The sequence below is a fragment of the Oculina patagonica genome, chromosome 4, assembly GCF_052425735.1.
Source record: "Oculina patagonica isolate OP01 chromosome 4, crgOcupat, whole genome shotgun sequence".
In the NCBI taxonomy this organism is placed as follows: domain Eukaryota; kingdom Metazoa; phylum Cnidaria; class Anthozoa; order Scleractinia; family Oculinidae; genus Oculina; species Oculina patagonica.
In genome coordinates, this window is record NC_135761.1 from 9,183,159 (window position 1) to 9,385,200 (window position 202,042).

General features: G+C 39.4%; 18 protein-coding genes, 1 long non-coding RNA gene and 2 pseudogenes across 20 annotated transcripts in view; 12 read left to right on the forward strand and 9 right to left on the reverse strand.

The window, feature by feature from the left end:
- The window catches only part of LOC144649393 (sodium-dependent neutral amino acid transporter B(0)AT3-like), an 18,106-nt gene extending 12,972 nt beyond the window's left edge, over positions 1–5,134 (forward strand). The window contains exons 7-10 of the mRNA XM_078508880.1: positions 1,681–1,882; positions 2,411–2,570; positions 3,303–3,465; positions 3,996–5,134. Of these exons, the coding sequence (XP_078365006.1) occupies positions 1,681–1,882; positions 2,411–2,570; positions 3,303–3,465; positions 3,996–4,196 (726 nt within the window). The 3' untranslated portion in view covers positions 4,197–5,134. The remainder of the gene's footprint in view (positions 1–1,680; positions 1,883–2,410; positions 2,571–3,302; positions 3,466–3,995) is intronic.
- Positions 5,135–7,732: 2,598 nt separating this feature from the next.
- Positions 7,733–13,697, reverse strand: LOC144649434 (uncharacterized). The gene is made up of 4 exons (XM_078508924.1): positions 12,676–13,697; positions 11,205–11,426; positions 9,755–9,872; positions 7,733–8,919 (listed from the first exon to the last, which is right to left on the reverse strand). Exons 1-4 carry the CDS (start codon positions 13,290–13,292, stop codon positions 8,671–8,673), a joined length of 1,206 nt encoding a protein of 401 aa, XP_078365050.1. The 5' UTR covers positions 13,293–13,697; the 3' UTR covers positions 7,733–8,670.
- A 5-nt stretch (positions 13,698–13,702) lies between these two features.
- On the forward strand, positions 13,703–26,177 carry LOC144649419 (coiled-coil domain-containing protein 102A-like). Its single transcript, XM_078508908.1, has 9 exons — positions 13,703–15,038; positions 16,585–16,693; positions 18,394–18,516; positions 19,235–19,345; positions 20,069–20,161; positions 22,405–22,461; positions 22,762–22,875; positions 23,531–23,634; positions 24,433–26,177. Exons 1-9 carry the CDS (start codon positions 14,275–14,277, stop codon positions 24,545–24,547), a joined length of 1,590 nt encoding a protein of 529 aa, XP_078365034.1. The 5' UTR covers positions 13,703–14,274; the 3' UTR covers positions 24,548–26,177.
- A 3,950-nt stretch (positions 26,178–30,127) lies between these two features.
- On the forward strand, positions 30,128–55,209 carry LOC144649463 (uncharacterized). Its single transcript, XM_078508953.1, is given in 7 exon segments — positions 30,128–30,497; positions 35,341–36,239; positions 36,242–36,697; positions 49,305–49,356; positions 50,424–50,576; positions 53,032–54,330; positions 54,421–55,209. Coding segments are annotated over 6 exon segments (2,079 nt in total). The 5' UTR covers positions 30,128–30,226; the 3' UTR covers positions 53,280–54,330; positions 54,421–55,209.
- A 3,177-nt stretch (positions 55,210–58,386) lies between these two features.
- Positions 58,387–63,415, forward strand: LOC144652203 (uncharacterized). Its single transcript, XM_078512217.1, has 4 exons — positions 58,387–58,962; positions 61,084–61,264; positions 61,927–61,975; positions 62,732–63,415. The coding sequence occupies exons 1-4, from the start codon at positions 58,404–58,406 to the stop codon at positions 63,218–63,220; spliced, it is 1,278 nt and encodes a 425-aa protein (XP_078368343.1). The 5' UTR covers positions 58,387–58,403; the 3' UTR covers positions 63,221–63,415.
- A 1,406-nt stretch (positions 63,416–64,821) lies between these two features.
- On the reverse strand, positions 64,822–70,737 carry LOC144649395 (NADH dehydrogenase (ubiquinone) complex I, assembly factor 6-like). The gene is made up of 10 exons (XM_078508881.1): positions 70,550–70,737; positions 70,338–70,437; positions 68,642–68,722; positions 68,467–68,508; positions 68,254–68,310; positions 68,018–68,120; positions 67,111–67,244; positions 66,128–66,229; positions 65,577–65,633; positions 64,822–65,256 (listed from the first exon to the last, which is right to left on the reverse strand). The coding sequence occupies exons 1-10, from the start codon at positions 70,675–70,677 to the stop codon at positions 65,131–65,133; spliced, it is 930 nt and encodes a 309-aa protein (XP_078365007.1). The 5' UTR covers positions 70,678–70,737; the 3' UTR covers positions 64,822–65,130.
- Positions 70,738–71,999: 1,262 nt separating this feature from the next.
- Positions 72,000–77,901, reverse strand: LOC144652204 (dihydroorotate dehydrogenase (quinone), mitochondrial-like). The gene is made up of 8 exons (XM_078512218.1): positions 77,763–77,901; positions 76,725–76,964; positions 76,240–76,439; positions 75,142–75,400; positions 74,290–74,409; positions 73,573–73,726; positions 72,999–73,158; positions 72,000–72,424 (listed from the first exon to the last, which is right to left on the reverse strand). The coding sequence occupies exons 1-8, from the start codon at positions 77,763–77,765 to the stop codon at positions 72,364–72,366; spliced, it is 1,197 nt and encodes a 398-aa protein (XP_078368344.1). The 5' UTR covers positions 77,766–77,901; the 3' UTR covers positions 72,000–72,363.
- Positions 77,902–79,000: 1,099 nt separating this feature from the next.
- LOC144649412 (ATPase WRNIP1-like) lies at positions 79,001–86,502 on the reverse strand. Its single transcript, XM_078508902.1, has 6 exons — positions 85,709–86,502; positions 84,628–84,822; positions 82,837–83,075; positions 81,804–82,270; positions 81,074–81,153; positions 79,001–80,452 (listed from the first exon to the last, which is right to left on the reverse strand). Exons 1-6 carry the CDS (start codon positions 86,384–86,386, stop codon positions 80,168–80,170), a joined length of 1,944 nt encoding a protein of 647 aa, XP_078365028.1. The 5' UTR covers positions 86,387–86,502; the 3' UTR covers positions 79,001–80,167.
- An 860-nt stretch (positions 86,503–87,362) lies between these two features.
- On the forward strand, positions 87,363–88,467 carry LOC144649397 (uncharacterized). The gene is made up of 3 exons (XR_013569892.1): positions 87,363–87,390; positions 87,682–87,930; positions 88,339–88,467. It is a non-coding gene; the product is annotated as an uncharacterized LOC144649397 (long non-coding RNA).
- On the reverse strand, positions 88,258–93,861 carry LOC144649396 (uncharacterized). The gene is made up of 3 exons (XM_078508882.1): positions 93,600–93,861; positions 89,340–89,440; positions 88,258–88,920 (listed from the first exon to the last, which is right to left on the reverse strand). Exons 1-3 carry the CDS (start codon positions 93,751–93,753, stop codon positions 88,639–88,641), a joined length of 537 nt encoding a protein of 178 aa, XP_078365008.1. The 5' UTR covers positions 93,754–93,861; the 3' UTR covers positions 88,258–88,638.
- Positions 93,862–97,376: 3,515 nt separating this feature from the next.
- LOC144649459 (protein SYS1 homolog) lies at positions 97,377–104,350 on the forward strand. The gene is made up of 4 exons (XM_078508948.1): positions 97,377–97,571; positions 97,650–97,717; positions 100,344–100,383; positions 102,842–104,350. Exons 1-4 carry the CDS (start codon positions 97,410–97,412, stop codon positions 103,040–103,042), a joined length of 471 nt encoding a protein of 156 aa, XP_078365074.1. The 5' UTR covers positions 97,377–97,409; the 3' UTR covers positions 103,043–104,350.
- A 6,896-nt stretch (positions 104,351–111,246) lies between these two features.
- LOC144649408 (5'-nucleotidase-like) lies at positions 111,247–162,666 on the reverse strand. 2 transcript variants are annotated; one of them, XM_078508897.1, is made up of 24 exons: positions 162,105–162,666; positions 152,308–152,394; positions 151,975–152,114; positions 151,437–151,562; positions 150,905–151,027; positions 150,588–150,756; positions 150,267–150,362; positions 147,242–147,354; positions 146,906–146,960; positions 132,197–132,267; positions 131,173–131,274; positions 125,343–125,420; positions 124,800–124,915; positions 122,763–122,837; positions 122,078–122,177; positions 121,725–121,856; positions 117,382–117,762; positions 116,451–116,522; positions 116,202–116,297; positions 115,533–115,595; positions 113,923–113,997; positions 113,475–113,534; positions 112,982–113,039; positions 111,247–112,718 (listed from the first exon to the last, which is right to left on the reverse strand). In XM_078508897.1, the coding sequence occupies exons 1-24, from the start codon at positions 162,502–162,504 to the stop codon at positions 112,696–112,698; spliced, it is 2,811 nt and encodes a 936-aa protein (XP_078365023.1). In that variant the 5' UTR covers positions 162,505–162,666; the 3' UTR covers positions 111,247–112,695. The 2 variants fall into 2 exon arrangements, with proteins under 2 accessions (XP_078365023.1, XP_078365024.1); XM_078508898.1 differs by lacking the exon at positions 122,763–122,837.
- Positions 142,372–144,453, forward strand: LOC144651382 (uncharacterized; annotated as a pseudogene).
- Positions 158,099–159,315, reverse strand: LOC144651384 (uncharacterized). Its single transcript, XM_078511315.1, has 2 exons — positions 159,027–159,315; positions 158,099–158,901 (listed from the first exon to the last, which is right to left on the reverse strand). The coding sequence occupies exons 1-2, from the start codon at positions 159,313–159,315 to the stop codon at positions 158,099–158,101; spliced, it is 1,092 nt and encodes a 363-aa protein (XP_078367441.1).
- Positions 160,593–161,280, forward strand: LOC144651385 (uncharacterized). Its single transcript, XM_078511316.1, has one exon. The coding sequence runs from the start codon at positions 160,633–160,635 to the stop codon at positions 161,278–161,280; it is 648 nt and encodes a 215-aa protein (XP_078367442.1). The 5' UTR covers positions 160,593–160,632.
- Positions 162,667–163,704: 1,038 nt separating the features above from the next.
- Positions 163,705–164,971, forward strand: LOC144652205 (protein C19orf12 pseudogene; annotated as a pseudogene).
- Positions 164,972–166,382: 1,411 nt separating this feature from the next.
- On the forward strand, positions 166,383–168,097 carry LOC144649399 (protein C19orf12 homolog). Its single transcript, XM_078508884.1, has 2 exons — positions 166,383–167,207; positions 167,462–168,097. The coding sequence occupies exon 1, from the start codon at positions 166,483–166,485 to the stop codon at positions 166,903–166,905; it is 423 nt and encodes a 140-aa protein (XP_078365010.1). The 5' UTR covers positions 166,383–166,482; the 3' UTR covers positions 166,906–167,207; positions 167,462–168,097.
- A 2,226-nt stretch (positions 168,098–170,323) lies between these two features.
- Positions 170,324–178,269, reverse strand: LOC144649417 (N-acetylglucosamine-1-phosphodiester alpha-N-acetylglucosaminidase-like). The gene is made up of 8 exons (XM_078508906.1): positions 177,429–178,269; positions 175,992–176,120; positions 173,838–174,037; positions 173,132–173,179; positions 172,674–172,802; positions 172,134–172,265; positions 171,634–171,742; positions 170,324–171,322 (listed from the first exon to the last, which is right to left on the reverse strand). The coding sequence occupies exons 1-8, from the start codon at positions 178,241–178,243 to the stop codon at positions 171,148–171,150; spliced, it is 1,737 nt and encodes a 578-aa protein (XP_078365032.1). The 5' UTR covers positions 178,244–178,269; the 3' UTR covers positions 170,324–171,147.
- A 121-nt stretch (positions 178,270–178,390) lies between these two features.
- On the forward strand, positions 178,391–190,357 carry LOC144649415 (E3 ubiquitin-protein ligase TRAF7-like). Its single transcript, XM_078508904.1, has 12 exons — positions 178,391–178,902; positions 180,803–180,906; positions 181,416–181,519; positions 183,431–183,703; positions 185,614–185,758; positions 186,358–186,462; positions 186,546–186,623; positions 187,183–187,269; positions 188,039–188,174; positions 188,915–189,063; positions 189,383–189,502; positions 189,949–190,357. The coding sequence occupies exons 1-12, from the start codon at positions 178,425–178,427 to the stop codon at positions 189,973–189,975; spliced, it is 1,806 nt and encodes a 601-aa protein (XP_078365030.1). The 5' UTR covers positions 178,391–178,424; the 3' UTR covers positions 189,976–190,357.
- Positions 190,358–192,259: 1,902 nt separating this feature from the next.
- Positions 192,260–195,263, forward strand: LOC144649400 (tubulin beta-4B chain-like). Its single transcript, XM_078508885.1, has 6 exons — positions 192,260–192,393; positions 192,478–192,586; positions 192,717–192,827; positions 193,062–193,519; positions 194,148–194,642; positions 194,765–195,263. The coding sequence occupies exons 1-6, from the start codon at positions 192,337–192,339 to the stop codon at positions 194,873–194,875; spliced, it is 1,341 nt and encodes a 446-aa protein (XP_078365011.1). The 5' UTR covers positions 192,260–192,336; the 3' UTR covers positions 194,876–195,263.
- A 3,103-nt stretch (positions 195,264–198,366) lies between these two features.
- Positions 198,367–199,334, reverse strand: LOC144652719 (histamine H2 receptor-like). The gene has a single exon (XM_078512767.1). It carries the CDS (start codon positions 199,303–199,305, stop codon positions 198,370–198,372), a length of 936 nt encoding a protein of 311 aa, XP_078368893.1. The 5' UTR covers positions 199,306–199,334; the 3' UTR covers positions 198,367–198,369.
- Between the last annotated feature and the right edge of the window lie 2,708 nt (positions 199,335–202,042).

Here is a 202,042-nt window from a genome sequence, read left to right on the forward strand (position 1 = left end):
TGTTTTAAATTAAGGATAATATGGTGGATAGCTATAAAGCAGTTAAAATAGGGAAGAACAGCATCACAGGAGCTTTGGATATACATGTAAAATTATTATAATTTCAAAGGTGCTGTCAAATTAAATTCTTTTTTTAAGTGCAGAAATGTTAACATGAATTTAAAATTCAGTCAGTTACCCTCATCTAAACAAGTCATCCATAAGCAATAAAGTAAAATTTACTACAAAAATCTTGAAATAAAATCAAAGTTTATATGATGTCAAATAAGTCAATGAGCCATGATTCAAATAATAATAGAAGATAAAGCCTGTTGTTGAGCCTAGTGGCTCATCAAGGCCAGAGCTTATCCTGATTTTATTTTCTGTAGCATTAAGTGGCTAGGCATATTTCTACAACCCCTGGATAGGATGCTAGCCCACCACAGGGCTACCCCTGACTGTAAATTCACTAGTGCCCATTTATACATGTGCCCATTTATTCACTAGTGCCCATGTACTCTCCTTGCCCAAGAACACAACGCAGTGCCCTGGCCGGGTTGGCGGACCACTCAATCACTGCCCTCCCACAATTAATCAGAGATGTTAACTCAAAAACGGTGTCTGACATTGCAGAATGCAGAAAGCAGACGAGAGAGAAGATAAGAGAATATTGTTTACCTTACCATATTGGAAGCTACGGTGCCCTAAACAGGACGGAGAAAGGTAACAGAGTTTAGCTACGGAGGAGCTGTTCACTCAGGTTGCCTACTACACACTCGGAGCCTAAATAGCACTCGAGCTTTGGCTCAAAAAGAATAAAGTCTGCACTGCATGCAACAGACGGAATAAAGAGAAATAAACAAGTTACCTATGAACCACAATGTGCGCATATCATACCTTGTAAAAACACTTATTTCCAGACTCATGACTCATAAAACATGGAACCACAGTTAATGCTCAGCCTGACCAGAATGACCAGACCCATGACAAAAAGACAAAATTGCAAACTGGATGCACAAAAAAACACCAGCTATAACTGAAGTTTCTTAATTTGTATCAGAGTGTTTTATTTGTGGCTGTGCTTTTATCAAGATGAATAAATTATTTGTATTGTTTTTAGCCAAGTATACTGATGGGGAATAAGAATAAATACAGCTTCAAATCGGGTCAACAGCATGCCATGTGTGATCGGTCAACGAGAAACACATCTGGCGAACTACATAATTGCATCTTCGAAAGCCGTGGAACAAGCGATGCAGTCATGGAACAACACGAAAATAACACCATGTAAAAGCAAATTTCATACACATTCACGACATATTTTTTTCAAAGAGGACAAAAAATGCTACATACCTGATTTTTCCATTTATGTGTCGTCCTGTCGCGCGAAAACTGAGCAAAAATAGCACAAAATGGTACGGTTTCGGCCTCGCAACTCGTGAAAGCTTCGCAAAACGCCATTTTCTTCTCCACGCGACAAATCTCTATTGTTCTATTGTATTGTGTGAGAGCCTGTGGGAAAAGGCCGCTTTTTGGCCACAAAAAGAGCTCAGAAAAGAGAATGTATAGTGTGCCTTGCTTCGGCGGCCATATTGCCATTTCTGGTGACGTCACCAGATATCCAGTTCTGGTTATCCGCCGAGCTGATTACCAAAGGATTAAATGTTTTTTTTTTATGCATTCCTACATCTTATACAATAGACTGCCAGTGGTCCAGGATTGGTGTTCATTGCATTCACTGATGCCATTAATCAAATGCCTGGTGCAACCTTTTGGTCCATCATGTTCTTCCTTATGCTTCTGACCCTTGGGCTTGACAGCTTGTTTGGAGCTCTGGAGAGTGTAACAACAGCCTTGAAAGATGTCAGAGGCTTCGGAAAGCTAAGAAGAGAAGTTTTATCTGGTGAGCAACGTATAGGACCAGAACCCTCTTTTCACAGAAGCCAGGTCGAGAAGTAAAATGTCCCATATGCTATCTCAACCAAAATTAGAACAAAGGGCGCTACCCCTTCATCCCGCGAACTGGCCAGCCCGAGATAACTATTTTTCGTCAATTTTGATTAGAAGGCAAAAAATCAGCTACCAGCTAGAAAACGGCAACTTTTTAGAAGTTGTTGCACCAGCAGATTTAATGAACTGATGCATACAATTTATTGACAAATTGGTACAGCCAGCTTGAGATAATAAACTGGTTTGCACTCTTTGAAAGCGAACGTCGGTCATTGTAAACAATAACACAATTGAGGCTAATGGGAATTAACATTCATGTTAGACATTGGGCGGAATTTTCACTTCCATTTTGTGCTTTTAACTAGCAAGCAACCTGCGTGTGTTGTCAGTGAATTGATCAGCAGTATTATCAACGTTTTACACGCAATTTGTGGTAGATAATCTTAACATTTTATGGCAATTTAAAACCTTACTTTTTTAGGGCTTTTGTGCATCACCGGGCTCTGCATTGGCCTTCCCATGGTTACATATTCTGGTGAATATGTCCTTCAGATGTTCGACAGCTTTGCAGGCAATCTTCCTCTTCTGCTCATTGCAATTTGCGAGTGTGTTGGTGTTTGTTATTCCTATGGCATCTCAAGGTAGGGTTCAGAAACGTAACAGTAAAACATACAAGTCATGCTTTAAATGGCTTACACAACGAAAATATTGAAATTTTACAGGCAAAAATGCCGCTCTGGTTATGTAACAGACATTGACTGGTAGCTACCTTGAGCGGTTTATGCGGATTGAAGAGGATTTATCACACGCCACTTATTTCAGCATCTACGCAATGTTATTACACTTTAAAGACAGTGTTCTGTAAAAGCGGCTGATCATTGGCGATTGTCCACGAATTCCACTTGAGAAACAAATTTGATTTTTTTTTTTTAAGTAGAATTTTACAGTGCCATCAGCTTAAATTCAAAGCAACTTCCTCGAAATGAAGATTTCCGGTCCAACACGCATACGATATGGACAATAATAATAATAATAATAACTTTATTTAACGAGGGTAAAAACACTTTCATCCATCCAAGTACAATTAATATGGAGATTTAAAAAGAATTTCTGCAAAACCAAAACGCTTCTGCACGTGTATTTCGGGACAACAGCAGGAAAATAAATTGCCCATCAGTTAATGTACAACCGTATAGCCAAAGCTTTCTTTAGAAACATTTTCGTAATACGGACACCTCTATTTAACGAACAGTAAGAGTTCGCTTACTCCCAGTTCATCTATATAATTAATACTAATGCAGACATCTCTAGTAATGCAGATACCTGTATCAGAATAAGGACACTCATCTATGCCATATGTCTTATGTTCACAGGTTTTCTGATGATATAGAGTACATGACTGGCAGCCGACCAAACCTTTTTTGGAAAATCTGCTGGATGTTCGTCACACCAGCTGCCATGTTGGCAATCCTGATTGCCAGTATCATCCTTATGTCACAGGGAAAAGCCTCTTACTATGCTTGGAATATGGACAAGGTATAAAAACGAACGAGTCTGATTACTTTTATCGTTAAAGGCGCTGTTACACCGCTGTCCCACAAGGCAAATTGTCGAGCAACTTGTCTTACAGTTTCTTGCCACTCAAGCTGCAAGAAAAATTGCTTAGAGTAACACACAATGAAAATGTCTCGCAGCGCACTCGTTGCAGCAAGAGTTGCACGAAGTAGAATCAACTTCTATTTTTGGAGTCCTGAAGGGGCCCAAATTTTGCCCAAATCCATTTACCAGCCTTTATGTCCTAAATGCCAGTCCCAGTGTTCTCAATTCCATTTCCCAGCGAAACAATAGGCAAATCCCAGTTCACATTTTACTCATTAAGGCCCATCAAATTTAGCAATGACTGGGGCAACCCTGTAGATACCTCTTTATGCGTCGCCTAGGTGACGCATAAATAACGTTTCGTGCACCTTGTATAGCAACAGCGCATCCAAACTGGACATTACCTAGGATAACAGCAGATTCAACAGTCGTTTGATTATTGTATTACTTATGTATTCCTTTCCCAGGCCACTTATGAGAAAGTCCCCTACCCCGACTGGGCAGTGTTTGTTGTCGTCGTACTTGTTCTGATGTCAGTTGTCTTTATCCCTGGCGTCGCCATTGCTCGGTACTTTGGTCTCGTCAAGTACACGCGGTTGGAACCTGTACCACTAAAAGAAGCTGAAGTAAACGCTCACAGGAATGGAATAGAAGACACAAAAGTCTAACTTCGTTAAAGACTAACCTAGCCATGAGTGACATTTCATTAGATTTAAGTGTATGTTGGCATTTAGCATAATGCTCTCAAAGAAGAAATTAGAAAATTAGTTTAAACTCAAGTTAATCATCTAAGATGTAGATATTTTAAAACATTGAAAGCAAAAAAGGGCTAAAAAAACATGGCTATTTTGCAGAGCTTTTAAAAAGCCTTTTGAGATAAAAAAGGCTTTTTTATTTTCTTATCGTTTGTTCATTTGATATGTCAAACTATTAACTTTATTTATAATAGAAAAAAAGCCTTATTATTTTTGTATGATTATAATAATGACATTAATTACGATTAATAAATTTAGTTAGCATTCATTTATTCGACATTAAGTAAGTTAGTTATGTACATAAAACTGAAACTTAACATAGTTTGAGTCATTTAATTAGCGTTTAGTAAATTGTTCCTAATAAAATGATTTTTTTAGCCATATATCTTGCACTCTTTAGTAGCCAATATACATGTATTGCCTAAATGTATACCCTAAGAATAAATGGTATAACCATAAGTAAATAAATGTATAACCATAAGTAATGGTACTGTATGACCTAAGCTCTTGACGTTTCTAAGAGTCGGATTAATTCATGCACTAGATAGATATTCGTCACTGCTTTGAAATCGTAGTCAAATGTAAGTAGTATAGGGAGATGACTTAGACCTCAATTCTTTTATGCCTTTCGGGAGTGTTTACGTTATCTGCACGCTGACTAATTGCTACTGTTTTTAGCGCCTTTCGTCACAGGTAGACGTTTTCAGTTACAAAACTAGAATCTAATAACCCAAGTATTGCATAATGCAACTTTCAAGATTGACTATTTACTTCAAACCCCGCAGGAGGGGACTACCGTATGCAAGTGATAGGTGCTATTGTGGTGTCATTCGTGGCTTGGTAACGCTTAGGGTTTTAAAACCTAACACGACCACATTTGGAAAAGAAACGACGAAAACTCCTTGTCGTTTTAGAATTGGAAACTCCTAGAGATGAACGTATATGAATGGAAATGTCCCCACGCACTGCCCATGGACTTAAAACTGGTGTAAAATAATATACCGGCATGTTATCTTGCCTTTGTCAAAATGAATAAAACTAATATTCATTGATTAAAGCCGATTGAATCACATTTCCTTGGTTAGAGTACATTGCCCAAAGCAAACGCACATTCCGAAAAAGAAGCTTACCAATGTCTTTCAGGCGCGTAGCTGGGGTTTTTGGAAGGGTGTTCGTATTGACAGGAATATTTATAAGGGGGTTATTAAATACGAGCGCCGAAGGCGCGAGCCTCCAGGGGGGTCTGGTAGCATGTCCCCCCCAGAATATTTTGAAATCTAGAGGCCCGGAAATGCTATTTTCAGCATTGTGCACGTCAATATTTCAAACTCGATGGAGTGTAAAATAACAGGTCGTCTATTGATATTCCATTTATCAAATCCCGAACGCTTGTTAAGGAAATATTTTTCAACGACGGGATTATTTTGACTACATATAATCCTAGGTCACTGGGATATATTGAGGCCACTTACTTACCGTCATTCACTACAGGACTATTCGTAAAGCAAACTTGACAATTGCATCATCCTCGGGTGGAGGCCTTGAAATAGATTGACAATTTCGTCCAGATCGACAGGTGTATCATACTTAATATGCTTGAGAAAGATGGGAGAGCCCATTCTCTTAACAATGTAATACTTTCCCGATACTTTTACCGGTTTCGTGCAGGTTAATTTAAAAGCTGCAACATTCAAAGTTTGTTTTTCATTCCCCCACTATTTGCCAAAAGCTGAAAATCAACAATTGTGTTTTCATTCCTCCATTATTGACCTCCAAAGGGGGTTCGTTCGAACCCCTCGAACCCCCCCCTCCTACGCGCCTGTCTTTATCCTCTGTCCTTTGCACGTACTGTTTGAAGCGCTTTTATTCTTCTCTTCCTGTTAGTCCATTTATAGTACGTTTGGTATCTTTACTCCCTTATTATTTTCCTTAACTCGCCATGTTTGTGCAAGCCGTGTTCGCTGAGTGACGGCACAGCCTCAGCATATGGGCCGATCAGAGGCATTTAAACAATTTTCTTATAATGGAGGCAAATGTTTTCAATAGCTCTATCAGGCATATAAAAGCAGGAGTAAGAGCGCAAGTGGACTTGATCCTAGTTAATCGAGAAGCCGACATTGAACTCCAGTTTCCATTGCATGAAGTGAGTAAAAGTATGGCGTCTTCCCCTGGATGGGATGATAGTCCATGGCAGTTTAATCCTCCACATTTTGTGATGATTCCGTTACAATTCGCCGGTAACCATTTCTACTCAAGGGTTGGGAGAGGCCGCACTACGACAAAGAAGTGCTTAGCCCAACATTTGGACGTAGGCCAACGCACTAACCATTGCTACTGGGGCCACAGTCCCTCCCTTTCAAATAATGGAGGAAGCGTTTTATTGAACTATTAGAGAAAGTATTGTTTGAACGACTTAAACAATTCAAAATAGAATGTAAATACAGTAGAACCCCTATTAAGCGGCCACCCTCGGGGAAATGGCAACTGGCCGCTTAATAGAGGTTGGCCGCTTAATAGGGGTTTGTCAGAAATTAGCATAAGGTCTTTTAAGAAGGTTACATTATTACAATACAAAATAAGGTGAAAAGGAATAACGAAATCACATGAAGACGACAATAAACCTGTGTTTGAATGATTTTATCGGCCGTCACGATCTGAGCTTGTTGGAAATTTATTTAAATATCGTATATTACATTCTTATTGGCCGCTAAATAGAGGTAAAAACAATAGAAGTACGCTCATCGGGACGGAGGAAAGGTGGCCGCGGCCGCTTAATAGGGGTGGCCGCTTAAAAGGGGTTTTATTTACAGTATTATACTGACAATATTTTCGGGACTTTAGTAACTGGCCGCTTAATAGGGGGTGGCCGCTTAATGGGTGGCCGCTTAATAGGGGTTCGACTGTAATTACGTTACTGTTAGGTAGAGTGACGTTTTGCGCAGGTCAATGTTTCTTATTCTTTTCTTACGGATCATTTTAAAATATGTGTATAAGGTCTATATACTACTTTATATATAGCTCATTTCTTGCTAGCGCCTGCAGCAAAAATGCAAACGTTTACCAGTATTGAGAACAAAATGGAAGAAAACAGTTTGTGTTTTTCCATTGATCGAAATGTACTCAACTTAAAAAGCTCCCCCAAAAGGTCCATATCGAAGATGGATCTCTATAATTAGTTGGCGCCGTCTAACCGAAATTGCCCATTTCTTTTCAGCCACACTGCACCTTTTTCCATATCTTTTCTTCCATTGATTTGTACGCAGTTGGGTCTAGAAAATATATCTATGTCTGGCCCCGTTCAGGTAAGCACCAAAAATTAGTTTCTACACAATGTGGGTAAGGGTCCGTAAGGGGCATATGATTAGGAGAAATATTTCATTTGTGGAGGTAACAAGGGAAAGATTATCAAAACCGGAGAAAAAACAACTTAGATCAATTACACAAGTGAATTGTCTTGTTAATGTTGATTCTTTTATTGTGTCTTACAATACCTTCTCGTCAGTACCATTATATCTTTTGAACAACTCTGCATGCGATTTCTGGAAACCTAAGAATTAAATACGTATCACAATACCCTATAGCTATCGTGTCTATTTCATTTGTACGGTAGCGTTCAAAAGAGGATTAACCTAAGAGTCCTTTTATGATGATTGTTTTTGCCTCAACTGTAACAATAAATCATACTAAAATTTGTAAAAAAGTTTATATACTGTCTTTTTACCAAAAATCTGATTTCCATACTGTCAATCTTTAGAGGGCGTTTGTAATCATACAGCATGAGTCCCTTGTTAGTCGAATTCATAATAACTTGTAGATCCTGATTGAACTGCCCATTTAGCAGGCGCCAGAGTTTAGACAAAAAACACTAACAGTCCATACATTTTCCGTATATTGTGACTACAATTTGACAGAAGGGCACAGGTATGAGTTCAGATACATGTCACACCTCTTGCAGGGCCGTAACCAGACCTTTGGCATAGACGAAGCAAGATCTTGCTAGGAGGTTCTAGGGGCACGCCCTCCAGAAAATGCGGAAATCTAGAAGCTCTGAAACACCTTTCTATTTCTTGAAAAAAAAAACAGTCTTGTTTAACTTGGGATTATGTTCTTAACTAAACATATCGTTTATTGAATTAAAATCTAGACAAAGCATCAAGTCAAGTGCCTCGTCTTGCCTCTTGCTAGTTACGGCCCTGTCCCGTGGAGAATGTGATACCTCTTTACAACGTATTAAAGTGGATGAGAAAGTAAAGAAGCGATCCCTTTTGAAACGGAGAGGGACATAGGCTTGGAGTAAAGCCGGTGGAAAGCACTTTAGGTGACTACCAGTTGTCAAAGATGGAAAGGGTTAGCTGATCTCCTTGATGCCACAGACCCAAACATGGTGTCATGGCAAACTGGCACGTACAATGTAAATATTCTCCCTATGTTCTTCCAAGTGTGATGTACAGGCTACTAAAGATCCTTGCCAAGGCCACGGACCTGACATGAGTCTGTTCATGGGCCAGTAGCCAATCAGAGCACAGTTGTCATGTCCGTTTGTGTTTTGTGTTACCATGTCTATTCTTTGTACATGCATGTTCTGACGCACTGTAGATTCTGACAAAAGACACGACCAGATACGGACTTCTCGAACCTTGGTGGAAAAACAAATGTTGTGTATTAGAGCAGTTTTCAATCGAGTGTCGTAAAAGGAAAACCAAGGTAATCACTCTGGCCAATCACAAAGGACTCGGACAATCCAATGAACCAATGAAAACTCGAAGCAAATACACGTAGCCGGCACGAAGCGCGGGAAAATGTGCGCCACCACAATTGGTTTTGGTTTTATTTCTGATTGGTTGAGAAAGTGGTGCAAGTTTTTTGAGCCAATCACTAAGCGTAGTAGTGCAAAACCAAAACAAATGCGAAAAACGCCGCCTGGTTAGCTCAGTTGGTAGAGCGCCGGACTGCTGTGCGGGAGGTCGTAGGTTCGAACCCCAGACCGGACCAACACTCAGGGTCTTAAAATAACTGAGGAGAATGTGCTGCCTTTGTAATTACATCTGCAAATGGTTAGACATTCTAGTCTTCTCGGAAAAGGACGATAAACCGTAGGTCCCGTCTCCTGTATCTTCAGTCTTATTACAGGGGACGTTAAAGAACCCACACACTATTCGCAAAGAGTAGGGCACGAAGCTCCCGGTGTTGTGGTCTGGCCTTGTGTAGTAAATTACAGTATGTGTAAAGCGCATTTGAACAAATATGTATGAAAAATGCGCTATATAAATTCATTATCATTATCATTATCATTACTTTCGACACTCAAGTGAAAACCGCTCTACAATAGCATGTAACCCTTTCCCTAACTGGTGATAAACCTTCATGGATTTTTAAGGACTCTTAAGGATCTTTTAAGGAGATCTTAAAGGATAAAGATTTTGCAAACATTTGGGAAAGATTTAAACCAAAATTCAAAATGTAAACCTTACCAAGCCATGAAAAGGATACCATCCACAGTGACCATGAGGCATGGCATCATCTCCCCAAGGTGTACACGCCCCATAACTTATAACACCATTGCCAATTTGACTATGCTTCATGTAATATCTGAAAGATGTGCACACAATGAGTGCAAAGCATTATTGACTGGATAGTGGTTTATCCATTTTCCCGTACCCCTTTTTCACATACGTCGTGTAATAGTCACGATTTACTGGTGCGGTTACTAAGCTAAACATGACAAACAATCCGCCACCTTATTGTCATTTTTAACAACAGCCTGAAGCAGATCAGTGAAACTGATCGAAAAGTCGATTTTTAAATATTCTTAACCTCGGAAAAGATCCCGGAAAACAGTAAACATTTTTAATTTGGTACTGTTATTCACTCTTCGAACAGCTAGGCTCTGAGTGTTAAGTACACTATTTGTAACAGATCCAGTTTGTGCCTTGTTATATGCAGAGTACATATAGATGTGATTATGGACCATTCAATTCCCATGAATGATAACCTGCGATCAGGCGTTTTTTCTCAGGTTACATGAATGATGGATAGAATGCTAGTCCATCAACAGTTTCCCTCTGCATTTTGTCAGGTAACCCGGCTTACAGTTCACTGGTACCCAATTAAACTCCTGGAGTGGGGATGAGCACTGTGGTGGCAAACTGCCCAAGAACACATGACTCCAGTCAAAATTTGAACCTGGAATACTCGACCTGAAGTCCAATGCGATAGCTATCCTGGGGTGGGTTAAGGTTAAGTCTGTGTCCGAGCCTAAGTGGCCCATACAGCCGGAGCTTATCCCAGTTTCTGTAGCATTAAGCGACTAGGAGTATTGCTACTCCCCCCTGGATGGGATGCTAGTCCATTGCAGGGTTACCCCCCAGCAGTAAGTTCACTGGTACCCATTTATACACCTGGGTGGAGAGAGGCACTGTGAGAGTAAAGTGTCTTGCCCAAGAACACAACGCAGCGCCCCGGCCAGGTCTCGAACCTGGGCCATTCGACTCGGAGCCAAGCGCGCTAACCATTAGGCATTAGGCCACTGCGCCTCCCACATCCTGGGAGTAGCTGGGGTGGGGGGTGAGTAATATTGTCATTCTGTACTGAACACCCTAAGGGAGACCCAAATCTGTAATTTACACCCCTAAGTGACATGACAAGCTTCCTTGTCTCCTTTTTATGGGAGGCCAGGTATGTCTCCTTTTTTCAGCTTGTTAGAAAAAAACAAACACCCTACTTCTGTCCTACTTTGTACAAAAGTAAAAAAAAGACCACTTGTAAAATTGCTTCATGCATCTCATTTGTCCTAAGATATTCATAATGAACCAACAAAAATTGTCTTAATATTAAACAAACTCTCCTAACTTAAGAAGTAGGTGGAGGTCACCAGTAGGAATTTCTTTATATTCATTGATATAACAGGATTAAACATCATACCTGTGAACTTCATGTCCAATTCCAAAATTTATTGAGCAAACAACCCGCCCATCTACAAACATGCACTGCCAATCTGAAGACGCTGTTAATGCAATGTGGTGCCATTTTCCGTCATTGATACAAGGCCCCTTCATGAACTTATAAGGTTCCAGGGAGCCCCTAATGCAGCCATCAGGACCAACATGAAGAATCTGCCAGTGAAACTGAGGCCACCTGCTAGAACTGACCAAGAAAACAATAAATGTATTGAAGGCCAAGTTAAAGTCAGGCCAAACTGGCCCATACTGATGAAGATAAGATAAGATAAGATAACTTCATTTATATACGGTTTTTCCATCAGTCGATTAAGTTACTGGACTATCTACCTATCTAACTTAACTACAAAAAGGCACCCCTTTAATAACAACAAATTCAAAATACCAAAAAAGAAAAGTCTGCATTTTCATGGAGGCCGTGTCTAAAATATACTTAAAATTTAGATATTACTTTAAACTGTGCCGACTTAATTTAGATTTGAAATAGGCCAGTGAAGATGCTTGTCTTAGGTCTACAGGTAAGTTGCTCCACAACTGAGCTCCACTCCACTGCTGAAGCTTATGCTGGTCTCTTTTACATGAAGCAACAAGGAATACCCCTTTCGGGCAGAGCCTCCCCTTAGCATTTTTAGGGGACCCCCCCCCCCCGTTACTACCCCCAGGTGTAACGCCAGGTTAGCCCCAGCAATTTCAGTCAGACTGCCCTAACAGTTTCCCGCTACGGATTTATACTCACGAGGGAGTTAAATTTCTCACCCAAGAAAACAAGACTCCAGCCATTACTTGAACTGTGAGAGGGGGGGAGGGGGAGGCCGAAAATCTCTTTTTCTTGTATTTCTTTCCATCATTCCCTGTGCCCTCCTTCTTCATTTTCCTGATCTGCATGTCCCCTTGCGGCCAACATGTCCCATCCCATTAGAGCTTATCCTGGTTGGTAGCAGAAAGCAAGAAAGGGGGGGGTAGGAGCATTTCTCTTCTTCAAACCCCCCTCCCCCTCAGCATTAAATTTGCCAGTACCCATTGACTCCCCTGGGTGGAGAGAGGCATTGTGACATTAAAGTGTCTTGACCAAGAGCACAATCCGGGGGGGGGGGGGGGGTTCAATGCAATGACCTCTGCCAGGACTTTTCCAAAGTCCAGTGTGCTAGCTATTAGGAAACTGTGCCTCGTATGTAAAAGCCAGTGAAAAGTATAACTTCTGTTGAGATGTAATGGGCATTGCATCTAAAGCTTTTCAAATAAGTATTCCATTTTGGCCTTACCACAAAAAATAAAATCTTCTGTCAAGATTCCAAGCGCTAGGCTTCTAGAAGCTTTATTATAAAACGTTCACTGACGTCAGACATTTATTTATAACTCTGTCAAGAGTAAAATACCGGTGTAATGTAAATAATAAAATTTAACCCTTCCCAACACAATGAAACACTAACAGATACCTAACTGATTCGCTCTGGCATCCAATAATCACTCCATCAGGTTTCTTCTTGGTTAGTTTAACCCACATTTCCACACTCTGTTTAGCTGGAGCACGATCATCAAATCGAACCCCTTTCAAGCTTGCATTTCTAGCAGCACTTGGATTGGCCACAAACTCTGCACATAACCTTTCTCCCGCAACGCTAGAAAAACCATTGTAATGTCTGTTTTGAAATGAGAGAGCATGGCTTGCTTTAAGATACAACTTCTTCCAGAATCCTGGTTCCACATCAAAGTTTTCACTTTCATCGTCCGAGACCATAACTTGACGAAAATTCGAAGGGAGTCGCAGAAGGTGACTGTTGTCGCCCTTAAAACGTCTTCTCCAAATAACGTTTTGGTTTGTTAGTTCGTAGAATCTTCTACAGGTACTTCCTAAATTCAGAATATCTTGAACAGCAGTGAGGTATGCAATCGCGTGAAACCAAATTTCCTCGGGAAGGCAGACTTCCTTTTCCTCGCTTTCCGCCATCTTTTGTTTATGTTGCCTCGATTTGAGGAAGATGTCACACACTCGTGGACACCGGAAATGAAATGGAACATGTTCTTCGAAGCAGCAGCCAAAGAGGGAAATCATCTAGCTACTAATGGAATAACATTTTGGAAATATTAATGTAACAGTATAGGTGGGAACAGTAGCTAGAGTAAGAAAGTAATTAAAAACATTTTTAAGATGACTTCTATTCCGCTAATAACATCAGACCGGCTTGACAGTTCTCGACACAGGATCGAAATAACATTATTAAAGATTTGATTAAGCGAATACCTAAACAAAGTGAATGTTGAACCAGTTTGAAAAGTGTCTGAGAATGAAATAACAGTGGCGAGGTTAATTACTATAATCATTAAAATCTAATCAAGTTGACATGTTTCGCGCCCAAAAGGCCGTCAAAACAGGCACTTCACTTCCGGTATGCATTGCAGTTGATTGACATATCTCACAGAAGCCGCTTACAAATTTTACAAATGGCGGCTTTCATGAAACATTTCGATAAACCGTCTGTGACCTTGTAGGTCAATTTCTGTTTAGTGAAACCCTTAATTACTTTGATACTTGCTGCCTTCAAACACACTGTCATTACGCGTGTTCTGAAAGTGAGAACGTTCAAGAAATTTCAAATTTATGCGGCAAAATTGCGACGGATATCGCCGCCTGTTGTCTCCGACTTGAGTGAATTTTTGAGATGATAATCTGTGAAGATTTCATTTGCAGATTCTAATGTGACAGGACAACAACAGCGGTAACATTGAATGAGATTTAATGCACAGGGATGGATGTGATATGAAGTTAATGATCTGCACTTTGGCTTTTATTATTGGCTCGTAATTCTGACTTGAATCCTATTTTGCCGACTGTCAGTTTGGTCGTCGATCGAACGATTCAAGCTTGGGATAAAGTTGAGTTTGCAGAATTGGAGTTATGTGCTAACGGTACAGCGATCTGCAAAAGTTATTATACGATTATCAAAGGAGAATAAAAGAGCAGTAATTTCTCCTCGACTGGAAGGATTTTAGCGTTGGAATTCGTGCAGAGTTATTGAGGCTAATTTAATCTCAACATGAATGTCAACTCGGGCGTCCAGGTCCAAGCTGTAAATCCAACGAGACATGAGAAGTCTACGAGCGATCTGCCTTTAGCGTTCACAGAATCAGACGATCTTGATGCTAGGGATGAGCTAAGAGAACGAGAGCTAGAAGAAGCTCGAGCAAGAGCTGGTCAAATGGAGAAGACTATGCGATGGTGGTCGGATTGCACCGCAAACTGGCGCGAGAAATGGGGTAAAGTTCGTGCGGAGCGCAACAAAGCAAGAGAAGAAAACAGGCAGCTAAAACTGAAGCTGGAAGCTGCCGTAAAGGAGATTTCAAACTTAAAACGTGAGAGGTTAGCAGCTCAAGAAATTCAAGCGAAACTCGAGAAAGAAAACGAAAAGTTGGATAGGGAATTGAAGAAAGACAAGCGTACGATTCCGTCCGCTCGCGTCGAACCTTCGCTCAAAGGCGACTCGCCCGATAATATTGACGGTGGGCATAAAAATTCGAGCGTTTATGAAGCGACAGTGCCCAAATTAGGGGCTGAAAAACAGTTTATTGAACAAATACTGCAGAAAAACGAGTTTTATGAGGGTCAAGGTGAAGATGCAAATGCATTTGAAAGGAGTCACTCTGTTCCTGCTGATGAACGGAAAAGAAGCCGGCCGAATTCTAGAAAGCAGAAATCCCAAGATCATGGCGAAAAGCATCTTGATGTTGAGAGCTCGCAGCAATTTGCCCTTATGCGAATGAAACTAGAACAAACAGAGAAACTACTTTCGGAGGAAAGAAGGTGAGTCACAGATATTCTTAAGTATTTTGTTTAAAAATTGAATTATTGCAACAGGAAATTAAAAATTCAAGCATTCTTCTGCAACAATCTGCATAAAACTCAGCTTGTACTCAGTCTTGAATTATTTACAAAATCAACATATTATATTTAGCGTGCAACAGTTCTTGGCTATAAGCCCAAGAATATTCTTTAGTATAAACAAAATGAAATTTAATTGTTGATTTAATAAAAAAAGATTATTTGCACGACTCATTGTACACACTGGGTTAAAGAATGATCATTATTTTGAGAATTTATTGTTGAAGATTTTAAGGATTTCAGCCTTTTGTGACTTGGTCTAAATGTAACAAAAGACTGGAGGTTTTGCTAAGTGGTAATTAGATCTAATTAACTTTGTCAGCCACAGCAAACATTTCACTTTCACATAGCCACTTAGCAAAGTTTTAGACTCACTCTGGAAAATTTTATATTTTTTAAATCAAATATTGCAAAGAATACTCTTTCTGGGCCAGGATGCATTTGGTGTTTACCTCCGTACATGTATACCAAGATTCCTAAAATTCTACACTATTCCTATACAAAATAAGTCGTCTTGGTACTGGCTTTGATATGTGAGTATATTTCAAGGACTTTGATTTGTATGCCAGTATGCTTCACAAATTTTTAGATCCACACCAAAGATGTATTGGCATAATCTACATAAAATGCAGCCTGGTTTCTGGCAATTGCTTTGCCCGGGGGGGGGGGGGGGGGTACTCCATATAGCGGCCAATAGGGGGAGGCTCCGCCCGAAAGGGGTACCTTTTTCAGGGTAGCGATTTCACAAGTTTAGGTATATGAAAGGGTATGAAAATCCATCATTTAGGTTTTTTAAAAGGCCTTTAATTAAAATATTTCGAACAGACCCACTTTATGGCTGTATTATTTTAATTTTTTAAGCGCTTCATAAAAATGACAAGAAAACGTCCTGTTCTAAGTCTATGCCATATCTTTGGGGTATATGAAAGGGGTAACTTTTTTCAGTAAAAGGTATACAAAAGGGGTACAATTTCTGTCAAAATGGTATATAAAAGGGTAAGGGGTAAGAGCTTGGGGCGGAGCCTCCCCGTATAAAACTTTTTTTAGTGCCCCCCCCCCCCCCGCTGCTTTGTGTATGTATATGGTGGTGGTGGTGGTGGTGTGTGTGTGTGTGTGTGTGTGTGTGTGGGGGGGGGGTGGAGAGGGGATGGGAGGCAGGAACTCTATGGAAGAAGAGAGGGGAGAGTGGGAAGCAGGATTCCTTAGGTGGTGGGAACAGGAATATATTAGGGGAATTTTTTTGCAACAGTAAAAACGCAAAAAGTCAGGAACCACTATGGGAAGCAGGAAGTTTTTGTTCAGGGGTATGAGGTAATGGTGATTATTGATATTTTTGCTGTCATGTTTAACCTTTATTCCAGTAACTACGATAGTACATTCATATCACATGTTGAATAGTCCTGCTTGCAGGGACATCTGTTATTAAAGTGTCATGTATTTATTTATTATTTCTATTGTCTTCTAATAGCACCAAACAGAATCTTCTGGAGGAATTAGATGGCCTTCAGTCAGATCTCACTGCTATGAAGCTGAAAAATGAAGAACTGAAAGTTACTCAACAAGATTATTCACAGGAGGTTTGTTCATATGTTTATTTCTTATTCCTATATTCATTTTCTGTCTGTATAGGAATAAACTGTGCCCGAGGTCTTGAGTACAGCCCAAACCTATACAGACTAACCTAGGCTGGTGAATGACATCTTAATATTTTGGGGCGTTTCTTGTTGTTGTGGGTGGTGCAATAACCAAGTGACTTAATGCAGTAGACAAGAAACACTCCTTCACCACAGAACAATCACTAACCAGCAATAGTCTCTACAATACCAAGATATACCAACATTTTTTATTTTTGTGGGAAGATTAGGTAGTGCAAGTGGAGGGGGACAGGGGGCGGGAGCTCAGGAAAAAAGGGGTCAGGAAGGGTGTGGGAGGCAAGAGAAGAGCCGGGGGGGGGGGGTACTTGGGTAAATTTTTGTTGGGTATGTGCTGCTGGCCTCTCAGAACCCCTACCCCATTATAGTCTTATTCTATGGCCAATTATAGACCCCATCTTAATCACTTTTGGGTAAATTTAATTTTTACGACCCCAACTTAGTCACTTTCTGGGAGCTGTTTGTCAAATATTGAACAACAGCAATAAATATGGTACCATTTTTTTCGGCGAATATTTCCGTTCATAAATCACTTGCCAGATTTTCGTACTCTCAAAATCCCGGAAAAGTGTGGCCCCATTCTAGTCACCCTATAAAAGATGCTTGAAATGGCGACCCCATTATAGTCAGTCCAGTCGTGAAAATGTGACCCCATCCAGCGGCACATCCCCATTAGCCCATTTATAGGAAGTGCCCCCCCCCCCCCGGGGAGAAGAGAGGGTGGGAAGTGGGATTCCCAAGGTGGTGGGAACCGGTAGAAATTGAGAAAAACTTTTGCAACATTATGTAATATTTGCAATGGAAATAGCACAAAAAGGTGGGTACCACTAAAGAAAGGTGTGGGAACTGGGAGTAAAAGGTATGGGAAGTGGGAGATTAAGACCCCCCTGTCCTCCCAGGAGCAAGGGGGGGGGCTATCTGGTCTCCAGTCTTTCTCTTTTGCTTACTTTGCAGGTCTTCCCTGGTTCAAGCTGTTGCTTCACTCTTACAGTGTCTCTCTCTACCCTGGACTATAAATGGGTACTGGCAAACTGTTAAGCGGCCTTCACACGACAAACTAAAGTTGGCAAACTCAAGTTGGCGTGTGTGAATGACACAAAAACAGTTGGCAAACAAGTTGGCAAACTGTTGGTGAGAATAGAGACAAGTTCTATTTTGTCGCCAACAGTTGGCCAACTTGTTTGCCGTTGCTGCGTTGTTCACACACACCAACTCGAGTTTGCCAGCACGAGTTGACCAATAGTTTGTCGTGTGAAGGCCGCTTTAGAGAGACCTGGCAAAATGCTGGCGGGGAGGGGGGGGGAGGGCAATCTGCTATGGAGTAGCATCCTATCCAGGGAAATGATACTTCTTGTTGCTTCATGCTAGAGAAATCCAGATAATAAAGCATAGTGGTGGCCTGGGAGGATGGTGGGGAGGGGGGGGGGGTGTACTAGGGTATTTTTAGGGTAGGTGTGTACCACCCAGGTCTCATTTTGGAAAGGATTTGCATTCAAAATGATACCCAGTTCAAGAAATAGGCTGATAATTTATCCCTTATACCCTGTTATCAGAATTGTTTCTAAAATAAATACCCCATTCTAGAACATGTCACATACAGTTTACCTTACTTACCTATTTCACAGCTTGCAAGACTCAGAAGCAAATATGAAAAAGAAGTTGATGAACTTAATGCAGACTTGGAAGATGCTTATAGTTCAACAAACAATTCCGGAAGTGCTCGCAAAATTAATGAGCTGAGAGGGGAGGTAAGTGGCAAGAATTGGTATAAAGTTTAATTTTTTTAAACTAAAAAAAATAAAAAAATTGGTTTTCAGGGCTGTCATTAAGGGCTGTAACCCATAACACCTGTTACAGCTAAGTTCACTGATTGGTGTTATGCATACAGAGCAAAATGCTACAGGTGATAACTTTAATGTAACGGCTGCTTAAAAACTTAATGACAGCCCTGGTTCTTTCCTAAAGTGAAATAGTTTTGAGTGTGTAGCAAAAGGGATGATGATATAAACTTTGTACCACATAGTGGATACATTTGCAGTGATAGAAACGGTTTCTTAATGTCATCAGAAAAACATATAATTTTTCCTGGAAATTTTCCTAGAATTTTGAGGTGTATTTTATCTATAGAACCCGCACATTTTCTGAAATAACTACCGGTACAAGTGAAACGTTATACCCCTCTTTCCCTCAAATAAAAAAAAATTGTCAGTTTTATACCCAAAAAGATTATTTGTACCTCCCCATCAATTTTATTCTTGTGTGTACCTCCTGGGGAATGCGACCGTTCAAATTAAAGGCTAACAGCCAGATATTTTTTGGTAGTTTATATAACTAGCAAGCCTTTTTCTTGCAATGAATGTTGATGATCTTTAGTGCCTGAATTTAAAATTCACCAAAATATGAATACAATTTAGACTCAACAATAGTAAAATAATGACCATTTCTCTACATACTTTGAATTTCAAGATTGAAAGACTGCAATCTGAGAACACACAGGAATGGAGTAAACGTGAGAAGCTAGAAAGTGACAAGTTGGCCTTAGAAAGAGAAAACAAGAAGTTGAGATTGCAAATTGAGGTACTGTCATTTTGCAGCCTGAGTATCTCTTCACATGCTCTGCTCTCCCATTTAAGATATGTCTGTCATCACAAAATTTAACACTGATGATGAAGTTTTACTGAGATCTGTGTGTAAAAATGTCAATGTTATGGTAATTCTTTTTACCAATGTAACACAGAAGCACTCTCAGGAACTCTTAGAAAGTGTATGTGCATCAAAGATTGAATGGGAATTTGGGGTGTTGGTTTTTGTGGAGGGAGGAAAACCATAGCACCCGGAGAAAAACTCTCAGATCATGGACTAAAACCACATATGACGCTGGGTCCAGGATTCAAATTGGGCCACATTGGTGGGAGATGAGCACTCTCTCCACTGCACCATCCCTGCTTGAACTTCTTTACAGTGACTTTGATTGGTGGGTGCTCAGTTTTGAATTTTTGCATGCAAGTAACAACTTATCAGGTACTAATATGGGTCTCAGTTATTGCAGTTTTCAGTCATATGCAATCTCAATCCTTAAAATCCCCCTGAAATTCAATCCTCAACCAATGGTTTATGCCATAATTATGATTGATGGCAGAAAAAAATGCAATCGCTAGTTGGAGTTTTAATCTCAGAGTTCACATTTTATTGAAAACTGCAATAAGCAACATCATCATCATGGATGTGAACCTCATGATAAGGATGCCATTACTCCTCCACAAAACCATATTCTAATTGAGATACTTTTTTGTCTGACAGGACCTGACAACACAGTTGAGTGACTCCAGCAAATCATCTAAGGGTTTATTAGATGCCAAACAATTACAGACACAACTTGACGAGAAGAACAAGGTAAGTCATGAACTGAGTAAACCGGTAGGCGAAAAGCAAGGCTTTTGTAAAAAAAAAAAACAAGTTTTAATTGACATGATCCCTGACAGAAACAGTACGGTTTAAGCAACAATTTGGTACAGACCGCTACAGTAAGGTTACAAGCCTAAGGTGAACTTCAAATGACAGACCTTGTTCTTGTACTTCATGGCGCAATTCTGTTGGCTTTGATAGCTCTTGATGATGGTCTGAAGGATGAGGATCAGTTCTTTATATCTAATTGAACGAAGGAGGTAATGGAAAAAGCCCTTGTCCTTCTGACAAATGGAGCATTTGGCTTAATATCTGGAGACAAAGACGTTTTTCAGTAGGAAATTGATCACTGTGTGCAAATTTAACTCAGCAAATGAGTACCTTATCCCAAATAAGTTACTGATTGAAATGGGTTGAAATCAAACATGATCATAGCCAAAGTGACTGTAAAGCTTAAGCAATTCCCTTCTCTTCAAGTGTACCACAATAGATGAATGTCCCTTGCCAGGCAGCTGGCACCAGAACTAGATTTTAGCTGACATTTCAGTTCCTAGAATATGTACCTCATAACTGCTTCCAGGAGGTTGGCCACCTGTAGAAGTGTTAAAACCTTTTCGTCTGGACATTGACACAACAATCAACTCAGGGGAATAGAATTCCTCATTACAGAGACCATAAAGAGGGACACATTTGACTTGTCAAATAAATTGTAAAAGCTGATGGTCATTTGATGGAGAAGTTGCCAGCAGGGATCTCCCAGAGACAGGAGTAGGCAAGGCCACCCAAACAAAATAGGGTGATCTCCCTTGAACCGTGTTTCTGGTGCAAAAGAAATGGTGATTTCTACAACATGTAAGAACTTTCAGTAGAAATGCTTTTGATACACACTGTGGTTACTTCCTAATAGAGTTGAACGAGAAGAAGTTATTCCAGGTTATCACACACTGGAAGTATCTCTTTTATGAATGTCTGGGAGTTACATTCATAAAAGATGAAAATGGTGAAATGCTTGTGTGTAGCCTAGGCTTTGTTCTTTAATGGTAACCTTTCCTCCCCAGTCAAAATCAACTGCTACTGAAAAGAACTGTTAACAGCTCCAGAAGTATGTTAAAATGCAGTTCTACACCAATCACACGTGCCAACCAAAATTATGACTCTTTCAGCTCAAACAGCAATCTTTTATGAGTACCATCAAGGCCTCCAGTAATTGGCATTTTTTCACAGTGATACAACAGGTGTGATAACTATGTTGAGTCATAAGGGCCTGAGAGACCTGGAGTTGCATATTCATGTGGGAAAGCAGTCCTTTCAATAGCTTTCCCATTTGGCATTTCAGTTTAATGCCACCATTTGAACATATGTTTTGGCACTGGACTTGGTGGCAAGCAACATTTCTTGCTCTCAGGGCACTGTTACTGGTAAAGGGACAACATGTTTCTTTGCCCCTGCATGTTCACAAGGAGGGGACCCTGCTCTGCAGACTGTTCCAGTTATGATTGAATTGAACTGAATGTGATGGTCGTGAACTCATTGACATGCCAGGGAATCAGCCATTGTCTCTTTCACGAACACAGATATCTCCTGACCCTTCAATTCCAACTATCAGCATATCACCTTCTGCTGGGGTCCCTACGTCTGCCAGACTGGTATTTATCAGGGAATGTTACAACACTACTGGCTTTCTATATGATGTTATCAGCACTTTGTTGGCAATGCAGTGCTTGGCTATACAGAAATGGGACCTGGGTATTCTAGTACCCTCAAATGGCTAGCTGTTCCACTGAAGCTCCTGCAATAGTTGTTGTTCTGGCAACATGGGCAAGTTTGACCCAAGTGAAAGCTTGTTCTCTTCTTCTCTAGGAGTTAATGGGCTGGGACATTTTGGTCTGGCTTTCCAGGGGGAAGGGGGAAGGCACTTGTGAATGCCATTTGTTCTGGTACATGCTTTCCAATTCAAATATGCTCTGGTTTGTACCTAACAGTAGCATTTAAACAGGTATGTTGTAATGATCTCTTAAGAGATAACTCAAAAACATTGGAGAGCTTCCCTTAACAGTAAATTGTTAAATTTTCCCTTGGCAAATTATGTTTCAACTTCAACCACTTCATTCCACTGGGCAACTGGGAAATACACCAGGTACTTATTAGGTAGTCACAGGTCAGTAGAAGTTACTATGTACTTGTATCATAAATTTACCTGCTTTATAGCACATGGGGTTTATCTTTCACAGGAGCAGCAAGAGTTGAAGTTTGCCTATAACAAAGTGAGAAAGCAGCTTCAGGAAAAGGTATTTTAGTTTAGTACCCTTGTCTTTAAATCGTTAAAAGACATTTGAGATCTATTTCAGTCATTAAATCTGATAATTTGTTTTCTTTATATTCCACACAATACTATTGCCTCACACAAAAGTTGTCACACCTACAGTGTGGTGAAATCTTGTGAGTAACTGGTCTGCTTGCAAACATTTTCTGATCCAAGGTTTGGTACTTCCTAAGTTTGACTCCTTTTACTTCTTAGGATTCAGCTCACTGTAAGTAAGTGATGATGTACTTGTGTTTTAATCAAAATTGACATTAATTTTTTCAAGGCTGAGGAACTAAGTCACTCAAAAAAGCGGGTGGAGCAACATGAGAATGAAGTCAGAAAACTAAGAGCAAGAGTGGAGGAGTTGAAAGTTGATTTATCAAAAGCTGAAGATGAGGTATGTCTAACAAGAACAAGAAGCAAGGTTTAATATTTATTAAAAGAAAGTAATAACTGCATTCATGACCAACAGATTGCACAGTACAGTATGAAAAACAGTATGCAGTATGCAAGTAAGCGGGTTTTGATCAGGCGAGTGCCATATTTTATTCAAACTTGGAAGAAACTTGGAAGAGAGGAAAGAAGTGTCCATGAGAGTCGGAGTGAGGCACATGATTTGTCCCATTGGCTTGCAGTGCAGGCATTTGCCATGGTTGCCCGAGTTATTGGTTTTTATTCTTTTAGCTCATGATCAAGTAAATTTGCCACCATGTTGGATTAGAAAAAGTAGGCGAGAAGAGGGTTGGAAGCATGAGAAAATACCACTCTCTCACTCTCTAGGATGCTTTTCTCCTCTCCCCCAAGCCTCTCCTAAGTTTGAATCCAGGATGGCGCTCCTGATCAAAATGCGCTCGCTCGCTCATGTGAACTGAGGTTCATAAAAAGAGTAAACAAAACTGGTCTGGCCTGTTCTTGAGCCAGAAAGCCATTTGGCAATGGTCCAGTGTAAAGAAAGTCTTACTATTTAGTCAAGAAAGCATGGTTATGTGAACCGCACAAAAAATGATTGTGATTAACCAGATTAACTGAGCAGTTTATTTTTTGCCATGTAGCTGGACTCACAAACAAGCAACTTGCGGAAACTGCAGCGCAATCTGGACGAGCAAACAGAACGTGCTGATAGCTACAAAGTTCAAATAGAGCACTTAAATTCAAGGTAAGAGTGAGCGACATGTATAAGACAGTTAAATCATACCACCAACCAACCCCACTCATTCAATGCTATAGCCAACAACACTCTGGGCTGATTTTTGTATGGTTGGATGTGTTGACCTGTGGGTCAGTCCAGGAAATGCAGTCCCTCCTTTACACATGTCAGCAGCAGGGTTTTCATTAAGAATTGTAATAGCAGGGGAATAGTGTAAAGTAACCGGAGAATGATTTCTAAAGTTTCAGCATCTTAATAAAACAAATAGGTACAGGCCTTTGAAATTTAGCCAGAGAATTCTACGTAGTAGCAGGAGAATTCTCCGATCTCCGATGCCTAATGAACACCCTGCAGCAGTTCGGAACATTCTCCAAAAAGGTTTCACAAGTGTAGTTAATAAGTGAGATGGTAAACTTTGAGCTCGGTGATAAATAATAAAGATGTATTTTCAACAATGACACGAGCATGGGACAAAGAAAAAGTCTGAGTCCCCAATGTGAATCGAACCTATGGCCTCCCAGGAACTGGTTGGACGCTCTAACCAACTGAGCTAAGAGAGGTTGTGGTGAGCTGGGCTATTAACTAGTTGATATGTCACATGCGTCCGTCATACTGCTAGGATCAGCAATGTCCAAATCATCGATTAAGTAGTTAATAATAAAGATGGTAAATTTGAGTAAAATTTGGGTTTGATTCCTGTTGGGGATTCAAAAATTTCTTTGTCCCATGCTCGTGTCATTGTTGAAAATACATTGTACAAGTTTACAACAAAATCAAATTGTATTGAATCTTTCTATTACTTACCAGATTAAGAGCTGGAGGAAGTACTGTGCCTGCTCTGAATCAAAGATATAAACCAGGACGGAAATCTTCCCTTCAGCTGTCATCAGATGAAAGTGAGGAGGACCCATCATTTCATTAAACACTGAAACAGCAAGCAAGGAAGTAATGGATCCTGTTTCTCATACAGCTACCTTCTGGCATGTGGACAGAAAAAATCATGATAGTCATCCTAATACTGGAATTTAAAGGGGTTGTTTACAACTGTTCAGTGGTGAATCCAGTAGGAACACCTTTTCTGTTAAAAAGCGAGGCCTAATGAGTGGATTTTTGTTTTTATTTGGATGCTTTTTCAATCTGCGCCCCCTGCTTTTACAATGGGTCTGGTTTTTCCACAACAGTGTTACAATACAGGTGAACAAATCACCAACACCAACATTATTTGAAGAGGTTGACTGCAGTGTATGCAGTTGTAGCCTGGGAAAATGTTTATGCATTATAAACTGCATAAAGTATTATATTTTCAGGGGATTCATTAAATGAGGTGCTACTGCACATTAACTTGCCTGAATTTCAAAGGTGACAGAGCTGTAAAACTATAGGGGGGGGGGTATAGCTCTCTTGGCATATCATTTTAGTGGAATCTTTTTGTTCAACTCTAAAATTATAAAGTCTAGTAAGCAATAGAGCTTGAGATTGCAGTCTAATCATTAAACTGTAGGCTCAGGCGCGAAGCTTGTCATGTTGAAAGCAGTCGGTTACCTAGTTATATAGCAGGCAAACAAGTGCATCTGCAAGAATTACCAAAAATGGCATGACCTACAGTTGCTCCAATAACATAAAACCTAATTCTTCCAAGTGATGGTCCTTTTAGCAATATTCGAAGACCTCGTCGATGTAAAAAGTTAATTTAAACAATACTTTTCAAATATTACTATTTTTGTCAGTATCAGGGAGGCACAGCAGCCAAATGTTTAGCTTACTGGCCTCTGGATTGAGCGGTCCAGGCTTTGAGCCCTGATCTGGGTCATTGTGTTGTGTTCTTGGGCAAGACACAAGTTTTTCTCTAATGGTGCCTCTCTCCACCCAGGGCCGGGTTGTTCGAAAGACGATTAACGCTAACCCAGGATTAAAAGATGATCAAGATTTTAACTTCTCTTGTTTTAAAGGGTTTCCCAAAGCTAATGTTTTGTTGAGTTTAAGATTGGTCCAGGTCAAAACTGTGGGACAGAAAATATTAACAGAAAACCTCAACGAAATGTTATAAAATTGAAATCAAATTTCACGCTAATCCTGGATTAGCTTAATCATGCTTTGAACAACCGGGCCCAGGTGTATAAATGGGTACCAGCAAACTAATGCTCGGGGTAGCCCTGCATTGGACTAGCATCCTATCCAGGGGGAGTAGAAATACTCCTAGTCACATAATGCTTCTGAAACTGGGATAAGCACTGGCCTGATGGGCCACTAGGCTTGATGCAGACTTTACCTGATCTGTCAGTATTTTGCACATTTAATGAGGTAAATTGTATCTGGATAAAGAGGTAGTCATTGTTTCCTCTTGATGTTTATATTTTATACTCTAACTTTAAGTGGCTCAGAACAAGCAACATTATAATTTGTCTGCAATATAGGAAAGACATGATTTTCATTTCCTTTGAGAAAAGTTGGACAGAAATCAACAAACGGCAACAACTGAAATAACATTCAGCATCTCAATCAACAACAGTTGTCAAATAGAAAGCAAATAAAAAATTATTTTTGATTTTTCATCTCTTGACCAGTGGAATGAGCATGGTTATCAAAGATGGCCATGGAGAATGGAGATGGAGGAACAACTAAGATACAGATTTTTCTTTATTTAGTATTAATAATTATGCTAAAAAAGATAAATTTATGGGTCTAGATCTCCCTCCATAGTGTAATATTCATCGCATAACTGTGCTTGGGGGAAACCGGGGGGGGGGGGGGGGGGGGGGGGCCCAAAAGAAAGAGACAGAGATGCACGTCGTCTCACTTTGGGATGTAAATTATGGATTTTAGTTTGACTAAGGGTCTTCAGGACAGAAAATATAAAAAGTGAAAAATAAAAAGTAAAATAAAAAGTGCCATCATACTCTGTAAACCCATCAGGCATGAAAAAGTATCTTTTAGTGGTCAAAGAAAGCTTGAGCGACACCCAGATTTGTTTCCTTTAGGGGTTTGATTTAGTTTTCAGACAAGCAACCCCATCCCAGGCTTACTAGAGAAATGGGAATCTTTGAAATTCTAATGCACACGTTTGCCATAAATTTTCTCACTGGAAATGAAGTTTTTTTCTTGTTTTTGTTCCTTTATTCCATACAGTATGCTTGTTCATATTTATACATTGGAATTCTACTGAACTAATCTGTTCAAGGTATCTTAATGAATATATTTTTGCTAAGTTTTGAAATAAAATTTATGACAAGGTCGTTAAACATTGTCTTGTTTTGTATATTGGGGATAAAACCTGGGTGCATGTGCAGACCCGAAGTTTTTCTTGAAGTGTTCAACTCAATATTTTGTGGCTGTTGTCTATTCCGCATGTGTTGTTTGGGTCATTATGCAACACTTATTTCAGAGAGGCACAGTGAAGTCAGCAAAGTGATATTAATACTGGCTTAAACACCAGAAGAAAAATATCCAAGCAACCAGTTTCATTTTGTTTAGTATATAAAATAATGAGTTGAAGAGTGAAAAAAGTCAAGCATTTCTACTCTTTCTTTGTTCTTCAAATGAATTCCCATTTGTTTATATTTTATTTTAATATTTCAATAACCAAAGTGACGAAACGAAACTCAAAACTTGATTGGCTTAATGTCTAGGCTTGATTCCAGCCCCTATTAGCCTGTGCTCTTCCTCCTTTCTTAACTTGGGCGGAGTGAAGACTGAACTTGAGAGAGTGGCTATGGCAGGGGGGGGGAAGCAACTTCCCATACATTCTCTTATATGAAATTTGAGCGATGCTCTCACAACTTGCAAAGCAATCATCGGGGCGGTAGTCAGCGGATGTCTATAAGGTGCATGAGCAGCTCCTTTCTTTGTGAACTTGCCAAAACAATAACAACATGGGACCAGTGAGAGAGTTCGATTTTTTTTATATGTAGTAATAAAAAAGACTTTCTAAGTTTTGTCTTTAAAGCAGCGAAAATTTCTCCGGAAAGGTTCTTGGTGTCAATATGTGGTGTTTGTTATAAAATAAAACCATCACGGGAATGGTAATGAAAACGTGGCGATCGAATATTCCCGCGCTGGTCGGAGCTATTGTTCTTGCTCTATTGTTTCGAGGTTGTTTGTTGACTTGGTCTTTCTTTGTTTTACTTCATTTACAATCCCCATGTGGGCCAGTTGAAAATCGTGGTACAAACATTTGCATTTCGGCATCACGAAATTCTGCGTTCTTAAAACTACACAACGATGACGAAATTTTCGGATAAACACGCTGCTTTTAGATTTTTAGTTAAGAGAATTGAACCCCTTTATAATAAGTGATTCCACGGCATAGCAGCTTCCATTTCCCGGGAAAAGATTGCCTGTTGCATCATTGTCCAAAAACCGCTGACTACATCGTGAATTGATCGCTTTGCAAGTTGTGAGAGCATCGCTACTCGGTCCCAGACCTCGTTTCTTTCCCCCCCCTGTTCTGTGATCTTCCCATAATTCTGATTTCTGGTTGGTTTGGCGTGTGCATATTTGTCACGTACACAAGATTCTCATCTCTCAAGACAAGACACTCATCTCGCGAGAAATGAGACAAGATGTGGTACCTTACTTTTGAGCGGCACTGTAATAGGCATGTGATCACATGGGTGTCCCAACATAGCCTTTTAGTATTGGATGCCTATAACTAAACTGGACACCATTTGCCAGTCAACCACATATTATATGTAATATGTCGTTCTGTTGTTTCCCTACTCTTGTAAAGTGGATTTAGATTTTACTCAAGAGACCTATCCTCAAAGACTTTCTAAACCTGGCATTTCCTCTTAATAAAATTAATTTTATAATTAGATCTCATTTAACAAATAGTAATTTCATAATCACGCTTGTAACTTCAAATCTGCCACGCACTGCATGCTCAGCTGATTTTGAAATTACTTGCCCAGTTACTGTAATTACTAACTGATTACTTGTAGAAACATGTTTCTGTGACAATAAACATTCAGATCACACAAGGAATGGCAAGTGTAAATAGACCTGAGCTCTGCTGCCCTTAGCGCCAACGGCGTATAGGGCAGTAAGTAAGTAGGTAAGTAAGTCATCAAGTTTGGTCTTAGACCAGATCCAGGTATTGTAGGGAAGGAAAAACTAAGCAGGCATATGAGAGGGGGTGAATGGGTTTGCCGTTCGACAGATTTAGCTTTTAAAAGGCCAAGGACTGGATTGTGGATTTTATGCGATACATTGAGCAGATTTGTGGATTTCAAAAATACCGTCGGATCGAGGGGTAGCTGAGAATTTTGGCCCAGATTCCAGACTCTTCATACCAGGAATTTATTTATTTATTTATATATACACGGAAAAAACGGAAGCTACGAACATGGATACTAAACGAAGTTTGGATTGGATTGGTTGGTCTTCATTGCAAAAACAAGCAATGAAACAAAACTGCCTGAAAAATTGGCAAATAAAACAACATCCACTGCCCGTTGCAGTGAAACTGTACCACACAAAATTTTCAAATAAATATGCGGATTCAGATCTGAATGAAAATAGTGCCGGATTTGACCAAAAAATAGCATGGATCGGTGGATTTGGGTACCCCTATTCACCCCCTCTCTCATTAGGAAGCTCAGCCAACTTAATTTTACTGGCCTGTGTACCTTCAAAAATACTCCAAGTCTTTGTTTTTTAGTGACATTTCAGCTAGTGATAAGCTCTTGTTCAGAGGGTGAAATTAGCCTGTAGCCAGCTGTTAGGTAGATCCCTGAGATCCATTTGGGCCGGTTCTGTGCGAACATAGCTGACCCCAATACCAAGTCCAAAATACAGTTCAGTGGTGGTCAGTACCAGATCCAGACCTCCAGGGGGCCCGATTGTCCAGACCCTGAAATTAAGGGAAAAGGGAGGGCGCTCTCGAAAATAATATTTCTTGGCCCCTTGGCCTAAAAATAAGGAGCCCCACTCCTCCGAGTCCATGCCCTAGAAGACAAAAGCAGCTAACAGCTTGAGCAATAGGAAGATTACACTAATATCCACAGCAACCTCTCTATATCTCAGATATCTACCTCCTCTCCTCCTCCTCCTTCACCTCTGAACAGCAACATCACAAAACTGAATAGCCCTGTAAAAGGCACAAACAACGGCGCCTGTAGGGTCATTTCTAGTGACATAACTTTAATACAACCTACCTTTTTCAATACTCGGTATGATCAGTATGACCCTTCACACGCCTTGTGCGTCACAGATGTGATGTTTATTTCAGTCACGGCACATGATTTTGGCGCGAAATACTATGTGTTCAGGGGATTTGCAGTTTGCTTTGCGATGAGTACAAATAAACAGGCGTCAAAAGAAAAATAATTGCTTCAGACAGGTCAGTGACTGCACGGTTAAATGTTTTCTCGTTGAACAAGCCCCACGAAGTCTTTAAAACGCATTGTAGTGCCCGTTCGTCCGTTGAAAGAAAGATGATCTTCTCGACTCCTTGAAAATCCTTCAAGCGTTCGGCGTCCAGGCGTGGTTACAAAGCACGAAAAAGCAACGGCCTTTGTTCGATAGAAGCTAATGGTGGACATCTTTGATAGCAGTCGAAACAGCTAGATCAGCCGGTGTCCAAAACTCAAATTTATTGTGCAAGATGGCCCGGAAAATGTGCACACCCTTCTGCGACAGGAAAAAGGACTGTCCGAAGCACCACGATCTTCTGCTAGCCGTGATAGCGTGCACGGACATGAGAGATAAACGCGGGAATATGCAAGAGTTTGAAGATACAGTGCAAAGTTTTCTAAAGAAAGGCTGGAAGCGTGACGAAGAAATCCCTGATCCTGTCAAGAACTACCGCTTTCCTCTTCTGCACTGGGCAGGAGTGCTGGGAAAGTGCAGAGCCATGGAATGGATGATTAAGAACGGTAGGTGCCGAGCTTACCGTAATTGGTGTTATTTTATTTTCATTTTATTAACAAGCCATAGTTGCAGCTAAGCTTAACTATGGTGTGGCTGTGATGTTCTTTTGGTGAACATAACAGTTTTCCTGTGCCCCTTTATACATCATTCTATCTTTGATCCTTTTGTTAAGGTTGAAATGTATTTTCTGTGTATATTAAAATGAGATTAATCTCTCATCTATTCATCCATGGGAAAGATAGAACTCATAGAAATGTCCTGGCTACCAATGTGTGGCTTCATTTAGTAGGGAATAACTGTGGCAGGGGCGTAGCCAACTTTCTGAAGAGTTGTAGGCCTGGCCGCTTTAGGGGGAGGAGGGGGGGGGGGGGGGGGGGGGGGGGGGGATTTTAAATTTTTAATGTGGCTTGGCGGCTATGTGGTTACATTCCCATGGGGCTACGCGGCTGTGGGCTATGTGGCTACGCAGCTGTACCGCTATGTGGCTATTAAAGTGGCTACGCTGCTATTGAAGAACAAGGTATATTCACGTGAAGCCTGCTTGTTTCAGCTCATGGATTAAAGAACAAGGTATATTTATTCCCCCGTAGTCGCATAACAGCGTAGCCATATAGCCATGCATGCAGTCAGGGTCCTCTCTTCCCATACAGAGGACCATGGAAACAAGGTTAGTAGCCAGGTTGCCGCATAGCCACTGTTTTAGAGGTAAAGCTTCGGAGTAGCAAGGTATTCTGTAGTCAAGTCCTCAGCTGGTAGAGCATCACACTGGCATTGCAGAGGTCACAGGTTTATGAGGTCACATCATTTGAGCCCAGTAACTAGCTGGCTCAGTAATCGGACAAATTTTGTCGTCTGTTCATTTGAGAAATTTCAGTCCATTCAACCGGATAAAGTTTAAGAAACAAAACCAATTTTGCGGCCCAAAAAGTTGTATCGTTTGCCACAGAGCTTTGTCAACTGAACTTTTCTAAAAAAGATCATTCCGATAACTGGAAATACATTATTACAAGGCAAAATTATGCCATATTGACTGTCCTTTTGCAAAAGCTTCCTGTTGCCAGGGCTGGAGTGTTCAAATGGGAACATTTTCATTTAGAGATCTTTGTTGTAGAAGCCAAGATCTCAGTCAACCTTATTCCCAGGGTCTCTCTCCCCCCACCCCCCAGAGCGAGAGAAGGGAGACCTTGGTTGGGTCTGGTCACATACCTCCTCGACAATTGAGAACATTAGGGAGGGGTCCTCTAATGTCAAGTAATTTGTCGAGTTGTCCTTTGTCGAATTCAAAGCAAGGCTATCGCATGCAATGGGACCACCATAACATAAACACACTTTAAAGAGCAGCCTTCGGGCTGCCAGTACTAGTGTTTATTCCAATGTCAATCTAAACATTAAACCAGTGATTTGTCTTGAGGCAAATTACCATCGCCAAGACATTGTTGCCGTGTACTGGTGAGATACGGAAAGTTAACTGTATTCCAACTTCTTCCTTTGCTTTTCCTCAACAAAATCAACTGTGAAAGTTGATCAGTGCCATCTCATCCCATCTATAATTATTGTTGTTTCTCCTCTGAATGCGCTAATCAACCAGACATGTCTGTTCCGCCTCAAGGGTACATACCACACATGTGAGATACATTTGGATAGTTTGAAATAATTGAACAGTACTATTAAACATCCAGACCCAGCATCAAAGCAAATATTAAATGCAAGTAATCAACATTTCATGGGGTATTTCAGACCTTGTCGTTTCAGAGTGAATATTTTGGAGAGTATAAATATCTCCAAAATAAATTAAGCCAAATCAAACCACACTAGCGAACCATGTGGCAGATTACAGAGCCAAGGTGTTAAACCAAGTCTTACAGCTCTATATAAGTTTTACTGCGTATAGTGCCAATGAGAAACAAGTAAGAAGCAAAAACATTTAAAGAACAAATTTAATACAAGTAGAATACAAAATAAACAAAATGTCACGATCGTAGGAGTTGTGTCAGCCTGTCACCCCCATGTTACAATGAAAATATTTGAGGTGTCACTGTTTTGTCAACAGCATAAAACAGTGTAATAATGAGCGGAGTACTGTTGTGTGCATAGAAGATTAATTACTGGGACGTTTGATATATAATTTCTGTTGCTAGCTACAGTAACTTTTCATTCGGGGATTGAATGGTCTTGTAACTGTTGTTCATCAGCAGCGGCCACGAAACTCAGAGCCCGACAACACACTCTATCATCCTTCATGCTATTTAGAGTTTAGAATGCAGACAGTGAGACATCAATACTCCTTTTCAGGTGGGGGGCAGGGGGCGAATCCCCGCCCCCGACCCCCCGCCCCGCCCCTTTCCGAGCGCCCCGAGGCCACCAGCAAAAAAGAAATGTTACGAAATTTCACTCGCCCCCGGTTCCCGCCACCAGGAATCCCGCCCCGCCCCCCCCCCGCCCCGCCCCTTCTCCCGGGCCCCGCCCCTGTCCCCCTCCACCTTTTCACCCTTTTGCCCCTTTCAAAGTAGCTTTGCCTTTAAGCGATCATGGTCCTGAATGCCTTCAAATTATTTAACGGTTTTGTGAGGAAAATACCCTTTATACACAACTTCCGCTGTGATGAGCAATTCCTAATTTGCCTTCCTGAAGACAAAGAAGTTTTAGCTGAACCACACAACCTACAGCAACTTGGATGTCAGCTATCAGACAATGTATAGATTTTTTTGGCGTTTGGAATAGCTTACCACTGGGCATTATTGTACTGCAACATATTGGAAGCTCCTGAAGCATGCAATATTTTGGTGGCAACACTTTCCGCTCTCCTGTAGGCTCAGTATAGACAAAATTCCTACTTGGCTTCCCCTTGTTCCAACGATTTTATTGTCATTTGCCAGATTCTGGATGACATGTGGCCAGACTCAACCAGGGTCTCTCGCTCTGGGGGTGGGGAGAGAGAGACCCTGAGAACGAAGTTCGATCTCGGTAAATGGGCTGACCAACCTTCTCATATGAAGACATAGAAATTTTTACAAATGAAATAGGATTAAGGTGGGATCTCAGTATCCCGGCTCAGCCCAGTCAACTGGGCTCAAATGAAGAGGCCCTAAGTTGTCTTGGCCATATAACTGCACTATACTATATTTACAAGGGACCAATCATTTTATAGAAGGGGAAGGGCTGGTGCAAATAAGGGGATCAATGATTTTTATGCAGAGAAAAGAGGGGGGGGGGACATAAATTTATGCTTTATATTAGGGAGCTTAACAGAGTGGGCAAAGGGGAGGGGGAGGATAGGAAAATTTTAATATGGCCTCCCTCATTTGAACCAGCACTCCCACTCTAAATAAAGTCCTGACCCTTAGTTTAAGGTCATTCTCCTGAATTACATTGGGCATCGTCACACATGATCTCATGTGTGATTAGTCTGCACCGATTAAAAATGGTGGCTCTCTTTTTTTTATGCACCAGAGAGGTAAATCGTCATTTTCTTGTAAATATAAGGGTGCGTTTCTTTGGGAAAATCTAAATTTGGATTTTTGGGTTTTTTCAAAGAAAGAAAATTTTTAATGAAAAAAATATAAAAAAATTTTTTTTTTTTAAATTTTTTTTTGGAGAGAGAGTTAATGAGTATGATAATCTATCATTTTTTCCCTTGTTCCAAACTGAGCAATAAAGTCTGTCTGCGCAACGGCTCCCAAAAGCTTGTTCCGATATCCTGCAGGTTTGCAAGGATCTGTATATTCATTTTTGATTGGCTAGTTTCATATTGCTATCATTACTCTCTAACATGCTTTTGTTTTGCGGTCATGCCACATGCAGACAGTCTTTCTTTGTTTTCCCATGCAAACATAATGTCGGAATTTTCTGAAGATAGTTTGCAAAGAGTGTTTCAAGTACCCTGCGCAACAGTCAATTCCTCTGCAAGCACACAAGGCAAGAGAAGGAAACTACTTTTGAACGAGTGCACCTTGACTGCTACACAGACTTTGTTCAAAGCTGTAAAAAGAGCAGTTTGAAATTGATCATCTCCAAAATAAACAGGAAACGAGCTGCAGGAATTTCTTGGAGGTCACATTCGTGAATCTTTGATTTTCCAGTACCTCCGATTGATAATAACAATAATGTCTTTTAATACTTATCCTGGAAAATAAAATCTGTCTGCATTATAAAAAAGCTGTCAAATTAGAAATAAAATTCTTAGATTAAACTCTATTACAGCAGATGTGATTGTCATTTTTTCTTCGCAACACAGTATCCGGCTGCAGTTATGCTAGCTTTTGATCGATTGCAGTTTAGATTTCTGACTCTCGATTTAGGCGAGTACATCAAACTGTTTTCATCCCGTCTTTTGAAATAAATTAATTTTTAGCTTAGCATGTTTTGCATGACCAGTTTTGAGTTTGATTTTGTCCAATGGCAAAGCGCGTTTGAAAGTAATATGAAACAAGCCAGTCAGAAGTGAATACACAGATCCTTGCAAACCTGTGGGATATCGGAACAAGCTTTTGGGCGCCTTTGCGCAGACAGACTGTACCAGGGTTTAGTTTCTCTGCAACGCAGGCCACTGCTGATATGCCAGCCTAAAAAGAAAAATTGAAATCTGGGGGAAACCCAATTTTGTGTTAAGGTTCATTGTCTCCACCTCACATTCATAGTAAAAAAATAGAGCACTGCTGATTCAGCCAAAAAAACAAAACATCAAATAGCTAACACATTTGTCCTGGAATTCATCCAAACTGGCCAAAATAAGTATGAGTTGGTGACCCGTATGAGAGAGCAGGAGATTCAGGGAGATGTATCCAGGAGACTCCAGCTAAGCTGTGGACTGAAAGGCTTAATAATAATGTGTATTTTATAACTTTTCAGGTTTTAGCACCACTGTTCGCTCCTCTGACACTCAAGAAACTGCTCTGCATAGATGTATTCTCTGTTTACACTATGCTAATATACGACGTCTCTATGAGAAGATTAGGCAGATGATAAACATGCTGAAAGATTGTCTTTCACTACAAGACAAGGCCTTGCAAACCCCAATTCATTCAGCAGCCACCAAGCTTATAACGGGCATCAAGTCTGAATACTATGAGTATTGCTTAGAGCAGATGGTGGCGAAGGCATTGGAAATACCTGGAAAGACCACAGAAATATTGAATGCTCAAGATCAACATGGCAACACAGCACTACATTATCTTGCACAAAATGAACTTGGGTTTGTTGCCCTCCGTGCCATTGTTGATGCTGGCGGAGATGTGTCAATAAGAAATAAAAAGAAATTGTCTCCCCTGGATGTTGCGATGAATAATGGCTCCAGGCGCATTATTAAAATCCTGTCAACTGCTGAGAAAAACTCTCGCCATTCTTCGCGTTATGACAGCAGTGTTTACACCACTGATAGTCCTCCTGAGTCGCCAGTGACCGAAGAGGTTGTTGAGTCTTCCAAGGATGAGCCATCCCTTATTGACCACCCTTACAGTCTTCCAAAGGACAGTTCTTCAAACAACGCAGACACCCCAGCCCTAGACTGCACAGAGGAATGTTCCTTTGATACCAATTCTAGTGAAGAATTAGAAGCTTCTGGTGTCACAGAAGATGAGTCGCCCCCTGACACTTCTGCCGAGGTTCATTCAGATATACCAAATGATGCCCCTTCTAATGACCTGGACAAAGGCCATTCTAGTGCTGTGGATGATTCCTCCTCTGGTGCTCCAAATTATCCTCCTACTGATGTCATAGATGATACCCTCTGGTGTCGCAGATAATGCCCCTCTGGGTTGGTTCCCCATCTGGTGTTGCAGATAATGCCCCATCTGGTGTCACAGATAATGCCCCTTCTGGTGTCACAGATAATGCCCCTTCTAGTGCTACAGATGATGCTCCTTGTGACACAGAAAATGCCTCTTGTGATGTCAGAGATGATTCCTCTTCTGACGCCACAGATAATACCCCTTCTGGTGTCACAGATAATACCCATTCTGCTACCACAAATGATGCCCCTTCTGGTAGTTCTAATTCTGACACCACCGAGGTCGAGAACACCGCACCAGCACCAGCTGCTTGTGATGAACTGGTGTGTGAGGAAACGGATAGCGGAGACGAAATGCCTTCTGACAATGAAGATGAAGTTGTTCCTGCAGCATGTGGTTGTAACGCAAAAGGAGTTCAGACACCGATGATCGACCCTTATTCCTGCATTGTCAACATAAAACAAGAGATAATATCTTCAGTAAGTGTATTTTATTTCTTTGTTTTCTACAAATGCCCATACAATAAAGAAAATTGGAAGGTGATTATGGCTTAATAGCAAATGAAACATTAAATTGGATCCTGGAGGTGGTAGATTTAAGCCTATCTGTCCTGGACAACTGGAGGGCAGTTTTTTTGAGCCCTACTGGTATACATATGAATATTATTCCAGTCTATGGCATATACAGGTTTGTTGTACTGCTTGTGAAGACCAGTCAAGTTCCTGGATTTGACCAGCTCTTCAATTTATGGCATTTTCATGGTAAATTAGCACAATTGAGTTAACCCATATTGTGTTTTAATCCAGTTTTAAGTAGCATATCGAACGCAAGAGACAGTGTTTCATCAGGATATCCAAACACTGAGAAGGGAGTTTAAAATACGACATGCAGCGGAGTATTTTTGATAAAATTCGAGGTGTTTGATAGCCAATGAAACACTGTCTCGATAGTTTGATATATTTTCTCAATCGAAACAAAGACTACTGAGTAAATGGAGAAAAAAATTGTGAAAATCGATGCTTATTAAGACCGGGTATCCAAACCTCCTCACGGTTATGATTTTCTTTGTGTTAACTTGATGAATTATTAATAAGTTAGAGAAGTGCACCTCCATCATCAGAGGTGCCCTGGTTTGTATTAATAAGTCTCCTCCAGAATTCCAGTTCAAACAGTTTGCCAGCTCTGCATGTGATCAGGGCAGCACAAGTGATTGGAATATGGTACTTGTTTTGTAAAACACATTTGAAGGAAGGCATTTTCTGGGTTTGGGGTGGGAGCTGATAATATAAATGTATTGGTAAAATTGTTTCAGTATTGGTAACTACAGTCGAACCTTGATTAAGCAGCTACCTTCAAGGAAAATGTTAGCTGGCCGCCTAATAGGAGTTTACCAGAAATTAGCATAAGGGGTGTTAGGAACATCACTTTGTTGCCAGGAAATCAAAAGATCATCACTTAGCTTAGTGACAATGGAATCATGCCAAGAGGATAATAAGCATGTGTTTGAATGTTTTTATCAGTCGTCTCTTCTTATTATGGACTCCAATCTGTCATCGGCTTGTTTGAAACAAGGCCAAACTAAATTTTTTAAATTTTTGGTGGTGGCTTATACAGGTAAAATCAACAGACAAATCCTCACTGGGAGGGCCGAAAGATGGCCACAGCCACTTAACAGAGGTGGCCACTGTACTGACAATTTTTTGGGGACTTTGACAACTGGCTGCTTAATAGGGGGTGGCCGCTTCATGTGTGGCAGCTTAATAAGGGATATTGACTCTATCTATTGACTTGTTTGACCATCTAAAAGAAAAGGATTATACTTACAGTATCATCATAAATGGATTACTGATAAATTCACCTGCCTCATTTTTTTATGGGATTTGAATGCCAACCACTTTCATCACTTTTGTTAGTGCAACTAAATTAGCCAATGAAAGACAAAGCTGGTTTTTGAAACTTTAGAATTATTTGCACATACCGTGAAAGATCTAATAAATGCCTGGGGCGTCTATTAAGTTAAAGATATGAGGCGTTTATTTCACTTTAACTGTAACCATGCAACAAAACAAAAAAGACGTGTTATTTGCTCGTGGAGAAAGATAGAAAACAGAGTTTGAGAGGCGAAGACTAATCTATTCTGTGCTAATGCAAAGCCTGGATGTCGTTCATAGTTCTATATTGATGACTTTATGTCCAAGTCAAGCAAGAAACTATTTAAATCACACGATTTTACTCTATGGAGCGTTTCCTTGGTTTTTGAGGCAATTCTTGGAGGGGGCGTCTATTAGACACAGGGCGTTTATTAGAAGGGGCGTCTAATACAAACTAAACACCTCAGAGGGGGCGTTTATAAGATAGGAGTTGTTTATTTGAGAGTGGGCATTTATTAGATCATTTACCGTACTCATGGTATTCAAAACAGTTAAAGAAAAGTAAAGAATGACCCTAAGGTTCTGCATTCAGTGCATTGGACACAACCTGGCAGAAGGAAACCTAGTCAGCCAAAAACCACCTGGCACCAAACTGTCATGGTCAAGCTTAGTGAGGTAAAGCTCACATGGGGCAAAGCACAACGAGCAGCACAAAATAGGGCTAGATGGAGAGATATTGTTGTTGCCAAATGCCTTAAAGGAGAAGAAGAGGAGAAAGCAAGTAAGAAGAATGGACAAACATTCTGGATGTGTGCAACAGCCGACTTGGTGGCAAAGACCCTGACATGCACACTGGCGGTGCAAACATAGACCCCATTGAGACTCATTACCACTCTTTCAACCTCACCTGGTAGTCATAACTGGCACACACTGTTTCATCTCCATGTTGCCCTATTCAACAGAACTGCTACACAATTCCTGCACAAGTTGCTCATGCTCCTTTGCATAAACCTTTTTTCAGCTCAGCTAATGTCACATTATCACAGATAATGCTCTGAGGCATGACCTCGAAAGCACTGGCCATACTACACTGTGGATTGTTGAGCTGTACCTCAGGTACTCTCCCAGGTTGTGGACTCTCTCAGTCTTTGTTTTTTGTACTTCTCAGCTCAGTTCCTGTAATTATCACTTTATCTTTTGGCACTGATATTAATGGATCTCTTCAGTTTCTTCATGATTTGGCCTTATGTACATGAAAGTGATGGTTGTACATGACATTGCAATGTTGTTCTCTTGGAGGGTAATCTTTGGTACAGTATCTCCTCAAGAGAGGCTTATTATTAGTGAATTACATTCAATTTCTTGATTTTCTGATTTCCCTAAAACGGTGGAAACCGGTCTGGATCCGCGCCTGCTTCTGATCCCCCAGGTGGGGCGGCGATTACTTCTTATAGTGGACTGTATGGCCCAAGGCTCTGCCCAGAAGGGGTACCTTTTTCAGGCTCTAAATATATAAAAGGGAAGGAATTTCAGGATTTGGAGTGTTCAAAAGGGTATGGGAAACTGTCATTTAGGTATTTAAAAGGGACTAGTTTCAAGATATTTCAAATGGATCCAACAAATGGTAGTTTCATTTACGTATTTCAAGGGGTTATGCTAGTGAAAAAATGAAAAAGAGATGTACCTCGGTAGTAACCTTTCTGAAGGTATGTGAAAGGGGTACCATCATCTATTAATGGTAATTTAAGGTTTACCTATTCTGTCAAAAACGGTACATGAAAGGGTAAGGGTTTGGACCTCGGAGTGGTGCCTCCCCATATAAATTTTTTTGAGTACCCCCCCAGGTAACCTCCCCCCAGGTGATCACAGATTCGCATTTATCTCATTCTTACTTTGGTAAGTCATCATCAGTTCCTCCCAGGACAGCTTTAGACAATTTTATGTCTTATGTATCCACTTTTTGTGAACTTTGCCATTCCATGTTCACCCATCTCCTCTTTCTATTTCTCCTCTGGCTGTTCTGCATTTGTTATCCTAGGCTGCCTTTTTTTCTTTTTTACCAACTGGACACCAAGCAGTTGTGAGTGAAATGGGTGTGTGACAAATTCTCTTTCAGCATGGTACAAGATGTCCTTGTTTGCTTCTTCATGTCTTCATGCCAGTGGTAGATAGAATATTTCATGATGCAGGCACATTTTTGTTGGCTGGGACACCTTAAATTCATGCAGGGTTGTGGAGAGCCACTCAATATCAAAAGTGGTCATCTTGCAAGACAATCAAAGCTAAATACACAATGGTGAAGTGGTAATAGGAAATGATATAAAAAAAATTTAAGGTGGCTCGATCGGATTTTTGAGTGACGATACCTTTCAACTTTGAGCAACTTGTATGTCACCGTGAACAATCTGACTGAAAATCAATCAATATAGCTGTACTAAAGAAAGATGAAAGTTTCGAATGAGATAAGTTTCGTCGAAATCGGAGTAACCATAGCAACATAATGACGTCACCACCCATTTTACATGAGACCGATTTTCTTGTAATAGAGGGATAATTTTGAAAAAAGGCCTCTAGATCTTGGACTTGACATAGTTTCCTCAAGGTCTGCGAAATTTGAAGAATTTCTATGAGAGCGTTTTCGAGAAAATTTTGGATGAAGTTTTCAGGTGCTAAAATACAGCAAAAACAAAGCAGTCTTAATACATTATTGAGAAAACGTTCACAAGGCCCGATCAAGTAACATTTTGGCCTTAAGTGAATCTTGTACTATCCAATTACCTTGGGAGAAAATCTCAGAGAAATCGTTTCATTTGATTTCTTGAAACATCGGCTTGAATATGAACTGGTATGAAGTGTTATTTCGCTCTTTTATCGAAAAAGGGCCTTCGCTTACTAAAATGATCGCAAAATAAAAAGCGCTCGATAGAATTTTTTTAAACTTGGCAGTCAAAAAGAAGAATAAGTTTGTAATGAAATGTCTGATTTTCAAAATAATTGAAACATTTTAAGGCAGTTAATTCAAAGCCTTAATTCAGGTAAACATTGCGCTGTTTTTCACCCTACATCGGATCGTTGCCTCATTATCTGTCTCCATTGTCTCAAGCCGCGTGCATTTGTAAATTCCAGTAGATCATGAATCACTAATTATTTATTACTGGAGATTTTTATGACAATTCTGCCTTGGCTTTGAAACTATTAAGAGACTGAAGATAATACAAGTGCTTTACTAGCCTATTTCTCGTTGTTATTGTATTTTGGCTTGTTAAATTAGCTTGTTTCTGTGCAGTTTTCGGACAACAAGCAGCTGTTATACATATTCAAGATGTGCTGAAATTTACAATTGCACGGGGCACGACACAATAGAGACTTATAATGAGGCAGCGATCCGATGTAGGGTGAAAAACAGCGCAATGTTTACTTGAATTAAGGCTTTAAATTAACTGCCTAAGAATGTTTCAATTATTTTGAAAATCGGACATTTCATTACAAACTTATTCTTCTTTTTGACAACCAAGTTTAAAAAAATTCTATGGAGCGCTTTTTATTTTGCGATCATTTTAGTAAGCGAAGGCCCTTTTTCGATAAAAGAGCGAAATAACACTTCATACCAGTTCATATTCAAGCCGATGTTTCAAGAAATCAAATGAAACGATTTCTCTGAGATTTTCTCCCAAGGTAATTGGATAGTACAAGATTCACTTAAGGCCAAAATGTTACTTGATCGGGCCTTGTGAACGTTTTCTCAATAACGTATTAAGACTGCTTTGTTTTTGTTGTATTTTAGCACCTGAAAACTTCATCCAAAATTTTCTCGAAAACGCTCTCATAGAAATTCTTCAAATTTCGCAGACCTTGAGAAAACTATGTCAAGTCCAAGATCTAGAGGCCTTTTTTCAAAATTATCCCTCTATTACAAGAAAATCGGTCTCATGTAAAATGGGTGGTGACGTCATTTTGTTGCTATGGTTACTCCGATTTTGATAAAACTCATCTCATTCGAAACTTTCATCTTTCTTTAGTACAGCTGTACTGATCGATTTTCAGTCGTATTGTTTACGGTGGCGTACAAGTTGCTAAAAGATGAAAGGTATCGTCACTCAAAAATCCGATCGAGCCACCTTAAGTCCACACTTGAAGTTTGTGGAATCCTCCCATAACTCCAGGGACGGCGGAGCCGGGGGGCTTTAGCCCCCCACTTTTTCTGAAAAAAATAAAGACTTACTCAGAGAAGAGTCTTTTGAGCCCCCCCACTTCAAGTCACTAGTCAGCCCCTCCACCTGGAAAAATGCTCAGCCGTCCCTGAACTCGAAGGGAACAGACTACAGGTTGCCTTGGGTGTCAAAACACCTGGAAAAAGAGGCCTGATATCCTGATACACTTTAGGTTTGAGAGAGATTCACACTTAATTTCAACAACAACAAAAAACAAATGAAAACCAAGCTGCCTCATGGTAAACAATGTACATCCGGCATTGTCTGCTGTGGAAGGAGCTTTATCACTCTCATTCTAAGAGCCTGCTTATCTTTTGGTCAGAACCAAAATGTCTAAGAACATGGATTCTGGCTAAGCATGATTTTTTAAGCATGTGCTAGGTGCTCATTATCCATTGCTAGATAATCAGCTTTGCGTTTAAAATTAATGTTCTTGGGGGCTATGGGGATGTGACACCGGAGTGCCATTTATTCTGTGGGTTAGACTGTCATCACTTTTTAGACAATCATCATGAAGATTGCATACTGCCCATAAATGTTACCTAGTAATTAATTTTTGGTTATTTGAAACAACTCTGTTTTGTCTTGTTCCTCATGACTTAGATTTTACTTATTGGTAATTTTTAATTGTGTAAAAATGTAAGCTTGGATCCTACTTCTGGTCCAATCTCAAAAGCGTGCAAACTTGCTCAATACCTAGTCTCCTTCCATGACCCCTCACAAGACAACTCTTCAGTCTATCAAGGCCTGCACTTTCTAACCTGACGTTACCCCTAGTATTAATTGTGTAATTTTTCGTAAGGGAAAATGTACAAAATGGCGGGGCAACTTGTGGAGGAAGTGGCCACCTCAGGACAGACTATTCTGCACTCGGCTCGAATGTAGTGAGACACCTGATGACATGTCATACCATGTAATACACTCAGTTTACTTTAGCCTATATAACATTCTGGTTAGCCTAAGCTTTCTCAGTCAGCTTTCAAAATAATGATGATGATGATGATGATGATGATGACATTGATACATGAAAAAGTGATTTGTGTTTGGGCATCACCCAGTTCAATCCCAGATCCGCAAACGAAGGCCTGGCACTTGTGCTACAGCAAACAGCCTATGGGACATCCGAAAGGTGGCTGTGGCCACTTAAAAGAGGTGGCTGCTAAATACTGGTTTTATTTGCAGAATTACCCTGCAATATTTTTGAGACTTTGAAAACTAGCTGCGTAATAGGAGGTGGGCACTTAATAATGGGTGGAGGCTTAATAGGAGTTCGACTGTATATAACCGACTGTATATAACATAAGCTAACGTGTATAGGAGCATAAAAAAATAAACAGCACGTGATACATGCACAAGCAATGACGTTTCACAAGGGAGTCTTCAAAAGTAGCTGATAATTTGTGTGTTACATGACTGTTATGTATCCAAATGCGGGGTGAGGAGAATTGGTACAAATACGAATGTTTGGAACAGAAGGGAGTTTGCTAAAAGAATGGGAGTCAGTGTGGAAACAAGGGACTAATGGGGGTACACGAAACACTAACAACTTAGATTTTTTGACATAAGAAGAAATGTCAGTGATACCGTAAACAAGCATAATTTGAGAGGATCTTTTGAAATCCAAATTAATGCAATACGGTAGTTATGAACCCTTTATGGAGTCACAAAGCTGCAAATAATACATTTTCTTCATAGATTTGCTGCAATGGAACAACTAATTTTTTATTTTATTTTACTTTATTTTGTTGCATAATTAAAGTTTTTTTGGACTGCGTTATATAATTTGTGCGTGACATCCGGTTAAGAACTTAATAGCAAGCAAGGTCCATTGTGTCAAGACACCGGCCCATTGTATTAGAATTTAGTGATTTTGTTCAGTAAATGTAACAGAACTCATCAAATAAAATTTGTCTTTCGTTTATACTTTGTACTGTCCCTTTCTAACTGCCCAAGAGCATTTTGCTTTTGTGTGATTGAGTTAAACCTGACTTCTGTTCACGTTATTGATTTGTTGGATGGCGCCACAAAAAACAGAACCCACCGCCTCATGACTCATGACATGAAGCGATGCCATCATGACGTCATTGCTTTAAAAAACCATCCCATTCTTTGTAAGAAAACGCGCGAAACTTGTCGTTTCCAGTCCTCGCCCGTGAACTTCAAGATCAAGATGGCGGACTCACATGCACAGCTTGGACAGCTGGAGTAAGTGATGAATATTCATCAGTTTTAATATTTTGTGCAACGCATTTGATAGGACCGCATTTCTTTACGTTGTACGTTTTTATTCTTGATAGCCATGGTGTTTTTCCTACTAGGCAGATTGCAAGCGTTGTGAAGACTGACCATTGCTACTTGCGACACGGCGAGGCAGTCGTTATAAAAGTAAGCTTCTAATTCCAAAGGTGCCCTTCAAACGTCCGTTGAGATAGCTGTCAGTGTACTTATACGTTTGCACATCCTTCGTTTCGTTTTGCGCACTGAAGATCGAACCCCTTGCTTTACGTGCAACTGCGTTTGATATTCTCTGGAATTCTCCACGTGCGCGACCGTTCGATTGTAAATAGAACTAAAAAGAGCTTATGTCAGCAAAAATGATTCGTTTGCATCTGCTGGTCCACAGATAATTAAACTTACCGTAACATGCTGGTAAATAAGTTTATACTTCTATTGTTCTATTTAGCATAAATATATTATTATCCAAGAGCACTTATTTTTTTCTGGTTATGTTTTTCATAATTACATCTGTCATATTTAATAAGTGAGACCCAAAACTCAACCAGTCATGCACCATGATTGTAAGGAACCATTGATGGTCAGACGGTGACACTGTAAGGGTCTGTTAAACTGTTGTCAATACTGCAAAATACAGGATCTGTGTTAATTTCGATAAAAATAAATATTCATGATTAGGTATAAACACAAGTTGACTAGACAATTCATACAATCAGACTGGTAACAGAGTCTGACATTTGCAGACTGCAGACTGTAGACCTAGAGTTGTGTTAATACCATTAACGTAAACATGCTAATTAGTGCAAGTCCGGCTAACCAGAGTGTTGTTCAGGCTAACTAGAGTGCTATCTAGGCTAACTAAAGTGAAAGTCGGCAAGTTTGCTGTCTACAAATGTCAGACAGCCCGATCAGACTGCTTTTTAGGAGCAGACAGAGGTTGGCATTTTAAACCCGGCGTATCACACCGAAAGAAATCGAACAAATTTTTCATCGAACTCAATCGAACGATTAAATTCGATTTTGTTCGGTCATCGAACGAAATCGGACAACAATTTTTTGTGAGTTCGATTTCCGAACCAAATCGAACGAAATCGAATTAAGCGTTTGATTAAGTTTGCACGGTGCACACCGTATGTGACATGTTTTAACCGTAATTTTATTGTTGTTAGTGACAGAATTATTTCTCCATTTTGACATTAAAAGTATGGAAATAAAGGAAACATAACTTTAGATGGCTGGATCGATTGATGCATTTACCCAGGCATTTATCCCTGTGATCATCAAATGAAGGAAAACTGAACATTTCGCTCGATTCAGATCATATCGTCATACGACGTAAGCCGCTCGCTTTGGTGTCGTTCGACGACCGAACTAAATCGAATGTCATCGGACTTTATCGATCGTTCGATTTGGTTCGATTTGCATTTATTTTTTGTGAGTTCAATTTTGTTCGATGACCCAACAAAATCGAATTTAATCGTTCGATTAAGTTCAATTGAGTTCGAAAACCGAACATTCGATGTGATACGCCTTGTTTAAATGATTAAGGCATAGCTGTCAATCTGTACTGATAAACCTGGAAACCTGGAGACTTTTGTTTAAACCTGGAGGTGCACTAAAACAAGTTTATTATATTGTAAAGTTGTATAAATTTGCCATAAGAATGCCATGATCTACTAGGAAATGCTGGTCAAGAGTGGGAACTGGGAGACTTGGCAGGTCTGTATAGGTGACAAGAAAAGATATATACGCTGTATATACGCTCTGTTAGGAATTGTTCAATTTCAGAAATTATAATTGAAGGGCTCGCTGCAAAAAGGGCTGTAGTGATTTTCCCTTGAAATGAACATTATCGAAACAGCTCCAAATTTTGCATGCAGATTTGTTTATAACACTGTCCTGTGTTTCATTTCGTTGTTCTTTCCTTCGTTTTCGAAAAATAACATATGCAAAAAAAAAAAAAAAGATTTTGTAACTTACATTGTCCACAGTAATCCAGCACTAGACATTTTTCCACGCATCGCGTGTGCAAATCTTGCCTCGAGGCACTTTATTACAGTCGTCCAGGATGTAAAAACAGCTTTTCAGAAAACAAATTTCCTGACTGCCATGTTGTCATATTTAATTTGCTCCCAGGCGGTGGCAGCGAGGGACTGGGACTCGCTATTCTATTGTGACATCTTAAGTCACATGTTAGTAGTTCGAGTACAGAGAACAGAAATGGCGCTTTTTCTTGGGAAAATAAACTACTGGTTTGTTTGAGCGCTAGTGCGTCCGCTTGGCAGTTGAAGGACATCTTTAAGTCTGAAAACCCGTAAGTCCCACAGCATTTCTCGAAGAAATGTGAGATGTTCGGCCTTTGTTTTGTACAATAGTGCTTTTTAGCGCTCAAGAAGTGAACGTTGTCTGACAAAGGCCGGTGGAGCCAAGTGGTAAATAAAGTCTAAAAAAACAGATCTCTTGTCGGGAACTATGTCAGCGTGAGTTTCGCAGTGTCCACTTGAGGGCTGCAGCGACAAAGTTGCCGAGAAGTGAACTGGTTTTAGACTTAAACTTGACGTAGGTCATTTTTAATTATTGCCTGCCAGCCATTTATTGCTTTTATTATTAATTATGTTGTTTTTAAACTAAAATTCTTTAGATGTTTCGCAGGGCACCCTCCCTTGCAAAATTTTTTTCTGTGCCTCATTAAATATTCATCAATCAATCGATTTGTGCGAACGAAAACCTTAGAAGTTTATCTTGTTTTCGCGGGATTTTGTAGATGTGTGATGATGTAAGGAGTGGAGATAGAAGTGAGAGCAAGCCAGCGGCACTTAACTGAAAGCAAAACTAGTATAAAGTGAAAACACCAGCTCGTTAAAATGGGATCCACGGCGAACTTGCCACAGAAGTAAGGTGCTGTAATGGCTGCCAAATAAAGCAAACGTATTCAATCAATCAGTCTATCACAACAATCAATCTTTATTTCACTTTCACCTCAAATTACAGCTAACGCTAACAGATTAAAATAGTCTTGCCTGAAACAAAAAGCAGCTAACCGCAAGCAGACTGCAGTGAAAGCTAGCCGCAAGCAAACTGGCGTGAAAGCTTACTGCACGAAAAGCGCGATCCTTGGGGTTTAGCTTTTTCGTTAGGGTTAAGGGCGCTTAAGGTCGCGGGGGATACCAACAGCATGAATAAATTCGTGAAGGGAAATTTTGCTTGACCTGCACCTTTTAAAACGCTTATTTCTCAGCTGTTATGGGTGCGATTAAGCTCAAATTTTACAGAGACATAAAGAAATGATGAAAGATTGTGAATGTTATCTTTCATTTGGTAGATTGCATTATCGGCGATGTTATAGCCTCGTAAGTGCCAAATTGGGAAAAATATGATTTTGTGGCAGAGTTTGCGGAACGAGTAGGAGACAGCACACTGTGATCTTGTCAAAAACTAATCAGTCAATACCTTTAGAGTGTCATAACAGAAGCGGATTTTTTAATTTAAAGTTTGCCAGCAAGTTATGGCGGTTTGAGTGCGCAAATTTGAATTTAATGTCTTCTACCTCTTTCTAAAAGCGCTCTTTTAAAATTCCGCTTCTGTTATGACACACTACAGTATTCATAGTTTACCTATCTGCAGTGGCAAGTCATGAAGTTCTGTATCCGTGCTGTATTCTCTGCCACGAAATTGTTGGAAAAGTCCAAACTGTGAGATTTCCGAAGGTGTCCTGACCTAAATACGATCATTTTGCCAAGGAGGGATGTAATTATGGTAATTATATCCCACGCTTTTATGGTGAGAACAATACGTTTTTAAAAAGGACACGATTGTTTATGCCGAATATTTTTGTGATTACTCTGAGTTGCAGAAATATTCAAATTTAAATGAAAATAAGCTCAAAGACCTCCTACAATCTATATGAACGTATATCGCTAAGTGTTGTTTTAAATTGGTTAAAATATCAAAGAAACAGGGACTTTTTACAAATCACGCGCACACGCCCATATTTTTGTCCAGTCATAAATATCTCGTAAAGTTGTTGATGTCAGTCGTTGTACTTCGTGCATACGCTTCGAATAAATGCATAATGATGAGCCTAAGATGTCCCCCGTGACCTTAACCCTAAATTTGAAATGAAACCCTAGCGTCAAACCTTAACCCTAACCCTTGGGGTTAGGTTTAAGCTTTTTCGCTAGGCCTGTAATCCCAAAACTTAAGCTGGTTTCATTTTTTCGAGGAACAAAAGGTTTTCTTTGTTTATCGTTTGTGGAAGAAAAGTCCTAAAGAGGCCACCAGCAAAAACCTTGTCTTTTGCATGTTTAATTTTTCGAAAACGAAGGAATGACCAGCGAAATGGAACGTAGGACAATATTTAGCACACGTAAACAAACTCACATGTGAAATTTGGAGTCGTTTTGTCCATGTTCATTTTCGGCCAAAATCACTACCGCCCTTTTTGCGCTGAGCCCTTCAATTATTTTTTTATAAAAATGTGGGATCATGTTTACTATGGGTGGTCGCATCCAACAGTTGATTAATACATTGGTTGATTTTTGGCTGAGTGTTGAATGAAAAATTGGCTGACTTTTGACTGATGTGGGTTGGCTATCGGCGGGTATATCAATCAACATGTTGAACAGGACTACTTATACCGGTAGTAAATATGATCCAAAATGTGTAATATTTTCTTGAGGTTCATGGAGTGGATTTGTTATATTTAAGTTAAAAACTGGTTTGAGTGGTTGTTGACAGTGTTAACAGTAGAAATTGGTTTCTTTGAACAGTGCGAGAAGTGCCGACAAGAATCGATGGGCAGCGAGATCACATCTTCCTCAGGTATAGATCAAAATGGCATTGCACTGTTTTAACAGACTATGCATATTGCTTAATTACTGGGGAACCATTGTTTGTCATATACTTTTAATGTTGTTTTCCTTCTGCTACTGAAACAAACACAGTACCTGCAAGTTGTACAGTCAAATATGGCATAGATTCTTAGTTGTGGGAGACCAGTAGGCTTAAAGGGACTGCGTCACTGATTTGAGCTAAATTTAGGCATGGGAAATGAACTTTAAATTCATTGAAATATAAAAATAACCTCTTTAAACAGTGAAGGACATTTCAATAACACCAAATACAAAAGGATGGTAAAAAGTGACGAAGATTGAAATGGATTGCGATATGGGTTTTTGAAATATTGTTGGGCTGAACAGTTTTAAGAGTTAATCTTGTTAGTATGTAACTTTAAATAATAGTGCCAGGGAGACACATGATTGCAATGAAGCTATGGTTTTGTCATTTAGATCCATAGAAGTTATTTCTTTGCAAACATTAAGTTTCATAGTGGTATTTGCCAAAACTTAATAACATAAACTTAACTCAGCCGTGACACAGTCCCTTTAAGGTTGGCGCATTGTAACCTTGATTGAGTAACCAGGGTTTGAGCTCTGGTTGTATTTCTTGATTGTGTTGTGTCCCTAGGTTGGACACTTAGGCCTGGCTCACACTTACTCTATACATGCAAACAAAATTAAACTGTGTGTGAACCGGCTGAGACAAGCACAAGCACAAGAAAAAGATTTGTTTCCTTTCTTTTGCTTTTGCTTGTGCTTATTTCATGAGTGTGAACCAATGTGAGATAAGCACAAGCACAAGATTTTGCTGTTGACATCACCCTAATCATGCAGTGTTCAACCCTAAATTTCTGAAGCACTGTGTTTGTGTATGACATCTTTTGCTTGTGCTTATCTGAAGTGTGAGTGTCCATGTGGTATTTTTTGTGCTTATCTCACAAGTGCAACCCAGGCCTTAACTTTCACAGTGCCTCTCAGTACCCAGGGAGTAGTAAGGCGTGAGTTGTGACCTAGTCCCTTTTACTCTGCTTTGTGCTCTTATCATTTTAGAGCTGTTTCAAAACGTACCAAACAATGATCTGGCAAGCTCAGTCATTAATCTGTTAAAGGGAGCAGGGCTACTGGGCAACATAACAGAGATTGCAGAGAAAAAAAGATGTGAGGATGAACATCTGCTGACAGACAAGCTGGAAATGGTGAAAGGTAATTATAGTCATTCATAGACCATGGGAAGTTTTGCTTTATTCAGACCTCACAATCTATGTATGAGCAAAACAGGGTTGTCAAAATAAGCTGGCAACTGGCACATTTCACTGGCTATTCCGAATACTGCGCTGGCTACTCCGAATGCTAGTACTGAGCATGATATTGGTGAAAGTGGGACTTATAATAATTATAAGTCCCACTTTCTCCAATATCATTACTGATAGAATTGCTTTGAGGAGAGGCAATTTCAGCTAACTAAGGGCTTCGCATCCTGGACTCCCAACAGGGGTGCTGCCCCTGTACCTCACTTGGGCTCTCTAGGGGTCCCCAGTCCCCCCGCATGATGGGGGCCTCCGGTCCCCAGTGCTGACTACTATCACAATATCTCCTGCTACTTCAAATCATTTCAACAACCCTGGCAAAAGAAAAGTGTTTTTTTATGCAAATCTGTTACTGCTTTCTTATCATACCATTGTAAACTTAGTAAGAGACTACTTACAGTAGCTTATCAGGTCTCTGACTATTATTTCAACTTTGCTTATATGCACTAGCAGGGCTCAAAATAATTTTTGGTTACTGACCGGTCATGTTGAGCGGCCAAATCAATTTTTGCTCGGTCATGTCTCGTTTTTGACCAGTCAAAATATTGAGTATTTACTTTGAAGCAATAGTCTATTTTGCCAAAAATTTCGCCTCATAAGCTAAAACACTCGTTGTAAAAGAGTATAAGGCTTAAGCTTAAATATTTTGATCTCTAAAAGTGTCATTTTATTACCGGTATGTTCGCTTTTTGAATTTCCATTTCTTCTGCATTCTACTCTACATAAAACAAAATGCTCAGTAGCCGTAATTTTATGTTACTCTGCATAGTTTTACATTAGTTAACGACTTACGGGTGGAGGCGATCAGTGTTGTAAGCACTTTACTGGTCTTTACTACCGAACACTAAATAGTAATAGGACATACTGTATGCCCATGCTACAAGTGAGATAACTTTGCCTTTTCTTGGCATGTAGGAAGAAAGGAAACGCCAACGTCTTCATGTCAACTGTGTCCAGTAAAAGGATTCACTTCCTCGACTTTTAGATATCTTTCCTGTATCATGCGATACCAATATCCCATTTCAAGCTAGGGGATAAACAAAATAACCGCCGAGAAAAGTCCACATTCGTCCACAACGCTTAGCAACCAGGCCGTTCAGTAAGGGTGTGCCAGAAGTTTAACATGTCTTTTGTTGCTTTTTCAGGTCTGCTGGAAATCTACTAACAAACCATCTTTTACTTAACTAATTAGCTATAAACATGGTCAGGAAGTTGTGTCAAAACGATGATTGATGCCACGTTCATTGTTGTCTGTTTAGCGTATTTACAGACGTGGATGTTTCCTGTTTTATTTAAGCAAACCGCTAACAAATCCGCAGAGCGTGACCGTCTCATCTGTATTCTACAAATTTGTGACTACAAGCTGCTATGATATTTTAGGATTTTACTATAAAATTTCAAGAAATACTGCGAATAAATTTTTTTGTATCTGTTATTCATTTGACCGGTCAAAATGACCGCCGAACCAAAATCTTGTCCGGACAAATCATCATTTTGGCCGGACATTGTCCGTGGACCGGCCGTTATTTTGAGCCCTGACTAGTGAATACTTTTTTCAATTACAGTTGATTTCAGCTTACTTTGGCCGCCCGCTTTGCGAAATTCGTTGGGAAATTGGAAACTTTGTCGAGAAGTTGCCAATTACGTTGTGAGAAAGTGAATCAAATTGCGAACTTTGATACAAAATTCCCAACTTCAGCCTGAATGAACTTTGCAAGTTTGCTAGTTGGGGAGAAACAAGACATGTTGCTTGAAAGTCGTGGCGATATCTGAACTTGACGATTTTAAAGGAAACAAGGTTGCAGCGGGAATATTTCAGGGATTCTTGCAAAATACTTGTTTGAACAAATATACCAACCTCAATAAAAACCTTACATTGTTTAAACTGGTGCAGATTAAACCATTCTGTAGTAAGGTTATCAAAAAGGGCTTTGCTACGCTAAAACGTTGGAAACAAATGCCATGAAAAAAAAATATAAAAGGTAGAAAATTATGTTAAGTGAGCCGTAAACATGTTGGCGTGACAAAGTTGTCTTCCCTGTTGCGTCACGCCAGCTTCAATTTTCAGTAAAGATGAGTAAACCATCCAGTTTCACTAGCAACGTAATTGGCAGCTTCGGAACAAAGTTTCCAATTTCCCAAGGAACTTCGCAAAGCGGGTGGCCAAAGTAAACTGAAATCAACTGTAAGATAATGTATGGATTTTCTGTTGTCATGGTCTTTCTCATAACTCAGGGCTTAAAAAAATCTCATATATTTGTTCAGAACAAGTAGATTTTTCAGCTTGGCAAGTCATCTGCCAACTAGATCATAAAAACAAATAAACTTAGACCAACATTGTTTCCTCGTAGAAACAAACAATGAACTGGAAAGCAGCGAGAAAGACATTGAAGAGAAAAAGAACAAAATAGAGAAGATGCTGACTGAAGTTGAGGAGTTAAGGAAGCAAGTCAAGAGGAAAACTGAGGAAAGAGAGCAGCTGTTTTGCAAAAGAAAACGTCTAAATGAAGAATGCAACACACTGCAAAAGAAGCTCCACTGTTGCGACAGCTTGTTAAAGGTTGTACCTAAAGTGGATGGAGACCCCTCAAATAGCTAATGAGGTTAAAAGAACAGGAGAAATGTTGTGTCCTACATGTGACTACAAGCAGGTAGATCACTGTATATAGGCCTGTATAATTTTAAGCCCTCTGTTTTGTTTTGGTTTTGCTTTTTGCTGTAACATACCATTCCCATTCATTCATTTTTGTATGTTCTATGATTACATTGAGCAAAAATGCAGGCTAGATTTTAAGGTAACGCCAGTCAACAAAAGCAGCAACCTGTTATCTCTCAAAGGTTCAATTACAGAATATGATGTTCTTGTAGGAATGATTGCAAGCTTTTATAAATATTAAGTGAATTTAATAGCAGGTTTTTAGACTTTTTAATATTCCAATCAGTACTTACGGTAACCATTTTTTTTTTCACAAGAGTGATCAAAATACACTGACAATAAATTGGACAAGTATAGGAAATCTTTATTACAAATGCTTGGACTGATCACACTTAAAGAAGTAATTTATAAATAGGTCTGATCTGTTTACAAGTATATTTATCCCTTGTTTATTCGGGATGTGACTTTGTTTAATACTGCTATCAACAACTGAATTCCATGATTGTAAATGTACTTGACCACATGAGATTTTTACGACAACTAAATCATACCTGCTAACCCCCAGAGTACAAAAATCTGGAGACGTCTAGAAATCTTTGCATTGTAAGGATATCGTTTAAGACAATGTTTGAATACTCTCCGAAAATCAGACTGGGAGATTTGATGAAAAACTTGGAGACTCCCAGGAAAATCTGGAGAGTTGGCAGGTATGATAAATAATGGGGATTATAAAACTATCAACTTTTATCAGTTCAAAATTTCAAAGCCACAAGTAAAGGCACAGTCTATAAAGCTAAGAAGTTTGTGTTGCTGCTCTCCCTTGGCACAGATTTTGAAATGATACGATTAAAATTTAAGTGTATGGTTATCGATACAATGTGTTCTGCATTCAGCCAATCAAATGCGAGTGTTGTGGTAGCAGTATTATTTACATTTTATAATGTAATAGTCATGCAAGCAGATAAGTAGTGAGAAGAAGAAAAGTCATGGCCTTGTCTTAGACAAACATTGTTTCCTTATAGAAACAAACAATGAACTGGAAAGTAGTGAGAAAGAAATTGAAGAGAAAAAGAACAAAATAGAGAAAATGCTTAACCACCAGTTATGGAATTTGTTATTGAAAGAAAAGTATCACAATGACATACACTGTAAGACTGGGAATATAATTATCTTGTTACTGAAAACATTAAAAAAGAGTCTTGAAAAACATAATTTGTTAATCTATTTGCATTTATGCAGGATATGTTTATTCCTCAAGAGGAGATCAGAAATTGTGTATTTATTGAGGTTGTCAATAATTTCAAGCGGCCTTCACGCAACAAACTAAAGTTGGCAAACTCAAGTTGTCAAACAAGTTGGCAAACTGTTGGCGAGAATAGAGACAAGTTCTATTTGTGGCCAAGAGTTGGCCAACTTGTTTGCTGTTGTTACTTCATTCACACACACCAACTTGAGTTTGCCAAGATGAGTTGGCCATTAGTTTGTTGTGTGAAGGGTTTCTGTTATTTTTAGCATAGGCTGTTTTATTTTTACTTCAAGATGTAATGTTTTTCGTATGTGGTAGTTTCACACAGTAACTAGTAAAATGTAAGATATCGTAATGATGTTTATACCTATATATATCATTAATCAAAAAGTATGGCCTGTACAGGTTTTATTCCTTCTGTTACATCAATCTGTACAATAACGGCTATTGCAAGAAATAGAAAACAAGTGTGACATAGCCTCTAGAAAGAAGCTTAAAAATGAAATTCAGGACTGTTGCGTGGTATGACAGGTGGGGACCATGTAGAAGATCCCCTTAGGTAACCTGTGTTGCTCCATAAATGTACAACATGAGTTAAATCGGTTAAAGAAATGCCTTCAATGGTATTTTTTGCTAAAAAAAACCGATGTTAGATTTTTGTAAATGAATAAAATAGTTGGTTTCTGGAGAAACTGTTACACTGCATTGGCAGGCAAGGGAAAAACAAAGTTGTTGATGTTCTTAGCATTACTTCTTCATAACATACCCTAATGTTTGTAAGTTCTACTTAAGACATCTAAATGCAGGCTAGTTCTCACTGATTCCTTTGGTTCATTTCACTACATTTCTCAGTTAGCTGGTGATGTTAACTGGACTTACAATGTGTCTCGTAGTGTTTATCCAAATGTCCCAAAATTAAAAGTTAAGTATTTTTCCTTGATGGAAAATTGATTTTTTTTTATCAAAAGTTCTGTATGTATAGTACATGTATATGTTGTACTAATAATATCCTTTTATACTTACAAGTACAATAACTTGCTTTAGTTTTATAAGTTTTGGTATATAATATTTTATTATTACTGCATATATAGGATGTTGTTTGTGTGCAGGGATGTAGCTAAGAGCCGACTGCCGGCTAATTTCTATTTTCACTTCCTGAAAGAGAGCTTATGACAGGCTGAAATTTCACTAGAAAACAAGACTTTGAGATAATTTTGAGGATATAAAGACCAGAAAAGCAGGCTGGGCTTTTTAACGACCAACTTAGTTTTTTCTTAGCTGCATCCCTGTGTGTGGTAACAATTTCCATTTAATTGTAAAAGTTAACTATGTACATAGCTGCGTTAAGTTGAGTTTTTTAAGTACCTATAATTTAAAGGGGGTGTTATAGGTGAATTTTTTTTAAGACCTTAGTTTCATGCTTTAAAGTGTTTGCAGATCCCACAAACCTTTCAAAATGTGTTAGCAATTGAATTAAAATTATAGAGAAGAAGACATCATAGTGGATTTAAAATAAAAAGGAAAAAATGAAGATTTAAAATAACTATTAGAATACCAAATTACAATGCTATCAGCCCATTGTATTCTAATTTAGTGTGTATACTTACCTCTTTTTCACACTAGAGTCCTTCCTGAAATTTTATCTCCTGGTATAGATTCACCTCCCGATTTGATTTCTATAGAATTTTTTTTTTTACAAATATTTTTTGTTTCTGCAATAACATAACAGCCATTTTGGACACTGGATTTTCTTTATCCCCACTAAACAATACCTCAAATTGTTTATGAAGCCTTACATTTGAGCAATATGCTTTTGGTTGTAAGCGTTTTCTATCACAGGTAGATAACTTTTTACATACCACCACTGCCTGCAAACACTTGTTAGTGGTGTGAAAAGTATTTGAAAGTAAAGAAAAGCATATTAAGCAAACAACTTTGGTGGTTTTTTTGTTTTGCTACTGATATTGTGTGACTTGATTTTATTGATTTTTAAAGTTCACGAGGAATAAACCTTCCATGGAAAATGGTACCCCCTCCTCATACCTACAGTAGAAATACTGCATCCTTTTACTAAAAATTTACTAGTCAGAGTAACCCCATCAAACATTCAGATGAATCATAAAAAATAAATAAAATAAAAAACTCTATTTATCCTGAAGGGCCAATCGGTGATCATTAGATCACTGGTATAAACTGGCGATCAGCATTTAGTTGTAAAATACATCTATTCTAAAAATTGTTAGATGCATCTCTTCAAAATTTTTGATCGGCCCTTCCTTAATGATATTACTCTCCACCCTTTTCTATACTTCAACTCATGAAATCCCCACCCTCAGTTGCATGCCGGTAACTTCAGCCTGAAAAAGGTACCCCTTTGGGCTGAGCCTAGCCTGCGAACAGACTCCCAAGTTGGGGCAGGACGGAAGAAGAAATTGGCTCAGCTCGCCCTTCTTGCCTCGTTTTGCTTGCCAATTTCTTTTCTTCCTGCCCCACTTGGGACTTGGGAGCCTGTTTGCAGGGCAAGCAGAGCCTCCCCATATGTTCACGATAGGGAGCACCCCCTGGGGGTAGTGCTCAAACCTAGACCAATTGATTCTGAACCTAACTATAAGGTCACCAGCTCAGCCATCTTGGGTTTAGAGATGAAATTTAAGGTAGAAAGATCCCATGCAGCTTCATTGGAAATAAACACAGTATCCTCAAACGGGTTAGTGCATTTAACTCTTTTCTAACATTGCTGTTCTCCACTCAAAGAGTATAAGACTATTAATGGTACCAGGGCTTTAAACTCAGTGGTCGACTCGGATTCCAACCAGGAGAAGTTAGAAATTCTCCTAGTTGTTTTGTGCTACTAAAACCAAAATAATGTGCCTGCTTGATCAGTCACTAGGTTCTATTTTTGTTTGTTTGTGGTTCTCAGTCCCAGTAAACGAAATCCCATTTTCCCAGTGAAAATTTGCCCAAATACCCCAGTTCCCATTTTGCCCCTCGGGCCCCTCTTAGAGAAAAGAGTCCAACTCTGTATGCGAATGGAATTCAGTAAACGTGTCTGGGGTATTTAGCGTTGCTGCGGACACTCACACAAAAAAAGAAATTATAAATGTGAAAATAAATAAGAGTGAAATCTGATTGGGACCATTTTCTGTTTGCATTTTGTTGTACTCAGCCGTCTCCCGCCCTAAGCCTGGCTCCTGCGCGTAGTGAGCGAGATTCGCCCAGTGGCTGGGGGGCGGGGACGTTAGGGGGTAGCGAATAAAGAAAAAATTGCAAGGCCGATTTGAACGGTTTGGGACTGTATTGAAATTTCAATATTTCGGAAGGCACGGCCTTCGTTCTTCAGGGTCTTTTTTACCAAGACCCTGAAGAAGGAAGGCCGTGCCTTCCGAAATATTGGAATTTCAATACAGTCCCAAACCGTTCAATCGGCCTTGCAATTTTTTCTTTATTCGTTATTTAGTTATAGCTGATTAGATCCTCTACAGTGAGAGGATCCGGTACTTCTATTTTGTCACGGTAGTCCTTGCAAATTCACGTCAGTTAGGGGGTAGGTAGGTAGGCTGAGTGGGGGAGATGGCTAACATTTCAGGTTGCGTTGTACTGACCAAGTCTATTTTATACCCTCCTCAAAAATGTTTCTTTATTTTGGCAATTTTTCTCAAAATGAAAAAATAGGGGGAAAACTTGAAAACTTGGGGTTTAGTTCGTCTGCAAGGCAGGCCATCCTCGTACCCAGAATATATAGCATGCGTAAATTAAATTTTAATCTGTAGTTCCCATTTCTCCTCCACTTTTTCCTCCACTTCCGTTTCAATCAAAACAATATGGCGGACGAAGAAAGTGAAAGTGGCCTGCGTGAGCTGTTTGAGCAAGCTTCGTCTGCGTCTGCAGAACAGCATGAATCTTCTGACACGAGTGAAGGAGCTTGTAAAAAGGTTTTTAACTTCGAACTCTTGCTTGAGGGGTGTTTAATGTGTGGACTTGAGCATGATAGTCCAGAATTTGGGCCATACTGTGCGATATGCCACGACTTTTTATACCCGAACGCTTTGCTTGTTTGCGAAAGAGAAACGGAAAATATGCATTTTGCAACGACTGGGGAAACCACATCGTCTGAATCTGCAGCGTCCGAAAGCAAAGAAAGCTCTGTTTGCAGTGGAGTTGTCCGAGAATCGGAAGACAGCGGCTGCGAAAGTGAGAGCGAAACTGCAGCTTCGGAAAACAACGAGCTTGATACGTTTGACCCTACGTCGACGTCAAGATACAAACTTCCATATTTATCTCTTTATGAACGGGTCCGAGCACCGAACAGCATAGCTAAACGGCTTGCAAATGAGCTGAGTTTCGTTGAAGAAGATTTGTTTGAGACATTACCACCAGAAAGTGAGTTTCTATTTACAAGAAGCTTATGTGTCAAAATATCAATAATGCCGACTGACTATTGTTGGTCTGCATTATTGTATGTTGTTCTCATAGTTATGCATATACCGGTAATGAGTGCGGTAATTTATTGTCTGCTGTAGCATATATTGGTCAGGCATCTGTTGTACAGTACGAGGCTGTTGACCAATTAAGGGCCTGTTTACATGGAGGTGGGGAACCCCAGATAGGGAAGGTAACCCACCTAGGTTGGGTAACCTACCTGTCCACACAATCTCTCATTTTATCTTGATCACATTTACGTGATGAGAGGGGTAACCCCCCAAATACAGGTTGCCCGGTCTGCTGGATAACTTTTTCCCCATAGAGCCTTTTGTTTTTTCATATCAGGGTTGTAACCAGGTATATGGGATCAGGGATCACAGCCTTGGGATCGGGATCACAGCCTCGGGATCGGGATCATGGACCCGGGATCCCGGGTTACAAGTCATGGGATCCGGATCGGCCAATCAGATGGGATCAGAATGGAATCAGGGATCAAATGTTGCCACATTTTGGGGATCAGGAATCAAAATTTAGAGCTAAAATTTGGGATCAGCAATGAAAAAATATACCTGGTTACGACCCTGTCATATGGGAGAGATGAAAACAGGGTAACCCCAATATGTTTGGGTCCAAAGCCATGGACCCCTTAATGCCTTTGGGGCCTTGACAGGTATGAAGTCAAAAAGGGGTACAATGATTTGGGGTTGGGGTTGAGTGGATCAGTGCACATTTGGAATCTGCAGAGATGTCAACCTAAAAAATACAAATTCAGGAAGATTGTCAATTTTGTGCTATGGTGTGTAGATTCTGCAAAGTGGCAAACCAATAAAGCTCCATCAACTCAACCACAAAATCACTTCAAATATCCAAAAAAATTTCCCAAAATCAGCCATAATAGGTGTGAAAATACACATATGTGGAAGGCAGATGTGTGTCTTGCAGCTAGAGGTCTTGTGTTTAGCCTATTCTAGTATTTGCATCCCTTCACAAGCAATTGTTTTAACTAAAAACTGTTTGCCTCGCAAAAGTAAAACATCCCAGTCAGTGCTTGTCATTTGGCTCCTAAAACATGCAAGATTACTGGTAAATAACTCAACAGAGGGTTATCTAAGGGTGCGTTTCTTTGGGAAAATTCAAATCCGGATTCTTGATCCAAAAACGGATTTTGCGTTTCTTTACCTCTATCCGAAAATGGATTAATCTTGGATCAATGATCTGAAGAATCCACACTCGGAGTGGATACATCATCATATCTGAATCCGGATTTTTAGGATTCATGATCCGTGCGTTTCTTTGGGAAAGGATTCGAAAAAAGTACCTTGGCCCAGCGGTCTTTGCTGTGAAAATACAGGTTCGCTCTTTGTAAACATTGTCATATGGTAAGTTTTCAGGCGGTTATTTCGATCAAATACAAAAATATTTCACGATAAAAGGAAACGGTTGCTTGATAGGTATGAAGTGTCATTTTAAACTGGATACAGGTTTTCTAGAACAGACGGCGTGTGCCTACGGAAGTTGTATCCTTTTGAAATTGTCACGAGTGAAGTTTGCATTGATATTTTCGCAAACATTCTTCGCTCTCTGATGCTTTCTCGCCACACTGTGCTTGAGGCTAAAGAAGAACTATTTCGATGTGTGATTTTTGTAAAAGATTTTGTATGCTGAAATTATTTTATCTAGGATACATTCGACGAAAAATAAATTTGTGCTGATATTTTATGTTCTGTGCGAAATGTGTTTACCGGGTTGTCATGGAAAAAAATCCATTTTCGGATTCTTCGTTTCTTTGGGAGCAAAGTATCCGTGTGATCTGAGATCAATGATCCAATTTTGGATTTTCCCAAAGAAACTCACCCTAAGTGTAAAACTGTTGCCATGTTAAAGTGAAAGGTCAAACGCCAGACCTTTTAGGGATTGTGTTGTGGGCCATTGGACTTTTTTGATATTGTTTTAGCCTAATAGGACTTTTTGGGGTCTAGCAGTTTGGCTTTATTAACACCTTTTTGTCACTAATATACCTGAGTCCTTCCCATCCCCTGGGATGTACAGTCTCGTAAATTGAGTTATTTTTTTTTCCAGTACTCCTGATGATATTTTCCTTCTTGGATGATATTTCACTGTGTATGGTTGGGCAAGTGTGTCAGTGGTGGCATGAACTAGCAGGCGAAACTGATGAGTGGAAGAAGCATGTTCTTACCAGATGGCCTTTGTTTATACCTGACAATTCAATCAAATCCTGGCAGAAACTCTACATAAAGATGTAAGTGAGCTGGGTTGCTTCTAAACAATATTGTTTCAGCACCTTGCAATAAAGGGTGCACTCTGGGGAGCAGGGATGGGGCAGCAGTGAGAGTGCTCCCCTCCCACCAATGTGGCCTGGCTTCGATTCCCCGACCTGGCATGATATGTTGGTTGACGTTGTTGGTTCTCATTCTTGCTCTGAGGCTTTTTCTCTGGGTTCTCCGGTTTTAGTCTCTCCACAAAAACGAACACTTCTAAATTCCAATTCGATCTGGAAACAGTGGTTGAAGAACCACACTGTGGAAGTGCCGCTGTAAATCCCTATTTATTTAATATTTTAATATTTATTTTTTAAGTTCAAAACCCAACTAACAAATGCGTTTTTGCTGCTATCAATCATAATTATGGTGACAGCCAATGAACTTTTAAAAAGCAGAAACAAACAAAAGGAATTGAACTCTACCAATCAAAACAGACAGACATGACCTTTTGAGCCAGTTGAAGCAAACTTCTGTTTCCTGAAAGTTCCGCTAATAGATGATTGATGGCAGCGAAAACATAAATGTTGACTTGAGCAGAGTTTGTGTGTTAATGAAAGGCATAGTAGGTACAATCAACTTGCAGACAACAAACTTAGTATCACTTTGTTGACATGTTCATTCTGCTTTAACAATATGCCAGGTTAGAAGGTGTCGCTTGCAGAAGATGTTTTGAACAAGGATGTGTTCAAGTAAGTGCACTTGTAAACTTTGGCAGTACGTGTAATAAAAATTATTATATGTTAACAAACAGAGAGCACACATGTTTACTCATCCTGACACAGTACAGTGATCCTGTGAAAACACACTCAACTGCTTTTTGGGGGGGGGGGGGGGGGGGCTTGTTAACACTCCACATTAATATTAATAAAAGGAAATCATTTGGAAATGCTTGCTCTCTTTATTATTCAATTGATACAACTGTTTGTCACAGATCTTGGATCTGAAAAGCTTGAATGTATCTGACATAAGAACCCTCCCTCCCCTCCCCCCTTGTTTGCCCCATTTGCAAGATGGCAGAAAGACATGTGTGACGTTTTAAAAAGAAATAGTGGTGGTGAACTAACCAGTTCACAGGAATCTTTTTTTATTGACCTCCCTTATTACTGGGGAGCAGTGATGGCGCAGTGGTGAGAGCGCTTCGGGTTTGCCTCCCACCAGTGTGGCCCTGGTTCAATTCCTGCACCCGGCGTCATATGTGGGTTGAGTTTTGTTGTTGGTTCTTGTTCTTGCTCCGACGGTTTTTCTCCTGGTTCTCGGGTTTTCCTCCCTCCAAAAAACCCAAAAACCAACACTTCTCAATTCCAATTCGATTGGGAATCCGAGGGCCACAGGTTTGTTAGTTGCAAGACTATTAAGTGCAACCCTTTTTAAAGTAATGGCAATTTAATACCAATTTACTGATTATCAGGGTGATAAGCCTCTGTTAATATTAACTTTCTTTGCAGCATGCTCCTGAAGACAACCTTGTTAACTCATGGAGGAACAAAAGATTAAAAAGTGAACTGAAAGGACTGCTCATGGACCCCCCTGAGGGCATTCGTGCATGTCCATTAGACAATAGCTTATCCTACTGGCAAGCGTCAATAAAGGGTCCCCCTGAATGCCCTTACGAAGGAGGCCTGTTTTTTCTTCACTTGGAAATCCCCAAAAGTTATCCCATGAGGCCGCCCATCCCGAAATTCATCACAAGAATATTCCATCCCAATGTCAGTTACCATGGTGATATCGGTATGGACATGCTGGCGCACAACTGGAGTCTGGCGCTAACAATTCCAAAGGTGTTGGTCAGTATCCAGTCACTGTTGACTGATCCTTATTGTCACATATCTATGGAGCCTGAAATTGCTCGGTTATGTGAGAACGACAGAGAAGAATTTGACAGAATTGCTAGAGAATGGACTGTGAAATATGCACAACTACACATGACTTGTTGATGCTGACAACCTTTAAAGGCAATTAGGAACCAGGCTTGTCATTAAGAGCGGTAACCGTAACACCTGTTACGGCTAAGTTCACTTGATCTTATGGGTGATGTTGATCAGTGTCACGTTACACTTGCATACAGAGTAAAATGATCAGGTGATAACTTAAATGTAACAGCTGCTTAAAAATTTAATGGTAGCCCTAGGAACAGTCGGTCAATCTTTTTCTCTGGGGGGGGGGGGGGGATGTTTTTTGGCCCCCCCCCCCCCCAAAAAAAAAAAATTCGTTTTATAAAGGCCATTTTGGATACTCCCATTTAAAGGTGCACTAATTTATTTTAACATTTGATAATAATACTTGTCAAAGAAGAGCTTATTTACTGATCAGCAGGGTAATACTGTACTGCACTTACTGCCACTGAGGTGAAGAATTTTTTTAAATTTTTACATTGTCAGGTACCAAAAAGAAAAAAAAACAACTTAAAAAGGCAGGGAAATTGCATATTCCTGTTGCTGTGTCTAAAATTGTGATTTTACAAGTCAGTGTGTGTGAAAAATGTGTTGCTCCTGAAAATATCCATACATAGCCATACCCATTGGTTTGAACCTTCCCACCCGTCTGAAATTCCAGTTTAGCTTCATACTTAACTCTAAAAATTTTGGCATTTGAGACCCCCACCCCCTTGGAATTTCCAATGACCTTCTGGGGTCAGTATGGATATTTTCTGGAACTACACAATATACTATTGTGTTGGCTACATTGAACAATGTTAAATTTGCTCTATCAGGCTTTCTTTGGCACATTTTAATAGGACAATCTTACAGCAAAAGAGAAAATTAATGTATCAGATTCAAGGGAGCTATTTGTTGATAATTTTGAAAGCAACAAAGAGCTTTTTTACCTTTAGAATGATAGATTGAAGTAAATATATAAAATGCAGTTTTAAAATTTTATTCAGAGTGCTGGATCAGTTGTAGATGGAGTTACATGTAACTCAATGGAAAAATAGACTCACAGAAATTATTTTCTTAACAAAAATAGTAAATGTTTATAAATTGCAAATGCCTGACTAGCTAACTTCATATAGTACTAGACATGCTTTGTATAGTTTTGTGAACAATACTGTGTAAAATTGCACAGTTAATGACTTGAAACTAATCAGAGATTGGAAAAATATCATTAATACAAATTTTAGTGACATTAGAAGAATTTTTCTAGGATGCCATATTGCTACAAATAATTGCTGGTCAATAGTCCATATCTCCTCATGGAGAATAAGGCAATAATTTTATTTTGGTAGATAAAAAAAATATCCGTTGAAAGTAGAGGTGAAGAGAACTGATAATAAAAATTGAATGTTTACACTTGATGATGTTTGTTGAATATTATTTCATAGTAATTTCTTTATATAGTGATTATCATGATTCCTGTAGTTGATGTCTTGCGGTAGTATATCTGTTGTGGTTCAAATTTATCTTTGGTTTAAAATTTTTCAAACCAGTTTGATTTTTATTTCCCATTGTTTCAGATAATGTTAATGAATATGAGACAATAAAATATGAAAATCAAACTGGTTTAAAAAATTCAACCAAAGATAAATTTGAACCACAACATATCCCTCCATTTATATCCAGTTACCAGTACTTCTCCTTTCCATAAAACCCACAATAGTTTCAGCAGTACAGCAGTGATAATATTTTTTCGTGTTCCAAGGGGTTGCTTGAAAACCTTCTAGTCTCAATTTTTGATCCCCTGTGAATAATTTCTTTCTTCTACATACTGAGTCTGAGTAGTATGTAGTGAACAGTGATTCGACCTTCTACAGCCATCATCCTCCAATCTTCTGCAGCTTTCCCTGCATCTGATGTGTCTTTGTTAACATTTCAATATTATCATTTACTGTTTTTTATTTCTTGTTGTGTTACAACCCTGTCCATGCATGTTTTAACAAAAGAAATGGTAACACGTGATTCCTTTCTCTCAGAGTGGGGTCAAAGATATTGAAGTCTGCTCTCTGGATCTTTGTCAGATATGCCTCGCATGAAACCTACAAATTAATAAAGAAGTTATTGGATTAGTTCAAGAGTATGATAACATGATTTATTGGGAAAAGGATTTTTTACTGTGGCATAATTTTGACATTAATGAACATAATTCTTTTTTTTTTCTATTACTAGACACTCCATCAATTCAATTTCATTGGCCCCTGAAGTTGTAGTTAAAAAAATAACAAATTGCTTGTTCATCAAAATGGACCCTCGGGTAGTCGCCATATGTATGTGGAGCATTACTAGTTATAAGTTTCCATAGCCTAAAGTGACCACCCTAATATTATTAATATTTTTAAACTAGTCTAGATTATCTTACCATTGGCAAAAATGCTCTAGATGCGGCTTTTGGGGCTTTTGACATCAATGACTGTGCCTGTTACCAACATAAATTCAAATTACAGTGTGTCCCACTAAATAATAATAATAATAATAATAATAATAATAATAATAATAATAATAATAATAAAAAAAAAAAAGGAAAAAAAAAAAAAAAAAAAAAAAAAAAAAAAAAAAAAAAAAAAAAAAAAAAAAAAAAAAAAAAAACAAAAAAAATACGGCCTGACATGTAAAGTTCCCCATAAACAAATTTACAGACAAATACACTGAAAACGTTTTTTAAGTGCAACTCCATGCATTCAAGAACATCTGACCTTAAAATTTGATTAGTCATCTTTAGTCGGGTAACTTTGAATCTGACTATTTTTGAAACAAATTTCAGGGATATTATTTGACTTCCGTTATCACACATTTACTATCTACATGATGAATCCATATAACAAGGAGACCCCAAGAAACAAGCTGTTCTTTACACCTGCAATTATATTTTCATTCTACTGTATGTATCATTAGTGAACCTGAAATACATACCATTGAGAGATGAGAGTGGGCTAAGCTGGCCAGATCATAAGTGACATCCTTCACTGGCTGTGTTGTTCTTCCTCGGATAATATCCTCGTGAGATACACCATGCTAAGCAAAAGGATAAAAATTATATTTCAGATCCTAAAAGGCTATGAACAAGAATAACACGAGTTTACTGTGTACCTAAATTAAATGATCTGTAAACTAGGGGTCACAGCACTGGCTGCCGTTAAATAGGAGTGCCACAGGTTTGTTAGATCTGTAGATCTATTAACTGCTACCCTTGGTAAATAGAGATTTTACTTACGTATTATTAATTAGGGTTAGATAAATATACCCCACACCCACCCACCCATTAAAGTCCAGACCATTCTCACAATGTGTAAGATAAGATAAGATAACTTTATTTATACCAATTTTTTCCATCAGTCAATTAAGTTACTGGACTATCTACCTATCTAACTAACTACAAAAATTTAATAACAACAAATTCAAATAACAAAAAAAAAAAAAAAAAAAGTCTGCTTTTCATGGAGGCCGTGTCTAAAATTTACTTAAAAAATTTAGATATTACTTTAAACTGTGCCGACTTAATTTAGATTTGAAATCGGCCAGTGAAGATGCTTGTCTTAGGTCTATAGGTAAGTTGTTCCACAACTGAGCTCCGCTGTACGAAAAACTTTTCTTGAGTTCGAGGTTACGTTGTGGAAGAACTAATTTGTTTTCGGTATTCCTTAAACGATAAGCACTAACATCGTCACGATATACGAATCTTGATCTTCAGATAATCAGGAGTCATACCATGTACAATGTTTTATGAACCATGTAATGTTTAATGAGCAAATTGTGTGTGTGTGATGTAGTGGCCTTATGGTTAGCACTCTGGACTCTGGATCAACCAGTCTGGATTCAAGCTCATTGACAGCACTTGGTAATTGGTGGACAACTTAAAAAAAGTGTTTAGCATTGTTTTAAAAGTAATTATTTACCTTGATCATGACATTATTGGGTATGTAGACCTTTCCTTTACTGCCGTGGAAGGGTGTGGACCTCAGTAATGTTACAACACCTATAGCTTTCCCGAGATGACTTGCGGCATGGTCTGCTTGTACGTCTTTCACACCTTGAGGGACAAAATGGCAATATGTGACCACTGGGTTACCAAACTACTGTTTACATTGCTGGTACAACTGTGGTTCATTTATTGGGAAAGGTTTTTGGTAAACTTATTTTTCTTTTCAAAGTAACTGAACCTGGATGCAAAAAATTGATTGCAAGCAGTCGACTTAAATATGAAATAACATACAGTCAACTCTCTCTAAGACGGACACCTCGGGACCGGCCGTAGCTGTCCGTCTTAGAGAGGTGTCCGCTCTGTAGAGAGTCGAGGTAACATGACACCAGTAATTCTGAGATAATAAAGTTAAATTTTGCACAATGCAACAAACCTTTGCTAACTGCAAAAGACTAAAATAATAAATTGACCGTTTTGCTTTTTAAAGCAAAAATTGAAAGCTTCTACAAACTGTAATACTGCAAGTAGAGAAGACCTCTTTAGTGTCCATATACGTATAAGCAAAGAAGTAATCCGTTAAAGCGTCATTGTTTGTGGTTAGTAAGCTTGGTATACACGTATCCTTAGGGCACTGACTAACTGCGAGTTGGGATATTTTCATGATAAAACATGATAAATAAACATCTCTAAAGTGTCCGTTAATGATTTCAAAGTGTCCGTTGTCCGTCTTAGAGAGGTGTCGATAGGGAGTTTAGTTAAGTAAAATGACTGAAAACGGGGGACCATCACCAGGTGTCCTTATGGAGGTGTCCGTTTAAAGAGGTGTCCGTTAAGAGAGAGTTGACTGTATACATGTAAAAATAACTAACATAAAGATTTACCAAGACATTCTAGGATTAGATAAAACACTGACGACACTGTGTTTTCACCATGTTCCTCCAAAGCGTTTGTTGTTTCATGTGGTCTGTTGTCAAGGCTTCTCTCCTGTTCAAAAGACATGAAACTCTTCAACACTTAATAATTGGAACAAACACGACAAATTTACAGTACATTGTCCTGGAATGCAGACACGCCCTAAGAAAAGTGCCACTGGTCTTTTGATGGAACAGAAACTTACTCTTGCATCTATAAGTCTCGTAAACCAGCCCTTGTTCAGCTTATGCTTTGTGATAGCCTGGATGAAATAAACAACAGCAAAATTAATTAATTATAAGCAGCTCAAAACTACAAACAGTTGGTGTGTATTTAAAAGAAGATTTAGAATAAGACTGCAGAAACAAAACAACAACAAAAACAAACAAACAATAACAAATACATAAAAAAAGCTGACCTCAGCTAATTCCAGTGCCACAGGTTGTTGAGGAGGATTCCCCTAAAATGTGATATAAGAAATAAACATTCAAATAAATGCTATACTCAAATATTATACTACTCCTTGAGAAGCCTTGTTCTATTGATTAATTATCGAAACTGTTAAACTGTTAGTTTCAAAACTGTAATTTCACCTGAAAAGTATTTTCCAGTGAGTCCCTCCAGAATTGTAGTCTCATTCTTCCTATGGTCTGTTCACTTACAACATCTTGAATCTTGATTTTAGAAAAGAAACAGTCAGAATTCCCCAGCAGGAAATCAGTCTTAGAACGAGGAGTGCTTATATGGTGGGACCCAAAAGATTTTTCACCTTTCAGGCCATTAATTTTGGCGGGAAAGAAGGGGATCCAAAAACATTTTGACCCTCCGGCTTCTAGTCTTAAGAAATTTTGTCCACAATGATGGGGTCTCTACCTAAGATTCACCACTGGGAGATATACCTGTTTTTACGCCAAGTAGTGTTTCTTATATAGTTACCAGTAACTGAATGGTGTTTCAGCGCAATGAAAGGAGAAATTATGAATATTCATCAGGATCTTTGTTTTTCCTTTCATCGCACAGGAACACCGAAAACCTTGATACCGGTAAGCCATGGTGTATATAGCTGTACTGCAGCTACCCATAATACCTTTGGGCATTGTTGCATATGCTTTTGTCAGTTCTGTTGAACTTTAGCCAGTCATGATCACCATTTAGGCCAAAAAACAGAATATTCCCTCACAGGGGCCCAGCATAGCACTCCCCTCATGAACATGATGGAGAACTTGCCTGGTAGATGAGAGGTTGTTAGTGGTGGTGGTGGGGTTTGTATGTTTGGGGGTTGGGGGGTGTATATATAAATTTTTTTTTTTTTTTGGGGAACACCCGGGGGGCTACTCAAAAAAGTTTTATACGGTGAGGCTCTGCCCCAAGTTGCTAAAGGACCCCGGTTACCCTAAGTTGTTAGGTAGCTTGCGGTTACCATTTTCATTGGCAGAAATTGTACCTCCTGTCTTGTCTGTATACCTCGCTGCCTTAACTGCAAACTAAAGGTACCGCTGCCTTTCATATTCCTAAGAGACATGGCGTGGACTTGAAATAGGACGTTTTCTTGTCATTTTCATGTAGCGCTTAATAAATTAGGGGGGGGGGGAAATAATAGGGGCAAAAACTAGGGAGGAGGGAGAAATTTTGGCTAAAAGAAATAGGGAGGAGGGAGAAATTGGCACAAAAAAGTAGGGAGGAGGGAGATGTACTCTCCCTCCACCCTCCTTAAACCACTTTTGCGTGAGCATCTCATCATACCTAGCTCTAGATCTAGTAATGTGATTGCCATGATTTCCGTATAGCCCCAATCTTTACTATGCATACAATTTTATTAGTATTATTATATTTATGACTGGCCAGAGTGTTTGTGTGTGAAGGCTACTAGAATGAAATAAATTGTATGCACAAAAAATATATTGTATAAAAATATATTGTATAAAAATATATTGTATAAATTTAAAAATCTTTAAAACGAAAATGAAGCAATTCTTTTCAAATTGATACTGACATAGATCTTATTTTGTTATCGACTACATAGCTTAGCTCAACATCATTTTGCAATGGTTTGTTAATTTTTTATATAATTCCAATCTCTGATACCATCTGACTAAAATTAGATAGCGTACTTTTATAAGGGAGACTACTTTGTAAAAGCCCGCGAGGGTTTCCTTAGTCTTCCTCCCTAATGCAGATTGTAACAGACAAATATACATGCTGTATTATTCTATTATGGGAAATAAAGTCAAAGGAATTAATCTTTCCATGTGCACGTGATTCATTATTATATACGAGACTGGTACTCACCCGAGCCAGTTCGACATTGAAGGCTCTTACGGCAAACACTGATGCTCGAGAACTTTTAGGTAGCAGCAATACACAGAGGTAATTCTCATAATCCAGATTCCTGTTTCAAATATAAGTTATATAAGTTAAGTAAGCTTAAGCTTAATTTTAACATCATGAAAATGCTATAAGCTCACAAGCTTACATGTAAGCATATAATTGAACGTCTTTACCTGACTAAATTAATACAGTACTGGGAAGCACTTTGCGTCGTATTTGTGAGGTTTCTTGCGCATAAAATTTGAAAAATTTTCCGACGAGTTCGCGCAATAATCGTTCTGCCATTCGAAATGGCCGCCATGTTGTTAGTTACCAGGCTTCTCCGGTTCCTGTCGCAAATCTTGGAGCGGGGGTCGGGAGAGCCGGTGGAAATGGGGTTTTCGTTTTGTTTTGGGGTGGAGGGTCCTTGATATGGGCTCTTTTCAAAATCCCCAGGAGGGTTAGAAAACAGCTGTATCTGTTCTTTATACTTCAATATTTTAAAAGTTTAAAAAACGTAGCTGGGAGAATAAATCCGATGAGACGGGGTTGGGAGAATTGAAATTTCTACATGCTTTGAGGTCTTTGAAAAAAATAATGTTCAACTGCTCATTTTCTCTGGTGGGATTTCACTTACCGTATTTATTGGATTAAGCACCCAACATCGAATAAGGGTCCACCTCGAATAAACGCCCTCCCTGAAGGACATCGAGGAGGTAGAAGCAGAGTTCGCTAATTAAACTTAGTGTCAATTAGATTGAAATTGACAAAGTACTTCTAAGAGGATTTCCCCGAAGACCGAGTTTTCTTAAAACGTACAATGAACATTTAAATTCTACTTAAATTGTACATCTTCACATTTTGTTATATTTATTGTTTTGTTACAAAATAAATTTACTACTTGTTAAAAATGGTGAATATTAAATAAGCGTCCACTCTGAAAGTCCAAAAATTTGATAAGCTCCCAGAGCGCTTAATCGAATAAATACAGTAATCTGCTTGGGAGCTAATCATGGGTGGGCCAAGTACTGCAATATATTAAAGCTTCACAGTGTGTAACCTGTGTACAGCTGTCCCCCTTCCCTGGACCGTGAGATGTTTAACCCAAAAGGCTGGGACACTCTGTACGGCACTTTTGGGGTGTTAAAAATTGTGTCCCCAATTAGAAATTTTTCAGTGCTAGTCATGGCACCAAGGGCATGTTTTCAAAATCAGTAACCCTCAAGTAAAGTCGTATTCAAGAATGAAATTGACACCCAACCGTCCCTTCTGCCTGGCACTGGACTCTTTACCGGTCAGCCAATATGTTATTGCTCACCAAATAAAGATTGTGGAATCAGGAACACTTGGGGTTAAAAAAAAAATTCAGCTGATCTTCCAAAAGTGGAGTATGGTACCTTTAAAGGAGCTACGTCTCGGCTACATCATAGAAAAAATTAGCAAAGTTTTTCAGATTTGTCAGTCAAAATTTGTCTTAATTTTTATCAGTTGAAACTATTTCGCCATTTTATTACTACTTTGTTGTTTTTCTATGTTAGAAAAAAAATGTTATTTCGAGGTTTCCTTTAATTTGAAAGGAATCAGAAAAATGACTTAATAGACCGTGACATTGCTCCTTTAAGTTTTTTTCCAAAGTTCTGAGGAGTACACCCATAAAAAACAACAACAACAACATTGGGCCCTCTCAGACTACTGGGATTTTATTTACAGAAACAATGACATTCAAAAAATATGCATTTGGTGTTTTTTTTTTTTTTGGTTTTGTTTTCATCACTGTCACTGAATTTCTAATGTGTACTAACTAAAAGCCAAACTTTATGGCCAAACTATAATCACTTAGCCAAGTATTGAATATTTGCTTCTCACACTTAGGACAGTTCATTACATCTGAATTCATAAATAAATGCTTAGAGAGCGCAATGATTTACATGTTTCATAAACATGACAAGTAACTGCATTTTATTTCCGACGGGAGTAATTCAGTAGCTGCTAATCATCTGCACAGTTGTCATCTCTTTTTAGCATGATCAATGCCAACAGCCTCTTCTATGGAGTTAAAACCATCGTTTCTATGAAAAACAAAAAAAATATTGCATTAAAAATAGTTCACAACAGCAGTAGAGTGTGCTGTCATTCTTTGTTTAATAGCATATGATAAGATTCTCCTTAGATTAAATGCAATTGAATTTCAAGTCATGTTGTCAACATTTTAGGCTCTGGGGTCAGGACCCTCCCGCATAAAAAGTGACAGAGTACCCATCCTCCACCCCCACTGGACACTATATTTAGATTTTCCAGAGGGTTTCTATACAATTTTCCTTCCAGAAAACAATGTCTTCTATGATGATCCCAATTTTTCTCCTTTTTGTTATCAAAGCTGTTAGAATAATTGCAGGGTGCCCAAAGGCTGTTATGCAAGAAATCTTGGGTGCCCAGCTCTTAAAAGCTTTCATGATAGCAAAGTTATACAAGTTGGCCCAAAGACAAAAGTAGGTCCCGGGCCGGTGTGGCACCGGGCTCTGTTAGAGCACTGTCCTCATCCCTAAAAATTCTTTTTAAAAAAGAAAAACTCCTTTTCTGCTTGTCTCTTAGGCAGTAATGCTAAAACCGACATAACCTGTTAATTTAAAATGTTTGTTTCACCTTACAAGTTCAGCAAGTTCCCTCTTAATTTTCTTCACAATAGGTGGCCCTTCATAAGCTAGGGCTGTGTACAACTGCACTAATGAGGCTCCAGCTCTTATTTTGTCATAGGCATCTTGGCCTGTAGAAATTCCTCCCACGCCAATAATGGGTAGCTTGCCTGAAAAACAAATTATCATAAAACAAACAAATCAACTTCACAGTAAACTGACGATATTTTGATGACATCAGACTCAGTCTGACATTACAGGTAATGAGCTAGCATAGATCATTAATGGGGACAAGATTAACATGACATATAGCAAAAGCTACTTCTAGATCCCAATTTGTAGTTCCAGAAAATGTTTATACTCCCCCCCACTGAAGGGATTAGAAATTCCTGGGGGTGGGAGGGGTCTCAAAAGCCCAAAAAACTTTAAGAACATGTATGGAGATTAATTGGAATTTCTAGAGGGGAGGAGGGGTCTCAGGAAAAATCCCTTCCCTGAAGGAAGGTATGGATAAGTTATGGAACCACACAATTTGATTTTACAGTGTTACTAATGAACCTATTCACCGACTGTCGCCAACTTACCCCCAGTAAGTCTGTACATGTCGCTCACTGTACGTGTGGACATTTCAGTCAAAGGCTTTCCACTCAGTCCACCCATTTCCTTCTTGTGTTCACTTTTTAAGCTATCTGGTCTGGCAACAGTTGTGTTGGTCACTATAATGCCATCTACACCGCCCTGGAAAGAAACAGAACTCACTGTTGATCTACTGTACTGTGCTGGTTCACTGAAGCTTCAAATCATCACCTATAATAATTAAACCAACTGTCATGGTAGGTTGGTAAAGGTAATGTCTGCCTTTGAGCCAAGTGGCCCTTTGAGCCAAGTGGCCCATCCCAGTTTCCATAGCAAAATGTCACTAGGAGTATTTTTACTCCACCCAGGATGGGATGCTGGTCGAGTGCAGAGTTTAACCCCTAGCATTAAATTTGCTGGCACCCATTTATAAATTTTAAACCGTTTTTATTGTAATTTTTATTGTACGTACGGCAATTCAGTCCTACAACTGTAATGTATGATTTTTTACTATTCAGCTGGGTGGAGAGAGGCACTATGAGAGAAAAGTTTCTTGCCCAAGAACACAACACATTGCCCCAGCCAGGGCTCCAACCCGGACTGCTCAATCAGGAGTCCAGTTCACTAACCATTAGGCCACAGCGCCTCTCATAAACCAGCTGTCATGAATAGCTTTAAATTCTCCGACACTTTGTTTGAAAGAACAAAAACAACAAACAGCAAACCTTTTCCCTTGTTACAACAGCTGCAATGTCTTCTTTGTCATCTTCAGTGAGATCTGGAGCAATTTTCACCAACAGAGGATGTTGCACGTTTGCTGGTAATGAATTACGAACCTCTAATACCTGAAGAAAATTCCATAGCTTTAGCATAAAACTACATGCCCTTGAAAGTGTAATTTTACCAATTTGCCTGGGGGAGGGGTGACTCCCATGTGAAAGCAATAACTAAAGGGTTATTGTGAGTTGTAATTCTTTGGGGACAGTTCTCAAAGATAACCACCACTGGAATTGTCTCTGAGTACAAAGCCTTAAAATATGACAATAATTTCTCGTTAAAAAGGAATTACTAACAGCATTACTGTCTCTATTACTATAATATTAAAAATTGTGAAAATGACAGCAAATAAGATTTTGGTTTTAGAATTTGTTCATCTAAGAGGGGAAAATGAGTTTTCAATTAAAAACTTTCTGATGTTCACCCTTGGCACTTTTACATGGGGGTACCCTGACTTCCAGGACTAATTGCCAGTGCACCAGAGTTCATTGTGGTCTGTTTCACACAAGAACACATACTTCTTGAGGGTCAATGCCTTTTGATCTACAACGCACTAACCATAAGGTCATATAGGCTCAATTTCCAGCCACTTTCTGGGAAAATGAGGAACAAGGACCAGACTTGAGAAAGCGGCGGAAATCCAGCCTAAAGGCCATAGTGCTTTCAACAAAGGCAAATAAAATGTCACTGTTGCTTATCATCAGAGAGAGGGCTTTCTGCATCTGAGATTTTTTTTTTTCAAGGAACTGGAGCTTTTTTTTTTTTTGGTGGGGAGCGGAATTTAACAGTGTTCCTCTCACCTTATCTACAAGTTTTGCTAATTCTTGTCTGCCCTGGAGAGATCTCAAGCCAGGTGTGTTTGGTGACGATACATTGATAACCAAGTAATCTCCCAAACCACTGAAGCACTGAACTCCCTTGACGTAATCCTCGACAGCATCAGAAGTTTTGTTTTTACCAAGATTTATTCCTAGGATTCCAGGGGGGTGACCCCTTTCCCGGAATTGCTGCTCTAGTCTTGAATGGACTGCCTGGTGTCCATGACTATTGAAACCATATCTATAGTAAGAAAAGGCAAACACAGTATAAGCAAAGAAAGCAAAGGAAGTACAGCAAGAATTCATGTATTGGGATAACTTTATTTTACCAGGGTGGCCCATTCAGCAACGAGGCTGGTATCCATTGGGGCACTGGGACAATAAAATTATGTACAATATAAAAATGTTAAAAATTTGAACAAATATTTATAAAACTTTAGCATTAGTTTTAATGTGTTTTAAAGAAAACAAAATCTAAAAATAAAATTTACAAAATAAAAATGCCTAATTATCATATTTTTAAAATTGTTTAAGAACTGGACACTTTTGAATTGTAATATATCGTTTCTGTGTATTTAAAAGTATTCTTGCCCATGTTGCATTTGGGCTTTGGAGTTTGCAGTTGTCTAACCAAAGGACTGGGGGCTACTCTAAAAATTTTTTCTCTGGAAGGCTTTGCCCCGAGGTCCAACCCCTTATCCTTTTATATACCATTTTGACAGAAAAGGCACCCCTTTTGTATACCTTTTACTGAAAAAAGATACCCCTTTCATATACCGAAAAGACATGACATATGCCTAAAACAGGAGGGCAAGATGCCATTTTTATGTAGCGTTTAATAAATTTGAATGATGCACAGCCATAAGGTGCGTCTGTTCAAAATATATTTTAATTTAAAGCCCCTTTAAATAACTAAATGATCAATATCCCGACCCTTTCTTATACCTAAACTTGTGAAATCCCTACCCTTTTATATACCTGAAGCATGAAAAAGGTACCCCTTGGGGGTGGAACTTCCCCGTATAGACCATTTATAGGTCCCCCCAGATCAAAGATGAAGAAATATTTTGCAATTTTCACCGGTTTATGACAGCTTTATCTTCCTTCAGTCTGAACACTCTTGGTTTGGCATTCCCTGCCTGCGGCAATGGTGTTACACTCCCAACTTCTACGAAACCAAATCCAGCTTTTAACATTCCATCCACAGCTTCGCCGTGCTTGTCAAAGCCTGCTGCCAAGCCAATAGGATTTGGAAATGGAAGACCAAACACTGTGGTTCTCTGGATAGGAATCAAGAAACAAAATTAACAAAATGCAAAAATAACAAAATAAAAACATTCTGACTTGTAAAGCTTGTGGTAGGTTGATTTACACAATGCGATTCGTGTTGTCATCATGGCACAAGTGTGTTGCTTGCAATAATCGTAGACAAATTGTACTGTCTCATTCACCCGGCCGCCCTTACATGTCTTTCACTTTAGCCATATGATCAAAAAGCTACTAAACACTACTATCAGTCAGAGTCAAAACCTGTTTGACTGCGTTTGCATCAAGTTTTTACTTACTAGTATTTCAGGATCCTCAGTTCTGTCGACAGGAACCAAACCCTTAGAAGCCATCCACACAGCAAATGTATGAGAACGTTCAGGATCTAGTACTCTCATAGCAGTTGGCATGAGAATGTATCTGTAAAATCTCTCATCTCCTTTTGTTGAGAAATGAAATGTGCATATAACTGTAGTACAGCCCACAAGTGCTATGCCATGATTAATGAGACTTCTAACTACACGTTGTCGAAATGAGGACTGCAATAAAAAAAAAGAACAAGAAATATTAAATATCACGCAAAATCTTACCCTTTTCTTGGCATTTAGTATTTCGAGAGGGTTGTTGAGCGGAAGAGGACTAGGGGAGGGGGGCTACTATCCCCAGGGGGTACTCCGGCTTGTAAATGATGGGGATGATCAAATGGAGGCAAAACTCAGGACCAAAAAAAATCCCTTAGTCTTCCGACATTACCCAAAAAAATCCCTGCACCAAAAATAACCCCCCATAAAAATTGTCAAATTACCCCTTAATTGCCAGGAGGGGCAATAATATAACACAAAGAAAACCATAAAAAATTGAACGCCCGTGTTTGTTTATTCATCATACCATAATTACGCCAAGGCCGCGCCAAGTTCGTTTTTAATACCCCCAAAAAATCCCCTATTTAAATCAAGTCACCCAAAAAAATACTTGCCAAATTTTCCAACCCAAAAAAAATCCCGGAATCGAAAATTTCACACCCAAAAAAATCCTTCGACCATCCCCGTCATTTACAAGCCGGAGTACCCCCCCCTGGGCTACTATCAAATGCCATGACCATTTCAAATGTTCTAAATTGGATGCTGGTATCTTTTAAGGTATACATCAAAATAACTAACAAGCATCCCCAACACTCAAAGAACAAAGTATGGATAAAAAAGCTGCCATTTTGCAGCAGCTAAAAGCATAAGCTTAAGCTTAAAAAATGTTTAGAAATATTGATCTCTCGTGTGCGGGCAATAAGCTTACTCACGCGAGCCCCTGGACTACTAAGTGACCATATTGGCAAAACTCACCATTTTGATAAATCCTTTAAGAGAGCTGGAGAATTTTCAACAGAAACACTGAAGATGTTTATAGTTTAAGCTTGCATTTGGCAACAAGAAGAACAAAACACTCACGAGATCAAACGTGCGGAACCGGCCGCCATTTTGAAACTTGGGCTAGTTCCCAGGCTCTGCCCGAGCATCACGCTAAGCGCGGGAAAAACACTCCTTGTGGAATCCTTGTGTTTACTTTAGGACTTTAGCCTGTGAGGTGCTTGTTGTGAGAAGTGCAAAATTTTTATTTTCAAGACAAAGCGGCAATCTACACCAGACAACAGATTTGGAGGGGCTCTCAGGTCTTAGTTTTAGAGATTGAGAGGGGTCTTAGGTATCAGTTTTAGACACCCGGAAATGGATAAGTCAGTGGAAGGATTTGTTTCTGCATAAGTTCTGGATTTTGCTGTTTTCTAGACCCCATTAATTTTGTGGAACACAGAATTGAGGTACAAACCACAAGAACACACGTGGAGCATTGCTAGATTCCTGGGGATGCGTATCAATGGAAAGGGTAGGGGTACAGACACTAACAAAAGAGGGAGGGATGGGTGGACAATGATTACAGTTTTACATTCAACTTCTGGGCTTATGAGGGATATACTTAACAATTATCCTGCGAAATCGCACAAAATATCGCCTGATACTTAGCCTACGAGGCCGTAGGCCGAGTAGGCTAAAATCAGACGATATTCCGCAAGATTGAGCAGGGTAATTGTTTTACTATTCAACAAACTGTCAACAAAGCACATTTTGCAGAAAGAAAAACTGTAATTATGCAGCGCGTTACAAGAATTCAGACGAATCTTCGCAACCTACGTATATCGCAGGATATCTGTTATGTACAGATGACAGAAAACATTAAAATTTTGACCATATATGGGCAGCGCGCGCATTTATTGAATAATAATGGGGAATATTCGTCATTAGATGATTTCTCTGAAACTGACTATAGAGATGACTATAGGACCTGTCAGAGATTGTAGGGTAGTAGGGAGGGTACTTCCCTTGTATTAAACTTTATTAGATTGCATTACAGCACAGATCCACCACATATCTACTTTCTGGGGAGGCAATTTCGCTCCCCCCACCCCCCATCTCACCCCATCCCTCCCATCCGTAGGAAAAAAAGAAGCACCAACAAGGGAACACAGATGTGTAATAATGCAATAAAAAACACCACCACAACAACAAAATTGATGATTGAATCAGGAACATTTTAATTTTATTAATTAATTTTAATTTTAATATTTTAGTACTACAAAAACCTAATTTAACTCAAGCTTTTTTAAAACTAATAAAATGTTCTTTCCTTTAATTCTTATAATTCTATTTAGTTATTATTGTCTTTTCATCCCTTTCTTCAAAAAGACTGTAACACAACTCTATCCTCAGTAACTAATGCTATATAAATTATAAACTTGTTTCTTTAGACTGTAAACAGTTTTTTTTTTTTTCGGTAGACCAGTCCACAAGGAAACAAACATTGTATTTTCTTTGTTTAAAAGTCATTGTTTGGGGCTTGTACTAATGTACAGTAGTGTCTTTTGTTTCCATTCTTGTGAACTGGTACACAGGCGGGAATATTCCTTTGTTATTAAAAGTTTCTTATTACTTGTAAACGATTCCTCATTTCTTTAGAAGATTAAAGGGACTGTGTCACGGCTGATTAAAGTTTATTTTATTTAATCCTAATGTTTGCAAAGGAATTACTTCTATGTATCTAAATGACAAAACCATAGCTTCATCGTTTTCAACTTTGTCTCCCGGGCGATAAAATTTAAAGTTACAAGCAAACGAGATTAACTTTGAAAACTGTTCCGCCGGACCATTTTTCAAAAACCCATATCGCAATCCGTTTCAATCTTCGTCATTTCTGGCCATCTGTACCTTCTTTTGTATTTACTGTGCTATCGAAATGTCCCTTCACTGTTTTAGGAGATTATTTTTATATTTCACTAAACTTGAAGGTCATTTTCCCATGCCTTAATTTGGCTAAAATTCGTGACACAGCCCCTTTAAACATGTAACTCAAACTCACAGACCATTTTTCCAGGTCAACCACTATATTTGTCTCAGGAAAAATCAGTGGAGAAGCTGGGCACATCTACCATATTGGAATACACCGGTATATATTTATGTATTATGTTTTCTGACAAGCAGACGCATGCCCAACTGTGTAAAGTGAATGCAAAACCACTGTTGGCATTGGCTTGTGTGGGCTCTTCATACCCACGTGAGCTCATGCTCCTCGACCACTCATTGCTTTACTGCTAGCACCAGTAGTAAATTGCACTATTTTTGAATTCACTCTACATCCTTCAAGTAGACTACTAAGTAACCACAGCTCATACATGTATATCCAGTTTCTATAAGTCATTTCAACTAGACTTGTTCCTGCTCCCAGAAAAGAAGTCGACACCTTGTACTTCTGGTGGCAAATACGTCTGATTGACAGGTTCGTCAAACGCAGGATTGTACTTATATCCAGCACCATAACCCAAAGTTTTCATCAGCTTAGTAGGAGCATTTCTGATATGTAATGGAACTGTTGGCTGAGGACCCTCCCAGCCACTCACATACTTCTTAGCCTCACTGTAAGCATTATATACGTCAATGGACTTCGGGGCTCTGGCAAGGTAAACAGCAGCTTGAGCTAGGATCACCTGGGAGTAGAAACAAATTATGTTTAGTTATTGTTGTTCCATTTTTGTCCTTAAGGCTTTGATATCTACAATAAACACAGATGGGAGCAGGGATGGTGCAGTGGTGAGAACACTTGCCTCCCACAAATGTGGCCTGAGTTTGATTCCTGTATGGCATCATAATTATGTTGGTATAATGTTGTTGGTTCTCATCCTTGCTCCGAGGGTTTCACTCTGTGTTCTCCGGTTTTCCTCTCTCCCCAAAACCAACACTTCTAAATTTCAATTTGAGTGAGAACAGTGGATGAAGAGCCACTCTGTGGAAATGCCACTGCAAATCCTCATTTCCATTTTTTTTTATTTTAAATATTATTTTAGTACCTGGTATTTCTACGCTACTTCGTAATCTACCAAAATACCCACACCTACCCAGACACTTACAAGACTTAGCCCTAATCTCATTACCAGATTTTCGACACCTTAGTAAGCAAATAACCAGACAGCCAGTGGCAAGAGGGAATGCAAGGTCCTTTATCACAGATGGGGAATATGAAAAGATGATAAAGATCAAAAGCAGCATTTGCTGGAAATGTACGATCATGACACTAAATTTTCATCATGAACATTTTATGCAGTACTTACATCACATTCGGGCATACCAATAAAATGGCAAGCCTGGTAAGCAGCGACAGCTTGGTTCAAGGCCTGTGGATCTGCCAAACCTAGATGGGGAAAAATAAATTAAAAAGCAATCGGAATCTTCCGCACAGAATATCTTATATGTCATGCACAACTGTACAGTTACACCTCAAAATGGGACAAGCTCAGCATTGCGTGGCGTGGAACTTTGTACAGGATGGGATACTAATGATACAATATGTTATGGCCAAATGGTTAGTACATTTGAGTCTGGTTAAGAATTAGGGGAGTTAGAAGGCTCACTGGTGCAGATGCTGATCTCCGATTTCTGCAGCATACAGCAACTAGGAATATTGCTACTCCCCTTGGATTGGATGCTGGCTAGTGCATTGCAGGTTATTCTCTCCAACTCCCCCTCCCCTACCTAGCATTTTGTCAGGTTCCCTCACTAATTTGCCAGTACCCCCTTATCTCCTGGGTGGAGATAGGTACTGTGAGAGTAAAGTGTTTTGACCAAGAACACTAACCATTTGGCCACTGCAGTAGCCTGCGTAGCTGGCGGTATTGTTGGGTATTAAAGCGTTGTAAAGCGCCCACCAGCAAGCAGTAAAGCCCCGACAACGTGCGGTGCAGCCGCAAGTGGCTTGGGGAGGAGGAGTTCAGGCTACCACTGTAGCTATCACAAACTTGCAAGAAATGCAAGCACAATCTACCACTGAAGTAATGCACATACCAATATCTTCACTGGCACATCGCACCAGCCTCCGAGCAACAAAGAGTGGGTCTTCTCCTCCTACAAGCATTCTGGCAAGCCAGTAGAGAGCAGCATTCTCGTCACTCCCTCTTATTGACTTGTGTAGCGCAGAAATGATGTTGTAATGTTCTTCACCATTTCTATCATAAAGCAGGTGTGTTTTCTGAAGGCCTTCTTTGATATGAGATACATTAATGCAAACAATCTGTTTCTCGTCATGTCCTTGAGCATCAGATGCTATTTGCTCTGTTTGGTGACATTCTCCATTTTGTTGCAAGTGAGATGGGCCATTTAGTTCATTATTGTCTCTCTTTGTTTTCTGTTTCACTGCAGCTACTTGTGATTGTATCGCGAGTTGAAGTCCATTCAGTGCGATCCTAGCATCACCATCACAGAGGTTTGCTAAAGTTGTAATAGCTTCTTCTTCAATGACAACAAGACAATCACTGACAGAAAAATCAAAGGACATTAATGAAGCTTTCTTACATTATATATATAACTATTGTACGCCTGGATGACATCAGTCTGTGTAGAGAGGACAGTGAATAGGCTTGCGGATCAACAGATTTTGTCTTTAAAAATCACACAGATTACAGACTTTTGTGATAAAATTGAGCAGATACACAGATTTTGAAAATGCAGCAGACAACAGAATGAGATAAGCTGAGAATTTAGCCTGGGTTCTGGTCAAGAAGTGTGGATCTTTGGTCGGCCTTGGTTGGTATATTGGCAATATTTGTCCATTTGTCCTTCCATGCTGCATTTTTAACAGCAGTTTGTTTTTGTTTTGAAAAAAATATTCACTCTCTGATGTGTGATCTTATTAGTCTGACCAATAAACCTCCCTGAATTGGAAATATAAATCTTTGTGTGCTGGAGATAAAATATTACTATTGAATGACTCGAATATTCAAGCCAGTGTTTAAGCCACTGTTTGTGTTAAGAGAACATTTTTCACTGCACAAAATGCATGCAGAGGATGGCCCTTTACACTGGTATCTAAAATAGTTACCTCTCCTCAGGTGTGATGTTTCTCTGCTTTTTCTCAAGGGAATCCCCTTTCCCAACCAACACTCCCATGGTGTCCAGGGCATTCCTCAGGATTTGCCCCACATGTTCTACTGTGAGTTTCTCAAGGACTATCACTCTACAGCGGCTTAACAGAGCATTGTTAAGCTGGAATGATGGATTCTCTGTTGTTGCTCCTATTAATGTTATTGTGCCATTTTCAACATGTGGGAGAAATGTGTCCTATAAAAAAACAGACAATAGAAATCAAGGTACGGCTACTTTCTGATTGTTTGTTTACAAACAGGACATGATAAACAAGCAAATCTGACAAATGGAGGGTGTATATTGGTTAACAAAATAGCCACCTGTCAATAAACAGTTGATTGACAGTTCATTTACAGTACTGAACAGGTTGTTTTATACAGAGAGGCTCCACCTTGACGTCCAAAACCTTACCCTTTCATCTACTATTTTGACAGAAAAGGTAACCCTTTTGTATACATCCTATAGAAAATGGCACCCCTTTCACATATCTATAGAAAAGTTACTGCATCTTTTTTTGTTAATTTTTCACTTAAGCAGGGTGTCAAGTGACAAATGCCACTTAGAAAATAGGAAAATAGGAATGACAATGTCCAAAAAATAGGAAATAAATAGGAATTCTCACCCCAAAATAGGAAAAAATAGGAGGATTTCTTTGAGTTCTATCCTCTTAACACTCCCAACAGCAACTTTGTTTCACAACCCAATGGCATACATCACAACGCAATGGCATACATCCACAATGTATTGCTGTATAAACAAATGTTACCAAGCACAACTCATCCTACAACAATTACCAGATTCCAAATTTCATTAATAGATACTTCACAAGATGCCTTTACTTTAAGTCATTAGACCTTTAAAACTGTAAGAATGAAAAGCTAATGTTTTTACAAACTGAAACAATATAATGTTCACTTTCACCAAATGTATGTATTTCTTACAATAAAAGCCAACCACGACTTTGAAAAATCAACAATCAAAAAGTCCAACACTATACTGTTTTGGCTCTTTTAGCAGATTGGGTAACCTTAGCTTTGCTCTCGTTTTTGGCAGCATTTGCTGTTGAGGACATGGCCTTTTCTAACAGTCTGTGCTGTTTGTCAGTCAACAGTTTTCTCTTTTGTCTTATTTTCGCCAAGCTTTGCATCTCATAAAGGCTTCAAAGCGGTCTTTTTTGATATGAAGTTTCAGTTTTTTGTAGAATTTATCAATTTTATTGACAATTTCATTTCAAATATTTCACAATGTTTCTGTGTACCTGAGAAAACCCTAAAAATAGGAAAAAATAGGAATTTCATGAAAAAATAGGAGAAAATAGGAGGCAGGCCAAAAAATAGGAAAAAATAGGAACTTGACATCCTGCTTAAGTAACCCTTTAAAATTCTTGTTATCCGTTTGGTGTGTCTAATCAAGATATTTTGAAAAGCCCTTTTAAGTACCTTAATAACAGTTTTTCCTACCCTTTTCTCCAACTCGTGAAATACCCACCTTTCATAATATAGCCTGAAGAAGGTACCCCTTTTGGGCAGAGCCACTATAGGGAGTACCCCCCTGGGTGGCAGACCGCTGTGTTCACTTGTTTGCCTTTATCGGCCCTTTGTAGCAACCGTAAGGAAAGAAACGCCTTGCTACAGGGCAAGCAACACCTTTGGACAGTAGCATGGCATGTTCAAGATGGCAGCGTGTAATCTATGACTGTACTAAATAAAATGCACTTATAACTAATTTGCTGGTAACAAAGGCATACCTGTTGCAGCTTATTGAATCTGTGTATCTCATCCACAAACAAAATTGTTTTACGTTTAAACATTTGCTGTTCATTTTTAGCCACTTTCACAACCTCCTTCACATCACTAATGCCACTGGTGGTTGCTGACAGTTGTACAAATCTGGCATTGTTACTGACTTTGGCAGAGTTGGCAATAATGTGAGCCAGAGTTGTCTGAAATTGTACAGATAATTATAGTTTGTATGTGTAAATTACAACTTCAATGCACTTCAAAATAGATTCCACCCTTCTGATGATGGTGTAACTCACAAATGATGCCAGACAATTCATTCATGGTCTGAGATGGGGAAGGTATTCCTTACGACCCCAGCAGAACAGCCCAACTCAAACTTTTCCAAGAATGCCCCCCCCCAACCCGACCCCTCCCCATCTCAAATTTTCCAAAATGGGGCAAAATAAGTGTAAAAAATTCCTTGGGGGGGAGGGGGGCTCCAATATGAAAGGGTTGGGGATGCTTGATTTCTCACTTGGGGGTGTAAATTTCAGATTTTTGGTCTAACTTAGGGTGTTACGGACAAAGCGGCAACATTTTTAGCCATGAAGGTCTGGTTTAGGGCTGTACACAAAGAAATATAAAAATTAATTCAATGTTTTAAGTATTTTTTAGGGGTCCAAAAAAAGCTTGAGCCATGATCAGATTGGTTTTTTTTAGGGGTTCTTTTCAAAATTTCCGACAAGCATCCCTGCCCTCATCAAATGGGAGACCCCCCCCCAATCCGGGAAAAATGTACACATTTTTCTGTCCATCTATCCATATCTAGGAGACTTCAGGACGGCTGGCCGCAGGCATGGGGGGCGGGGTGGGAAGGGTGTGTCTGTACCCCCACAGGCGAGCAAGGTCCACTTAATCAAGGAGTGAGGGTTAGAATGACTCTCAGAATGCAGAAAATGTGGACTTCAACAACTTGATTTTTCACCCATAAGACGCTTACGCCTCTGATGTTTGCACCCATCCATAAAAAATCCTCCTGCATAGGTAAGGAAGAAACAGATCTTCATCTGACTTAAGAAAAAAAATTAAAAATAAATTATTTAATACCTTCCCACATCCAGGAGGTCCCCAAAGAATCATAGATGGAATTTCATTGGCCACAAGCAAAGTCCTTAAAAGACTGTTATTTCCTAGCACTTGTGACTGACCCACATACTCGGATAAGGTCTTGGGACGCATTCTTTCAGCCAGAGGAGTGAACTGATTGCTCTTTGATTTTTGTGTTTTCCTGCTATCTTTGCTTTTCTTGTCTGGAAAATGCGAATTTGAACTTTGACTGGCAACTGATTCCGTTGCTCCTGAAGTGAAGAGCGCATTGTTATCGGTCCTTTTGTTCTCCGGCGATTTAGAGCTGTTTGTCGTTTCCTGTGACTTCAATTTCTTCAAAGGAGGATTTGTGTTCGATTTTCCCGCCAAATTTGAAGAGCTTCTTTTCAACATGTTAAAAGCGTTAGTTGTTTGGGGGCTAGTGGGCAAGAGAGCGTTCCCACTGACACTCGATGCTCTTCTTTTGCCAGAGCTACCAGTGGATTTATCGGGAAAACTAGCGTTTCCTGTAGGAGATTTGTTGCCCGAAATGCCTCCGTCCTCGTTGGCTTCGGATGTGGCCATTGCATTTGCAGGTTGGCTTGAATTCAGACATTTGTTCACATGCTCATTCACGAAAGCGGCCGAGAACGAGCGTCCACAAATTGGACAATCGACACAGTTTGTAGTTTGTGACATAACCACTTCAATTAAATGAAATTAGCCAGTCTTTTCAAAGCGTTGCAGCCACATTTCTGTTACGGACGAGCAAAACACTTGAACAGTGATCGAAAAATCCCGTGGGGGAGGTAGTCAGCAATGAACACCTGACTCTGCGCTTTGAGCACGAGCGTTTCAGGCGGTCAACTTAATGACGACGATCATACGCTTACTAGGGCAGCGCAAAGTGACAAATACTATGCGCACGCATAAGCTGCCGGGCGCGCCTTTTGGCGGGAAAGTTCTGTGCGTGATTCAATGTTACCAGAAACCAATTAAAAAAGACTTTTAAAGACATTCAAGTGTTTGTTTGGTTTACTTTCGGCAACTTTAAAATTGCAATGGTTTCCCGAAAATGTCACGTTTGTAACTGTTTTTGAATTATTTTGCGAAAGACTAATTCCATCGCTGTGGGCGCCATTTTTTGATATTAAAACCCAGTAGTGCAAGAACTAGCTAAGTTTTAATATTTCGGTTTTTATGCTTATGTAAGTAATGGATGCATATAACCCCCCAATGAACAAATGAAAGACAGGCCCACAGCAATCATGTACTAAATACACGAAAGCCCGTATAGCCAAAACAAACAGATGAACACGGAGAGACAAGTATGCATCCTAACGGTTGCATGACTTAGATTTTACTTGTTTATTATTTGAATATTTGAATAATTTTTGAATAATTTTGAAGATTCTTTTTTAAAAAAATCTTGTTTAGGGTAGGTTACATTTTAAATTTTATTTCTTCTTTAAATACTTCCTTATTTTATTTTCTTCTCTAAATAGTTTGAATGTTTTATAAGTAACTGGGTGTTGGGAAGCAGATTAAGCATTTACCCACTAGGGTGTTTATTAGTAGAGTACTAGTTTTATCTCGGTTGACTTCTTTTAATTTATTTATATATCGAGTAATGGACATAGACAATCTCCATAAGCAAAAATGAAGAACAGGCCCCCAAGTAACCATGCACTTACTATACTAAGGTACGATTTTCGGAATTCAAAAAACCGAACACAGAGAGAAGTCTGTGTCCTAAAAACTGTACGACTATAGGTTTTATTTGATTATTTTAAAAATAATTAATGAGATTCTATGTTGGATATTTATAAATTGGTAGGATTTGAAAAAAGGTTTTATGATTATAGCTGGTTTTATTTGATTATTTTAAATTTTGAGATTCTTTGCTGGATATTTGTAAATTGGTAGAATTACTTGATTATTTGGATACGTGTAAATTGGTATGATTACAAAAAGAGTTTTATGTTTCTATTTAGTGCCTGGGTGCTGACCATTGTAAACAGTTTGCTCAGCCACGCAGGACCAGCTGTGGTACTACAACCAATGCCTGGGTGCTGACTTGAAATGCGCAACGGAATGCAGACAAAAACTATAATCACAGTCAGAATGATCATCAGTTCCAGCAAATATTCACATCAACGAAAATGTGCAGACATCCGAGAGACAAACCGCAAATTCAAACGCTCAGGCTGCCCTAACATATCCTGGAGACTAGTAGACTAAAGGTTTGATTGAATTCGTATTTTTCTTTATAGGTGGAGGAGGGAGGGGGGGGGGTTTTGTTTTTCTTCCTAAAATAATTCTTTTTTATGAAATTTTTCTTGTCTAAAAAAACAATGGTTAGACCATTAAGACTGGTATATACCGCTTGTGTAATCTTACTGTATGATTTGTAGGGTGCTCCTCATAAGATAATTAGTTATGATGTACATATGGTGGGTTTGTAAAACCGCATATATGTAAAATACGGGTATATTATTTGTGTAGATGCGGAGGTGGGTCTATTATTGGCAAAGGTTTAGTGTGTAACTGAATGATATGTCTTGTATGAATGAATTTGTATTACTTTTTTTATTGCAGAGTAAACCCAAATAAAGATGGTATAATCCTTTATTTTTGTTTTTGTTTTTTAGTCTGCGGCAGAGAGGAGTTCATGGAGAGTAACAGGCCTCTGTAGAAAGAGTAATAAAAACAGAGAACTATCACAGTGTTCCATTACTTTATAATGGAGATTGCTTATTGCAAAAGGAAATAAACAGAAATTATATTTGTTGCTTAAAAATAAAAGATATTTTCTCTTGCTTCTTTGAAATTTTGATTTTAATTTTGTTTTGTTTTTAAAAAATACAGATTTCTGAAAATTCTGTTTACACTTTATACTTATTTACTTCTTTTCAACATCACTTTTGTTATAGAAATAAATCTTTTTGCCATTAGATTAAGCTTTGGAAAACTCCCTGCATATTTTTCGTAAGGGATCTCAATTCCGCAGCCATTCTAGTGAGTTGCGCGGCCATTTGTTTTGCTCTGATTTGTTTCCTTAATAATAGCGATATTTTTTGTTCTCTTTCTTTCTTTTCTTTGTTCAATTTTTTGTTCTTTTCTTTGATTTCCTTATTTATCTTTTTAAATTTCTTAATTAATTTGATCCTTTTTTTCTTTTCTTCCTTGTTTTTCTGTTCTTTCTTTCCTTTCTTTTTGTTACGTCTGGTTTTCTGCAATAAATTATTAGTTTAATCATAGTTGGTATTTACTTCTATAACACCAATTACCGCTGGTGTTTGCGGAATATTTAAATACCCAATTATAGTGAGCTCACTATTAGCATTTCCCAAACCATTGCAAAAGAACAAAAATAGCCCTCTTCTCATCAGGAACCCAGAAGGACTACCTGGTAAATAGGTATGAAAGGGAGGGAAAGCCAAATGAAATTTACACTTTCCGAGTGCTTGTTTGATTAAATTTAGTCACGAAGGAGGGGGAATGGGCACGAGTTTATTTGTAATAAACCAAGGAGATAACCTATTGACCCGCACGTTTCAAACCATTTGGTACCATTTGGCTGGGATCTACGTGCAGTTTGTCTTTAGAAATGGCTTGGAAAACTATCGTTAAACTAAGGTTGGCGAGTTACCTTGATTTTCTTCGTTTTACCACTCTGGCAGTTTGCTGCTTGCTCGACTTTAGTCGCCGCCTCTATCAATGTTAAGTCATCTATATCTGCGGTTGCCATTTCTTGGTTTGGAAGAGTCATGTTTGAGACAAACCGGTGAGTTAGACTTTTTGGTATCGCTTAATGTTTAACGAAAAAATTCCATCTTAAAGACGAAAGAAAAAAGATTCTTACAAATTTTTTGCTGTCTTTCGTTCATGAAATTGCCCAAAGACGAGTTGCGTGGCGTGTAGACTACGACATAGTAAAATTTGAAATTTTAAACGAGAAGGCCAATTGCGAGAGCCATTATAGCTCGCGCTTGGAACAGAAATTAAAAGATTTGAAATTCGATTGAGCAGTACGAATTTTTATATTTATTTCATTTGTGTTCCCTGTTAACTTGGGGGCTTGTGTTTAGTTAAGTTTGAAATTAACTACTGCAAGCCGATAGCATTTGGCTCAGTTTGAAATAGCATTGTGTAGTTTTCCCTAAGATGATTTAGTTTTCCTTCGAGTCGAAGGTTTTTAGCATAAACTCTTAAACCGTTGGATTGTATTCCAATATCAAATTTCGAAAGACATATGGCGACATTTATTTCGCTCTGTAACCGACAACTAAAATTTGAAATGAGCAATTTGTTTCTGTTATGCACTAATTTACAAGAAACAGAGTTTTGCTTTCGATATGGCTCCAGATCTTTCGCCATTTGAAATGCTTCATAATTGGAGAAAAAGTGTAACAAGAACACGAGGAGTAACCGGAGAAATTCGCAGAGAGATTTATTCCATTAGCGATTTGTATGAGAAGAAAACTCAGTATTCCTTGGAGCTTTACAAGTTGAATTACATTAACGATGAAGAGTTTGTCTTTGAGGCCGGTGAGGTGAGAAGTAATCATTCTGTGAGGAATGCTGAAATAGCCAAAGAACGGTGTGAAAATGAAATGAAAACAAAGGCTATGCAAGATCAGATTGATAAAATTGTGGATAACCGTCTGACGTTTCTAACTTCTGAAGTAAATCTTTTGAGGAGAAAATTGAGGAACAAAAGCTTTTTTAACAGTCGTAAAAGCTCTGGAACTATAAAAGCCCTTGATGGAGAGGTTTATGAAATCAGGAACATTTCCAAGAATTACGAAAGACTAGTTCGAAAGAGACATGAATTGTATAAGTTACAAGTTGTTGGCGGTGTAAAAACATTCCGACGAGAGTTGGAGGAGGCTGATTTAAAGGCTGAATTAGAGAAGAAAAGGTCTAATTTACATAATTTTACCAGTCTTAAATTAGATGATGTCTATGATTGCATACTAGAAAAAAATGGTGGTTATGTTACGGGGGGGATAGGAAATAAGTCTTCTGTTCAGTATGCTAATAGTTTTAAACAGCATGCGGAAGCTGCCTTATTGAAATATGTTTTATTTAACTCCGGGCAGGGATCAAAGCCCCGCCACTATTCTTTTAATTTAAAAAATAAGATGCGCAAACCAAAGGGTTATCCTAGTTCCACGAGATTTCAAATAAGGTATAATTTGTTGCATCCTGGTTTGGGGAGGAAAGAGCGGGATTTTGTTTATTCATCATTGCAGATTATTGACAGGATTTTTATTAAGTATAGGAGAGGTGGGAATAATTTTAATGGGGGGAGGCCAACTAGAGAGAGGTTTATTGTAGATCAATTGGAAAGATTTTTGAACAAGTGCCCTGTGGTTTTAAGAGAGAGTGATAAAAAAATGGGATGGTCGCTTAATACAGAGGAGTGGTATCGTGATGAGTACAAGCGACAGTTAGATACCCCATCATACAAATGGGTTGGTGGATTAGATATGGTTGATGGTATAAAACTGAATTGCCGAGAAGAACTTAAAACTTTGGTTCAAAAACATAGGGATATTCTTAGTGTTCCTGAGCTACGTTGGTTTAATTTAGAGGGGGGAGAGGAGTACACTTTGCCTAGTTTGAATTTATTATCTAAAGTACACAAATTATCTGAGGAGGCTTCTACCAAAAATGAAAAACTATTAAGGGGAAGGCCTATAATAACTGGACACAGCTGGTGTATCGTAGAGGCGTCAAAATTTATTCAGAAAGAGTTGAGAGGGGTTATTTGTAAATTCAAGGGTTTTTTGAGGGATTTGAATATGAGAGTCACTTTGCTTGGAAGTAGTAATGAATTGGTGGACATTTTACGAGATAAGAAGTTTCAGTTTTGGGGGGCTAATACTTTTGCTACTTTTGATTTTAAGGATTTGTATACTAATATTTTATTTGAGGATGCCCAAAAAACTCTGCGGGATTTGGTTGGTATTTTAAAATTGGATAGTCAAAGGATTTCATTTGCTCTAGAACTTTATAGATTTTGTAATAGGTGGAATTATTTTAATGTAGGGCTAGATGTGTTTAAACAGGTAGAGGGATTAAGTATGGGTTGCTATTTCAGCAAGGAAATAAGTGATTTGGTTCTTATGTACTCTGAATATCAGTATAATCTTGTTTCTGTTGGGAGGGGGGTTCGATTATTGAAGAGGTATGCGGATGATGGTATAATGATATTTGGTTCTAACGACTCAGATTTTATAGTAAAGGAAATGGGTAGATTGATGCTATTTTATCCTAGTAATTTAGTCATAAATGTAAAGTTAAATAGGACAAATTGCCAGTACTTGGATTTAAATTTATCTTTTGATGATGTAACTGCTACAGAAGAAAGGGTGCATTATAGCACCTTTTTCAAAAAATTACATAAGTTTTCATATTTAGATCCTAACTCTAATCATCCTAGGCATGTATTTAAAGGTCTAATTAAGACAGAATGTATCAGGTATATAAGGAATTCAAGCAGTAATGATGATTATCAACACTCTTTGAGGTTGTTTAAATTAAGGTTGCTGCGCTTGGGATATAAGCTTAGCTTTATAAAAAAGAATTCATTGAGCTATTTAGAATATGAGGGAGGTTTGAAAAGTAAAGAAAAATCTATTGTTAAAGATGTAGTATATACTATGGAATATGATAGGCAAACAAATATAACAGGAAGTATACAAGGGTTGTTTACGCATGCTTTCGCTGGTTTGGGATTACATGGGGGTGTTTTCATAGCTAAAAAGGTAATGCCTAAATTACGAAATGTGTTAAGTACTCGAAAGATTTTACATGAGAAAATGCAGAAATTTAGATTTCCTTAGAGTTGGGTAATTAAAATTTAATTTTCTAGAGTTCAGTTATTGAATAAAGGAATTATTTTAAAGTTTGTTTTTAAAAGAGAAAGAGAGATTGATTGGTTTTGATTATTTGAAGCGAAGGAATAGTTCCAACGCTGTGGGATGCCATTTGTGATATTAAAACCAAAAAGTTTCGGAACTCAGTAGGTTTTAATATTTCGGCTTTTACTGTTTATGTAAGTAACGGATGAAGACTGCAAAAACAACGATCCGAATGAACTGCCGAGTGAACAGCCTGACATGTGCATAAGCACGTGAAAGGTCTGAACAAACAGACTGAGCAGACGAAGGTCGAAAGTGCAGAAAACCATCCATAATACTGACTGACTAGAGGGTTTACTGACGTCTAGATGGTAAAGAAAAAAGTCCTAATAGTTTAATGTTACTTTGTGTAAGTAACCGACGCAATGAGTGGCTATGGTGGTTTACTAAGTAGTGATCTGTTGTCCCTATTTAATTTTATCGCTTAGGTAAATTACCATTGTTAGTTAAATTGAAGAATTTATAATAGTGAGCTCACTAATAAGTTTTCCCGGGATCGGAGTAGATTGCCATGAAAGCTCAGAAAGTCTGCCATTCTCGTCAGGGGCACAGTGACAGACCCCTTAGAGAGATAATTATTTCGCGAAGAGTAAGCTAGAAAAAAAAAGGGGTAAGCGCGCGCGGGAAGACGTTACATTGATCTTTTATCCGTATTGTAACGTATCGATAAACTAAAAGCCAAATCAGGGTAAATCTCTCTAAACCACGTTTCAAACTGTGGTACCACAGCTGGCCCTACGTGGCTGAGCTAACTGTTATCAATCTATACCGATGAAATGTTAACAAAATGTTAAAATAAGGCAAAATGTAATGACCTAAGTCATAAAAGTTCGTTGAATGTGTTTATAATAAATGATGAGATTATATAACTAGTAAGTGCCGTAAACTAAATAAGCTTTCGCAGCTGCTATGTTTATAACATTGTTGTTAGGATTAAATTCGGTAAATTGAATCTTTAAAAACAAAAATACCAAACTCACCATCGGAAAAACCGAGCGCTTGGTACGGAACAAACTCTCTTGGCTGTTTACATTTGTTTGCTCGCGAGGGCTGTTTGTACGCGCGTGCTTTTATTTGAACGTCTGCATCTTGCGCGCGCGCAGCCTGGGCTCCAAAGAGAGTCGACATTAGCATAGCTCGCGATTCAATTAAGGCGAGGGAATAATTTCAACGTCGTGGAGTGCTACTTATATTAAAGAAATTTCGGAAATTCGGCTGCTAACTTGCTGACTATCTATTGGTTTTTACTTCAGTGGTAGAAATATGTTGTTTATTGATACAAGAAACTATTCCGTTTAAATTATATTACCTTCAGTTTAAAACTAACTTACTTTATACCTAACAAAATGGCAAATACCACAAAAAGTTATCGAGCCATGAGGGACCTTCCCAGATACATCCTACCGCTTTTACAGGACCCAGACTTTCTCAAGGCTGGCTTCCTGTGGGTACAAAAAAGCAATAAAAAGTGCTGTTCTACAAACATGCTCGTCTATCTCAAGGGCGAGTAGAGGTCTGACACAGCTGACCCACGGGGACTGCATCTTAGGTTGGACATGGTCCGCCATATGGTGGGATATTGATCCGGCATATGGTTTAAAGCAAATTGTTTTTGATTATTTGAAGCGAAGGAATAGTTCCAACGCTGTGGGATGCCATTTGTGATATTAAAACCAAAAAGTTTCGGAACTCAGTAGGTTTTAATATTTCGGCTTTTACTGTTTATGTAAGTAACACAAAGTAACATTAAACTATTAGGACTTTTTTCTTTACCATCTAGACGTCAGTAAACCCTCTAGTCAGTCAGTATTATGGATGGTTTTCTGCACTTTCGACCTTCGTCTGCTCAGTCTGTTTGTTCAGACCTTTCACGTGCTTATGCACATGTCAGGCTGTTCACTCGGCAGTTCATTCGGATCGTTGCTTTTGCAGTCTTCATCCATTACTTACATAAACAGTAAAAGCCGAAATATTAAAACAAAGATATGTTAGGGCAGCCTGAGCGTTTGAATTTGCGGTTTGTCTCTCGGATGTCTGCACATTTTCGTTGATGTGAATATTTGCTGGAACTGATGATCATTCTGACTGTGATTATAGTTTTTGTCTGCATTCCGTTGCGCATTTCAAGTCAGCACCCAGGCATTGGTTGTAGTACCACAGCTGGTCCTGCGTGGCTGAGCAAACTGTTTACAATGGTCAGCACCCAGGCACTAAATAGAAACATAAAACTCTTTTTGTAATCATACCAATTTACACGTATCCAAATAATCAAGTAATTCTACCAATTTACAAATATCCAGCAAAGAATCTCAAAATTTAAAATAATCAAATAAAACCAGCTATAATCATAAAACCTTTTTTCAAATCCTACCAATTTATAAATATCCAACATAGAATCTCATTAATTATTTTTAAAATAATCAAATAAAACCTATAGTCGTACAGTTTTTAGGACACAGACTTCTCTCTGTGTTCGGTTTTTTGAATTCCGAAAATCGTACCTTAGTATAGTAAGTGCATGGTTACTTGGGGGCCTGTTCTTCATTTTTGCTTATGGAGATTGTCTATGTCCATTACTCGATATATAAATAAATTAAAAGAAGTCAACCGAGATAAAACTAGTACTCTACTAATAAACACCCTAGTGGGTAAATGCTTAATCTGCTTCCCAACACCCAGTTACTTATAAAACATTCAAACTATTTAGAGAAGAAAATAAAATAAGGAAGTATTTAAAGAAGAAATAAAATTTAAAATGTAACCTACCCTAAACAAGATTTTTTTAAAAAAGAATCTTCAAAATTATTCAAAAATTATTCAAATATTCAAATAATAAACAAGTAAAATCTAAGTCATGCAACCGTTAGGATGCATACTTGTCTCTCCGTGTTCATCTGTTTGTTTTGGCTATACGGGCTTTCGTGTATTTAGTACATGATTGCTGTGGGCCTGTCTTTCATTTGTTCATTGGGGGGTTATATGCATCCATTACTTACATAAGCATAAAAACCGAAATATTAAAACTTAGCTAGTTCTTGCACTACTGGGTTTTAATATCAAAAAATGGCGCCCACAGCGATGGAATTAGTCTTTCGCAAAATAATTCAAAAACAAAAGTATAAACAACTAATTCTACCACTGAAGTAAAACCAAGAGATAGTCAGCAAGTTAGCAGCCGAATTTCCGAATTTTCCTTAATATCAAAGTAGCACTCAAGGACGTTGAAATTATTCCCTCGCTTTAATTGAATCGCGAGCTATGCTAATATCGGCTCTCTTTGGAGCCCAGACTGCGCGCGCGCAAGATGCAGACGTTCAAATTAAAAGCACGCGCGTACAAACAGCCCTCGCGAGCAAATAAATGTAAACGGCCAAGAGAGTTTGTTCCGTACCAAGCGCTCGGTTTTTCCGATGGTGAGTTTGTTATTTTTGTTTTTAAAGATTCAATTTACAAAATTTAATCCTAACAACAATGTTTAAAACATAGCTGCGAAAGCTTATTTAGTTTACGGCACTTATTAGTAATATAATCTTATCATTTTTTGAAAACACATTCAACGAACTTTTAAAACTTAGCAGGTCATTACATTTTGCCTTATTTTAACATTTTGTTAACGTTTCATCGGTATAGATTGATAACAGTTAGCTCAGCCACGTAGGGCCAGCTGTGGTACCACAGTTTGAAACGTGGTTTAGAGAGATTTACCCTGATTTGGCTTTTAGTTTAACGGTACGTTACAATACGGATAAAAAGATCAATGTAACGGTTTCCCTGCGCGCGCTTATCCTGTTTTCTAGCGTAATCTTCGCGAAATAATTATCTCTCTAACGGGTCTGTCACTGTGCCCCTGACGAGAATGACAGACTTTCTGAGCTTTCATGACAATCTACTCCGATCCAAAGAAAAACTTTAGTGAGCTCACTATTATAAATTCCTTGATTAAAATAAAAATGTTAGTTTAGCTAAGCGATAAAATTAAATAAGGACAACAGATCACTACTAAGTAAACCACCATAGCCAGTCATTGCGTCTGTTTCTTACACAAACATAACTATTAGGATTTTTTTTTTTTTTTTTTTTTTTTTACCATCTAGTCAGTAAACCCTCTAGTCAGTCAGTCTTATGGATGGCTTTCTGCACTTGCGACCTTCGTCTGCTCAGACTGTGTGTTCAGACCTTTCACGTGCTTATGCACATGTCAGGCTGTTTCACTCGGCAGTTCATTCGGATCGTTTGTTTTTGCAGTCTTCATCCGTTACTTACATAAACAGTAAAAGCCGAAATATTAAAACCTACTGAGTTCCGAAACTTTTTGGTTTTAATATCACAAATGGCATCCCACAGTGTTGGAACTATTCCTTCGCTTCAAAAAATCAAAAACAGATCGCAAACGACACATGGACTAAGACGGTCGGGCGCGAAGTTATGCTTCTGGTAAAACGTCGAGAAGAAACTGCTAACTATTAAAGTTTTCAATAAAAAAAAGGTTCAAAAACTTACCATTATATCGGCCTGTCTCCGACGATGACTTTTATAGCATATTCGCCACACACACCGTCGAACCTTCTAACAAAAACTAGAAATAACAGCGGGCACGTAACCACAGATCGAAAAACTTCGCTCTCATCCGCTCTCACGTGATGGAATGCAAAACGCAATTACGACCAGCGGACTCATCTCAAAATCTACCGCTGCAAAGATATAACGCGGGCTTCAAGTGGATCTGGGGGCCCAAGAATGAAACGCTCGTGTGAGGGAAATGACGTCATGATATCATTCGCATTTTAAACATGGCGGCCGGTTTTAGAAGTTACGTTTGGGATCCTTGCTTAATCGTTTCCCAAATTGTCGCCGTTCAGTGTGTCTTTTATCTGTTCTTAGCATTTTGGGTTGTTTTAGTTGATATGTGGACAGGATCTACGCGTTCTCTAGGCCAGTTTTTCTATTACGAGGTAAAATGGCAAGTGTTCTTTCTTGTCTTGCTCACGGCATTTTCTTCGGTTATTAACCTTTAGTCTTTCTTTTCGCAGGAACTCACATTTTCATCATTTAGAGGCAAGATAACGATGGCGGCCTTTTGTCTTAACACTTTGACTGGGTAAGTGAAAATGGCCAACGATCCACAAATACATGTTCAATATTTTATATTGAGCAATTGAGATCCGATCAGGCAAAATGCGATCAGGCGATACAAATTGAAACACTGAAACGATAACCTCATGTTACTTTTTTGGGTAATCGGTGCTTTTTCGTTCTACGTATAATACATGACTGGTGTTTGGGTGTGTTCGATAATTTTATGGTATTAAACCGGTCAAAACGACCAAGATAAATCGCTCCCTTCACAATATGCAGAAACTATTTAACCTTAATTTAGTTATAATTACTTAATTCATGTAAGAAAACAACTTCCCTCAGGGAAAGAAATAGCTGTGTATTCGTTCTTAAAATGTGCAGCAGCGAAGATATTAGTGTTCACGTATTCCTATTCAATTACAACAGCACTGTAAAATAGTGTTAATTTTTATATTCTAATCCAGTGACAGACTAAAGCAAAGGAAACAAATCATCCAATTGACAGTTTATGCAGCTGTCCTCTCTGATTGACAGAAGGTCCCTAATGCATTACTGTCAAATAGTATTACCAGTAACAAACCACCAAAGAATGGGTGTTATTTATCACAAATCCAGCCCAAAGGCTGAGTGTGAAAGGTTTATTATTATTTAATTTCACCCCCATAAGTTTGTGTGGATTACGGTCATAATGCTATCCGCACTGGTACCTTAGGTCATAAAGGATCAACCATTTTTGATTGCTTGGGCTGTTTGGGTTATTTCTTGCTCAAGTGGGAATGAAATGGTGTTTTTTGTTGGTTTGGTTCAGTCAAATTTTTCAACTGGCATCAAACTTGTTTGAAATGGTTGAGTTGGTTGAAGTTTCTCAATAGAAGACTTTTTCAATTATTTTCAGTTAAAACAGTCCTATCAACTGAAAATGGGTCTTCACAATAGGGAACATGGAAAAATTTAACCAATCCAACCAACTGAAAATTGGATATCCCAAAAGCACACAGACCAAATGGTTATCAACCACCTCAATCGGAAATGGTTGGAAAAGTGTTCTACTGGGACAATTCAGCCAAATCATGATCAATCAAAATCGGTTGCAGTTGAAACACTTTGTTTTGATAGAATACAGCCTTATTTTACAAAACCATGTAAATAATCTTTATTTTACGAGGGTAGCACATAACAGTCTTGCAACTGACAAACCTGTGGCCCTCGGATTCCCAATCGAATTAGAATTTAGAAGTGTTGATTTTTGTGGAGGGAGGAAAACGGGAAAACCCAGAGAAAAACCCTCGGAGCAAGGACGAGAACCAACAACAAACTCAACCCACATGATGCCAGGTCCGGGAATCAAACCCAGGCCACATTTGGTGGGAGGCGAATGCTCTCACCACTGTGCCATCCCTGCTCCCCTCTCTTGGGGGGGAAGGGATTTGAAATACTCCTAGTAGGGGTCATGAATGGTCTCTCAAAATTTGGCAGTGCTCGCGAAATTTAAGCTTCCGCTCGGAATGCTCGCAAAATTTTAGTGGGTGCTCGTTTGCTCATGCTCGCATAAATTTACAAGTGCTCGCGTGCTCGGCTTTTAGTGGAGGTAGTTTTTGAAAAGTGCTCGTTGCTCGCAAGGCTTACTTTTGTCAATGCTCGTGTTCGCAAAGAAAAACGCTATGCTCGCAAATGCTCGCAAAGACCATTCGATACCCCTCCTAGTCACTTCTTACCCCTGAGACCCCAGAATTGAGACAGACCCAGTTGTGAGGTCTTCTTAATATGAAAGAAAATACTCAAAAAGGCGTCATTAGCGTATGTGGCGTTATATCATTGTATTTAGCTAATAGTTTGCATTTTCAGCGTTTGGTGGGCTACCGTAGAATTCCGGTTATAAGCCCTGGGCTTATACAACTTCGTAAGGGTTTTTGGGTGGGCTTATAAGCGGAGGGGCTTTTATTCGGGAGGGCTTATAAGCGGAAGGAAAAAAACGTTTCGAAACGAGCCTCGGGAGTGTTGATCGAAATATGTTTTTAAGTTAAAAACGCACAAAAAAGCAACATTTAGCCCTGTTCAGTACTGTCATCCAGTAGAGGGGGGCTTATATCCGGGGGGGCTTATAACCGGATGTATTTTTTTGTTTCCAAGATGATGGGCCTATAACCGGGGGGCTTATAAGCGGGGGGGCTTATAACCGGAATTTTACGGTATTCTATGCCTGGCGGTGCCCTCTGGGCCAGTGGTATTCCATACAAGCATTTGCATGTGCCAGTGCACATGCTTTGGTTGTGCCTATGTTGTGCTTGACCTCTGTCTTTTAGCATGCAAGTTTGTGGAGTAGTGGAGTGTCTTGAAGTTCTGCTTGCATTTTCCTTGTCCCCTCCCACCCTTCCTGTCCTAGGGATTTCCCTTCGGGGTACCATGGTCATTGTTTTTATCTTTTTTTTGTACGGTGGCCTCAGTGTGATGGTTGCTATTTAGGGGGCTTGGCGCTGGGGCTTGTGGCTGGGTTGCGGGTTGTTCTGTTCGCTCGGGTGTTCTTCCCCCTTGGGGTGTGATTGCGGATGTAGCCCCTGGCCCCCCAAGGCACCCTACCTCCATTTTGCGACTTGAGACGTTAACTAGAAGTACATTTGCTAATAGCCAATTTCATATTTTGATTTCAGGGCTGGTGGATTATGGGTAATTGTCAGAAGAGCAAAACAAGTAAGTTGATTTTCTTACTTCAGTACATTCGAGTGTATTAAATAATACAGTGGCGGATCTAGGGGAGGGGGCCCAAGGGGCCACCTTTTTTAGGCCAAATAGAGGCCCATAGGGCTGAGAAAAATTATTTTCGAGAGCAGCTCCCCCCTTATTTCAGGGTCTGGATGATCGGGGCCACCAATAGCTGAAGGTCTGGATCAGCTACTGTAATAAACATCTCTATATAGACTGAGTAATTTTCAATTGAGTGTTGAAAGTAAATAATCTGGAATTGCTTTGGTTTTTTGCTTGACCGCTTGTTCTTGCAAATATGTTCTTGCGTGAAGAATGGAGCTGGAATTTTGTGACGCGTTGTCCGTTGACAGGACATCTCAACAGGCAATTAAAGATGAATTCCAGTCCGTACTGCGCAATCTCGGCTGCAATGTTTATGTGAGCCCACACGAAGGGAATGTTTACAAGCAAAACTAAAAATTCCGCGACAAACTTACCTTTTTCTTCATTATTAACGCCAGATATCCTTGCAGAACAAATAATAACAAGTAGACAAACCTTGACGCTATTTCAAACCGACGTTTTAGCTCATCGGAACTTCTTGAACGAAACGAACTGTAATGGCGGACTAAAAAACGTCATGTATGCTGTCACCGAAGTGTAACGTTTCAACGAATTCAAAACAAAAACGTAAACAAAGCCCGAGTCTGCGCAGTACGGACTGGAAATCATCTTTAAGGTGGCTGAATACAGTTTTTACGTGGCTCAATAGCGCGCGCTACGATTTTCTGCTTGACATCATTATTGCTCGCGCGGACTAAAATGGCGCTAGCAACTCTGAACAGAAACGAAAAAGAGTTCCATCTGTTTTACCGCGCTTTACCAAATTTGTATACGAAAGAAAATTAAAAAAATACTTTCAGATAGGTCATGAAACCTGGGACGAAAAAACAACACGACAAAATGGTGGATAAACAACCGACAGAGAAGTTCTAAATCTGTCTTTCATTATCGCTCGCGATGCATGGCGTCATATTAGCGCGCGCTCGCACGCGCAATTTGATTCGCTTCGGAGGTCGTAAAAGCCAGATTTTGATCCAGATTTTCTCGAAAACCTACCGTACAACCAATTATGAAACTTTCACAATTAAATTTAAGGGGTGAACCACGTCGACAGAAAAATTTTTGAAAAAGTCTGTAAGACAGATTTTGAGCTATTTTGAAAATCGGCAAAATATCACATTTTCCTATTTTGCGAAAAATCTGTCTTACAGATTTTTATATTATTTTGCATGAATGATAATTCAAAGCCAGTTTCTTTTTTCTGAAATTTTGAGGTAGGGTCGTACGGGTAGATTTTGAGAAAAACGCCGTTTAAACTACTAGTGCCAGACTCCTCTCAAGCACTCGGCCGTCCATTTAAGCTGTTTATTAGCATTTTTATTTTCCAAATATCGCATTAGATGGTTTTAGGATGTAACAAACAGTAATAAGAGAAAGAAAAAACTTTTCTGGAGATTGTACAAGAGAGTTGAAGATTGCACTGATTTGCCCTCTCAAAACTGTATTAGGCCACATAATCAACCTTGCAAAAACTTCATGGCGCTTTAACTTCGCCGAGAAATAAGATTTTTTTGTGAACTTTTTTGTAAAAGAACGCCCTTGAAGAGCTTTATCTGAACATTATAAAATCTCAAATTTAGAAAAACTGCACTTTTGAACGGTGTCTGATACCTTAAAATCTTGTGCCACCTATCAATCCAATCAGAAGGTCAGAAGTAAAACCAAAGCCAAGAGTGACTTGCGTGTGCATGTTTCCCTGTGCTCCTTGGCAGTAACATGGACTTGCTTTGAGTAGTGACTGACCAGAGTGATTACTTAAGTTTTGGTTTAATGACACTCATTCAAAAATCTCTGTGTTATACAAACATGGCAACAAGTTGCACATGGCAAAACGTGGAGTGGTGACTCTGACACAGATGGCAAACAAATAACATTGCACATAATTAACTGTATACAATGTACATTGTAATCACACAACAACACAGCTGAATTTTTCTGCAAGAATGCTCAAGAGATTATTTTTCGTTAAAGTGAGCTCAGGCCAGAACACTCTGATCGTAATATTTACCCCATTTCAGTCTAAATCTGCACAAAAATGATACCCTTTGGTTTTGTTTGGTACTTCTTTTCACTAACTATCATGTTACGAGTCTGAGTTTTCTCTGAGTAAACATTAAATGTATAGACTATCGCTCATATAAAACAAAGATGAGAAGTCTAACTGTGCCCAAAACCTTCAATTTTATGTACTTTAAATCACAAAACAATTTCCTTTAAAGAGCATCCCTCACATTCTCATGTTATATCAGCAAATTGAAAACAGTGGGAAAACCCATCAGATTTGCAGATCTCGTCTACTTATACATGTGATTAATATAAAATTGTTTTGTTTTGTCACCAGTGTCTAGACTTTGCTGCTACTGCACACGTTGTACATCTGGTATTCTGTTGTATTTACGCCGGTTTTCCAAAGTGGTGGACATGGTGGCTGCTGAACCTTGCATGCATGGCTCTTATGGCAGTTATGGGAGAGTTTGTGTGCATGAGAACTGAACTCAAAGCCATTCCTGTCACAGTGTCTTCAGTCAAGTCGACAGTATGACATCAAGATACTTTAAACTGTCACTTGTGTCTGTTGGTCGAAAACTGTCCTGACTGGAACACAGTTAAGGGAGGCACAAGGGCTAGAAGATAATGTGCTGGCCCAGCAAGTGCTCAGACTGTGGAGGAACCTTAAAATCCAGTCCGGATATTATTTAATATATGGTTCAAGACTTGTTCATCCTTGCCTAAACCAGCAAGAAATGAAATGAAGACTGTTATCAAAGTGTCAACATAACCTCTTGTAAAGTGGTGTTAAGTACTGCCACATGTGTGACATTTCCTCATCAAGGAGGCCAAAGAGTATTACTGGTGGAGTTGAACTCTCCTTACAAAAACATCCATAATGTGGACACCTTGTTATCATGGCCAGTTCACTTCAAGAGATACCAAAATCTTTATTAAAACATCAGTATCTCTCTTCAATGTTAATTTTCTGACTCTTTGCAGTTGTCTTCATACATGTACACTGCGAGGCATGGTGACACAAGTTGAGATTGGTCACCCTTGCTCCCCCACCTCATGCTTTCATGCCGCGTGCTGTGTACGGACAACTGGGAATGAGTCGGGTACATACTGATTGCAAAATGCAGTTACATCATCATGTCTCTATTATTGGACGATTAATAGAAAAATTATTGGATGATTGACATCATGTAACAGCTGCTTTGATAGTGCAGAACAAGCTTGACGAAAAAAATTCCAAATTATTAGACAAACATATTTCCATGAAAAGGGTGCATTATAAATTTTAAATTATTATCATTTATGAGGGAGGGTAATCACTTGATTCACAAATGTTTCTAATCTAGATTTGAGAGTGGGCACGCAATTTTTTGTTATTATTTTTTTTTGTTATTTATTATTTCCAATTGAAAGCTATAACCCCTATCGCCTGATCGATGCATCAACCCAGTGGACACCCACAATGACTTCCTTAAGAGATAAGTTAATAACTTCTTTCATATTATAATTTAAATAAGGGGACTAATATTAACATCAACAGGATACAAATTATGTTGTGTATAGTGGAAACCCTTCCTTAATGTCATTACAGTTGAATCCTGATTTCTCAAACCATTGGTTTCTAGAGAATTCCTTAACCAGTTTTCATTTCACTTGGATAGTACTTATCTGTCATTCCACCCCCAATTTCTCGAAGCAATTTCCATTTCCCCAGGAGGTTCTAGCAATCAGGATTCTACAAATTTAGGGTGAACATAAAAGAGTTTAGAAGAATATATAGAAGAGTTTTAGAAAAATTTTAACTTGTTAATAAATTATGGAATTAAAATTATACACTCTATTACTCTTTAACTTTGTTTTTTGGTTTGTTAGTGTCTATGACTACAAAATATAAGATACTATGTTGTCAGTGTTTTCCTGAGTCACATTCCTTCATGATTTAAATTCAACACTTGGACTGACAAGTGTTTAGTGGTGAATTGTGGTCTCCTGAAACTAAACCCTCAGTTTTTCTTCTGAAGTTCCAAAGCATTATGATGTATCCTAATTGTGCCACAATTGCATGACACTTTTTTGGTACCTTCAAGTGCTCACTATGATTTGTTTGCTAGCACGATTTTCCAACAATGGCACTAGCTTGTTTGTCTGGGCAATCAATCAATCAATCAAAACCTTTATTTAGGCAGATGGGGTAAAAAAGCTACATAGCTTGTGGGGTCGTGTGTAAATAAAACATTTATACTAGTAGATAAAAAGCTTAAACTATATTACGGTAAAAACGCTAAACTTATCGCTAAAAATAAATTTAATTGCTAAATTGTTACAACGATGAAAAGATAAAAAGCACTAAGAACTCTTACAATAGAGGCAATGATGTACGTTGTAGAATGTATACAAAACATGGATGCAGATCCATGGACCGACCCTGTGGGCTCTGTCAATGGACCACCTCACAGGCATGGTCCATGGACCACTCTTATCCATGCACCAACCCAGTAGACCCTGTCAATAGCACATCTCATGTGCATGGTCCATGGACCAACCCAGTGGACTCTGTTAATAGACCACCTCATGAGCATGGTCCATGGTCCAGGCCAGTGGAATCTGTCAATAGCACACCTCATGAGCATGGGCCATGGACCAGCTCAGTGGACTCTGTCAATGGACCACCTCATGAGCATGGGTTATGGACCAGCCCAGTGGACGCTGTCAATAGACTACCCTCATGAGCATGGTCCATGGACCAGCCCAGTGGACCTGTCAATAGCACACCTCATGTGCATGGTCCATGGACCAACCCAGTGGACTCTGTCAATAGACCACCTCATGAGCATGGTCCATGCACCCACCCAGTGGACTCTGTCAATAGACTACCTCATGAGCATGGTCCATGCACCCACCCAGTGGACTCTGTCAATAGATTACCTCATGAGCATGGTCCATGCACCCACCCATTGGACTCTGTCAATGGACCACCTCATGAGCATGGTCCATGCACCCACCCAGTGGACTCTGTTAATGGACCACTTCATGTGCATGGTCCATGGACCACCCCTATCCATGCACCCACCCAGTGGACTCTGTCAATAGACTACCTCATGAGCATGGGTTATGGACCATCCCAGTGGACGCTGTCAATAGACTTCCTCATGGGCATGGTCCATGGACCAGCCCAGTGGACTGTCAATAGACTACCTCATGTGCATGGTCCGTGCACCCACCCAGTGGACTCTGTCAGTGGACCACCTCATGAGCATGGGCCATGGACCAGGCCAGTGGACTCTGTCAATGGACCACCTCATGAGCATGGGCCATGGACCAGCCCAGTGGAAGCTGTCAATAGACCACCTCATGAGCATGGTCCATGCACCAACCCAGTAGACTCTGTCAATGGACCACCTCATGAGCATGGTCCATGTACCCACCCTGTGGACTCTGTCAATAGACTACCTCATGGACATGGTCCATGGACCAGCCCAGTGCACTCTTTCAATAGACCTCTGATGTCTCCCCCCTAGTGGACTCTGTCAATGGGCCACCTCATGGGCATGGTCTACGGGCCACCCCTATCCATGCACCAACCCAGTGGACTGTGTCAATAGACTACCTCATGAGCATGGGTTATGGACCATCCCAGTGGACGCTGTCAATAGACTACCTCATGGGCATGGTCCATGGACCAGCCCAGTGGACTGTCAATAGACTACCTCGTTGGTCGAAAACTGTCCTGACTGGAACACAGTTAAGGGAGGCACAAGGGCTAGAAGATAATGTGCTGGCCCAGCAAGTGCTCAGACTGTGGAGGAACCTTAAAATCCAGTCCGGATATTATTTAATATATGGTTCAAGACTTGTTCATCCTTGCCTAAACCAGCAAGAAATGAAATGAAGACTGTTATCAAAGTGTCAACATAACCTCTTGTAAAGTGGTGTTAAGTACTGCCACATGTGTGACATTTCCTCATCAAGGAGGCCAAAGAGTATTACTGGTGGAGTTGAACTCTCCTTACAAAAACATCCATAATGTGGACACCTTGTTATCATGGCCAGTTCACTTCAAGAGATACCAAAATCTTTATTAAAACATCAGTATCTCTCTTCAATGTTAATTTTCTGACTCTTTGCAGTTGTCTTCATACATGTACACTGCGAGGCATGGTGACACAAGTTGAGATTGGTCACCCTTGCTCCCCCACCTCATGCTTTCATGCCGCGTGCTGTGTACGGACAACTGGGAATGAGTCGGGTACATACTGATTGCAAAATGCAGTTACATCATCATGTCTCTATTATTGGACGATTAATAGAAAAATTATTGGATGATTGACATCATGTAACAGCTGCTTTGATAGTGCAGAACAAGCTTGACGAAAAAAATTCCAAATTATTAGACAAACATATTTCCATGAAAAGGGTGCATTATAAATTTTAAATTATTATCATTTATGAGGGAGGGTAATCACTTGATTCACAAATGTTTCTAATTAGATTTGAGAGTGGGCACGCAATTTTTTGTTATTATTTTTTTTGTTATTTATTATTTCCAATTGAAAGCTATAACCCCTATCGCCTGATCGATGCACCAACCCAGTGGACACCCACAATGACTTCCTTAAGAGATAAGTTAATAACTTCTTTCATATTATAATTTAAATAAGGGGACTAATATTAACATCAACAGGATACAAATTATGTTGTGTATAGTGGAAACCCTTCCTTAATGTCATTACAGTTGAATCCTGATTTCTCAAACCATTGGTTTCTAGAGAATTCCTTAACCAGTTTTCATTTCACTTGGATAGTACTTATCTGTCATTCCACCCCCAATTTCTCGAAGCAATTTCCATTTCCCCAGGAGGTTCTAGCAATCAGGATTCTACAAATTTAGGGTGAACATAAAAGAGTTTAGAAGAATATATAGAAGAGTTTTAGAAAAATTTTAACTTGTTAATAAATTATGGAATTAAAATTATACACTCTATTACTCTTTAACTTTGTTTTTTGTTTTTAGTGTCTATGACTACAAAATATAAGATACTATGTTATCAGTGTTTTCCTGAGTCACATTCCTTCATGATTTAAATTCAACACTTGGACTGACAAGTGTTTAGTGGTGAATTGTGGTCTCCTGAAACTAAACCCTCAGTTTTTCTTCTGAAGTTCCAAAGCATTATGATGTATCCTAATTGTGCCACAATTGCATGACACTTTTTTGGTACCTTCAAGTGCTCACTATGATTTGTTTGCTAGCACGATTTTCCAACAATGGCACTAGCTTGTTTGTCTGGGCAATCAATCAATCAATCAAAACCTTTATTTAGGCAGATGGGGTAAAAAAGCTACATAGCTTGTGGGGTCTGTGTAAATAAAACATTTATACTAGTAGATAAAAAGCTTAAACTATATTACGGTAAAAACGCTAAACTTATCGCTAAAAATAAATTTAATTGCTAAATTGTTACAACGATGAAAAGATAAAAAGCACTAAGAACTCTTACAATAGAGGCAATGATGTACGTTGTAGAATGTATACAAAACATGGATGCAGATCCATGGACCGACCCTGTGGGCTCTGTCAATGGACCACCTCACAGGCATGGTCCATGGACCACTCTTATCCATGCACCAACCCAGTAGACCCTGTCAATAGCACACCTCATGTGCATGGTCCATGGACCAACCCAGTGGACTCTGTTAATAGACCACCTCATGAGCATGGTCCATGGTCCAGGCCAGTGGAATCTGTCAATAGCACACCTCATGAGCATGGGCCATGGACCAGCTCAGTGGACTCTGTCAATGGACCACCTCATGAGCATGGGTTATGGACCAGCCCAGTGGACGCTGTCAATAGACTACCCTCATGAGCATGGTCCATGGACCAGCCCAGTGGACCCTGTCAATAGCACACCTCATGTGCATGGTCCATGGACCAACCCAGTGGACTCTGTCAATAGACCACCTCATGAGCATGGTCCATGCACCCACCCAGTGGACTCTGTCAATAGACTACCTCATGAGCATGGTCCATGCACCCACCCAGTGGACTCTGTCAATAGATTACCTCATGAGCATGGTCCATGCACCCACCCATTGGACTCTGTCAATGGACCACCTCATGAGCATGGTCCATGCACCCACCCAGTGGACTCTGTTAATGGACCACCTCATGTGCATGGTCCATGGACCACCCCTATCCATGCACCCACCCAGTGGACTCTGTCAATAGACTACCTCATGAGCATGGGTTATGGACCATCCCAGTGGACGCTGTCAATAGACTTCCTCATGGGCATGGTCCATGGACCAGCCCAGTGGACTGTCAATAGACTACCTCATGTGCATGGTCCGTGCACCCACCCAGTGGACTCTGTCAGTGGACCACCTCATGAGCATGGGCCATGGACCAGGCCAGTGGACTCTGTCAATGGACCACCTCATGAGCATGGGCCATGGACCAGCCCAGTGGAAGCTGTCAATAGACCACCTCATGAGCATGGTCCATGCACCAACCCAGTAGACTCTGTCAATGGACCACCTCATGAGCATGGCCACCCCTTCCATGTACCCACCCTGTGGACTCTGTCAATAGACTACCTCATGGACATGGTCCATGGACCAGCCCAGTGCACTCTTTCAATAGACTAGTGGACTCTGTCAATGGGCCACCTCATGGGCATGGTCTACGGGCCACCCCTATCCATGCACCAACCCAGTGGACTGTGTCAATAGACTACCTCATGAGCATGGGTTATGGACCATCCCAGTGGACGCTGTCAATAGACTACCTCATGGGCATGGTCCATGGACCAGCCCAGTGGACTGTCAATAGACTACCTCATGTGCATGGTCCGTGCACCTACCCAGTGGACTCTGTCAGTGGACCACCTCATGAGAATGGGCCATGGACCAGCCCAGTGGACCTGTCAATGGCCCCTCTTGTCCCCCCTCCCTTTCTAGCTGTCAATAGACCACCTCATGGACATGGTCCATGGACCAGCCCAGCGCACTCTTTCAATAGACTAGTGGACTCTGTCAATGGGCCACCTCATGGGCATGGTCTACGGGCCACCCCTATTCATGCACCCCCCAGTGGCATGCACCAACCCATTGACAACCTCATGGGCATGGTCCATGGACGACCCCTTTGGACACCTTAGGACCCAATCCATGAGCCAACCCTTTGGACCAGTCCATGCACCATCTTTTTGACCCAATCCATAGACCATCCCTAAAATGTAACACAGTGGACCGCATTATGGACCTTTTCATGGGGGGGTCCTTCTTAAGTACCAATTGATTGCTAAGAAAGGTTTCCGACTTGTCACTTTTTGGAAACCAAACGTCCTGCGGATAAGATTTTTGCACAACTTTGTTTCATTGAAGAGTTATTCAAGAGTTTCAAAACACACCCATATTTGACAAGTCACATGACCGGAATAGAAAAAGCCCTAAAACTGAAAGGGCATAAAGATCTGAAAATTAAAACCAGCGCCAACAGATAAAGAACGTCCACATGCTCAATGCTTCGTGTGGTTTTTATTCACATTGTTATCAAAGTTATGGCATAATAAACACCCTTATTTTCAAACTTTATTCAGTAGCATTCCATTTGTACATGTTAGAGCAGTTTTCAATTGAGTGTCGTAAAACCAAAACCAAAGTAATCACTCTGGCCAATCACAAAGGACGTAGAGCAACCCATGGTCCAATCAAAACTCGAAGCAATTACACGAAGCGCGGGAAAACTTGAGCGAGCAAGTCACGATTGGTTTTGGTTTTACTTCTGATTGGTTGAGAAAGTGGCGCGAGATTTTTAAGCCAATCACTAAGCGTAGTAATGCAAAACCAAAGCAAACGCAATTTACTTTCGACACTCAAGTGAAAACCGCTCTAACAGTAATTCCAAAGATATGTTACCTCTAATTCTTTAAAAATATCGCAACTGTACCTTCAGATGCGTGGTTTGGGACCGGCACTAGATAGGTGCACGAAATATCAATTTTTGCAATGCAAGTGTTCTCCTTCAGAAATTCACCATTTAGCATTACCAACTGCTCCAAAATGGCTTGCCACCAAAAACCATCTTTAACAATTCCTTAGCAACTGCTCTAGATTGGTAGTTAAGAAGGACCCCTTAAGACACCCGTTATTTTCAAAGGCTAATTTTATTTCCAGTATCACGTATGGACTTTGGACAGGGTATAATATAAACGATGGCAAACAAAACAAACTTCTTTCTTGTTCCTATACTATACTTCTCACTATATGATTGGAGGCACAGTGGCTCAACGGTTAGCCCCTCGGCCGCGCAATCGAACAGTTCGGGTTTAAGCCCTGGCCGGGGTCACTGTGTTGTGTTCTTAGGCAAGACACTTTACTTTTACAGTGCCTCTCTTCACCCAGGTGTATAAATGAGTACCAGGGAAATAATGCGGGAGGGGGGATCCTGCGATGGACTAGCATCCCATCCAGGGAAAAGTAGAAATCGAGATAAGCTCCGGCAGTATGGGCCACTTGGCTTTTTACTATGTGGTGGCTTGTGCACTTGTTTGACTTGTTTGTTTATATAATCCACTAAACTGAACTTTGCCTACAACAGAACCAGAATCCAAACCAAAAACACGTAAGACCTCCATTCCAGCCATGCCCTGTCAGTAATTACCAGGAATCGTTCGTCACTAAGCAAATTTTCATTACCGAGATTGCTTGAAACAACTTCACGCAACAATGTATCACAAAGTGGTATTTTAATTACATAATCAAAGATACAAAACTAGAAAGGATTTTGTGGTACAATAAATAAGTATACTATATTACTGCAAGAAAGCCACTTTTATACAGAACAAACAAAAAGATACCGCACACTGATAGGAGAATGACCATTTTAAATATACTGTTTCAGCAGATTTAACTATATAACTTAAAAGAAAATCATGGCATTTTTAAGTTTTAAAAACATGATCCGTCAGTCGCATTAACTAAGCAAAACACAGCTATTGTATATGCCTATTAAATGTACTAAAAACTCTGAGTATTAATACTAGATACAAAGAAGTGACACCGAATACTGACACGTGATATAAAAAGATACCCATAGAACTTGGTATTTACATCTGGATATTGTCTCTTATAAAGTAACTTCTAAACTTATATTAAATAAACGATTTCACCGATTGGCGTTTCACACATGTATCCATTTTCTAAAATTAGCGTTCAGATATTTCATGTATAAAAATAACTTAACATTAAGACTTTTTTTTCAGAAAAATACTATTTCATATGTTTTCCAGTAAAAAAATCATTTTAAATATCTTTCATTGAAAACGTCTGGCACATAAATAATTAAATAACGTCACTAAAATTTAAATAACTGATCAATAACGCTACACATAAGAAATAAAACATTTTCCATGTTTCCAGTTCATTGCGTTGCAGAAAACACAAGTAAACGTTTAGGAAAAGACACTCAATTGAAAATGATTGTGCGTTTTTTTTATGTGAGCCCCTGGCTCGGGAGATTGGGCAACCACTCCCAACGTCTACGATTTTAAATAAATACCATGCCATACAAAGGAAAACATTACTTTTCTTCTTCTATTTATAAAACATCAGCCTACCATCTTAAAAATTTCTGATATAGGTATAGACGTTAATAGAAACAGAAACCAAACAGTCAATGCTTAACCATAAGTTTAACCCAGTGGCTAATGTATTAAAAATACTATAATCATCTGAAAGAACGATTGATTTTCACTGTCACTGGAGTGTCGAAAGTAATTGGCATTTACTTCAGTTTTGCATTACTTCGCTTAGTGATTGGTTTAAAAAAAATCGTGCAACTTTCTAAAGCAGTGAGAAGTAAATCCAAAACCAATGGTGGCTTGCTAAATTGCGTTTGTCTGGGCTTCGTGCTGCCTGTGTGTATTTGCTTGGATTTTTGATTGGTTCATTGAAATGTCTGTGTCCTTTGTGATTGGTAAGAGTGATTACTTTCGGTTTGGCTTTACGACACTCAATTGAAAATCGCTTTAAAACTGGTCATTAATGTTTTTGTCTAATAACTTTTGCCAATTGAGCAATGCATATTCGTACTCTTGTTAATCAATTCAATCAAATTGTGAGCTTGCCAATAGCCACTGGGCTATACAAAAGAGTTACAGATAACTAGTCCCTGATAACAAATCCCTAGACAGCAGGCGTTTCACCATCTGGAAGAAAAAGACAAAATAATGTGTTATTTTTATCACACTGTGATACGGTATTACACTTAAAATATATCAAAATGAACATTTATACAGTTCCTTAAAACAGTGAGGATGATAACAAAATCATTGTGGTCTATTCCAGCCCTATTATTTTGTTATTAGATTTATACAAATTTATAATCTAATCGAAAAGAGGAATAAAGTGTAGTATCGTTTTCTCAATGATTTGGTCCCCTGCAAGCAAATTATCACACCTTTTACATTACCTGAGTTAACTACAGTTGTATCTGCTCCTTGCTCAACAAGAAATGTTTTCATTTCACTCTGTGAAAACAAAACAGCAAACCATCTTGGTATAATGTCAGAAAGAACGGTCCACTAAGTGGAGTAAAAATAAGCAACGAAATAAGTTAACATATCCCACAATATCTGTTTTGTAGAAAACCTGTTAAAAACGTCCTCTTTGTTCTTTCATCAGCACATATCATGTATTAGACCCTTCATATAGCCTGGTATTTGGGTCAGAGAACGTTGGATACTAAATATCCCATTAGACATTTTCAATAGTTTACAGTTCTTCTTTTGTATTTTGACTTGCCCTAGAGGCTTGCCAAAATACCACACAGGACCCCAATACTACAAGCAAAAATAGGTACATTAAATATATATCAATGGTTGACTTGGCCCAATAACAATAGCTTGGATATGAATGGGTTCAATCTGTTTAACACTTACTGCTTCATACAATACAATTCTTACCTGTTCGTGTTCACAAGCAATATGCAAAGCTGTGTTTCCAATAAGATCTTGCTTGTTGACCTAAAGGTACATAAGAAAGCATGTCTCAAAAACACTAAACTTTTTCAGAAAGAACACCTGTTTGAAAACTGCGAAAGAAATGATTCACCATTTGTAATTAATAAAAGCAATTGCTTTTTTGCCCAAGCAAATTCAGGGCTTCAAAACCCATAACAGAGCCACAAAGCCTTGACACATTGGAAGCAGGTCAGTATGGAGTTCATGATGTATTCTTGAAGGAGAATAATAATAAATGTTCAGATACTAATCAGTGAGTGACACATGCTACTTGGGAAAAAATTTCTCCAAGTACTTCCAACGGGTCATGGGTTGGACTCCTTTTCAGGATCTGAGAAGCTTTACTCACTGATAAATTAATGTTTTTCTTATGAACAGTTAGGTTACCTACCTCTGCTCCATGCTCTAGAAGAGTTCTGGCAGCATCAACTGATCCATATTCAGCTGCACCATGAAGAGGAACACCCTAAGGGTAATATATAGATTTAGGCAAGCCTAAAAGCGGAGCTCCCCATTTATTTAATTTTCACTGGAGCTTACAATGTTTTCATTCTAGTGAATAAGCGGCCAAAGTACTAATGTTTACGGTGGTTAATAGGTGCAAGACAAATTTAAATCGCTCATGGTTAAACTGAATGTCTGAGGTGCAACAAAAATAACAATCTTAAAGCAGGGCAAATGTCATTACTCATGGCACGAAAAATTACTTTAGAGTACAGTAAATTATCTGCTTTCTAGCAATAGATAATAGTTTCACAATTCTGTTATAGTTTTGCAGCAGTTTAGTAGACCCCACAATATCTATTACATTGATATAGGATATATTCATCTTGCATCACAGAGCCTGTCGGATTAGCTCAATCGAGAAGGGGCCAGTATGCCACGCGGGAGGTCGTGAGTTCAAATCCCAGAGGGGTCAGTTTTTTTTCCTTTGTTACCCGATAGCAATAAAATGGTTTGTTTATATCAACCCGATTTAGCTTTCGAATGCTCCTTCATGTACGACGATGGCTTTACAGAAAGACACGAAAGTCATCGATCGATTATGGCTCTCAATGTCCACTTTTTTGGCGGTTGATTACTTTCTACACGTAATTCTTCTTGTTTTTCTTTTCAAACCCCTTTAAATTTTAAACTGTTTTCTCTAGCTCGTTCACGCTCCCTTTCCTGTCGTAGTTCGCTTAAGCCATGTCTCCTCGAAGTTGAGTCTACAATGCTCTCGTTTGTCGACATTGTCAACAGGGGTAAGAATGAATATTTTTCCTCGGGATTAAAACTTCTTCTATATAGCTGAGTAGAAGTCGTTTTAAAACTTTTTTGCTTCAACTGAATTTCAAAGCCCTTGTTGGTAATGCTATTTCCCGCCGAAAGAGGCGGGTTGCCACCGGCGCCTAGCTCGTTCCCAGGCCTAATCCGTGCGTACGTTCGTACCGGGCGACAACCAAAATTTCTTGGTTCGATGGATTGCCATTTGCCTGCCTATGAATGCTGACGTGCGTGGGAGCTCTGCTACAAGATTCAATTTCTAGCATATAATACACTGCTATTATTATTGTAAATTGAGAAATATTATTAAATTAAAAGAAATAAATTATAAAAAATATTTACTAAATATAAGCATTTAGTTTAAGGTGATGTTTTCTTACACTATCCTAATAATTTTATCCCAACTGAATGGGAGTAATGAGGGTCGCAAACTAACCAAATTCTTTTGAAATTTCTTGGTCTCTGACAGATCTTTAAATGTAAAATGATCACAACAACCTAACAAATAATTGAAACATTTTAAAAAAGGAAGAATTTACTGCGGCCAAGTGAAAGGTTCTTTACTAATTGAATACAATGTTAGCGAAACTGCTTGATGAATTGTACATGTACTTTGTTATCCTTGGTTGCTCCTAATGCAAGGAAATGGCAAACAAGTAGCTGACAGGACAACAACTGATAGCTTTAAGGATGCACCTTCAAACAAACATAAAAAATGTCTATTGGTGCAAATACCTGTAATATTTCATCCTTAACATTTGGATCAAGTTTTCCCTCAGTCAACAGGAACGTCACCACCTTGGAAAAGAACATTTCAAATTCCATTTTATGTGAGATAATTGCAAGTTTTCTTTGTTTTATTTGTATACCTTAGATGTCCTTTACACATTAGCAGTCAACAGCTTGCAATTAAAATATCTCTGCACTAAACATTCGCCTCCTGCTGTCCCAAGAAAATTTAAACCAATACTTACACAAAATTTTGGGGGGCAAAAAAGGTGTATAATGTGAGATGTGGAAATGGTCAATCCAGTTGTCTGGGCCAAGTAGATTTTTCTGCAGGAAAGTAACTTTTCATGTCCACTTGCCCAATGAACAAAGGCCCAAGCAAGTCAACCACTGACTGAATCATAGAAAAATAAGCTAAGGCAAACTTCCCTTTGTCCTGGGAAAGCAAATTTGAGTGCTGCTTGTCTGTGGGCACGCTTGAAATCAAATTCTTTCAAGAACTAACCCTTTCCAAGCCCAAACTAAATGTTGTATCTATTTCACGAGTCAACAAAGTTCAACATAGCTAGCAAAAAAAACATACCCGGTAGCTAGCAATGGACAACCAACGATATTCTCATCTCACTCTGGGAAACACTGTTGTGAGCAATTAACACCTTAAATAAAAATAAATACCTTCACGGAATTTCTCTCTGCTCCAAGATGAAGTATGGTCTTGTTGTCCTGAAATCGTGTGAATCTGATGTTCTTTTCCTGGCGAAGATTTTTGACCTGAATTAAGCAAAAGTTTGCAATGAGTATATTAACTGAGTGAGAAAACTCGTTAGTAATAAATCTGTTCTTGCAGCCTATCACTAGTCTTGGCATGAACGTAAAGTATTGAACAATCAAGTACTATTCTACAGCATGTTCAGTTCTAATTACCAAATCAATGTCGTCCACTTTTACTGCCTCCCACAAATTCCAGTATTCATCTTCGGTTGCCATGTCTGGTCCCTGAAAAAAAACGTTCACTGGTTAACATTCAACCCATAAATACACCTAATACAACCAAGGGTCACCTCCAACATTATGCCCTTTGGCCATAATTGCTGGTTTTCACTGTCACGCAATCAAAAAATAAATTTGAAACCATTCAACTACAGAAGATGTGAATTTCAAATATTATAGATGATAAATAGATAAACAATTTCTCCAAGGGTCGGGTCTCTGCGGTGTACCGTTTGCGAGTTATTTTCCGAACCTTTCCACGCAAATTTATAAAGCTTAGTATGGAGCCGCCATAACTGTGTCCTGCCGAGGGACACAGTAATGGCCGCTGTGATGTCAGAGAAACCATCTGGAACTCAATTCTGTTTACAACAGTGGCCATCCTTGGCTTAAGAGCTAGTACACTTTCACATAAACACCACTTATTATATCTGAAATGTTCAATCTGCACAAAATGGAAAGGGAAGGCCTTTTTTCAAACAAAACAGCTTTGTCACGGCACTCAGCTTGATGTCACATACGACGGAGAACTCAAATATTCAAAATGCTCTGTTTTAAAAAGGAATGACACTATCGATCTGGAAATTTGCAAAAATATATATTTTTAGTTCATTTTTCGCCTAATGACAACGAAAAGTAAGCAGGCCAAGTGAATTTTGATTTCAGAATTTTATGACGTAACATGAAAACCAAGAATTGGTTTTCATGGTGCAACATCTAGAAATAACAATAGCCTCCACCACATGCTATGCTATGTTACATTTAGCCATTCGTGCATTCTCTGCGTTACTAAGTCATGTAAAATTCTTTGCAAACTGGTTGAAACCTCTACAATGTGTTTGGGAATGTAACAGACAAGACTTACTAGCTGTAAAGAATCATCCACTCCTTGCTCAACTGAAACACCACTGCCCTCGGTTGTTGAAGGTAGGTCTTTATTATTGCCCTCTTCTTGTGATGTTTGGCTATGTTCCTGTTCATCTTCTTTGATTGACTCATCAGCTGCACTTTCATGGTTCTCCTTCACAGTATCCTCTGTTTGGTCTACTTGAACTTGCCCAGTTGGTTTGTCAGATGGAGACAAATCTTCTTCATCTGCTTTATCTTTCTTGCTGTTATCATTCTGTTCACATTGTTTAGCTGCGTTTTCCTCATAACGTCCTTCTTCCTCTGTATTTGTTGGTTCTGGGTCATCAGGGGGTGATTTATCCTGTTCTGAGTGATCACTGCCAACAGCTGGTTCATCCTAAGGCATGGAACAAAGAAGTTGTCGAGAAATAAGATCAAAAACTGAGAATTACCCTATTGAAATGAAAACAGTTGTACACAACCGAAATAAAAGGAAGCCATGTTCATAACAAGGCAAAAGGTGCAGTAAGGATTAGCAGAGCCCACCAACAGAGCCTGGATGCCTGCAAATACGCAACATGCAAAGATTTCTTCCGACTCAAAAGTGGATGAAATCTTGCCTGAACTACTTGATTCTATATGATGAACAAGACGCCTAAAGCTTAAAGCTTAAAACCGGGCGGTTAATGTTTAACTACTTGATTAGGCAAGTGCAGCAAAAACTTTTAAAATACCATTTAATTGAGAAACACACAAGTCTGTGGTTTGTTTGTCCATGCTTGAACAAATTCCTGCTTAGGCTTCCTATTTTTTTGAACAATGAATAACCTCGGTATTTTTAGATTTTAGTTTTTATCCAAGGATAATGGAAGATTAGCTGAATAGCGCTATATAAATATTATTATTATTATTTATTATTATCATTATTATGCACTTAACAAAGTGCAGACTACTCATAAAATTTTGAACAGCTGTTCTGATAAGAAAACCATGAAAAAAAGGTTGCGCGATTTAATCAAGCATGGATTTTTATTCAACCCGCCCACCCCACCTCCCCCCCATTCCCCCTTTTCTTAGCCATTCACCTTCGAATATCTCCCCTCCTACTCCGTCCTCCCCCATCCCCTGCAGCTTTCGACTCTACTCCTTCCCATAACACATTCTACTCTTAACCCTTCTCCCCGCCCTCCTCAGCACTTTTGTGATGGCGCCAGCCGAGCAGTAGTTTAGGGGCGAGTAGCTGTGACACACAAGTTTAATACGTTTTGTGTATTTCTTATCTTGAATAAATGAACTCAAACAGTTGAATAGCATTACAAATGATCTACGGCCAAAACAAACAAACAATTAGAAATAATTCGTTAAAAACTAAGAAGCGTTTAAGGTTTTTTAAAAGAATGTATCACACACAAAAAAGGAATAATAAAAAATTAGAAAGCTTTTTAGCTTTTAAACACGCCAGCTCTTCAAGTCAATCTGATTCTTCGATCGAAAAACCTGCCTATATGCTGCATTTTGGGAAGCAGTCACGCAAACGCCAGTTCTTGCTTGCGTGATACATAACAGGTAATTTCTTCATCGCCGTTCGGTTCCGAGTGAAATTAAAAACCCTCGAATGAAAAACCAAAAAATATATTTATTTCTCCAAAAATGAGTGGAGTAACCAGAAAATTACAGTATTGGCTCTTGCTCGAATAAAACGAGTCACATAAATAAAATTAAATAAAAATAAAACGAGTTACATAAATATCAAGAATAACAGAAAAACTTCAAAACAAAATTACAAACGAAAATAAAAAGACTAAAAAAGGGCATGCATTAGATCACGCGTACTAGATAACATATGCTGTTTAAAATCCCAACTAAATGTGAAAAAAGAAAAAAAAGATTCAAGATGAGGCCAAGAAACATTTGAATGGCATTAAAAATTTGAATACTTTAAATAAAGCCGTAAAATTAGCCAAAGCGCAAGTTTTTATTTTTGCCGTCTATTATTTTACTCGATGGCTTTACCGATCCAAATTCCATTCTAGTTTGTAGAAATTATTATATTACTAACTTACATTTCCATTTTGTTTTCTGAGCTGAGAAAGAACCAAAACAAGGTTTATATTTTGTTGTGTAAACATTCAATCCGTCTGTGACACACAACTTTGTCGGCCCACTGTACACGGATGAAAATGGACAAAATGGACACAATTCTTGCTAAACAGAAAACATCTTCAAAGTAGAGTCTGGCCCAAAAATGCTTTAGCTGCCAGCCGTTTTTAAAAGCAGAAGCTTGCTGCAAAAACATTGCGTGACTGACGTAAAAAAAGCTTAGTCAAAACAATCACCGGTTTCGCGCTCTTGTTCTCGCTTGAGTCGAACGCTTGAATATAAACACAAAAATATCCATTTCACGCTTTAATAACAGAAATCAGGGTATTAGACAAAATTTTAAATAGGAGAGTAATCTTAGCTCCTGCTGAGTAAATATCAAGAGTGCGGGATTTGAATCCTGGCCAAGAAACAGAAGAAAGCGGCCGAGCGAACTACTACGACAAACAAGGTAATCAAAAACATCACACGGTGCCTCAATCTATAAATAGATCTTGTTCGTTTCAAAAGCCTAAAAACCCAACTAAAACTTGAACAAATGAAAGAAACATGAAAAAAAGTTTCAAATGAATTTTTATTCAAGATGGGGTCAAGAAACATTTGGAAGGCTTAAAGATTTAGAAATTTCAAAACCGTGAAATTTTGCATGCCGTGGTAGAATTTAATTACAATTAATGAAATTACCCGCAGTGGCACCAAGATTTCATTTTGTAGACCATTTGTTTTACTTGCTGGCTTTACGGATCCTTTCAAAAATTCCATCATACTTCGTAGAAAAACTATACATTACCATTTTGTTTTCTGAAGTCTTGGGAAGTGTGTAAGTAAACACTGAAGTAAAGCTTTTTCATCAAGAATCAAAATAGAATTAAAAATTATTTTGCTGTGCAAACATTCAATCGTCTCTGATACGCGACTTTGCCGGCTCAACTGTGCATGGATGAAAATGGACATGATTAATTCGGAAAGTATCTTCAAAGAATTATTCTGGCTCAAAAATGCTCTAGCTACCAGCCTTTTTTTAAGCAGTTTAATATGCGTAAAGCTTGCTTCAAAAACATTGCGTGACTGACATAGCGGTTTGGACCTGTCAAAACAATCACCGGTTTCGCAACCCAGTACTCTCTTGAGTCAAACGCTTGAATAACATTAACACATATAGGGGTATCAAATGGTCTTTGCGAGCATGCGAGCACAGCGTTTTTCTTTGCGAGCACGAGCATTGACAAAAAATAGCCTTGCTAGCAACGAGCACTTTTCAAAAAGTAACCCCACCTAAAACCGAGCATGCGAGCACTTGTAAATATTTGCGAGCACGAGCAAACGAGCACCCACTAAAATTTTGCGAGCATTCCGAGCAAAAGCTTAATTTTGCGAGCACTGCGATATTTTGAGGGACCATTCATGACCCCTACATATATTTCACGCTTAACAGAAATCAGGGTTTTAGATAAAATTTTAAATAGAAGATTGATTTAATAGCTCCTGCCGAGTAAATATCAAAAGTGCGTGTTTTAAATCCTGGCCAAGGAAGCGGCCGAGCGGGTCTGGAACGATTTACCGACACGAAAAAATTCCGGGCGATTTATGAACCGGGCCCGGCCCAGTCTCTGCCCGGTTAATAAGATAAAACCTCTGGCATTCTGTGACTGTGCCACGTTATGCCATTCGGCTTATTCAATGGACTATGCAATGCCATTTGGCTTATGTAATGCACCAACCACATTCTAGCTCTCTTTCTACTGGACACCGGGTTGAGGAAATTTCAACATTATTGAACTAAACTAAAGAGATGAGCTGTGTAAGGTGGAAAGGAACTTTTACTGGGGTGTGGCTGGCCAACAGTGTGATATCACTAACCAGGCAAAGACCTAGAAAACTACACCTATCCCAGCCTACAACTATGCACAATTTAGAAGCATCTTGAGGTTGAAAATTTCCAAGACACAACATTTGCTGTGCGTTTTTTGCTGCTCTGGAAATCTAACAGTCCCTAATGTGCTCTATCATGGCTAGTGTAAAGCTTATATTAAGATAAAGTACAGAGGTTTATGAGAAGGAATCTGAATATGTGATCTGAACATGTGGAGTAACTAGATGAAAAGATGAACAGAAAAAACTCAGCAGCCTAAGGGAAGCAAACTATTCAACATCCTTAACATCCTTAAAATTATACTGAATAAATTATTGACTCACTGACTGACTGCAAGTTATGCAATATGAAAACCATAAGAGATATAAGAATCGTTTGAAACATACCATTTTGGAATTGTCCCGACTTTCTGTTAATTCCACTTGTACAGTATGATGTACAATAACATCTTCTGAATTCGAAGCAGCAGAATTCATACCCTCATTTTCCTCTGTAGCCATTATAATTCTACCCTCCACCTGCCATGCAATTAAATGATAAGACATGTGTCACTTTAGTCTCAAGTTGAATGGAGTGGAGTGGAATGGAGTTGAATGTGTCAATAAACCTTACAGTCTCACGTTTCACATGGAATTAAATGATGTGACAGTGCGTCATTACAGCCTTGACTTACACAAGGACTGTACTCAAATTTAATACTGGTAGTACTGCCACAACCCTTATGGCTAGCAATACCAACCTGAGGTGAAATGCTGGTATGCTCTTTTTCCAGGTTAAGAAAAAATTCTTGTGATGATCTACGAGCCCCATCATCAATCATGTTGGATGATCTGTGCCGCCTGTAAAAAAACGACAAGGCATATAGTTTTTGTTTTAGAACAGAAACAGGAAGAGGTAGTTTAATGGTTTCAAACCACAATACCCCATGGACAGTCCTGTGTGATTGCAGCGAGTAAAGTGTCACAACTTGGAAAACGTTTTATCCACCTAAGTTAATTAAACCCGCCAGAAACACTTTCCAATAAAACTCTACAATTCCCTGCCCTTGAAACGCCCAACAGTTCAAGCAACACCTGTTATTTGCCATCATTTGCACACACCATATACAAGTTTTTTTTATTTGTTTCTTGCAATTTACAGATATGAATTTATATTTCTTCCTTTCCCTCCTAGCTTTTAAAATTTGCTCCTGTATTTTGCCTTGGTATCCTCTTCGATGTGAGTTACAAAGGAATTCATAGTTAAACATCTTAGATCACTTGTTTGTCAGCACAATTAATCATTTCTTGCATACGAAACTTCCATTTGAAGATATCATTTAAAGCATATATTAAAGATTTTGCGTTGTTTTTCCATAAGGCTCTTTTAACAATTTTTTATCAAGTTAGACCTTTCTATGCTCCCTGTCTAACATTTGTTCTCACCAACTGACATGCTGAGTTGTATCGCAGCCATTTTCCTTCGCATCTTGACTGCTGATTAAGCATTCTTTAGATCTCCTGTTATTACAGTGACAGGTTATGTTGATTTAGTCAAACAAATTATGCAAGGAAAATTTACTAAAAGATTCGAAAAGCGTATAGTTAATTAAATGCTAATCACATAATTTAAAGTGCAATGCTTGGTGGCAGTTTGGTTAGCATACATCTGATTATTGTTAGTAAATTTATCTTCCTAACAGTGTTTGTGTTCATAACTGCGAGGATCTTCTCTTCATTTATTCTTTATCTGCAGTTCAAATATATGATTTCATACATTCATTATTTCATCTTTATCTTTCCCGGGTGATGAACCAATTTAATGACCAGCTCTCAGTTGGCTTGTTAGCTCAATTGGTTAGAGCGCTGCACCGGCATTGCAGAGGTCAGGTCAGTCCCAGCAAGCCCGATTTTTTCAGGTTTATTTTCACAACTACTTAAAGCTGATTTCCAGTCCGTACTGCGCAGACTCGGGGTTTGTTTTCGTTTTTGTTTTGAATTCGTTTAAACGTTACACTTCGGTGACAGCATACATGAAGTTTTTTAGTCCGCCATTACAGTTCGTTTCGTTCAAGAATTTCTGATGAGCTGAAACGTCGGTTTGAAATAGCGTCAAGGTTCCTCTACTCGTTATTATTTGTTCTGCAAAGATATCTGGCGTTAATTATGAAGTAAAAGGTAAGTTTGTCGCAGAATTTTTAGTTTTGCTTGTAAACATACCTTTGTGTGGGCTCACATAAACATTGCAGTCGAGATGGCGCAGTACGGACTGGAATTCATCTTTAAGCTGTGTTCATTACTGCGAGGATCTTCTCTTCAATTATTCTTTATCCGCAGTTCAAATAAATCATTTCATATATTCATTATTTCAGTGTTCTTTCAGTGGATGATATTATGGTTATTTATTGTCAAAATGGGTTACTTAAGTTTTACTTTTGTTGTGAAGAGCAAATTATATTAGATCACAAAGATGTAAATGCATCTCTAGCTATTGTTAGCAATTAACGTGCATTTGTTCTGTTAAAATCAATTTTTTTACAAAGGTGTTGCTTTAAATTGAATAAGAACTGTGCAATGGGTGTTTATTAGTTTGAAACAGTTGCTGTACTGACAGTCACACATTAATGCCCAAAAGTGGCTTTCAAGATTAGACAACATGAACTGTGAAGCTTAAATGTTTCTCCGAACTGGCATTAACTAGATGATTATGGTAGCAACATGAAGTGACTATTATATAAGGATGCATAGTCTTTCAACGAAAAGGAATTCGCCAAAAGTAAATCCAAAGAATTACTTCAAACAGTTTAAAGCCATAGATTGCCATTCACCTCATTTTAAAAAAACTACTGTGTCTACTTGCTTAATTGTGATAATATTTTGTGCAAGTGGCGTTCTGTAGCAAAATCATCTATCAAATGTAATGGTATGACAAAACTATGTTACAGGGCTCTGAGTTATTTGTCACAACAGGTGGAGTTAGCAAAGGCAATGTGATATGTCAATCCTCATACATTAATTTATATCTGTGCGAGAAAGGCCCTTTGAGAATTGACCAAAAGTACTCCATACTTATGACAAACCATCACAGAGTTCTGTGTAGTTTCTTACTGTGTTTTACTCACAAAATCTCGGAACTGATCAATAATGAACCAAAGACACTAGGTGGATCCCTACAGAGCTAATATGGAGTTTTGGGGGTTCAAATCTCGCAAATATCTCTCACAGGGAAATGTGGGCCTTTTTACTCAGGCTAACTTTGTGACTAAGTACGAGGATGCAAACGGAACAGTCTGGCCAGTGCTTGATTTTGCACTTCTGGTACTTGCAGTGACATCCTTATGACTACATCACAAAGACATTTACCGGTAAGTTACTTGTGACAAGCATGGCAGTCCTTTGACCCTGTGTAAGTGCATGACAACAGCAATATTGCTTCATCTACCTGTAACTATGTGCAAATGTTAACAGGAATGCAACACTTACATTATGAGGCTCTGTCTGTGGGAAGATTTTGATTTGGTCACACCCCTCACAATGTTGATTGAGCGGAAATGATTCCTAACAATCGTGTTTAAAATAGGGCCATCCTCTTCATCCACCTAGCAGATGCAATGTATTTGAGTATCAAGACATTAATAGTGCCTATTGGATTCTGCAAACACGTACATGGAAGCAAAAGCAAACTGTTATCTTTGTTTGGTGCTACACATGCAGGGCTGTTAACGAAACAGCGCAGTACCTTTGGGCAAATTGCAAGCAAAGAAGAATTGCCTAACAATACTTTGAAAAGAAAATGGCTGCCTGACTTTAGCCACTCACTTTCCTGAGGACAATTCCGGTTCAACAACCATAGGACCACACCCATCCATATTCATGGGTAAAGAATGGTCTTCAAATCAATCACTTTGTTCTCTCTTGAGGTTTAATGGTCTGGCAATTTACTTAGATTTTTTTTAAATTTTAGTGCGTAAAACAAAAAAAACAAAAATAAATTAGTAGACAACAAAAGTTACATATTTAACTTACCAAAACTCTGGCCTTTGCAAAGACCTGATAACCATCTTTCCCCTTCGCAAGATATGACTTGGTACAAACTTTGTATTTCTGAATAAGATAATAACATTTTATTATGATATAGATTGCACTTAAATAACTGCTATGTCTAGTTTTTTTTCAGATTTTTAAAATTGCTTGCAACAGTGTGTAGAGCTGATGTTCCTTGGGAGAGCAACACAATGCATGAACACAAGCATGAATGGAAGCAAGACAGAGGCGCTGACATGCCTTGTCAAAAAGATGAGATAAAGATCAGCAGACAGTTCAACACCCAATGAGACATTTGAATCAGGTAAAGAAAATTCAACAGAAGAGAAGATAATATTATAACCTTAATCATGAAGATGGATGACGTGGATGTAAATGTGGAGCCAGACAAAGAGGAATGGAACAAAAGCTTAGTACAAGTCACCACTTTGTCCAAAACCTTATAAGTGACTACAATTCCATCAACTCCTCTTGCCAGCTAACAAAAAGTCACAAAGGGTACTCTGTTCTAACATTAAATTCCATTGAGTATATTGAGAGCAAAGAACTCTGCAAAACCAAATGTTTATTGACCAGAGTTTTTTTAAATAAATTTTTATTGATTATTAGAACAAAACTAAAGCCATAAGAAAGACATATAAAGAAGAAATTATATTTTTTAAAATATAATTGTGCATATTAAGGAAAAAGTACATGTTATGGTTGATTGATTAAAATTTGTCATAGTACACTAACCAAAGTGGTGTGCAAACTAGTAAGACAAAGTGAACAAAAGGAAAAAGAATTAAACATCAAACACTACCTACATATTTCCTCCATTTGGCATTTAGGGTGTGTGTGTTGCATTGCTCATTGAGCTCTTTAGTTGCAAGACGTGGCACTCAAACATGTTTTCTGCACAAGATTTCATTGAAAAAATAGAATAGTTGACATTCATAGTGATAAAAGTCATTAAGGAAGAATACTGTAATTCGTCGATAAACAAGTCTTTCAGGGTTATTTTTGTCAGATTCCCATTCGGAATGCGTCGAGTGTCTAATCAGTATACCAGGGATATTAGCCACTTTTAAATGTTTTTTGCTCAAGAATTTTGGTCATGAAATTGTTTAGGAGTTAATTCACTCTGACACTTTATGGGGCCAAGACCGGGGAATCTTGAAGAAAAATAGGAAGGAAAATTGAAGGAAAGAAATGACAGATTTGAAGAGGAAAGTTAGAGTGCGTGCTGGCCACAAGGGATATGTGACTAAGACTATCGCAGATGCAAGGACTCTCATCAGTTCTGGAGATCACACGGATTAAAAAAGGTGAAGTCCCTTCAATCTATTCTATGAGACAATCTCGCTGAAACCAAGGGTCTGAACTGTGAAATCGCTGAAGAAACAAAGGTGAAGAATATTGATCAAAAGGTAGGAGACAGCTGCAAATTCACCTTGTCTGTTAATGAGTGCATTGAAGATATTGAGGCTCTGTGCGGTGAACGAGAGAAATGTGGGAAAGAATCGCAATCTTCTGGTGCTGGAGTTATTCCTGTAAACTAGCTATCTCGTAGAGATATGAAGCTAAGTGCATGACCACTATAAACACCATTTTTTTAAGTAGCCATTCCAGCTATTAGCAGTTCCTTCCACAAAACTTCCAAAATTGGAGTTAAAACGTTTAATGGAAATCTGGTGGAATGGGCATCGTTTTGGGATTCATTCAATTCGGCTGTTCATCAGAACTCAAGCATAAGCGATGTAAATAATTTCAGGCCAAGCAGCAACACAATAAGCGGACTTTCTCTCAGAGGAGAAAACTATAAAGAGGCGGTTCATTTGTTGACAGAAAGGCATGGAAACAAGCAAGTCCTTATCTCTGCCCATAAAGAGGCCTTCCTAAAATTGCCTGTGGCAACTTAAATTAGTGAAACGAAAAAACTACTAGAAAGCTATGATAACCTCGAGTTGCCTGTTGGAAAACTTCAAAACATTAGAACTGGAAACGTACAGAAGTTTACTATCTCCAGTTGTCATGTCTAAGATTCTGGAGGATTTGCGGTTTACTAACACAAGAAATCTCACATCCAAATAATAGAACCTAGAGCCCATGTTGGAAATCTTTCGGAAAGAATCACAACTCTGTGAGAAATGCCAGTTTTTTCGGGTCCTAACACTCGAGAGCCCTGAAATCCAAATCACCCAAGCGAGGAAGTTTGTTTGATTTACTGCCAACAACTATTGCACTGTTCACGAATGGCAATTTGCAGTCACAACAGGGTCCTTGGTGTATGTATTGTATAGGTCAGCATCTCTTGTTGAATTGCACTTTTGGTACTAGCATCACAGCCCCAAAGCAATTTCTTTGCCAAAATGGAAAAATATGCTACAAATGTTTGCACTCGGGTCACATGGCGAGTCAATGTGCAATGTCAAAAACTATCATCTATGCAGACTTAGAGGTCATCACCCCTGTATATGTCGGATGGTTGCATTTCGAAATGGAATACCAGTGAAGAAGGAAATCAAGGAAATCACCCATGCAAGCACCAACTACAAGCATGTTCATCAACATGAAGAGTGGCGTTCTCCTTCAAACTATGAGGGCTCATATCTACAACCCAGCTGGTCATGACGTCACTGTTAACACAAGATTGATCTTTGACAGCAGTAGTCAGAGAAGATACATAACACAGGTCTACAAAAAAGCTCTACACCTCCAGTCTCTGAACGAGACACTGATTATCAAGACAATACCTGATTCCCTCTATAGCACACGCCTGCAGGGAATCACGGTAGTTGTATTCATCAAACCATGCGCGCGGTATAGAGGGAATCGGGTATTGGAGAATCCACACCTTAGATGAGTCATTGTGACATAGTACAACTCGCAGTGGGGACAACAGATGGCATGACGATTTATGTTATTGTGTAAGTGGTTCCCCTCATATGTACCTCAGTGAGTAATCAGATGATTGAGTTGGACATTGGACAAAGGACAAATTGGACATAGGAAGAGAGGACAGGAACAGGAGAAGGAGCAGATTTCTATTGGCGTTCCGTCAACGGAATTACCATTCATGGCCCAGAACCAGGACCTGTAGCACTATCCACTAGACTCGGTTATGTTTTATCTGACCCAGTGAACATTCCAGTTCCTTGTCAACAACAACCTTGTCACGACAACTCATGTCTTTGAAATCTATAATTTTTGTGTGATGAGAAGGTCTCACTTGATCAGCAAGTGAAACAATTCTGGGACTTGGAAACATTGGGGATCAAAGAGAATGAAACAACAGTTAATGAGAAGTTTATCATAGACATCAGACACGATGGAGAAAGATTCAAAGTAAAGCTGCCATTCGAGGAATTCCATTCTATTCTATTGTACAACTATCAACTAAACAAAAGAAGATTAGGATACCTCTTTCAGAGGCTCAAGTCAAAGCCACAAGTCCTCAAATATCACAATGAAATAATTTGTGAACAACTAAGGGACATCATCAAAGCTGTAACCTCAGAAAGGGAACCAGATTACCATTTCACTTAGTTCCAGTTTAATTGAGACTTAAGTAAAGTGACGAGTTTCAAACATGTCAACACTACAATGTATATAGTGATGCCAAAAAAATGGACAAAATGTGACAATTTCTATTCAATGCTCCAGCAATATGCATACTACCTAACTATTCCTCTTTCTCTCTGCAGGCCACTGAACCCTTTCTTGTGCCTAGACCTGTGCTTCCAATTAGGATCCATCCCAACTTGAGATATTCTTACAACAAAATAACTTCGATTTCAGAAGCTACATAGTTTCAACTTCTCTCTTTGTATTTATCGCTTAAAATGTAAAACCCTCCATTCTAATAAGCAGAATAGACCAAAAGCCACAGCAATTACATATCTTTGGGCTACACTAGTTCATATAACGTTTTTTCCTATATTTTTTGCTCATTTTTCTCAATTACTTGTTAAGCGTGTAACATTATTTTGTCATGTAAAACGTGCTATAAAAGCTAACAAATTGTTAATAATTATTATTGAATCTACATCAGCGAATATAAGTTGTGTTTCAGTTTTTATGTTGATAGAGGATGGTCACTCTTTTAAGCAGATTGAGCAAAATGTTTTAGTAAGTTGTCATTTAAAGCAACCATTTTGATATAGAAGGCATGTGTTATTGACTGCCTTTATTGTCCTCTAGGGCATGTGAGTAAGTTGGCTTTGACCCAAATGGCAGACATTGCATTGCCAGTGTTGGACAAGTGTATAGAGGAGTCTGTTGTGGTGGTTGTTCCTGCTATTCTGGCCAAGTTCCTTTCCTCAGGAGGTCTTGTTACATTGCAAAAGCCTTCAAGTAGGAGTCTTGCATCTGAAAAGCCACGCTCCAGAACAGAAGAGACCTCAGGGCCACCAATCAGGAAGATTGTGTTACAAGATGTAGCTGATAAGAATATCTGATTACCATGTTAATAATCAGATGTTTGCTTTATTGAAATCAGTCTCTTTTACTACATCCTGATGCGAGTACCTATCTAGAGCACATATTGTAACATGGTGGCAGCGAGGCGGACACAAGCATGAGTGATTCGAAAGATACCCCGTCCACAACAACAGCAACAACGCCAACCCTGTCCAAAATGACAACGTCAATAGCACCTGTACAGGTGACTATGACAACCACTGCCGCGGCAAGGCCCGCAAAAGCGAATTCCCTATTCAAGGAATTCAACCTCCAAGTCATCTGGACGTAAAGGAGAACATAGCGGATATCTGGAAAACGTTTTAACAACAATGGAACAACTACGCTATACCGGTAATTATGAATACACATCAACAGCCTGAAGCATATAAACTCACTGTTTCTTCACTGTATAGGGCCCGAAGCTCTGTAAATCTTCAATGGTATGTCCTACCTGTGTGCGTACTTATCTAGAGTGCATATTCAAACAACTGGATGGCCAAACCAACAAAGGAAGATGTTGACCAAGGATTAATGGAAGGAGCCTTCAGCTAGTTACCCTCCAATAATGTTAATGGGACAGATAGGTTTATGCGGGAACCCACCATGGAGCTGAGCAGAATGGGCCCTTTATCACAGTGGCAAGGTCAATACTATCAGCCTCAATGCTACTGGATGTACCCCCCTAATAAGGGAATGTTTGACCAGATCCCGATGTCATTCAGGAGATGTTAGAAGATGCTCTTGTCATGCTAGGCAATGCAAATGCTGAATGTCAGGTGACAACATCACTTTTTCGATTTCCTGACTCATCCGGGAAATAAAAATTGTGCAAGAGTATACCAACAGATAAGCATATGTTCCCACGCCAATTCCATGAGAAACTAAAAAGTGAGCATAAGACATCAAACTCCAAACTGATGTGTAAGCCCAAGGAAGGCAACAAGCCATTAGGTTGCTTCCAGTACTTTCTTGACTCTGCCTCATCTAGGTGTGGACAGCAGGTCAGGGCAGACATGAAGAGGAAATGGGCCTCCAAGTCTGGGGGGTTAGATGCTAAGTACAGCAAAAACAGCAAAGGAGCCACACAACTGTAACCATCATGAGGAGTGTAAGCAATGTTGTGGAAAAATGGTAGTAAAGGCTGTGAAAAAACAGATTAGATTTTTGGGAATGCCAGTCACAAGCCTGGGACTAACTGAGGGTAGTTTGGTGATAGAGAAGACGGCAGATAGTGGTAATGGTAAATGTGAGAAAATGTGTATAAATGCCTTAAAATGCAAAAGTAGCAAGCACACGTATTATGTGTGTAAAAGTGTGTGCATTTTGTAATGGCCATGATTGAGTCTCCAAGATAAATACAAATACAAACCCTTTTCTTGTCAAGTGGCTTATCATCAATGCTCACAGTGTTTTCAAGTATTCTACAACCAGGATCTTGACTAGGGTTAAAGGAAAATCGTATGCCTGCAACCTAAACAAGAATTAATTGGGCAACAGTTAAAGAAGAAGGCCAAAAACACAACAACATTCACAAACCTTAACAATAATTTCAACTCTGGTCCATTCTATAAGTGTCTTACGAAAATAAGTCAAAGACAAAAAGTATGTCATTCTGTCTTGAGAATGCTGTACAATGTAAGTTTATTTCCAAAGTTTGACCTGCTTTGGTCAAAATTGATAAACATTCATTTCAAAAACATTTGTCTAAGGGCAGAAACTGCTACCATCATGTGCATCTACCCGTGAACACACATACTAAGAACATATTTTCATGTGGCATCAAAAGGTTGTGTTTCATGTGTCAAACTTTGAAGTTTTCCTGCCCAAATGTAAAGTTCCCTCGGCAGAGTCGTTGTTCTCGTGGTTCACTCAGTTTACTGTCACCAAAGTCAAAAAAAATCTGAGGAAACTCAGCAAAAATCCCTTCACTGATATGGAGCGTCAAAAAAGCATTGAAGACTTTCTCAGAGAAGTGGATGATGATTTACTAATATATGCTGGTGAATTACGAAGCAACAGCTTTACATCAACAGCAAGTGCAAAGTATCAACAGAAAATGATCTGGGTGGAATCCCTGAAAGGCATAAACGACTTATTCTAAATATGGTAAGCCGTCTCAGAATGCCCATACAAAACGGTGAAAGGCCGCAAACTGAGTTCTCCTCATCCTCAGAGAAAAGTCCAGGTTCTAAATCTCCATCGAGGGAAAAACTCTCCTTAGTGTTGGCGAGACAAGTGCTGAGGGAGCTTAACATTTGGGCGGTAAACCTTCAAAGTTTGACACTTGAAATGCAGACAATTTGATGTCACATGAAAATATGTTTTTAGCATGTGCGTCCACGGGTAGATGCAATTGATGGTATGTAGCAACTATACTGTTTTATTTAACACACCTGAGGAAACCTTCCCTCGAGTTTAGGCCATTGACTGACTCCATTTTCTAGTGCTTGTAAAATCTGATCACCTGATAAGTAGAACAAAATCCTTTGTCAGAATAGTTAGCCACTTTATGTGAACATCACAGTTAAATGTAAATAAATCTCTACTAACATGGGATTGACACCAACAGTGAATAATATTATTATGCTGAAGACAAACAAGCAGAAAAGACAAGTTCAAGCTGCACCAAAATGGTATTTGAGTGCAAACGAAAATCCTTGTTGAAATGTTGTACCTTATGTTAATCAGTCTTATCTGTTTTAATCGCTTTCTGCGTCGGGTTTACTTTTGTGTTTACTGCTTAGTTTTACAGTAAAATGTCTGTTTTGGGAAACTGTCGGTAACCTGTCGGTGGGCTGTCGGTGGCCTGTCGGTAGTCTGTTGGTAACCTGTCGGCCGACAGTTGACCGACAGTCGGTTAGCGGGAGCTGTTCTTCACAATTACCATCAGATGTTATCCGGAAAAATCCAGAAAATGAAAGACAACCTTCAAAGTGATGCCCATGCCCACCATAGTAAACAAACAATGAATAACTCATCAACGCAATAAATTTTTAAGACTTGAAAGAAAATAAAAGCTCCATCATGTTAAAAACCTTGAAAGTGTCAGCGTTTATAGAAAGCCTCAAGCGACCGTGGCCCTAAGAGGGCAACCAGAAACAATTTTTCCCATCAATGGATCCACCTTCTAAGCCGCAGAGGAATGGTTACAAAAGGTACAACAAGACAAAAGATACCACGAAAACCTAGCCAATGCGGCTATTAAGAGGCACTTCAACCTGAGTCGCACCCCATGGTCGGGAGGTCAATTCAAACGTCTTATTGGCCTCTTCAAAATGCATTTTACAAGACCATAGTCAATAGGACCCTCCACAGGTCAAGACTCCAAGATTATTTGACTACAGGATAATTGAAGGTATTGAGTTTATAAAGAGAGATGGACACCTTCTTGAGACCGATGGCATATGGAATAAAACCTGCTCTTCACAGATTTTTTTCTCTCATTACTAAAAAACTAACATAAAAATGTTGGTATTTTGGCCAGTAAAAATAGTTAATAACTAATGTCTTGTTGACCAACAAAACACTTTGGCAGTGCATGTAAAAATCGTCAAATCCAAGATAAGAAGGAGAACAGTGCATCAACAGCTACAATGGAAAACACATGAATGCTTTCCTCAAAAAGTGCACCCAAAAACCTTATGAGGTGAAAGGTCAATCTGAAGAAATGTATCTATTATGGCTTACTGTTTACTATAGTTTTTTTTATTGGTTGGTTTAAATAAAGTTGCATTTTACTTTTTTCAGTTTATTGTATAGTATAGGCAGTTATTGTATAGGCAGTTATATTTATATGTATATCAATACTGATCATTTTCTAAACCTTACTATGTATTCATTATCGCTGATAATGAATAAATGAGAAGACTCTGATTCGGATGAAATGGTTGACTCAGGTTTAGTTTAGCCTTACTAAGGAGAAACACTTGCGCACTCTAGCGATGAAGAAAGAGAAAACGAAGTGGACGAAGATGGTCTTGCGCCTGCAATTTATGGGCAAGATTTGAAGGAGACAGCCCCCTTGAAGAATGGTAGGAACAAATTTGAATTTTAGAGTACACATATATAATTATGTAGCAAACTGTTGGGACTTATTAGTTTAAAATTTCTCATTTTCGACTTGTAAATTTGTGTAAATTTGTAGGTGCAAGTGTGGTCAGTGCAGCACTGAACATCTAGCGAATGCCCTGAAACACAGGTGTTGTTTTGTTAAGCCCAACACAAGTTGCCCTTTGATGGAAGCATCAAAACAATCATCTAGATCTGTATAACACAGCATGAGGCTTATTTGGCCATGACAAATACAACTGTTCTAACACAAGCAAGCCTTCTTTTGCATGACAAGAGAGGGAACAGCTATCGTCGCCAAGCTGGACAATCACAGAATGAGTGAGTATGAAAATTGCTCTTAGCGTTTTTTTTGTTACTCAAGTTATTTTGCTTTGACAGCAGTGCTGTTATTTTTACCAACAGGAAATCGGTACACTAATGGGAGGAACAAATTTATGCACTAATAAAGATCTTACCACCATTTTGAATTCGGCATAAACCGGAAGTGAAGTAGTGTTTCAAATAATTTCTGTAAAAATGTAATATTAATTCAGACTCGGTAAACTAGGGTTGATGCCCCAAGTGTCACAATAATTAAGAGTTACAGGTGCTGCATGAAGATAATATCCCTCATTAGCTCATGGTTGTATACAAAATTATTGTTACACCTGTTTTGTTTGAATATATTATATACAGTAATCATTAGATCTCAGACTAAAATAGCTTTATGTATGATTCAATGAATTAAATGCCTGTGTTTATTCATTGATTTATTGAGACATACTCTTGGCATTGCCAGCTTGTGTTCACAGGCACATCAGGATAAAATATTAGTCGCACCAATCAAGAGGGTACCAAACAGCTCAGCAAAGATATTTAAGTATTGTTGACATAAGACTTGGGTCATAACTTTTTTACCAAATTTCAATCCCTTGGATTGGTGGAAGTACATTGTAACTGATTTAATTATTTTGTTGTAATCTATATTATTATCCAGGTGTTCTAATTTTTTGAAACTTTTGGAAATGACTGTCAACCCTCCAAGTTTATTTTTTCCCTTAGTGGCCATTTGGCCACCAACTGCTTAAGTTTGGTCGCCAGTGAAACATTTTAGTTGCTAAATTAAGCTCACGCTTTCAATCCTTCTTCTCGATTTTAGTCGCCAGAGTTCGGTTTCAATGTAGTCGCCAGCTCCAAAATTTTAGTCGCCATGGCGACTAAAATGATCTTAACTTGGAGGGTTGACTGTGTGTACCAACAAATGTTTTTAAAGTCTAAGGGAAAAGGGATACCCAGCAAGAAGAGTTGGTTTTGGAGGGGGGGGGGTACAATTTTAAAACAAGCCCCTTTTGGGGGGGGGGTTAATTTTTCTCTGGTAAAAAACATGAGGGGGGTCAAATTTTATGACACAGCAACAGCAGTCTAGAGAATTTGACATCGGTGATCTATCCTCGATCCCAAAAAAAAAAAAGAATATGACGCGATTTCAGGTCCCGAGGGAAGGGTTGTTTGACATGGTCGCGCTTGAGCCTGGAACCTAGCTCTCAATCCGTCATCTTAAAAATTACCCAGACGGCTGCTCGTCAGATGCTCGCCAGTGTGCTCGATCTTTTCGCGTTATTTGCCACTACACAAATGCCTCTCTACAAAGCATGGGATGTTCAAAGGAAAGAAAGAAAGACCGTAGCGGCTGGAAGCTTTGTAGAATTTGCTGAAGCAGGCGAGCTATTTGGTTGTTTGATATCAGAAATTCAATCTGACATGTACAGCGAGTGTCTTCAAAGAGGGTATGGTACGATAATATTTAGCTAAACTGACCTTTTCAATGTTTACAATACATGCTATTCAGACCTCTGCTTTATACTGCGAGTCAAATAATTAACTTTTTGCTACAAAAATACAAAAAGGTGTCTTTGTACTTGGTATGAAAATAGATGGTATGCTTCTTCGAGGTCTAAGTATCCATATCCATACATCAGATGTTCTTCAACTGCTCTCAGACCCATGGCTGTATAATTCCTCTGTGTCCCATCTTTTGACCTTTGAAGAATAGACTCCAACAATAACAAAACATCGTCATTACTGAGACACTGGAGTGACGATCTAAGGTACTTTCCCTTGGTTGACTTTTCTCGAACTTCCGACCTTTTCTCCTGCCAATTCAGCGACGCCTTCACTTCAAATACATCTTTGTATGATTTGGAAGTAGCCATATTGAATGCTATGTAACCAAGCCTCGTACCCAGGGCCTTATCAACAATACCCTAACTAGACCACCTACAACTATATGAAATTTCAAAAAGGAAAAACGACAACAATTTCATTGACATTGAAAATTTCATTTATTTTAAACAATGTAAAATAATACAAACAATAAACGAGATAATAAAAAAGATAAAAAATCTGTCTTACGAAGGACGGGCCTCCTCAGGAGGGGGGGGGTACATTTTTCAAACAAGAATTCTTAACGAACTGGAACTGAGAGAAGATAATCATGTTTACGTAATGTCCTCCAAACCTCAATACAAGTGTGATGGGAATGACCATCGAATGAAGGGCAGGACAGTGAATGCATTGTTTACGAAACAAGATAACGGGAACTGTGCCTTCTATTTGGGCAAACATGCCCGTCTGGTGCATGAGAAAGGGTCACCAAACCCGAGAATGTAATTCTAAATTGTTTTGCAGCAGATACGTGCAAGGGCATTGCATTTCATGTGAGGTCCAAGTTACACAACCATTGTCCAGTGAATTCCAAATTTCATCAGGTGTACCAACAAATGTCCCCATCATTCCCTTCCATGACCTAAATATGTGCATTTTTCTTGGAAATTTTCAAAACTTATCCTGATTTCAGGAAATTTTTACCCTTTTTCTCACAAAAACTAACCAGCTTAATCCATTTTGTACAATCAATACCATTTTCCATGACTTTTTATGACCCACACTTAAACTTCATGACTTTCCAGGACTGGAAAATGCAATTCTAAAACTCCATGAATTTCCAGGTTTTCCATGAACCCTGTTTAAGTGATAAGATGGTCTAGTAATAGGAATATAACGTGGCCTATATTCAACGTTTTAGCATTCATCAAGTGGTTAAATATTGTTGTTGTTTTATTACTCCCCGAACAACTTAGAAATTGGGGTATCTAAAGTTAAAAAATAGAGGTAAAATTGCTTATAAAACTCTAAATGAGAAATTCTAAGGCCTCGGACAACAAAAATTTGACATAACTAAAGGCGATCCTTTTTTGGAAAACTGGGTTCAATGACCATGGTAACAGGGTTTGCACAAAGGATCATACAACCTTATACGCACCAGCTAAGCAGGGTGATGAACCTTCAAGAAATATGTCAGAAAGCAATTCCAACTCAACAAAATTATCTTTGGAAGATGAACAGAACGATGAACTTGGACGATGAAGACGAAGAAGGATTATTTCAGCGGCAACTTTGGAGGTCACATTTGAGAATCATGTTTCTCTTGGTACCTGGTAAGCTAAAAATGTTAATTTATTGGTAATTTTTCGGTTAATCTATATAGTTACAGTAAAACTTGCTTGAACGAATTTTTAACTGAGTAGCGGAGTAGAATTTCTAATCGCTGTAATATCGGGGGATACCCCAGAACCCAGCTAAGATATTGAAGACAACCCAACTTCAGCATTGTTTATGCCGAAAAAGAGTGGAGATGGGCTTGAAGAAGCTTAAGAAACAGATGTATCAGACCACATTGAAGACCCTACCTGTCAGAAAAGTAAACTACCTCAAACTTTAACTGAGAAAGGCTAAGAATACCAGCGCTTTTTAAGGAAAAGGATTATCAAAGGGCTTCAAAAAACTGAAGGACAAACTACATAAACTTGATATGGACTGGATTAACATTTCAGACCTTCATATTCTCAGAAAGTAGAGATCAGATATAGAAGAATTTAGGCAAGACTTGGATAACGCACAGTCAGAATATGTACGATTGTTAACAGGGAAAGAGTGTTATGATGTGGTTGAAGCAACAGCATATTAGAATAAACAAGTAGTGAAGCTAAGAATGAGAATTGGTGAGAAGATATTTCACCTGGAAAAGGAAGAATTGTGCTCTCCTAGCTGTAAGAGATCATTTTACTCGAAAAAAACAGGCTCTTCTTGCATCTCAAAAGGATCAACCACATCACAAGTTTCCCTCTTAAAAATGAAGGCACTGACCGAATAGGCCAAAAAGGAAGTAGAAATGAAATATGCAAGAATAGGAGCCGAAAAGAAGTTGGAAATGGAAAGAAAGAAACACAAGATTGAAGAGATTCAGAGGATAAACTATGAGAGTGCTAAGGCAGAAGTCAATTTTTTTTTCTTGTTATTTAAATATTTTTTTATCTTTTCTATTTTAGGTTTATTTAATATTAGTGACAAGATTCTTGTTTCACTGGACAACCTGCTGGGGTGGTGCCAGTTGTATGACATGGCTGTTTTTGCCAAAGCATGAACTGGAGTTAATGTTTAGCTCAATTAAACTTTACGCTCCTTGTGGATGTGTTTTTCCGGCAATCTGTACCCCGCTCTTTGAACCGTAAACACGTACTTGTATCCCCCTCTATTTATACTGGCCAATGAAAGATACGCTTGCTCGCATTCACAGATTGCCAGCCAATCAGATCCTCACAGTCTTCCCCTGTTTACACTCAAGATCGCAGATACAGATTTCTCACATGTTTATTTCGCCTTTTCAAGAGCTAATCGCTATTTACTTTCTGCCAAGTAATTATGACTGATTACACAAAACTCACGTCGGAAGTTCTTCGACTTTTGCGCCAACAAAGCAGCCTCTCAATTCAAGGCAACCGACAAGTGCTTATCACGTGCCTCAAGGCCCAACAACAACAATCCAAACGGACTGGTAGCCGTTCGCCCGCTGTACGTTCTAACATCAACAAACCTCTTCAACATGCGTTTGTGCTACCGAAGTCACTCCTGACGCCGAGTCCACAGAGGAACCTGACGATCAGGCCGCGATTCCAACGCCAGGTGGCAACACTACTGGCGAAGAACTGTGCAGCGCAGCACAGCCTTGGATCACCATGGATCAGATTACATCAATTTTCTCAGCGATCGTTGAGAGCAAATTTGCCACCCTCACTAACACGCCAGGACGAGCAAGCGCCTCAACAGTGGACCCAGCCGTTAACTTGGTACAACAGCCCCTATCCACTCCAGCTTCAAACCCCGGTGACCTTGCGGTGCACGTCGACGAAAAAACTCGGAAAGCTATTCTGAAGGGTGAGTACCTTGATTTTGTATCACTATTACACAAGAATTCTACCGCTTCCTCTGCCATTTCCGATCTCATTACCCTAACTGTCAATGGTGAATCCTTACCCATTTCTTTTCCGAGCCAGACAAGAGCTAAGAAAGTCCCCATCGATTCATTTGATCGATGGCTGTCGGCTTTCTCCGTTTTTTCCACCGTCCATGGAAATGTTTGCATACCTCAGCATCATCCAGTCCACGCACAAAAAATTCTTAGGTCTCTCCTGGCTTGCTAATGACATCGACTTTAGAAGAAGGGCTGCCCAAGACCCGACCCTTACTTGGAGCAAAATCCACCCCTAGTTGTACCTGGAGAAATTTACTGGCATGTCGCGTTCTGCATGCTTCACTTGTGGTGGGGCCGACCACATGTCTCATTCCTGCCCTCTATCTTCCCGTAGAGATAACCCAAGCTCAGGTGGCGACCCCTGCCGAAACTTCAACCGGGGAATTGCTTACATCAGGACACCTTGCCCCTACCCCCACCATTGTTCAGTCGACAACTGCAACAAAGCTCACCCTGCCACCACCCAACCCAGTTAAAAACAAAGAAAACAAAGAACTTTGGCAATTATTTAATTTGGAGACAACCGAAATCCCTATTTCCAAGAATGGATGGTCAGTATTGTCATAAGGAAAGGTGCAAATTTAATGTTCCAAAGAATACATGTAGCATATTAATTATTTTAAACAAACTAATAATATTTCAAAGAGATTGGGTTAGATTGATTTAGGATTTTTGTTCCAATAAATTAATAATTTCTGGACTAATTTTGTTAATTTATTATACCAGACTGTGCATTTTTCTACATTATTTTTATTATACATGCCAGCAGACAAACAGCAGCCATGTTCAGCAACAAGAGTTGAACCAAATAAGTCATGTGAAGACAAAACAGATGATAAGGTAGGTGGGACGTTACAATCAAAACCTGGAACATCAGTGGAAACACATAGTGTTGGCGGAACGTTTATTTTACTTGTTACGTTACATTAGTCACGCGCTTGCGGTTTTGTTTGTACAGTACGACACAACTTGATTGACAACTTGATTTTCTGGTTTTGAAATTTACTTGTATATAGTTTCTGACGATTCAAGTTTAGTAGGAATAAATGGTTCAATCGACAACGATCGTGGATTTTGTGCGTCTTCATAACATGGTGCCCAATGTGGGGCACTGATTCACGACATTGGGGAAAACATGACAGAAGAGGATCAACAGCTGAATGAAGATCAACTTCCAAAGGATGATCCACTTCCAAGACTACGAGCGACACATGCGGGCAACAAGGGAGTTGTTACAAAGCTCATCGGAAAAACCGAAACTATATTACATGGTGAAAATCCACTCGACTAAAAGGCAAGGAATCAGTTGGCGCGAATCGAAAGGATTTTAAAGGAAAAATTAGAATTCACTCATCAATTCCACGAGAAAATCATTGCAGTATGCAAGGTAGAGGATATCGAAGAGGAAATCGATTTCGCTGAAGATTTAAAAATGTGCGTAATGGATGCGATCGAAACTATTTCACAAGGAACAACGCCCATAAACCCGCTTAGTTCAAGTGAACCCTCTATCCTTGCTCAAGGATCTCAAGGAACGGACGACGTTTACATTCCTACTTCACTGCCTGGATCGTATTCAGCGAGTCCACCACTACAGCAGCAAAACTTGGGAACTAGAACAGAAACTCCGAACCTTCTGGGACACGTTTGAAAGTGCAGTTCATTCTAATCCTGGGTTGACAAACGTCGACAAGTTCAGTTATCTTGTTTTGTTATTAGAAGGTAGTGCATCTTGCGTGATTAAAGGTTTGCCAGTAACAGAGAAAAACTATGAGTCAGCAGTGGACATCTTAAAAAAGAGATCCGGCAAACCGCAACAGTTTATTTCCGCTCATATGGAAGAGCTTCTTAAACTGAACATCTGTACGGTGGATTAACCAGGCCAACTTCGTTTTCTGTACAACAAAATAAGGTAAACATCAGGGGACTTGAAGCTCTGGGAGTCAAGTCGGATCAGTATGGCAGCTTGCTTATTCCAATCATAATGGCAAAAATTCTTGCTGAAATTCGCATACAAGTAGCGAGAAATACGTCTCAAGACGTTTGGGAAATCGATTCCTTGCTTGACCTTATACAAAGTGAAATTGAAGCGAGGGAGATTAGTGAGAAGATAAAAGCCGCGACCGAGCAAGTTAAGCATCCATCCCCCCCCCCCCCAACCACCGTTACTGACAGCTGGAGCCTTTTTAGGTGCCTCTTCAAAGCCAGAGTTGACTGTTCCAAAATGTGTTTACTGCACTGAAAGACATTTCTCAGCGTCTTGCAACAAAGTAACAGATATCAACGACAGGAGAGACATTCTTAGACGCAACAAAAGGTGTTTTATGTGTTTGAAGAAGGGACATTTAGTTAAACAGTACGACAAGAGTTGTAGAAATTGCAAGCCAAGGCAATCGATTTGTCAAGCACAATCACCCGGCGAACCACTGAATTCTCAGTCACCAACTTCCAAGGAAAATTCGCCTCAAAGCGAACCAGTGACACAAGTCCAAAATCACGGTAACGCCACACGAGTCAACACGGCTAATGCAGAAACCCCATCAACTCAGTTAACACTCTCACGGGTAATACACTTTAGTCCATCCAAGTCAATTGATGCTTACCTGCAGGAGAGTGGATGATGTGGATGAGAAAGTGAGCAGAGTGATGCCATTCTTTTATATAACGCTATAAATGTCAGGGCAGCAGATGCTGGTCAGCATGAAGAATTACTGATAACATCAAGTCCTAGATACCTTTAAAAGACAGTGTCTTTTAAAGTACTTTGGCATTTAGAATTTGGAATGGCCACCTGGACATTTGTGCCACAACTTTTGCACAGATTTATGTCAGTGTCTGTGAAATGGATTTGCATTTGCCAATTGGAACCACAGAGGAGGACGCACAAATAAGAACAATTCTAAATAACAAATGTTATCCCTTTAATTGCATATGAAGCGAAACTTTTTTTTGTGCAATTTTACCTCCAATATGTTACTAAAACGACTGCAAAGTTTAAACTTCTCAAAAATAAAATTTGGTCGTGATTTTGCCGCTGCAAAAGCATTATTTTCTGTTAAAAAATGTCCAGGAGACTGGAGCAAGTTAATGCGCTTGTGACGTATTGTTGTGTTTAGTCCCTAAGAAGGTTTTCTAAGGCAAAGCAGCATGTCGAGCGACTCCAAAATGAGTGTTTCCTCTGAAAGTTCAAACAACCACGAAGTAATAGATGATGTGGACGAAGAAGAGGATGATATTGAAGAACTAAATGCCCAGAGAGTCAAATAACCATGCTGATCTACGCTATGGGAGATCACGCCGACGATATTCTAAACTCCTTCAAGCTGAGTGCTACACAATTGAAGCAGTGCCACACTGTTGACGAGCACTTCGTGGTTCGCCGTAATGTTATTTTCAATCAGGCAAAGTTCAATCAATGCCGCCAACAAGAAGGCTAGACAGTTGACACATTCATCACAGCACTGCACACGCTCACCAAACACTGCATTTTTTGTATTCTGACAGAATTGTGGTAGGCCTTCTAGACGCGAAATTGTTGGAGAAACTTCAGCTCGACCACGATTTAACGCTGCCAAAAGCAATCAATCATGCGCGACAGAGCGAAGCCGTCAAAAAGCAATAAACCGTAATGTGAAATGACTTCAAGGAATCTTCTGGAACAAAGAATGAAGTCGATGCAGTGAAGACATTTGGTCTGCAAACCTCACTCTGAATAGCGTTTACAAAAAGCTGAAACCAACTCCGGCCCTCATTCAATCCAGCAAGACCCTGTTTGGCCTGGCCCACACAACCCTTCCCATTTTTGGCTGCTTTATGGGAGTCATCAAGAGAGGAGAAGAATCTTCATTGCAGGAAATATTTGTGGTGACCGGAGCACGCCTAGCTCTCCTTGGCCGTCCAGCTATACAGACGCTAAAAATTGTCCAAAAGGTCAATGCAGTGACCTGGTGTAAATGATATCTTGTATCCTTGCATCCTTCGTTTTATATTAGTCAATATTGGCGTTGGAATTATACCTCATGGATATCAAAATTACTCTTTTACTTTGGATGTTTTCTTGCTTTCGTTCCCCGCTCCCCCATTACAGAAAACTAAGAATTACAACTGAAGATTGTACAATGCTTTATTTATTGTTGAGTTAATTTTTATTTTGTTGTTTAATCTTTGTTGTAACTGAGATCTCTGTCAAATTATAATAAGTTGTGCCTTTTTATTGTCTACTGTAGGAAAAGAATTGTGATGGGGATGACAACACAGATAAGGAACAAGATCAAGAAGTTGACAAAGAGAAGGATGGTGAAGGAAATGATGAAGCAGAGGAGGCCCTTAAAATGTTTGAGAAGAAAGGAAAGGATAAGAACAAGAAGAAACCTGGAAGGAAGCTTAGGTGGTAGCGAAAAGCACTTGATGTTTTCACTGACATTGTGGTAACTAATGAAAGTTACAAGACAAAGGTGATTTTTACAAACAGTAAAAATCTACATGATGGACAGATCTATGAAAAAATATTAGAAGAGCTCAAGGCCAGGGCTTCGAACAAAGGTATTGTATTTTCATTTTCCGTGCCTCAACTTCGAAGCAAATTTAAGAAGTGCATCAGCTTCTGTAAGCAGGCAGCTCTGACCCAGAAGACTGCCACTGGAATACAGCGATTCCAGGAAGATCATGGCTTTGGTAAGTGGTTTAAAGACCTGTTTGATGTGGTTAAGACAAGAGACTCTTGCCAGCCTGAACAGGCATTGGAGCCTTCATCGACCAATTCAGAAAGGTCATTTACAAGTACAGATGGGCTTGGGGAGGAAGAGGACCTCTTTGTCCCCATTAGAAATGCCAAGAAAAGGCATTCGACAGAAGAAAAGCTACATGCGACTACAATTGAGGTTATGAAACTAGTTAAAGAGGCTCTTGACAACAACCCAACCAAAGAAATGATCAATTTCATGAGGGAGGAAATGGAAAAATCCCGCATTTTTTTCTGCCATTTTGATAAGCAATAACCGCTGACAGCTGTAGAGTCTTGTTCACTTTTCCAATTAAGTAGGATGTTATTTGGTTTGACGTTTGAATCAACTGCCGAACCAGAAGCCTATCAGGTAGAAGCGTATAGCTGGTGGCCACAGCTGGGGACTTTTAAATCACGCAGGGAGCCAATCAGATTTTACTTCCTAATATGGACTAATTAATCGTATGCGCACTGTCGCGCGAGTATTTCAGGGAAAACCTCGCCACTCGCCAGGTCAAATTTGACCAGAACGGCAATATAGTTCCTAGAAAAAAGCCAAGGCTGACTCCGCAGAGAGAAAATCGAGTTGATCTGAAGGAAACGAAGGGCGAAGACACCAACAAAGGGAAGACTATTAAGGGGATGCACGGCACCGTAGTCCTCACTCCGCCGCAGCAGTTTCTCAGTCAAAAATATCAGTTTATCACTCCAGGTTTAGAGACACAGACACCCAGTCCAATGGAAACGAACTCTTTTATCACAGAAGAAGAATCAGAGAGTCCATGTCCACGAGCTACGATCCTTCAAACGTGCCCACTGTCTGGGAACACGAACGTGAATTGGGTACAGCGGGTTTCAAGATGTCATTGCAGAGAAAGCTCCACACCTTTCTTCAATTATTTGGGCTGACCCTAATAGGTATTAGGTTCAGCACATGAAAAGTTCGACATTTGAACAGGGCCTTAGGTTGCATTTGCGAACATCTCCTTATCACCAATGCATGGGAAAAGCACAACAACAAACCATTTTAGTGAGACCCCTCATGGCAAAACTGACAAAGCAATGCTGACAGAAGTGACCCATATCATCTGAGTGGCACTAGCTGCAGAGGGCAAAATGCCAGTGTATAGGGTGAGCTGGTAAAAGGACAAGTTCTTCACAATGAACATAGACAGGGCAGTGTGTTTGTTTGGCAGATCGTCATACATGCTAGGCATCTTCATCTGCTGTAAAAAAGATTTGTCAACAAGCTGGTCTGTGGCTTAAAAATCTGTTTCTGATCTGTTGACAGCAAGTTGGATAAACATGTAAAGGAAAAGCTGATAAGCGACATTTTAGATAAAAACCGGCCTTTACGGCAAAACATGGTAACGAGGTATGGAAGTCAAGGCCTTTACAATCCATGTGCCAAGTGTCCCACAGGCAAAAAGACCCAAGTTTCTTTGAAATTGCACATAGCAGTGCAATGACGAAAGGTTAGTTTAAAATTGTACTGTGCTTTTATTTTGAAATATTTATTACAATTCCTTAAGTGCATGTCCAGACAATTTTTTTATCACATTGCAGTGGTCACACAATTCTTGGTTTTCATGTTACGTCATAGAATTTTGAAATCAAAATTCACTAGGCCTGCTAAATTTTCGTTGTCATTAGGCGAAAGATAAACTAAAAATATATATTTTTGCAAATTTTCAGATCGATAGTGTCATTCGTTTTTAAAACAGAGCATTTTGAATATTTGAGTTCTCCGTCGTATGTGACATCAAGCTGAGTGCCGTGACAAAGCTGTTTTGTTTGAAAAAAGGCCTTTCCTTTCCATTTTGTGCAGATTGAACATTTTAGATATAATAAGTGGTGTTTATGTGAAAGTGTACTAGCTCATGAGCCAAGGATAGCCGCTATTGTAAACAGAATTGAGTTCCAGATGGTTTCTCTGACATCACGGCGGTCATTACTGTGTCCCTTGGAAGGACACAGTTACGGCGTCTCCATACTAAGCTTTATAAATTTGCGCGGAAAGGTTCGGAAAATAACTCGCGAACAGTACACCGCACAAACCCGAAACTTGGAGAAATTGTTTATCTATTCATCATCTATAATATTTGAAATTCATAGCTTCTGTAGTTGAATGGTTTCAAATTTATTTTTTGATTGCGTGACAGTGAAAACCAGCAATATTTATGTTAAGTCATCAGCACCTTACAAAGTCACACAAAATAAAGTTTTTCATTTTCTTTCGACTGTAGTAGTAGTTGTTTTAGTTTCCTGTAATGTTCCAGCATGGAACCTGAGCCCCCAAACCCAACAAATGATATTGAAGAAAGTGTCCAGCCATTAAGGAGTATTTCCAGTCTTCCATGTGCTGACGAAGAGTCTCCTACTTTACCAGTGATCACCTCCTGCTTAAAAATCTACAGAGAACCCTGGATTGTTTAACATTGACTGATTTGAGTTAATATTTAAGGATCTAAGTTGAATAAGGGAATTACTCTTGACATTAAATTAAAAAATTAACACATTTAAATGGGCTAGGTCACGTTATTTCAGGTACAGTGTAATTCTATTTATTTTCTAATTGCTAATTAAGAGCTGTAAACTTCAGTTTGGCAGAGCAAAAGTTATTTATTAGCAAAATCACGGCCACATAACAAACAGGGATGATTTTCGAGCATTGTAAATGACACTTTTTTTCCCCTCAGCTAAACATTTTTAGACACGATAATAAAGTCATTCATTCATTCACTTTCAGTTGGGCAATGTTTTTCAAGTTTACCCAAACGCAATCTTCTCAAATTTTGCCCATCCATGCCCCTTTTTGGCCTTTCTGTGTTTCTTTTGAGTTATTATACAGTTTTAAGCTGTCATTGTGATATTTCAGTTAATTCTATGACCAGATGGTCAGTGCCTAAATTGCATGACATAGCCACTTTAATATGAAATTATTTTTCTTAGTCATACCTGTCAGTTCCAACACCACTAGAACATCTGACATAGGCAAGATAGATGAGAGATCCTAAAAACAGAAACGTGTCATTTAGAGTGTCAATTTATTAGACAATATTGGATTTTATTATTATTTCATTAAAAATAAAATTGCAGTTGGACTTGATAATAACCTGCTTCTCTGAGAGTTGTCATTGTCAGGACCCTTACTTCCTAAACAAATTACGGTATGTACATGTGTACCTCTGTTTGTTTTAGAATAGTATGCTTATGCACATGTATACGTATTTAAGTGGTTAAGTGGATTTCTCCGTTCTTAAATATAAGAAAGTAAGCTACATGTTCATTTACCTTCATCTTAAACTTTCCAGGATGATGAATAGTATCTGATCGTAAAGTTCCAGAGTTTAGGATAACACAATCTACTTCTGTCACATTTTGTATGATATCTGTTACAAAGTTTCCTACATTGAAATAAACACAAAGGAAATTTTACAATTTGCAGATTTTATTCAGATGGTGCGTATTCTGGTATATTATTGGTAAATCATGGTATTCAGTCCACACCCAAACTGGAAATAGGCCTTATCATGGTTTACGACGCCATCTTGACGAGTAGGCAAAGTGGGTAGAAATTACTGTGTTTGTATGGGAATCCAATGGCAAATATCTTTTACAAAAACTGAATTCTGGACAACTTATGAATTGTAAAGTTTAGATACTAGGCAAAAGTTTTTATTTGCCAAGTTCGAAGGATGTAGCTGGGCTAGAAAGCATTCAGTTACTCTTTTAACTTTCCATACATTTGTCTATAATTTTTTACGCAAATTGACCCGGTCTTGAAGGAAATTAGCGCGACAAACACAAAGAAAAAACACTTTATTTCAACACCAAGGGTATAATCTTGAACGTAGGGGATAAACAAAGGAATCTGACCGCCTCAAGCGTTCTTTGCAGTTTCAGTGATCAGGGGCCGCGGAGGGGGAGGGGCTGGTAGGGCTATAGCCCTACCACTTTTTTGGTTGGGTTGATATTTTACGGCTTCATACAGGTGAAAAGGATAATAAAGAAATAAAAAACGCACCAGAGTGTATTTTTGAGTTATATAAGCACGAGTTAGAGAAGCGCGAGGCGCAGCCGAGTACTTCTCGCACTTCTCGTGAGTTCTTAAAAATTCCCGCGTGCTCATATAACTCAACAATGCACGAGGAGAAAGTTTTTTATTTCTTTTATGAAATGTTAAAGAAATTGCGCGCGCTCAAACTCGTGACGTAAGCACTGTCGGAGTTTGCTGACTACAGGTAAAGCAAAATCACGTGATCTATTTTAACCAATCGCGCGCGTGGATTTTGGACAGTGAACGAAGATTGTATATTAAAGCACGATAAAGCACGCGGGTGACGTATGCAGCGTGCTTTATTGAGTTATAATGAGTTCGAATTGACCAATCACAGCGCGCGCAATTCCTTGACCATATTATAATTAACAATTAGATTACGAGCCCGAGTTTTCTATGAGCGAATAGTCAACGAGGCGCAGCCGAGTTGACTATCGCTCATAGAAAACGAGGGCGAGTAGTCTAATTGTTTTAGTAGAAACTCTAAAGGATTGCAGTCCAAAACCTACAATTTTGTGCACTTTGAAGACAAAAATCAAGAAAATTTTCCGCTTAAAGTGCTACGCGCGCGCGATTGTTTTCTATCGGCGAATAGAAAACAGTGGGAGAACCAATCAGATTCGCGGATTTCCAATAGAACACAGCTGAGTTTCTACTAATGAAATATATAGATTTAGGCAAGGCTAAAAGTGGAGCTCCCCATTTGTTTAAAAATGACCTAAATGGGAAAATTTTAACATTGCCCACACAGAATCTCGCGTAACTGCGTTCATAAAGTAAAAACATCATGAAATTTTCTGTCATAAAATCAAGCTCAGCAATTCAGTACAGGTTGTTACAGTGGAACCTCGATTTAACGAACCTCTATATAACGAAGTCCTCGATATAACGAACGATATTTTTCGTCCCAGTAATAGCAAAATATATGAAAAAGATCCTCGATATAGCGAACACATTTTGCCAGTCCCTTGGCCCTTCGTTATATCGAGGTTCCACTGTAGCTTGCATCAGGGTCCTGTATCTTTCTTCAGCGGACTTCACCTATGCAGTTGTTAGCTTCGTTTTAACACAATCATTTGCTAAAGTTAAGCCTACTGTATTCTTGATGATAACAGCCGCAGATTCAACAGCGAACAACAGAAACAAGCAAACTGGACTTGCACAAGAAATATCATTCGCAATTATTTCGGGTCTCCTCGTAAACCATTTTAGTTTTCCACAATTTCAAGGAATATAGATGACTTTTGAGGACATCGTGGGAGAAAAATTGGGTAAGAAATGTTCTCTGTCACTCTTTTTACTTGCGGTTTCATACAGACAGCCTACACAGTGGATACCATGCAGCAAATTTTCCAGCGTTTTCATATCCTAACTTCGTTTAGTTCCTACTAAAAACGTTCACACCATCCAGTCGATAGAAGATAACGTCAATTGCTCGTTTTACTTTTACGAAAAATGTGACCAGAGACCAATAAATTAAAATTTAACCGTGTAGCGATTGAACGAGAGCCACATTTTTTGGCGTGAAGACGCATCGGGATTTCGATACACTCACATATGAAAAATGGACAACATAATAGAGCAGTTGGGTAATAAACCTCTCAGATTTTTTGCTGTGTGCTGTTGCTGAGAAATTTTACCCATTTTCTATATTTTGTCTTGCCTGCGAGCTTTATTTGCTGTTTGCAATTTCCCCTCCTTTTCTTTAGCCACGGGTGGGGAACCTTTTTCGTCCCTAGTACGTACGTAGGTGCAGGAATCTCCGACAAAAGCGCTAAAAGAACACTTCGTCCCCAGTACGTACGGGGGTGGCGGCGACCCCCAAAATTTCTTGCTCGATGGATAAACATTTGCTTACTTAGCGATGCTCCGTTCGAGCGCGCCAATAGCGCGGGAGTTCCGCTATGAATTTTTACAGAACAAATGGCGGGACAGTGATCCCTAATTCTGCTTTTCTTAGCCAGCTTTTTAGCCCTACCACTTTAAATTGATCTCCGCGGTCCCTGGTGATACTGGCAGATTTCCACCCTGATAAAATACCGGTAATGCCTTTTCCTAGGAGTCAAGAACGTCTGGACTGTATTGAGGTATTGGGGCCAAAATAATGGAAAGTAAGGTCATCAAAATTAACCCTCCACTTAATTAAGAGCGCGGAAATAAACGTTAACAAAAATTAACACGCCTTAAATTAATGCGAATTTTCGAAATTTGTGTTAATTTCATGAAGTGTTAATTTCCTATAATAAGGTAACTACTCACCTAGATTAGTTTCCTTTGTTCTTATACTAGAAAACCTGCCATCAAGTTCAACTTCCACTTCACCAATAACTTCTTCCATCATGTCGTTCATCACACCTAATAAAATAATTGTAAAACTTTGGCATATTTGCTGCAATAAAGTCAACTTAAAGATGGTTCACTTCTTAGGAAAGATTCTCAAAGTTCACAGAGGGAATCCATGTACGTACATGTAAATGTTAATGACAATGCTTTGAGGAGTTTATTAGTCCTTAGTGTAAACATATAGCAACGGCTAAATCCACTTGATGAAATTTGTACAGTATAATATTTTGAACTCACCAACATATTTATCGACTGTGGCTTTTACTTCTGGATCTTCTGGTATATCACTGGTAATTTCAACCTTTTGCACATCTATTGTGAAAGAGTTGTCTTTGTTGAAGTTGACAGTGATGCAACTGAATTCTCTGAAGTCTGTACCACTCTTGATAACATGAACATCATTAATCTTGAGGAAAAAGAGAAGATGACCAACAGTTACCATCTATTAAAGCAAGTGTAGATGTAAAAATGTCATTTTGATGTGTCTCTCTCTATCACTGTTGTCAGAGATCTGTCAACCAAATGTCTACCATGCATGCACACATAAATTATACCTTTTCAGCAAAATAGTCGTGATCGTGGCCACCTAATATAAGATCTATTCCAGTTGCTTTTTCTGCAAGACGGCGATCATTTGGTCCTCTCATGTGAGTCAAGGCTACCACAAACTCTGCTCCCTAGGAGATAAATTTACATAGATTACAATAATACATCATAAGATGTTAAGAGATAGAAAATATGATGCTCAGGAGTGTTAAACAAGCTACTGGGTAACAAGAAAGTTTTCCATAGAACAGGCAACATGGCATTAAAAACTTCTCATCATCACCATCATCATTATCACAACGATCTTCATACTTATCCCTATCATTATCATCATCACCACTATTATTAATAATTATTTTTGTTGTCATCAGCGTCACCACTGGAATGTTTAGACATGGTGCAGTCTAGAAATTGTTTTATTTAAATTATCGTCCCAGAATGCTCCGTCTCAAGGTACATCTCTAACTACTGCAAGATCAAGCCAATTTTGCACTTTCCATTTCAAAGAAACTTAACAAGAACTAGGAAAGAAGTAGCCACCACTTCTCTTAATTCCTTTGCCAGCTTGGTCCCTTCTGTTACAAAATCCAGGTATGTAACTTCTTCCCTGTCTACTGTTGCTAAGGTAACAAGCCACTCTTCTTCGACCAAACCCATGAAACCAATCTGAATCAAAGAGAGATACTAAGTTACATAAAGCTGTGAAAGCTACAAATCAATATAAGTACCCGTATATATTATTAAGCAGAAATGGTGATGCCACATGAAATTTATTAAATGGTATTAAATTAATCTAACACAAGGTACAATATTTGTTGAAAATTGTATTCTTAAGAGAAGTCCATAATGTTCGCTTTATAAAATATATACTATATGCAAGGCTAAAAAGAGTTAAAATGGTAAAATTAAAATGATAAAACCAAACGTTTTCGGCTGTTTGCCATCATCAGGGTCATCAAACAGCCGAAAACGTTTGGTTTTATCATTTTAATTTTACCATTTTAACTCTTTTTAGCCTTGTATATAGTATGTATTCTTAAGATAGTCTAACTTTATAGACTGAAGTGGTTCAACCAACCTTTCTCCCACCCCACTCTATAATCCGTTTGATCTCACCATCAGCCAATTGTCTCTCCGTCATTTTGTCAATCACATTACTTAGAAGCCACGGACAATTGGTAGCAACACTGAACTCCATCAGCTCATCAACACCGAAATCTACATTGCAACAAAATGAACAAAGAATAGTTTATTAACCACATTGAGAATGATTTCGAGCAAACTGATAAGAGTGGTCATAAAAATAATTACCGGTACAATCACTTTATCAGAACTCCTGGAATCAAGCAGTGAAAGCAAGGAGAGATAGAAGAACAGGCTGAAAACAGTAAAATACTGTACATAAACTCACCAAAGTCATGATTTCCATACACAGCAATGTTCACATTCAAAGCATTCAGAATTGGAATCATCTGTTTGCCGGAAGTCACACTACTCACTGAGAAGAAATACAAAATAGGCTATAAAAATATGTCCCTCATTGCATACTTTTTGTGTCAGAGTATTTAGCATAACTGTAGTACTACATGTAATTAAAGACACTAGATAAACAAACAAATATTGCAAACAGAACACAAATCTGTTCAAAATCTCAATTGGTGGAAGGCTAACCAGTTGGGTATTTGCAAAGCGCGGCATACAGTCACCGCTCTAGTCTACAATGCAGGCATCTTTTAGCAAGGGAGCACATTTTGATCGGGTGAGCGCCATCTTAATCACCATCTTGGATTGAAACTCAGGACAGGCTTGGGTGAGAAGAAAAAATGCATCCCAGGGAGTCCAACCCTCTCTCAGCCCACTTTTCCACATCCAACGTGGCGGTAAATCTACTTGATTGCGAGCTAATAACGATAACTCACACACCCATTGAAAACACCTGCACTGCAGGCTATCAAAGCTCTCCTTGCGACAACTCTTATAAGTGTCCAGCTCTAGATATGACCACCATTGTGAAACCCTGTTAGAATTGACACTCAAACCAACACTTCTAAATTCCAATTCGATCGGGAATCCTACTCTCAACAAATAAGACGATTTATATTTGTGGGAGGCGTGGTGGCCTAATGGTAAGTGCGCGTTCTTGGCCTGGCCAGGGTCACTGTGTTGTGTTCTTGGGCAAAACACTTCACTTTCATAGTGCCTCTCTCTATCCAGGTGTATAAATAGGTACTAGCAACTTAATGCTGGGGGGAGGGGGGGTACCCTGCGATGGACTGCATCACATTCAGGGGGGAATAGAAATATTCCTAGCCGCTCAATGCTTTAGAAACCTGGATAAGCTCCAGCAAGTATGGGCCACTTTGCTCAAGGCTTCCCTATATTTTTATAACCTTTGTACTTAAAAGGTCTTGTAAGGGACTACGCCCATAACCGACTGTCACCTCTTTCGTGAACAACCAACTGTTCATTTCCTTTGTTTTTTAGCTCTCATAAGTGACCTATCAGATTCTAATGAATCCCTATTAGACATCACCTAAATTAAAGCATACTATGCTAAATACTGTTTGTGGCTAAAGATCGGCAAAGGAACCCAGATAGTGTTCCCATTTACTACTCCTGGCACAAGACCTTTTACTCATTGAAAATTATTTTATTTGAATGAAAATGAACAGGCTTTGTACCAAGTCTCATTTTGAAATACAGTCCGACCTCTATTAAGCGGCCACCTATTAAGTGGCCACCCTCCATTAAGCGGCCACTTTCCAAAGTCTCGATTTATTTGTCACTAAACTACTGTATTTGATACCTCTATTCAACGGCCACCTTTATTAAGCGGCCGCGGCCACCTTTTGCTGTCGCAAGTGTATTATTTATATGGTTTTTTACCTCCATTAAGCGGCCGCAAATTATCTTTCCAAACGAAATGGTGAAAAATGATAATTATATATCATCCGTGAGATATCTTGAGCTAAATTTTTTCACATACTAACTGTTGATGCAAAAAGGCTTAAGAAACTTGCAACGATGTTTTACCTATTTTTCTGTACATTTAAATGAATTCGAAGAAATACTGTACATTTCGGCTACGTGCCCTCTGTGTTAGAGCTAGAACTATGCATGGGCTGGAAATGCACTTGATGTTTTGTTACAATGAATTTTGGATTTATCTTCATTTCTGTTCACTTTTTAAAAGCATTTTGCCATATAGAGTCAATAAAACCATGTTTACTGCCATTCCTATCCTTTATATTGTAGCTCTATTAAGCGGCCAACCTCTATTAAGCGGCCACTTTTCAAAGTCCCAAGGGTGGCCGCTTAATAGAGGTCGGGCTGTAGACATTAATAGAGGTAAAAGGTTACATGCACAAAATTTGACAGTTATTGTAAAAAACACATAATTTTTATGTTGTTCGCTGTTGAGTGGTTTTAAATCCCTTATGGGGGTTGTTATATTGACGACAAGTATTTTTCAGCCTCCCTGCATGGCCCAAAAAAAAAACCCTCCTATCTTGAGAGTTCTTCCTTGAATACCAACCCCCCTCCCCACCACCACAGATCATTTTTTTTTTTATTTTTCTAAACAATACTTCTTGTAGAAAGACTAAGGGAGACTGTTAAGGCCCGTTTACACAGGCGATTTTTGTCACGCATTTCAGTGCAATTTTTGTCGCGCCGAAGTTGCAGCAAGTCGCTGCAATATCGCAGCGACTTCATGCAACTTTGCCGCGATATCGCAACAATAAAATCACCATGAAATCACCGCGAGTTTGTACACGTGAAAACTACAAGTCGCAGGAGTTTCGAACCTGCTCGAAACTTGATGCAACTTCAGCACGACAAAAGTTGCATTGAGTTGCCCGACAAAAATCGCCTGTGTAAACGGGCCTTGAGACTTCTCACTGTGGTGATGTAATCATTAGCATTGACCTTTAGATGGTCACATGAGTCGTGTTTACAAAAGGCAAAAATGTGCTCTTGCTGTCAAAATTACTCAGTTTGCCATTTTACAGTCAATTATAGGTTAATAGCCATGTTAAATGCACAGTTATTAAACAGTTAAAGGAGCAACTTCAGAATGAATCTACCGAGTTACACGTTACAACCCTTATCGGTTGCTCACATACACTAATACCCTTTTTTTCTTTTAAAATTATAGTTCTTAAAAGACCTCACCAACGCAACCTGTGACAAAACCATTGAGCAGCCAACAATTGACACGGTAAAAGACAACGTTCTACTCGCACAAGGTCCCGTCGTCTCCTTCCGCAGTTTTAAACACGGCAAACGTTCAAACAAAGCCATAGCGGAGCCGGAGTTCAGTAGCGCCACCAAGTCACTTCAAGAAGATGGTTTTGGCCGTGTAGTGGAATTTAACATCCCAAGATCCCGCGGCAAATGCAAAGTGTTCGTGAAATCCAAACCACAACAATGGCCTTCAACTACATCAGTGAGCAGTGAAGAATTTGATAATGCTTTCGCCAAGGGAATTCACTGTGACATTTCGCAACCAATGCGTGTGTTTTTGCAAAGTAATAATTACATTTAGAAGAACTTTTAAGAACGTTGCTTAAATAAGTTCCTTGCCTTCAAATACGATATCGATTGCATTATCGATCACTTTAATCGAAAAGCGCGTGTAATTGTAACCAAGTTATTAAGATTCTTTCCGTTTTCATTAGCACGTTTTGAAGAAATGACGAGTGATGCCATCATTTAATCAAAAGCCATTGATATATAACGTTTACCAAAGGATTGTGACAATATTGTAGTCAATAGTATGGTTTTTTCTTATAATCACTTTTCCATTGTCATTCATTAGACATTGCGTTACATTGCTTACCATGTTTTTAATAATACGATTTCAAAATGGTGACTTTTCATCACTTACATGTAAATAAACATTGCAGAATTTACAAAGCAAACGTCTCAATGTTAACATGTACTCGTCGAGTTCGCACATGAATATTCCTCGTTCTTACATCCATGAGCCGAAACAAACGCGCTACACACATGAATATTCTTCGTTCTTAAATCCATGAACCCAAACAAACGCGCTACACACATGAATATTCTTCGTTCTTAAATCCATGAGCCGAAACAAATTCTTAAATCCTTGACCAGAAACAAACGCGCTACGCACATGAATATTCCTCGTTCTTACATCCATGGGCCCAAACAAACGCGCTAAACACATGAATATTCTTCGTTCTTAAATCCATGAACCCAAACAAACGCGCTAAACACATGAATATTCTTCGTTCTTAGATCCACCAGAAACGAACGCGCTACGCAATTGAATATTTAATTTCATTATTCACCCACTTCGGGAGTGCGGGACTGCGGTAGCAGCAGTTCAACACTTATTACTTAAAGTCTTAAATGACTTCGGGAGTGCGGGACCGCGGTAGCAGCAGTTCAACACTTATTACTTTAACTATTAAATGACTTCGGGAGGGCGGGACCGCGGTAGCAGTAGTTCAACACTTATTACTTAAAGTCTTAAATGACTTCGGGAGTGCGGGACCGCGGTAGCAGCAGTTCAACACTTATTACTTAAACTCTTAAATGACTTCGGGAGTGCGGGACCGCGGTAGCAGCAGTTCAACACTTATTACTTTAACTCTTAAATGACTTCGGGAGTGCGGGACCGCGGTAGCAGCAGTTCAACACTTATTACTTTAACTCTTAAATGACTTCGGGAGGGCGGGACCGCGGTAGCAGTAGTTCAACACTTATTACTTAAAGTCTTAAATGACTTCGGGATTGCGGGACCGCGGTAGCAGCAGTTCAACACTTATTACTTAAACTCTTAAATGACTTCGGGAGTGCGGGACCGCGGTAGCAGCAGTTCAACACTTATTACTTTAACTCTTAAATGACTTCGGGAGTGCGGGTCAGCGGAGTTGCACAACAAAATTTCTTTTTTGCTCACTCGACTGCGGTAGCACGGGAGCACGGGAACATAGATTAGTGGACGAAAAAAATTGGCCGGGTATTTCGCGTAAGTACTATATTTGTAAATGGACGTGACAAAAATGAAGTTATTGAAATTGGAATGTTTGTACTTAATTTATAGGCCACGCTGGCTGGCAGTCAATGGCGTAATATTGATTTTGTAAAAGAGAAAACATCCAGTAAGAAAGCGCTCGCTCAAAGGCGTATACTTTTAGAACTGATGGCGCGAACAATGAAAATTTGCAGGTGACGACCAAGCTTACTTAACAAATAAAGAAGCCTCGATGACAGCCGTCCCCTTAATTCGTTCGACTTGTACAAGGCGTAAAATTTCCAGAAAAGCTGTTCCTTCGGATCTTCTCGTAAACCTTACTTGTTGTCACAATTTTCAAGCGTGAATAGACGATTTAAGAGGACATTGTTGAGGAAAATCTTCTAAAGAAAACTCTCTCGCTCGCGTTCCTTGCGTGAACGACGCGCGTAGCACTCGAGGAAAGTTGACTAAAAACAATAAAACATGAATTTCTATGTTTTATACTCTAGCGCGCGAAATACTCGAGGAAAGCTGACTAAAAACAATAAAACATGAATTTCTATGTTTTATACTCTAGCGCGCGAAGTACTCGAGGAAAGCTGACTAAAAACAATAAAACATGAATTTCTATGTTTTATACTCTAGGGCGCGAAGTACTCGAGGAAAGTTGACTAAAAACAATAAAACACGAATTTCTATGTTTTATACTCTAGCGCGCGAAGTACTCGAGGAAAGCTGACTAAAAACAATAAAACATGAATTTCTATGTTTTATACTCTAGGGCGCGAAATACTCGAGGAAAGCTGACTAAAAACAATAAAACATGAATTTCTATGTTTTATACTCTAGCGCGCGAAGTACTCGAGGAAAGCTGACTAAAAACAATAAAACATGAATTTCTATGTTTTATACTCTAGGGCGCGAAGTACTCGAGGAAAGCTGACTAAAAACAATAAAACATGAATTTCTATGTTTTATACTCTAGGGCGCGAAGTACTCGAGGAAAGCTGACTAAAAACAATAAAACACGAATTTCTATGTTTTATACTCTAGCGCGCGAAGTACTCGAGGAAAGCTGACTAAAAACAATAAAACATGAATTTCTATGTTTTATACTCTAGGGCGCGTATACTCCTATCTATATTATAAAGACGGTTATAGCGACAGCGTAAATATTGATTAATAAAACCAAACGATTACAAAATTGTTGAATTTAACTTACTTGACACAGAATGCCTTTCTGAGTCTCAAGATGTTGCACGAATTCTGTGGCATTTTCCAAAGTACTTTTTGAAATTTCTGTGGGCGGAAGCGAAGCGGGAACACCGGCCAGTAGATTATTCATTGTGTGATTCAACACGTGCAATGCTGCGGCCATCCTTGGGACCAGCTCCGGCATCTTAGATTTGGGGGGCATTTTGACTTCTCTGATGGCTTCGTTCACCTCTGCCACAAACTGATCGATGTTGTGTCTTAGTAGCTGCTGTGCGTCCTCGTCAAACGTGAAGTGCAGCTGGCCATGGTCGTAGACATTCTTAAAACACTCTTGAAAGTCATCGACCACCTCGGTTTCTAGGTAGTTAGTTGCCGTCTCCATTTCGGTGAGCGTCGGACGGAATGCTAGCGGGAAGGCAAGGAGGAACCTGTCGACCAAACCATGACCATGGTCCATTTTGGCTATCAATTTCGCGACGTTCAACAGCTGTGTGGCGCCTAAGATGCTAAATGGGGTGTTGGCTGGGATGACTCGTGATTCCTCCATGGAATAGTGATAGCTGCATCTTTCCCCGGAGAATAATTTACACAGAAGCTGGACGTCGCCTGTCGCGTTGTCCTCGTCAGACTTCATGAGTTTGTTGAGGATGTCGAAGACTTCGGGTGATAGAATGATTCCTTTGTTCATGTTGGCAAGGAGTTTAACTAGTCCTGAAGATGTGCTCTTGCTTATTATAGAAGGAGTTAATTCTAACTCTTCCAAGGGATCTTGGGCGGCGTGTTGTATTGCGGACGATTTTCCTGTAACGATACAAAAATGACAAGGGTATTAATGACTGAATTGCCTGTGACAACTTTGAGGAAAGGTGCCAATTTAAAGAAGATTAGACTCAAAGAATTTTCTGAAAAACTCACGATATATTTACCTGTTCCAGGGTATCCAACAAAGATGGTGAAGAGATTTAGGGGCTGGCTGTGCGTTAATGTTTGAACGCGGCAGTGTTTCGATGCAAGGAGGTAGGCAGTTGTTGTTAAAAGTGAAGGTATGAAATATCCTTCGCAGCTTCCAACAGAGACTGCCTTGTTTTTTATGAATCGGTGGACGTCTTGGTTTGTAAATAATTTCTCGTAGGAAAACTGAACCTCGTTCAGCCGTTTCTGGAGATTGACCCAGGTTTGCTCGTTTTGTTTGGAAAGCTTCGAAAGCGCATACATGGTTTAGGACAGATCAGATGTAACGAATGTCATAGATTGATCGCAAATGAGAAGCAATAGAGGTGACGGTTGATAAGAGATGCCGTCAGTTGGAATTTTGACCAATTGTAGGCCACGCGCAAGTCTATCTTAGGAGTGTGTACCCCTTGGGAACATTGACTTTATAATTAGCATATTGATAGTGGGTTACGTGATAAAAGAAATTGTTGGTTTGAAGAAATAATATTGTAGTATGAGTAGTGATGAACTGAAAGGTGTAAATGACAGGCTGAGCGTGATTGAAAGTGCCTGTAGGTTTTGAATAATTTTTTTATTCGTTACTAACAAAATGCAAGGGAAGAAAATGAACTGAAGATGAAAGGGACGCGTTGTCAATACAATAAACTGAATGAATTATTATTGGATTTGGAACACTTTATAATTTGTTTTGTATTGTGTGGCGGTGTATTCTTTGTGTAAAAAAATTAATAATAAAAGAGGAAACTAAACGTATGAATGGACGCGTGGGAAGGCGCATGGGTGGGGAAAACTTCTTGGTATCATGCAATGAGCATGCAGGGACGATGAAAGAATGCCAATTGTTGTATTACTCGTTCCCTTTGCGCGCCTTCGTACAAGAAACAAGAAAAAAAGGGACGGGCGGTAAATAAAAAGAGTTTGGTTCAATAGTTAATTAACCTTGCGTAAAGTTGTGATAAATCACACAAGGTGGAAGAAATCTATTGTGTAAAGTATTGTTTAATCTGCGGTTTAACCCTTACAACCACTCATTTAACTTTTCAGTGAATGAATTGTTTATTGAAAGAAGCGGTATTTGTGAAATAATTGTTATGCATGTAGCTGTACATAACGAGGGCCGTCCGAGAAAGCATTTGGTACAGGCAATTTTTTTCTGTTTAATGTGGAAGTGCATGAAGCATGGTTGACAAGGCAGTTCAAGTTGCGATCGGTTCAAAACGACCTCACCCAACGGCTACGCCTTGCGCAAGTATTCCAAAATTGAAAAAGGAGGATCGTGCAACACAATGCGGTATTTCTCAATCAGGAAGCTACGGCCGCAACGACAAACACAAGAAGTGGCGTTATGATGACTTAGTGGGCCTAATGACGGATAAAGAGATGTTTATTCACTGGTTAATGGACGAAGGTCTGTTAGCAAAGGAACGATTGTGTCCAATGTGCGAGGAAGGGATGACCTTGACAAGATGTGCTGATCGTTCAGATTTATTGAAGTGGGAATGCAGGAAGCAGGTAAAAGGGGAAAGGCACAAAGCAGAGATATCGATCAGGAAAGGTAGCTGGTTCGAGAAAAGCAAAATGACGTTGGAAGAGATTGTGAAGTTGACCTACTGGTGGTGCCAAGATCTTGACCAGTCTCAAATTAAACATGAATTGGGGCTCGCGGAAGGTACTGGTGTTGACTGGGACAGCTTTTGTCGGGAAGTTTGTGAAATCACTATGTTTGAAAACAGCGAAAAACTTGGAGGAGAAGGCAAGTTCGTGCAGATTGACGAGAGCAAATTTGGAAAAAGAAAGTATCATAGAGGGCATCACGTGGAAGGTCAGTGGGTGTTTGGCGGAATTGAAGAGGACAGTAGGAAGTCTTTTCTTGTGGCAGTCGAAAAACGGGACGAAGGAACACTATTACCTATAATTGAAAAATGGATCGCACCAGGAACAATTATCGTATCCGATTGCTGGAAAGCTTACACTAATCTTGACAAGCATGGCTATGAACACCGAACAGTGAACCACTCGATTGAATTTGTTAATGAAGAAGGTGATCATACAAATAAAATAGAAGGACATTGGAGGCATGCAAAGTGCAGACTTCCGAAATTCGGAGTACGAAAACATTTGTTTTCAACTTATTTGGCCGAATTTATGTGGCGATATACGCATAGAGGCGAGGACTTGTTTGCGTTTTTTTTGAATGATGTGAAGAAAATTTATGCAGCGAATTAAGAACCCTAAACTAGGCACTAGCAAAATGAGAACATTATTTCCACAACCGTTATTGCGCGAATGGTATATTTGTGTGAACTGTTTGTTAGGATTTATAAGGTAATAAATAATTGCAATTTGAATAAGTGTAATTTGTCTGTCCTTGTTAGTTGTTACTAGGCTTTATCTGAAAACGTGACACATCGGACAAATGAATCAAGTATTGGAAAATCTTGTTCTAAAGCGACTCCTGGACGATAATTCTTTCCAGTCTTGTCATCTTTTCTCCTCTCCATCGAAGTAAGCGGGCAAATCATGAAAATATTGATAGTTCGTGAATAAAACATGATCGTATGGGGCGACGTCAAACGTGACACGTAACAGACAGAACCGTTGAGGTTTTAAAAGAAAAACTACACGTTAAATTGTTCACGCTTCATGCACAACTTTAAAAAAAAACTAGAATTATTCGGAAATCAGATATTCACTGCACTAGCGACCTTTATATCGGAGTACGAGAACATGTTAACATTTCGTGACGCTTATACAAGGTAAGCAACGACTTCAGGACTGCGGGACTGCGGTAGCAGTGCCTTCCTAAACCACGGTGATCAGCTACTGAATTTATTATGGCCACCTCGGGACCGCGGTAGCAGGATTAGAAGACTCAAAAAAGTGGCCGGGTATTCTGAAGTTTAGCCCAGTTAAATTCAAAATGGCCCAAAGGCGCTTGATTCCCGGGTAAAAATCCCTCGCAGTTTCCACTTATGATGCAACTCAATGACAAATACATAGAGATTTACGAGGATTTGATAACTTTTTCAGAACACTCAGCACAAACTTACTTGTTGAAGGATTTAAGCAGTCCCCACTGAACACAATCAGTGGATTAAGATGTCTAAGACTGGCTACTTTGGTAGCAAACCTCGCAGCACCTCCGACCGGCTCTTTTTCCCGGGGCTCGATGTTGTAAACATCATTGAAGTGAAGAATGGTCATTTGTGTTGATTTGGTTTCTGTATTTGTCCGAACACTGCTGTTTCGTTCCTCGACTGTTCTGTTTCCAGCATCGCTTTTTGTTATTTCAGGGACAGCACCAGACGGTTTCTTAGCTAAGTTGTTGTTTTGTACAGTCCGAACAGCAGAAGCATTGTCATTCACCGGCGAAGGCTCAGCATGAATTTTACCACTCGCTCCACCGCTCACTGTCGTTTTGCCAGGCGTTTTGCTCGGGCCGCAACCCATTTTTTCACGTTAACAGATATCTGCGGAGGTACAATGTGTCACTGCGTGTCAGGAAACACATTTTTCTTGCAAAGATTCCATAAAACAAGCTTCCCAACTTCTAAAAAGCACGATCTCCTCTGCCAAAGTTTACCGCCATCTACTATACTGGTGCAAGGGTTCCCCTTGCGCGCGGGGGGTTCAAATTATCTGCCACTCATAACTGTGTTTCCATAGCAACAACGACAGGTCGACTACCTGTTGCACCAAAAAAGAACACTTCGCAATGCCAACTTCTGAAAATAGATTGGGAGAAAATGTGAATCAGTGCAGTCAAATAAAGCGTAGAAAAATTTGTCGTAATTTTTTTGTTTTTAGAAGTCGCAATAGTCGAAGAGTGGTGCCCTGGATCCTCCATGATGGGGGGTTAACCACCTTCCGACTTCAAAGAAAATGAAAGCCCTGACGAGGTTTTATTTTCGAACCGAAATATTGGACAAGTCGTTGTTAAATAACGATCGTTTTTTCTTGGTACCAGTCCAACTTTTATATCCAATTACAGTGCGTGCCTTCTATGTATTCCACTTACTATTTACTTAAGATAGATAAGATTGACCGCCGCCCAGATGATGTGTACTCCGCGTTCACGTTGAGGTAGATGCTATATGCTTGGCACCTGTGCTTGGTTTTTCATGTTGGTCAAAAATTAAATTGCTTTACCGCGTAACACGATCCTGAAAATACATAAAAATATGTTTGGTTTGAAGTGATTTTTCAAATTTAAAAATTTAATCTGAGGTAGAATCATAATTCTGTCTGTCTACAAAAATCTTCTCTTTAGCTACTCTTTTGTTCTTTATCAAGAAAAAAAAAGATCATACCACACGAACTATACAGAAACGAACTTGGAAATTTTCTACATTTTAGACTAAAACTCTGCCTGATGTTAGAACATTTTAAACGTTCAAAATGTTCTTCCCATGCTTTAGTGAGGAGAATTCAAAGTTTCAAAATCTTAAGATAGCTAGCTCAAACTTCAGACGGCAACATTCAAGTGGCAAGCCTGTGGTTCTATCGACGGGCAAATGAATAACTACAATTCATAACAAGTCAAACAAGTTTGAGAATTGCTGAATTAGAAAACTGGCGTCACGTGATAAAGGGGTTCCCATCAGTCCTTTAAAAATATTGCGTTGTTATTGTCTGTCAGTCACAACTGTTTTGAAAGAGAAAGGAACAAGGCATCAGTTACTCTTCCGTGTTTTGCCCGTGAACTATCTACCAGTCAGTCTCCGATTTTGCAGTAAATCCTTCGGTTTTCTCCTAGACATTCAGCATGCCCGTCTCACCAGAAGACCTGGTCAGCCTTCTGGCAATAATCGCAGGCGAGCAGAAATTTCAAATCACGGACAGCCATCGCCTAAAAGGAGGACTTTTAACTGGGATAAGCGCAACTGTCGGTGGAGTGTGCGGCGGACCTGTTGGTCTAGTTGTCGGAGGAATCGTTGGGGGATCTTTAGCCGCCTGGAAAGGAAAAACAACCGCGGTGCCGCTCGATCAGTACTTGATGGATATTAATAAGGAACAAAGGCAGGCGATGTTTGAGTACATGAAATACCTGATAGAGGAGTGTAAAGTGCAAAATTTCGTTGCTTTGAATGCCAAAGTTGCGACAGATCCGGAACTAAAGCGAAGATTTTTGGATGTGCTTCTGTGTTACTTGAAGGTTGAACTTCGGTTAAATGTGGTCGAGTGAGCGAAGATTGTGTATGGCGAAGTATAAAGATGTTCATTGTCATTAAAACAAGCACCAGCTCAAAGAAAGCAAGTGATGGACGAGAATACAAAGCTAAAGTGAAATTTATAGTAAGACTAGCGAGGAAAGCTCGGAAACATTTTTCTGGAGATATGTGACATTTTCAGATCTTTTCACTGTTCTTAAATTTGTTATTTATGTAAGTTCAAAGGACTGCTCCATCGTAGAATTTGCACCGTGTGGAACAGTATACAAAAATAGCAGAAACAAAAGTTTTTACGCGTTGTAGCAACCGTATTATATTGTTCAACCTCAGATCAAAGAATACTTCAAAATTTCCCTGGCTTTGCGTAAGATTATTTAAGTATTTCTCTCTGAAATACTTCAAATCTTTTGTTGTTTTGCAGTAAATTTGAATAAGTCAGCTGTCAAGCTATTTCTTTTATTTGAATTGAAAATGTTCTATTCAACAGCAATATTCAGGGATCAAAACGTATTTAAATACGAAACATTTTTGCTAAAAATGTGCGGTTTCCATGGCGCGTTTTTGAACTGAATAGATGCTAATTGATTCAAGAAAAACAACAAGTCGCTGAAATATAATGTAGAACAGAAGTAGATTAAGAAAATTAAATGAACTAGATCAGCAATGATCATTGTATTCTATGAATAAAATATTGTTATTTTCTTTTTGACTTACTAAGAAGCTTAGAATTTTTCGGCTGTTGCTCTTGCGTATTATTAAAAAGATGATTACGCGAGACGATTTTTAAGGATGACTTGGTTTAACGGCGATTTTTAATTCATGTTACAAGAGACAACTTTTAACGAAACATTAATTATAGCGGCAACTGTATTTTACACGAGAAGTTTTTTACCGCAACCTTAAAAATCCATACAACAATGTTGCAGATTTTTGCTGCAACAAAATCTAAAGTTCCTGCGTTTTCCGCGGAACATTTTCCCAAAAAAACTCCAAGTTACAATTTTAACGAAAAGATACCTATAATAAGAACATATAACGTCTGACTCCATAACTCTTCGTCTCCTACCAATTCCTTCTTCAAATCTCTCAGTATTCAAAGTTGCTGAATACTTACCAAACGTATGAGGGACTTTTATTCGCGTTAAGGTGGTTCGAACCTATTTAATTACGTGATGGACACATTTTAAAGTCGCACTACAGGCCCGTAGCCAGGATTTTGCATTGGCTCTGGCGCGAAATCTCTAGCGCCTCCGGCGCAAGAACGTAGAGGGATCTGGGGGTATCCTCCCCCAGGAAATTGTGAAAAAAAAAAGGTTATCTGAGACAGCTTTCCGTGCGTTTTAAGACAGTTCAAGTTGGGAACAAGACAGGTAAAAGTGAAAGTAGCAACAACAATAATTCTGGTAAAATTTTAATTCAAAACGTATTCTTAGAAACAGAACCTCGTAATCGTAATTTACAAGCAGAGCAGTTTTTCCTTCTTGTTCACCCCCTCCCCCCCGGGGGAGGGGCACTCTTCGAGAAATTGGGTAGGTGTGTGCGGCGCGTTTCCTGAAACCCTTACCCTATTTCAGACAAGAATTTGCGATTTTCTCAACCCTTTTTCAGACCTGACACTAAAATGGAACTTCTTTGGTTTGCGATAAGAGTTGGCAAGGGCTTCAAATTCGTTTTTTTCAAGGGTTGAATAACAAGGTAAGTTCCCTGTAAGTTGGGGGCGGCGACAGCAAGCGAGGAATTAACGGCCTCAAAAACCCATCAAATCACAAAAGACACGCACAAAAACGATTAAAGGTAAGTGAATTTTGTTTATCTGGCTTACAGTAGATCACAGTTTGGGATCAAAAGATGCGAAATTTAGTATTTTATGGCGCATTTCTCGCGATCAGTTGAATCAAGCCGAGATCAGCCGTTAAAAATTACAGTAAATGTATGAGATCAAATAGCGTGTCGGTACAACTGCCTTGAACAGTCTGGATTAAAAAGATCTAGAGTTCATGAATTTCTAAGTAGAATATAAATCTGTTTTTTAATCGACATTGTCGGCGTTGTGGTGGTGTAATCTCCCTTGCACAACTTTAGTACGCGTTGCAGGCCTACATCACCTGCATTGGAAACGTAACCAGGCCATCTTGAAATCGAGGCAGCACCATGCCGCGAAAATAATAAGGGGAATACCCGCATCTTTCGAAGGTTCTATTTCAGTTTCCGCGAAATGTTGCTTTCGCTTTACACCCTAAAGGGTCCGTAAACAACCATGCCGATTACTGCGACTGATTTGCAGCGTGTTATGGCCATTTTGGCCGATGAAGATCAACTCAAAGTCACCTTAAAAAGCAGTGCTTATGGCGGTGTTATTGCGGGAATAACCACGACGGTCGGCGGCCTTCTTGCGGGTCCGCCAGGACTTCTTGTCGGAGGCGCAGTTGGCGGAGCGCTGGCTTACTCGAGCTCTGGAAGTTTCAAGCCTGTTTCACAAGTTATCAAAGACATGAATGCTCACGAAAGACAGTTATTGTATGATACTATGAGAGATATCATAGACAATTTGAGGATCGATGATTATTTGGCCCTTATGGCTTTCCTTAGTGGAGGACCTGGCTTGTTAATTCGACAACAGCTCATGGACAGAATGGTGACGTTTTTGAGAGATCAGATGCGTCTACAGATGGCTCCTTGATTGTTTTAACGCCAGAAACGTTCAGACGAAATACCGTAGGTGTTCAATAAGCAGACATTCACTTTGTTTACGACGAGCAAGCATTACCGAATGGCGCAAAAGACAATTGCATCAGCAATTTAAAAATCGATATAATTTGTAGTAAAATAGGACTTTGTTCGATTTTTGTTGTTACAAACTAAATGTTGTGTTGTGAAGATATTTCTTGTCCTTATTATGTACTGCCACTTCACTTCAAAAGTGTAAATGTAGTGTAGAATTTAATTGACCAATCAGATCTTGTGTAATATCATAGTAATTTTGTCACTTTAATAGTAGGGGCTTTCCAAGGGGGGGGGTAGCCGTGTCGCAATGTCGCATGTTTCTGGGAACCAATATAAATGTCACCTAGCCAACAGCTGTAAATGTTGCTGTTGTTTTACCCGCTATTGTGTTGCTGTCGTACTGTGTTGCTGCCGCATTTCAGTGCCATGTGATGTCGCTTGTCGCCGTTAAAATGTTCCTGTATTTGCCAGAAATCAGGGTCATGTCGCTTGTTGCTTTTACTCCTTGGAAGGCCTCTTAGTAATGATCTATTTTTAGCTTAGTACATTTAGGAAGGCAATTTACTTGTCCAAGTTCATGTGTTTTGTATGATTGTGTAATTTTTGTATTGTCAAAATATAGACATAAAATTTATATATGGATATATACTGAAAAAAACCCCAGCATTTGTGCAATTATGGTAATGGTGATAGTGATAATGGTGACAAAAATAGTCAAAGTAATGTGTAGTAGAAAGTGAAGAGCCCTTTTTCACATTCTACTAGACTTTCCTTTTTCAAGTTTTTCTGCTGTTTCTTCTTTCCCTCATTCCCCACTGTCAGCACCCCTAGGTACCAAAGGATGCCTTCCCTCCTCATAACACCCCTGGGGGGGGGGGCACTCCAATATATGAGCTATATAGGTATGTGCCACTGTGAAGGGTATGGTTTTCAAGCAGTTTAGTCTGAGATAGGGTATAGAAATCGGAAAGTTTTGGTCTCGAAAAGGGTAGCATTTGCTGGGAAACTGATCGGTGGTATGACAGTCCCCTAAGTCCAGAATCAGAATAGAAACTCAGAAGAGAAAGAGGCTTTCCTAAATGTAAATAAAATAAATAATTGCGACATCGTTGTTGACAGATGGTTTTCCATTAAAACATTAATATTGACACAGTTCTTAAGTCTGAGGTAGGGTAGGCGTTCTTGGTGTCTAGACTAGAATAGGGTTGCAAAATCAGCTGAATGTGGTCTGGTATAGGGTAAGGGTTTCAAATTCCTAGCCGCACACCCCCACCCAAAAATATACATGGTGCCCTACCCGGGATTACACCGTCTTTGTAAAGATCCAGCACACAATTTTTCTGCCATTTTATTGGTCAGAAGTGTTCACATGTCTCACCCCCATTAAACAATATCATAAGATTTTTTCTGCTAAGAGTAACATTATATAAAAAATAATATCAGCAAAGAAACACAACCATAGAATTTCTGATAAGATAAATCACCGAAGCAAACAGAAATTGATTATTAAAATGAAAAATTGTGTAACATTACAATGAAATACATCGGTAGTGATTGCTGAAATGTGAAGAGGAGTCAATGGAGTGTAATTATTGTAAAATTAAAGGACCCTAATCAGCCAATGCCATTTTTGATGAAAATTTTATGGTGAAGGAAAATCTTATTGCATTGCCGCAAATAATTTGTGTTACTGGCAGTTTTGTTTAATTGCCTTTAGCAGTTTCACAGTTATCTCTTTTGTTCAGACATGCTCCGCATGAAACATACAAGAAAAATCCCATATGTCAACAAAAACTAGGGCGTGGCTGACTAGGGTTCTTTAAGCACCATTTGAAAGGGACTTAGTACTCTAGTACAACATGAACCTACTCCATTAACACAACCATTTGTTGGTGGTCACATTAGTGTTCCAAATTACAATGGTAATCTTTATCACAGAGCACGTTCTTCCCAGGAGGTCAAGCTGTACTCATTAGGGCGCTGCCCAAAAGGGTATGGATTTTGAACTGTTTTGGTCTAAAATTGGGTGTGGTTCATAGTCTGAAATTTTGTCTGGCTTGAAAGAAACCATTGAGTGTGTTTACTAAAAAATATCTCTTTTTATCTGGCCGCTTCTAGGGCTTCCCACAAGTTGCTCGGCAACTTTTCGAAACTTTTTGGCAACTTTTCATATTTCGAGAAACTTTTTTCCTTTAGAGCTGCTTGTTGCATTTTGAGCATTTTCTTGATGGTTGTCCAAAGGCCATACAAACAGCCTCGTCCCCAGGCGTCCTCGTCCTTGGTCGTGCACGGTTCGCTTGGTGTTGTGGGACTGACGTGCACGGTTCGCTTGGCGTTCTGGGCCTGATGCGGACTCGCTCCCTAACCATCAATCCCCGCGCTCCCTGTTTTCCCGCCTTACCGCCTCAACGTTCGGCCAATCGGCGCCTGGGGACGAGGCAGCCATACAAACGTTTCTGAAGATGAACGAAGTTTGCCAAGATTTTTGTGGAACATCCGAAGACGTTTTGACTCATTCCCTATTAAAACATTACAAAATTATTCAGCAAACATGACATCAACGATGGCTTCACGATTTTTCCCAGTGAAAGAAATCCTTGTAATGTCATTTAAATACTTCTGTTGCAGTGACATTGCATGAAACTGCTTCGATATCTTACCCTCAAAGGGAAATGAGCATATATTTGGAGAAATGTTCTTGATAATTAGCAGTGTTTGGATTTTTTGGGGCACTTTTCGAGCAACTTTTTTAATGAAAAGCAACTTTTTAAGATTTTTGGAGCAATTTTGGAGCACCTTTTTCAGAAATTTCAAGCAACTTTTTGAATAATTTCAAGGAACTTGTGGTAAGCCCTAGCCATTTCATCTTCAAACAGAAAATAGAGAAAGTGAAGCAATTGGCAAATAAACATATGATTTGATAAAGCATGATTTACCACCTTAGTTACACTAACATGAATGTTTTGTCCGAAATGGAGTCAGGATTTGTTGACTTGGCAACACATTGTGACTAACACCAAAACTTCCACAGGGTAGCCAACAACCATGGGAGAGAGGTGTGGTAGCCCTCTTCAGACGCTGTTTTGGCTCATCGCACAAGATTGTGTACAAGATTGCATGACAAACCAAAAAAAATGGTCCCATAGGAGGCTAGTGATCACCATCATTTTTCTTCAAGATAGGTCTTTGGATTAGAGAGTTAACCTTTACAGCACCTCTTTTCACTAAACGGGTATGAGTAAATCATTGGGCAGGCTTTCCTGACAATTAACAAATGCTTGGGGTAGACTAGTATCCATTTCAAGGGTTAACAATACTAGCCACACCACTAATACTTTTAGAAGCCAAAGAAACTGAAGATAAGAGAGCATTGATTACATTTGATTGCATTTTTATTTTCAAAAAGTACTTTGGTGCTCTGTTTAAATATAATGCAGTTAAATAACTATAATTCTATAATAAATTTATCATACCTCTTACGGATTTATATTTAAATTTATTAATTTTAAACTACCTATACCTTAGTTACATCCAATGTAGAGAGAAGTACATTTAATGTTTTATTTCCTACATTGCATCTCACCAATGGTAAAGCTGTATATTCTTAGAAAAGTTAAAAATATATAAATTACATTTCTTTTAAAGTATATAGAACTAGTATTTAAGTTCCATGTCTTTAAGGTACAATTACTATGGGTTTAGACCATGCAGCTTGAAATCAGGACAGCACTTTTTTCATTATCTATTATAAACAACCCTCCAAGTTGCGACCATTTTAGTCGCCATGGCGACTAGAATTCTGAAACTGGCGACTAAATTGTAGAGCAAGAGCAAGTCACCAGGCCGGCAACCACAAGATGACTGCTCCAAAGCTTGAGCGAACCTTCACCCGAACTGAAAAATGCTCTGTTATTGTTATGGATTCACTTTGACTGAAAAATTAATTGTTCTGCTATTAAAACCTACTGCAGAAAAGTACCACAAAATTTCTGGGGTTTTTTAAACTGATCTTTTTATTTTACTTTTGTTCATTTGCACTTTTTGGAATGCAGATTTACAAATACTAAATATTTTGGGGACCAAAACTTCCCATTGGCAACTTAGCCTGAATAGGTAGTTGCCACTTAGGAAATGGTTAATTAACTTGGAGATTATCTAACTGCCGTGACGCAACATGCTGCTAGTTACTGGCAGTATACTACAATGCATCGTCATCATCATCACCGCTAAAAAGACGCTCTTGTTCTCCTCTGCGGTGTGCCCAGACAGCCTTCCTTGTGGCTTGGTTACATGCCAGGTATATCAGAACTAGATTAGCTAATAAGCTGATCGCACAAAGACTGATAACTGCCACAAACCATACAAACAGCTTACTACAAAAGAAGAAAAGAAATAAACAGAGAAAACATTTAGAGCTGGATTATAGCTACAAATAAGACCACACAAACAGCTTGTATACTGTGATTGATCAATATTGAAGCTAACAACAACCTAAATAAGTAGGGTCCCAAGCTGAGAGTTAATGAAAGGTATTTTGACTCATTTTGCCAAACTGTTGCCCTCGTTTTGCAGGTCAGCTGGACATAAATGTTACTCATAATGCCTCTGGGAATTTTGGGCAAATCACAGTCCACATGATTAATGTGCCCACATGATCAGTGTGCTGAATGAAATTTGTAATTACCTGAATTCTTTTTCCATGTTTGTTTCATTTTCAGTGGTAGATTGTTTTACATTCACTGTGGACTTAAGTGAGATTTTTTTCATCTTTGAATCCAATTCACATTGCAGCCCTAAAAAGATGAAAAATGTAGTGATTACTACGGTGGCTATTAATTTAACCAGGTTTAAGCTTCTGAGAGGTGGCCCTCATGCAGGGGCCTGGGCCCCAACAGAATCTGCAGCCCTGGGTCGACCCCTGGTGTTGTTTATCAAGAGGTGAATTTTCTTGTCATGCGGTGTCAGCCATTTTGTCTTGTTCCTCCCACCTCGCCCATCCCCGAGGTAGGTATCCTCTCCACCACTCTGTGATGGGACTGTGCTGGGCTGTGATCTAGTTGCTGGCATACCGCAACCAGTACCCCTCAAGCAGGAGATTGTGGGTGCCAGCCTGATGCAAGCTGCCAACACCAGTGACTAACTGTTTTAAAGGGCATTATTGTGTTAAACCAAGAGCCAACTTACATCTTTGAGTTGCATTCAGCATGGCGCGGTTGTTTTCTGAGGGGCACTCTCCAGTTTCAGGATCACAGTCACATGTGTTTGGACATCTGCAAACCTTCATACAATTCTGCCCATAGCTACCATGGAAACAGCCTGAAACATTGTCAGAAGCAACGTAACAATTACTTAGTAATAAGAAATAACCAAGTCTAAAAGAAAAGGCCTTCCAGATCAAAACTCATGTCGCTTAATAAGTACACATATACAGTCAACTCTCTCTAAAATGGACACCGCCGGGACCAGCTCCAACTGTCCGTCTTATAGAGGGAGTTTACTTACAGTAAAGTTACTGAGAAATGACAGGGATGGGACCAACACCAGGTGTCCATCTTAAAGAGGTGTCTGTCTTATAGAGGTGTCTGTTAAGAGAGAGTTGACTGTATAGCCATTTTCAACTTAGACAGCTACAGTGGTAAGTAGAAAGAGGCTCTGTAGGTCAGAAAACCCAAAGCTAAGCAGTGACTACGCCTGTGCTTCTATTTTTCAAAAAGATACACTTACGCTGCTGACAGAATGTTCCCATCCATCCCGGAGTGCAGGTACAGTGTCCGTCCGTTGCGTCACAAACTCCACCATTCTGACAATGACACTCCCTGCTGCAGTTCAACCCAAAGAACCCAGGAGGACAAGCTGTTAAAAAGTGGAAACAAGAATAAGCGTTGACATCTAATATTGTTGTGGTTCCTGTTCATACTACTGCTGAACTTTTCTGCTTCTTGCTAGGCTTCAGACACCCTTTCAAACATCAGAATAATGGTTTAACGAGCTTAAATTGACTAAATGATGGAGAGAGTATAGATATTTTCTAGAGCAACACAACATATACCAGTAAGTACAGAGTTTAAAACATTATACATGATTGAATGTTTGTCATAAAATTTACTTGACAAAATGTAATATTACTAAATATTATTATATTAATTATGAGTTTTTCTTTAAACTTGATCACTGACACACACCTTCGCTACATCTGTCTCCTTTCCAACCAGGAAAACAAAAGCAACCATCTGTAAAAAGAATAATCATTTCAAAAAAACTCCATTCTATTTACCTATTGTGTGGAGGGGAACAGGGAGGCGGGAGCCCAAGAGAAAAGGAGCGGGAAGCAGGAGAAGCAAGGGCAGGATGCAAGATTCCTAACGTGGGGGGTCAACCAAGAGAAAACGAGAAAAATTTTACAACAGTTTGCTATATTTGCAATATATTTCTGGATATGGAATAAAGAGGAGAGAACCGCTAAGGAAGGTGGGAGGTTCAAACCTGACCCTATCCCCCCCACTAAAGCCTTGGTAATAATTCTGGCATTGATACACCTACACAAAGTGGGTTTCTTAAGGCTAGTCTCACCAGTATGGGCCTGTTTCCCAGTGTGACTTAAGCTACAACACACTGTGTTGTTAGCTCCTTTGCATTATCAGTTGGCACAAAAAATTATGAGGCAATTTTTGCTCTCCTGGTTGTAAATGTTGTGGTTCAATTTTTCATTTGTTCAAATTTTTTTATATTTTTTTTTTTTTTTTTTTTTTTTTTTTTTTTTTTATTTTAATAAAAAAAAAAAAAAAAAAATAAAAAAAAAAAAATTAAATAAAAAAAAAAAAAAAAAAAAAAATAAACAACAAAATATAATTATTGCAGACAAAATTCCCGTATTGGCCTACGTCTCACCTTCAGCAGAGCATTGTCCATTTGAAGAACAGTTGTGTTGTTTACATTTTAAAACATTGCAAGAGTCCCCAGTCCACTGACTGTCACAAAGACACTGGCCCATCGAACACTGTCCATGACCATTACAATCCAAGGGCACACAGTCAGGCTCATGGGCACACACAACTGTGGACACCTTCCTTGAACATATGAACTCACCACTGAAAATAACAAGATGTATATTAAATAAATATAAAAATATTTTTCAATTTAATAGAGCAGTGTTGATTGACTTCCTTAAACCTATAATATGAGCAACTGCTTGGAACAAAGATGTCAAAAATAATGTATATTTAGGGTTTTTTGGATTATTGGTCAAAAATAATACCGGTAAATAAGTCTTGCTCTTTACAGAGCCAGATCAAGGGAGCAGCTGAAACACCGAAAAATAACCCAAAACAACTAAACACATAAATTATTTATTTGAACAGAATTCACTTCCTAGCCAGTTTTTTTTTGCCTGACATTTTTATGCAAGTTTCATTGGGATGTTCAAAAGAAAAGGTGCATGAAAAAAGAGGGTCCAGAAGGAGGTAAAAATCCCATTTTTCCAGTCCAAATTTTACCCAAATCCCATTTCCCAACCTATGGTTTTCCCAAATATCCCAAATTCCAATCCCAGTACCATAGTTTTTTGTTTGTGATTCCCAGTCCCAGTGACCCAAATCCCATTTTCCCAGTGAAAATTTGCCTAAATCCCTTTTCCCATTTTTTTCCTCGGGGCCCTCAAAAAAGCTTTCAAGATCAGTTTTTCTCAGAGTTACCAGTTTGGAGTTTTTACTACTTAAAGCTGATTTCCAGTCCGTACTGCGCAGACTCAGGGTTTGTTTTTGTTTTTGTTTTGAATTTGTTGAAACGTTACACTTCGGTTACAGCATACATGAAGTTTTTTAGTCCACCATTACAGTTCGTTTCGTTCAAGAATTTCCGATGAGCTGAAACGTCGGTTTGAAATAGCGTCAAGGTTCCTCTACTCGTTATTATTTGTTCTGCAAGGATATCTGGCGTTAATTATGAAGAAAAATCTCGATGATTTGGTAAGTGCAGAATGCAATATGGAACAAATTTATTGAAAGTATGATGTTTTATATATGTTCGTGTTTATTTGCTTTATTTTACTTTCGGAAAAACTGTTCACAGGCTACTTGTATTCTTTCCCAGGTGTTCCTTACGCTAATCTTTGCAAACGTAACACGACACTTTTGTTCGTTTGTAACAAAATACTTTTGTCTTCCTTGAAAATGCGATAACATGAAACTTTTGTTTTTTGTCTGTTTTACGGCGGCATCAATGACATTTGTTTAATTTAATTAAGTTACGGTTTAGACTGCACGAAAGACGATTCTCAAAAACTAAAGAAACAAATCTAATCAAAAAACATATTTTTCGACAGGTTTTTTAAAACGCAGTACAGCTAGGATATTTGTTTCCTGGTTATCAGGTGTTCACGCCGAAAATCCCGGTGCAAGTTTTTGCATACCTAATTACGAAAGCGCTGTTAAAGTCTCAAAATCTAATTTAATTAATTTGCGGTTTTTACTTGGCGCCAAGAAGTCTGCAGGAAGCCTACCGCAAACACGCAATACAAGCGATGTTCATGATAGTTCCAGAAAACAACGTAGACTAATCTGCGCATGCGTTTGGTGTAAATTACGTTGAGTAGTACCACAAGGAGAGCAAAGGGTTTTCTGAAACAAATATATACGTTTGAGATCTTCATATGAAAGTAACGTAGATGTGCTCCAGGTTTTACCTAGGGGTACGGTCAGGTGCTCCCCACCCCCACCCCCTCCACAAGGAATAATTAATTAATTGATATTAATTAATTAATTGGTGATTAAAAGTTTACACCGCGTTAGCGGCTTAGTGGTTTAGTGGTTTAGGGGTTTAGCAGACGCCAACCACACCAAACCATCACAATAGTGCATTCTGCACTAAAAAAGTAAGTTTGTCGCGGAATTTTTAGTTTTGCTTGTAAACATTCCTTCGTGTGGGCTCACATAAACATTGCAGCCGAGATTGCGCAGTATGGACTGGAATTCATCTTTAATGCCAGCTATAAACCATGGTTGTTGCACTGTGTTGTGATGTAGCATATATAAGTGGTTGACTCACCATCCATCTGAAGGGTAGTTAACGACAGTGTTATTTACTACCATTGTGGCTGAACCTCCGCCGTCAAGGTTTATAGCATTCACCACTCCAAGCTTCAACAGGATTTTGGCAAAATTGTAAAGATCGATCCTTAAATAAGGCAGTCAATATTATTCTCAATAACTACTTCAAACAATAAATTAAAAATAATTCTGAATCAATGATTTACAGTGTACAGTGAAACCCCGATATAACAATATGCCAATGGAGCAGTAAAATTTTATGGTTCTATCGAGGAATCGTTATATCAAAACTCCCGATATAACGATATGGCCATAAATAACCGAAAATTTCGTTATATCGGGGTAAACCTAACAAGTGCTTTTTACTGCATATTAAAGGAGGATAAAGAGAATAATTTTGATACAGAGGCTTAGAACACAGTATCATTTTCGTATACCATCGTACAAAGCTGTTATCAGAACATTAAATTTGATGTTTTGCAAATAAATTGTGACTGTGTACTGATAATATCGTTATATCGGGAGGATTTTACGTTCGGTCTGCTAAATAATTTCTCATTGTTATATCGGAAATATTGTTATATCGAAGATCGTTATATCGGGGTACCGTCCCATACATTTTACTGTAACTTTTGTTGGGACATAGAATATCCATCGTTATATCGGGAAAGTCGCTATACCAAGGATCGTTATATCGGGGTTCCACTGTATATAACTTGTTGTTGTTATATATATATTGCTTGCGCTGGATCTAGGGGAGGGGCCCGAGGGGTCCGGGCCCCCACTTATTTTTAGAACAAATGGAGGCCCGAATGGCCAAGAAAAATTATTTTTGAGAGAGCAACCCCCCTATTCTAGGGTCTGGATGATCTCCCCCCCTTTATCTGAAGGACTGGATCTGCCACTGATTGCAGTTGTTTACATGATCAGTAAAAGGTAAGTTTTGCCACAGTTATATACCTTTGATCTTCTTATTTGTAAAGAACCAACAATTTTTCACTCTTTCCCTTTTAAATAAAAATATTTTTGTCTTCTTTTAGAAATCCTACACTTTATGTTGGCATATAAATTCTCCTCACCACTCCTTTACATTTCTCATAACAAGTAGTTGCCTTTACTCTCATTGCCGGTGCATTTTGTTATTTATTTGGTATTCCTTTGTTTCATCTCTTAATTTTCCCTTTTTTCTTTTATTTTTCTTTCTTTTATTTTTTATTTATATTTAATCCAAAATTAACTTAATGAAAAAAATTAGAGGCGGATGTGGAGCTCCATGGCAACCGATAAGGGTCACAAGAATTTCCTCAGATCATATGATAATCATCAGACTCCAAATGTTCAATGCACAAAACAAATTCACGTTATTCACGGAATTCATGTAATTACAAAATTTTATCAGAAGATGAAAATAATAGTAAAGACTTCCAGTACTTACCCTCTGTGATGAGTTTTTCCATCAATCTGAACAATCACCACCCTTCCTTGTTTGTCGTGTCCAAGCGCTGTTCTCGCAGATAAAACATCCGCAAACAAGTCTAAAGAACCTGTTTCCTCAGTCTCGCGACATTCTGCTTTCTTGCTTTCATTTATATACATCGTACCATTCCTTAGTATCCAAAACACTCCAGAAATGAGCTGAATAAAGGGATTCTCTTTTTGGTCGACCATTTCCTCGGACAAATACCCCACAACAAGTGAACCGTCTTTTCGAATGCCGAAATTTGCATTTTGGACACCGCCTGAATCTACAACCTTTCGTCCATCGCTGAAGACATTTCCATAACACTTACCATCTTTAGTTCTAAAATATCCTGCATTTGCAGCTACCCAGCATTTTCGTTGTTTAGCAGATTCTGCGACGGTAGCCCTCGTAAATCCGTTGCAGCCTCCGATTTCCTTCGGTTCTAGAACCGAAAACGTTCTAAAAGGGTCTTCTATTGTTACAACATGTCCCACAACGTTCATTTCTTTGCCATCCTTTGTATATTCGTGGTATAAATTATGCACTTGCACGAACGGTTGTCCCGGTTTTAGACGGGTGGAAATATTAAAAGTTTCATGAGTGGTGTTTCCATACTCAACTGGCTGGCAGTCCCGAACATATCTGTGATTTCGTTTCGTTCTGTAGTGATCTTTGTACGGCGTAAGAATATCTTCTGGGAAGCGATCGTCTGTTGCTCCATGTGATGTATATTTTAAAGCTAGAATTTGGAGGAAAATGGTAGAAAAATATATTAGAACAGCATGCATCTTTGCAAAGAGTACAGTGTACAAACACGAGTAGTTTACAAGTGTTTGCACAATAATTTCTGCGCCTACAGTTTCAGTCAGCGGGGAACTACAGTAACAAATACCTCGTCATGAAAGCAGGAACGAAATTTGTGGGATGTCAAAGCATGTCAAAGTTGTTTTCGGTCCGATATTTGTAAATATGCTGCCCACAAAGTTTGTTGTTCAACCTTCTGAGTTACTGAAATGCCCCATATGCAGGGAACTTTTTAAAGATCCTGTTATTTCAACTCAATGTGGACATACATTTTGCAGAAACTGCATTCGAAATGGCGTATCAATCACCGGAAATTCAGCGACAAAATGCCCTCTGGATGGAACGATTTTACAACGGCTCCATTTAGTTTCGAATTTAGCAGTGAAAGGGCAGATTGAAGACTTACTGATCCACTGTAGACATGGTTTAACACGATCTGATTCCGAAGAAGACTTTGAAATAGACACTACCGGTTGTCAAGAAAGAATTTCATTTGGTCGGCGAAGCGAGCACGAAGAGGAATGTAGCTTCGCTCTAGTGCCATGTCCAAACAGCTCAAATCAGTGTGGAAAATTTCGTCGAAAGGGTTTGGAGGAACATCTAATGGTTTGCGCCCAGTACCGTTGTCATTTTAGTGTTAAGGGTATGTGATCGTTTTAGCTTTTTAATATTATTCTTCAAGGTATGTTTAAATACAAACGTAATTAAAATTTAATTCAGTTCCAGTGGCTCTGATCTATTCATCAAAATTTAGCAGTTTATTAATTATACATGACAAAAGGCTTCTTATTTCTGTAAATCTGCCGTTTTACCACTGTCATGCTGCTTTTTTGAAAACCACTGAAAGCTTCTTGACTGTGATGATGAGCATTTTTTCTGCTCTGATTGACCATCACCTGAAATGAGAGGAAGTAGACTTTTTAAAATGAAGTTTTTTATTTGTGAGGCTCAGAGGGATGGAATATCCCAGTGATTTACTGTAAATGATCGATTAAGCGCCACTATTTGAATAAGCACTGCACCTTTACTGAAAATAAATTAATAGGTGCCGCCCTCGAATAAGCGCCGTAACGCTAATTTGGGTATTTACAAAGAGACTGTGAAACTGTGTTCATGTTACCTCTTGTATAATTTTCATTGAAATAATTTTATATTAAATTGTGCATGCCTAGTAGGCACCTCACTCAATTCTCTCTATACAGTCAATAATCGTTAAAGCCGACATGCTCGGGACGTTGTTTACTGTCTGTTATAGCGAGAGTCCATAATAGCGGGAGTCATTTCCAGTCAAACCTCTTTTGCCGGGGATCTGGATTTTGTCTGTAATAGTGAGTGTCTGCAATAGCGGGGTGTCTGCAAGGCGAAAGTTGACTGTATTCTCTTCAGTGTTTTACCGGTAGTTAAAATAAGCGTTGCGTTTAAATAAGAGCTGCACATTAAGCAGGGAAAATTAAATAAGTGCCGCAGTGCTTAATAAATCTGTTACAGTACTATATATATCTCAGGGAGATAAATAAAGAAAGATGGTAAATCAGGGAATACTAAGAAAATCAACACTTCTTCCCAGGACTTCTCCTAAAGGAAAAAGGAAAACTAGACACAGGTACCTCAGGGGAGTAGGTAACACTTGAAATATCTAAAAGGGTTTCGAAAGCATCTTGATAGGGTATATTATGCACCTATCAATGGTTTGCCTAAGGATGGTGGATATGGGCAACCCCAGGGGAATTTGACATCTTCAGGTTTTCAAATGTCAACCTCCCCACCCTTGGGTCTCCACCCCAGGGAGGGGGACGAGCGGGGATGTGCCACGGCCCCAGAACCCCTACCCCATAAGTCAACATGGCCAAAATACCCCACAGTCCGGAAAAGACCGTACTCTGGGAGCCGACCGGCAGACACAGACGACTCGGCGAACCGCACAGGACCCACGGAAAGGTGACCCAGCACCCAGAGGCGACCCAGCAGCCAGCGGCGACCCCAGGGCACTCCCCAAGCCCAAAGGAAGGCCCCCCCCCCGCCCCGGGGTCTCCACTGAGAGTTAAATGTACCCTTGGCCAGGCCCCCTTCACTTTCCAAGGTGGGGACTAAATAAAAATTTTTACCGAGGGGACTGTTGTGGATGTCGAAATCCCTACCCAGGTAGAGCTAGGATAAGTGAAATTCCTGTGGGTCCCCCCTCCTATCTTGGGGCTAACCATTGATAGGTGCACTTATATATCTGGAGGAGATGTTATTGGTTTTGATTATGTTAATTTAAAGGTAGCTTTTATTATGTAGCAAAGCAGTGTGCAAAAAATGTAGACTGCATTTGTCGCACACTAATAGTAGCAAAGAGCTGTCAAAGACAGCCTGAGGCAACCTCTGAGGCAACCTCTAATATGAATCAACGCATCAACAGAAAAAATTCCTACCTTGAGTATTTTTAGCTTGTGTTGTGAATATTACATATACTGTATCTAGGGCTGGACATTAATTGATCATTGTACACTTTTAAAATATTAGGTACTAAATATTTCATGACATTGATCATGTTTTTTTAGGCTGTGAATATGTTGGTACAAAGTTGAATGTAGAAGAGCATGGGAAAACATGCAAACATCAAAACAGTGCAGAACCGCCAAAGTGTCAAGCTCTCCATTCTGCGGTATGAACAAGTCAATCATAATAATATCTATAGTTCTCATTAAGAGAACAGAAGAGCTTTACTATAAATATTTTTTTATAATTAAAAATGTTTGAGGAGTTGGGCACGCTATGATTGGTCAGCTCGACTTCATATTTATAGCTCCAAAAAGCAGGTGGCTTACATCACATGCATGCTTTATCAAGTTATAATGCACAGGGCTTGCGTCACAAGTTTAAGCGTACATAACTTCTTAAAAATTTATAAAAGAAATAAAAAACTTTCTCCTTGTACATTGTTGAGTTATATCAGCACTTATATAAGAATTTTTAAGAACACTCGAGAAGTGCGAGAAGCACAAGGTGCACTTCTCTAAATTCCTGCATGCTTATATAACTCAACAATGAACTCGGGTGCATTTTTTATTTCTTTATTACCCTATACAATCATGCAGAATATTGCCTGATACTTAGTCACAAATCTTGCAAAATATTTAGAATTTACAACTCTATTTATCTTTATTACACCAGTCTTCTGAAGAGCTGAGAACTTCAGTAAACGTTCTTTCAGAGAGAGTTACATGGCTAGAAAACAACCAAGATGCATTGGTGACACAGGTTGAACAATGTAACAGGTACATGTCCATATAATAAATGCTGTGTCAGTCTTTGTTTCTGGATATTAATTGTTATTAACTGGGAGAAGAATACCCTCTGACAAAGAGAATTGGAGAGCAACCTTGAGAAAGCAGACACAGTAGTAATCCATCAAAGGGAGATGTCTCAACATTTATAGAAGTCTGTGTCTGAGCCATGAGGCTCAACAGCCGGAGCATCCCGGTCTGTAGCATAGCGACAGGAGATGCACCCCCCGGATGGGATGCAGTCCATCGAGGGACCCCCCAGCAGTTATTCGCGGTACCCAATACACCTGGGTGGAGAGAGGAGGAGAGAAAGGTCTGCCCAAGAACACAACGCAGAGCCCCGGCCAGGCCCGAACCAGGGCCGTCGACCGGAGCGAGCGCGGAACCATTAGGCCACCGCGCCTCCCACTCTCAACATAATAGGGGAGGAGTATATGTCTACCAGGTAGGAGGTGCAGTGGCCTACGCACTGGACTGCAGATCAAACATAACTGGGTTTAGCCCTGGGGGGCAATGTGTGTGCTGAGCAGACACAAGAGGCCGGAGCAATACAGGAAAAATAAAGTCACCAAGGAGATCTCATAGCATGGTAACAGTTTGAGCACATCAGCTAACAAAAACCTACTAAAACTTTAGATCTCAAGCTGACCCCGCCAGAGAAAAATGGATTTGAAATGATCTACATTTCAGTTAAAACGGACGTTTCGGGCCACTTTAAAATAAAATGGCGCGTATTTTAATCATTTTTACGAGGTTTGACTTTAATTTTCTCAAGAACGCTTTAGAGTTTTATCATGGGGTCACTAAGACAAATGAATTTCAGTGAGATGTTTCAAATAGTATACAAAATGTTAACGAACTATAAGTAGATTTTTGGTACTTAATTTTGCACTCATTGCTCGAACTTTCAGCGGAATCCATCTTAATTACTCTCACAATGCTTCCCTGCACCCAGTTGCACCCTCCAAGTTTATTTTTTATTTTTTTTATTTTTTTGCTTAGTAGCCATTTGGCCACCGACTGCTCAAGTTTGGTCGCCAGTGAAAACTTTAGTCGCTAAATTAAGCCATGCTTTCAATCCTTCTCCTTATTTTAGTCGCCAGGCTGGCGACTCAGTTCCAATTTGGTCGCCAGCTCCAAAATTTTAGTCGCCATGGCGACTAAAATGGTCTTAACTTGGAGGGTTGTAGCCGCAAATTAAATGCTGGGGGGGGGGGGGGTAACCCAGCAATAGACTGGAAAAGGGTTGCAAAATGCAGCTGAGCATAGTCTAGGGGAGAGGTTTCAGAGTCCCAGTGACACATCCTATACCTGTCAACTCTCACTCCTTAGGCGTGAGTCTCAGCCTGCGAGTTGAAAACTTCGATCTCACGCCAACTCACGCTTACGAACCAATTTCCATCCATCGAAAAATGTGAGAATACAACCATAAATTGCACACTTCAAAAAAGTGAACCAAACAAGAAAAAGAAACCAATGACTGAGAAACGAACACCCCGAAATCTCAGAGTTGATAGAAAAGTGAGAATGTGTCATAGCAAAACAAGCTTGGGACGTGTGGCGAAGCAGACCGGAAACCAGACATCTTTGGGAACTGGAAAAGGCATCTCGGGAAATCCTAGCACTCAGGAACCACGCCTTTAACCCAAAAAAGTTGGCAGGCATAACATCCCCACCCGAAACGTCACAGAGGGTTGCACCTGACATTTATAGTCTTACCAGTACCTCTTAATAACAACTGATGGCCACTGACAATCCACTGACGAGTTTAAAAGCGGTATATGTTCTTTCAAAAATACAGTTATTGCGTAGATTTATTGTCTCGATATATTTGTTTTGTAATTTTAATTGATTTTTGATTGGCCAATCCAAATATTACTGACCCTCTTTATTTTATAACAGTACTATTTCCAGATTGTCCGAGACAGTAGAAGACCTGGTATTCCAAGTGGAACAGCTTACCATCATTCTGAAGCGATCGTCACTATATCGTGAGATGTCAGTGACTTCCATCCCAGAAACAATCAACAGCTCTCAAAGTACCAGCCCTGATGATACCCTATCTTATTCACACGCACATAGATCGCTGGTTAGACTTAAGAATTCCCCTGTGGTGTCTTCACAGCAAGATATTTGGAGTATACCTTGCGTCTTAAAATGCATCGGTACTTTGAGGTATAGTACAGTATTGATAAACTTTTTAGTAAACCTTTCAGTCCAACTGTGGAAATAATATTTTACTGATTGCTTTATTATGGGATGTGCGGTGGCCTAATAGTAAGTGTGCTGGTCTCTGGATTGAGCCGGTCTGAGTTTGACAGGGCTCGAAATTAAAAAAATCCTCAGGTCGCCATTTGGTGACAAGTACGAAATACTAGTCGCCAAATGCAAATTTGTAGTCGCCAGATTGTAAAATCAATAGGAGCGTTTGATTTGACTCAAGGTTTGCAGAGGATTCTAGGGCAGCTTCAAACCTGCAAGTTTTCCGATGGATAGAATCATTTTGGGCAAAACAAAAGGATGGATTGTAGCAATACAACTTCTTTTCGTATTTTGAAGGTTTTAGAAGCAAAGATTAGTCAAACTAGTATTCTGGCCACTAGGCTCGAAGCAGACTTTACCTTTCAGTCCAACCAGGAAATAATATTTTACTGATTGCCATTATTATGGGATGTTAGTGGCCTAATGGTAGTGTTAGTTCGGATTGAGAGTGTGGTTTAGTCCTGCCAGGGCACTGCATATGTTTGTGGTCAAGACACTATACTCTGATAGTGTCTCTCTCCCCCAGGTGTATAAATAGTCAACCCTAGTTAGCATTTAGCGCCATGGTACTAAAATTTTAGAGCGGCGACTGAATTTGAACCAAGGTCCCAGCCTGGCGACAATTGAGAGGAATGAGTGAAAGCATCAGCTTAATTTGGTGACTAAAATTTTTCACTGGCAACCAAAACTTGAGTAGTTGGTGGCCAACTGGCCACTAAGGAAATAAGTAAACTGGAGGGTGTGGGTGCTGGCAAATTTACTGGGGGCAACCCTGCAGTAGACTAGCATCCCTCCAGGCTCGGGGGGAGTAGAAATACTCCTGGTCACTTCATGCTATGAAAACCAGGATAAGGTTCGGCCTGATGGGCCACTAGGCTCAAACACAGACTTTAATTTGGACAGTGGGATTTTTTTGTAACCTACAATATATTATCACATGCAAAATTCACCTACACGACTTTCTGGTGACAGTAGTAATTATTGTGAGCAGTTTGTAGTTTTGATTTAAAAGAAGTATATTGTGTGGATGCCCGGGGGAGGGGGACTCCCATATTAAAGGGACGGGGATGCTCGTCGGAAATTTTTAAAAGAACCCCTAAAAGAGACCAATTTGGGCGTGGCTTAAGCTTTTTAACACCCCTAAAAGATACCAAAATTTGGAAAAAAGAACTTATATTTGTATTTTTCTTCGGGTGCGACCCTAAACGAGACCCTGGCGGCTAAAAATATTGCCATTTTCCCCACAACACCCTAAGCGAGACCCAAAGTCCGACATTTATACCCCTTAGCGAGACGACGAGCATCCCCGTCACTTTGATATGGGAGTCCCCCCCCCCCCCCCCCGGGTGTGGATGGCTACAGCTGTAAGAAAAAAAAGATATACTGTAAAAATCTGCCCTTACTCTTTGGGTCGGGTAGCAGCTGCCCTCAGGTCTCACACGAATGGCTAGATACCCTTCAAGAGAACAACAGAACATAAAACAGGAACAATGCCCCTAGCCCCAAAAGCAATAGCAACTGCTACACAAGAGGATCACTAGAATTACAAGCTAATGAGAGAGCACTACACTAATGTACTCTTTAAAACACCTGGATGAGAGAGTCTCTGAGAATTAGTGTCTTGTCCAATAATGCGAAAAATAGATGTGGACAACGTCCAGGGCCTTTGGTTTGGCGTCCCATTACTGTCCAACCCTTTAAGGCCAACTGTACGTCCTCTGAGAGGGCAACAGTACAAATACAATGTCAAGATGACTAGGTAAATACTGGACTATTTTGGAATTGAAAATATCAAATAAAATATCTATTTCTCCTTTTTTCAGGGGCCACCGTGGAACCATCTGGTCAATGGTCACCAAAGGTCATCGTCTTTTCAGTGCTGGGGGAGATAAAGTTATAAAGGTTTGGAACATGGAGAACGTGCGACTGGCAAGATGTACTGAGGTCCTTGAGGGTCACACTAATGATGTGAGTTATAGAGGGCTTAATAACTTATATATGGAGCCTTTTATTCCTGAGGGAGCATTATTGCTTATTAACTGTGTGGAAAGGGTGGGATGGAATCTCTTTTCACACTGAATGTGTAAATAAATAAATGGCAATTTGCAGTGGTATTTCCACAGAGTAGTTCTTCTATCCACTGTTCCTAATCAAATTGAAGTATTGGTTGTTGTGGAGGGAGGAAAACGGGAGAGCCCAGAGAAAAACCCTCAGGGAAAGTACATGAACCAACCACAAACTCAAACCCAATATGACACAGGGTCCAGGAATCAAACATGGGCCAAATCAATAATTTATTGGTGGGAGGTGAGCGCTCTCACCAGCCATCTTTCGTCCTGTTTATGGAGGCACTTTTTGGGGGTTTTCCTAAAAAAGAAGTCCAGTGAGCATACAGTAAACATCATTCATTACTTTTATATGCGAATACCGCCTCTCACGCACCCAACCCTGATTTTGGGCTTTTTTGGAAGGTGGATGAGTTACACTTGGCAATCTCCCTCCTTTCTTTAATTGGTTTCATTTGATTTGTAACATTAAATTAATATGTTTTTCTCCTTTTTCTCAAGATTCACACCATGTGTGTTGGAGGTGGAAAACTATACAGTGCAGGATCTGATCAAGCAATTATCTCGTGGAACTTAGAAAATTTAACCTTGCATAAAAAAGTAGAGGTAAGTTAGTAAGTGGAATTCTCGGCGAGGACTTTTCTGCTGATGTTACTCTGATTTACTTGAAATTCCTTTCTTTTTTTCAGAATGCTCATGACAATATCATATGTGCTATAGTGTACAATGGAAAGTACCTTTTTACCTCTTCTCATTCCTGTATTAAGGTAACATATTGTACTTTTTTCAATTGCAATACACAGAGAAAGTTTCTTACAATGCAATTATTTCCTCTACTTCATCACAGCAACGTACTCTATTTACAAACAATTACTTGCAATTACATACAAGGCGGACCCCGGAGAAAAAATGTGAAGGCTCGGATTATAAAATTGCCTGAATGAAACACCTTTTTGCCCACATGAGCCTCAATTTTTCTCCCCCTGTATCCGCCACTAACATGTAACAATTATTCCACGAGCGCGCGTTGGATATGAGATGGTAGATAGCCAGTGAGACGCGTAGCGCCAAGTTGGCTATAACGATCTGATATCCAACAAGCGCGAGTGGAATAATTGTTTTATTAAAAACGCCCAAAGAATTGCAATATTTGAGCTCCCCAGCTGTTAGACGTGTTTTTGCTACCATACTTGTGGTCAATGGAATATGAGCTCATATACCATTGCCTGTTAACCAATCAGAACGCAGGAATTGCAATATACCATATCGAGTTAGAGAAATTTCATATCTACTCACGGCCTTGTATTATTCTCTGTTTATACTAAGGTGTGGGATGCATCTACTCTTCAAGAAGTACACGAAATGGAAGATCTTCACCACTGGGTCAGAGCACTGGCCTTAGACACTAAAAGAGTAAGTGTTATAAATTACTTTCCGTGAAAATTACATGGTGAACGTTGGAAAAAAAGTCGCTGATTTCACTATTCTTATTATTCTTTCAAAAAATAGGCCCTAGAAAAAATAACAACAATAGTTTCAAAGGTAGAAAAAGAAAAGCATCCTAAAAACAATACACCAAAGTGAAGCAAAAAATGGCTTCAAAACCGTGGGTAAAGTGAACTCTTTGACAAAAGCTTTAAAGGACCTCATTATTCCATTGAATGGCGTTTTAAAAGGCATTTTACAAAGCTATAGATCACTGATAGATTTGTCTACATTTTCTGTTACAAATCAACATCAGCAACTGTCAGTCAAACATTTTGATGGGTTTGATTATAGTAACAAGGAATATGCCCTTTACATTATATCCTAGCTGTTTCCAATTACAAAGTGAATGAAAAAAAAATGAAAAAACCGCCAGCAAGTCGAGTTTCAGTACTCAGGGTCGTAACCATGTATATGGGATCAGGGATCACAGCCTTGGGATCGGGATCACAGCCTCGGGATCGGGATCATGGACCCAGGATCCCGGGTCACAAGTCATGGGATCCGGATCGGCCAATCAGATGGGATCAGAATGGAATCAGGGATCAAATGTTGCCACATTTTGGGGATCAGGAATCAAAATTTAGAGCTAAAATTTGGGATCAGCAATGAAAAAATATACCTGGTTACGACCCTGAGTACTGGTTTGTTCTATCATCTCGTTTCACTTTTTGCTCTTGTCTTATCTTGGTTGTAGGAGAAGCTTTTCAGTGGATCTCACAATGTGGTCCACATTTGGGATGCCACTGGCTCATTTGGTCTCAGAGGAACAATCGATCATTCCCTTGGATCTGTTTACTCGTTAGCTGTCACGAGGCATTTTATCATTGTCGGTAAGTTTTATGTTACCTTATTATAGGAATATAACGAAGCATTTTAACAACGCGAACAAAATGTGCGCGTAATAAAATTAACGCGAATTGTCGAAAATTTATGTTTACATGTATTTATTTGACGCGAATTCTCGTGTGGTGTGTGCTTGATGTGTAGTAATTTTTATAGCAACCTGCGCTATTTTAAAGACAAAACAACAACGTCCAACAACAGAACTTGAGGATTTAACCTGATTTAAACAGGTCAAATAGTGACTAATATATTCAATGAATGTACATGTGTCCAGGGATGGAATACATCTCATCCTGGCGCTATCCACTAGTACTGCCTCTGTTATTCCTCCAGCTTTGACGGAGAAATAGATGACGTGAAAACATAACTTTGCCAGCAAGGTGTCTTAAAAAAAACAATGCTGTAAAATAGTATAATTTTAATAAACAATGACGTAAATTAAGGTACATGAAATTAACGCGAGTTTTTGAAATTCGCGTTAATTACATGTATCGTTAATTTCCTATAATAAGGTAAATAGGCCGCACCCTTGATACCCAAGAACTATAAAGGCATCTGTCACAGCGACCTGGCGTCTGCCACTAGCTAGAATATTGGCTAGCAACCCCTTTGTGAGTTGCAACTCTATCTTTCCTTTCTAAAGACGCGATTTCCCCCTTAAAACTACTTTCAAAATTCGAAAAAAATGAATTTTCAGCACCTTAACACTCTACCCTCCCTCCCACAGGCACGTACAACCAGAACATTCACGTGTATGATGTGAACTCGTACCAGTCCATCAAGGCTCTTGTTGGTCACATTGGCACAGTCACGGGACTAGCCCCGGCAGTGACAGGAAAATTGTTGTTCTCGGCTTCCTACGACACAACGGTGCAGGTACAGTCACGTGATAACATTCCATTGCAATGGGAACATAACGAATGGATCCGCATATGTAAGCAACTGACCAATCAAGTAGACAGGCATAGACACAGTTTATTTAACCACGAAGAGCTCAGGAGCCGTGGTATGAGTAAATGAAACTTATTCTCTGATCATTGAATCTTACTCTGCGACACAGAAACACGGGCCCGGGCATAAGACACGCACCCACGCGCGTCCTACACACACGCGCGTGGTTCACACATCCACGCGCGACAAACACGCACAGGGCATTGTTGGACTCTTCAGTCTAATTTTTTCCTACTTTTTTCAGATCTGGAATCTGGATACCATGTTACCAATGCAAACGCTTTCAAGACACGAAGGAAGTGTCAACTGTGTTGTTATTCATAAAGATTTGCTGCTATCAGGCTCAGAGGATATGGAGATCAAGGTTTGTATTATTAACGTTTAGTTCCTAAAGAAACGACCCTCCTTACTTTAGGATGTAGCACGCTTTTCCTATCGCTATTTTTCGGAGAGTGGGAGGCGCGGTGGCCTAATGGTAAGCGGGCTGGAATTTGGATTGAGCGGTCTGGGTTCGAGCCCTGGCTGCGGTCATTGATGTTGTGTTCTTTGGCACTGCCTCTCTCCACCCAGGTGTATAAATGGGTACCGGCGAATTTAATGCTGGGGGTACCCCTGCGATGGACTAGCAACCCATCGGGGGGGGGGGGGAGTAGAAAATTTCTACTACTGCTAGTCTCTTGATGCCATGGAAACTGGGATAAGCTGTGGCAGTATGGGTTACTTTGGCTCGCTGCAGACAATTTTACCCGACCTTAATTTTCATTTCAAGAATGACGTAAAAGTTAAATTCATTTCTGTTGTTTTCTTCAGGTCTTCAAGTACTTCAAAGCGGAGTAAAACTTCTACAAATGTCATTTTTGATGCAATATCGCTAGGAGTTTTTCTTCCCAGTACTGTACTGAGAATGATTTTATACTTGGATACTGCTATAATGACAAGACTTGTTACTGCATGTGGTCCTCCTGGTCCTTGTGGGCTTTCGTGCGAGAACACTTGCGCGCGCGCCACTCTAACAACTATAAACGTTGCGAGGCAGGAGTTGTAGAATAGGCCTTCTTGTTTAGCGTGTATTGACGCTGAGAGCTTGGCCCGTTATACGTATGAAAATGAATTTTATTTTATTTTTTGGTATATAAATGTGTCCCTCAGACCGTAAAATATATATAAATATGAATTTTATTTTTTTGTAAATAAATGACTCTCAAGAGTCAGTTATGAATAGATTTGTGTGGTGATATTTCTTTTTTCGTTTCTTGAAATAACATTTTACTTTGACGATATACCCGAAAGGTACGTCGGCTGTTAAATCCTTTACTCAGAAAAGCTGTTTTTGATATCTGCAGTTAATCACTTCTATCTCCGATAAAAGAGCAATAAGGTTCAACCCGTCCGGAGTGTTTGCGACTCGTGCAGCTATGTAACCAATCAGAACAAACGTGCTTTTTTTCAACCAATCAGGAGCAAAAGCAAAACCAGTGGTGACTTGGCCTTCGCAAGTTTTCCCGCGCTTGGCGCGGGTTGCAAGTTTTCCCGCGCTTGGCACGGGTTGCATGCCCTTGTTTCGAGTTCTGATTGGTTCATTTCTATCCAACAGTCATGAACCGCTACAGTTAGCAATAGAAGTGGAAGAGAATTTTTTTTTAAAAAAGCCATCTATGTTGTCATTTGTGAAAACATGTTGAACTGTATTTTAATCAAAGGCCCTAAACTCAGCAACAGTGCTATAAAGCAAACACCCAATTGTCCCAAAGGGGCACACTAAATGTCATGGTGTTAGCGAGTACAGGCTATCAAACTCTCTTCGTTTGCTATACTTTTTGTCTTAAACTCCACAACGAGAAAAGAGCGAGAAAAAGGTTAGGTTTGTACAAACGCTTTACGTCCCGTTTTGCCGTAAGAGCAAAACAAACACGAAATAGAAAATAGATTACGGACAAACCTAACCAAAATTCAAGAACATTAGCAAGTCTTTCACGTGTGTTAGAGAGGGCATTCAAATTTGGGACGTTTTAGAGTTGCCTTAAACTTGATCCAGCTAGGACTTACGAAGTCGGTTAAACAATGAAAACACAATCCGATAATTAGGTTCTTTTGAATGTGACCTGCTTGATATTAAGGAGCTTTTTCTGTCACATTATTCAAAAAATGTCCTAACAAGATCGTTAAGCTGGGTCTTAAAAATTAGTGAAATGCTAATGTACAATGCTTCTTGAACGAACGTTGACTGAGTTCGGTAAGGTTAAAAAGTTGGTTCTTGATTCTCGAAAAAATTCAAGTTTGTACTGTTTGCTTATATTGCTCAACAGTTGAAGCGGTAGTTTCATTGTTTATTTTCAAATTGGGTGAAAAAGAACAAACGAAACTTGGATCGGTGCTAATTACACGAGAATCCTTTGTTTCTCTCTTGTTGACAGAGACCTTATCATACGTTGTATATTAACCGAGTCTTTTTTTTTACTGAAAAAGAAGCAAGTCAAGCTTATCTTCCCTTCCATTCAAAGCTTTCCAATATTCATGGCCCGTATAAGCCCTCGGCCTCATTTACTTACCGAAAATGTTTGCTTGTACTTTGTTAATTAGTTTGAACTGTCTATAGAAATATGTCGGTCATTTACAGTTCATTGTTTCCTCAAAGAGTGTGTTAATCCAGTTTCCCTTTACGTGGGGCACAGAATAAAAGCGTCTCTTTTACGAGTATTACAAACTGATATTTGATTGGCCATTACAACATCTACAAAGTATGTTCTGCCAATAAAATTTTCGCCGGAAATTTAGTACGGGAATGAGTCATTTCACCGTCCCGATCCTTGATTCCACTGAAAGGAAGCAAACTTGATGTGTAAACATGGATTTTTGAAATCAATGAAACAAAATTAGCGCCCTCTCGAGAGACTGGCCTGTTTTAACTTGATTACTGCAGTTAATTAAAAGAGTGTTTAGTTTGTACAACGATTGTCAAGACAAATACGAGAACCTGATCAATATGCGGGACTTTTGAATTCAGCTCTTATGGCCCACTTGGGAATAAACACATCCAAACATGCTTAACAGCGACACCCATTGTTGACTTGGCAACGCGGTAGCTTATGAATCGTAACCGACCCGTAAACTCCTTCAGTTTGAATCTGTGAGCCGTAGAGAGCACTCTATCCGCAAGAATACTTTAGCGTTGCGATCGAAAATAAAAAAACTACAAAAATGCGTGAAATCGTTCATATGCAAGCTGGTCAATGTGGAAACCAGATTGGAGCCAAAGTAAGTAATTTGTTAATGCTTTTTGAAATTTTGAAGATCTAAACTATATTTCTCGGGTTTTGATAACATCTCATTCTTTCTTAGTTCTGGGAAGTTATCTCCGATGAACATGGCATCGATCCAACAGGGACGTACCACGGAGATTCCGACCTTCAGTTGGAAAGAATAAACGTTTACTACAACGAAGCTACAGGTATTCTTGTAGTCAGAGACAATTTATTCTGCAAAAAACCGAGATTTCTTTGTTTTATTTGCCCGCCATATCAACGGTTAACTCAAGCCTGTGTTTGAATAAACCTTTTCTTTTTGCTTTGTCTGTTTAGGTGGAAAATATGTTCCGAGAGCTATTCTGGTAGATTTAGAACCAGGTACCATGGACTCTGTGAGATCAGGCCCGTTTGGTCAAATTTTTAGACCAGATAACTTTGTGTTTGGTAAGTTCATACCTCTCCCTTAAAGCTGAAATGTAACCGTCTGAACAAGTGTTACTTTTCAGAGCTTGTATTGCCTGTCCTAGAATTGTTCTCATAGAAACCATCAAATGGTACGTTGCCTTTTGAAGGCAGTTCGTAATTAAATACCGTGTTCACTTAACTTGTAATCGATAGTCACCGTTTGTTAAACATCGATAGATATATGACTCATAATTGAGTTATTTTCTTTTTCAGGTCAATCTGGAGCAGGAAATAACTGGGCAAAAGGACATTACACTGAAGGAGCCGAACTAATCGACTCAGTTTTAGATGTTGTCCGTAAAGAAGCTGAGAGCTGCGACTGCGTTCAGGGCTTTCAGCTTACACACTCGCTCGGCGGTGGAACCGGCTCAGGCATGGGAACCCTCCTTATTTCGAAGATCAGAGAAGAATACCCCGACAGAATCATGAACACATTCAGCGTCGTACCATCACCGAAAGTATCAGACACCGTTGTGGAGCCTTACAACGCTACACTGTCGGTTCATCAGTTGGTTGAAAACACCGATGAAACGTACTGCATTGACAATGAAGCTCTGTACGATATCTGCTTCAGAACTCTGAAGCTTACCACACCAACCTATGGCGACTTAAACCATCTCGTATCTGCTACAATGAGCGGTGTTACAACTTGTCTTCGATTCCCCGGCCAGGTAAGAGGAGATTTCAAACAATTATTCACCTACATTTTCGAAAATTTTCTAAAACAAAAATTGGCGCCAGGGGAAAGTAACTCAAAGATTAGGCGTTGGTTGTCAGGTTGTTTTTTTTTTCGCACAACAAAAAGTTTACACTGTTTGCTTAATGAGGCTGTAAATTGAGCGCTAATTTCTTGTAGTTATCACATAATTTTCAGCCCATTTGAACAAACGCTCGTTTAGCGTTACCATAGAAACCGCTTCACTGTAGTGGACACAGGACCTAAAAAGAAAGTGTGACGTCATGCCTTAGAGAAATCAATTTGAATATGCCAAGATCAAAACAAACTTAACTAACTCTAAAGTAAATACAACGCAAAGACATCTCAGCTTTATGAGAAGTCGCGATAAAATGTGTTTACTGATCTAACCAACTTTGTTTATTCAAAACCCACTGCAACAACTAGATCGTTTTTGCAAATGGCTGATGCAACCTCTAAAATTCTATCTGCTATTTACGCATAAGTCGCATCCCGTTTTCAGAGTTATCTGAAATAATAAACTCGATTTTCCAATTATCTAAGAAAGCTTGTTTAATCCAGTTTTCTTGTGTTAACAGTTGCGTTTATTTTGTTTCTTCCAGCTGAACGCTGATCTTAGGAAACTGGCAGTGAACATGGTTCCTTTTCCTCGTCTTCACTTCTTCATGCCTGGATTTGCCCCACTCACCAGCAGAGGATCCCAGCAGTACCGTGCCCTGACAGTACCAGAACTCACTCAGCAGATGTTTGACGCCAAAAACATGATGGCTGCCTGTGATCCAAGGCATGGACGTTACCTGACCGTGGCAACCATGTTCCGTGGCCGTATGTCCATGAAAGAAGTTGACGAACAGATGCTCAACGTCCAGAACAAGAACAGTTCCTACTTTGTGGAATGGATCCCCAACAACGTCAAGACTGCTGTCTGTGACATCCCCCCTCGTGGTCTGAAAATGTCTGGTACATTTATCGGCAACAGCACTGCCATCCAGGAGCTCTTCAAGCGCATCAGCGAGCAGTTCACCGCTATGTTCAGGCGCAAGGCTTTCTTGCATTGGTACACTGGTGAGGGCATGGACGAGATGGAATTCACTGAGGTAAATACCTCTTTATGGCTTATCTTGAAAGCGAATAGCTGTTATTCAAGTAGCGTGTTAAAGGTGCTTATATGAGAGATGTTTTCTTCAACTAATTTATTACGCTTTCATTCTTTTCACAGGCCGAATCCAACATGAACGATCTTGTGTCTGAGTACCAACAATACCAGGATGCGACTGCTGAAGAGGAAGGCGAGTTTGATGAAGAAGAAGAGGAGGGCGAAGCAGCATAAACATACAATCGCTTTTTTCGACACGTGCTGATATTATCAAGTGAAAAATGCGTAATATTTTAATAATATCTGAAGAAGAATTTTTTAATACGACAGTGCGCGCTGTCAACTGATCGTCTTCCTAAATTCTCCTTTCAGGTCTCTGTACATATCTAAAGTATAAGTTGGGAGAATTTCAACGTATATCGATACAATTTCCTGATTTTCTTGACCTTCCTTCGATCATTCTCTAAATGATGATTATCAGAATCTTAAATGGCGCTATGTCACATGTCATGAAGGTGAAGATAACCTTTAGTTGTCTCAGTTAAAAGCGTCGGACTTAAAGTGAAAACAAAAGGAATTGTCCTTTAACTGAGATTTAGGAGTTGAGAGTTCGAGTCCTGGACCCGGGTGCATAAAAATACAAGAATGTGAGATTCGCATATAGTGCGAGGGTTCCCCGGCAAGGAAATCAGGGGAAAGACAAAGAGGGAAAAACAAAACGGGAAACGCCAGAGAGAGAGCAGGGAAAAGCCCGTAACAGTATTTAGCAACCGGGCCCTGGACGGGGTCAGTGTACTCTCACTGTGCTTCTCTCCTCCCAGGCGTGTACCATGTAAAACTTCACGGGTCCCTCGCTTGATTGGAAGATAACTTTGTGAGAGAGAAAATCCTCCCCTGAGGTCTTGTGGCATAGGTCTTTTAAATACTTTTGATAATAACCAGGAATGGAAATCCTCAATGGGTCAAGAAAATCTTGAAACTAGCATATTATTTTTTTTAAAAAAGTATACAAGAAAATGAGCTGTAATTAGCACCAGGGCGAGTCATACCATAAAAGAGATGACGCGGCATATTTAGCATATAAGCTTGCATCCTTTTGTAATCAAACTTCATTCACACAATAAAGTTTGACTGAAGCTTTGTAATCCATTTGGAGTTTGATGTGAGTGTGTGAGAGAGGGCAAGTTTTTTCATGTAGATCTACAGCATAACAAAATTATAAATACGCCCCATTCCATAACCAAGTGGGAGGCGCGGTGGCCTAATGTTAGCGCGCTCGACTTCGAGTCGAACGGCCCGGGTTCGAGGCCTGGCCGGGGCGTTGCGTTATGTTCTTGGGCAAGACACTTTACTCTCACAGTGCCTCTCTCCACCCAGCTGTATAAATGGGTACCAGCGAATTTACTGCTGGGGGGTAACCTTGCAATGGACTAGCATCCCATCCAGGGGAGAGTAGCAATGCTCGGACACAGACTTTACCTTTACCTTTCCAGAACCAGTATTCAGTTTGGTGTTGATTGTGTTTGGGTAAATGAAAATTAGTAGATTATTTTATCTTACCACATCCTTTCGACTTGGAAAATAAAATCCCTGCGAACGCGTACGGTCTTTAAACGAAAGGTCCAACCTCGTTTCCAGGGTGTCTCTCACCCTCCTCTCAAGAGCAAGAAAAGAGAGTGACAGGGGCCGGGAGCGAAAGACCCTTTGGAACGTCACGAAAGGTCTGGATGGAGTGACAATAGAAAGCAAGGGACCGCGGACGAAAATGCTGCTAGTGTACGTAGGAGCTGGAGACAGCTCTAATCAGCCAAAAATAAAAATACAGAGACAAGATAAGCAAGGCTGACACTACGTAGAAATGAAAAAACTTTAACGGGACAACGACATGATAAGTCCAAACTGAAAGTCAAAAATGCAAACTCTGGACAGCTGTTTCGACCTGATTGGGTCTCTTCAGCAGAGTGTATGCCGCACAGAATAGAACAACCAGCGCAAAGACATGTATAAAGTGCTCGTGGTAATGACAATCCGGATGGGCTCAAATTCAAACACCCGCCCATTGATCATAGCCGCGTGACTATTACTCAATAGGTCAAGAATTCGAAATATCATGTGATTGTCAAAACGGAGAGTTAGACTGAAATGCAGTTGTCTCCCGCCTTCAGCCTACCCCCTCCCCCCCCGAGGGGTACTCTCATAGAGAAGGAACGGGGATGCTTGTCGAAAAATTTGAACTAAATCCTCAAGGAGACCAATCTGGGCGTGTCTGAAGCTTTTTAGACCACTACAAGATACCATTTTTTATGCTTGATCGGTCTTGACCGCCAACACAGTGTGTACGGCGTTTTTTATTTCTTCGCGTGCAATCCTAAACGAGACTTGGTCGGCTAAGAGCGGTTTTCACTTGAGTGTCGAAAGTTAATTGCGTTTGCTTTGGTTTTGCATTGCTACGCTTAGTGATTGACTTAAAAATCTCGCGCCACTTTCTCAGCCAATCAGAACTAAAACCAAAACCAATCGTGACTCGCTCGCGCACGTTTTCCCGCGCTTCGTGCCGGCTACATGTATTTGCTTCGAGTTTTGATTGGTTCACTGGATTGTCTGTGTCCTTTGTCATTGGCCAGAGTAATTACTTTGGTTTTGGTTTTACGACACTCAATTGAAAACTGCTCTAAAATATTTGGCGTTTTGTCTTGAACACCCAAAGCAAGACCAAATTCCGTAATTTACACCCATCAGTGAGCCCCGACCCTTTCATATAGGAGTCCCCCTCCCCCATTCACTCAAGAGCCTCACTCCCAGGAGAAGGCTGAGGGCGGGAGTCAACTGCTATTTCAGGCTAATTCGCGCCAGCGATTTGAGAGGAAAAAGAACAACCATCGTTGAGTTCGTGATCACAACTAGCTTTTTCCAAGCTGAATTTAAAAAAAACTATTTTCTTTTTATACCCCTTTTCAAAAAAAAAAATTGGAGTACAAGTCATTGACAACATTGTCATAACTGAGTTCTTATGCTAATCGTTTGGAAACATCTTGACCGTTTTTAATCTTCCTGTCACTTCTTTTGTTTGATCATGGAAATATGTCTTTACAAGGCGTCACTTTTATTACCAGACTAGTGAATTATACAGTTCATCTGAAAGCTGAGGCGCGATTAGAAATCAAACGAATTTAATTTCTGGATTGATTCAAAGGCGGCAGAAAACTGCCGATCATTTACACAAGAGGTTAATATATTTATAATTTTTGTGCTTTAATGACAATGAGTCAAATGGACTATGTAAATTTTTGCTTTTCCATAGTTCTCGGAGTCAAAACAATTTACAATGCTGATTCTTTTTGAACTTTATGGTCATTTGAACTTCATGGTCATTTGTTCTTAAAAAGTGACCTCAGTTTCCACTCTCGGTGGAAGCGAGACAATTGCCAAAAAGACAAAATAGCAATTAAGTATAAAAATTAGCGAAAAAAGCCACATGGTTTTACTCAAGATGAGTTCGAAACGTCGTGGCTTACTTTCGCTAATTTTTATACTTAAGACAAAATAGCGTCCACTAAAATAAATTTAGCAAACAGATGATTAAGCGTCTTTATTTCTTTGGCACAAGGAAAGCTAAACGAAAGGAAATAGACCGTTCTTTATACATTAAATTTCATTTAAAGTCACGCTCCAGAATATACCAGTTTAAACCGTGAAATAAATATACATTTGTTTCGGCTAAAACTGACCTAATTCAAAAAGCATAAAAATTGCCTGAGCGTGTTCTTAACTTCTTGTCTAACTTCTCGGATCTTCCAGCAATAAAGAATCGGGTTCAGAGATGAGTTCAAGCAAACAAGACTGGCTGTTAATGCCCAAATGACATCAAGAAATGGCGATGATCCGTGAATGGTAATCATAGCTATGACTATACTGTATGGCAAATAACAAACTACTAATGTGACTTGTACCCACACTGCGGTATAAACAGTCCTTCTGTATCGCGCTATATTCAGTGGAATTTCTCCTCCGTTCGGTTGTCCGAGGTGACCATGTACTTCTACTTGATTTTGATGATGGCGGAGTGCAAGGAAGATTTTCGAGAAACAACAGGCTGAGATTAAAAGACAGAGTGTTATTAAGGTAAAGTTATAAATTTTTGGGATCGTGTACTTCCAAAACGACATTGAGGCAAAAGTGATGCTGGGGATCCAAAAGAAGATAACTAACGCTCGAACTCGCCTCAAAGTTACAATTGTTCTATATCGCGGCCCAAGTAACAGAGCGAGCAGTCTGTCCACACTTATTGCCGTCATCGTTAGCAAAGAGACTGCGGACAAAGTTGTAAAACTGACTGTACAAATAGCTGCCGAGTAAAAACAAAGATCAGTTAAGCGGAGGTCTGTCACCAAGGACGTGGAATACAGCGCAGTGCTTGGTTGTGTAATAAGACCAACTAAAAGATCAGTGATTGCCAGGCAGCGATACAAAAGTTTTGATGGCGGATGAAGGGAAGTCTCCTTGTGCAGCGCAACTAGAATAAGCGTATTACCAAGGATTGCAGTAAAAGAAAAGAAAAAGTTTATAGCAGAATTGAAAGTCCAATGCTTTCCCGATGAACGAGCTGTACAAAACAGAACTTGAATGGTTTTGTTGTATTCTTCATTAGCCGTAGAGTTGTCCATGCTAGCTGGGTTTTGCGTGTTATGAGAGATGAAAGTTATCTTCGACTTTTCTGCTCACTGCATGTCATAGTTTAGCACTGAGGAAGTGGGCGTTGTCTTAGAATGACACATGTCAGTCAAGAACGGTTCTTGCGTAGAACAGGTTCAAACAGCCAATTGTCGCTACCAACAACCACTCAATACTTCTCAATGCGAGGCACTTGACAAGATTATTATACGATTTTGCAGGTAGCTAAATACTCATGTCGTCTCTCCTTTGGCGAGGCATACGTTTCATTACGCGATTAATATCCCACTCTTAAAGCGGACGGTCGTAAATCTGTCAGTACCGGCCATAACAGATGTTTTCATAAAAATGTATGTGCATTTTAATAAAGAAAGTCTAGTAAACTAGGTAAATATTTACTTTCTGCTCTTTGATCGCCTTTAGCTTTTGAGGAAAAACTTGTCACACATTTTAAAATGACAAAAACTTCCCATGCACATGTCATTCTTGCCTAAATAAAGAGAGCGAAAAAGGTCTGGAGAGGACTTTTTCTTTTTTTCGTTCTCTCTCTTTTTTGTAATTCGTCGTCACTGCAGAGTGATTGCAAAGAAAAAATTTGGCAACGTCTAGTCGAGCGACCGAGTAAAGTTTGTTATAGCTGGGACTTCTGCTTAAAACAATCAAACTAAGCTATCTAAAAAAACTCATGGTTTGTTACGGAATTAAACAAATACCGTATTTTCACGATTAAACGCCGAGTCTTCACGGTGATGTTGAAAATAGGCCCCTCAGTTTTTTTTTTTTTGAGATATAATAAGCTGTAGGTTTTCTAGTAAGATATATGTTTGTGAAAAATAATGTATAAAAACCCCTTGCTTAATGAACAACAGGCTCGAATAAACTGCAGGAGACAAATAAACGCCGGGTCTACCAGGCCAAGTTTGCAAATAAACGCCGAAGCAGGGGGGATCCAGGATTTTTCAAAGGGGGTGGCTGTTAAACAATATTTTTGTATACCGTTATGTGGGGTGGGACAGGTTAGAAGTTTTTTGAAAGTAAGAATGTAAATCATTTTGGGTCGAGGCCATTTCATGGAGCCGTATGCTCCATCCCTAGGGGGGTCTGGGGGCGCCCCCCAATGAACGTTGAAGCCTCTTAGACGTGATTTCTGTACTGAGCAGTACAGCTGTCAATAGTATTAAACCACTTTTTCCATTGCCCCCCCGAAGGTGAAAGTGAGATGTGAAGCCCACAGGAAGAATTAGCAGGCGGACTGGCGACGCGCGTGACGCCGGACGGCCACAAAAAGAAGAAAAAATCATCCAGCAGGCGGCGAATCTTTGGAAAAATGACCGTCCACTTTGAACGGCCGCCTGACTATGAAAGGTGGATGGACATTTTCGTTATTTTCATTTCACTATGTTTATTCTTTCTGGGGATCAAGGGGGTGGCTAGCCACCCAATCCACCCCTGGATCCGCCCCTGCGAAGGCGTTTAATCGAGAAAATACGATAGATTCCATAGTGCCGTCGATCTGTTCAGTTTTAGATCACAAAAATGTCAAAGTGTGATAATCGTAAAACATAGTCAGTATATAGAGACACCAGTGCCGTGTTTTATACTGCATGACATAGACTTGCTCCAAGTCTACCTCGTATAAATTGATGAGAGCCAGAAGCGATCGATAGCGAGCAAGCGAGTGTTTGAAAATTAAAAGGGCTATGCATGACATAAATGGAGAACACCTGCCAAATTTTAGTCGTGTTAATACATGGCTTGGGCTTCTTAATTTGTTCAGTCGAATACCGTAAAATTCCGGTTATAAGCTCCCCCGCTTATAAGCCCTCCCGGTTATAAGCCCATCTACCTGGAAACAAAAAAATGCATCCGATTATAAGCCCCCCAGGATATATTACGCGTTTTAACTTAAAAACGTATTTTGATCAACACTGCCGTGGTTCGTTTCGAAACGTCTTTTTTTCCTCCGCTTATAAGCCCTCCCGGATATAAGCCCCTCCGCTCTTATAAGCCCACACAAAACCCCTTACGAAGTTGTATAAGCTCAGGGCTTATAACCGGAATTTTACGGTATACAGGTGATAGAGATGTTTTGGTAAACGGACTATGCAAATGTTTGCTTTTCCTACGTTTGAGCTCAAAGAAATAAGTTTGCAAGTCGTGTGCAGACGTTTTATCAGAGAGGTTTGTCAGCTCATTTCCTCGACAGTAGTTTATATACCACTTATAGCGTCCACCCTCTACCGGATATCGGCTCCCAGTTATTCGGCGTCGTATACATGTACGCCCTTGGCCCCAAACCAGGATTTGATGATATGGGAATTGAAATAACTTTCGCGCATGCAAAGATGGCCTCGGCGCGGAGAGGAGGTGGGTGGGTAGCATACAATCGATGGGGGACGTTGTTGAGTGAATTGCCTTCTCTGTGGATAAAATAAAAACCCAAAACATAAAAAACATTAATAAGTTTTTTAAGGTTGAAGATGTTTTATTCTGAAAAATGGTCTGTGAATACTTATTTGTACGAAATAATAGACTTCAATGGTTACAGTTTAATTTTTCTATGAAAAAAAAACTGTTTCAAGCAGGATAGGGTCAATAGCAGTGTGAAGTGTGTTATACTTTGTTGTTCATTATATAGTTTTCTGAAGAGCTGCGGTAGGAAAATTACGAATATCTCGAGAGAAAAACACGGAAAATGAAGTAAATTAGTGAATACTTTTAAGCGTTCTT

Excerpts from the sequence above, each read along its gene's own strand:
- LOC144649434 (XM_078508924.1), bottom strand. The coding sequence starts at position 13,292 with ATGATTTCCCTCTTTGGCTGCTGCTTCGAAGAACATGTTCCATTTCAT. Across the intron at positions 9,873-11,204 it reads ATTGGACATGAAGTTCACAG|ATATTACATGAAGCATAGTC; the intron begins GTATGATGTTTA and ends CACATCTTTCAG. Across the intron at positions 8,920-9,754 it reads GGTATCCTTTTCATGGCTTG|GTTCGAGAAGTCCGTATCTG; the intron begins GTAAGGTTTACA and ends TTTTCCACCAAG.
- LOC144649419 (XM_078508908.1), top strand. The coding sequence starts at position 14,275 with ATGAATGTCAACTCGGGCGTCCAGGTCCAAGCTGTAAATCCAACGAGA. Across the intron at positions 15,039-16,584 it reads CTACTTTCGGAGGAAAGAAG|CACCAAACAGAATCTTCTGG; the intron begins GTGAGTCACAGA and ends GTCTTCTAATAG. Across the intron at positions 18,517-19,234 it reads TTAATGAGCTGAGAGGGGAG|ATTGAAAGACTGCAATCTGA; the intron begins GTAAGTGGCAAG and ends TTGAATTTCAAG.
- LOC144652203 (XM_078512217.1), top strand. The coding sequence starts at position 58,404 with ATGGCGGACGAAGAAAGTGAAAGTGGCCTGCGTGAGCTGTTTGAGCAA. Across the intron at positions 61,265-61,926 it reads CAGAAACTCTACATAAAGAT|GTTAGAAGGTGTCGCTTGCA; the intron begins GTAAGTGAGCTG and ends ACAATATGCCAG. Across the intron at positions 61,976-62,731 it reads TTGAACAAGGATGTGTTCAA|CATGCTCCTGAAGACAACCT; the intron begins GTAAGTGCACTT and ends CTTTCTTTGCAG.
- LOC144649395 (XM_078508881.1), bottom strand. The coding sequence starts at position 70,677 with ATGGCGGCCATTTCGAATGGCAGAACGATTATTGCGCGAACTCGTCGG. Across the intron at positions 70,438-70,549 it reads TACTGTATTAATTTAGTCAG|GAATCTGGATTATGAGAATT; the intron begins GTAAAGACGTTC and ends TATTTGAAACAG. Across the intron at positions 68,723-70,337 it reads TCAATGTCGAACTGGCTCGG|ATTCAAGATGTTGTAAGTGA; the intron begins GTGAGTACCAGT and ends TCTAAAATCAAG.
- LOC144652204 (XM_078512218.1), bottom strand. Across the intron at positions 74,410-75,141 it reads TAGCAAAACTTGTAGATAAG|GTATTAGAGGTTCGTAATTC; the intron begins GTGAGAGGAACA and ends AATTTTCTTCAG. Across the intron at positions 72,425-72,998 it reads GAACTTGCTGAACTTGTAAG|AAACGATGGTTTTAACTCCA; the intron begins GTGAAACAAACA and ends TGTTTTTCATAG.
- LOC144649412 (XM_078508902.1), bottom strand. The coding sequence starts at position 86,386 with ATGTCACAAACTACAAACTGTGTCGATTGTCCAATTTGTGGACGCTCG. Across the intron at positions 82,271-82,836 it reads AACATCACACCTGAGGAGAG|TGATTGTCTTGTTGTCATTG; the intron begins GTAACTATTTTA and ends TTTTTCTGTCAG. Across the intron at positions 80,453-81,073 it reads TTGGTATGCCCGAATGTGAT|GTGATCCTAGCTCAAGCTGC; the intron begins GTAAGTACTGCA and ends TTCTACTCCCAG.
- LOC144649396 (XM_078508882.1), bottom strand. The coding sequence starts at position 93,753 with ATGCTAATGTCGACTCTCTTTGGAGCCCAGGCTGCGCGCGCGCAAGAT. Across the intron at positions 89,441-93,599 it reads AGCGCTCGGTTTTTCCGATG|AAATGGCAACCGCAGATATA; the intron begins GTGAGTTTGGTA and ends TTCCAAACCAAG. Across the intron at positions 88,921-89,339 it reads GTAAAACGAAGAAAATCAAG|AAAACCAGACGTAACAAAAA; the intron begins GTAACTCGCCAA and ends AATTTATTGCAG.
- LOC144649459 (XM_078508948.1), top strand. The coding sequence starts at position 97,410 with ATGGCGGCCGGTTTTAGAAGTTACGTTTGGGATCCTTGCTTAATCGTT. Across the intron at positions 97,572-97,649 it reads GCCAGTTTTTCTATTACGAG|GAACTCACATTTTCATCATT; the intron begins GTAAAATGGCAA and ends TTCTTTTCGCAG. Across the intron at positions 97,718-100,343 it reads TGTCTTAACACTTTGACTGG|GGCTGGTGGATTATGGGTAA; the intron begins GTAAGTGAAAAT and ends TTTTGATTTCAG.
- LOC144651384 (XM_078511315.1), bottom strand. The coding sequence starts at position 159,315 with ATGTATGCGCTTTCGAAGCTTTCCAAACAAAACGAGCAAACCTGGGTC. Across the intron at positions 158,902-159,026 it reads TGTTGGATACCCTGGAACAG|GAAAATCGTCCGCAATACAA; the intron begins GTAAATATATCG and ends GTATCGTTACAG.
- LOC144651385 (XM_078511316.1), top strand. The coding sequence starts at position 160,633 with ATGACGTTGGAAGAGATTGTGAAGTTGACCTACTGGTGGTGCCAAGAT.
- LOC144649408 (XM_078508897.1), bottom strand. The coding sequence starts at position 162,504 with ATGGGTTGCGGCCCGAGCAAAACGCCTGGCAAAACGACAGTGAGCGGT. Across the intron at positions 125,421-131,172 it reads AGCCACTTGACAAGAAAAGG|AAATACAAAGTTTGTACCAA; the intron begins GTTTGTATTTGT and ends TATCTTATTCAG. Across the intron at positions 122,838-124,799 it reads CACAGACAGAGCCTCATAAT|GAGATCTAAAGAATGCTTAA; the intron begins GTAAGTGTTGCA and ends CTGTAATAACAG.
- LOC144649399 (XM_078508884.1), top strand. The coding sequence starts at position 166,483 with ATGCCGATTACTGCGACTGATTTGCAGCGTGTTATGGCCATTTTGGCC.
- LOC144649417 (XM_078508906.1), bottom strand. The coding sequence starts at position 178,243 with ATGCATGCTGTTCTAATATATTTTTCTACCATTTTCCTCCAAATTCTA. Across the intron at positions 176,121-177,428 it reads GGAAAAACTCATCACAGAGG|GATCGATCTTTACAATTTTG; the intron begins GTAAGTACTGGA and ends GCCTTATTTAAG. Across the intron at positions 172,803-173,131 it reads AGGAGACAGATGTAGCGAAG|CTTGTCCTCCTGGGTTCTTT; the intron begins GTGTGTGTCAGT and ends ACTTTTTAACAG.
- LOC144649415 (XM_078508904.1), top strand. The coding sequence starts at position 178,425 with ATGCTGCCCACAAAGTTTGTTGTTCAACCTTCTGAGTTACTGAAATGC. Across the intron at positions 189,064-189,382 it reads CCTACGACACAACGGTGCAG|ATCTGGAATCTGGATACCAT; the intron begins GTACAGTCACGT and ends TACTTTTTTCAG. Across the intron at positions 189,503-189,948 it reads CAGAGGATATGGAGATCAAG|GTCTTCAAGTACTTCAAAGC; the intron begins GTTTGTATTATT and ends TGTTTTCTTCAG.
- LOC144649400 (XM_078508885.1), top strand. The coding sequence starts at position 192,337 with ATGCGTGAAATCGTTCATATGCAAGCTGGTCAATGTGGAAACCAGATT. Across the intron at positions 192,394-192,477 it reads GAAACCAGATTGGAGCCAAA|TTCTGGGAAGTTATCTCCGA; the intron begins GTAAGTAATTTG and ends ATTCTTTCTTAG. Across the intron at positions 192,587-192,716 it reads TTACTACAACGAAGCTACAG|GTGGAAAATATGTTCCGAGA; the intron begins GTATTCTTGTAG and ends TTGTCTGTTTAG.
- LOC144652719 (XM_078512767.1), bottom strand. The coding sequence starts at position 199,305 with ATGGACAACTCTACGGCTAATGAAGAATACAACAAAACCATTCAAGTT.